Here is a 283,528-nt window from a genome sequence, read left to right on the forward strand (position 1 = left end):
GGTCTTCATAAAATGAACTGTGTACCTTTTCATCTTTAACAGCCTAGAAAATTGTAACACTGAAATTATCCAGTATTCAAATTTAGTGAAAGGAGTAATTATTAAAGATTTTGGAAGACAAACTTAAAGCTTGAGTACCTGTTAGTCAAAAATCCAGTGTCCAGATAAGATTTCTATAAGAAGTTTTATTTATGTTTTATTTAAACTTCTATAAGAAGTTTATATATGAGAAAATAGATACATAGCAAGTTATTCATGAGACATTGGTTAAAATAGTAAAAAAATCAGACCCTAAATATCCATGGCTAATAAAATTATAAAATGTTATGTCCATACTATGCAATAGTAAATGAATACCCTTTATATATTGACAAGGAACACCATCATGAATATATTCAGGTGGAAAAAGCAAGATGAATAAGGGAATATGAAGCCATTTGTGAAAAAACATGCAAAGCAATACAAATGTATAGGTTTTTAGTTAATCAGCTTCACATAAAGGCATATACACCATAGTATTCGCAAACTGCTGACAGTGGACATCTCTGGAGGACCCTGGTACTGGGAGGAAGGCAAATACACATTTCTTGGCTACTGTTTTTTTTTTTTTTCGCATGTACATTAAAAACTTATACATGGGCCGGCGCCGCGGCTCAATAGGCTAATCCTCCGCCTAGCGGAGCCAGCACACCGGGTTCTAGTCCCGGTCGGGGCGCCGGATTCTGTCCCGGTTGCCCCTCTTCCAGGCCAGCTCTCTGCTGTGGCCAGGGAGTGCAGTGGAGGATGGCCCAAGTGCTTGGGCCCTGCACCCCATGGGAGACCAGGAAAAGCACCTGGCTCCTGGCTCCTGCCATCGGATCAGCGCGGTGCACCGGCCACAGCGCGCCAGCCGCGGTGGCCATTGGAGGGTGAACCAACGGCAAAGGAAGACCTTTCTCTCTGTCTCTCTCTCTCACTATCCACTCTGCCTGTCAAAAAAAAAAAAAAAAAAACTTATACATGAATTTATACATCATGAAAGATCAAATGCTCCGGAAATGGAGAAAGGGAAAGAACAACATGAGTCTGTGTTCTTAAACACTCTTCTCTGAGAAAGAGAGATGAAGTGCATTTCCAGAGGAACAAGTTTTCTCTTTGTTTCCCTCTCTTGTAGTAAGGGGAAGAATTAGAGAGACCTGAGGTGTATGACAGGTGAATAGAGAGCAACCAGACAGAATAATTGGGTTTTTTAAAGCACTATATAGATTCCTAAAAGATACCTCAAGTTCACTGGAAAACAAGGTAGGAGTAAATAAGGAACTCACCTGATGCCTGGGCATGTTGTTCTGCTCCAGACAAGAGATGTGGATCTACTAAAGCAGAATTAGGAGGGTCGTGATCAGTAGGCACAGCCATGAGACTTCACAACCAGCCTAACAATGATTATCCCAGCACCCCGGGGAGAATGATCAGGAAACATGGCCTGGTAGTGCCAGCTTGCTGCCCTGGGGCTCCACTAAAATTATGTGGGTCACTGCTTCCACAATTCACAAATCATCCAGCAAAGGAAGTTCAGTTAAAAAACATGACATATACAAAAATGAGCATAGCGCACAGGTCTTCAAAATGCTGTGCAACTTTGCTTTCAGTACTTATTTACATACAATTTATTTGAGAGGGAGACAGAAAGAGACAGATGGGGACAGAGAGAGACAGAGAGAACTCCCATCTGCTAGTTCTCTCCCCAAAGGCTCCCAACAGCTGCAGCTTAGCCAAGCTGAGGACAGGAGCAGGGAATTCAATCGAGGTCTCCCATGTGAGTGGCAGGAACCCAAGCACTTGAGCCATCAGCACTCCCACACAGGTCTGGATGAGCAGGAACTTGGGGTTAGGAGCCAGAACTAGGATTTGAATACAAGTCCTCCTAGTATGATGAAGGCATACTAACTGGTAGCTTAAGTACTAGGTTAAATCCGCCTCCAGGTCTTAACATGCTGAAATGTAAGTTACAAAAAAAAAAAAAAAAAGCAAGTGAGTACAACCAAATTTATGTGGAGTACGACATACATATATGAAGTTTTCAAGAACATTTTCTAAAATGCTGACGGTAGTTACTTGGAGTGGAGATTTCAAATCCTTCTTTTGCTTACTTGTTGTTTCTAACAATGAACTTAAATTACTAGTGAAAAAGAACATTTGATGACTTCGATTTTCTTTTATTGGGTTGCATGTTCATCCTTTGACGTTTGAACCTCAGTACTAGTGAAAGAGAAGTTAGGAACTATGGAAACCACCTACTGTCACAGTGAGCCAAGAGCTGGAGAGATCCTCAGCAAGGTGGACGAGGAGGATCTCCTGATGCGTGGTTTGGAGGGGGGACACGAACCAGGGCTGAGCTCTCCTGCTTAGGGGAACTGACGCAGGATTTCACCGGTAAAGCCGGAGCCATTCCAGACCCAAGGCCATCCCTGCAGGCTGAAGATGGAAGAGCCTCCATCACAGGCCCTGACCCACAGCTATTTGCCTGCAGCACAGAACATTCACACAGAAGGAGGGAAGGGCAGGCAGTGGCAGGGGTGGAGCCGCCCGGTGCTGTGAGCTCTACATGGAGCTGACCACCACTGTGCACGCCCCCTGAGCCATAAACTCATCGCTGGCCATTGCCAACCTGTTCCCGCCCCTTCACTCCCTCCTGTCCCAGGCTTTGCAGTCTGAGTGCCAGGCAAGCGGCTTCTGTGCAGCGTGGCTCTGGTGCACTGCAGCCGTCCCAGAGCAGCTCTGGGACAACGGGGTTCAGCCCCCTGCGGCCTGAGAGTCGCGTCCTCAGGCCCTGTGCCAGTAAGCACCAAAGTGAGGCCCCAGAACTGCATGGCGCTGCGCCTGGATGCTACTCCGATGGTCCAGGAACAAAACCCAGAAACTACACTTTCTGCACTCGGGTCAGGAAGGAAGGAGACCCATCGTTTGCCCCAGCATCAGGTGGGATGCTGACGCTATGGGACCGAGTCGCAGTGGCCGGAGAAGGGAGCACCGTGCTGCACATCAGCTGTGGTAGCAGAGGAGTCCCCGTGGCTGGCCGTGATGCTGCCCAGCTTCAGCTTGCCCTTGCAGGCACCACGGCGGGACACCTGCCCCGTGCACCCGGGACTCTCATCTCCTACCCCAACAGGCTACTGTCACATGGTGCTTGATGGCACCTGGACGTTGGGCCAGCGCTGCTGCGCTCAGATGAACGGGCCAGAGGGCCCTGCAGGTGCAGCTCCTCCAGGACCTGCTGTCTTGTGAGCCTCCTCCCTCTGCCCTGAGGAGCTGAGTGTGGGCTCTGGGCCCAGGCTTCTCCTCCAACTTGCTGCACAGGCCACGGCTCGTCCCCAGGAGGCAGGACAGAGGCCTTGGAGACAAAGGCACAACTGGGACCTGGATAGCTACCCCAGGGTCCTCCCCTCCTAGGCTTGACCCTCCCAGTCTAAGTGAGGAAGCTCAGGTGCAGGTGGGCGGCGGTGTGACATTGGTGAGCAGTGGTCTCGGTGATGTACACCGGCCCCGCCAACACCGTGATACAGAAGGTTCAGTAGCACCCCCTGCACCCCTGCACCAAATACTCGACAGGAGGGGGCACGGCGCCTCGCCCAGTGTGAGGAGCCATGGTTCATTGGGAGCTGAACTATGGACACGGAGCTAAGCCCCGCTCGGCTGGGTCGGGGCTCCGGAACCAACTGACTGCTTGCTGTGCCACGTCCACGCAGAGTGCCTGCTGTGCGCCTGGCGTGCATGCTGCAGCTGCACCAGCGAGCTAGAACTCCGGGCTCCCCGCTCCTGGGAGCTCACAGTCTAGCAGGGGAGACCGACAGGAACCACCACACGTGATGCACTTGCTGAGGACAGGTGGACAAGCCCCTCCCCCCGTGCCCCCTGCCCTCTCAGCGAAGGGAACTGCACAGCCCGGGCCGGCCTGCTGTGAAGGTGAACGGTGGACACTGGCGGCGGTGCCCGCCTTTTCCTAGGCTCTCGGCACAGGGCCGCAGAACGCCTCTAGGCGCCCATCCATCCATTGCTGGCCGGCCCCGATCCTCACCAACGCCCACCTGGCCCGCGACTCCCAGAACCCCTGCAGGGGCGCTACCTGACGACCCCAGGGCCCCGCCGACCCGCTCCCCATCAAACCCTCCCCCCACGCGCCCTTGCTTCCCCGCCACAGCCCGAGCCCTCAGGGCCGTCCCTCCAGCCGGTGGGACCTCGCGCCCCCTCCAGGGTTCGCAGAACACTTCCGCTTCTCGTCACCCCCGGGAAACGTGCTGTGTGTGTGTGTGTGGGTCGCCGCGCGGCGCATGCGCAGTAGCACCGGGTGGCTGGGGGCAATGCTGCCGGAGCGCCACAGGGCGCCTCTCGCGGTCCGCGGTTGCACAGCGGGCGCTCAGGAAGATGGTAGGGAGAGGCACCACGACTGGCCTGGGCAAGTGGCCCTGGACCGCGCGAGGTGAGCGGGCGCCCCGCGGACCTTGCAGCCGCCGCACCGAGGCCGGAGCCCGGTCTCCCAGCCCCACTCCGCTCTCCGCTCGCGGCTCTGCCCTCTGAGCATTCCAGCCGGTGACAACATGGCCTACAAAAGTCTGGGGAGCCTTGAGCAGAGTTTCGTTTCCCTCAGTGTCTGTGGGAAAGGGGCCACATGTGTGCTGTGTTCTTGCTGTACCCACCAGGTTCCAAGTACCAGGTACCAAGCACGCCTCCTTGGGCAGGGTGTTCTGGGGTCTGTGGCCAGGTCACCGCGACCCCCTCTTGTGCTGGAACTACCTAGTGCCAGACACTATTCATAGATGTAGGTGTCAGAGAGAATCGTGAGACCCACCAGAGAATTTCCATTCGAATCTGTACCTTCTGCCTCTTTCTATTTCACTTCCACACGTTCACTCATATCTCCCATGTAGTTTGGATGGGTAGCAGTGGAAGTCTGCAAACAGAAGAGACATCTCCTGGGAAGTCCCAGGAGAACAGCCAGTTTCTCCATGGGCATGTGTCTCGTGTGCATGTGTACATGATGGCCAGGTTTGGAAATACCAACCTACTTACTTCTTTAGAGAGAATCCATAGGAGTTGATCCACCCCTTGGTCCTCTGTCCCCTCTTTTCTATCATTGGTAATGACCACATCTGCCTTAGATGGCTGCTGTGAATATTCTGGGGAACATTTATAGAGCAGAAAGCCCAGGATTTGGCCTATGGCAGTCACCTGATAAATGGTGGCAGTTTCAGTTGTCCTCTCCCACACAGTACACTTAGTGGTGCCATTTGTGTATCTTCGCATACCACGGACTCCCCTTTCGCCATCTTTTGGCACTATTGTGCCAATGCCTGGTCTTAACCTTTCCTCATGTCACTAACTCACATCCAACTGGGCACATTTTTTATAACAAATCTTCTAATTTTTTTTTTTTTGACAGACAGAGTGGATAGTGAGAGAGAGAGACAGAGAGAAAGGTCTTCCTTTTGCCATTGGTTCACCCTCCAATGGCCACCGTGGCCGGCGCACCGCGCTGATCCGATGGCAGGAGCCAGGTGCTTCTCCTGGTCTCCCATGGGGTGCAGGGCCCAAGCACTTGGGCCATCCTCCACTGCACTCCCTGGCCACAGCAGAGAGCTGGCCTGGAAGAGAGGCAACCGGGAAAGAATCCAGCGCCCTGACCGGGACTAGAACCCAGTGTGCTGGCGCCGCTAGGTGGAGGATTAGCCTATTGAGCCGAGGCGCCGGCCATCAGACTTCTAATTTAATTGACATTTACTATATAGGGATAATTCTGCACGCTCAATTGCACAAGCCCTGTACATTCCATAGAAAATCTGCCTTCAGGAGAACTGGTCTTGACAAGTTCCTGGGAGATCGACTCATACATTCTTGGAATATCTTGCCTAATAAGTGTTTTTGTAACCTAAGTGTCCATCAAGAGATGAATGATTAAAGAAAATGTGGTAGAAGTTCTTCAAAATTTCATGGAAAATGTGTACCAGGAAAAAACTAAGCATAAATTTCAAAATTTTTGAACCAAAAGAAACTTATGTCTTAATCTCACTTTCCTAGAACTTTTTGAAAAATTAAAATATTGAGTTTATTTTGGTGTACAAAATGAAATATGCCTAAAGTTTTCATAATATGCAGTTTCCATGAACTTTGTGAAGACTCCCCTTTATAAAAGAAAACACCTGATACAATGTAGCAGCTATGCAATATGAACGAATCTATAAAGATCTAATATACAACAGGGGAGTATAGTTAATAAAATTGTATTAGGAGTTTTTGTTAAATAAGTAGATTTTAGCTGCCCTTGTTTTTTAAAAATTATCTATGTGAGATGATAGATATGTTAATTTGTTTCACTGTAGTCACCATGTATCCTATAACACCATGCTGAGAAAAAGAATTGAAAAAGGGAATGAAAAATTGCCAACATGGAACAACCTTTTTCAAAGATTTATTTATTTATTTTAAAGGCAAAATGACAGAGAGTAGACATGCAATATTTATTGATTGCTCTCTAGTAAAAAAAATAGTGAAAGTCAAACCACATCATTATTTGTGCCCCCTGGACTATATCTAATTTTTTATTTTTATTTATTTGAGTGGAATAAAGAGAAAGCAAGACAGAGGGACAGAGAGAGAGAGAGAAAGAGAGAGAGAGAGAGAGAGAGAATCTCCCATCTGCTGGTTCACCTCCCAAATACCTGCAACAGCCATGGTTGAGCCAAGCTGAAGCCAGGGGCCCAGAAGTCAATTTGGATCTCCCATGTAGGTGGCAGGGACCCAAGTATGTGAGCCATCACTTGCTGCCTTCCAGATGTTCTTTAGTAGGAAGCAGAAACGGGACTCACTCTGATATGGGATGCAGGTGTCCCAAGCCATGTTGTTGTTGTTGTTGTTGTTGTTGTTTGTTTTTTTAGATTTATTTATCTATTTAAAAGGTGGTTACAGAGAAAGAGAGGGAGACACACACACACACACACATAGAGAGAGAGAGATCTTCCTTCGGCTGATTCACTCCCCAAATGGTCTCAATGGCCATGGCTGAGCAAGCCCAAAGCCAGGAACCAGGAACTTTTTTCGGGCCTCCCATGTGGGTGGCAGGAGCCCAAGGACTTGGGCCATCCTCCGCTGCTTTCCCAGGCACACCAGCAGGGCGCTGGAATGTTAATGGAGCAGCCAGGTCTTGAACTAGTGTCCATATGGGATTCTGGCAGCACAGGTGGTGGCTTTACCCACTGTGTCACAACACCAGACCCTCACTTTCTTAACAGTATCTTTTGAATTGCAAAAATTTTAACTTTTGGTATAGTCCAACTTATTTTTTTTCTTTGATAAATTTCTTTTTTTAAAATTATTATTTGAATTGTGCATATTTCTAGGAGGATAAGTCAGCACATGTATTCAAAGTGTGAAGATCATAACAAACTAGTTTGGAGTGGATATTTAGCCTGCAGTTAAGATGCCTGCATCCCATATCAAAGCATCTGGTTCAATGCCCAGCTACAGCTCCTGACTCCAGCTTCCTGCTAATGTGTACCCTGAGAGGTAGCAAGGATGGCTCAAATAATTGGATTCTTGCCACCCAGGTGAGAGATCTGAATTGTGTCTCCAGCTCTTGGCTTTGGTTCCATCCCAGCCAGCCCTGGCCACTGGGGACATTTGGGGGAGTGAAATAGTGGATGAGTCTCTCTCTCTCTCTCTCTCTCTCTCTCTCTCTCTGTGTGTGTGTGTGTGTGTGCTGAATAGGCAACAGAAGCAAAACTAGACAAATGGGATTACAGCAAGCTACAAAGCTTTTTTACAGCAAAGGGAGCAATCAACAGAATGAAGAATGAAAGCTTTGCAGGATATAATATTCTGGTGTGACAGTTTTTTTCTCTTAAGACTTGGACTTTATCTCACCATTCTCTCCTGGCCAGTAGGGTTTCTGATGAGAAGTCCACTATGAGCCTAATTGGAGATCCTCTGAAAGTAATATGGCATTTTTCCTGTGCACATTTTAGGATCTTCTCTTTATGTTTTACTGTGGTGAATTTTATTACAATGTGTTGTAGTGAGTATCTTTTCCAGTCATGTCTGTTAGGAGTTCTTTGTACTTTCTGTACTTGGATGCCCTTTCTTTCTCCAAATTAGGGAAGTTTTCTGTTATTATTTCACTAAAAATGTCTTCTAATCCTTTCTCTCTTTCCACACCTTCAGGAACTCCTAGAACCCATATGCTGGGTCATTTTATGGTATCCTATAGATTCCTAACAGTGTTTTTTAGTTTTCTAATTTCCTCTTCTTGTCTTTGGTTTGACTGTATAATTTCCTGTGCTTTGTATTCTAAGTCCAATATTCTTTCTTCTGCTTCACCGATTCTGTTGTTAAGGCTCTCCGATGCATTTTTTTATTTGTTCTATTGAATTCTTCATTTCATTTTGATTTCCGTTTAAGATCTCAATTTCTTGGGAGAAATTTTCTTTCATGTCCTGTACGGATTTCAGTAGTTCGTGCATTTGCTTCTGATTACTTCTATGTAACGTTATGATGAATTATTTGAATTCCATTTTTTGCATTTCTCCCATCTCACCATCTTCACAATCTAATATTGAAGTGTTGTGTTCTTTTGAGGGCATCATGTTGTATCCCTTATTCTTATTTCTTGCATTGGTGCATTTATTGTTCAGTTTTTGTGAATATACTTGTTTGTTTCTTCTTTTTTTGCTGCGGTGGCTTTTATCTTTGTAATATGACTCTGTAGATATGTGGAGTATCTACTTTCAGTGAATATCTAGAGGTTTGTGGTGGGTGTGGCCAGGGAGCTCTATTCAGTTCTCCAAGGTTAACGGCATGCCTAAGGTGACACACTTAGGTCTGGTGCAGTAAATCTTCTCTTTTTTTCTTGATCAGAAGGGAAATTTATTCTGCTCAGCTGAGCTCTTCTCCTCAAAGGAGACCAGTGCCTGAGCACTAGCCCCAGTGGATATAGTATTCGTCTGCTCTGTCCCAAGGACCACACAAAGGATCTGTTCAGTCCTCAGTGTAAGTTTAGATTCCCCAGCAATATCTCTCACCAGGTAACCAGGAAGCCCTGAGCATGCAGAGTCTCGCACTGTGACTGCCCAAAGTCCTAGCCATACCATGAGTCCTCCCACACAGCCTCAGTTTTTTTTCAGTCCCAGTACAGAAGCCTCACACAGTCATAAGATCCTAGTCCCCTGTTAGTTCTCCCTACCAGAGTAAGGAATGGACATGAGCTGTCAACCCAGAATATTATACCCTACACAACTCTCATTTATGAACAAAGGTGAAATAAAGACCTTCCATGACAGAAACTGAAAGAATATGTCATCACTCATCCAGCCCTGCAGAAGATGCTTAAGGATGTGCTACACACAGAAACACAGAAACAGGGTCATCACTATGGAAGAAAGTAAAGACAGCAAATCTCCCAGTAAAAGTACAAAGGAAATCCAAAGTAAAAAAATAGGAATATTTATGGGAAAATGGCAGGGCAAACTCATTACTTATCAACAGTCACCTTGAATGTAAATGGCCTTAACTCTCCAGTTAAAAGACACAGATTGGCTGAATGGATTAAAAAACAAAACCCATATATTTGCTGCCTACAAGAAACACATCTCACTAACAAAGATGCATGCAGACTGAAAGTGAAAGGATAGAAAAATATATTTCATACTAGTAGAAACCAAAAAAGAGCTGGTGTAGCCATCCTAATATCAGACAAGATAGACTTTAACACAAAAACTGTTAAAAGAGACAAAGAAGGGCATTATGTAATGATGAAGGGATTAATTCAACAAGAAAATGTAACTATTATAAACATATATGCACCTAATTACAGGGTACCTGGCTATTTAAAAAAATGTTAAAGAATCCAAAGGGGAATATAGATTCAAATAAAATAGTAATGGGGGATTTCAATACTGCACTTTCAGCAATGGACAGATCAACCAGACAGAAAATCAACATGGAAACAGCAGAGTTGATCAACACTATAGACCAAATGGACCTAACAGATATCTATAGAACTTTTCACTCTACAGTTGCAGAATAAACATTGTTCTCACCAGTGCATGGAACCTTCTCTAGAATTGACCACATGCTAGGCCATGAAGCAAGTCTCAGAAAATTTAAAAAAATCAAAATCATACCATGCATTTTCTCAGACAACAGTGGAGTGAAGCTGGAAATCAGCAACTCAGGAATCTCTAGAACACATGCAAAAACTTGGAGACTGAACATCATGCTCTTAAATCAACAGTGGGAAAGAGGAAGTCAAACTATCCCTCTTTGCAAATGGCATGATTCTATATATATAGGGCATCCAAAAGACTCCACCAAGTGACTATTGGAACTCATAGAAGAGTTTGGTAAAGTAGCAGGATATAAAATCAACACACAAAAATCAACAGCCTTTTTATACACAGCCAACGCCATAGCTGAGAAAGAACTTCTAAGATCAATCTCATTCACAGTAGATACAAAAACAATCAAATACCTTGGAATAAATTTAACCAAGGATGTCAAAGATTTCTACGATGAGAATTACAAAGCACTAAAGAAAGAAATAGAACAAGATCCAGAAAAATGGAAAAATCTTCCATGTTCATGGATCAGAAGAATCAACATTATGGGGCTGGTGCTGTGGCACAGGGGGTTAAAGCCCTGGCCTGAAGCATCAGCATCCCATATGGGCGCTGGTTCAAGTCTCTGCTGCTCCTCTTCTGATCCAGCTCTCTGCTGTGGACTGGGAGAGCAGTGGAAGATGGCCCAAGTCCTTGGGCCCTGCACCCATGTAGGAGACCCAGAAGAAGCTCCTGGCTCCTGACTTCAGATCGCCACAGCTCCAGACGTTGCGGCCATCTGGGGAGTGAATCAACAGATGGAAGACCTCTCTCTCTGTCTCTACCTCTATCTGTAACTGTCTTTCAAATAAATTTTAAAAATGTTAAAAAAGAATCAATATCATTAAAATGTCTATTCTTCCAAAGGCAATTTATAGATTCAATGTGATACCAACCAAAATACCAAAGACATTCTTCTCAGATCTGGAAAAAATGATGCTGAAATTCATATGGAAACACAGGAGACCTTGAATAACTAAAGCAATCACAACAAAAACAAAGCTAGGGGCAGCAAAATACCAGATTTCTTTTTTTAAAACTTTTATTTAATAAATATAAATTTCCAAAGTACAGCTTATGGATTACAATGGCTTCCCCCCCATAACTTCCCTCCCACCCACAACCCTCCACTTTCCCGCTCTCTCTCCCATTCCATTCACATCAAGATTCATTTTCAATTCTCTTTATATACAGAAGATCAATTTAGCATATATTAAGTAAAGATTTCAACAGTATGCACCCACATAGAAACACAAAGTGAAAAATACTGGTTGAGTACTCGTTATAGCATTAATTCACAATGTACAACACATTAAGGACAGAGATCCTACATGGGGAGTAATTGCACAGTGACTCCCGTTGTTGACTTAACAATTTGACACTCTTGTTTACGGCGTCAGAAATCACCCTAGGCTCTTGTCATGAGTTGCCAAGGCTATGGAAGCCTTTTGAGTTCACCAACTCCGATCTTCTTTAGACAAGGTCATAGTCAAAGTGGAAGTTCTCTCCTCCCTTCAGAGAAAGGTACCTCCTTCTTTGATGACCTGTTCTTTTCACTGGGATCTCACTCGCAGAGATCTTTCATTTAGGTCATTTTTTTTCCCCAGAGTGTCTTGGCTTTCCATGCCTGAAATACTCTCATGGGCTTTTCAGCTGGATCCAAATGCCTTTAGGGCTGATTCTGAGGCCAGAGTGCTGTTTAGGACATCTGCCATTCTGTTAGTCTGGTGTGTATCCCGCTTCTCATGTTGGATCGTTCTCTCCCTTTTTAATTCTATCAGTTAGTATTAGCAGACACTAGTCTTGTTTATGTGATCCCTTTGACAAGCAGAGTGGACAGTGAGAGAGAGACAGAGAGAAAGGTCTTCCTTTGCCATTGGCTCACTCTCCAATGGCCGCCGCGGCCGGCGCACTGCGGCCTGTGCACCACACTGATCCGAAGGCAGGAGCCAGGTGCTTCTCCTGGTCTCCTATGGGGGGCAGGGCCCAAGGACTTGGGCCATCCTCCACTGCACTCCTGGGCCACAGTAGAGAGCTGGCCTGGAAGAGGGGCAACCGGGACAGAATCCGGCGCCCCGACCGGGACTAGAACCCGGTGTGCCGGCACCGCAAGTGGAGGATTAGCCTATTGAGCTGTGGCACCGGCCCCCTTTGACTCTTAATCCTATCATTATGATCAATTATGAACTGAAACTGATCACTTGGACTAGAGAGTTAGCATTGGTACATGTCACCTTGATGGAGTTGAATTGGAATCCCTAATTCCACCATTAGGGGCAAGTCCGACTGAGCATGTCCCAAATTGTACATCTCCTCCCTCTCTTATTCCCACTTTTATATTTAACAGAGATCACTTTTCAGTTAAATTTAAACACCTAAGAATAATTGTGTGTTAATTACAGACTTCAACCAATAGTATTAAGTAGAACAGAAAAATACTAAAAGGGATAAAGTATTAAGTTGTAAGGACAAGGGCTGATCAAGTCACTGTTTCTCATAGTGTCCATTTCATTTCAACATGTTTCCTTTTCGGTGCTTGGTTAGTTGTCACTGATCAGGGAGAACATAGGATTTTGTCCCTTTGGGACTGGCTTATTTCACTCAGCAGAATGTTTTCCAGATTCCTCTATTCTGTTGCAAATGACCGGGTTTCATTGTTTTCTACTGCTGTATAGTATTCTATAGAGTACATGTCCCATAATTTCTTTATCCAGTCTACTGTTGATGGGCATTTGGGTTGATTCCAGGTCTTAGCTATTGTGAATTGAGCTGCAATAAACATTAATGTGCAGACAGCTTTTTTGCTTGCCAATTTAATTTCCTTTGGGTAAATTCCAAGGAGTGGGATGGCTGGGTTGTATGGTAGGGTTATCTTCAGGTTTCTGAGGAATCTCCAGACTGACTTCCATAGTGGCTTAACCAGTTTGCATTCCCACCAATAGTGGGTTAGTGTCCCTTTTCCCCCACATCCTCGCCAGCATCTGTTGTTGGTAGATTTCTGTATGTGAGCCATTCTAACCGGGTGAGGTGAAAGCTCATTGTGGTTTTGATTTGCATTTCCCTGATTGCTAGTGATCTTGAACATTTTTTCATGTGCCTGTCGGCCTTTGGATTTCCTCTTTTGAAAAATGTCTATTGAGGTCCTTGGCCCATCTCTTAAGTGGGTTGTTTGTTTGTTGTTGTGGAGTTTCTTGATCTCTTTGTAGATTCTGGTTATTAATCCTTTATCTGTTGCATAGTTTGCAAATATTTTTTCCCATTCTTTCGGTTGCCTCTTCGCTTTCCTGACTGTATCTTTTGAAGTACAGAAGCTTCTCAATTTGATGCAATCCCAATAGTTGATTTTGGCTTTCACTTCCTCTGCCTTCAGGGTCTTTTCCAAGAAGTCTTTGCTGGTGCCAATATCTTGCAGGGTTTCTCCAATGTTCTCTAATAATTTGATGGTGTCAGGTCATAGATTTAGATCTTTAATCCATGTTGAGTGGATTTTTGTGTAAGGTGTAAGGTAGGGGTCTTGCTTCATGCTTCTGCATGTGGAAATCCATTTTTCACAGCACCATTTATTGAATAGACTGTCCTTACTCCAGGAATTGGTTTTAGATCCTTGATCAAATATATGTTGGCTGTAGATATTTGGATTGATTTCTGTTGTTTCTATTCTGTTCCATTGGTCTATCCATCTGTTTCTGTACCAGTACCATGCTGTTTTGATTAAAACTGCCCTGCAGCATGTCCTGAAATCTGGTATTGTGATGCCTCCGGCTTTGTTTTTGTTGTACAAGATTGCTTTAGCTGTTCGAGGTCTCCTGTGTCTCCATATTAATTTCAGCATCATTTTTTCTAGATCTGAGAAGAATGTCTTTGGTAATTTGACTGGTTTCACATTGAATCTATAAATTGCTTTTGGGAGAATGGACATTTTGATAATATTCATTCTTCCAATCCATGAGCATGGAAGATTTTTCCATTTTTTGTATCCTCTTCTATTTCTTTCTTTAAGATTTTGTAATTCTCATCGTAGAGATCTTTAACGTCCTTGGTTAAGTTTATTCCAAGGTATTTGACAACCAGATTTCAAGACATACTACAAGGCAGTTATAATCAAAACAGCCTGGTACTGGTACAAAGACAGATGGATAGACCAATGAAACAGATTAGAAACACCAGAAATCAATCTAAGCATGTACAACCAACATATATTTGACCAAGGAGCTAAAAGCAATCCCTGGAGCAAGGACAGACTCTTCAACAAATGGTGTGGAGAAAACTGGATTTCCACATGCAGAAATATGAAGCAGGACCCCTACCTTACACCTTACACAAAAATCCATTCAAACTGGGTTAAAGACCTAAATCTACAACCTGATGCCATCAAATTATTGGAGAACATTGGGGAAACTCTGTAAAGCATGGGCACAAGCAAAGAATTCTTTGAAAAGACCCCAGAGGCACAGGCAGTCAAAGCCAAAATTAACAAATAGGATAACACCAAATTGAGAAGCTTCTGTACTGCAAAAGAAACAGGAAAGTGAAGAGGCAACTGATAGAACAGGAGAAATTATTTTCAAACAATGCAACTGATAAAGAATTAATAACCAGAATATATAAAGAAATCAAGAAACTCCACAGCAACAAAACAAACAACCCAGTTAAGAGATGGACCAAGGACTTAAACAGATATTTTTCCAAAGAGGAAATCCAAATGGCCAACAGACACATGAAAAAATGCTCAGGATTACTAGCGGTCAGGGAAATACAAATCAAAACCTCAATGAGGTGTTACTTCACCCCAGTTAGAATGGCTCACATTCAGAAATCAACTAACAACTAATGCTGGTGAAGATGTGGGGGAAAGGGTACCCTAATCCACTGTTGGTGGGAATGCAAATGGGTAAAACCACTATGGAAGACAGTTTGGAGATACCTCAGAAATCTGAGTATAGACCTACCATATGACCCAGCCTTCCCACTCCTGGGAATTTACCCAACAGAAATGAAATCAGCAAATAAAAGAGTTATCTGCACACCTGTGTTTATTGAAGCTCAATTCACAATAGCTAAGACATGGAATCAACCTAAATGCTCATCAACTGAAGACTGGATAAAGAAATAATGGGATATGTACTCTATGGAATACTACACAGTGGTAAAAAAAAAATGAGACCCAGTCATTTGCAATAAAATGGATGAATCTGGAAAACATCATACTTAGTGAAATAAGCCAATCCCAAAAGGATAGCTACCGTATGTTCTCCCTGATCTGTGAGAACTAATAGGGCACCTAAAAGGAAATCTGTAGAAGTGAAATTGACACTTTGAGAAATAACGACTTAACAGCCCCTGTCTTGACTGTTAAGGAACAGTTTTTTTTTTCTTAATGGAGAATGGGACTGGGAATGAGGAGAGAGCAGAGAAGGTGGGGTGGGAGTAGAGATGAGAGGGTGAGTATGGTGGGAAGAATCACTATATTCCTAAAGTTGTACTTATGAAATTTGTACTCATTAAATAAAAGGTTTCTTTAGGAAAATAAATGATAGTAGCTTTAAATTGATGCTAAATATAGGAAAGAAACAAATAAAAAGGAAGAAAAAATACTAATAAAGAACTCTACATGTGCACGCCTGTCCTCCCCACATTTTAAATTTTTGATATCGCATTGTACCTCTTTTTATATGGCCTGGCTCTTAACATATTAATATAGTTATCATTATTTTAGTTATTTTGTTTTTTAGTCTTCAGACTAAGCACATGAATGGTTAATTGACCACATTCACAATATTAAAGCATTCTAAATTTGTCAGTATAGTTACTCTTACCAGTCAATTTTGTACCTTCTGATATTCTTTTTACTCATTAACATTTATCTTTCAGATTGAAGAACTTCCTTTAGCATTACTTGTGAGACAAATCTGATGGTTATCAATTTTCTCAGCTTCTATTTGTCTTGAAATGTTTTCATCTCTCCTTCATATTTAAAGAATGGTTTTTCTGGGTATAGTGCTCTGGGTGGCAAGGTTTTTGGCCCTCAGTGCTGTAAAAGCCTCATTCTACTCCCTGCTGGCCAGTAAGATTTCTGCTGAGAAGTCTGCAGTCAGGGGAATTGGGACCTCCTTATGTTTTGTTTCTTTTCTCTTGCAGCTTTCAGAATCCTCTCTACGTCTTCAGTAATGAAAAGTTTGATTATAATGTGTCATGGGGAAGATTGATTGGGTTGAATCTGACTGGTGACCTCTGACCTTCCAGTGCCTGGATAGTTGTATCTTTCTCTAGGTTTGGGAATTTTTCTGTTATTATCATTTTGAATATGCTTTTTACCCCTTTGGCATTGCCAATTACTTTTTAAATCCCAATTACTTAGGCCGGCGCCGCGGCTCACTAGGCTAATCCTCCGCCTAGCGGCGCCGGCACACCGGGTTCTAGTCCCGGTCGGGGCGCCGGATTCTGTCCCGGTTGCCCCTCTTCCAGGCCAGCCCTCTGCTGTGGCTAGGGAGTGCAGTGGAGGATGGCCCAGGTGCTTGGGCCCTGCACCCCATGGGAGACCAGGAAAAGCACCTGGCTCCTGGCTCCTGCCATCGGATCAGCGCGGTGCGCCGGCCGCAGCGCGCCGGCCGCGGCGGCCATTGGAGGGTGAACCAACGGCAAAAGGAAGACCTTTCTCTCTGTCCCTCTCTCTCACTGTCCACTCTGCCTGTCAAAAAAAAAAATAATAATAAAAAAAAATAAAAAATAAAAAATAAAAAAAAAATAAATCCCAATTACTTGGATATTTGCTCTTTTCATGTTATTTCAAAAGTTTCCATTAACTTTCTTTGTTCCTCTTGATTTCTTCTTACTTTTATTCCACTGTGTATTTTCACACAACCCGTCTTCAAGTGCACTGATTCTTTCTTCTGTTTGATCTACTCTGCTATTGATGCTTTCTATCATGTTTTGAATTTTGTTTAGTGTACATTTCAGTTGAAAAATTTCCATATGACTTTTTTTAAAGATTTATTTATTTATTTGAAAGACAGAGTTACACAGAGGGAGGATAGGCAGAGAGAGGGAGAGGTCTTCCATCTGATGGTTCACTCCCCAGATGGCCGCAACAGCCAGAGCTGTGCTGATCAGAAGCCGGGAGCCAGGAGCCTCTTCTGAGTCTCCCACGTGGGCCCAGGCCATAGCAGAGAGCTGGATAAGAAGTGGAGCAGCCGGGACTAGAACCGGCGCCCATATGGGATGCCCGTGCCTCAGGCCAGGGTGTTAACCCACTAACTAAGACACAGCGCCGGCCACTCCATATGACTTTTAAAATTACTTCCATCCCTCTATCAAGGCCCTCGTTAAAAATGTGAAATTATTGGGGCCGGTGTTGTGGCGTAACAGGTTAAGCCACCACCTGCGACATTGACATCCCACATTGGTGGTGGTTTGGGTTCCAGCTCCTCTACTTCCATTTCAGGTCCCTGCTAATGCACCTGGGAAAACAGTGGAAGATGACCCAAGTCCTTGGGCCCCTGCACCCACATGGGAGACCCAGATGAAGCTCCTGGCTCTTGGCTTCAGCCTGGCCCAGCCTTGGCCACTGCAGCCATTTGAGGAGTGAACCCACAAATGGAAGATATCTCTATCACTGCCTCTCTCTTTCTGTAACTCTGCCTTTTGGTAAATTAATCTCTTTAGAACAGGAATATTAAATTATTTGTGTTTTCTTGAAGTTTGTTGAGTTTCCTTGAAACAGATATTTTGTTTGTTTTTGTTTTTGTTTTTTGTTTTGACAGGCAGAGTGGACATTGAGAGAGAGACAGAGAGAAAGGTCTTCCTTTTCCGTTGGTTCACCCCCCAGTGGCTGCTGCGGGCCGGTGCTCTGCGGCTGGCGCACCGCGCTGATCCGATGACAGGAGCCAGGTGCTTCTCCTGGTCTCCCATGGGGTGCAGGGCCCAAGGACTTGGGCCATCCTCCACTGCACTCCCGGGCCACAGCAGAGAGCTGGCCTGGAAGAGGGGCAACTGGGACAGAATCCGGCGCCCCGACCGGGACTAGAACCCAGTGTGCTGGTGCCGCAGGCGAAGGATTAGCCTAGTGAGCCGCGGCGCCGGCCTAAACAGATATTTTGAATTCTTCATCCAAGCACTTGAAAATTTCAGCACATATGTGGTTGATTTCTGGTGCTTTATTTGTTTTTTGCTAACTTTTTACTTATTTATTTTTGTTTTTTGAAAAATAGAGAGACAAAGAGATTATCCATCTGCTGGTTGACTCTTCAAAAGCCTGCAACAGCTAGAGCTGGGCCAGGCCAAAGCCAGGAGCCTGTAACTCAATCTAAGTCTCCATGTAGGTGGCAGGCGTCCCAGTACTTGATCCATCACCTTTTGCCTCCCAGGGTGTGCATTAGCAGGAAGTTGGAATCCAAAGCAGAGTTGGGACTCAAACCCAAACACTCTGATAAAGGAGGATGGCACCACAAGCAGTATCTTGACTGCTGTACCAAATGTCTACCTCTTATTTTGCTCTTCAGGTGAAATCATGAATCCCCGAAAATTCTTGATGTTTGTTGACATAAAGTATAGTCTTCGCATTAAAGGATTAGTTATAGTAATCTGGTTCCTTTTATATGATGCGTTATCTTTATACCTGATGGGTCATTTTCCCATTTGATTTTCTATGATTTGAATATGGTATGTTTAGATATAGATCTCTGCATTTATCCTCTATGGAATTCATTAAAATTACTGTGTGTGTAGATTAATTTGAGATGTTTTTAGCCACCATGAGCATACTTCAAAAATTCTGTGGAAAAATGAAATTAAAAGGTAAGTTTATTTAGGTGAAAAATATTTGAAATGCATGCATTGTTTTTTCATGATTACATTTTTATGAAATTTTTGAAGACCTTGTATGCATAGATTTCAATTTTTGCAAAATAAACTTATCTTTTAGTTCCATTTTCTACAAGCTGTTTGAAGTACCCTAATACTTCTGAAGTTTTTCTGTCTTTTTCAAAATCTCTTTCGTCTCCTGGTCAAAAAAAGGTTTTTTTCCTTTTTTTTTCTTTCAGTCTTGTTAGCTTTGTCATTGCTTTTTGAGAAAAGGATTTGTTGAGCTTCTCACTAAACCACTTTAGAAGTCCCACCTCTGCATTAACTGGTTTTAATACTTAATACTTCCATATCATGTACTAATTGCAAAGAATGAAAAACAGAATGGGTAGCCATGAGAAATAGCTACTTATTAAAAAACTTTTTAAAGGATACTGGATTGGTTTGTCCATTGAAGAAAGTATTCTCAAAGCAGAGTGGGAAAGTAATATTTGCATATGTGATCTGGTAGTTTTTCACCACCTGAGATAAGGAAATCATCGAGCTAAAAAAAAATCTGTATTTCCATATAATCACATCAACTTGAGCTAGCACTTCACAAAGTTAAATTGTACATCTTTTCTTTCTCCAGCAGATGGTGACATTTCATAAAATATAGATAAATTGTCCAAATGGACCAGTGAGCTAAGAAACTAAAAAAGAATTGTCTCTATTTCCTTTCACCTTTTTCTACATCTAGAATTCATTTACAGAGAGCCATTCGTCAAGAAACAACATTTATAATAGCAGACTAAGAATAATTTTAAAATCATAATTAATATAAAGAGTAGACTTTTCTACTTCTTCAATATCTACTTTGTACTGAATTCTCACCAGATATTTTCTTTTCAACATCAGGTCACATTAGCCTATCTATTTACAGAAACAGAACAGCAGGGACAGACTGATGAAGTGGGAAAATTTGTCTTTAAAAAATACCCACTTCTGATTTGTCTTTACTCCTTTCTTCCATGAAGACTCCCTCCTTCCTTTGTTTCTCAACCAGTTCTTTAGAATTACTTCTCCTTTCATTAAAGCTCAACACATTGTTTTCTTACCTAGTTTCTAAGTTAGAATACAGCATATAATTAAAATTCACTTGGAGTACATGGAATTAATCTCGGCTTAATGTATCAATTATACAAAGGGTATTATAGTCACTAGTATTTTCATTAGTATATTTGAACCTCAATTGAATATCTATTATATTTCAGGTTTTCTTGCAGAATTGACAGTCCAGCCAGTAAGGAAAACAAACTCATAACAGTAGGTAACAGGCATTTTAATGCACAAAGTTCCCAAGCGACCCCAGAAGACAAATCATTAATTCTCTGAAAGAATTTTGTATGTGAGCTTGATGTCTGAGTGGGATATCACAGACTGAGATGTGCACAAAAGGCACTTCAGGCAGAGGGAACAACTTGCGCTCACATCTCAAAGCGTTGATTATTCCTCATCTTTTGTGGAAGCCAGAACACTCTGGCCAGAACACACAGTGTTAATAACATAATGCGTGCCTACAGAACTGGAACAGAAGATGGGGGAGGAAGAGGAAGGAAGTGGTAGGAAGTGAGACTGTAGGGGTAGATTAGGGCCAGACTGTGAAAACACTTAGAAAGCATGCCAAGGAGTAAGGACAGCACTGGGAAAATTCCAATGAGATGGCTACAAGAGTTTGAATTTGATCCTACTGGCTTCAGAGTGCCATGTTATTCAGATGTGGAAGCAGTAGAAGATGGAAACAGAGGCCAGTTAAGAGATGATGGCTCACGAAAATGTAGAGAGGAAAAGCATACTGCAGATCAACGAATGGTGACATCGTGGCTGGGAGAGAATCAATGACAGAAACATATTTACAAGACATTCAGATGGTAGACTTTATGGGCTAGGGTGGCTGGATGTGGTGCATGAGAAAGGAGGAGGCATGTACAAAGATGTCTATGAGGTTTCTTATCATAGCATCTTGGCATGTAATGACAATATTATTCAAAGCAGAAAATCCATAAGAAATAACAGATCTGTAGAAAATTATAGAAGGTTTCGGTTTGGGACAAAGAGGAATTTGAGGTGCCTTGGAGGGCATCCAGGAAGAAGTGCTGAGACAGAACTAGAAACTTTTGAGGAACTAGAGCTCAGGAGAGAAATCTGAAGATGATATTTCAGAGTGAACAATGTAAACGCGTTGAGAGAAGCCATGGCAATTGGAAAATGTCAGTAGTTGAGTACAACGGAAAGAGGCATCCAAGCATAGAGCCTTGATATTCCCAATATTTGAGGTTAGGTGGAGACTATTAAGGACATTAAAATGGAGCCACTTGAGTAGGAAGGGAACCATGGGAATGGAGTTACATTTAAGGAGAAAAGATGGTAACCCCTCCTCTCACAGTTCAACCTTCATATTTGGGGTATATAGTAATACCCTAACAATATTTCTAGAATAATCCTTACCCCACTTTGACCAGAGCTTGGAAGCCCATCCAGTCCTCACCATGAGAAAAAGTAAACATCTTAAGAATGTGAAGATGGGGCCAGCATTGTGGCAAAACCTGTCAAGTCGCTGCCTGAAATACCAGCATCCCATATGGGCGCCAGTTGGAGCTCCAGCTGCTCCACTTCTGATCCAGATCCCTGCTAATGCCTGGGAAAGCAGCAGAAGATAGGCCAAGTCCTTGGATCCCTGCACCCACTTGGGAGACCTGGAAGAAGTTCCTGGCTCATGGCTTCAGCCAGGCCCAACCCCAACCATTGTGGCCATCTGGGGAATGAACCAGCGGTTAGAAGATCTCTCTCTCTCTCTCTCTCTCTCTCTCTCTGTGTCTCCCTCCCTTCTTCCCTTCCCCCCCACTCTGCCTTTCAAAAAATAAAGAATGTGAAGAGTGAGAGTATTATAAAAGCTGCCCTGACATACATCATAGAATTATTTGTTCCTTACTGTAAAGAAAAAGGCTGAAATTGATAAAATGAACAAAATAAATTGCATTACAATTTATGTTTCCCTTTCCACAAGATAAATTATGCATGTTACAACAAGGAAAAAATGTGTAAAATTGTAAGCTTTTCCCAGAAAATATTTTTTGTTAATTTGTGTGTCAGAAAATTCAAAGAGAACTGATGAGCAAAGTTTTGTTATTGGATTTCAACAGGATATCATTCCTTCTCTTAGAGAGGTAGTAAAAACAAAGGTTAGAATATCTCCTGTGAAGAGATCAGGAATGTGATGAGTGCTGTCCAGATTTTTCTTTAGGAATAAAGAAAACATTCCTCAGGTGCCTGTAGAGATCCCTTGGGAGTCAACAACTTCAGGGATTGATTGGTGTAACAGAGCTACCCTCTCCAAAGTTTCATCCTTCTGGGGGTGAACCTGCATCTAATAGCTGAATGATATGGGGCCCAGGCCTCTCCCTTCAACTTGAGACAACTTTGAATAGCTATCTCATCTTCCACGATCGCTATGTGGTAGGCCAAGACAGATGCTGGCCTTGTATCACAGTCTAACTTCTCCCTCTGTCTGATTCTGCATCTTTCCCTTCCCTTGAACAGGGAGTGACCCCAGTGCTCTCACCACTAAATATCCGGCCTTCTCACCTCCATCTCAGAGTCTGCTTCTCAGACTGAAACAGGGGTGAACTCACTGATCTTGGACATGGGTTGTGGGCAAACCCTATTTCCACCTTTTCATCCATTTGTGCTCAGAAGGTCAAGACAGTTTGGCCATCGCAAAAAAAGTACAGCCAGAGATATCTGGGGGTTTCAACATTTAATTTTTAATTTATCTTCAATAACATTCACTCTTTTTAGTGGACAATTCTGAGTTTTGAGAAAAGCATCAAGTCATATAACTGCTACATATAACTACAGTCAACATAGAGAAGAATTCTAGTAACTTCTCCCTAAGAAAATTCTCTCCATGCTCTTCCTTTACAACCAACTCCTCTACTCTGTCTTTATTCCCTGGTGATCACTAATCTGTTGTCTGTCAATATGCTCATATGGAATCATACCAAATGTACACTTTTGATGGTGGCTTCCTTCACACAGAGTAATGCATTTGAGATTCATCCATGCTTTTGTGTGTATCAGTATTGTGTTCATTTTTATTATTGAGCAGTATTCCATTGTATGGATCACCAGTTTGCTTTTCACTCATTAGTTGAATGACATTAAGATTGCTTCCATTTTTTGCAATTTTGACTAAAGGTATTATTAACATCTGTAAATAGAATTTTGTGTGAACTTAAGGTTTTTTTTTTTTGAAGGAATAAGTAGCCATGGAATTGATGAATCATATGGCAAGTGTATTTTTAACTTTATAAGAGATTACCCTGGCTCAAGCATTATGGCGTAGCAGGTAAAGTTGCCTGCTATCACAACTTCATCCCACATGGGCGCCGGTTTGAGTACTGGTTGCTCCATTTCTGATCCAGCTCCCTGGATCAGAATGCTTCTGGGAAAGCAGCAGAGGATGGCCCAAGTCCTTGGGCCCCTAAGCCCATATGGGAGACTCAGAAGAAGCTCCTGGCTTCTGGCTTCAATCTGGGCCAGCCCTGGCTGCTGCAACCATTTGGGGGATGAACCAGCAGATGTAAGATTTCTTTTTCTGTGTCTTTCCCTCTCACTCTGTAACTCTGCTTTTCAAATAAGTAAATCTAAAAAAAAAAAAAAAAAACTAGAGGTGCAAACTATCTTGCCTTAAAAAAATTAGTGTACCCAGCTGATGGCTCAAGTACTAGGGTCCCTGCCACACTTGTGGTGTATCTAGCTGGAGTTCTGGACTCCTGGTTTCAGCATGGTTCAGCTCTGACTAATGTGGGCTTTTGGGGAGTATACCAGAGGATGGAAGATCTCTCTCCATCCATCTGTCTGTCTCTGTCTCTATTTCTCTCTTGCTTTCTGTCTTTCAAATGAAAATAATTCAACTGAAAGAATTTTTTAAATTGTAATTTATTTGAGAGACATAGAAAGATAGATAGATACCTCCCACCCATTGGTTCACTCCAGAGATGCCTGCAACAGCTGGGGATGGGCCGAACAGAAATAAGGAGTCAGGAACTCAATCCAGGTTTCGCACATGGATGACAGGAACCTAATTACTTGAGCCATCATTGTTCCTCCCAAGATGCACATTAGCAGGAACCTGGAATCAGTAGCTGGAGACAAGTATCAAACCTAGGTCTTCTGATGGGGGGGGGGGTCCTAACTGACATCATAACTGCCAGGGTTAATCTCCCACCTACCACAGTGGCATCCCATATGGGCTCTGTTTAAAGTCCCAGCTGCTCCACTTTCAATCCAGCTGCCTGTTAGTGTGCCTGGGAAGAGCAGTAGATGGTTCAAGTGCTTGGACCCCTGCCATCCATGAAGCAGACCCAGATAGAGTTCCATGCTCCTGATTTTGACCTGGTCCAGTCCTAGCCATTGTAGCCATCTGGGGGGTGAACCAGTGGATGGAAGATATCCCCCCCACTCTGCCTTTCAAATACATAAATAAATCTTTTTTTAAAAAAACTGCTAGGCCAAATGCCTACCCTTTCTCAGTTTTTTTAAGCCATTGTAAGAGGTGTATCAGTGGTATTTTATTATGGCTTTACAATTCATTTTAAAGCATCTTGTTCGTGTTATTATAGGCATCTCTGTAATTTTGGTGCAATGTATATTCCGGCATCCTATATGGGTGCCAGTTCAAGTCTCAGCTGCTCCACTCCAATCCAGCTCTTTGCTATGGCCTGGGAAAGCAGTAGAAGATGGCCCAAGTCCTTGGGCCCCTGCACCCACATGAGAGACCCGGAAGAAGCTCCTGGCTCCTGGTTTCGGACCTGCTCAGCTCTGACAGTTGTGGCCAATTGGGGAGTGAACCAGTGGATGGAAGACCCCCCCCCTCTCTCTCTGCCTCTCCTTCTCTCTGTGTAACTCTGACTTTCAGATAAATGAATAAATCTTTAAAAAATTGTTTTGAATGTTAAAATTCTTTTGCCTAAGTAAAGTTTAGAATCATCTTTCTAATATCTACAAAGAATCCTGCTGGGGTTTGAGTTAGTGTTGAATTTATAGATAAACTGTGTTGAATCTATAGATAAATTTGCAGAGTATCGACATCTTAACAATATTGAGTCTTCCAATCTAGAACATAGTATATCTCTCAATTCATCTAGCTCTCTATGATTTTTTAATTTTTTGTACTTTTCAGAGCATAGATCCAAGACACATTTGTTAAATTTACATCTAAGTAGCTCGTTTTTTATATTATTGGAAATAGTACTTTTTTTAAAAAGATTTATTTTATTTATTTGAAAGACAGAGTTACAGAGAGAGGTAGAGACAGAGAGAGAGGTCTTCCATCTGCTGGTTCACTCCCTAGATGGCCGCAATGGCCAGAGCTGCGCCGATCCGAAGCCAGGAGCCAGGAGCTTCTTCTGGGTCTCCCACATGGGTGCAGGGGCCCAAGGACTTGGGCCATCTTCTACTGCTTTCCCAGGCCATAGCAGAGAGCTAGATCAGAAGAGGAGCATCCGGAACTAGAACCGGCGCCCATATGGGATTCTGGCGCTTCAGGCCAGGGCTTTAACCCGCTGTGCCACAGCACCATTCCCTGGAAATAATACTTGTGATAGGCAGAGAAATAATCCCTAAGGATATGCATGTCTGAGTCTCTGGAACCTGTCACACACACACACACACACACACACACAGAGGCAATATGAATATAGAACACATAAAGGTGCAGCCACAATCACAGAATGCCAGCAACCACTCAAAGCTGGAAGAAGCAAAGAACAACTTCCCTATAGATCCTCCAGAAGGAGAGTGATTCTGCCAGCATCTTGACTTTAGACTTCAGAACCCCAGTGACAAAATGAATATCTATTGTTTTAAGCTATCCAGTTTTGGGGCAATTTGCTACAGTAGCTCCAGGAAATTCATACACATAGCAAAAGAGATTTTACAAATGTCATTAAGGATGTGAGCCTTGAGATGAGGAAATTTCTTGGGTTACACAATATAATCACAGGAGTCCTTCAAAGAGAATCATTCCTGGCTGTGGTCAAAGACACACTTGATGATGGAATAAAAGCTCAGAAAGAGGGGCTTTGAAGATAGAGGAAGCAGGCCACCAGATAACAAACACAGGCAACTACCAGAAGCTGGAAATGTTAAGAAAACAGATGGCCTTCAGGAAGAATCTAGTTCTTTCTAGAGCCCCCAGGAAGGGACATAGCCCTTCTGACGTGATGTTTTTAACTTGGTAAGACCCGTATCAGATTTCTGAATTCCAGAACTATAAGATAATGAATTCATCAGTTTTAAAGTCATCTTTTTAAAAAAGATTTATTTATTTAAAAGGCAGAGCTACTGAGAGAGAGGGAGGGGGAGAGAGAGAGAGAGAGAGAGAGAGAGGTATCTTCCATCCATTGATTCACTCCCCAAATGACCATAGCAGCCATGACTGGGGCAGGTGGAAGCCAGGATCCAGGAACTTCATCCAAGTCTCCCACGTGGGTGCAGAGGCCCAAGCTCTTGAGCCATCTTCCACTGCCTTCCCAGGCCATTAGCAGAGAGCTGGACTGGAAGCAGAACAGCAGGGACTCAAATTAGTGTTCGTATAGGGTGCCGGAGTTGCAGGAAGCAGCTTAACCCACTGCACGACAACACTGGCCCCTGAATTTATCAGTTAAGCCATAATGTGTGTGGTAATTTGTTATGGTAGCAAGAGAAAATTAATATAGTATTTATTTTCAGATTTATTTATTTGGAGGCCAGTACTGTGGTATAATAGGTTAAGCCTCTGCCCGTGGCACCAGTATCCCATATGGCTGAAGGTTGGATTCTCTGCTGCTCTGCTTCTGATCCAGCTTCCTGCTAATGGCCTGGGAAAGCAGTGGAGGATGATCCAAGTGCTTGGACCCAGACCTGGCTATCGCAGCCATTTAGGGAGTGAACCAGTGGATGAAAGCACTCCCTCTCTCTGTCTCTCCTGCTGTGTTGCCATGCCTTTCAAATAAATAAATGAATCTTTTTCTTTTTTAAGTAGCTGGTCTCCGGCTGTTGTGGACATCTGGGGAGTGAACCAGCTGATGGAAGACCTCTCTCTCTCTCTCTCTCTCTCTCTCTGCCTCTCTGTAACTCTGCCTTTCAAATAAATAAACAAATCTTTAAAATAAAATGAAATAAAAAGTAGCTGGTCTAGATGGTTTCTCAGAGGAATTTTGACAAATATTCCCTGACAAGACTGTCCAAATGCTATATAAATTATTCCATAGCATGGAAAATGAAGTAAAACCTTCATTCTGTTTTTAATTGAGCAAATTTTATTTGATACCTCTAAAAAGAGCACAAAAAAAGAAAATTACAATCCAGAATAACATAAATATTGGTGCAAAAACACTGCTATGCCTTGAACATGATTTGGCTCCTGAACTCACACAGAAATTTAAATCCCAAAATCATAACTTAATGGTATTTACAGGGTGAAAACCTCATTGAATTATGATGTTTACATTTGGGGCCTTCAGGAATTGATTAGACTGGATTAGGTTGTTAGGAGGGAGCCCATGGTTGAATCCTGATGCCTTTATAAAGGGAGACATGGGCAGACACATATGCTCCCTCTTGCTATGTGGTGCTCTGCCCTACTTTGAGACTTGGTCAGCAAGAACATCATTATCTGAGGTTGAATCAGTGAGGCCTCTCTGATATTGGACTGTGAACCTCCAAAACCATGAGCTGAACTAAACCTCTTCTGTCTTCATAAATAGTTTGTCTCGGGTATTTCATTGTAGTGATCAAAAGCTGACTAATACAAACACTAAATAAAAAATGGATAAACAGAATCCAACGTGACATTAAGTAAATAATACTCCCTGTGTAATCAGGATTTACTCCTGAAATTAAAGATTGGGTCAATATTATAAAAATCATTAATATAGCATATTAACACATCTGAGAAAAAAATCATGATTATTTCCATAAATGCAAAGAAGGTCTTTGACAAAAGTTTTAACACTTTCCTAATGTTAAACACTTTCCAGAAAATAGAAATTGATGGATACCTCCTTTACATGATAATGCATGTGTGTGTGTGTGTGTGTGTACTTGGGTGTGTGTATACACCTGAATCCTAAACTCAACATCTTAGTTAATGGCAAACAACAGAGGAATTTCTGCTAAGATCAGGAACAAGGTAAGGATACCCATGGTCTCCATGACTACAAAACATTAAACTGAAGATAGTAGACGAGAGAAATTAATTAGAGGCTTAAGAATTTGAAAAACAAGCAAACAATTTCTGTTTGCAGATTATTTGCCAGTAAACCTGGAGGCCCCTACAAAGTCGATAATAAAAACTAACCCAAACAATAAAATAATTCAGTGAGCTAACAGGATATAAAATTAACATATAGGAATCAACTGTTTCATGTACCCAACAACCAGTAACATATGTAATCTTAGAGAAAATCCCATTTATAATAGCAAAAAAGAAGATAAATATTTCAGAATAATTTTGACAAGAAGCAAATTTATACAATAAAATTTTTAAATATTCATGAAAGACACAAAAGTGGTCTTGAACAAATGAGAAGAAGTTTATTGTCTTGGATAAGACAAGGAAACATCATAAAGATGTTAGTTCTCCTCCCTAAGTAATTTTATTAAAAGATTATCATACAACAAAAATACCCATAAGCTTTGATTCTAGACCCAAACAAGTTGATACTCAGGTTAATACAGAAAAAAATAAATAGTTACATACATGGTCTCTCTGTTTCTAGAACTGGCCAGGTTCCCTCCTGCCACCTCATTCACAGCTCAGTTAATCAGCTCCCTCTCCATTTTTTTTTTTATTTTTGATAGGCAGAGTGGACAGTGAGAGAGAGAGAGACAGAGAGAAAGGTCTTCCTTTTGCTGTTGGTTCACCCTCCAATGGCCGCTGCGGCCGGCGCGCTGCGGCCGGCGCATTGCACTGATCCGAAGCCAGGAGCCAGGTGCTTCTCCTGGTCTCCCATGGGGTGCAGGGCCCAAGGACTTGGGCCATCCTCCACTGCACTCCCGGGCCATAGCAGAGAGCTGGACTGGAAGGGGGCAACCGGGACAGAATCCGGCGCCCCGACCAGGACTAGAACCCGGGGTGCCGGCGCCGCAAGGCGGAGGATTAGCCTAGTGAGCCGCAGCGCCGGCCCCTCTCCATCTTTAGATCTCAGCTTGAGCCTCCCTTCTGTAAAGCCTTTGCTACACACACGCGCACACACACACCCCTAGTCTAAGGCAGTCCCTTCTGTGACAATCTCACAGAACGGTGTTCTCTTTTACAACATCACAGCTCTTGGATATCATTCACCTGCTGGGATATTTATTGAGTTAAAGCAGGTCTCTTCTGTACTCTGTTATCCTTAACAGAGACAGAGACTGTTTTACTCATTATGTACCTCTGCCCAGTGCAACCTCAGGCACACGATTTGCACTTAATAAATATATTTGAATCAATAAATATCAACATATGAGAATACAAAAGAATGATTCAGCCATGGTTGAGGAAGTTTGGATCTCCAGCTCTAGGGCTTAGAAAGTAGTAAAGACATGATTTTAGCACTCCCATTTGTAATGTTGGACCCCTTATGAAAAAGAGACTAGGTAACAGAATAAATGAATGACAAGAATTTTTTTTCTATTTCCCAGTCTAAAATCTTGGTCTCATTTTTTTCTCAGCCAAGCCTGCAGATTCTTCCTTATCAATCTCTATATGCCTCTCCCTTCTAAGACTCCTTCAAATTCTCCACTGATTCTGCCACAAAAGGTCTTCGAGTCCTCAAGTACAATCCATTGTACCCCCCACAAAGATTGCTTTTGGAAAGTTGTCTTTGCTAATATTATTCCTGTGAAAGTCATCAGCAGTTTGCTTTCAAAGTGCTTTTTCCCAGCAGTCATTCAGACAATAAATGTTTATTGAGCACCTACTAGGTGCTTAACACCATGATAAGCTCTGGCATTCAAGACCACTCACAACATAATCCCTGCCGATGATCTAATCACCTCTTAAGGGCCCCCAACCCTCTCAGCACTGCTACATTGCAATCAAATTTCAACTTGAGAGACAAAACTTATCCAAACTATAGCATTCACCTCCAGTGTCAGTGTGGGAAGGCATTGACAAAGGGTATGGAGAGAGGAGGGGAGTATTTTGTGTTTATTTATAAAACTGACCACATTGTCCAGTATTTGAGTTGAGGTGGGTTTTTTTGTTTTTGTTTTTTGTTTTTGTTTTTACTGTGAAAGGCAGAGAGACAGAGTGAGGGAGTAAACGAGAGACAAAGAGAGAGAGCTCCCTTCACTGGTTCACTTCCTAAATGTTCCCAGTGGCCCCCAACTGGATGCCAGGAACTCAATCCAGGTCTCCTATGTGGGTGGCAGGAATCTAATCAGTTGGGCTATTACTGTTGCTTCTCAGAGTCTGCATTAGCAAGAAGGTGGAGTCAGGAGCTAGAGCCAGGTATCAAAGCATGAGATGTGAGTATCTTAAGTGCTAGGCCAAACATGCACCCCAGTAGTTGAGGCTTTTGGAAACAAACATCAGCAGCCCTTTGCATTCTGTCCAGCCACATTCCTCATCTCAGCTGAGCACAGAGCCACCTACTTGCTTAAAAGAAGAGAGGAAGAAAAAGCAAAACAGGGACAGAGAAAGGCACAGATGAACGTTTGAAAAGAATATCCTTGTTACACAGGAGACGATGAGTAGAGAGGTGAGTGAACCTATGCATCCTGCTAGTAGAAAAGTAACTGATGGTTAACACGGTTTCCTTTCTCTATGAAGTACGAGACAAGGTCATCTGGTAAGAAGCGATGGATAGAGGGATATCAGAAACCTGATGTGGGGTGGGCATTTGGCCTAGCAGTTACGCTGTCCGCATCTCCATATCATATTGTTCCGGTTTGGCCGACGCCGCGGCTCACTAGGCTAATCCTCCGCCTAGCGGCGCCAGCACACCGGCTTCTAGTCCTGGTTGGGGCGCCGGATTCTGTCCCGGTTGCCCCTCTTCCAGGCCAGCCCTCTGCTGTGGCCAGGGAGTGCAGTGGAGGATGGCCCAAGTCCTTGGGCCCTGCACCCCATGGGAGACCAGGAAAAGCACCTGGCTCCTGGCTCCTGCCATCGGATCAGCGCGGTGCGCCGGCCGCAGCGCGCTGGCCGCGGCGGCCATTGGAGGGTGAACCAACGGCAAAGGAAGACCTTTCTCTCTGTCTCTCTCTCTCTCACTGTCCACTCTGCCTGTCAAAAATAAATAAATAAATAAATAAAAATTGTTTCGGTTTGAGTCCCAGCTCCACTTTCAATTCCAGATTCCTGCTAACGTGAAGCTTGAAAGGTAGCAGGTGATGGCTCCAGTGTTTGGGTCTCTGCCAACCATATCCCAGGAGATCCAGACTGAGTTGCTGGCTGCTGACTTTAGCCCAGCCCAATTCCATCTTTTGTAGGTATTTGAGGAGTGGGCTGTCAGATGGAAGTGCACACGCTCTCTCTCTCAAATAAACATTTTTTAAAAAGAAATCTGAGGAGAGTAGAGAGTTTGAAGTAGTTATAATGGAATTGGAGATGGAGAATTGACTAGTAATCAAAGGATACAGGACTTCAGGGGCCATTTGAGGTTAATGATTATGGATTTGCCTTGATGCCAATCTGTCCCCTAGGGAAACTTTTTGCAATGGTGTCTGCAGGCCCAAATGTAGGGTTTGGAGGATTTTGCTACACGAATGATGAAAAGACAGAGAGGAAGGCGGTTTATTTTATTGGTTGGAGTGTTATTAAAATAATGGTCTGGTGATTCTTAGCTGAATAGGAAAAAATGAGAAGCAAGTGGGAGGGGTGGGCAATAAGGTTGGTGAATAGGGGAGATTGGGACAAGCAGCTGGAAGGTATGGGAATTGTGGACGGAAAATAAAATGCTGGAGCCAGCGGTCTTAGAGGTGGAGGAGCTTACGTGGTGACAAAGATGGAGGAAATCTTCGGAGATGTTCTCACGTTGCCAATATGAACCCCTTCCGCTGGTAGAGATGAACAGATATGCTTTCCTTCTTTCTTCACCTTTCAACACTCTGATTCTCTACATGTCTTTTGCTCACATGCGTCAGAATGGGCTGGGTGGTCACAAATGACCCCCAATATCTCATAACCTCAAGAGGTACCTGGGCATAAAAATTATTCATATTTTATGAATGAGTAAATTGAGCCTCGGAGTGAATGTAAAATGTGCAGGGCTCTCCATTGGCAAAACCCTAAGGATGCAATACTTAAAATTTCTCCACATGCGCTGAGTACTTTCAGTGGTAGCTGCAAATCCCCCTGGATCACCACGTAGTGTGCAATCGTGTGTCTTTATCTTAGTTGAGACTTCTCCATCCAGAATTCGGTAACACCACTCCCGTGCTGACGGGGGCGCTGGACAGAGATGGCCAGGGAGGAGAATTAGACGAGGCGGTAGAGTTCTCTGGGTAGGGCTTACAGCCTGTCATTGGGTGCGTCCTGTTCCCACGAGCCCCTCCCTTGCCTGAAGTCAATTCATGAAGATCTGACTTCATTGTGCAGGGTTTGCGGAAAGGTGGGATCTGGCTCAGGGTGTCCCCGGCTGGAGTCCCCACCCCGCGGCAGCCTCGCCCAGATCTGGCAGAGCCAGGGGCGCACCCGGGAGTGTAGAAAGGCGGGGAGAAGCTGCGAGGTTGAAGGCGGGGCGGACGGCTGCCAAACTGGCCAATAGGCGGCTCCCCAGCTGCAGAGCAGAGAGGGCAAGGGCGCTGCCGCCGGCACCACTGCCTCCCAAGTTTCCCCTGGTGTGTGCACCTTCCTGGCCGCTCTGCTCCTCCCGGCGCATAGGGTCCGGAGAGGCAGGAGCAGAGGACTCGGGACGGGGTTTCTGAGGAAGGGGAGTGGACGGGCACCCGATCCGCTCTGGAGGGTCGGTGAAAGATGAAGGGCCGGCGGCGGCGGCGCCGAGAGTACTGCAAGTTCGCTCTGCTGTTGGTGCTGTACACGCTGGTACTGCTGCTCGTCCCCTCCGTGTTGGACGGTGGCCGCGACGGGGACAAGGGCGCCGGGCACTGCCCGGGCCTGCAGCGCAGCCTGGGAGTGTGGAGCTTGGAGGCGGCGGCCGCCGGTGAACGCGAACAGGGCGCAGAGTCACGCCCGGCTGCCGAAGGGGGCGCGGGCCAGTCCCCCCAGGTTCCCGGCAATCTCAGCGGCGCCGTCGGGGAGGCGGTGTCCCGGGAGAAGCAGCACATCTACGTGCATGCCACCTGGCGTACCGGCTCGTCCTTCCTGGGCGAGCTCTTCAACCAGCACCCGGACGTTTTCTACTTGTACGAGCCCATGTGGCATCTATGGCAGGCGCTCTATCCGGGCGACGCCGAGAGCCTGCAGGGCGCGCTCCGAGACATGCTGCGTTCGCTCTTCCGCTGCGACTTCTCGGTGCTGCAACTGTACGCGCCGCCGGGGGACCCCGCCGCGCGCGCCCCGGACTCGGCCAACCTCACCACGGCCGCACTCTTCCGCTGGCGGACCAACAAAGTCATCTGCTCACCGCCGCTGTGCCCCGGCGCACCTCGGGCCCGCGCCGACGTGGGTCTTGTTGAGGACACAGCCTGCGAGCGCAGCTGCCCACCCGTGGCTCTACGCGCCCTGGAGGCCGAGTGCCGCAAGTACCCGGTGGTGGTCATCAAGGACGTGCGCCTGCTGGACTTGGGGGTCCTGGTGCCCCTGCTGCGTGACCCGGGCCTCAACCTGAAGGTGGTGCAGCTTTTCCGCGACCCCCGGGCCGTGCACAACTCGCGCCTCAAGTCTAAGCAGGGATTGCTGCGCGAGAGTATCCAGGTGCTGCGCACCCGCCAAAGGGGAGACCGCTTCCACCGTGTGCTGCTGGCGCACGGCGTGGGCGCTCGCCCCGGAGGCCAATCCCGCGCGCTGCCCGCCGCGCCGCGTGCCGATTTCTTCTTGACCGGCGCGCTCGAGGTGATCTGCGAGGCGTGGCTGCGCGACCTGCTGTTCGCGCGCGGCGCGCCCGCCTGGCTGCGGCGCCGCTACTTGAGGCTGCGCTACGAGGACTTGGTGCGGCAACCGCGCGCCCAGCTGCGCCGCCTGCTGCACTTCGCCGGGCTGCGCGCGCTGGCCGCGCTCGACACCTTCGCGCTCAACATGACGCGCGGCGCGGCCTACGGCGCGGACCGGCCGTTCCACCTGTCGGCGCGCGACGCCCGAGAGGCCGTGCATGCCTGGCGCGAGCGCCTGAGCCGGGAGCAGGTGCGCCAGGTGGAGGCGGCTTGCGCTCCAGCCATGCGTCTGCTGGCCTACCCTCGCAGTGGAGAGGAAGGCGACGCGGAGCCTCCCAGGGATGGCGAAGTGCCGCTGGACACCGAGGCCGACGGTGCCACGTAGCCTCCCACTTCCGCCCCGGGTCGAATCCGGGTAAGGTGGCCCTGGGCACGCGGGAGAGGGTCTTGGGGGAGACTGGAACAGACTGTGGAGGAAGGAAGAGAAGGGAGGCTGCCATTCTGGATTCCATATGGTCAGATAGGGTCCCAGCAGGTGGGAAAGTCTTGATCTTGAATTTTGGAGAGTTATCGGGATCCCTGGCTTAGCCACCTGCCTTCTCAAGGAGGGCCCTGAGATGAGAGAGAATATTGAAGTATGGCAGAGATGGAACCCATGCCCCTTGATCCTCAAGGGGAGGTATCGGAGGTCTGAGGACAGCAGAGAAGCCTTGAAATAGTCATGATGGAACTCAGAACTGGGAGTTGACACGAAGAGTACAGATTTTGGGAAGCATTTGAGGTTGATGATTACCACGTTCTCTTGATGCCAATTTGCCCTGTAGGAAAACTTCTTTCAGTGGTGTTTGCTGGCACAGAGAGCCAAAAGCAAGATTTGGTGGCAATATATGAACTCTAACCCAACCTCCCTCTGATCTTTCAGTTTTGTATTTCTTCTCTGTCTCCTTTATGTGCAGGCTCCAGGGCTTTCTCTCCTAAGTTACCAAGCATGCTAGGCACAGTTAGAAGGCTCTTGCAACCATTTTTGTACATTTGTGTGTCTCAGGCCCTGGTGTAGTGGAGTAAAATAGACTTTGCTTTTCTCAGCTCATGTGCCTCTCTCCACCTCCTTCTCTCCGCCTCCTCTCCCTCCCCCACTTCCCCCTCTTCCCTCCCCCCCTTCCCGCGGCTGGCTTTTTGCAGGATATTTGACCATATCCCATTCACACCAGGTCACAAAAGCTGCCTGGTCAGCTTCCTCTACTGCAACAAAACTTCAGGGCCCCATGCCATTGAGAGAGGGGACCTTAGATTGGCGTTAGCAGTTTCCCTGCTAACAAGGAGCTATGTGAAAAGGCACCCTCCCCCCCATTTTGGTTCTTTCTCTATAGACTGTTTATCTGAGGATGCTAAAGCGGGGCTTAAATGACCTCAAAAAGTGTTCAGCGTCAGGGTCAGTGCATTGCCTGTAACATTGGGCTGAGGAAGGAGTTGCTTTGGCACCATGCTGGCCATCGCCTCTACCTAGTGGCATGGAAGTGCATTTCCCCAAACTCACTGTGAGTTGGAAGGGTGCCACCTTCGGCACTGTGCAGTCCAGAGGAGGAGGAAAAGCAGTACGGGGCGGGCGGAAGTGACTTAAGTTTCCATTCATTATTTTATGGTGTAATTCAGCATTCCCTTGGGATGAAGCTCAGGAGGACAAAGGTTGAAGATGTTAAGGGAGATGGATTGTGTTGCTGATTGAGCCGGGTTTCAGAGTGATTTCGGAAGCTGGCTAAGTGATTTTTCTCCCTGCAATCCAATCAACTGGTTGTCCTAGTCAGTTTCTGTAATTGCTAGGAAGTCTGTGTTCTTTCCTGATTTCCAGGGTAAAGGAAGGTAAGGCCCAGAGTGACTTGTCACATCTTAACAAAAACATCCTTTCATCTGCTAAGTCTGTATTTATAGATGTAACAGAGTGGTCCCTAACCCTCCTGGACAGACCTCTGGAAGCTTCCTCTCCTGGGCAAATGCTGTCCCGTTTTATGGTTTTACGACAGGGCAATCTCCCAGAAACGTTTGTTTTTATCCCCATTCTTACTAACATTTACTGAGTGCTGACTGGCATGTGCGAAAGGGCATGGGTAGGAGGGTACCAGGCATCAGCTTTGTCCTGGAGGAAGTTAAGAGTGTGCTGTGGCAAAACACGGTAGAGCTGCTTTAGGCTCTTTCAGACTTGGGTGACGGAGCACTTCTCACATTGGGCACTCACTGCCAATCAGTGGATTTACTAAAATGCTCCTGTTCCTGGTTCCAAGGAAGGTACCATTGCTAACTGCTGATGGGTGACCCCGAAGTTAGTTACACTCTATGCAAGGGAAAGGAAGCACAGAGAGTGGATCCTTATTAAAGGACTTTGTGCCATGCATGGAGTTAGGCGTTGCACATCTGTGGTTATTTAAACCCATTTTACAGATGAGAAATCTGAGGCTCGGAGGAGTAAGTTGCCCAGAGTCACACCTGGGCTAGTGAGGGTGGAATAACATTTGGCTTTGGCGTTAGACTCCAGAGATAATAATCTCCCCATGTCAACACACTTTACCTAGCTCCCCTTAGATTCTCTTGGCAGCACCCCAGGCACCCCGGCCAGCCTTAGAGACTAGTCTGGGATAGAAAACACACTTGGCTTTGTGACTAATAAAACCCAAACACTGAACAAATAAAAGGTCTCCAAACTGCTAGCAGCACCTGATCAGGTGTTGATGAGCAGTCAACTGTCCACCGCAGTGATTTCTGTGAAAAAGCTGGGAGCTGTGAAGTGGCAGCAGACGTAGGATGCTGTTGCGGAAAGGGGAAGATGCTGACATTATACATGGGTAGCTCTATCACCCTCTCACATACTTTCAAGTGCCTCGTGGTTGAGAGCTTCTTGGCTAAGAATGCATGATTGTATGAGAGGGCTTCAGAAAGTTCATGGAAAATGCATATTATGGAAAGTACTATGTGTGCATATCAACATCTTTGCACCGGAAGTAACTTTTCTTTGAATCCCAGTTTTCTTCAACTTTTTTGAGTACCCTTGTACATTATCCACCACTGTCCTAAGCAGACTGATGCATTGTCCTATCCTTTATAGCATGTCTCCCTTTGACCTCTGCCTTTGATAGGACCAGAGAGTTCATTTTCCCCTTTTGTTCTTAAAAGGGAGAGAGAGAGAGAGAGAGAGAGAGAGAGAGGTCTCCTATCTGCTGGTTCACTCCCCAAATGCCCACAACAGCCAGGGCTGGGCCTGACCAAATCCAGGGACCAAGAGCTTAATCAGGGTCTCGCATGAGGGTGTCAGGGACCCACCCAACTGTAGAGCCATCAGCTGCTGTGCACCAGGGTACGCATTAGCAGGAAGCAGGCATTGGGAGCACAGCCGGGTCTGGAAATCAGGCAGCCAAGCAGTCCAAATAGGATATAGGCATCCTAAGCGGCATCTTCACTGCTTTGCCAAATGCCTGCTCCCAGAATTTCTTTTCTGTACGCACTTAAGACACCTTGATGTTTTTCCCTGACAAAGTATATGCACCCTTTGAAAGAAATGAGGCTTACCCTTGTAAGCCCTAACAATCAGGAGGCTTTCTTTTTTGTTTTGTTTTGGTTTTCAACTCTCCCTTGATTTTATTTATTTATTTATTTATTTATTTATTTTAAATCATGTTGAAAACGGTTTACTTTTTTTTTTTTTTTTTTTGACAGGCAGAGTGGACAGTGAGAGAGAGAGACAGAGAGAAAGGTCTTCCTTTTGCCATTGGTTCACCCTCCAATGGCCGCCGCGGCCGGTGCGCTGCGGCCGGCGCACCATGCTGATCGGATGGCAGGAGCCAAGTGCTTCTCCTGGTCTCCCATGGGGTGCAGGGCCCAAGCACTTGGGCCATCCTCCACTGCACTCCCGGGCCACAGCAGAGAGCTGTCCTGGAAGAGGGGCAACCGGGACAGAATCTGGCGCCCCGACCGGGACTAGAATCCTGTGTGCCGGTGCCTCAAGGCGGAGGATTAGCCTAGTAAGCCGTGGCACCGGCCCTCTTTTTTAGTTTTTGAGATAATATATTTTAAAGTTACATTACCGTAAAAAGACTTAGTGCATCACCAAATAAGTGTAACACGTAAAAAGAAAAAAGACCCTAGTTTAGTCGGAATACAGATCACAGCTATAAATAATAATTGAATGGAAAAATGACCATTTCACCCACATACAGTAAATTTTAAAGTAATCACAGATCATTAAAACTGTAGAGTATAACATTCCTAACCATTGGTTTGACAAAGGTAGAAAACAAAGTTTTACCAAGCTATATTTGCAGCAATACTGATGCACACAGACATTTCTTTTTTTGTTTTTGTTTTCTTATTTTTTTTCTTTTCTTTTTTTAGTTCTACCTCCCACATATAAGGGAGAACATGTGGTATCTTTCTGTGTCTGGTTTATTTCACTCAACATGATGTCCTCCAGTTGTGTCCATTTTTTTTGCAAATGGTAGAATTTCATTCTTTTCTTACAGCTGAATAATAAATATTGCATTGTGTATATCTACCGCATTTACTGTATCCATTCATCTGATAGTAACACCTTGGTTGATTCCAAATTTTGGCCACCTCCAAATCCCTAACCAACAATTTTGAATGTCATTCCATTTTAATCAAGAGATGGAACCCTGAATGTTTTATATAGGCTTATGTACGACTACCCTTGGACTACCCTTGACTTAAATACACACGGCTAAAGAACAGGTATTTTAAAAACACTGCTCCTTTGTAGAACTTCTCATTCAAAAAAATGTATGCAGACTCCCAGTAGCAAATCGATCTGAGCGCCATCTTCCAACCAGAGGGCTGGAAGTTAGGCCAGGGTGTGTGTGTGTATGTGTGTGTGTGTGTGTGTGTACATATAGGTGTGTATGAGTAGCAGAACTGCAGTAAAGTGTGAACAGTTTTTAAAGACACATCATGGCTGGCGCCGCGGCTCAGTGAAGCTAATCCTCTGCCTACGGCACCGGCACCCCGAGGTTCTAGTCCCGGTTGGGGCGCCGGATTCTGTCCCGGTTGCCCCCCTTCCAGTCCGGCTCTCTGCTGTGGCCCGGGAGTGCAGTGGAGGATGGCCCAAGTGCTTAGGCCCTGCACCCACATGGGAGACCAGGAGAAGCACCTGGCTCCTGGCTTCGCGGATCGGCGCAGCGCACCAGCCACAACACGCCAGCCATAGCAGCCACTTGGGGGGTGAACCAATGGAAGGAAGACCTTTCTCTCTCTCTCTCTCTCTCTCACTGCCTAACTCTGCCTGTCAAAAAAAAAAAAGACACATCATGTGCAAATCGTTAGTGCCTCTTGCGCAGTTTGTACTACCTTTGATGCAGACATTCTCCAAGCCCCCTGTGGGCCTGTCTTCTCTTGGCAGGACTCCTCGGTTAAGGGCGGATTTGGTGTTTTTGAAGAGTCAGGGCTCATCAAGTCTGGGGGAGGAAGCTGGCCCTGAAAAGTGAGGTGTGGGCATAAAGTAGTAACAGATGTTCCTTGGCTCATATGAAATAAGTCTTTTAAAAAATGATTTATCTATTTTTATTTAAACAAGAGAGAGATCTATTGGTTCACTCCCCAGATGCCTGCAATAGCCCGGGCTGGGCCATACCAAAGCCAGGAGCCAAGAACTCCACCTGGGTCTCCCACAAGGGTGGCAGGGATCCAAGTGCCTGATTCCTCTGCTTCCCAGGTAAACTGGCAGGGAGTGGATCAAGCAGAGCAGCCAGGACTCAAACCAGCTGGGATGACTCAGACTATGGAATGCTGGGGTCACAAGCAGCAGCTTGACTTGCTGTGCCCCAACACCCACCCCCAAAGGCTTCGGGACCCACCTCTTCTTGTTAATACTTGAGGAGACTTTGGCAAGACTCTACACTTTTTGGCTTGATTGCTCTTATCAGTAAGAAGAGGAGAGGCAGGAGTCTGGCACAGCAGTTAGGACCCTGCTTGGGATACTCACATCCCATATCCGAGTGCCTGGATTTCAATTCTGGCTCTGCTTCTGATTCTAACTTCCTACTATGCGCACCTTTGGAGGCAGCAGGAGATGGCCCAAGTTCTTGGGTCTCTGCCACCCACATTGGAAAATCAAATTGGGTCCCAGGCTCCTGGCTTTGGCCTGGCCCAGCCCTGGCTTATGGTGGGCATTTGGGGAATAAACCAGCATGGGAGTTCTCTGCTGTCTGTATGTCTCTCTCTGCCCTTCAAATAAATTAATAACTTTTTAGCTAAAAAGAGGAGGCTGAATTAAGGAGATTTTTAAGTTTTCTTGGTGCTAAAGGTAGGTGACGTTTATTGAGTGCCCGTTTTGTGTGCACCATGTTCCTCGCTAAATGCAGTTAGCACTCAGCATTGAGGTAGGCAGTAATCCTATTTTATGGATGGTGAAACAAGTCCAGGGAGGTTAGGTAATTGTTAAGGATAACACAGCCAAAAGATTAAAATCAAATGCTCTGTTTTTAAATGAGTGCTTTTAAATTTTGTCAAGAAAACACAAGAGAGTTCAACAATATGGAAAGATTTAATGTTCCTGCCATCCTTACTTCCTAGAAGCAGCCACTACGTAGATTTCATATGGCGTATTTCTAAAAATGCTTTATACACATTCAAACAAATGTATAGTTTGTTAAAGCACAAATGGGATTGAACTGTTATTTACCATTTTGCACTTGATCTCCCCCCAAAAAAAATTTTCTTTCTTTTTTTGTTAATTTTTTTCTTTTTTTGAAAATCTTTTCATGTCATCTTTTGAATGGCTATATTGTATTTCATTGTTGGAACATGAGAGGGCAATTCAAAATATCCAAGGGAAAATGAAGTTAAAAGATTATTTTGGTGCAAAAAAAATTGAAGTTCATGCATGGCTTTTTATGATACACATTTTCTGTGAAATTTCTGAAGGTCTTTTGTGTGCATGGATTCCAAAACATTTTGTACCAAAATGAAGTTTACTTTTAATTCCATTTTCCATGAAGTTTTTGAAGTTCCAAGTTCCATACTGTAGCACGTTTAATTTATTGGTTTTTTTTTTTTTGCTATATTTCATTACAATTTTATTTTTATTTTTTTGACAGGCAGAGTGGACAGTGAGAGAGAGAGACAGAGAGAAAGGTCCTCCTTTGCCGTTGGTTCACCCTCCAATGGCCGCCGCGGCTGGCACGCTTTGGCCGGCGCATGGCGCTGATCCGATGGCAGGAGCCAGGTACTTCTCCTGGTCTCCCATGGGGTGCAGGGCCCAAGCACTTGGGCCATCCTCCACTGCACTCCCTGGCCACAGCAGAGAGCTGGCCTGGAAGAGGGGCAACCGGGACAGAATCCGGGGCCCCGACCGGGACTAGAACCCAGTGTGCCGGCGCCGCAAGGCGGAGGAGATTAGCCTAGTGAGCTGCGGCGCCGGCCTCATTACAATTTTAGTAGCATCCTTATACTTTCTTTGCATCCACACGATCATATCTGTTGGAAAAATCCCTGTATTAGAGTGACCTCATTATCAAAAGGCTTTTTGATATGCTTTTTACATGTTGAAACATAAAGGTCTTCAAATTCACACCAGCTTTTCTCCCACCAGCGGTTTCTGAGAGCATCTGTTTCCCAGACTTTCAACAACATGGATTTCATTGAATTTCTTCATCTTGGCTAGTCTGATGGTTGGAAAATCCCAGCACCTTGGCTCTATCTGTCCCTATAGTCAGTTCACATGAGACGATGAGTGATTGCTTTATACCTCGGGTTATATTAACAAGAATGCCAAAATGATGAAATCAACTTCTTACCTCCGCACGGATGGTACAGTTTGACGGAAAAAACAATTATTCCCTTATAAAAGCACACTAGCATATCAGGTTGTTGCCCAGATGACCGTCATTTTGTTCTGTTGCAATGGATTGTACTTGTGAACTTGAACATCAGTGATTTTTTTAAAAAAAAGAGATTTATTTATTTATTTGAAAATCAGAGTTGCACAGAGAAAGAGAGAAAGAAGGAGAGGCAGAGAGAGAAAGGTCTTCCATTCACTGGTTTACTCCCCAATTGGCTGCAATGGCCAGAGCTGCGCCGATCCGAAGCCAGGAGCCAGGAGCTTCTTCCGGGTCTCCCATGCAGGTGCAGGGACCCAAGGACTTGGGTCCTCTTCTGCTGCTTTCCCAGGCCACAGCAAAGAGCTGGATTGGAAGTGGGGCGGCCGGGACTTGAATCGCTGCCCATATGGGATGCCGGCACTGCAGGCTGCGGCTTTACCTGCTATGCCACAGCCCCGGCCCCATCAGTGATTTTTAAATGAGGTTTAATCCTTCATACATTTGCTCTGTGCTCCTGAGAACGCTCTTTGTGTTCTTAAGGGGGATGGGCACGAGTGCCCATCTGCAGTTTTTGAGGCAGGATTCAGCAGGGTTTCTTCTAAGGGTTTTCTTTGTGTGTGTGGTGTGTTTCTGTTTTTACCTTGGCAGAGATTTCCTTCCCATGAATACAAGTGTCACATACATAGTTAGGAGTGATGCTTTTAAAAACATTTACAAAGTGCTGATTGGAAATTCTTTAGTACGCTTTCACCGTGAGCAGCCCAGGAAAGAATGAAACTACAAAAGCCAAACTGGCCTTGGTTTTTTGCGTATGACACGTTGGACAAGGTGACTCCTAAATGAACCTCTCTCTTTGTGAGATTGCCTGGCTCTGCGTCCTCTTGCTTCACAGTGGCACTGAAGGAACTTGCTCTCCTGAAAGAACCATTGCTGCTCAAGTGCGGTAGGGACTAAGAAACCTCGCTGGCCCAAGTTCAAGAACACAGGGAAGTAGAGAAGTGTTTGGGAGCTGAATAGGAAGCAGTGTCAATTGCAGAAGCGTTGTAGAGCTCAGTGATGTGTTCAGGAGAACCAGACTCCTTCAGCTTTGCTCCCCACTCCCTTAGCCCCCAGGCCCTGAAGCAGTGGCTATGCTGACATCTACAGCTGGCCTTGTTCATACCGAAGTCTGTCCTACCGGATGCTGAGAATAAACCAGAGCGTTCAGCTGCTGGTGAATCTTTTTGCCTTCCCTGATGACCGTGTTCTGAGCCAGCAAGTCCCCTCCTCCTGAAATGGACTTGGCCATGGAGTTGCATTCTGCCATTAACCTCTGACATAGATGTGTTACTGCTTATAGAATTGAAGGCCTGAAGCCAGAGCTGTGGCATAGCAGGTAGAGCTACTGCCTGCAGTGCTGGCATCCCATATGGGCGCTGGTTCGAGACCCGGCTGCTCCACTTCCAATCCAGCTCTCTACTATGGCCTGGGAAAGCAGTAGAAGGTGGCCAAGTCCTTGGGCCCCTGCACCCACATGGGAGAACGGAAGAATCCCCTGACTCCTGGCTTTGGATCAGTGTAGCTCCAGTCATTGTGGCCATCTGGGGAGTGAACCAGTAGATGCAAGACCTTTCTCTCTCTGTCTCTGCCTCTCTGTAACTCTGCCTTTCAAATAAATAAATAAATAAATCTTTAAAAAATGAATTGAAGCCCTTTCCATGAAGGCTTACCTTAAGACTAGAGTGATAAAAGGTACCCTGGAAGACATGGGGTATTCTGGCCTGGAAATCCCAACGCCCAGAAAAAGTGCTTCAAGAGCAGACTACCGTGTAATTATTAGTATCATTGAGTCACAGTGTCCTCTGGCAGGATGCAAAGGAAACAGCCTAACTGCAGGCCTCAAAGCATATCATTCTGCCCAGAAATAGAACGTCACAGAAACATCCAAAGACGCTGAAGTGAGGCGAGATAGGAGCCGCCCTAAGAGGGAACGGAGAGGCTAACTGAAGAAGTCACTGCATACGGACAGGTAAGGTGAAAACTAGGGAAAGAAATGTCCCAAGGCTTTGAGATCACTTTTCCCAAGACTGAGATCAACTTTACCCAAAAAAAAAGGACTTTTCACTCTCTTACATTTGAGGGACCGTAAGCCAAAAATACTAAAATCAACATTTTTAAAAATAGGACTTCTGTGCGACCAGCCAAGAGCTGGCCTATGTGAAGTATACAGATTTTAGAAGCAATAAAATGGATGCTGTCTCTTCCAGCAATGAAGGATATCACCAACACAGACACAATGAGCAAACAATGTTTTTCAGGTTCTGTAAACAACAAAGATGTTACACTTTTCTTGTCTTGCTTCTCCTATCCTCCGCCAGCTGCTAGGAATTTCAAAGTGGACAGGAGATGGGTTCGTTTGCAGGTGGGAGGATGGTTATGGGGGGGAAAAACCACTATAATACAAAAGTTGTACTTTTGAAATTTATATTTGGTAAATAAAAGTTTTCTTAAAAAAAGGACCATTTTATAAAACAGACATGATTGGCTGCGAACACACACACACACACCCTTGTAAAGAATAACCACAATCCCTAGCTTTATCAAATGCTGTTTAAATTTATTTTATTTTTATTTCTCCACAGTCAAAGGGGAAAGGCATAGTTTTGAGCTCGTGAGAAAAAAAAAAAAAACAACAACCATGTCCAGATCCTAGGTGGGCAATCTGCAGCAATCCTGCAGACTGGGTGGGGCTGGGGAGGGGAGGCTGACTTTGGCCATCCAGTGTCTTGTGTCAACACAAACCTGCTCTGGGCAGCGGGCCATTTTACTATCCCCATCCTGAACTGTGCACCGGAAAAGCTAGGAAAGGGTGGAACAAACAGGAAAGGGTGGAACAGACCTACTGTCTCACTGTGCAGCGAGGGAGAGATGGAGGGGCAGACTGGCCTTGGGCTGATCCACACACTCTGCACTGACTAGCCATCCTAACCTGGAAACCCTAATGCTGATTGAAGCTGTTGTAGGCAACCCCAGTGTCCCCCTCCCCCTACCTCCAGCCACTCATTTGAACAATAGCCCCTATGGGGACCAAATGACTACGTGAATTGCAGGACTAAGCTCCCTCATAGCCCAGCTCAGTGCATCTCCAACATCTGCAGGTGACCCATCCAAAACATATCATAAAATACTGACTTGGATCCTTGGCTGGAGTTGCAAGCCAGTTTACGCATAAAACCAATTGCATCTGTCAACTGACATTTTTATCTCAGAGCAGCTCAATGAAAGAAAAAAAAACAAGTAGGCAAGCTCCCAGTTTTCTTAATACTGCATTGGTGCATGTTCATTTGTTCTCAAACGAGCGCAAAAATTGGAGAAAAATTATAGCTGGGGTGGGTATTATGAAATTGGAGACATGTAATTATTTTATTCTATTCTATTGGGGGAAATATTAGTGGTTTCATTTTTGCACTGGCTGACTCTGGTGCTTGAATGACTCAGGGACTGAGGGGGTTCTCTGCATTCCTCCCACGGTGGGCGGGGACAGCGGGAACCTAGGTCAGCCTAGCTCTTCACTGGGGCTGCCCAGTCCAGGCCAGGGGCTTCTCCCCTCCTTTCTCCCTACACTCCCCAGGCAAGAGTGGTGTGTGTGTGTGTGTGTGTGTGTGTGTGTGTGTGTGTGTGTTTCTGGTTTTGTTTTGTTTTATTGTATTGTGACTCAACCCATTTTTGCCTTGAGCAAGACTTGTTTCAGGGTCAGTACCATTGAGACTGTTATGGACTAGTACAAGTGTAACTGGCAACCTCTGCCACTGTCACTCTTTCACACTAAAAGTCTAGAAATCATAACATTTCTGCTGTTTAAAGTACATTTCCAGGCTACTTAGGGGACGCAGCTGTATTAGCAAACTCTGTTACATTTTATGTCGGAGTCACAGTGAGTGAATGCTCACACTTCTACATTTTTGGTATTTCAAATATTATTTTGCCATTACTCCTGAGTGGCTCCCTTTAAAAGAAAAAAACACTTAATGGCTCTATAGTCATAAACATTGTCAGTCATTTCCGTTTTCCTTGGTACTGTATTTCACTGATTTGAAGTGAAAACAGGAAGGTTAAGAAAGCTTAACCTGGGTTAACAGATAAGCTTAGATGTTAACTTCATCCACAGTGGTGGGGATAGGGGTAGGGCTCCATTTTAGGATGCTGGGAGAAGACCTCACGTGCCAAAGCCATTTGTTGTGACATTTTCCAGAAGGAAGGCTAGTACAATAGGCTGGAAAGTAATCCAGCCGATGATAAGGGGACCTGCTAAATACCCGGAAGTCGCAGCCCCCTGGGCCCCAAGTGCTAAGTGCCAGCCTCAACTTTGAGCATCTGTGGAGTGGCTTTTGGTGGTCACCTCGGGGCTCTTCACCTGGTGCAAGTGTGTGGGCACGGACAGGATACGATGCACTGGAGTCCCAGGCATGTACCTTCCGGAGGCAAGACCGCGAAAAGCTCCGGGGAAGAAAGGCAAATGCAATGCAAGGAGTGGAAGTGAGGTGCCTGTGCAGCTTCCCAGATCCCCACGGCAGGCCCGGGCGCCTTAGCAGACTTGCAACGGGGGTCCCAGGAAGGCCACTGAGAGGCTTCATTTGCTTAAATCTTCTGTTCTGGAACTTGAAAGCCAGCAGGAAGCGGCTTCTTACCCCTCCCCCGCGCCCACTTCAAAGGTTGAAAAAGTGTGATTAAAATGCTACGAGTGTGTCTTCCTGAGTTATTCCGCAGTCACCAGGGGGAGAACCTCAGCCCAGCCAACTGCATGCAGCCCTGGCTCCGGAGACCCGCAATGAAGCTTCCCCTTGATGGCAGCGAGGCTATTAGTACGTCAGCTAGTTGCATTTAGGGCCCGGCTGGTAATTTAAACACACAGAGGGAATGTAGCAAAGGAGATAAAATACACCCAGCTCACTGGAGTAAGACTTTGAATCCTTATAAATGAACAATTCATTTTTTAAGTGAAAGCCGATTTGTGAATTATTTGCCACCTATTCTAAAAAAAAACAAAAACAACAAAAAAAAAACCTTTTATCCATGGTTCTCAAAACAATGAGATACAGAAGCCTCTGTGATTCTTGCAATTAATTGTACAAAAACAATTTCTTATTTATTTTCTATTATCGTACAGAGTGGGCTTTGAATAGTTCTGATGTGGACATAAACGAAAAGGTGTACCTTGTCTCAAGTAGTGCAGGAGATGGCAAATGTTTTCATTCTCCCTGGAAGTTTAGCAGTTTTGAGATGTAAGTCCTCACTTCCAAACACCGAGCAGCTGGGGAAAAGGACAAAGCCACAGACCTGGTCACTGTAGCTAGCTGAGAAACTGAATGTTTGGGTCTTAAATATGGGGGCCACCGCTGTGGCATAGTGGGTAAAACCCACTACATGTAATTATTTTATTCTATTCTATTGGGGGAAATAATAGCAGCCTGCAGTGCCAGCATCCCATATGGGCACCAGTTCGAGTCCCGGCTGCTCCACTTCTGATCCAGCTCTTTGCTATGGCCTGGGAAAGCAGCAGAAGATGGCCCAAGTGCTTGGGCCCCTGCACCCACGAGGAAGACCTGGAACAAGCTTCTGGTTCCTGGCTTCAGACTGGTGCAGCTCTGGCCTTTGTGGCTATTTGGGAAATGAGCCAGCAGATGTAATACCTCTGTCTCTCTCTCTCCCTCTTTCCATCCGTAACTCTTTCAAATAAATAAATATTAAAAAATTACAAATATGAGGGTACTTCAAAAGGCTCATGGAAAGTGGAGTTAGATGTTAAGTTTATTTTGGTACAAAAGACTCTGAAATCCATGCATAGTTTTTTTTAAAAAAAATAGTTTTTAAAAGAAATGTATTTATTGGAAAGTCCGAGTGACAGAACACACACACACAGAGAGAGAGAGAGAGAGAGAGAGAGAGATCCTCCATCTGTTGGCCAAATGGCCACAATGGCCAGGGCTGGGCTAGGCCAAAGCCAGAAGGCTGAATTCCCATCCAGGTCTCCCACTTGGGTGCAGGGGCCCAAGCACTTGGGCTGTCTTCTGCTGCTTTCCCAGGTGCATAAGCAGGGAGCTGGATGGGAAGTGGAGCAGCCGACACTGGGATGCCAATATTACAAGCTTCAGCTTTTTTTTTTTTTATCTTTTATTTAATGAATATAAATTTCCAAAGTACGACTCATGGGTTACAATGGCTTCCCCCCCCATACCGTCCCTCCCACCAACAACCCTCCCCTTTCCCACTCCCTCTCCCCTTCCATTCACATCAAGATTCATTTTCGATTATCTTAATATACAGAAGATCACAAGCTTCAGCTTAACCTTCTATGGTACAACACCAGCCCCTCACCCATGCATACTTTTTTCATAATATGCATTTTCCATAAACATCTTGAAGACCCCCTCAGATACGCATCCCTGACCTGGTTTAGAGACATTCAGAACTAGAGGCCGACATGAAAGGACGGGAACCCACCTAGTTGGAGAGTGAAAGGGCCTGGAGAGGTTGCCGTCTGGTGCCCTGTAGGCTGCCCAGCTGGGATTAGGAAAATTTCAGTTAAGTTCTTCAAATACTCCAGAGCAGTAATAGTTCTCTCAGAAGTCTATTTTCTCCTCTCCCCACCCCTTGTACTGCCATTAATTTGGTTAAAAACTTGAATTTGATTGAAAGTCCGCTTTTCAGGTAGATTAAAAAAAGACATTTTTTTTTAAAAAGATTTATTTGAAAGGCAGAGTTGGGGGTGGGGAAAGAGAGAGAGCAAGCTTCCATCTGCTGGTTCACTCCCGCAAATGGCCATAATAGCCAGAGCTGGGCCAAACCGAAGCCAGAAGCCAAGAGCTTCTTCTGGGTTTCCCACATGTGTGACGGGGTACTTCCTCCACTGCTTTCCCAGGTGCATTAGCAGAGAGCTGGGTCAGAAGTGAAGCAGCCAGGACTCAAACTGGTACTCATATGGGATCCATGGATCACAGGGGGTGGCTTTACCCAATACACCACAGCACCAGCCCTGTAAGACAACTTTTAACAAAAGGATGCAAAGAGGGTTTATGGGTACAGAGGTTGGTCTGGTAGTACATTCCATAAATGTTAGTCGGGCAGTGGCATCCCACCTGGCAACATTTAGCATTTAGTCATTGACAAAACCACCTGGAGTTACTGCCAAGCTTTCTGGGTTTTTAAAACAATCCAAAGGAAGACTTGAATACATGGGCCAAAGAAATAGTGACAGAGGAAGTTATTTTTTTAACTGTTTAATTTTGAAATAATTATAAACATCACAGGATGTTGCAGAGACAGTACAGAAAGGTCCAATATCCCCTTTATCTAGTTTCCCCTAGATGAATATCTTACATACACATTAATCTCAACATCAGGACATTGACATTGGTACAATCTGATGATTTCCATTTTCAACAGGTTTTAGTTACACTCAATTTGTGTGTGTACATATGTGTATAGATTTGTGCAATTTTTTTCATAGATTTGTGTAAATATCACTACAGTCAAGACACAGAACTATTCCATCAGCACAAGGAAACTCCTGTGCTACCCCATTATAGTCACACATACCCCTCCTCAACTCACCTCTTCCACTGGCAAACACTAATCTGTTTTCTGTCTCCATAATAATCATGTTATTTCAGGAATATTATTTAAGTGAACTCATACAATATGTAACCCTTTGAGATCGGATACTTCAACTCAGTGTAATTCTCTGCAGATTCATCCAGGTTGTCTTGTGTAACAACAGTTCATTTTCATTAATGAGTAGTAGTCCATGGTGTGAATTTAACCATTTACCTTTAAAGGACAATCGGATTGTTTTCAGTCTTGGATTATTACAAATAAAGCCGCTATGAATACTCATGTACAGGTTTTTATATGGGCACATTTTTTTGTTTGCTGGATCATGTGGTGTATCTGAAACTGATTTTTTAAATCAATTTTATAAGAAACTACCAAACTGTCTTCCAGAGTAGCTACAGCTTTGTACATTCCCACCGGCAACGTGTGAGAGATCAAATTCTGTCCATCCTCACCAGCATTTAGTATTGGCATTTAGCATTGTCACTTGCATTTAGTACTGTATTTTATATGTTCCAATAGGTATGCAGTGATATCTCACCGGGGTTTTAATGTGATAGATAGTGATACTAAACACCTTTTCATGTGCTTATTTGCCATACATACATACATACATATATACATACATATATATATGTATGTATATATCCTCTTTGGTGAAATGTTGGTTCAAATGTTTTGCATATTTTCTAATTGAGTTGTTTTTTACATTTGAACTTTGAGAGTTTTATATTCTAGACACAAATCAGTTTCTCCCAGTCTTTATCATCTTACCAAGGTGTTTTGAAAAGCTAAAGTTTTAATGTTGATGGAATCCAATTGACCAGTTTTTCCTTTTGTGAATTGTACAATTTTTGATGTTACATCTAAGAACTCTTTGTCTAAACCCTAGGATATTATAGATTTTCTCCTATATTTTCTTGTAAAAGTTTTGTAATTTTTGTTTTGTCTTGCCTTATAAATTTTAGGATAAGAATATCTGTACCCGCATTTGATTCTAGGATGAATTTTGAGTTAATTTTTGTATAAAGTGTGAGGTTTATGGGGCCGGCGCTGTGGTGTAGCACTGCCGCCTCCAGTGCCAGTATCCAATATTGGCACGGGTTTGAGTCCCGGCTGCTCCACTTCTGATCCAGATCTCTGCTATGGCCTGGGAAAGCAGTAGAAGATGGCCCAGGTCCTTGGGCCCCTGCACCCGCATGGGAGACCTGGAGGAAGCTCCTGGCTCCTGGCTTCGGATGAGCGCAGCTTTAACTGTTGCGGCCACCTGGGGAGTGAACCAGTGGGTGGAAGACCTCTCTCTCTCTCTCTCTCTCTCTCTCCCTGCCTCCCCTTCTCTCTCTGTGGATCTCTTTCAAGTAAATAAATAAATCTTTAAAAAATATAAAAAAATAAAGTGTGAGGTTTAGATCAAGTTATTTTTTGCCTAATGATATCTAACTGTTCTAGTACCACTGATTGACACAGACTATCCTTCCTCCAGTGAACTGTTTTTGCACCTTTGTAAAAAAACAGCCAGACATATATATATATATATATATATATATATATATATATATATAGATCTGTTGCTGAATTCTCTTTATGCTCCACTGTTGGAGGAGTCTGTCCCTCCACCAATACCACACTGTTCTGATTTATGTAGTTATATAGTTATACGGTATCTTAACATTGAGTAGAGTGATTCCTCCTACTTTATTCTTTTCCAAAAAAGGTTTTAGCCACTCTGGTTCTTTGCTTTTCCATATAAATTTTAGAGTAAGTTTGTCTATCTACAAAAATCATTGATATAATTTGATAGGAATTTTTTAAACCTATAGATTAGGGGAAACTGACATCTTTGTTATTTTGAATCTTCCAGTCCATGAACACACTATGTCTCTACTGATTTAGATTTGATTTTCAAAAACATTTTTAGATTTATTTTATTGGTGTCAACATTTACTACTGATAGTGTGAAGTGTAATATCCATTAAGCTTCTTTTACCTGGCCCCTCTCTAATTCTCCTAAATATTTTCTCCTCTTATTTTGAGAACTACATCATACAATGTTATGATTTTTGCTTTGCCATCAAACAATTTTATAAACTAAAGACAATAGTCTTAAATTTATTTATACTTGTATCCTTTCTATTGTTCTTTCTTCATTTATGATATTTCAAGTCTCCTTTTATAATTTATCTTCTGTTGGAAGAACTCTCATTAGTTCTTTGTTTTTTTTTTTTTAAGATTTATTCATTTATTTGAAAGGCAGAATTGCAGAGAGGCAGAGGCTGAGAGAGAGAGACAGAGCTCTTCCATCAGCTAGTTCACTCCCCAGATGGCCACAATGGCTGGAGCTGTGCCGATCCGAAGCCAGGAGCCAAGAACTTCTTCCGAGTCTCCCACGTGGGTGCAGGGAACCAAGAACTTGGGCCTTCCTCTGCTGCTTTCCCAGGCCACAGCAGAGAGCTGGATAGGAAGTGGAGCAGCCGGTATTCAAACCAGCACCCATATGGGATGCCGGCACTGCAGGTGGTGATTTTACCCATTACTCCACAGCGCCAGTCCACTTCCCCCTCATTAGTTATTTTAAGCAGTTCTACTGGCAACAAATTTTGTTAATTTTCCTTGGTCTGAGAATATCTTCACTTCACCTTCATTCCTCAAGGATATTACTGTGGGATGTAGAAGGCTGGGTTGGGGGCCTGTGTTGTAGCATAACAGGTTAATCTGCCACCTGCAAGGCAAGCATCCTATATAGGCGCTGGTCCGAGACCCGGCTGCTTCACTTCTTTTTTTTTTAATTAATTAATTAATTTATTTATTTGAGAGCTAGAGTTACAGACAGTGAGAGGGAGAGCGAGAGAGAGAGAGAGAGAGGCCTTTTTTCCGTTGGTTCACTCCCCAGATGGCCGCAACGCCTGGAGCTGTGCCTATCCGAAGCCAGGACTGAGAAGCCAAGTGCTTCTTCCTGGTCTCCGTCATGGGTGCAGGGGCCCAAGGACTTGGGCCATCTTCTACTGTTTTCCCAGAGCATAGCAGAGAGCTGGATTGGAAGTGGAACAGCCGGGACTAGAACCGGCGGCCATATGGGATGCTAGCACTGCAGGCAGAGGATTAACCTACTGCCGGCCCCTGGCTGCTTCACTTCGATAGAGCTGCCCGCGAATGTACCTGGGAAAGCAGCAGTAGATGGCCTAAGTGCTTGGGACCCTGTACCTATGTGGGAGACCCAAAAGAGGCTCCTGGCTTCTGCCCGGCCCAGCACTGGCCATTATAGACATTTGGAGAATGAACCAGTGGATGGAAAATCTCTCTCGCTCTCACTTTGCCTTTCAAATAAAAAAAACTTAAAAAGAAAAGCAACTGTGTGTTTAAAAGATCAGGTTGACAGTTATTTTCACTCTTGAAAAATGTTTTCCCACATCCTTCTGACCTCAATGCTTTCAGATAGGAAATCTATATTACATAATTGTTCCCATAGATAATGTGTCATCTTTGTAGTTGCTTTTGTGAATTTTTCTTTGACTTTACTTTTCTTAAATTTGATTATGCTTAGTATATATTTCTTTCGGTTTTTCTTGCTTTGGATTCTTATAGTTTCTTGAATCTGTACATGTATGTCTTTTGCCAAATTAGGGAAATTTTCAGCCTATTTCTTCACATACTTTTCCAGCCCCATTTACTTTCTGGAACTCTGATAGTGTGAATGGATGAAGCTCGGTTCATCTTTTTCTATTCTACTTTCTGTTGTTTGCATTGGTTAATTTCTATCGTTCCAGTTTCAGATTCTCTAATTCTTTACTCTGGCCACTGTTGAGCCTATCCTGTATTTTTCTTACTGATTATACAGTTGTAAAGTTTCCATTTGATTCTTTCTAAAATATATCCTTGCTGAGAATTCTTATTTGTTTCATTTGTTTCAAGTGTGCTCATCCTTGCTAATTAAAGCATGTTTTGGTTAATTTCAATTCAATATCTGTGTAATTTTAGTGTTACTGTCTGCCAATTGTCTTTTCTCATTCATGTTGAAAATTTCCCTGCTTCTTCCTTTGCTTTTTTTCATTGGTGCTTTTTTCATTGGATCCTGGACATTTGAAGTATCATGTTATGAATCTCTGAATCTTATTTAAATCTTCTATTTTAGCAGCCCACCACTGGAACCACACTGATGATGGAAGAAGTGGTGTTGAACTTGGTTACTGCTGGGTCAGGGTGGCAGTTCAGAAATTCTGGCTGCTGACAGGAGAGGGTATTATTTTCTGTGATGCCTGCTTTCTCTCTTTCTAGGCTGACCCTTTCTCTGTCCTTTGGCTAGAGATAACAGGCTTTTCTTGGGTCATTTTGTTTCCATCTGTGGCCATTTGTGTCCATTTGTGTTTTTTTTTTTTTTTTTTAACCTGCTGGTTTCTTCATCATCCATCCCAGGATATAGAGGAGCCAGAAAGAAAACCCAGGGAACTCACAGTCAGGTTGATCCTCAGTTCTCAAGGTTCCTAACCAGACTGTCTGCTCTCCACACTCTAGACTCTTCTTTGTCTTACATATCTTGTTTGGGGCGGCAGGGTGTTGGTAAACAAACTTTGTGGAAACAGTATGAAATACATCTAGTCTATCTTGTGTGGAACCAGAAATCAGTCCATCTGCAAACTGGTTTTTATTAAACTAAATTACAGGGGGCCAGCGCTGTGGCGAGTTAAAGCCCTGGCCTGAAGCGCTGGCATCCCATATGGGCGCCAGTTCTAGTACCGGCTGCTCCACTTCTGATCCAGCTCTCTGCTATGGCCTGGGAAAGCAGTAGAAGAAGGCCCAAGTCCTTGGGCCCCTGCACCCACGTGGGAGACCCGGAAGAAGCTCCTGGCTCCTGGCTTCAGATTGGCGCATCTGGGGAATGAACCAGCAGATGGAAGACCTCTCTCTCTGTCTCTGCCTCTCTCTGTAGCTCTGTCTTTCAAATAAATAAAATAAATCTTTTTAAAAAATATATAAACTAAATTATACTGAAACTTGACGTGGTGGATCTAAGCCATATTCGCAGAATATTAGAGATTCAAAGAATAGCTTTTAAGGCAGTTGTGAAATCAGCTTATTGCTTATTGTGAATTCTCATGGCACATTTTTTTCTAATTATTTTATTTGAAAGAGTTCCACAGGGGCCGGCACCGTGGCACAGTAGGTCAATTCTCCACCTGTGGCCACAGCATCCCATATGGGCACTGGTTCTAGTCCAGGCTGCTCCTCTTCCAATCCAGCTCTCTGCTGTGGCCTGGGAAAGCAGAAGATGGCCCAAGTCCTTGGGCCCCTGCATCCGCATGGGAGACCAGGAAGAAGCACCTGGCTCCTGGCTTCGGATTGGCATAGCTCCAGCTGTTGCGGCCATCTGGGGAGTGAACCAACGGACGGAAGACCCTTCTCTCTGTCTCTCCCTTTCACTGTAACTCTACCTCTCAAATAAATAAAATATTAAAAAAAGAGTTACACAGAGAGAGAAGAAGAAGCAGAGAGAGAGAGAGAGTCTTCCATCCACTGGTTCACTCGCCAATTGGCCGCAACGGCCGGAGCTGAGCTGAGCCGAAGCCAGGAGCCAGGAGCCTCCTCTGGGTCTCCTACACGGGTGCAGAGACCCAAGGACTTAGGCCATCCTCTACTGCTTTCCCAGGCCACAGCAGAGAGCTGGATCGGAAGTAGAGCAGCCGGGACTGGAACCAGCATCCGTATGGGATGCCGGCACTGCAGGTGGCAGTTTCACCCGCCATGCCACAGTGCCAGCCCCCATAGCACATTTTTAATAATCTTGAGAATGCCTCTTTCCCAAACTCTACATCAGTTCTGTTAAGATAACAGACAGCTTCGCTACACTGGAACATGTCAAATTTGGTGACAGACAGGATCAATGGAAGGATCACAAGAAAGCCAGAAACTGATGACAGAACTAGCACAAACATGTCACAATCAGATCACATACTCCTATAGTGACATAAGCAGTATGCTTGAATGAGAGAAGGAAAAAAGTTCACGTGCCACAGAGGTGGAAAACTGGGCTCATTGCCTATGCAGGCTGTTTCACAGAAAACCGGGTGTTGGTGGCATGATTCCACAGGATGAACAAACACAAGAATGGATGGTTACCTGGTTGTTGCCTAAAGGTACAGCTTCAATTCGAGCTCCTCTCCTCACTACCCAGCAGTTTCCAGAAAACTGCTTTCAACAGGCAGCCCGCAAGGGCAGCAGCATACTGACAGAGCCATCCTGATGGAGGTGCCCCTTTCAGGAAAATTTTCCTGTCTTTGTCTTCACCAAATACCTCTCAGGTCACAATTTCTCTTGGGCGGTTTTCACAAACCAGACATGTCACATGATTCAGTGAGAATGTCCAGCACTGAATACTATAGCTTGGATAAGGAAGATTATCATATTTAAGAAGCCTTACATTGCCAGGGTTCAAGAGACTGTGGATTTCTGTGTCCCAGTGTTCAAACATCCTTTGTTCGTTCCCTTCCAGGTCAGTCACCATGAACCAGGGCACTCAGCATGCTGCCCCAGCACTGGAGAAGCAAACGCCGTGGAGGCAATCTATCACACTGTCAGAGCCTGCGACTTGACTTGGTACCAACTGCTGTGCAATTCTGCTGAGCAGGAATATCACGAGCTGTTAAATAATGACGGACACATTGGTCCAGGCAAAGTTTCCCGTGAGGAAGTGACAGTGCAATGTGGATATTTATGGCCATAAAATAGGAGGAACTTGAGTTCCCAGGCTGAACCTGCGTCTGCTGGAGCCATTTCAACAAGGCATCTTAGCAACAAAGAAGAGATGTGATTTGGTTCCATTTCACATCAGCAGGTGTCTGTACAAAAACATCAATGCGAATAAAGGGCCAAGTGCAGTCCTATCTATCTGGATTAAATTTATTAATATTAAATAACAGTATGGGTGGTATTGTTTTAAACCTGACACAACCAAGTCTCCTTCAAATAGCTTCCCTCACCTATCCAGAGCCAAGGTTTTTTTTAACAGTAATTTTTCTTCCTGGGATGGGAGAACCCTAATGAACTGAATCAATGTTTGTTTTTCAATTGTTCTATCTGGTATTTTGTAATTATACTAGAAATGACAGGATCTGTTTTTGTCTGGAAGCAGATGTTATGATGTAATTCCATTGCATGGTTCAGGTTAAAAGCTAGTCTGCATACAAAAAGAATATGACAGCTGTGAAGGAAACTATTTTGGGTGCAAGAATTTTAGCAGTTATCCAGGAAGAATCTAGGAATGAAGCTGCAATGTCAAATCCACTCACCTCAAAACCTTAACAATCTGAAGATGCCAACGTGCAGTCCCTTTTTCAGGGTTTTACACTCAAAGCTGCAGCAGTCACCAGCAGAGGCCATGATTTAAGTATTTTTTTAACTTTAAAGGTGTATTAAAAAAAATCTCAAAAATCTTTTGCCATGAGTTTTGAAGACTATTTTAAAACTGAATTTCTTTAAGCATTTAAATCAGGAGTCAGCAAAAACTTTCCCCTGAAATAGACCAGAAAGTAAACAGGTTAGGCTTTATGGGCCCTGTGATCTCTGTGGTAGCTCCTCAGCCCCTTGGTGTAGCATGATAGCCACCACAGACGATATGCAAATGAATGAGCCTAGTGTATGTCAGTAAGATGTTAATTTACAAAAAATAGGCAGTGGGCTGGATTTGGTGCAGGGGCCGGCTGCAGTTTGCCAACCCCTGGTCTAAAGGACGCTGAAGAGGAACAGCTTCTGTACAGAAAAGCGCCTCTCACTGGGGGGAAAAAAAACAGACTAGGAATAGGATCAGAAAGTACGAAACAAAATGAGCTCAGCGTTAATCTTTTTATTTTGAGTTTTATAAAAAAACAAAACAAAACAAAAACAAGGCTTCAAGAAAACATGTTAAATATCAGTAAAGGGCTGGGAAACATGTGGCTAGCTGTACAATAGCAATCTAAACATAGACACGAGGCAAACATTAAGTAAAATGCTAGGGGAAAGATAGCACTTTGGGGGCCTACTGCAGTTTTCCTTATTGCACATAAAAGTTGCAGATGATTCCAAGTCTTCAATTTTTCACAGTTACAACATACTTAACGTCGTTTTATATAACATGTTTATTTATATAACATGCTATAATGTTAATTGTATAAAAACCACCAGTTTGCTACTGCTGAGTGGAAATAAAAGAAAAAATCCCTCCCCCCCAAATTACCGTATGTATGCTCTCTATAAAAAGTTCCCCAGAAGGTCACATCATTCCATGTTAAATTTACCCTATTCTATTTTTAAAAATTGCATTTCAGCTAGTAAATGAATCTTGGTGACCTTCCCATTGAATCATTTTAATGGGCATAGTAAATCTTCCCAAGTAAGAAGTACCAGACATATTTATTTATGTAAAAATGAAAAAAAGACAGGAGGAGCTGACCCTACTCACACTGTGAATGAGTGATTTCAGTGGTACATCCCAAACCCATAGACTTAACACCCACATAAGCGAAAAGCATTCCTCTGCTTCTCCAAAGCCCACAGCTGGAACAATCACAATGACAGTCAGCCCCCAAATGTCCAGTCGGTCACCCAATAGCACCTGCATCCTGACTATTTAAAAAGTGCTTTGAGATATCAGATGTGGATTTCTGCAGACTGTCTACAAGTCCTTTTTTATCTGAGTTTCTCTGACACATACAGGCTCAGACAATTTTTCCACGGGCCAAGAGTTGAACATGACATTGGCCATTCTGTTAAAGTCTTTCTCAAGGTGGCCATGGGAATGAGAGGGTGACCTCTGCTGTGTGCTCTCATGTCTGCCTCAGGCCTTTTTAAATGGAGGTGGTGCAGCAGGCAGACTTTCCTTCTCATCTTCTCCAAGGCTTGAGTGGCAGAAAACTCACTGCCTGTGGTTCCATATGGGCCATGGTCATAGTACAAATATACCCTGCTTATGAAAAGGAAACTAACATTGAAACTTTGGTTTTGTTCTTTACAATTTTTGCTAGCACTGGGTGACAAGGCATTTTTATTAATTTTAAAATGTTCTAGAAATCAAGATTGGGGGGAAAGGGTCTATTTCTAGATCTTGTTTTGAAAGGACTGTCAAAGAGTCTACTTGCTTTTCCTGGTTAGACACTAGTATTGATTTCGACAGTATTTTCTCTATATGTTGCTCTCATTAGTCTTTAAATACAGATAAAGTCCTTTCAGGTATCAAAGTGATAAAAGCAGCATTCAGATGGGTTGTTTCTAACCATAACTCTTGGCCACTAGATTCCTTCAACTGCATCAGAATGCAACAACTGACACTGGCAAGGCAGATTCTCCCTTAAAGAGACCATAACTCAATGATCCCAGTCTAACCTATTGGCCAAACTTGTTCCTATACTAACTAATCTATAGAACCAACATCAAAAGGCGGGCGTGAAACTTGTCAAGCTCCCCACTTCCGAAGTGGAATAAGAAGTCAGATACTCATTGGGTCAGCAAGCTTACTTGCCAGGAGCCCTCATTCCAGCTTATATTTATAGCAGAGGTTGGAATCAGCCCCCTGATACACCTTTTAGAACTCTCAGTGGGTACACAATACGATTGCAAGTGGATGATTTTCACCTCTGATGAGTCACTCAACTACCCTAAGGCTCATCTTCCCTAAGTGCATCAGTGGGTGGTGGTTCTACATTTGGAAATCACAGGTTCACATTAAAAATCTGACATGATTACATTAACTTCCACTGAAGACAGAAACAGAGAGAGATGGTGAGGGGGTGACATGGAAATAGACCTCTATTTTGGAAGAAAGTTAGTTCATTGCCCAGGACTGAGATGTCCATGAATAGCTAAGGTCTTGCATGTTTTCTAAAGGGATGTCATTGGCCAACCAAATCACAGAGGACATTTTTGGGGCTAGAGAACACAGCCTAAATTTAGAGCTCCTTGTTGTCTGCTCGATGAGACGTTTGATATCACAGTGTGATTTTTGGCTTCAAGGCATCAATGCTTATCTATATGGTCACCCCAGTGAGTACTCTAGATTATTAGAGTCTGTATGCCTTTCCTGGGCTTGTTTCCTCGGAAGAAATGCAGCCTCATTTAAACCTCAAAGTTCCTTCTCTAGGAAAATTGAGGCTTCCTGAAAGTTACCAAAAAGTGTATGAAAAAGCAATGGCAGGAGGCTTCACCCTAAAGTTTGCATCTTCTTAATTATCTGCTAGTGCTACCATATGACAGCAAAATGCGCACAGTCTTCCACTCTGCTCTAGCAGTACATGCGCCCACCCTTATTCTGATGAATCCAATGCAGATTCAGGCATGGGGACAAGTCAACGAAAGTTTAAATGCATAGGGGACTATTAATTTCATCCCAGATTAAATTTCAAAGACAATTTCCCAGAGTACTTTTGGTATATAATTAGCAGCTCAGTTAAGATAAAAATCCCCCTTTCTTTCCCATAAATGGGAATGAAGATTTCAGGTTTTAAATCCTACCTCTACATAAGTCACCTTGTCTGTCTTGAGGCTCTAAGGTTTACAAAAGTGACCTTTTTAGTAGCACTGTATGGAATACATTCTTGGGTTCTGCAAAGGCTAGCATGAAGTGCTCACAGCAGCGTAGACGGTCTTATGAATCCATACTCAGTTTTTTCTACAGGGCTAGAAATCTAAGAGAAACCTTACCTGGCTAGACCACTCTTAAATAAGGTTCTCATTAGCTCTAGGCTAATGGCTTTCTACTCCTGATGTTCCAGCATAAAGTATAGATGTCAGGTCCCACCACAAAAGTTACTGAATCCAAATCTCTGAGGATATGGCCCTTACTCTTGGGGGCGGGGCGTGGGGGAGGACTAGCCAAGTGACCCGACTATACAACCAATTGGATGTTCTCTGCTCCAGCACATCTGACTGCTGAACTGTTGCCTCCCTCAACTTGGATGAACAAGTATGTATATAAGATGATTTGAGTTTACTCAATCATCACCCAGCAGTTTCAATTTGGTCTTTTGTCAAACTGACAGCACATGGCCCTGAACTGGATGGTTTCTGGGCTTTGTGATCCCCTACTTGTCTCCATGCAGCCTAGGCATAATGCTTCTAGAAAATGGAACCATTTTCATGAAGGAATTCACCTTCCTAGGACCCCTGGTAAGGTCAAAGTCATTCTCCACATCTTGCAAACAAAAATTAGGACAAGAGTTCGAAGTGACTTACTTTGACCCACGGAATAAATGACCCAATAATTAATTACAGCCATAGTTTTGGCCTTGACCAGTCTCTATTTGCTTATATTTAAATTAATCAGAATAAAATGTTTGCAGTGAAGACCACAAGACCCTTTGGGGGAAAACACAATAATCTATGGATTGACCTAAGACGAGAATGGGACACTGTCATTATTTTTCTTCCCCAAGAAGGTGATTTTTTATAATCTGCTGAAAGCTTCCTATAAAACCAAAATGACACCAAGGCTTTGAGATGAATGAAGATGGTAACCCTACCAGGATGGCTCTTTGCAAGAACCATCTCCAGGGCTTTCCTGCTAGCTTTGCCCTCCAAAACTAATAACGTAAGAGATATGCAAGGTTATAATTTATAGAGAGCCAAATAGCTTATCCCTCCAGCTCTGCACGCAAGCAAGCCTCACCTTTTAAGTGGATGGCATGACTGGTTATTTCAGAGATAATTCAAGGAAAACTCTTGTGCTGGCTCTGGCCTGGGCACTCACACACATTTGTAGCCTCCTGCCAAGCCTGGTAGCTACTGTCTACAGTCTGTTCCTAAGAAACAAGAGCTTCCCTTCCTGGTGCTAAGAAAAGTTCTTTCTCTGGCTTTGGGCCTTAGATCTTCTTAAATCCCTCACTAACCCTATAACCATGATGCAACATGGCTTAGGTATGTTGTTTAGCTATTTTCAAATTTACAAAGCCCACACATATGGCCATAAACTCAAAATGAACTTAACATAGAAAGAGTGAATAAAATCTATCCAGTTGTGTTATACTGAACCATAGGAAATTGCCATTCCTGACTTCCAAAAATAGGTTGACTATCAGTAATTTCATATGGCTCAACCTAATTAAATATATCTTTCCTGATCTGCACAAATGATCAGTTCAAACACAAAATTGTAAAGCAATGTCTTATTTAAAAAGGAACCATTACAAATGTGAGTTAAGAAGGTTAAAGGACGGGTTTCATCACAGGCATACTGGACTGAGAAAACTATTTTATCTGGTGTAAGGAGAAAAACGCCCACATGTTATGAAAGCATGTTGTAGAAATTGTGTTGCCAAAAATGCTAGCATTTAAGCACAGAGACATGGAGGAAAACCTCAGAATTTTCCCAAGAATTCTTTCAGTATTTCACCTGCTACAGGTGTGGGCAGGTGGAATAGTTCACCCAGAAAGACCCAAAGTAAAAATCTAAGTTTCAAACCATTGCCACACATTAAGCTGATGAAACCGCTTCCTCAGATGCCAAGAAAATGATCTTTCTCTTTTTGGCAACTCAGCGTCGTAAAGATACCCGGATCCTTAATCTTCTAGATGATAGAATCTTCCACTGGGTTGAATAATGCTTAAAGTTCCATTGACTTGTGTCTGGTTCCTCAGGTGGCCGTGAATGTCAGCTCAAAGTTTGGGATCTGACTCAGTCTTTGGACTACTCTCTTGTATTTTCTTATTTTCTTTTTGTTTTTTTCTTTTTCTTTTTCTTTTTTTTTTTTTTTTTTTTTTTTTTGCACTGAGATTACTTTACCTCTGAATACTAGTTGATTGCCTTTTAGGTTTTTTGTTGACTTCTCCTTTCCAGATAAAAGCATCCTACACATTTTGGCGTTATTTTGAAATCCCAGTAGACACTTCAGTCCTAGTAATCATTTCCCAGGCAGTAGCTGTCAAAAGTTGAGTGAGTTTTGTAATGACATCATCATCAGTTTTTAAATACCTCCTTGTCCTCAGATTAATTAAAACAAAAACAGTGTGATGCTATTTGCCTTTGGTTTTAAACATTTCAATAACTTTTTCTTTATGGAAATTTCTAGATAAAGAATTATAATTCTTTCCCTCATGTTGGATGTTCATGGATATATATTCTCTTCAGTCTAGAAGAAACACAAGTAACAGAAAAAGTCAAGAATCTTGATATGAATGAGGATGTAGTCATGTGGCCTTCGTCGCTGGCATCTCCACTCAAATTGCTTTTCCATGTTTTCTGTCCCATGTAACACCAGATTTCCATCGTCCTACAGGGTCCAATTTTATATGCCTTCCTTTGCAATCTTTCTTCTAGCCTGTTCTCCCCTAACTTGCTATTCTTAGTGCCAGCTAGCCTAGCACTGCTGTGTCTGGAGATGACGTCTCTGAGGGAGGAGTCCCCAACGCCTGCCCCACCTTCTTCAGATGCTGCAGGCGAATGAACTGAGAGACCATTAAAGCATGCTATGTTTGTGTTTAACTCTGAAACAGCGCACTACTAGGTAAAAAAGTAGGAATAGGGCTGTGTTTGTCTTAATTTAGAGACACTTTAGCTTCACCATCTGTGTCTTGGGATGAATTTGAAGTAAGATAGTTTCAGACCCCAGTAAAAACAGAAGCGTTATTTCTATCCAGTCAATGCCTCAACCTCAAACACCACAGGAGCTTGTGGCCATCCTCACCCCACTAGGGGCTTACCCCATTGCTTCCAGGTTTGGGGGAATGTCACGCATTATCCCCCATTGGAAACACCAGGCGGGTGCCCCGGCTCGAAACCTTCTGGTCACCCATTCCCAGGTCTCGCTCCAGCACTTCCTCAGAGCTGCTCTTTGTTCTCCGGCCCTCCAGACTTGTAGAGGCTGTGTGGGAGCCTGAGGAGCCGTTCGCAGTCACTGTGCTGTCCCCGTAGGTCAAGGTGAGGTCACCCTCGGTCAGGATGAAATCCGAGTCCTCCTCTCTCAGCGGCTCTTGGTTCTGAAAAGTACAACCAACAACAAAAATGGGAGACTGATATCTTCCAGTGTCGGCGCCAACCCCTCATCTGGAAACTGGGGCTGGTGAAATCTGTCTGTCTTGAGCCACTAGCATGGTATCTAGATGATACCATGATGAACTGTAGAGTTCGGGGCAAGGCACCCTTGCCAGGACATAAAATATAAGCAAGAGTTCTGCTAATGTGCCCGGGAAAGCAACAGAAAATGGCCCATGTATTTGGGCCCCTGACACCCAAAGAGACCCAGATGAAGTTCCATGCTCCTGGCTTAGCCCTGGCTCATCCCTGGCAGTTGCAGCCATTTGGAGAGTGAACCAGCAGATGGAAGCTCTCTCGCTTGCGCTCTCTCTCTCTCTCTCTCTCACTGCCTTTCAAGTAAAATAAATAAATCTTTAAAAAATGATTTAAAATATCTGACTGCTCCTTGTTAGTGACAAAGGAAGAAGCAAGACCAGTCTGGAGTTCCAGCTTCCTGTCCCGCAAAGCAAGGAAGGCATCAGGTCACTGGGCAAATGCTGCCAGTTGGCTTTAGGGACTGTCTTTCCTGAGTGAATCTCCTGGGCCAGCCCAGTACCTACACACACCATCCTGAACGGCATTTACATGTCAATTGAAGGAGGAAGGCAAGCCATAATTAGGACTTCCTCTGTTTCCCTCTGCTGTCCCCCAAACCCTGACAGGAAGCCTTCTCCATGTGGATGAAACAAGTGAGAGGGCAAGTACCTTTTAATTGAGCACCTATTATATGCCTGCCAGGATTTCAGAGTTCTCGCTTGATCCGCAGCCCTCCCCCATGAAGGGTGTGAACACACATCTGGAGGACTTGAAACCTGAACTAAGAGAATGTGTGGGATGTGATTGAAATCCCCCAGTGGCTGAGAGGCAGAGTTAGAACGCGTGCTGCCTCTGGGCTGGTTTTCCCCACAGAAGGGCTACGCACAATCACTGGGTCAGGACAAGGACTGGAATGGTGTTCTCACACTAGGCAGTGGTTACGGTAAACAGACGAGGCATCAGCAATGTGAAAGCCACTTGAAACTACGACACGGTGGGCAGAGTGTTAGGAAGCAGCGGGAGGCCAGACAGAACCTTCCGCCCTCCAGTGAGTTTAGCCAGCGAACCAAGGGAGGGCTGCCACCTCACGCCCCTGCTGCACTGACTTGTGCCACCCACTGTGAACCTCTTTTCTCCAAAGGCAAACACATAGTGTCAAAACACTATAGTGTCTCCTGTCAACTCCGCAAAGCTCATCAGAAGTCCTGTACCTCTACACACAGAGGCCTCAGGGCCTCTGCTTAGCCCATGGCCTGCTGCCACAATTTCCCACAATCCGTGCCTTGGCTCCCCAGCAAGATGACAAACCACCACAGGGCAGTGGCTCTCTCCTCTCCCAGGCGTCCTCGTAGTAAATGCACATGGGGAGGGAGGATTCCTGAGCTGGGTTTCCCTGATTTTTCCTCTCGTGGCCCATCTCTGTGCTCTTCCCGTGACAAGCACATGCTTGTTTTCTGCATTGTTTCTCAGTGATGTCGACTGCTCCACAAGCAATCCACAGTGTGACTCTGCTTAACCAGTGCTCCAGCATTCTTAGCAGACAACACACACAAGCCCTCTCCCTGTATACCTCACATCTCCCCGCTGGAACGCGGCCAAGGGGCAGGTGCACAGCGAAATAAAGGCCCTGTACTCACACAGGTAGAGCACAATTTTACAACTCACCCCTCACTCCCAAACTGCCTTCTCTTCGTGAGTGTTTCGAGAGGCCTCAAACGCCATGTGCACCGTGACAGTTTCCTTAACAACAGATGACATGATGTGCCCCATCCCATCTGAGTTTCCAACTCCCGCACGTGCTCCTTCCCTGTCCTAGCACGCCCCAGTTCCCCTGTTCAGACATGTGCTAAGTTATCTTTTCGTTCATCTCGGTCAAGATATCGCTTGCAGCGCTCTTAGCTCCTCATTTTCAGGGAGACAGTCCTGGCACGTAAAATACTGCTTCAAGGTTTGGAGCCATTGAGGGACAGATGAACACCTGCACGTGAGGGTCATTCTGTCAATGGAAGGAAGCCCACCACCGCACCCTGGGCATGCCCTCCAGCATGGCCTGCTCTGATTCCTCATAGAGAGCAGCGTGAAATCAATTCACGCCCTTAGATTCTAGATGTGAGGATCACTGGGTCAACACAGGCCGGGTAAGCAGCAGGTCTTCATAATTATATAAGGGTACGTCCAAAGGTTCTTGGAAAATGGAATTACAAGATGTGGTTTCTGATGCAAAAATGTTGAAATCCATGCACAGGTTTTTTTTGCAAAAACAAATTTCCACAAACTTTTTGAATACCCTGCATATGCATCATGGATTTTAAAATGTTTCTGTACCAAAATAAACTTATCTTTACAAAATTCTTAAAATGTATTTGAGAGGGGCGGAAGGGAGGGGTTGACCTTCCCATCCGCTAGTTCACTCCCCAAATGCCCCTAATGGCCCAGGTTATCTGAAGTCCTATACCCTCTAGAGACAGAACCTTCTCCATCTAGGACCCCCTCGTGGGCTGGAACTGAAGCTAGGAGCTGGGAGTGCTATCTGGGCCTCCCACAGGGCGGAAGGAACATGATCACTTAAGCCATCACCACTGCTTCCCAGGGTCTGCATTAGCAGGAGGCTGGAGTTAGGGGCTGGAGCTGAGTACCAAATCCTGGCACTCTGATGTGCGATGTAGCCATCTTAACTGGCATCTCCACTAGGCTAAGTGCCAGTCCTAAGCGTATCTTGTAATTCCATTTTCCATGAATGTTTTAAAGTACCCTTGTGTAACTAGCTTGTGTACAATGCAATGCAATGACCCTGAAAAGCCCCACAGACAATAGTGTGTGGGAATGAGTATATTTTAAATAACCAGAGGTCATTCTAATAAGTGGAAGAACATTACTTTCTAGGTGGCTACTAAACCTAAGTGGCTTAGAGTTGGTAGAAATAATGAATGATGAACATTTCAGCTATCTCCAAATAAACCTGGCAATGTACAAGATGCCCCACAGGTGATGGGTATGAACCACACAAGTGACAGCCAGCCATGGGCACTGCCCAATCTGAGACTCCTGCCCAGCATTCAACTCTGCAGTTGAACCCTTCTACCTCTCTCACATCTGGGTTCTTCCCTCAATCATTTAGAAAAGACCCTTTGCTCCCACATCTCAGCAGCAGGTCTGGAGCCGGTTGAGACCCTGAGTAGGGTTCTAGCTTCCAACAGCAGCAGCAACATCAACGGCAGCATTGAGGGTGGTTCTCAGTTAGCTGTTGGCAGTCCATAGCCCAAACATGATCCCAGAAGCAAACCTTGAGTAGTCTCTTGAACTGGTGAGGGAAGCACTTTAAATCCAAGTGACTATCGGTTTTCTGAGTTTATGTAGAGGTCAGACATATCCAGATATCCCTGATTCTAGGAGCAAGGGACTTGTTAGTAAGCTTCAGATTAGATAAGGTCTTACTAGAGTCTTATAGTGGGTTAGTTGCTTTACAATTACACAGGCATGGAAAGAGACTTTCATTCAGATCCAAGATAGAAAGTTTTACAAATTGTTCAAAAGAGATGAGAGCTAGAAGGCAAAGAATCATGCCAACTTAAGACACAAAAGTGTAATCACTTGGCACTTCATTGGTGGTAGGAGCGGCAGTGTCTCTGATGATGACACATATCCAACTGGCCCATACTGCCATTGGAAACGAAGTCCCAACGGAACAAATCATTCAGCATGTGGGTCAAGACAGCTTCTCTCAAGTAAGCTTAAAGTAGCAGGAGGAGAAATTATAAAGCTAACTTTGCATGCGCTGCTTTATATCTGACAGAAAAGGGAACGATCATCAAGACTTCATGAGCTCTAGAGCCGTATGCAGACTTGGGGCCGGCGCCGTGGCTCACTTGGTTAATTGTCCTCCTGCGGCGCCGGCATCCCATATGGGCGCTGGGTTCTAGTCCCGGTTGCTCCTCTTTCAGTTCAGCTCTCTGCTGTGGCCCGGAAGGGCAGTGGAGGATGGCTCAAGTGCTTGAGCCCCTGTACCCACGTAGGAGACCAGGAGGAAGCACCTGGCTCCTGGCTTCGGATCGGCACAGCGCTACCCGTAGCGGCCATTTGGGGAGTGAACCAGCAGATGGAAAACAGATCTCTCTCTCTCTGTCTATAACTCTACCTGTCAAATAAAAAAAAAAAAGACTTCGTGAGCTCTAGAGCCATATGCAGACTTAACAAGTCCTTTTCTCCAGGATCTAATGGTTGTGTTCATGACAAGATGATCAGGACGGGTAGGAAAATCGGGGAGAAAGGAAGGCCTCCAACCTGTGCTCCTCCTTCCCTATGGGCAGCTGCTGGTTTTCCCCACCTCGCTGTCCTGTAACCACACCAGCAGCTCAACAGTCAGCCCTAAGTCTAAGATGCCCATCAGCATGGGTATTGTTTTAACACCGTGCTGAGTCTATTTCTAGAATTTGAAAATGCATAGAAAGCACCTGACTACAGTAACGTAAACAAACGGTTTACTAAAGGAATCTTTACCTTTGCAAGATGCTTGACAGTTCACAATACATCTTAATGTACCTTACCATCTGAAGTTCACAGCCAGCCTATCCTATCAAGCCCATTTTACAGATTAGAAACCCAAGGCACAGAGCACTTCAATAGTCCATCAGGGCTTACATTCCAGTCTAGTTTCTGATTCCAACTCCAGGATTCTTTCTACTAGACTACAGCTGCCAATGGGGAGCCAGCAACCCAGGGAATAGGTTTCTGCATCACCATGCAATATATAAGCATAGGCAGGCTGGCTATCTCTAATCATCGTATTGCAGAAGCCAAATGTGTGGATTTGGAGGCTTGAGTGCTATGAGGGTTCTTCTTCCATGGTAAGACCCTCCCTGGCCTGGTGAGCAGGCCACTTGACACGCTATACTTACGTCGTACACCTGGGGACTGGTCAGACAGCGAGCTAGCAAGCCACACCAGGCAGGCAGAGTGGTGGTCAGAGGGGGGCCGCTGTGAGTGAGGATGGGCTTCAAGTAACTTTAAGAAACGGGTTAAGGAAAAATGTCTCCAAAGAAATCACACATCTGACAAACCGTGTTTAAAAATACCAAAGAGTAAACCATCCAACACTGTACCCACAAAAAGTATCTTTTCTCCACTTTATAGTACAGTACAGGAAACCCGTGTAATGCACACCAGTCTGAGTCAAAGGTTAAACTCTCCTTTATCAGCCTTAAGTGCTAGCTGTTAACTCCCAGGTGAGTTTTGTCCCAATTTGTAGTGGAAAAGAATTCAAGGGGACTTAAGGAAATTCATGGAAAAATGGAATCAAAGGATAAGTTTATTTTGGTGCAAAAAATGTTTTGAAATCCTCATATAGCTTTTTTTTCATGGTACATGTTTTCCACGAACTTTGTGAAGACCGTTCTGGAGCCATTACTGCGGTGTAGCAGGTAAAGGCCCTGCCTGTGACTCTGGAATCCCATATGAACACCGGTTCAAGTCCCAGTTGCCCCATTTCTGATCCAGCTCCTTGCCGATGCACCTGGGAATGCAGTGGAAGATGGCCCAAGGATTTGGGAGACCAGGAAGAAGCTCCTGGCTCTTGGCTTTAGGGCTGGCCCAACCCCGGCTGTTGTTGCCATTTAGAGAGTGAACCAATGGATAGAAGATCTCTCTCTCTCTGCCTCTAACTCTGCCTTTCAAATGGATGAATAAATCTTTTAAAAAATAAAGAAAGAAAAGAATAGCTTTCAGAGTTGGTGGTTTGGGTTTCAATCAGTATCTCAGCTTTGATACACAACCTGTCCCTGCTTTGCAAACAGGAGAGAGGGGGCCTGTGGCCCTGGGTCCCCTGTGCCCTGCTCTCCGTAAGTATACTTGCTAAAGCCCTCCACAGGGCACACCGTGGAGACGTCCGAGTCAGACAGCACCTCTGAAGTAACCTGGGACTCCTACAAGGGAGGAAATGGAGTCGAGTCTTGGCCCAGTTATTCAGACCTCACTTCCCATACAGGGAGTTCGCTTCCTCACTGCCTGCTACTTCTCTCCCAGACTCTAAGAGATGGTTGTTCAGCCTTCCTGCTGTTGACATTTGGGGCCAGATCAGCCTTTGTTGCAAGGGGCTGTTCTGTGCACAGCAGATGTTGAGCAGCATCCCTGGCTTCTGTCCCCTAGATGCCAGTGGCACCTGTATGCCCCTTCTCAAGTTGTGATGATCACAAATGTCTCCCCACCTCCACCAAAAAAAAGCCGGTCAAATTTCCAACCCCCAGCCCCAAAGCAACTTTGCCCTCATTTGAGACTGCTGCTCTAATATGAAGCTCTCCTGATAGGCAGAGAACACCTGTGTGGGAAGCACCCCTACACTATGATAGAGCTGGGACCAGCTCTGAGACCTTATGCTCTCAGATGGTCACCTCGATACAGAGATGCCAAGAAACTTTCAAAGGAAGGCGAGGGGCCGGCACTGTGGTATAGCGGGTAAAGTTGCTGCCTGCAGTGCTGGTATCCCATATGGGCGCTGGTTCAAGACCTGGCTGCTCCACTTCTGATCCAGCTCTCTGCTATGGCCTGGAAAAGAAGTAAAAGATGGCCCAAGTCCTTGGGCCTCTGCACCTGCATGAGAGACCCAGAAAAAGCTCCTGGCTCCTGGCTCTGGATCAGCCCTGCTTTGGCCATTGTGGCCAATTGGGGAGTGAACTATCGGATGGAAGACCTCTCTCTCTCTCTCTCTGCCTCTCCTTCCCATGTAATTCTATCAAATAAATAAATAAATCTTTAAAAAAATAGTTTATCAAGAGAATTATTGAGTATCTTACTATATAAAGGATCTTTTTTTAATTTCCTTTTTACTATATTCACCAACCTTGGGTTGCAACAATCACAATTTTTCTCCAACATTGATTCCTTAAGTTCTCTTCTAGTGTTGGCATGGTGCTAAACTTTCTGGTATTTAACTGACAAGCAAAAGTTGTATATATTTATCATATTCAAAATGACGTTTTGAGATATGTATACATTATTAATTTTTTTATTTAATTTTTTTGACAGGCAGAGTGGACAGTGAGAGAGAGAGACAGAGAGAAAGGTCCTCCTTTGCCGTTGGTTCACCCTCCAATGGCCGCCGTGGCCGGCGCGCTGCGGCCAGCGCACCGCGCTGATCCGATGGCAGGAGCCAGGTACTTATCCTGGTCTCCCATGGGGTGCAGGGCCCAAGCACTTGGGCCATCCTCCACTGTACTCCTGGGCCACAGCAGAGAGCTGGCCTGGAAGAAGGGCAACCGGGACAGAATCTGGCGCCCCGACCGGGACTAGAACCCGGTGTGCCGGCGCCGCAAGGCGGAGGATTAGCCTAGTGAGCCGCGGCGCCGGCCGAGATACGTATACATTATTAAATGACTTAATAAAGCTACTTAACTTGCATTACTTCACATGGCTGGCATTTTGTGGTGAAAACACTTAAACTCCTCCAGCAATTTTTAAGTATACAATCATTTACATTTACATTTTCTGTATTCTTGCTCATCTGAAAGCCTCCCTCCTTAGTCTCTCATTTTTGATTTACAGTTTAGGTGTAGAATTCTAGGTTCACTTTTTTTTTAATCCTAGAACTTTGTAGACACTGTCCTATTGTATTATAATATCCAATTTTGTCAATGAGAAGTCTGAATCTTGTCCTTTGGAGTTTTCCTTTTTCCCTTTAGAAGTTTTTTTTTTTATTTTAAAGAAAAATTAGAATGTCTTCTTTTTTAAAAAATATATTTATTTATTTGACAGGCTGAGTTACAGAGAAATAGAGGGAGCAATGGAGAGAGAGAGAGAGATCTTCCATCTGCTGGTTCACTCCCCAAATGGCCACAATGGCCAGGTTTGGGCCAGCCAAAGCCAGGAGCCAGGAGCTTCATCCAGGACTCCCACATGGGTACAGGGGCCCAAGTACTTGGGTCATCTTCTACTGCTTTGCCAGGCATATTGGCAGGGAGCTAGATCATAAGTAGAGCATCCAGGATTCAAATTGGTGCCCATATGGGATGCTGGCATCACAGGTGGCAGCTTAACCTGTTACACCACAACGCCAGCTCCCTGCAAGTCTTAAAGTTTCTCAGAAAGTATCCATTCATCTTACACATACTTTCTAGGATCTTGCATTCTGAAAGCAAATGTCTTTCTTAGCTAAGAGAATTTTTCTTCCATTATTTCTTTATTACTTCTTTTCCCCCACAGTCAACATACTTTCAGATCCTGTTAAATGATTTGCACTATGTGGATCTCACTGCTACATCTTGAAACTCTTCTCTTATATATCTCTGACTTTTTGCTCTAATTCTTGGAATTTTTGTTCTCAACTTTATTTTCTAGACCAACAATTGGATTTTCCCCAACGTCCAGTTGTTAAACTATCCATTAAATTTTGAAGTGTTGATTTCAGAAACTTTATTTTTCATTCCCAAGAACTCCCTCTTGTTTGGGTTACTCTTTTTTTCTAATAATCTGCTCTTATGTCATGACTAGAAAAGCTACATACTTAAGTTTCCCAAAGGAGTTTATTACAAAAATTAAAAAGTAAATATTCAAAATTATTTAACTACTTCTACACTCCCCACCATCATGTATTTAATTTGTCAGATCGTCAGGCAGATTGGGGACTCCTCCCTTGGCCAAAGTAGCAGGAATTACCCTGGGGAAAAATATCTTTGGTATTCTCAAGATTCGTTTCTCTACCAAGCTAGCTCCAGGTTCTGTTTCTATTTTCTTTAAAGTTCCAGGGCCTGGAGAGGAAATGAACAGCTACCAGTTGCCCTGCTGCCACAGGAAGTACCTCTTCAGTTGTTCCGGACAACATTCTTGAATAAATCACCTAGACTAGCTGGTCCAAATGGACAAGTTGCCAAAACACATATACTGTATAATTCATTTGGAAAACAGGTAAAACTACTTAAGTATTGTTAGAAATGAAGAGAGTGGTTACATTTGGGAAAAACGAAGAGGAGTAACAGTTACATCCTGCATTTCTTCATTTCTTGGCCAGTCTGATGTTAAAAGACTGTGTTTATTTTTTTTTTTATTTTTTTTTTTGACAGGCAGAGTTAGACAGTGAGAGAGAGAGACAGAGAGAAAGGTCTTCCTTCTCTTGGTTCACCCCCAAATGGCTGCTATAGCCGGCGCCGCGCTGATCCGAAGCCAGGAGCCAGGTGCTTCCTCCTGGTCTCCCATGCGGGTGCAGGCGCCCAACCACTTGGGCCACCCTCCACTGCCTTCCTGGGCCACAGCAGAGAGCTGGACTGGAAGAGGGGCGACCAGGACAGAATTCAGTGCCCCAACTGGGACTAGAACCCGGGGTGCCAGCGCCACAGGCGGAGGATTAGCCTAGTGAGCCGTGGCGCCGGCCAAGACTGTGTTTATTTGTGATAATTCACTGAGCACTTATGATTTGTGTACTTTAATATAAATTTTTAAACATTTTTGAAGACATCAATATCATATATAATAGGCTACCAGCCCATTTTATCGTTATGTCAATTTAAGAAACAACGAGGGTTTAATTTTTTGATTTTTTATTTTCACCTGAGACTAGGCGAATCTACTAGAATAGGTTCTATCCTGCATGCAGCCCAGTTATGTCCGTATCAGATCATGCAAGAGCAGACTTGGCCAAGTTCAAACAGGAATTATCCTCCCCACATGGATTAACTGTCGAAGATCTACTTCCCTTCTTGACTACAGCATGGTTCATTAGGTAATCCTAACTAATTCACCTAGGAAGACACAGGCCCCGTGATCACAAAGCCACAAAGCTCTCAAGAGCCACAGGAGTCTACCAGACTGTGGGTTGGCTACTCCTATGATATGTAAACATTCCTCCTGGCCAGAGAGAGGCTCACCAGCACCATCTGTGCTTGAATGATCAGTGCACATGTCCCAAGAGGGGACTGTCTCCACCTGGCCCAAGCACACTCATCAGAAGTCATTCCTCAACAGCTCAACGAGAGGATTTTATCACCAACATTTCACAAACATGGGGAATGCTGTTGAAAAGGATACTTGTGGTCAAAACTGTACCATAGCCTGAATATCCACGCACTCTCCTGTTTTGTCCGGTTCCCTCCAGCAGAATCTGGACCGTCCTAGGAACAAAGAAGAAGATAATATGATTAGGTGTCGAAAACGAATCTGGAAGAAGGGGAACAAAACTTCTTTTCTAAGCTGTAACTTTTATAGATCTAGAGCTCTAAGTCAAACATGCTGTATCACCAAGATTGCAAAGAATTATTAGAAGGTAATATTTTAGCAGAAATTAAGTAAACCCCAAATGCAGAAAAACCATCCCCAAAGAAAAAAAGATTTGATTGATGCAACCTAGTACAAAATTTCTTCTAGAATTTTTACTGTAATTTTCCACAAAGTGCCTTTTGGAAGGTTAATTACCCTAAGACAGTATAGCTCCTAACAGGTGAGAATTGACTTATAGAGGAAATTAGAGAAAGTTTCCATAAAATCAACTTTCCAGGAGCATGTTTGACCTAGCAGTTGAGACCCCACTTGGACACCTGCATCAAAGTGCTTGGGTTCAAGTTCAATCTCCACTCCAGATTCCAGCTTCCAGCTAATGCAGACACTGGGAGAGAGCAGATGATGGCTCAAGTACTTGGATCCCTACTACCTGCCTGGGAGATCTAGATCGAGTTTTGGGCCCTTGGCTTTAGCTTGGCCTGGGTCTAGCTGTTGTGGACATTTAAGGAGTGAAGCAGCAGAGTGGAGCACACTCTTTCAAACAAATAAAATATATACATAAAATTTTTAAAACCAAATTCCAGTATCCCTACCCCCAATCCTCTAAACTGGCCTAGGGGAACCATACTTTGTTGAGTCTCCTGACCAGTTAGTCAAGGGGTCTCTGTGGTCCTCACCCAGGTACCTACACCGTTCTCCAAGAGGTCTGTAACTTGTTTCCCTACCAGCTTTGGAAAGATGGCACCAATAGGCAGGAGAAACAGAGCCAAAATTAGCAATCCTGTTACTTTATCAACCTTCAGGTAGTAAACTCCTTGTCTCTGTCTTGCGCCTTTCTGACTCAAACATCCCCATCATTTAATTTTCAAAATAACCTGCAAAATGAAACATTCATCTGAATATGTTCTGTGCTTGGAAATATGTTCTGTGCTTAGAAATATGTTCTGTGCTTGGTTTAAGAAATCAGCACAATGAATATAAAAACTTGGACTGACTGCAACAATTTGAGGGCAGGCCTGGGGCTCTATGTCACTGGGTAACAGGTTCTGAAAGTACAGACTGCTTGGGAAGTAATTTTAAAACAACATTCTCTTTAAATCCATAGGAGGGAGGCACCTCTGCAAGTGAGGGACAACTGATGATAATCAAATAAAACTAGGACCAAAATGACAAGTAGTTCTCAATCAGCGAATGTAAATTCTACCTGTAACAGCCACCTCAAGGCTTAATCAGAGATCTTTGAGAAGATGAGCATATAGACACTTTGAAAGAGGGCAGTTCGAGCAAGCACTATCAAAGTTCCTGCAGTTCCCAACAGCAAAGATTATTTTTAAAAACTGAGTCCCCAGGGAATATGAAGAATGTTTAGGACATTCTTATATGGAAATGGCTTAGTGAAATAGGCCTTTCTGTGGCTGAGGAAATATAAACAAGGAGAGACCCCAGAGATCAATTTTATTTTACATTTTTATAGATCGCATGGAAGAAAGAGGGCACAGAAATGTTTCCATTTGCTAATCCAATGAGAACTCCAGAAAGATTTCAAAATGCCACTTGACTGAGCAGAAAAGTAATAAATGACCTGACAAATAGCATTATGGGAAAATTAAATGGTTCTTTCAGAGTGATAGGCTCTAAGCTCTCAGTCTGAAGTGCCTGTAGAAATTTACGAAAGAAAAAAATGAGCAAAATGATAAAATATCCTCAGAAGGGATACTATAAACTATTAGAAACAATGCAAGTCCCCTAAAGTCAGATTATTCTACTCCTTCTGAGACAGGGGAGAGAGCAAGAAGATTAGGCAGGAATAGGTGAGCTGGAAGATTTTTTCTCACAATTTCTGCCTGATAACTCTACTTTCTTACCTATCAATCCAGTACGCCCACTTTTGCATGATGCACCTGTGTCTCAGATATCTGACACCAGAAAGGAGAGGGAGCCATGATGGCCAAGCTTGGAAGTCAAGCTCCAAATGGAGATACCATGAAATCTGCAGAAAGCCTCACACACACTAACCCCTACCCAAACTGCATCCCATCTGTATATTCAATTATGCACTGTCCCCTACACCATAAACGGAACTGTTACGTGTGGGAACGCCCCCCCTCCCCCCCCGCCGCCACCTCTCTTTTGTATTTTTGGCTCTGACTCTTGCTTTTGGGTCCTTCTCTGGCCTCCTCCCACACTCTCATAGGCAACTCTCCAGCCCACTCGTGGCTGGTCTATCTCCGTGGGGGAGGGTGGCCCGTGCTCAGGCGTGAATGTGTGCTCACTCTCTCACTTTAAATCAATCCTGCTCTCACTTGTGCACCTTGCTTCTGTTTCTGCTTTGAATTCTTATCTCTGCAGAGGCAAGATCACAGGAGAAAAGTTTAGACACTTATTCCATAAGATTCCTTTTTAAAAATCAACAACAAATACAACCCCTACTCTGTCATCTTCTGCGAAGCCACAATGCACTTCCCATGCCCTGACATTGTTAAGTTCTTTCCATCGTACCCCAAGGAAGCTGCAAGAGAAGTTCAGGTTCCCCCAGCGGGACGATTACAATGAATAAAGCAAAGGAAGGGCTTCTGTTGGATGACAAACTACAAAAGGTCTTCTCAGGCTACAAAGAGATACGCCTGCAACCCACAAACAAGATAAAGTGACCTCCAATTCCACAGCAAATCCCAAAATGTAATCTAACAGGCAGCGCTTCAAGGCTGCAGGGGGTAAATCAGGACACATCAAACCTGTGGCTTTGTTAAAAGGCTGTTAAACAACTTCTTACCCCAAGAGATAGTGCCTGAAGCACAATCCCCGTACAGGAAGAACTTAGATAAATCCCTATGTAGTGGCTTTGGGGAGATCTGGGCAGCTCAGTGGAACAGAACTCATTTTTTTAAACTGACCCGGAAGATGACCAACAAGTGCTTAACCATAAGATTTGGGTTGCTATCACATCGCAAGGGCCCTTCCTATGGACTCCAAATGGCCCAGGGTCGGGCAGGGGTCACTGTAAGGGCCATCTGGGGCCTCCTTCCTGGCTGTACTCAGGGTATCTTAGATTTCTATTTCCATGCTTTCCATGGGAAAAGCAGGGACTTGCTCTCTCGTCACAGCCCTGCGCCAAACCTGCGTTCCCACCAGAAGAGTTTGCACACCATGTCTTTAGCTCAGGCTAATTTCTAGAGCCTAGAACATCCTTTCTTCCTCTCACTTTCTTCTATCCACAACACCTACCTGGTCAGCTCCCATTCATCTATCAAGGCTGGGCACAAGCTTGGCTTCCCTTAAAAATATTTCAAAAAGCAACAGAGCACTCCAAGAGATGTAGGTATGAATACCATAGGCACTCTTGATAGAATACCCAGATCCTGACTGTGCCATTGCCTTTCTGCGTGACTTTGGGCAAGTTAACTAACCTTTCTGTTTCCATGTCTTCATCTGTAAAATGGAGATATTAATATGTAGCCACCTTAAAGGGGCATTGTGGGGCTGTGCTATTCTGAAGTACTTATTTGGTCTTTCTTCTGGTTCCTGGCACAAAATTCCTAAAACCCTTGGAATTTCTCAAGTGATAGGGTGAAAGGAACATCTTTTGTTATCCATAATAAGCCTCTTTCAACCATTCTCTAGTTTTGAGTTTATGTTAATGAGGTGACTCAATGAGGAAGGGGCTGGTTGCCAGGGAAACCAATCATGTGCTTAGAGAGTTGCAACTTTCAGCCCCTTCCCTCAATTTCTGGGGAGGAAAGGGCTAGATGTTGAACTGATCACCAGTGTTCAATGACTCAACCATGCCTACGTAACAGAGTCTCCATAAAAACCCTCAACCACAGCGTTGGGAAAGCTTCCAAGCTGGCAAATAAATGGAGGCATTGGGAGGGTAGCAAGCCCGGAAAAGGGCCTGGCAGCTCCAAACACACCCCCCCAATCCGCATCCTTTGCTTCCATTTCACTCTGAGTCGCATTCTTTATAATAAACTGGTAACAGTAAGCAAAGCACTTTCTTAACTTCTGCAAACCATTCTAGCCAATTATGGTACCTGAGGAGGGAGTCATGGGAACCCCAACTCATAGTCAGAAATACAGATCACAAACCAGGACCTGCAACTGGCATGTGAAGCAGATGCAGTCTTGTGGGACTCAGTCCTTAGCTACTGGAATTTGAAGCTAACCCTGTGCAGGTAGTGTCAGAATTGAATTAAACTGTAGGTCACCCATTGGTGACCTGAAAAATCCCCCATACAAGGGTTCTTCAAAAAGTTCATGGAAAAACAGAATGTAAAAATGTTTATTGTGGTGCAAAAATTGTTGAAATCCATGCATACAAGAAGCCTGCAAAAAGTTCATGAAAAATGCACATTGTGAAAAAACTATGCACAGATTTAAAGCATTTTCTGCATCCAAATAAACAACTTTTAAGTCCATTTTCACAAACTTTTTGAGTACTCCTGTGTTTGGTGTTAGAAGTGTTGTGAAAGTTATAGAGAAAAAGAGAGGTTTTGCTTTTTTAGAGCATAAATGATTTGTAGATTTAAAGAACTTGCCACATTGTCTGACATGTGGTAAACACTCAACAAATACTGACTCATATTTCTTACTAGCTATGTGACCAATTTCATGCTGCTTAAATATTTGTGAAATATTTAGCACAATATCTGTCACACAGTTCAAGCTCATATTATTAATTCAGTTCATTTCCAAGGACTGGATATGTAATTTCCAGCACATATTTTCTGGGGGAAGAAACACAATATTAACATCATTTAACTATCTTGTGTGGCTTTTTACATGAGGAATTTCTAATCTTTTACTGATATTATTAATTGAGAGACACCTTCAAGAAAATAAATGCCATCAACCCTGCTTATTAGCATTTTTGGCATATGATAATGAGGGTCTATTTATTCTGCAATCATTGAGTACTTACTGTGTGCCAGGCACCATAATGGGTACTGAGAACACAAAGACAAGTGAGACTTAGCACCTGTCCCTTAAGGAGCACCCTGTCCACATGAGGAGGTAGACAGACAAATACACAGTCACAAAAGTAATGAAACAAAGCAAGTCAGAAAACTGAGGAGTGGTACATAGCTCTAATTTTGAAATAATTTTTCTAGAACTAATGAATAATCATGTCTACATAGAGTTGTATTTCATTCCCATTGTTACATAATGTTTAAAGTTTTTTTTTTTAAAGCCACGGTCACTACAGGGGTAGGCATTTGGCCTAGTGGTTAAGACACCACTTGGGATATCCACATTCCGTATCAGAGCACCTGGGTTCAAGTCCTGGCCCTGCCCTGGGTTCCAGCTTTCAGCTGATGTGTACCCTGGGAGGCAGAGGTGATGGCTCAAGTAGTTGGGTCCTTGCCAATCAAGTGAGAGACCTGGATGGGGTTCCTGGCTTCAGCATGACTCAGGCCCAGCTGTTGCCAGGCATTTGGGGAATGAGCCAGTGGATAGATAGAAGATTTCTCTGTGTGTCTATCCCTCTGCCTTTCAACTTAGAAAAAATAAATAAATAAAAATGTTCTAATCCTTCAAAAAGGAGGGGAAAAGATCATTACAATAAGACTAGTTTACTTTTTTCAGGGATGGGGTACATTACATTACATGGCAAAAGGGGCTTTGTGAGTGGGCTTAAGGTTATCCAAGTAGACCCAATACAATCACATGGGCCCTTAGAAGTGGACAAGGGGGGCAAAAGTCTCTGAGAGCTGCAGTGGAGGAGGGGCAGGAGAGATTCAGAGTGTGACAAGGACCTGCTGCACTACTGTTGACTTTGAAGATGGAGGTGGCTAGGTCAAGTGCCTACCCCTGTAATGATCTTGACTTAAAAAAAAAACTTCAAACATTATGTAAGAATGGATTGAAATATGACTCCATGTTGAGAACAACTCCTGGCCAACAGCTGTCAAGGACATGGGACTCAGTCTGACAAGCACAGCAAAGTGAATCCCACCAACAACCTGGACGAGCCTGCAAGTGACTGCTCCTCCACTGCCCAACCCTGGCCACACCTTGACTTTGGCCTTGAGAGACGTGAAGCAGAGAAACCAGCTGGGTTCATCGGATTTCTGAACTTCGGAACTGTCAGACAATAAAACTGCAGTGTTTTTAAGCCACTGTGTTTCCAGTTTGTGGCAAACTGTTACAAAAGCCCCAGAAAACTAATACAGAGCAGAAGAGTAAAGCACATGATGTCCCTTTGGTTGGATCATTTCCGTATCATTGGGATGATGGGCCTAAGATATCTTAGCAGGGAGTAATGACAGGGTTTAAAAATAGGGTAGCAAGTCTCTGGCGGTGACACACTGAGTTTCCTTCCCTGTTTATAATGCCCTCTCCAGAGCTCCACACTGCCTAGCTCAGGACTTCTCATACTCTCAAATGCACACAGATCCCCCAGGGAGACTAGGAATCGGGCAGCTCCTGCTTCATTGGTGCTGGGTAGACCTGAGAGTGTGCATTTCTAACAAGCTCCTGGCGATGCTGGGGCTGCTGAGCCACCAGGACACTCGGAGCAGCCTGGAGAGGCTATGCTTCCTGGGGAAAGAGCAGACCAGGCCCTCCACCATCTCCTTCTGCCACTCTCTCCACCCTCATCCTTTGTGCCGCTGTCACTATAGGCCCTTCAGGATGGAGATTCATGCATCTCATTGTGGATGGATTTGCAGAGCATGAGAGACAGTCTGAAATATAACAAGTGCTCAATAAAGATTTGTCACATGAACAAATGAATGGCGATTGACTCTGAGCATCTAGAAAACAGAAAACAGCAGAAAGGGGAATCACGGGGCCGAGGGATGCAATGGGTGGGAGGCGGGGAGTAAACGGCAAAGGGGGAGGGCGGTCCCAAGAGTGGTCATTTGAGAGTCCCCTGAGCAACTCTTAGAAGTTAGAGGTTGGGGCTGGTGCTGTGGCAGAGTAGGTTAAACCTCTGCCTGTGGCACGGGCTTCCCATGTGGGTGCCAGTACGTGTCCCAGCTGCTCCTCTTCTGACCCAGCTCTCTGCTGTGGCCTGGGAAAGCAGTGGAAGATGGTCCAGGTGGTTGGGCCCCTGCACCTGTGTGGGAGACTTGGAAGAAGCTCCTAGCTTCTGGCTTCGGATCGGCCCAGCTCTGGCCATTACAGCCATTTTGGGAGAGAACCAGCAGATGAAAGACCTTTATCTCTGTCTCTCCTTCTCTCTGTAATTCTGTCTCTCAAATAAATAAATCTTTTTTAAAAAATTTTATAAAGAAGTTAAGGGTTTAGGTGACCAGGTGACAGCTTCCAGCCCAGAGGCAGACACACGCAATGCAGGCACAGTGGTTTCCTTTCCTCCACGTTCCATCCAGATCCGGCTGGCGACCTTGTCCTGCTGTTAGCATAAAGCCAGCAGAAGTTCAGATTCACACTCCTAGCTGCTGCACGGCAGCCTCATCAATGAGTGTTGTTCTGTGAACTTGGGGAAGGAAGTGAATGATGTATCTGCATGGCCGGCCAACAGAAATCTCAGCTGTGTCTGGTCTGGCATGAAAAGCCCTCCCTTTAATGGGGTGGGAGGTCAGCCCTGGACCGGGCAGCTTGTTTCCAGCTGGGCTTTGTTTTTGTTTTGGTTGCAAAGTCACCAAGACCTCCAGGGACACAAAGCAACTGTGGTTTTTTTTTTTTTTCTCTCTTTTTCTTGTTTTGTTCTAAATGAGTCAAACTTGCCAGGGACACAAAACTAAAGCCTGCCCACGATATTCTTACGCTTTCCTCACATCAAGCCAGGAGTGCTGCCAACAGTTCCTTTCCTTCTCCCACATGACCTCACATTCTGTAGCCCCGTAGCCATGACACTGTTTATAACCATAGGCTTCCAGAGCCAGTGAGGACAACCGTGCTGCTTATAAGAAAGGCTCTCCTGCCAAATCCTCCTTTTCGGTTGTCGCCGCTGTTTTTGGGCAGATCATTCAGAGAATGAGGTAAAGAGAACTGCCTCTTCTTACTTTTTTTTTTTCGTAGAGAACAAACATCTGGACTTTCCCCACCACTGACTTCAGCTTCATGACAACACTGAACATGTGACCTGGATCTATTTCAGGGAAAACTGCAAGAACCCAGGTTTTCACCCAAAAACAAGAAGTCCACTTATTTCTGTGTTTTTCTGCTTCTCGTGACCATGCAGCGCTCCCAGCTCTTCTGTTCATGGCTTGCTAGAGTAAGAAGGTCAGGCCAGGAGGTTTTGGAGAATTGAGGCCCTTTCTGCACCAGGGCATGAGTCATTTCTAAGAGGGTGTCCTGGGGAACCAAGCTCTTGAAGTTCGCCCGTTTTTTCCCAGTCTGACAGCAATCTTGAAAGGCTTTCAAAAGGTCAGTGGAACTCAATTTGAGGGTCCCTGGGCATGAGTTTGTGTGTGAGGCTTGGAAGGAAGGAGTTCATGGGAAAGCTATGAGACAGCTTCTGACTGACAAACTGGGGTGCGACCACCACAAGTGCGGCCAGTCTGATCGCAACGCCTCGTGTGCAGTGCTCTGCAAGCGACAGGAACACTGAGTTTCCATACCCGGGCCCATCCAGGGCGGTTCCTGAGGCTCAGCACATAGCTAAAAGCCCAGCACCCTCAGCGCTTAGGACCTGCTGCTTTCTTAGACATTCCCAGGGAAAAGCAACAACAAGTGTGTTAGCCTAATTCCAAATCCAGTGTTTCCAGTGTGTGGGTCTTACGATGTGTACAAGAAGTTCTGCTACGTGAAACCAACCAAACCATTTCACTGAGTTCCTTTCACAGGTGCTGGAGCACAGAGATGGGAGCGAGGGGAAACAGCAACAGGCCTGGGGATGTTTGGATGAAATCTGTCCAAATCCTGGCTATCCAGCTGCTGTGAGCCTGTTTTTCTGTTGAAACCAATATCAACTGGCCACGGTTCTGTGGAGGATGCTTTGGAACTGGGTGCGGATGTCCTGCCAGCGCCACTATTTTCCCTTTAGTGACATAAAGCTGTCCATCCATCATATTTCCCTGCTCCCAGAGGCTCTTAGGGAGAGTTTTAAGATCTCCTACCCCGTTACACTCTAAATTAGTTACCACGGGCAGTTTCCAAACCATTTTCTGAAGTTCTTAAAGTTAGAGTCAAATAGCCAATGTTCAAGACAAACCCCTCATTTGAAACCACGTGTGCTCAGCTGGCACAATGGCCAATTCCAACATAATCTCCAAGGTTTTCTTTAGCTCTATTTAAGTGGACACCAAAACCCCAATGGAGATCACCAAAAACTCCTCCCCAAATGTCAAGAATTTGGAGGGGGGTCATGGCTTTGTCTGCTTTAACCTGAGACCTACAATGGGTATCTGTGCCACAAATGCCCCATCTGCCTGTGACCACCCTCAAAGAGAAAGAAAGTACAAAAATCTACAGTGGCATCCCTGGAGCCCACACAGCACCACATTTTTTTGAGATTTGTTAAATCTGATTAGTTGGTAGAATCATTTAGAAGATCCTATGGAATATGAAGTCTGTAGACTGGATTCAGGAGTAAATCCCATGATGAGCATCGCACATAGTTGAGTGGAAGATAAAGAAACGCTCTACCCAGTCTCACAGACAATGCCAGCATAAGGCCAATGAAGTTACCTGCTCCACAATGCCTCCCTCACTCCTCCATCTGCCCATCAAATGCTTATCAAGCTCCCAACAGGCCATACACCCTGCTCAGCACTGGCTATCTGATGCCAGACAAGAATGTTCTTGACTCCCAAGGCCAAATAAATAATATTTTGGAAACACATTTCTGCCTAGGACACGTCAACCTGGGGTAGGAGAAAAACCTGGAGATAAAATCATCCTGGCAGGCACACAGAATCACATGGTAGCTATAAAACATGCCTGCAAATTCATGGACACTTTTCCCACCCAGAAGGCATGGTCTCTATTCCCTGCCACGGGATCTGGGCTGGCCCCAGGAATGCATTCCTAACCCACGGAAAGCCAGAGAAGCAATACTGTGAAATTCTCACAGTTGAGCCAGAAAAGGCAATGTGGCTTCCACCTCAATTGCTGGGACACTTAAGAAGGCTGACTACTCTGAGGCCATGTGGAGAAGCCACCTGTGGACATCCCAGTCCATGGTCTTTGTCTTCATGTCCTCCAAGTCCAGGTGCCAGACAGATGAGAAAATGAGCCTTTGGATGATTCCAGCCCCCCAGCCATTGGACTTCATGGAATGAAGGCAGCAAGCTGTCCCTGAAATGCCCCTTCCAAACTCCTGACCCAGAGGATCCCAGGAATAGAGGAATAAGAGTGCCTGCATTCAGCCAGCGTCTTTCCTCTCTTCCTCAGATTATTTGAGCAGGGGAGTCAAATCATATCCCTGCCTTTCCCCTCCCAGGCACTACTGATAGACTCAGAACTAGTTACAGAATCAGTATACCCATTCTTGGAAATTAGGGAGTTAAGGACTTGGCCTAAAAACTCTTTCCAGGCAGCCCATCCCCTAAATATGTTGTTTAAGAATGAAGATTAATTCTCTGCTCTTAGATGACTCACTTAAGCTCTCAAAATTCAGCTTCTAGGAGTGGATATTTGGACTAGCAGTTAAGACATTGATTTGGATGCCCATGTCCCATACTGGAGTGCCTGGGTTCAATTCTGAGCTCCAGCTCCTAACTCCAGCTTCCTGCTAATGCAGACCCTGCGAGAAAGCGGTGATGCCTCAAGCAATTGGGTCTCTGCCACCCACACGGGAGACCTTGATGGAGTTCCCAGCTCCCAGACTCGGTCCAGCCCAGTCCTGGCTGTTGCAGGCAATGGGGCAGTCAATCAAAGGATAGGTTAGAGCTCAGTCCCCCTTCTTCCCCTGTCCCTCTCATTTTTTCTTTCTCCTTTCAAATTAAAAAATTCAGTTCCTATTATAGATAATGAGGATAACAGTACCCATCCATAAGGCTGTTGTCGAGATCACAGTGAGAGAATCCAGGTGAAGTATCTAGTGTGTTACAAATGCTCAGTGAATTTTAACTATTTTAAATTATGGTTTCCACAGAAAGAAGCACCTCTTGTGACTTACCCCTTGTAAGACTTGAAAGCTGTCATTGTTGGGTGGTGGGTCTTGGTCTGGATCAACACCAACTCTAAAGGTCACCAGGGAAGAAGACAAGGAGAAAAACAGAAAGGATTAGCTTGACTCGTGACAGCCATGCTGGCTGCAAGTAGCCAGGAGGCTGAGCATCTTCCCGAAGTAGAAGCAGTGGTTAGCTAAAAGGAGAGGAAGGCTGTCATGCAAAAGTCATGAGAGAAGTCACATAGCACATCAGATCCCAGAGGGTCGGACGGTTGCTAAGTCCTGTGTGCGTATGCCCAAGCCAGGCTTCTGGAAAACTGGCATGTGCTGGCAAACTGTCCATCTAGCTGTCTGCACCACGAGGTTCCAATGATTGAAATGTGGGCCCCTCTGCATGGTGCCCTTCCTCTTTGCTGTTTCCTCACCTCCACCCTGACCTGTTTTTCTGTCTCTAACACTATATTATAACATTCTTCTTGTATTTAAGTGTTACAGTTTGGGTGTGCTTTTTGTGTGGGGCTATTAAGAGGTGGTTAGGCCTTTAAGAGGTGGGGCCTAGTGAGAGGTTGCTACCGCCTCCTCCTCTTGCTCTGGTTTCCTGTCTTAACAGCAGGATCTCTCCCTCTCCCATACGCTCTCACCATGATGCCATCCACCAGGAGGCGCTATAGTTGGGCGCCCTGGCCAGAATCTATGCCATGCTGTTTGGACTTCCAGTCTCTAAAACTATGAACTAAGTCAATTTCCTATCCCCCCCCCCCAAATTACCCAGCATCAGGTATTTCAGCATGATAATGGAAAACTAACATAACAGAGAAGTTGAATTTATAGTGAACACCTATATACCCAGCAGCACTAGTCAGCACTAGACTCTACCATTATTATATTTTCTTTATTACATATCTATGCATTTTTCTTATTTTTTGCGTGCACTCAAATAAAGTTTCAGGCATCAGTACTCTTCCCCTAAATGTTTCAGCATGCATATTGGCAGAGTTTCCCCTTGACCAAACCTTAGTCAAGTGCCTTTGGATCCTCTTCCCAGCTGGGCCCTGACTTTGGAGCTTCCATGTCCATCTTTGTATCACTCAGATTTAACAAGAGGACAGAATTTCTCACCCTTAATATCTGATGGGTTTCCTCATCCTCTACCATTCCCTAGGTGATGTCACATCAGCCTGGTCTGCCTTCAGCAAGCATCCAGTTAGGTCAGTTTAGTAAGAACCCCTAGCCTCTTCTCCCAATGTTTCTCCTTATTAATTTTCTACCTATCAATCAATCTCTCTCTCTCTCTCTCTCTCTCCAAAATCCCCATCCCAGTAATGCCAATACCAATCACAGTAGTCCTAAATAGTCTGCCTTCCTGGTTAAACACGTGCCACAATGTTTTCTTGAACAGTATTGTTGGAGTCTTGACCTGCTTTTAACTCTAGTGCCCTTACACCCTCTTGCATCAAAGATGACCCAAGAATGTACACATTTGAGAATAACAACTGAAGACAGAAAGAAAAAAATAAAAAGATCCACTTCTAACAAATTCCATAAAAGCTCTATGCATCTGATACTTTTCTATCCCAGCACTTTCTACATCCTGAGGTAGAGAACTGTGACACAGATGACGTGGAAGACACAGGGCAGTGGCAGAGAAAGCAAAGATGGCAGGAAAACCCTGTATCTCCTCTCACTGCCTCCGGTGGTGCAAAGAAGGGACAGTGTCAGACAAGGTAAACCAAGAATAGCGCTATCAGCAGCTTAGGTGAGATCTAATCTTTCAGAGAGGCACTGGCTGGACACTGCCAGGCGTGTTCCGTGCAGTCTGGCACACTGCTGACTCCAGTGTGTGGATGATGGATGCACAAAGCCCCACGTGCATGTACGAACTTTGCCTCCTCTCCTTCCCTCTCCCTGTTCTGCGACAGCCAGGATCTTGATGTGCTCACCTTCACAAAGCCAACGTCTACTCTAATTCCAGGCTTGTTTAACTCCTACGAAGTGGGGGATGGGGATTGGTGCTGTGGTGAAGCAGGTAAAGCTACCGTCTGTGATGTGGCATCCTATATGGATGTTGGTTTGTGTCCCAGCTGCTCCACTTCCAATCCAGCTCCCTGCTAATAGCCTGGGAAAGCAGCAGCAGATGGCCCAAGTGCTTGGGCCTCTGTACCCACATGGGAGACCTGGATGAAGCTCCTGGCTCCTGGCTTTGGCCTGGCCCAGCCCCAGGCACTGCGGCCATTTGGGGAGGGAACCAGCAGATGGAGAATCTCTCTTTCTCTCTGTCTTCCTTTCTCTGTGTAACTCTGACTTTCAAATAAACAAATAAACCTTTAAAAAAAATATCTACCAAGGCACATGTGCCTGGAAAGGGAGGATCAAGAAGGTAAGGGGGAAATAGTTAACCCAGACTGTGCTGAAGCGAAAGTTTAAAACTGCAAGATGAATGCATGTGTCCAGCAAATATTTACTGAGTGCCTACTATGCCTGGCAATGTTCTTAGCATTATTTTAGTTAAAGCTTCCAGTGTTCCTGATATCAGATTTCTTCCCCATGGGTCTAGGGGTTGATGGGATCCTTGTCTTAAATTAGATGAGCTTTGCTGCATATCCAGAGGCTCATTCCAAGCCAGCATTTCTGAGGGCTAGAGGCTTGTCCTGGCAACCAGAAGTTATCTAGGGATGCCTGAGAAACACATCTCACTGAGATCTTTTAGGCATGAAAACCTGCTGGGAGACCAGGATAAGCACCTGGCTCCTGCCATCGGATCAGCGCGGTGCGCCAGCCGCAGTGCGCCAGCCGCGGTGGCCATTGGAGGGTGAACCAACGGCAAAGGAAGACCTCTTTGTCTCTTTCTCTCACTGTCCACTCTGCCTGTCAAAAAAAAAAAAAAACCTGCTAACTCAGGAGTCTAAGGGGCTGCTCCCCAAAAGTCATGCTGGAGCCCCATGCATGGAAACTGGCTAACATACCAACGTGGCAGAGGAGAGATCATATATTGAATTTCTAGCTGCTGCTCAACCTCACCTGTTTTTAAAAGTCTCTTAATGTACATTGATTGCATAGACAAAAATCCTCTGTGGTGGTTTTGTAAGATCAACAGGCACGAGTCCAACATCAGGCTTTGTTGTGTGGATGCTATAGCAGCACAATGTCACTTCATGCCAGATTAATTTAGTTAAGATGAGCTTGGGGTTGCACACTCCAATCTGTTACTGCTCATCTCTCTGCACTAGGAATCCAAAAGAAGTGCATTAGCTTTACTAAGTGGCTTCTATGTCGGTGAAGAAGAAACTAAATGCCTTTATCAGCTTAGATGAAATGGAAGCCTATGGATGGGGGAAAGGCTTGAAATGTGCCTTACACTAATACAAAGAAAATAAAGACAAATACAGTAAAAGCTGCCAAATGAAATTTAGCTCCTCCTATTCGTTTAACTACTCTATAGTAGGAGGAAAAATACGTTTAGCGGGAATTAAAATAAATTCTGTTTAAAAAGATCTGCTTATAAAGACTGGATTTGGACTATTTTCATTCAAGTTCTAGAAACGTCAGTGGAAAACAATCTATTCATCCTGGGCCCCAGCGGCCAGGTCAGAATTTGAAAGCCCAAATCTTTGGAACAACACATCAAAATCGTAAAATTGGGATCACTCTAATCTCATCCCAAACCTGTGAGGTTCACCGTTCTGTTCTGGGGGAACTCAAGAGTGATTCCAGATCTGTGCTGTGCAATGGAACTTTCTGCCCTGCTGACAACATTCTGTACCTACACTAGTGTGGTAACTATTACCACATGTGGCCACTGAGTACTTGAAATGTGGTTAGTTCAACTGTGGAACTCTATTTCACATTTTAGCTGTAATTAAGACTGAAACGGAAATAGCCACATGTGGCTAGTAGCTATTAAACTGGACAGTAGAGATTCTAGAATGTACTAGCTCTAGTCATGTCTCTCTGGCATCATTTTTTCTCTACTAAAAACAAATGACAACTGTTTGTTAACTTTTTGCTTTCTCAATGGTAACACCCAAGATTCTTGCTGGGATCCTGCGGAAACACAACTCCAAGTCCCATAAATATTAAATAAAACTTTGCTTTAACTGATTAGTCAGACAATGGAAAAATTCCTTACTTTATCAGTATAGAAAATACATTTTAAGACCTGCTTGAGCTCTTTTCAGATGAACATTGTCTTATAAAAGTCAAGGAAGGACAGAATTAGAAAATCACCATTTTCCACTGCCAGTGTAGCAACTGGTTTAAGCAAGGGTCATTAGTGAGTGATTTCACCACTGAGGTAAAAGGTTGTTGGGAATCCAGCCACTCGCATGATGCCAAAGGATCACTGTACAGATTATGTTTTAATTACCAAGAGAGAGGCCTGGGGTCACAACCTCAACCAAGTGATCAAATGTAATGTCATGAAAAAAGGGGTGGCCTCACAATACGAACCACTTGATGGGGTGCAGCAAGAAATGTATAATGTCACTTTTACACTATTTTTGGCAACAATGATTATGTCTAGTCATGAGAAAATAAATCAGAAAAATCCAGATTGTGGGAGTTTCTGTGAGATAACTACCCTGAATACTTTTAACAAACAATAAACAAACCGGGACCTGTTTGGTGGTGCAGTGGGTTAAGACACAGCTTGCCGTGCCAGCATCAGATACGGGAGCCAGTTCAAGCCCCAACTGCTCCAGTTCTGATCCAGCTCCCTGCTAATGCATCCTAGGAGGCAATGGATGATGGCTCAAGTGCTTGGGCCCCTGCCACCCATGTGGGAGACCAGGCTGGGGTTCATGGCTCCTGGCTTTAGCCTGGCACGGCCCTGGATATTATGGCCATTTGGGAAGTCAATGAGCAAATGTAAGCTATCTGTTTCTCTCCCTCCCCCACTCTTTCCCTCAGATGTTTTGCCTTTTAAATAAATAAATAAATCGTTAAAAAAAACTTCAATGTCATGAGACCAAAAAAGAGGGGGAGGTGAATTATTCTAGACTAAAAGTGACTAAAGAGACATGACAACCACACTAAATTGTAATTGGATTTTGGAGTTGTGTGTGTGTACATGTGTGCAATAGTCATGTTACTTTCCTCAGGTATGATAAAGGTATTGTGATCATGTAAGAAACTGGGTTCCTACAAGATACGGAATGAAGTATTTAGCAATGGAAAGTCACTGTGTCTATAATGTAGTCTGAAGTATTTTGAAAGAGTTGAGAGAGAGAAAGCAAAAAGACAGAAATGACCCCCAAATGCAACAGAGTGTTGCCAATTGGTGAACCCAGGCTTATACTTGGATAGTCATTATTCTAGTTTTCCAACTTTTTTGTAGATTTAGAAATTTTCATAATTAAAAATTAATAATACTTCATTATATCCTTGGCAGAAAAAGGTTTCAAAAACACAGCAGTCTATTTTCCTGTCTCTCTAATTTAGCTTAATGTTAGCTATTAATACTGATGATTCATGAGCTCCTATTATTTCAGGGTCTGAAACCACAAATGGTAAAGATCCATAGACCTACAGTGCTATAATAGGTCAATACAAGTGACAGCTAAATAAATAAATTCTACAATGTTCTGTTGATATTTCTCCTCTAAAAGCAAAGGATGAGGAGGAAAGCACTAAAAGACGGAAACGTATGGTTCATCAAATTCCAACCGATGCAGCCATCTTCAGAAGCGGCTGCACCTGTCCCCTGGAAGTCTGCAGTTGGGAAGTCAGTCCCATGCAGGGCCTCCTTCCCTTGCTTTTACCATCCTTTTGCCATGAAAAGTCAGTCTGCACTGCAACCACTTGCTATCACCCACCTGTCTGACATGAAGCCCAAACTCTCAACAGTGCACAGCCTAGGGCTATGTGACAACCATGTGAGAAGGCTCCTTGGGGTCTCTTGGAGGTCCCTACTACTGGCCTAAATGCTCTCTGAGAGGTTTCTAAGAAAGGAAACAAACCCCAGCTTTCCAGCTTGCTACTGCCTTTTAAGTGCCCAAAGAAAACAGACCATAGCCCTTGAAATACCAGTGATGCTCTTCTGCAATTTTTTCCCTACTCAAGGCTATTTACTAAATTTAGGGAGATTTAGTCATTACTTTACTGGCAGGGTTGAGGGCCCCTTGGACCAATCCCCAAGATTGACACTGGACCCTGTGGCTTCCTACATAGGTCTCCACCCTTGGGACAGAGCCCAGAACCAAAGCGGTCTCTAGGAACAGGAGTTAAAGTAGTGGGCCAGGAAGTGTAGTTTGGTGCTAGGCAGCAAGAAAGAAAAGGTACAGTACTCCAACTGCACATTTAGATCCTCAGAACACTTGAATTAGTCCCTTGGCTTCCTAAAACTTTTAGTTTTCAGATACAATACACATTTATCTCCTAACTTGCTATAATGCTTTAAATATAGGGTACTATATAAATCTGGCACTTTTGTGCTGTTTTATCATATCAAGCTTTAGCATTCCCCTGATACATTGGAGCTGAGCTCATCAAAACATACACAACGCAGTCTTTTCTTCTGGAATTAACTGGAATACTCTTATTTTCTTTAAGAACAAGACAAATACAGGGGGCCAGCACTGTGGTAGGCTAAGCATCCACCTGTGGTGCTGGCATCCCATGTGGGCACCGGTTGGAACACCTGCTGCTCCACTTCTGATTCAGCTCCCTGCTTATGGTCCGAGAAATCAGTGGAAGATGGCCCAAGTGCTTGGGCCCCTGCACTCATGCAACAGACCCAGAAAAAACTCCTGGCTCTGGACTGGTCCAGCTCCAGCCATAGAGGCCATTTGCAGAGTGAACCAACAGATATAAGACTTTTGTCTCTGTGTCTCCTTGTCTATCTGTAACTCTGCCTCTCAAATAAATAAATAAAATATTTAAAGAGAGAAGAATGAGACAAATGCAGACATCCCACACTAAATGAGAAACTAAAGTGATCAAACTGATAAGTTCTTTCTGGGATGAATAAATATTGAATAATAATTCTCTTTCTAGTAGAATAATGTATCCATTATGATTAACAGATTAAATGCCATGAAATCTCAGAAAGTTTAGAAGTACTCTACTTTAATCAACATATATTCTTAAAAATCTGAACAATCAGGGCCGGCACTGTGGCATAGTGGGCTAAGCCTCTGCCTGTGGCATCTCATATGGACACTGGTTTGTATCCTGGCTGTTCCTCTTCTGATCCAGCTCTCTGCTATGGCCTGGGAAAGCAGTGGAGGATGGCTCAAGTCCTTGGGCCCCTGCACCCATGTGGGAGACCTGGAAGAAGCTCCTGGCTCCTGGCTTTGGATCAGCCCAGCTCTGGCCATTGTAGCCAGTTGGGGAGTGAACCAGTGGATAGAAGACCTCTCTCTCTGTCTCTCCCTCTCTCTCTGCCTGTGGCTCTGCATCTCAAGTAAATAAATTTTAAAAAACTCTGAATGATCAAGGTTCTGAATGCTTTGAAGATTCTCAATGTGAGATACACACCTTCATACAACTCCCTGAACACCAGCCCCTAATCTGAATTCTCTCATGTCCCAAGTATAACAACTTGTATGTGCCAGAATGATCTTCCTTCTTGAAGGTCAGGTGCTTCAAAGAAAAAAGCTTCCTCTGTAAGTTTGCTAGTAGCTAAATGGAATGTTTTTAAAAATAAACTTTCCAGTGTAAGCACATGTGCTTTAAACAACAAAAAGTGTGTGAACCCAGTGAGCTTAAATACTGCCATTTCATTCCATGCATGTCATCACAGTGCACATTTGGGGCCTGGTGATCACAAGACTCTGTTCCATAACTGGCATTGCTGCTTTCTCCACTGTTTTTTGGGAGTGAAATATTTTCACAAGGCCAAGAGCAGAGTTCAAGCCTATTTTGCATTTGATTTATCCACTAGCACTGAGAAATCAGATCAGGAAGATAGCATGCCAATTAGAGAAACAGAAAGGAAAGAAAAAACATCAAAGTTTTTACTGTTTGCCCCTATATCACCCTCCTTACATATACTTGCATCATAAGCTTGAAGGGACACTGAGAAACAAACTGCATTAAAGGAATCTTTATCCTATTGGTTGAGAAAAAATGTTCTTCCTGTATTCTGATTCACCACTAGAATGTACAAGTACACAAAGACATACTTTAAAAAAAAAAAAAAGCACACAGCACTGGTATTTAATTAAGATGGCTCAACTATGAAATTCTAGTCCCCATACTTACTATATCACAAGCAGGATTCAGAAATGAGCAGCTATTAACACTAAGCTAAGCTGTACAATAAAGAGACACTTGTCAACCTGGGCTTTGGTGTTAATGACACATGGTCCAACAAGGGGAGAGAGGGGGACAGAATCCCAGAAACTTTGACACATCAGTTCACACACAGAGAGGGTAGGGTGGAAAGAATTATTAGAATTGACTTCATCTCTTGCCCCTCTGCTAAAAGGGACAGAGGCTGGCACACACAGGAAGGAAGGAAGGGACAAGCAGCATAAAGAGAAAACTCTCGGGTTAGAAGGAGGAGAAAAGCCAGGCCCAGTTCATTGTTTTCTGAGGATGCCCTTGTGTCACCTGAAGTACTGCCAGCGGCGATCATTCTGGTCCTCTTCGGAGGGCTCCTCGACGCCAACTCTGGGCAGCAGAAGAAGGGAACGTGAGCGTGACGGGGACAACAGAGGAGACAGGAGCTCTGGACATATGATCCGCACCACGGCCATGAAAGAAAAGGCTGACTTGCTTTTCATAGAAAGCCACGCCCTCTCTTCACCTGGTCCCACTCTCCAAAACCCAGAGAGCCATGGAGGAGGCTACTACGTTTCAATGTCAAGAAAGGCAGTAATGTGCCAGGTCAAATGAGGGTCAATTAGGAATGAAGCTAAGTCTCTCAAAATACAATGTAATGAAATCAGAGAAATAAAATGCACCAAAGCACCTGAATTCACCCAATTTTTCAGGAACCCATCTGTTCCATAAAGCAAGGCACAAAGAAGCAGGAATCGGAAAGCTACTTGTTACTAAGTACATATCTGAAGAGCTCCCACATATTTTCATACATATTTGATGGAAGGAACAAAAGCACTATAGTATTGAAAAAGTTAATAATACTTTAAAAGGCAAAGATGGCCTTTTTTTTTTCCTAGACAAGCAAACTACATTGCCCACAGCTTCAAGAAACTAACTTCTGCTATTTTCTATACCTTGTGGCTTTTGAGTTGCTATGGTCAACTTTCACCTTCCTTACTGACTTCTGGATTATTCGTGCAATACAACCTGACCGTCATGTAAGATGGGTTTCACCAGCTCGGCACTCCAGACGTTTGGGATCAGATAATAATTCTCTGTTGAAGGGGCTGTCCCACACCCTGCAGGATATTTAGTAGCATCCCTGGCTTCTACCCACAAGATAGCAGTAGTAATCCATCCTGTACATTGTGGTAACCAAAACCATCTCCACATATTCCCCAATGTCCCCCAGGAGGAAAACTGTCCTTGGCTGGGAACTACTGCACTAAATCATGCCTTCTCAATGGAGCATGATTTAGCTCCCATGGGTATGAAAATCGGTTCTTTCAGGACCAAAAATACGTCAGATATTACAATGGTTTGTGGTGCTCCAAAGCGCCACAGTGTGTAAACAGATACATAGCAGATGTACAGTGTTAAAAGCCCACATAATTGTCACAGTAGTAGTAGTAATGCTATGATTGGTAATGATAATACAACAACAAATATATACTAAGTTCTTAAGGACTAGATGGTACATTTAATAGAAAAAAATTTCATCATATTTATTTATTATCGCCCCCAATTAATCCATGAGGAAACTGAGATACCGAGGTAAAATAAGTTGCCCAAGGTCACAAAGGTGGAAATATTAGAGCCGAGACTCAGATCCCCAGCTCTTTAGAGGACATCGCTTTTAGGTGCAAGGTGGCATCTTTAAACTCTTTAAAAATATCCAGTTTCAAATGCTATTACATAAAGAGCTTAATGGCGTCTCTGCCTTTATTTCTTACCTTATCTTGCAAAAAAGCTGCATTGAAATTCTCACACTAACAGGATTAGACCAAGCAGAGAAGAACACTTGTCCTTGAATGATTATGTCACTGCACACTCTCGGGTGTGAAGGTCACTCATTCATTTGGCTGCCTAGGTGTATGCCATTCCATCACCCCCCATCACCACTTTATTGTACTACTTGAATCTGCTGGCTCCAAGAAGACAGCCATCATGCTGTCACCATGTGTTCAGGACATGTACATGGTTCATCTGTTGAAATGACCCTATGACCATTGTTTTTTAAGTTGCCAAAATTATGTCCTTTGTGAATAACAATACTCAATCAAGAAACTAAATATTAGTAGTCTGTACATTAACATAAAACACTTTGAGCATTTTTCTATTATCTTTTAAAATATCAATCCCAAAATACCAATTTAAACAGATAACTTGGATTTATGGTAAGTGACCTGGCTTTGCATATGTAGTTTACCCATTTTAGACACAGACTTGAAATTCGCTATGGTAAGGAATCACAGTTAAATCCAAGACCCACCCTGGGCTTCTGATCTCTGAACAGCTACTTCATACCTCATCAGGGCCTCTATTGGTAGCCCTGAGAAGTAAGGAACAAGTAGGTAATGATCCTACTGGGGTCATAGGGGTCACAGCAACACACTGAGCTTTAGGGAGTTTCTGAATCGATTATATTAAGAATCTGGTTACAGAAATGATCCATGGTCACTAAATAACACAATAAGCCACAAGCCAGAAAAAAAAATTAGTTTCATTACCTTATTTCAGAGGGAATTTCCTTTGAGGTAATCTCTATAAATGTCAGCTTCTACATTTAAATCATCATCATATATACATACATATATATATCAGGAAAAATGCAATGAACTAACACCATATGCATTTTTCAACAATGGCATCCTTTGTTCTTTATCTTGTCTGGGTCAACAGAACAAGAAAATACTAAAGACAGGAACAATCAGTTAAATTGAAATTCAAAAAACAGTTCAGAAGTAGGTTTTTTGAAAAGATAATAAAATTGACAAACTTTCAGAAAGACAGACAAAAAGTGAGAAAATCTACCATATTAGGAATGAAGTATCAAAAAAAATCAAGAAGAAGCAGTATCACTAAAGACCCTGCAGACATCAAGAGTATATTAAGGAAATGCTACATGCAACATAAACTTGACAACTTAGGTGAAATTGACCAACTTCACAATTTACCCAATATGAAACAGATAATCTGAATAACCCTATAACCTTTTTAAAAGATTTATTTATTTATTTGAAAGGCAGAGTTGAGAGCCAGAGAATCTTCTATCCACTGGTTCATTCCCCAAATGGCCACAATGGTCAGAGCTGGACTGATCCAAAGCCAGGACCAGCTTTTTCTTAGTCTCCCATGTGCAGGGCCCCAAGCACTTGGGCCATCTTCTGCTGCTTTCCTGAGCATATTAGCAGGGAGCTGAATCAGAAGCGGAGCAGCCAGGACTCCAATTGGATCCTATAAGGGATGCTGGGGTTGCAGGCAGCAGCTTTACCAGCTACGCCATGATGCTGGCCTGCAGCCCTGTAACTTAAAGAAATTGGCTACAAGGGTCAGCATCATGGTGTAGCAAGTTAAACCACTGCTTGTGACACAGGCATTCCATATCAGAGTGTCAGTTCAAGTCCCAGTTGCTCTGCTTCCAATTCAACTCCCTGCTAATGAGCCTGGAAAAGCAGCAAACAATGGTCTAAGTATTTGTGGCCCTGCCACCCATGTGTGAGACCCTTATGGTGTTCCAGGCTCCTGGCTTCAGCTTGGCCCAGCCCTGGCTATTGTGGCCTTTGGGGCAGTGAACCAGCAGATTGGAAACCTACCCCCCCATCTCTTTCTGTGTCACTCTGCCATGCAAATACATACATATTTTAATAAAAAAGAAATTGGCTCCATAATTTAAAAAATTTTTGAAAAGGAAGTCTCCAAGCCCAGAGGGTTTCCCTGTAGAATCCTACCAAAGGGTTAAAGAAAAGAATTAACATCAATTCTACAAAATATCTTCCAGAAAACAGAAGAGCAAGGAATATGTTCCCAACTCACTTTGTGAGGCTACATTATGTTGATACCCAAAACAAAGAAAGACAATACAAAAAGATAGAACTACAAACCAATATCCTTCATGAACACAGACCAAAAATATCCTTACAATGCACTTGCTCATAGAACTCAGCAATATGTCAATGTAGGGTTTATTTCAGAGAAACAAGGAAAGTTTGATATTCAAAAATTAATCAATGTGACATACCATATTAATAGACTAAACAAAAACAGTCACATGATATTCACAGATGTAGAAAACTATTTGACAAAATTCAACACCTGTTCAAGACAAAAATTCTCAAAAATCTAGCAATCGACAGGTACTTCCTCAGGTTGACAATGAACATCTATAAAAACCCATACCTAATTCTGCACTTAATAGTGAAACACTGAATGTTTTCCTCTTAAGATCAGATACAAGGCAAAGATTCCACTCATACCACCCTGATTCAACATAGTACTGAAAGGCCTAGCCAAAGTAATAAGGCAAGAAAAGGGAACAAAAGACTGCTTGGAAAGGAAGAAATACAATGATCTGTATTTGCAAATAACATGAAGGTCTATGCAGAAAATTGCAAAATATAAAAAAGGAGAAAGAACCACTAAAAGCCCTCCTAGAGTTAATAAGTGATTTCAGCAAGGTGATACAATACAAGCTCTGACAAAACATGGGTAGATTTCCTATATTGAAAACTATAAAAATTTTTTTTTATCTTTTATTTAATGAATATAAATTTCCAAAGTACGACTCATGGGTTACAATGGCTTCCCCCCCCATACCGTCCCTCCCACCCACAACCCTCCCCTTTCCCACTCCCTCTCCCCTTCCATTCACATCAAGATTCATTTTCGATTATCTTAATATACAGAAGATCAGCTTAGTATACCTTAAGTAAGGATTTCAACAGTTTGCTCCCACACAGAAACATAAAGTGAAAAATAATAGATGATTTTTTTTAAATGATGATGAAATCAGATCAGACCTATTGTCATGTTTAATCCCAGTGAGAGTCAAGTTGGGAATTGATAATTTCTTTTTTTTTTTTTTTACAGAAGATCAGTTTAGTGTACATTAAGTAAAGATTTCAATCGTTTGCACCCCCATAGAAACACAAAGTGAAATATACTGTTTGAGTACTCGTTATAGCATTAAGCCTCAGTGTACAGCACATTAAGGACAGAGATCCTACATGAGGAGTAAGTGCACAGTGACTCCTGTTGTTGACTTTACAAATTGACACTCCTGGAAAACTATAAAAATATTAATGTAAGAAATCAAAGAACATCTAAATAAATGGAGAAATATACCATGTTCATGAATTGCAAGACTCAGCAAGATTTTTTTTAGATATAAACAACCTTATTCTAAAATGTGTATGGAAAGTAGTTGGAATAGTACAACAAGTTTGAAAAATAAGAACAAAATGTGAGGAATCACTCTACTTAAGGCTAAGGGTTGCTGTGTAACGATGGCTATTAAGACAGTATGGGATTATTGGAAAACAGGCACATAAATCTATGGATCACAACATAAACAGATTCCTGTATGTAGCAACAGCTGATTTTTGACAAAGGAACAAAAATAATTAAATGGAGTGAGGATACTCTTTTAACAAATTGTGCCAGAACACCTGGATAGCCATAGGCAAATAAAATAAAATCTCCATCTAACTCTCACATTTTACATAAAAACTAACTCAAAATGGATCTCACACTTAAATATAAAGCATAAAACTACAAAACAAAAACCTTTTAGGATATAACACAGAAAGAAATCTTCAGGAACAAGGCTTGCTGAAGAGTTCTCAGAATGATATCAAATGCATGATCCATAAAAATGAATATGTTGTACTTAATCAACATTTTAAACTCTGTTCTGTGAAAGACTATTAAAAGGATTATAAGACAAGCTACAAACTGGGAGAAAATGTTTTCAACATATTTGACAGAAGACTAGTATCTAGAATAAAGAACTCTCAAAACTCAATAAACAAAATCCAATTAGAAACAGACGAAAGATTTGAAAAGTAACTTGCCAAGGAAGATATATGAATGGCAAAAAGCACATGAGGAAATGTTCGACATTATTAGCCATGAGAGAAATGCAAATCAAGGCTGCAATGAGCTATCCCTAGCACCTACTAGAAAAGCAGAAATGAAGACCAGTGACAATACCAAATGTTGGCAAGGGTGCCGAGAAGGTGGATCTCTCGTACACCACTAGGAGGAATGGCAAATGGTACAGGCAGCCTGGCACACTGTTTGCCAGTTTCTTATAAAACTAAGCACACACTTACCAACTGACCCAGCAGTCCCACTCCTGGGGATTTATCTTGGAGATGTGAAAACTTGAGCTTATGCAAAAACCTATAAACTAATAGTCACAGCAACTTTATTTATAATAACCCTGAACTGGAAGCATCCTTTAAGGGGTTAAAAACAAACTGTGATACAGCCATACCTTGAGATATTATTTGGCAATAAAAAAGAGGGAAAAAGATATATTCAACACCTCCATGGGTTTCCTGGGCATTATTCTTCTAAGGGCTGGGGAAAAAAGGACAATCTCAAAAGATCATATACTGTATGATTCCATTTATGTAACAGTCTTGAAAGAAATGAAAGGTTGCCAGGGGTTAGGGATGGTGGGTGGTAAGAAGGTGCGTATGGCACAAAGGGTAGCACTAGGGCCATCTTTGCATTGATAGAGCAATTCTATGTCTTGATGGCAGAGCTGGTTATACAAGCCTACACATGATAAAATGGCATAGAACTATGCACACGCATTGTACCCATGTCAGATCCTACTTATGATGTTGTAATACAACTATGTAAGATGTAACCATGAGGAAAACTGGACAAAATGTAAGAGGACCTCTCTGTACTGTTTTGCCAATTTACTGTGAATCTGTATTTCAAAATAAAAAAAGGTTAATGAATTATGCTATACAAGAAACGTGCTATGCCATGCATCTTACGGCTCATATATGAAAGAAACTTAATACAAGGTTTGCCAAAATTTGATAATTAATTTCAAAAATTTACAGGGCAGTAGTGAAATGGAAAAGAATCTTTTTAAAAATACAAATACTAGCCAATTTTTACCACCTATGCATCAGAAAGACTGATATTTCTATTCTCTCTACAGATATTACAAAATTATTATATGAAGAAGAGATCAGAGACTGGGCAGATATTTTTAGAGTAGGAGGAAAGTATTACAGAGAATTGTCAGGTAGCTAATTAAAAAGATTTTATATGATATTACTGGATTTGGGATTTCTGTATTTATTATTGCATTTTGAAAACTGAAATATACTCAAACTTAGCTTTCATTCTATTCGGAAAAATCACACACATAAATGTATATATATACATACATACATGTGATTTTTCCAAATAGAATGAATATATATATATATATTCATATATATGCCTATTCATGCATTGACCTACAGCTTGTGTGCCTCAGGAAAAGCTGCCTGCCCTCTCGGCGCTGGGTAGGACTGTTTCAATGGGCTACTTTGTGAAAAGGTCACTGGAAGTACAAAATGTCACATGTCAACTCTACTCAGTGGAAAGTAATTTGGTCCTGTATCCATTGGGGAAGTGGGGGGGGGGGGGAGGCAGGGACAAAAAAGAACATTAAAAAAATTGCATGAAAAACAGACATGATTCAATCAGGTGCTCAGTACCCAGTGTGCCTAGTGGGTGACCAGACAGACAGGAGCAGGAAGCAGCCTCAGAGCTCACTGAATGTAAAGATTCTCAACTGTGCATAGGCTAAACTTCCCTTCCTGCCCCCATTCTGCTATTAGGAACAAAGATAGTACCATCTTAGGTCTCAAGTTTAAAGCCCAGGAACCATGAATTTCCTTTTCCAGGTTTCTATGCCCAAGGATGGATTATCTTCCTTAATCTAATCCTTGAGAGTCAGGCCAAGAAGTGGAAATTCTAACCATCCTCAATTTTATGACATAAAAATTGTCCTTAACACCATATATCAAACCGGCACCATGGCTCACTAGGCTAATCCTCCGCCTTGCGGCGCCGGCACACCGGGTTCTAGTCCCAGTCGGGGCGCCGGATTCAGTCCTGGTTGCCCCTCTTCCAGGCCAGCTCTCTGCTGTGGCCCGGGAGTGCAGTGGAGGATGGCCCAAGTGCTTGGGCCCTGCCCCCCATGGGAGACCAGGAGAAGCACCTGGCTCCCGCCATTGGATCAGCGTGGTGCGCCGGCTGCAGCGGCCATTGGAGGGTGAACCAACGGCAAAGGAAGACCTTTCTCTCTGTCTCTCTCTCTCACTGTCCACTCTGCCTGTCAAAAAAAAAAAAAAAAACATATATCTTATTGTAGGTAAGACAGCACAGTGGTTAAGAGTATGGACTCTGGCACAATACCACCTGAGTTCAAATCTTATCTTGTCCAGCTAAAGCTCTGTGACCTTGGGCAAGTTACTGCTCTGTACCTCAATTCTTCCAACTACAAAATGAGATAGCAAAACCTCCCTTACAGTAATATTATAAGAATTATGTTCATCTATGCATGGCACCTTGAACACCACCTGCAACATGAGAGTCCATTATTATGATGATTGTCACCAGTAAGCCCCATGCCTACCATCAGTAAAATAGGCCCAGATGGAGGAAATCATTCTCGCAAACTCTAGTGTTCTCTCCGACTCTAAGCACAACTGAGAGATCTTTGTTTGCTCTCTGCCAATGCAGCTGTCTCATGAATTCTACATTCCATAGAAGGGAATGCAAACTAAAAGCCGGCAGAGAAAGAAAAAAACATTGCCACCTTGTGGTTTTTTCAGAGAACTGTTCTTCATAGCTCTGTACTACCCAAGCATCTCCTTGTTTCGGTCACGGTCCCCCACGCAGAGTGCAAATCTTGGAGCTGAAGGGCTTGTGATAACCTAGCAGGGCGGCCCCACTTTAACACTGAGGAACACTGAGGCCACACAGCATCAGGGGCTTTCACTTTAACCAGAGCCAGAGTTGAGCTGTGGATCTCTGGAACCCTTCTTCTAAAGTTCTCTTGACCATAGGGAGTGGGACTCACAAATGCGGCTTGGAATTCAAATGCTCTTTACAAACAAAATCAACTCAGGCCTGCATCCCTCTTCCCTGACATAGCCGCAAAACCACAGGCAGGGGACCTCGAGGAGGCTGCAAGAGATGAGGGTTACACAGGAAATGTCACCTCTTCTGTACCCTCAAGCAAGAAGAGACACAGCACACAGTTGCATGACAGAGTCAAACTCTACTTGCCTCTTTCTGTTTCTCGCTGATGAGTTTACTCTTCAGGCCCTGCACTTCATTTCACAGGAAGGTGAAATATGGAACATTTTCAGGGGCTACAGATCTATTCTCTCTCCTGCAGCTTAGACTTTTTGAATTTTTGCCCTAATGTCACTGTGCTAGCAAGATCTGGGTGTTTCTAATTCCTTGTGTGTGTGTGTGGTGTGTGTGTGTGTGTGTGTGTGTGTGTTTGCTAAAAATTTTGATGATAACCTTTTCCTCTCCTGGAAAATTCAAGGCTCCTAACTTCTGTTTGTTACTTAAATTTTAATTCCTCTTCCAAGACAAAACAATGCAAATGACTGTAAATATGTTCCATGGACTTAGCCACACAGGCATACTGAACATCTCAAGAACAGTGACAAGTGACCTAATGAGACACAAAACCGGTCCTGGCTCCAAACTGACCTGATGTTAAGCCATGACAACATGGGTGTCGTGCCTCCACCAATGATCCACACAGTGAAGAAGACGATGAGGAGAGTGGTGGTGAACATCATCTGGCGAGCATAGGATGCTGTGTCGCGGATAGCCAATGCAAATGCCATCGCTCCCCTGAGGCCTGCAGGACCAAAGAGAGAGAGAGAGAGATGTGGCTATAAGGACAAATGACAATGTCTCTTCCAAATCCACTGCTGCTCCTTAGGGCTAACAAACTCTTATCCGTTCATGCTTCAGAGACCAAGTCATTTAGTCAGAAAGGAGAACCTTAATGGTGCAGGATTTTCTCCTATTTGAAACTACCTTTTGCAAAAGGCTTAAATACAATGAGCAAGGCATTGCACTGTTTTTTCCAGCACACTTCAGAATAATAGCACTTCATTACTTAAATGATTATCCTGCTAGTAATATGAAAAAAATATAGCTAAGTAATAAAATATTAGTTCTCCAACTATGTGATCCAAACACTACCCAAGCTCTAGACAGCCAACGTAAACTTACCAAACAGGCTTGGGGATGGGCAGTTAACCTAGTAGCTAAGATGCCTGTGTCCCATATCAGAGTGCTTCAGTTTGATACTCAGCTCTGGCCCCTGATTCCACCTCCCTGCTAATGCAGAACCTAGAGGGCAGCAGTGATGGCTCAAAAGTAATTAGGTTCTTGGCTCCTGTCTTTGGCCCCAACCCACTAAGGAATTTGGGGACTGAACCAGCAGATAGGAAATGCCTGCCTATAGCTCAAATAACTTTTTTTTTCTTTTCTTTTCTTTATTTCTTTTTTTTGACAGGCAGAGTGGACAGTGAGAGAGAGAGACAGAGAGAAAGGTCTTCCTTTGCCGTTGGTTCACCCTCCAATGGGCGCCGCGGCCGGCATGCTGCAGCTGGCGCACTGCGCTGATCCGATGGCAGGAGCCAGGTGCTTCTCCTGGTCTCCCATGGGGTGCAGGGCCCAAGCACTTGGGCCATCCTCCACTGCACTCCCTGGTCACAGCAGAGAGCTGGCCTGGAAGAGGGCAACCGGGACAGAATCCGGCGCCCCGACCGGGACTAGAACCCGGTGTGCCGGTGCTGCAAGGCGGAGGATTAGCCTAGTGAGCCGTGGCGCCAGCCTCAAATAACTTTTTTAAGAAAGCAGGTTAGCGGGGGGAAAGGGGGAGGGCAGTTGTTGTGGTGTAGTGGGTAAAGCTGCTGCCAGCAGATGCAGCACTGGCATCCCATATGGGTACCAGTTCAAGTTCCAGCTGCTCCATTTCCAATACAGCTCCCTGCTAATGTACCTGGGAAAGCAGCAGAGGATGACCCAAGTCCTTGAATCCCTGCACCCACCTGGGAGACCCAGAAGATGCTCCTGGCTCCTGCTTCAGGCTGGCCCAGCTCCAGCTGTTGCAGCCATTTGGGGAGTGAACCAGTGGATAGAAGACTCTCTCTCTCTCTCTCTCAACACTGCCTTTCAAATCAGTAAATAGATATTTTTTTAAAAAGCAGGTTAGGTATGAATATGTCAAATACATAATTTGGGGGCTGGCGCTGTGGCGCAGTGGGTTAAAGCCCCAGCCTGCAGTGCCGGCATCCCACATGGGCATCAGTTTGAGTCCCAGCTGCTCCTCTTCCAATCCAGCTCTCTGCTATGTCCTGGAAAAGCACTAAAAGATGGCGCAAGTTCTTGGGTCCCTGCACCTGCGTGGGAGAAGCTGGAAGAAGCTCCTGGCTCCTGGCTTCGGATCAGCTCAGCTCTGGCCATTGCAGTCATTTGGGGAGTGAACCAACGGAATGGAAAACCTCTCTCTCTCTCTGACTCTACCTCTCTCTTTGTAACTCTTTCAAATAAATAAAATAAATTGAAAAGTGCATAATTTGTGGAAAACAGCTCAGCATTCCCTTGACACAGAAAAACCATGCAAAACATTACCCGATCTTTACATCAGGGATTGGCAACTCGATTCTGTAAAGGGCCATATATTGGATATTTTAGGTTTTGTGGGTCAAGAGGCAAAATCAAGGATATTATGTAGGCACTTATATAAAAGAGAGAAAAAACCTATTTTTATTTTGAAAATTCAAGAATAATATAATTGAGTATATGTTGTTGTAATACAGATCTATTAATGAAAAGAATGGAATTCTTTTTAGGAGTTGCTTAGTTGGGTTTCAAAGTTAGGGTTCCCTATTATTAAACAAAGTTCGCAAATATTCACATGGAAAAGACATTCACTGCTCAGAGGGTCTGGTAAGAGCAGACAGTAGACAGATTTGGCCAAAGGGCTGTAGCCTGCTGATGGTTGACCTACATTAACTGCATTTCAATTTTAATACCAACATTTTGATGTTTTAGAGTTTATGGTTCTAAGTTCTTTTGTTCCTTCTCCATACCATGCTCAAATTCTTCCATAGTAAAGACTGAATTTATAGTCTTCAGTACACATCTGGAATAAATTCTTATTCACCATAGGTAAGAGTATGTACATACCAGATGAGAAAATAAAAAGTTAGACTCCCTGTATTTGCTTGTGTGCATTGTCCCACATTGCCCAAGAATTTCATAATTATTAATATAATCTGAGTACATCATTACAATCACTAGAGAAAAGTGACTTAAGACTTACATTAAAGGGGGTGGGCATTGTTAACTCACCACTTGGTAGAGCCACATCCCATATCTCGTGCAAGTCCTGGTTATTCCACTTCTGATCCAAGTTCCTGCTAATGTGCCTGGGAAGGCAGTGGATAGTGACCCAAGTGCTTGGGCCCCTGCACCCACGTGGGAGACTCAGATGGTGTTCTGAGCTCCTGGCTTTAGCCTGGCCCGGCCATGGCTGTTAGAGGCATTTCAGGAGTGAACCAGCAAATAGAAGATATCTGTGTGTGTGTATGTGTGTGTGTGTGCCTCTGTGTCATTCTGCCTTTCAAACAAATAATCTTTAAAAATATTTTCATTAAAAAAGAGCAAAGAGAAAGCTTTCTATTCATCTGTGTGTACTATTTATACACATCTGTATCATCCAATAGCCAGCCATGTCACCAGCCAATAGTTAAGCCTCCTCAACTCAAAGAAGAAATACATGATACTTTTTAAGGTTATTAGGTAAATGCTGTAAGCAATATGAACATGAAAGCTCACATATTTCATAGCCTTGAAAAATGAGTTCCTTTCAATAGCTAGATTTCTTCGAGCATGAAATAATTTCTTTGGTGATATCTTTAAACAGCACTGTACTCGTAGCTTTTCAGCATAGAAGATAATGAACGGCTCTGAAGCTGGCCTTCAAGACAGTTACTTCCAATTCACCTCTCCCTGGTGCACTGGCATTTTCCTAACATGGAAGTAGGAGCCAGCCATGGCGCTCCTCAGCAAACTGGAAATGTTTCCGCACTGCTCCTGAGCTTCTCCGTGGCCTCCACTCCACAGCAGTGATTTGCAGAGCGCAGTCTCTACGCGAGCAGCAATAGCTGAGAAATGCACATTCTCGAGGCTGGTGCTGTGGAGTAGCAGCTTGCCTGGGACATCGGCATCCCACATGGGCACCAGTTCGAGTCCCGGCTGCTCCACTTCCGATCCAGCTCTCTGCTATGGCCTGGGAAAGCAGTGGAGGATGGCCCGAGTGCTTGGGCCCCTGCACCCACATGGGAGACTTGGAAGAAGCTCCTGGCTCCTGGCTTCAGATCTGCTCAGCCATCTGGGGAGTGAACCAACGGATTGAAGACCTTTCTCTCTCTCTCTCTCTCTCTCTCTCTCTCTCTCTGCCTCTCCTCTCTCTGTAACTCTGCCTTTCAAATAAAATAATCTTTTTAAAAAATAAAATATATACACTTTCTCGGGGCTCACTCTATTCCCCCAGAATCAGACACTCTGGCAGCGGGGCCCAGAAGTCTGTGCTTTAACAAGAACAAGAGGTGATTCTGATGCAACCAAAAGGTTGAAAATCACTAGAGCAGATGCAGTTTTCCTTTGCAACCTTCCTCTCTGTCTGCATTACTCCCTATGTCTGACAGCTACCCTTTTCTAATAGAGCCACGCAGGGCAACGCTTGTCTGCCTTTGCAGCCTGCTGCTTCCTGGAATGCTGTTTCTTTTAAGCCAAGAACCAGAGGCCACCCACCTTGTGAGAGCGGCCCTGAGCTCTTCTCTTCTCATCCACATTTCTTTCATACCTTTTGTGTCATTCACCATCCTCATTTCTCTTGGGAGAAAATGAGTTCTTGGTGTACCTGCCTCCCCCCAGTGGACTGGGAGATCCTTGAAGGCAGCTGGGCTTCACATCATCTACAACCAGGAACTGTGGCTTAGAGACAAGGACGCCGGATAAAGGTCAGAGTGGAAGAACGTCATGGCAGGCTGCCAATTGAGCCTCAGCTGCGAGCTAGTGTGAGACAAAGTGACTGCTTCACTGAGCAGCCCCTGGAGGTGTGATCTCACTATGACTCTGTAAGGCCTCCAAGAACTACTATGCAGCAGCAAAGGGGGCTGCTACTCGCTCTTATTCCTTTTTTCTTAAAATATTTATCTGTTTATTTGAAAGGCAAAGTTACAGAGAAGGAGAGTGAGCAAGAGAGGTCTCCCATCTGCTGGTTCACTTCCTAAATGGCCGCAACAGTCAGGACTGGGCCCAGCCAAAGTTAGGAGTCTCGAACCCCATTAAGGTCTCCCACATGGTTGGCAGGGGCCCAAGCACAGGCCATCTTCCTCTGTCTTCCCAGGTGCATTAGCAGGCAGCTGGATGGGAAGTGGGGCAGCAGGGACTGGAACTCGAGCACATATAGGATGCAGAGATGTTCTAACTGAGGTCTCATTTATATAAAGGCTGAGGCTTGCCCCCCTCACTCATCAACTCTTCATGCCAGTTACTCTGTCCTGTCTTTACATTTGCATACTTTATTGGCCTTTGTACCTTCAGTGGCCTCTCTGGATATTCAGCTTTACAGTGGAAAGGGGGACATGTGGGAGACAATGTGAATCAGTTTACGATGGGTTTAATTAGGATGTAACCCCCTCATTAAGTGAAGGGGCATCTGTATGTTCATCTTATTTTAATTATACTATCATTGCCTACTGAATAAAATCCAATTCCTTTACATTCAGAGTTTTTTTTTGTTTTTTTTTTTTGTTTTTTTTTACCTGAAAACATCATCATGTGTTGGAAATTCCAGCCAATCTTATGCCTTCTGCCCAAGTTGAGGAAGAAAGAGAGTGGATAGATATGTGCAGCTCTGCCCAGGAAGATGGCAACCTGAGGACCAGGTGGAGGTTAAGGGCACAACAGATTTCCAGAATGCCACTTGCATGCAACCTCTGGTTGAGCAGGGAATTTGAGGAATCCTATGATCCAGAGAGCTGCCCAAAGAAGTCAGGCTGTCTAGTTTCCTTCTAGGCACTTCTTTCAGCAACCAAGTGGAAGGCATCTGACCAACACTCCCTACCTCTTGGTTTGGGAGAGAGTTTCTAGCCAATAGGCCAGAACACAACTGTTGAAACTTCTTGATTCAACTGCTATTGACCAATTCCCCAGTCTCTAAAGATGACTCCAGAAAGAAGCTCAAGTACCATGGCAGGAGTGAGAAGTTGAAAGAAGCAAATAGAGTGTTGGGCTCTACTGTATGAAAACAAATAAACACAAGAAAAAAAAAAAGTTCTAATCCTGCAGTCAAATTCTAAAGACCAAACTTCATTTGTAAGTAAAGTAAGCGTCAGGGACTCTGAGGAGCGGAAAGAACTTACAAAGAAGAGGCTGGGGAACCAAAAGGTAGTCACAAGACTCAGAGCCACTCAGATCACTCCCGAGACCTGACACGGGGAGATTCCCTACCTACAGGGTGAAAATGTGTTTTCGAGCTGAAAGAGATGGAGAAGGAACTCTGCTGTAGAAACCCAAGAATTCAGGGAAACTGGTCATCTATCACTTGCCAGAGATAGAACAGCACCCTACAGAGAGAAGCACACTGCCCTGGTCAGAGCAGGAAACCCCCCTGCCCCGGGGAGCCAGAGGAACAGGGAACTTCCGTTTCAGCAAAGCACCAGCTGCCGGGAGCTGCAGCTGTTGCAGACGGTAGCCTGGGCCGGAACTGTCCTCCTCTGGGGCCAAGCCTTGGCTGGTTGTTTTGTTTTTTTTTTCACCTTTTTCTTTTTGTTTGGCTTGCTTTTATCAGAAGGAAGCAGGTGGTACTTACAGAGTCTGTTCTAGCCCAGAAGCAAGGGAGAAGGGCTGAAGTGGGAGGCAGCTTTTCTGCTTCCCAGAGAGCCCAGCTCAGCCTGTGGCAGGCTCTCATGTGTAAACACAGGCGGAGCTCTGTCTCGCACAGGATGCCCTGCTAGGAATACAAATCCAAACAACGCGCCAGATCGGTCTTAACGGGAAAACAAACAAAAAAAAAAAAAGAACACTGATCCTGCAGATTCAGACACGGGTCTGGTGAGAGGGAAATCCAAGTTCCTGGCTGAAGCACACAGCACGCTCTCAAGAAGGTTTCAGGCAGTGGGTGAGGCCACTGTCGTTTACTGAGCAACTTGGGGAGTGTCAGTTATTCCTACACAAGTGATGAAAAGCCTAGAAGAGAAAAACCCTCCCCTACCCCCATTTTTTTGGCCAGCATTCCAAGATCTAAGGATTCCCAGGAGACCTCAGAAAAGGCCAAAGTGAATATCCAGCAATAGAGGACTTGAAATTAAGACCCAGAATAGTTCACTTGAATGAAAATAATGGTATCTGAGGCCAAGTTCACAAGACCCTCAGTTGTTGATCCACTGTCAGGCACCCACATCCCTCCCTTGTTTGAGAGAAGCAACTCCCAAAATTATGACTCTCTTCCAAAAACTGCATTCACAATGGGACAAAAATCAAGGAACCAAGTATTTTTCCATTTATCTTTTCTTACTCCCCTCCCCTGCCACCCCCTGCTCTCCTCTCCTCTCCCCTCCCCCCCCACCCCTCCCCTCCTCTCCTTTCCTTTCCTTAAGGGTCCTTTCCACTGGGATCTGTAGCAGTAGGGCAGCTGGGGTGAAGGTGTGATTACTGCCAGCAGGTGTCCCTGTGGGGTATGAGGAAGGGCTGCTCATACTGGATGTACAGTTGGGAGCAAAATGGAAGCTTCAGGTCACCCAAATCAAGAAGCCTCCTGCACTGGAATTTATATGGCAATGGAACGTCAAGAGCAATTCCAGGGACTGACATGGTTGTTGACCTTTAAATTTACCCAGACTGGCACTTCGCAAAACAAACTATCACCTGCCAAACATGAGCTTAACAGAAAGGTCATCTTATACAGAAAAGTGCAGAAAGGATGATCTTCAAATAAATGCCAGGTCCTTAAATCAAAAACATTTAGCTTTCGGGAACACCACTGGTGTCTTCTTTATCTTTTTATGAAAACATCATGAACCAGCACTGGTCAAGACACCCACCCAAAACAGAAAGCACCACCATCACCATCACCATCACCATCACCACCACCACCACCACCATCATCGTTGTTGCCGTTGATGCATCCCCAGCAAGGGTCACCTCTCCACGTAGAAAATGGTGGAATGTGAAAAGGATACAAAAGCGCCAATGATGAAAATGGGGCTGAAAACGTGCTTCTGAAAGGTAAACAGCGCCAGGCCCATGTAGGAGAAGATGAAGTTCTCTGCCAGGAAGTGTAACACCTCAAAGAGCTGCACAGAGAAAGGAAAAGGAAGCCATAAACCTCTTCCTTGTATTAGTAGGCAACTCCTGAGTACCAATGGCGCATTCTCACCTGCTTCGTTCGACTTCTCGACTCCACTGACAGATTGTTGTAGGTGTAGTGGGCTTGAGTGATCCCACAGAAAAGGACGGCTACAACACCTGTTGAGAGATTTTATTATTTTTTAAATCAATGGAGGGGAAAAGAGGGCAGGGGGAAAAAACTACTGAAGCAAAAAGTTTAGGTATGCAAGCTCAGATATCTAACTTCCTGAATATTTTTTAATGTTTCCTGTTACTGAAAGCACCCTTGTCCTTCACCATTCATGGCAACCTTTGTGTCTCCCAACCCTGCCTTCCTTCACAGCCAAGTCCCCCACCTTCCTCCCTTGCTCCAGTGTCAAGGGCACTCTCTCCACTCCTCTACACTCCTACTGATTGGTCATCAGTAGTTCGCATATAGTACTCACTCCCTCAAAACAACTCCCTCAGGTGTGAGGGTCTACCATTTTCTCATATTCTTCTCTGCCTTTAGAATGTATGGATTTAATTTTAAATCAATGCTTTATAGGTTGGCATAGTCTGGAGATTCAGACAAAATAGGCTGGGGATACTATTCTATTTATCCCTGCCCTAATGATTAGATATCTGTTGTGACAATCATTATACCTGGAATTATATACACGTATAGATAATTGTCGAGTTTTAATGGAGTAGGGTACTTCATGATACTGTATATATGTTGTCGTTTTTTGGGAAAAAAATGATAAAAGTACTTTCCTAACTACATGGATTACATAAGTAATTGTACTTGAGCTGTAATGTAAAAATTCAGTGATTTTTTAATAAGAGAATATAAGGAACTAAAACCACATAATGAACCACAGTAATATTACAGGCTGAGCATCTCATTCCAAAAATCCAACATGCAAAATGCTTCAAAACTTGTTGAACATTGACATGATCCCACAAGTGGAAAATTCCACACTGGACCTCATGTGAAAAGTCACAGTCAAAATGCAGATGTGCAGCACAGTTTATTTATCATCCCCAAGGGAAAAAAGAGTCTCCCAACCACTTACCCACTTGAATTGTGATACACAAATTGTTTCATGCACAAAATTATGAAAAAATACTATATAAGATTATCTTCAGGCTATGTGCACACAATGCATTATGAAACAAAAATCAATTTTGTATTTTGATGTGAGTTCCATAGTCAAGATAGCTAATTTTATATATGCAAATATTCCAAAATAAAAAAACTGAAATCCAAAACACTTCTGTTCCCAATCATTTCAGATAAGAAATGCTCAACCTGTATATGAATCTGGTGCAATTAAAACATGGTATTGAGAAACAATAATTCAATGGCCCAGAGACAAAACTATGAAAAATCGTGTTCATACTCAGAATCTGAGTACATGGAAAGCACCTTTGAAAGGGCATGTATTTGCTATTTATTGCTACTGTTTGTAAAACAACATAGCAATCTAGGGGAGGATATAAATAAAAATTTAATATATGAGAAGACTTCAAAAAGTGCATGGAAATGGAATTTTAAAGATAAGTTTATTTTGGTACAAAAAATTTTGAAATCCACATGTAATTTACTCATAATATGCATTTCTGTGAGCTTTTGGAAGACCTCTTTCATATGTATAGATTCCAAAATTATTTACATCAAAATAAACTTACCATTTAGTTCTATTTTCCATGCACTTTTTGAAGTACTTTCTGGATCAGTAACCTCTGAAGCTACACATGCATTTATTGGTAGAATGAGTACTCAAAAACAGAACTGAGTTTGCAATACTAAACTTTCTCCTTAAAAAATTCATCGAGTTTGGAACCCAGATGGTTCATTAGGACTAGCTCAGCAATCTTCCTCTAGACACTCTTAAGAATTCTTCCCTCCTCTCAAGCTCCCACAGCCCGCGCTACAGTGGGCAAGGGGAGGGGCCCAAGAGCAGAGAACCCACCTGTAAATCCGCAGGCTTCGGCCAGAAGAAACGTACTCCAAGACATGAGGAAGAAGAGAGCCGTCTCCAGCAAGGGGAAGCAGTGCAGCTTGGTAAACTTGGTCACGTCCACATCCTGTCAAGGACCACAGCTCTGGGCAGGTGTATCAGGAGCGCTGAGAACCGCATTCTGTTAGACCAAGACCCAGCCCTCAAGGCTAACCTTTCTTTTCACCTTGTCTCTGGGGGGCCTAAAGCTGCTGCTTATTTTTTAAGTAACAAACATTTAAATTTCCAGTAGAATACAGATTACCAGGGGTTGCAAGTGGAGGGAAGGGAGAAATGAGAAGACACTGTGTAATGACTTCAGACCTTCTGACTGGGATGAGAAGAAAGTTCTAGAACTAAACTGATCTTCTGTAAAAAAAAAAAAAAGAAGAAATTATCAATTCCCAACTTGACTCTCACTGGGATTAAACATGACAATAGGTCTGATCTGATTTCATCATCATTTAAAAAATCATCTATTATTTTTCACTTTATGTTTCTGTGTGGGAGCAAACTGTTGAAATCTTTACTTAATGTATGCTAAACTGATCTTCTGTATATAAAGATAATCGAAAATGAATCTTGATGTGAATGGAAGGAGAGAGGGAGTGGGAGAGGGGAGGGTTGCAGGTGGGAGGGACGTTATGGGGGGGAAGCCATTGTAATCCATAAGCTGTACTTTGGAAATTTATATTCATTAAATAAAAGTTAAAAATAAATAAATAAATAAATATTCAACTTTCTGAAGAAACTGGCAAGCTGGTTTTCTGTGCACCTTGAAATGTCCTTGGGTCTGAGGGGTGCCACCACAGCCTCAGGCTGGACTGAAGAGTTAGGTCTAGCACAGTTGGGGTGGCCTTAGGCAGGCCTGGGAAGCCAAGGCCCTGAGCCTCTGACTTCTGTGGGCCGCTAAGGCCTGAGTCTAATGGAGGCCCAGGAAAGAAATGCACAACACCTAGGGCAGCTACCAGGTGCTGGTGTCACCTTTTGGGACTGGAGCTCCCTCGCCTAATACTACCCTTAGACACAAGGCCAGCAGGGAACCATCTCATGAGGGGTTTCACTGAGCAACTTCAGTCCTCAGGGCACCAGAAACCCTCTGTGAAAAAAAGGCATCCAAGTCCCCATTGTCCAATATGGTACCCACTGGCCACACATGGCTAGTAAGTATTTCAAATGCTGCTAGTTAGAACTGAGAGGCGCTGTCAGAGTGAGATACACGCCGTATTTCAAAGACAACGGCACAAAAATTGAGCATACAAAATCTGATTAACCATTTGTGTCAGTTTTTTTTTTAATATGGATTTCATGCTGCAGTGAGGTGGCCCATGTTGCAATGGTAATGTCCGTGTCCAACAGAGAGGATGTGATGAAGGATTAAGTATATCTGAGGAGGGGTTGCCTGATGGCTCCACAGGGTGCTTCTTCGTTTGCTTGCAGAAACTAAACATGCCATCCTTTGTTTACAGAAGGCCACCTTGCAGTAATTCCCACGGATGGCCCCCAGCTAGTTCTGGCCACAGTTAATAGTACATGGCCCCAAACAGCCAACAACAGCAGCAATCGGGGGCTAAAGTGCTTCCCAGCCAGTGGTCCCTGACTCCCAGTCTCCTCCTGGCTCCTCAGCTCCTTCCACGCCCCTAAAACTCCTCCTCCAATGGTTTATATGAAAAGGGAGAGAGGCCGGCGCTGCGGCTCACTAGGCTAATCCCCCACCTTGCGGCGCCGGCACACCGGGTTCTAATCCCGGTTTGGGCGCCGGATTCTGTCCCAGTTGCCCCTCTTCCAGGCCAGCTCTCTGCTGTGGCCAGGGAGTGCAGTGGAGGATGGCCCAGGTGCTTGGGCCCTGCCGCCCATGGGAGACCAGGAGAAGCACCTGGCTCCTGCCTTCGGATCAGCGTGGTGCGCTGGCCGCAGCGCGCTGGCAGTGGCGGCCATTGGAGGGTGAACCAACGGCAAAGGAAGACCTTTCTTTCTTTCTCTCTCTCTCACTATCCACTCTGCCTGTCAAAAAAAAAAAAAAAGGGAGAGAAAAGGCAAAGGTGAGGACAGAGGGAAGTCTGGAAGTTGTACTTCCCAAGATTTTCTCAGACTTAGCTACAGAGTCAACTTTTCAAGGGTCCACCACAACCCCATGAACAATCAATTTAAGATTCTGATGTGAAAGGAAGCACTGAGAACTTTTCCTTTTGAAAGTGGAATGCTACATATACATGGCCAGGCAGGGGCAGAAACTACAAAAAGGATATAAGAGCGGTCACAACACCAGTCACAGCTCCCATAGTAAAAGAGCCACTGAATATACCCAGAAAAATGCCAACTGACTTAAAGAAGGCAGCAGCATCAAAGGCGTGAGTGTTCAGCCCCGCTGGCTGGTAGGCAACAATAGACCTGGAGTTTAAAAAGAAGTGAGAGTTAGGAAAAAAAAAAAAACATTGTTTTCAACACCATAGTATACTAGTTTTCCCCACCCCCACTTCTTCACAGTTTCACTATCTGCAGCTTCACTTACCCACAGACAGCCATGGTCTGAAAATAGTACATGGAAAATTCCAGAAATGCATAATTCATAAGTTTGAAGTTGTGTGCCAACTCTGAGTAGTATTCTAAAATCTTAGGCCACCCCTCTCCAACCCACCTGGGACATAAACCATCCATTTGTCCAGTGTATCCATGCTGTATATGCCACCCACTCAGTACGCTAGTCACTCAGTAGCTGCCTCAGCTATCAGATCAGCTGTCACAGTATTGCAGTGTTTGTGTTCAAGTAAACCTTAGTTTACTTAATAATGGCCCCAAAATGCAAGAGTAGTGATGCTGGCAACTCAAACACGCCAAAGAAAAGCTACAGTGTTCCCTGGGTGAAAATGTGAAAGTTCTCAACTTAAGCAAAGAAAAAAAAAGTCATGTGCTGATGTTGCAAAGATCTACATTAAGTCACTGATAATATCTTATTGTGCTTAATTTATAAATTAAACTGTATCATAGGCATGTACATACAAGAGTACATTAAAAACCTCATGGAAAATTGAATTAAAAGATAAGTTTATTTTGATACAAAACTTTTAAAATCCATGATTAGTTTTCTCATAATATGCATTTTCCATGAACTTTAAGGACCCCCCTCATATGCATGGATTGTGAAGTTTTTTTTTTTTTGCACCAAAATAAACATATTTTAATTCCATTTTCCATGACATTTTTGAAGTCTCCTTGTATAGGGTTCAGTACAATCTACAGTGTTAGGCAGCCATTGTAACATATCCCTTACAGATAAGGCAGAACTACTGTAACTGAAAATACCACCACACACAGGAGTCTACACTCTACCATGTATATTCACTGAATGTACTCTGCAGCCACCATGCTATGTTGGCCTGAGCATTCTGATCACTGCCAAGTAGACAAAGCAACATAGCTTAATCAAGAAAGCTGCTACATCTCATTTAGAAAACCACCCAATTCAATATGGACCACTGGACTTAGTCCAAACCAGAGTCTGTCTGATCCAGCAGAAACACTGCTACTTACGAGGACAGCACAATGGCCACAGCATCATTCAGGACACTTTCTCCAAACAGAAGTGCATAGAGATCCACGTCGGCGTGCAGCTCATTAAATATCGCCAGCACAGTCACTGAAAGATGGACCCAAAGCACAGTGATTAGCTTTGGTTTGGGGCTCCAAACTACTCATTACGGGTTTACAGAGGCAATTGGAGAAGCAGGCGGTTTGAGATACAGTGAGGGAGTAAGAGATAGACTGTCCAGGGCAGAAATGAAAAGGCCATGGACGTGCTGTTTGAGTCTAATGATACGGCCCCCAACCATCACGTTTCCATGGTAATCCCTTCATGCCTTGAGAAGCCATGCCACAGGACTTGAACACACAATCACAATCCACGTGGCTTGGCTCCATCAGTGGGTTGGAACCTCTTTGAAAGCAGAAATCCCACCACCGGGGCAGGGCCCAGAGATGACTCTAATAAAGCTCTGTGAAACGATCAAAGTCTTCATTTATGACTGACTCTACGTAATTCCACTCCGTGGAGTTTTCACATTTCTTAGGCATTTACAAATCAGTTATTCTCCACATCAGCTGTTCTCAGATTTGAGCCTCATGACTCCTTCACATTGTTAAAAATTGAGGCTTTAAGACCGTTAGTTTTGTGGGTAACAGCTATCAATATTCACTGCATCGCAAGAAACAGGAAAAATATTCATCCATTTACAATTAACATAAAGAGTCTTCAAAACATTTAAGGAAAATATATACTGTGAAAAAATTATGTATGGGTTTGCTTCGGCAGCACATATTCTAAAATTGGAACGATGCAGAAAAGGTTAGCATGGTCCCATGTGCAAGAATGACACACAAATTCATGAAGTGTTCCATATTTTTATGCAGAGAAAGCATTTGATAAGATTCAACACACTGGCCGGCGCCGCGGCTCACTAGGCTAATCCTCCACCTTGCGGCACTGGCACACCGGGTTCTAGTCCCGGTCAGGGCGCCGGATTCTGTCCCGGTTGCCCCTCTTCCAGGCCAGCTCTCTGCTGTGGCCAGGGAGTGCAGTGGAGGATGGCCCAAGTGCTTGGGCCCTGCACCCCATGGGAGACCAGGGTAAGTACCTGGCTCCTGCCATCGGATCAGCGCGGTGCGCCGGCCGCGGCGGCCATTGGAGGGTGAACCAACGGCAAAGGAAGACCTTTCTCTCTGTCCCTCTCTCTCACTGTCCACTCTGCCTGTCAAAGAAAAAAAAAAGATTCAACACACTGTCATGATATAAACTTTTCACAAATTAGGTATAGAAGGAACATTCCTCAAAATCACAAACCAACAACCAATATCATACTGAATGGGGGAAAGCTGAAAGCATTTCCCCTCAGATCTGGAATAAGACAAGGATGTCCACTTTCACCACTCTTATTCAATATAATACTGGAAGTTTTAGCTAGAGCAAATAAGGCAGAGAAAGAACTAAAGGCCATCAAAATTGGAAAGAGGAAGTCAAATTATCCATGTCTACAGATGACATGATGTTGTACATGGAAACACCTAAACACTCCACCAGAAAGCTGTTAGAATTGATGAAGCAAATTTGCAGATTACAAAATAAACATACAAAAAACAGTAGCTTTTTTGTATGCTAATGATGAACTCACTGAAAGAGAAATCAAGGAAGAAATCCCATTCATAATAGCCGCAAAAATATCAAATATGTAGGAATAAATTCAACCAAAGAAGTGAAAGCTCTACAATGAAAACTATCAAACATCGATGAATCAAATAATCAAGGACATAAAAAAATGGAAAGATATTCCTTGCTCATGGATTGGAAGAATTAGTATCATTAAAATGTCTATACCACCTAAAGCAATCTACAGATTCAATACAATCCTTATCAAAATATCAATGGCATTATTTACAAAGTTAGAAAAAGCAATCCTACAATTCATATGGAATCATAAAAGATCTCAAATAGTCAAAGCGATCATGAGCAAGAAAAACCAAGCTGGAGGCATCACAATACCTGATTTCAAGCACACTGCAAATCTATAGTAATCAAAACAGCATAAAAACCAATACATAGATGAATGGAGCAGAACAGCAAGCCCAGGAATTAATCCACATATATACAGTCAACTGATGTTTGACAGAAGTACTCAGACCACACAGTGGAGTAAGGATAATGTCTTCAACAAATGGTGCTGGCAAAACTGGATTTATATATGTAGAAGAATGAAATTAGATTCACACCTCTCATCATATATAAAAAATCAACTCAAGATGGATCAAAGACCTAAATTTAAGTCCTGAGACTATGAAGTTGCTGGAAGAAATCATAGGGGACCACTACTTGGACAAGACCCCCAAAGCATAGGCAACAAAAGCAAAACTAAAGTGAATATATCAAAGTCAGAAACTTTTGCATATCAAAGAAAATGATCAATAGAGTGAAGAAACATCTAACATATGGGAAAATATTTGCAAACCACTTATCTGACAAAGGATTAATATCCTGAATATATCAACAACTTCAAAAATGCAACAACGAAAAAACAACCAATCCAGTTGAGAAATGGGCAAAGGACTTTAACAATTCTCAAAAGAAGAAATACACATGGCTGACAAATATGAAAAAAATGCTCAACATCACTAGCCATTAGGGAAAATTCAAATCAAAACCACAATGAGGTATCACCTTACCCCTGTCAGAATGGCTAAAATCCAAAACATAGAGACCAACAAATACTGACAAAGATGTGGACAAAGGGGAGCACGTATATACTGTTGGCAGGAATGTAAATTGGTGTAGCCACTGTGGAAAACAGTGTGGAGATTTCTTTAAAAACTAGAAATAGAGTTGCCATATGATCCAGCAATCCCACTACTGGGCATACACCCAAAAGAGATGAACACAATATATCAAAGAGATACCTGCACCACCATGTTCATAGCAGCACTGTTCACAACAGCCAGAATTTGGAATTTACCAAGGTATCCATCATCAGATGAATGGATAAAGAAAATGTGGTATATATACACAATGGAATATTATTCAGCTATAAAAAAGAGTGAAATTCTACCACTGGCAGCAAAATGGACACAACTGGAGGACATCATGCTGAGTGAAATAAACTGAACATATAAAGACAAATACATCATGTTCTCCCTTACATGTGGGAGCTAAAACTTAAAAAACAAACAGAAAGAAAGAAAGAAATGCCTGTGTGTATCAATACTGCTGCAAATACAGTTTTGTAAAATTTTGTTTTAGAGGTCGACACTGTGGCACAGCGGGTTAATGCTCTGGCCTGAAGTGCCGGCATCCCATATGGGCACCAGTTTGCGACCCGGCTGCTCCACTTCTGATCCAGCTCTCTGCTGTGGCCTGGGAAAGCAGTAGAAGATGGCCCAAGTCCTTGGGCCCCTGCACCCACATGGGAGACCCGGAGGAAGCTTCTGGCTTCGGATCAGCACAGCTCTGGCCATTATGGTTAATTGAAGAGTGAACCAGCAGATGGAAGACCTCTCTCTCTGCCTCTCCTCTCTCTGTGTAACTCTGACTTTCAAATAAATAAATAAATCTTTTGAAAAAATTTGCTTTAGACCTTTGTGAAACCAATGGTTAAAAATGTTATACTATTATAGTTCTAATGATCTGTGATTGAAGTTTACTGTATATGGGTGAAATGGTCATTTTTCCATTCAATTACTGTTTATAGCTGTGGTCTATATTCCCGCAAAACTAGGGTCTTCTTGCTTTTTACTTGTCAAACTTCTTATCTTATGAAGTATTAAGCCTTTTCATTGTAATGTAAATTTAAAATGTTACCTCAAAAACTAAAAGAAAGGGAGAGGAAAGGAGGGTGGGAAGGAGAAAGGGAGAGGGAGGAAAAAAGGGAATGTCATTCTATTCCTAGAATTATATCTATAAATCTCATTCAATCTGTTAAAAACTAGTTAAAAATTAAAATAGAAAAAGAAATGTACAATTTAAAACTGAGTCCCAATAAAGCTTTATCTGGAAAAGAAAAAAAAAAGGAAAATTATGCACGTAATTTTTTAAAATAATTTTTTAAAATAAGCTTATCTTTCAATTCAATTGTCCATGAACTTTTTGAAGTTCTTTGTGATAACCCATTATATGTTAACATAACATTTTTTTAAAGATTTTATTTATTTATTTGACAGGTAGAGTTACAGACAGTGAGAGAGAGAGAAACAGAGAGAAAGGTCTTCCTTCTGTTGGTTCACTTTCCAAATGGCCGCAACAGCCAGAGATGCACTGATCCGAAGCCAGGAGCCAGGCGCCTCCTCCTGGTCTCCCATGCAGGTGCAGGGGCCCAAGGACTTGGGCCATCCTCCACTGCTTTCCCAGGTCATAGCAGAGAGTTGGATCAGAAGAGGAGCAGCCGGGACTCAAACCAGCGCCTATATGGGATGCTGGAGTCGCAGGTGGAGGATTAACCTAGTGGCACCACAGCGCCGGTCCCAACACAACATATTTTTAAGAAAAATTTTTGTTTTCCAAAAAGAAAAAAAAGTGAGTGAAGACAGCCATTGTTTTACATTTTTGCAAATTTCTTTAAACATCTGATTACTGAAAAACAGAGGGTTCACTTATCTGTCAAGTAACAGAGTCAACATTACATGTTATGTAGCCTCTGAAAAATTTCACTGTATGCTTGTGAGAGAAGAAGCATAAAAAAATGGGTGCTGATGGACCCCCTGAAAGGGTCTGCAGGACCCACAAGGGTCCCCAGGCCACATCTGGAGAACCACTGCTTCAGTGCAGGGTTTCCCCACCTCTGTCGCATTGCCATTTCAGGCCGGATAATGTCTGTTGTAGAGGGCTTGTCTGTGCATCATAGGACAGTTAGCAGCAGCCCCGGCCTCTACCCACTAGATGTCAGTAGCGCTGCACCCTTCAACTGTAATGAATAAGACTGTCTCTAAACCTCCTTACCATAAACATTTATGTGTTTAAGCTGATATATCAGAGGCAGGTTTTTCTGTTATTTGCAGCCAAAGGCATGAGTAACCAATATAAGCAGAAAACCAAGCAAGATGGATGTGTAAGTTTCATGAGTTGTTACGAACCAACAGTCTTGTAAGCACCAGAAATGGAACTCTGCTGGTTCCCCTGGAAACCCTGCCTCCAGATGTCCCACCCTAACATCAAACCCCTCCTTTCAGTCAAAAAGAACCATTAACCAGAATTTTATAGTAAGCACTTCCTTGACATGCCTTGTAGTTTGATCACCCAAATGCATATCCTGTGATACTATCATGTTTTTAAAGTTCATTTATTTACTTGAGAGAGGGAGAGATGGAATATCTTACATGCACTGGTTCACTCCCCAAATGCCTACAACTGCTGGGGTTGTGCCAGACTGACGCCAGGAGCCAAGAACTCCACCTGGGTCTTCCACAATGGGTACCAGAGACTCAAATACTTGAGCCAACATTTGCACATTAGCAGGAAGCTGGAACGGAAGTGGAGGTGGGACTTATCCCAGACATTCCCTATGGGATGTGGATGTCCTAAGCAATGGTTTAACCTGCTGCACTACAACAACACCCATCCATGTCCATTTTTTAAATTTCAATTGACACATAATTATATACATTGATGAGGTAGAATGTGATGTTTCAATCCAAGTACACATTGTGATGTGATCAAATCATGGCAGTTAGCATAGCCATCACTACAAATGTAGTGCAAACATTCTGAATCCTCTCTACTAGCTATTTTGAAATATACATTAGAATACTGTTAACCTTAATTACTCTTCTGCACACTAGAACATCAGAACTTCTCTCTCCTGTATAACTGGAACTTGGTACCCAATGACCAACCTTTTCTGAGTTTCCCTCCCCTCCCCCTTTCACCATGTTAGCATTATTCTACACTCTACTTTGAGATCAACTCTTTTAGCTTCCATGTATGAATGAGACCATGTGGTATTTATTTTTCTGCGTCTGGCTTCTTTCTTTTTTTTTATTTGACAGGCAGAGTTAGACAGTGAGAGAGAGAGAGAGACAGAGAGAAAGGTCTTCCTTCCGTTGGTTCACCCCCCAAAATGGCCACTACGGCCAGTGCGCTGCACTGATCCGAAGCCAGGATCCAGGTGCTTCCTCCTGGTCTCCCATGCGGGTGCAGGGCCCAAGCACTTGGGCCATCCTCCACTGCCTTCTTGGGCCACAGCAAAAAGCTGGACTGGAAGAGGAGCAACCAGCACCCATATGGGATGCCAGCGCTGCAGGCGGAGGATTAACCAAGGTAGCCACAGCGCCGGCATGGCTTATTACACTTAATACAACATCTTTCAGGTTCTTCCATGTTGCTGCAAATGACAGGATTTCATTCTTTTTTTGTGGCTAAGTAGTATTTCATTGTATATATATATGCTTGTTTGCATCTCTTTCACTATATAGGATTTCTCTCCATTCCTTTTTCTTGGCTCTCTTTTCATAATGCCTTATTGTCTAGTTCTCTCATTTCTGAATTGTCCAATCCTAATGCAAGCAGTTCTTTCCTAACTTCTATCATTTTCTTAATTTCCTTTACTTTCTTCTGGAATATTGTTAAAGTTTCACCTGTTAAGGACAATAGCTTTCTAGTATGACTGTCGCCTTATTATTCAGAAGTATTCTCCTTGATTTTTGTTACAATAAGTTTGCACAAAATTCAACCTCAATCCATCTCTGTTGCTCATATTTAAATGAGGTAGGGAAAGGACAGAAGTAGGCCTGGTAGGAAGAGCTTTCCTAGCTTCATGGTTCTAGAGCTCCCTCTTTTGGTTTTACGTGGAACTTTAAAAAAGATAACCTCTGTATAGCCACCTCCCTACTACTTTTCTGAAACCCAGCGCCACCCCATCTTTCATTGGCATCTGAGCTTTCTTCTTCCTCCAATGCCTGTTCACCAGGGCCTGTGGTCCTAGCATATCATCTTTAGAGAGTGACTGTGTCCTTCCAGGGAGATCTTTATTGGCTATTTCTATATCGGGTATTTATTTATTTATTTCCTGAAAACCCACTCATTTCTTTTTCTGCTGCCTCTAATGTCCTCCATTCAGTCTCCCTGCACTCACCATCAACTTGTTCTCCTCCAAGTTTTACCTATTATCAGGAAAATCCAGAAAGTTCTTTAACCCCAGGAAGGACCGCTCATTTTTTTGTAGAACTATTTCTGGAAATTCCTGGCTTCTCTTTCACTCAGGGTCAGCAGCAGCCCCCCTTTGCCCCTGCACAGCTGCTGTTCCCATAGCTAAGTTCCACTGCTGCTGTTGGGATAGTCATTTGGTCAGTTACCTTTATCTCTGGTGTGTTATTTTTTTTTTTCGGTTGTCTTGCTTTCTCTATTTTTGTTAGGAGTTGAGGGATGTTTCAAAGTGAAACTGCCCCCCTTTTTAAAAAGTTTAATTCATTTATTGTAAGGGAGCAAAAGATAATTTGGTTTTGAAAAATGTCTACTATATCATGAGGTTTCTCCAAGCTTATTGTAAATCAAGGGGCTGAAATCAGTGCTTTATGCACTGAGACATGAACCAGACACCAGCAGGGGCATGCTCACCAGCTACAGCACTTACAGGCCGTAGCATCTTTACAATACATGAGGGTGCTTCCCACAGTTCATGGCAGGTGCACATTTGGTAAAGTGGCTAAAATAGCACTTGGGATGCCTGCATCCATGTAGGAGCACCTGGGTTCAAGTCTTGGCTCCACTCTCAATTCATGCTTTCTGCTAATGAGCATCCTGAAAGGCAGCTGGTGATGGCTCAAGTACTTGGGTCTCTGACACATGGGAGACCTGGTTTGAGTTCCATTTTCCTGACTTTGAGGACATTTGGAGAGTGAACCAACAGATAGAAAAGTGCTCTCTGTCTCTATACAAAAGGAGATAATTAGGGGTTAGACTTTAAAAAGTTATTTTCTGAATTCTTTATTACACGAACAATATTTACTTATCACCTTTACTGGTTTGTCATTATTTGATGTAAGAATTGTCTTGCTTTAGGGCAGCTGTTGTGATGTAGCAGGTTAAGCTGCTGCTTAGGACATGCACATCCCATATCTGAGTGCCTCATTTGAGTCCCAGTTCTGTACTTAGGATCCAGCTTCCTGCTAATGCACCTAGGAAGGCAACCAATGATGGCCCAAGTACTTGGGTCCCTGACATCCATGGGAGATATCAGGATGGAGCTCCTGGCTCCTGGCTTCACCCTAGCTAAGACCTGGCTGTTCTGGCCATTTGGAAGCAAACCAGCAGATGGAAGCTATCTCTTTCTGTTACTCTGCCTTGCAAATAAATAAATATTTTTAGAAAGTGTTGTTTTTAATCTAATGTATAAGAAAAATTAACAGTGATAAAACAATTACTGAGGCCTTACCATGAAGCAGGTATTATGCAAAGAATTTTACACTTTAGAAAACCTATAAGGTGGGCAGTACTATCATGCCTTCCATTTAGACCTGGTCAATCAGGTACTGTATGATGAGCTGCTTTATACTACCATGTTGAAATTGCCCAAATGTCAATGGTTGGCCAGAGAGAAATGTTATCCCTCACTCACACAGCATATCCACGGCGTTAGCACAGGAGGCCTTTGCCCATGTCAGTCACTCAGCGACATGGGCACGTCAGCCTGATGGAGGCTAATCTCAACAATCAGAGCCCAGGAGACCCAGGTCAGAGCACTATCAGGCTCCTAGCAGGAAACAGAGGGGGCCCTCAAATACAGTGATTTGAGTTTAATAAAGGGGTCCTTTCTACAACTGTGCGCAGAGCACAGGGAAATAATAAGGGAGAATGCAGTAGCTGGAGGCTGGAAAAAGGAAGTTTTTTTTGTTTTTTTGTTTTGTTTTGTTTTTGTTTTTTGTTTGTTTGTTTTTTATCATCCCCAGGCCTGAAAGTTCCAGGGGAAGGAGTGTAATTACCAGAACCTGAGAGGCATTGTGACCCCTAAACAAGGGGGCACAGCAGGCCTGTAGGAACTCTGCAGCTCTGTCCTCCTCCCTACGTCCCACTGGCACTCCCCTGTGGACAACTCCCAACAGAGACCCAGAAGGCAAATTCTGTACAAGCCAGCCTCCTGGGATGAGAGGAGGGTGGGGAAGGGTGGCTGGTAGATCTAGAGGGACAAACAGAAGACACAGCCACCAACTGGCTGGGAGAACTCAGCACACAGCAAAGCCCAAAGACAGCGAAGTGAGGGATTGGGCTACATGACTTCCAAAAGCCCTGCTAACTTTGAAACATGGTTTTCCTAAAACTCCACAGTTACCAAGAATAAAAAATAATTGATCATAATGAAAGGACTAAGAGTCAAAGGGAGCACATAAACAAGTCTAGTGCCTGCTAACACTAACCAATAGAATAAATAAAGGGGAGAGTGATCCAACATGGGAAGTGAGATACTCAGCAGACTCATAGAATGGCAGATGTCATTCGGATCTGGCTGAAAAGCCCATGAGAGTATTTCAGGCATGGAAAGCCAAGACACTCTGGCAAAAGATCTCTGTGAGTGAGATCCCAGTGGAAAGAACAGGTCTTCAAAGAAGGAGGTACCTTTCTCTGAAGGGAGGAGAGAACCTCCACTTTGACTATGACCTTGTCTAAACAAGATAAGAATCGGAGAACTCAGAGGGCTTCCATAGCCTTGGAAACTCATGACTGGAGCATAGGGAGATTACTGATGCCATAGACAGGAGTGTCAATTGGTAAAGTCAACAACAGGAGTCACTGTGCACTTACTCCTCATGTAGGATCTCTGTCCTTAATGTGCTGTACATTGAGATTTAATGCTATAACGAGTACTCAAACAATATATTTCACTTTGTGTTTCTATGGGGGTGCAAACTGTTGAAATCTTTACTTAATGCATACTAAACTGATCCTCTGTAAAAAAAAAAAAAAAGAAATTATCAACTCCCAACTTGACTCTCACTGGGATTAAACATGACAATAGGTCTGATCTGATTTCATCATCATTTAAAAAAAATCATCTATTATTTTTCACTTTATGTTTCTGTGTGGGAGCAAACTGTTGAAATCCTTACTTAATGTATACTAAGCTGATCTTCTGTATATTAAGATAATTGAAAATGAATCTTGATGTGAATGGAAGGGGAGAGGGAGTGGGAAAGGGGAGGGTTGTGGGTGGGAGGGATGGTATTGGGGGGAAGCCATTGTAATCCATAAATCGTACTTTGGAAATTTATATTCATTAAATAAAAGTTAAAAAAAAATAACCCATAGGTAACTTACTTACCCATATTAATAAAGGATATCAGGGAGGGCACTGTAGTTCAGTGGGTTAAGTCGGCTTGGGATGCCTGCATCCCATACTGGAGAGCCTGGTTCAAGTCCTGGCTTTCCATCCAGCTTCCTGACAATGTGCCTGGGAGGCAGCAGGTAATGGCTTAAGTATCTGAGTTTCTGCCACCCATGTGGTGGACCTAGATAAAGTTCTGGGCTCCTGGCTTTGGCCTGGCCCAGCTCTAGCTGTTGGTACCATTTAGGGAGTGAACCAGCAGATGGAAGATCTCTCTCTTTTTCTCTGTCACTCTGCCTTTCAAATAAACCAATCTTTAAAAAACTAAGACAGCATGCATAATTCATAAGAGTAACAATGAACACAGAACTGGTCTGAATTTTTTATTCGTTTTATTCTGCTTGCCCTTCACCTTAAAATGAGGTCAGAAACTCTGCTTTGTCCCTCCTAACCAAGCCTGTGTGTGGCCACAATGAGGAAAGTGGGTGCTGATAACCCCAAGAGGATGGAGTGGCAATGAAAGACTGGGTAAAGTGACTTCTCAGGGAAGGGATTCAACAGATTGTCCCCCTCCCGAGCTATAGCAAGACGGCTGAAATCAGACAGACAGCAGAGTCACAATAGCTGTGTCCTGCTGGACATGAACTAAGAAATTGCAATGAAGTGCCTGAAGACCACAGATGGAGATACAGGTTGAGATCCCTGATTTAAAAAGGTAAAATACTTGGGGCTGGCGCTGTGGCACAGAGGGTTAATGCCCTGGCCTGAAGCACTGGCATCCCTTATGGGCGCCAGTTCGAGGCCCAGCTGTTCCACTTCCGATACAGCTCTCTGCTATGGCCTGAGAAAGCAGTAGAAGATGGCCCAAGTGCTTGGGTCCCTGCACCCACGTGGGAGACCTGGAAGAAGCTCCTGGATCCTGGCTTCGGATTGGTGCAGCGCCAGCTGTAGCAGCCATTTGGGGAGTGAACCAACGGAAGGAAGACCTTTTTCTCTGTCTCTCTCTCTCTCTCACTGTCTAACTCTATCTGTCAAATAAATTTTTAAAAATGATAAAGAAAAAAAGGAAAAGGTAAAATACTCTGAAATCGGAAACGTTCTGGGCACCAATGGGACATCCAAAAAGATTCAGATTTGGGGACATTTCAGATTTGGACTTTCAGATTAGGGATGCCCAATTGGTAACATCTTTGCAATTGTTCCAAATTAAAAAAAAAAAAACCTCCAAAATCGGAAACACTTCTGGTATCAAGCATTTCAGATAAGAGACACGCTACCTATATTTAAAACTCAGTGGGAAAAGTCAGCAAACAGCAGATATAGGAAGAAGATGAAATTAAGCACCTGAAATTTGCTCACTCAACTAATTGTTCTTAAATACTGCATCTGTTTACCAAAGAGCACTTAGCACTTGCAAACATGCAGGACAAAGTAAAAGTACCATCATGTAGCAAACAGACTTAAAGAATGGTGGGAACAGGTAACTGAAGGAGTCTGGGACAAAAGACTAGGCAGGTGGCAGATTGGCATTGAGTCTCAAAGGATGAGCAAAAGATCAACGAACCTAAGTGATGTAACTACAGAATTAGTCTTGAACAACAGAGATGCTAGATTTTGACACCTTTGAGTAAGGCTGATTAACTCAATGGGTGTAAAAGTGTTAGGATTAAAATTAGGGGAAGCCCCATAATGGTTTGCAGAAAGAAACAGCACCTGTTTTCTCTGATAGCTGCCCAGCAACTCACTATGTGGTAGAAATAGAAACTTACATTTTCTTTCTTTCATTGTGGATCCATTCAAAGCTACAGTCCACAAAGGTGGCACATGGCACCCATGACATAACCACAGAACAGGGAGGGCTCCCAGCCACAGAACAGCCTACACCAACCCACACATATGGTGTCACCTTCAACAGGAAGACCCAAGACTAGTATCTCAAGCCAAGTACAGTATATCAGGGACGAGGCCCTCTTATTCTTTCACTTCAGGCAATACCTCTCCATATCCCAACACTACACTTTTCTGATCTGTGGCCCTCCTCTAACTCTGCACTGAATTTTCTTTTTTATCTCTTTTATGACTCAAGTTTTCAAACAATGGATTTTTAGGAAGCTAGTAAACCACTTTTAATTTCCAAAAACATTCGACATCTTAGAAAGATTTCCATTTAAAAAGCAGTTAAACTTAATGTCCTGATGTTTAATAAGTTTAAACTTTCAATTTTCTAAAACTTTCATTTATCTATAACCCTTACTGTGCCCATCTTCACAGGCTAAATAAAAGTGGTGAGACATGGTAATGCCTTCTGTTATTTTCTAACCATAGCATTGACACATTAAAGGCAAGTAAACAATTATAAAGATAATCTGGAAAAGTAAGCCTTTCTATCTAATTAAGTGAAGCAACACTAATAGCTCAGAAGACAATCACAACAATCTTTATGTTACACTAACCTCCCTTTGCTTGAAGTCCTAGCAAGAAGTTATACACGGACATCACTAGCAATGTATTTTCAGACGAAATACCTTTCTTAGACTTGTGAAGAATTTATTTCCCAATAGACACACTTCTGGAGGTAGTCACAGATGGTGCAATATTAAAATAATAAAGCTACCCTTCACAGTGCCCTTTGGAAGCATGCTTGGGTTAAGTGATGACCTGTTATTGCATTCTTAAAAATCAGGAGAACAGCAGAGAAATCTCTGCCTGAGTCACAGGTGGATAGAGAGCAACACAGCAGATGCTAGACTCAGTGCTGCCCATGTGTGATTTCATTTAATCATCCCAGGCAGGAGCCCTGGAAACAGGAAGCATTATTTCTGCTTTTATGACTGAGGAACCGAATGGGAGAGGACAAAGTGGGTCCTGAGCAGCAACTGGCAGGGCCACTCACCCCGAGGCCTGTGTTTTCACATCCTACCTTCTTTTCACAAACCAGGGTGCCTCAATCAGCCACATTTTCAATATTAATTCACTTAGGGTGTTTGTAAGAAAATGCAGGGTGTAAGAGAGGTCAGTGTGCTTTGGAATACTGGGATTCTTCAGAACCACGACAACTGTTTAGAGCTATGCTGTCCAGTGTGGTAGCCACTAGTCACACGTGGTTATTTAAATTGCAATATGGAGCTGGCATTTAGCCCTCGTGGTCAAACTTCCTTATCCCATATCAGAGTACCTGGGTTTGACTTCTGGCTCCAGCTCTTAATCCCAGCTCCCCACCAATGAAGACCCTGGGAGGCAGTGGTGATGGCTCAAGCAACTGGGGTCCTGCTGTCCAAGTGGGAGACCTGGATCGAATTCCTGAGCTCCTGACTTCAGCCATGCCCAGTCTCAGCTGTTGCAGGCATTTGGATAGGGAACCAGTGGATAGGGGAGTGCTCAATGCTCTCACTTCTGTATACACTCTTTCTCTCCCTCTTTACCAATCCCCTCAAATAAAAACAATTTTAAATTTAAATTTAACATAAAGTAAAATTTAAAATTCAGTTCTTCAATTGTACTACCTGACTTTTCAAATGCTCAATAATGACATGTGGCTACTGGTTATGATAATGGACTGTGTAGATTACAGAACATACCTGCCTTCACAGAAATATCTCTGGGGTAACATTGATCTAGAGGGCCCCCAGAAGACATGGTCAAGGAAGAATTTTAGTATCTATAAAGTTATTACTGTCCAGAATGTTAATGGGCATTGTCTGCATTAAGATTTTTCTATACCCACTTTTAGGACAGGGCCAGCATTTCTCCATATTCTTTCCTTAAGATATATGATGAACATTAATGGTCTGAATTCTTCAGTTAAAAGACACCGTTTAGCTGACTGGCTCACAGAACACAACCCAACTATTTGTTGCCTACAAGAAACACATCTCTCTAACAAAGAGGCATGCAGACTGAAAGTGAAAGGTTGGAAAAAGATATTCCATGCCAACAGAAACCAAAAAAAAGCAGGTGTAGCCATATTAATATCAGACAAAATAAACTTTAATACAAAAACTGTTAAGAGAGACAAAGAGGGACACTATATAATGATTAAGGGTTCAATTCAACAGGAAGATGTAACTATTATAAATGTATATGCACCTAATTACAGGGCACCGGTCTATTTAAAAGATATGTTAAGGGACTTAAAGGGAGATTTAGATTCCAATACAATAGTACTGGGGGACTTCAATACTCCACTCTCAGAAATAGACAGATCATCCGGACAGAAGATCAACAAGGAAACAGCAGATTTAATTGACACTATTGCCCAAATGGATCTAACAGATATCTACAGAACTTTCAACCCTACATCTACAGACTTCACATTCTTCTCAGCAGCGCATGGAACCTTCTCTAGGATTGATCACATACTAGGACATAAAGCAAATCTCAGCAAATTTAAAAGAATTAGAATCATACCATGCAGCTTCTCAGACCACAGCGGGATGAAGCTGGAAATTAGCAACTCAGGAAACCCCAGAAAGTATGCAAACACATGGAGACTGAACAACATGCTCCTGAATGAACACTGGGTCATTCAAGAAATCAAAAGAGAAATCAAAAACTTTCTGGAAGTAAATGAAGACAACAACACAACATATCAAAACTTATGGGATACAGCAAAAGCAGTATTGAGAGGCAAATTTATAGCAATAGGTGCCTATATCAAGAAATTGGAAAGGTACCAAATAAATGAGCTTTCAGCGCACCTCAAGGACCTAGAAAAACTGCAGCAAACCAAACCCAAATCTAGTAGGAGAAGAGAAATAATTAAAACCAGAGAAGAAATTAACAGGATTGAATCCAAAAAAACATTACAAAAAATCAGCCAAGCGAGAAGCTGGTTTTTTGAAAAAATAAACAAAATTGACACCCCATTGGCCCAACTAACTAAAAAAAGAAGAGAAAAGACCCAAATCAATAAAATCAGAGATGAAAAAGGAAACGTAACAACAGACACCACAGAAATAAAAAGAATCATCAGAAATTACTACAAGGACCTGTATGCCAGCAAACAGGAAAACCTATCAGAAATGGATAGATTCCTGGACACATGCAATCTACCAAAATTGAACCATGAAGACATCGAAAACCTAAATAGACCCATAACTGAAACAGAAATTGAAACAGTAATAAAGGCCCTCCCAACAAAGAAAAGCCCAGGACCAGATGGATTCACTGCTGAATTCTACCAGACATTTAAAGAAGAACTAATCCCATTTCTTCTCAAACTATTCAGAACAATCGAAGAAGAGGGAATCCTCCCAAATTCTTTCTATGAAGCCAGCATCACCTTAATCCCTAAGCCAGAGAAAGATGCAGCACTGAAAGAAAATTACAGACCAATATCCCTGATGAACATAGATGCAAAAATCCTCAATAAAATTCTGGCCAACAGAATACAACAACACATCAGGAAAATCATCCACCCAGACCAAGTGGGATTCATCCCTGGTATGCAGGGATGGTTCAACATTCGCAAATCAATCAATGTGATTCACCACATTAACAGACTGCAGAAGAAAAACCATATGATTATCTCAATTGATGCAGAGAAAGCATTTGATAAAATTCAACACCCTTTCATGATGAAAACTCTAAGCAAATTGGGTATAGAAGGAACATTCCTCAATATAATCAAAGCAATTTATAAAAAACCCACAGCCAGCATCCTATTGAATGGGGAAAAGTTGGAAGCATTTCCACTGAAATCTGGCACCAGGCAGGGATGCCCACTCTCACCACTGCTATTTAACATAGTTCTGGAAGTTTTAGCCAGAGCCATCAGACAAGAAAAAGAAATCAAAGGAATACAAATTGAGAAGGAAGAAGTCAAACTATCCCTCTTTGCAGACGATATGATTCTGTACTTAGAGGATCCAAAGAACTCTACTAAGAGACTATTGGAACTCATAGAGGAGTTTGGCAAAGTGGCAGGATATAAAATCAATGCACAAAAATCAACAGCCTTGTATACACAAGTAATGCCATGACTGAGAAAGAACTGCTAAGATCAATCCCATTCACAATAGCTACAAAAACAATCAAATACCTTGGAATAAACTTAACCAAGGACGTTAAAGATCTCTACGATGAAAATTACAAAACCTTAAAGAAAGAAATAGAAGAGGATACCAAAAAATGGAAAAATCTTCCATGCTCATGGATTGGAAGAATCAACATCATCAAAATGTCCATTCTCCCAAAAGCAATTTATAGATTCAATGCAATCCCAATCAAGATACCAAAGACATTCTTCGCAGATCTAGAAAAAATGATGCTGAAATTCATATGGAGGCACAAGAGACCTCGAATAGCTAAAGCAATCTTGTACAACAAAAACAAAGCCGGAGGCATCACAATACCAGACTTCAGGACATACTACAGGGCAGTTGTAATCAAAACAGCATGGTACTGGTACAGAAACAGATGGATAGACCAATGGAACAGAATTGAAACACCAGAAATCAACCCAAACATCTACAGCCAACTTATATTTGATCAAGGATCTAAAACTAATTCCTGGAGCAAGGACAGTCTATTCAATAAATGGTGCTGGGAAAACTGGATTTCCACGTGCAGAAGCATGAAGCAAGACCCCTACCTTACACCTTACACAAAAATCCACTCAACGTGGATTAAAGACCTAAATCTACGTCCTGACACCATTAAGTTATTAGAGAACATTGGAGAAACCCTTCAAGATATTGGCACAGGCAAAGAATTTCTGGAAAAGACCCGGGAGGCACAGACAGTCAAAGCCAAAATCAACTATTGGGATTGCATCAAATTGAGAAGTTTCTTTACTGCAAAAGAAACAGTCAGGAGAGTGAAGAGACAACCGACAGAATGGGAAAAAATATTTGCAAACTATGCAACAGATAAAGGGTTAATAACCAGAATCTACAAAGAGATCAAGAAACTCCACAAAAACAAAACCAACAACCCACTTAAGAGATGGGCCAAGGACTTCAATAGACATTTTTCAAAAGAGGAAATCCAAATGGCCAACAGGCACATGAAAAAATGTTCAAGGTCACTAGCAATCAGGGAAATGCAAATCAAAAGCACAATGAGGTTTCACCTCACCCCGGTTAGAATGGCTCACATACAGAAATCTACCAACAACAGATGCTGGCGAGGATGTGGGGAAAAAGGGACACTAACCCACTGTTGGTGGGAATGCAAACTGGTTAAGCCACTATGGAAATCAGTCTGGAGATTCCTCAGAAACCTGAATATAACCCTACCGTTCGACCCAGCCATCCCACTCCTTGGAATTTACCCAAAGGAGTTTAAATTGATAAAGAAAAAAGAGGTCTGCACCCTAATGTTTACTGCAGCACAATTCACAATAGCCAAGACCTGGAACCAACCTAAATGCCCATCAATGGTAGACTGGATAAAGAAATTATGGGATATGTATTCTTTAGAATACTATACCGCAGTAAGAAACAACGAAATCCAGTCATTTGCAACAAAATGGAGGAATCTGGAACACATCATGCTGAGTGAAGTAAGCCAGTCCCAAAGGGACAAATACCATATGTTCTCCCTGATCGGTGACAACTGACTGAACACCAAAAAGGAAACCTCCTGAAGTGAAATGGACACTATGAGAAATGGTGACTTGATCAGCATAGCCCTGACTGCTAATGGACAACTTAATACATTATCCCTCATAGTATTTTTTTTTTTGTCTGTTCTACTTAATATGACTGGTTTAATTCTGTAATTATCACACAGTTATTCTTAAGTGTTGAAAATTAACTGAAATGTGATCCCTGTTAAACATAAAAGTGGGAATAAGAGAGGGAAGAGATGTATAATTTGGGGCATGCTCGGGCTGACTTGCCCCAATTGGTAGAGTTGGAAACATACCAGGGGATTCCAATTCAATCCCATCAAGGTGGCATGTGCCAATGCCATCTCACTATTCCAAGTGATCAATTTCAGTTCACAATTGATCATAATGAAAGGACTAAGAGTCAAAGGGAGCACATAAACAAGTCTAGTATCTGCTAACACTAACCGATAGAATAAATAAAGGGGAGAGTGATCCAACATGGGAAGTGAGATACTCAGCAGACTCATAGAATGGCAGATGTCCTAAATAGCACTCTGGCCTCAGAATCAGCCCTAAAGGCACTCGGATCTGGCTGAAAAGCCCATGAGAGTATTTCAGGCATGGAAAGCCAAGACACTCTGGCAAAAAGATCTCTGTGAGTGAGATCCCAGTGGAAAGAACAGGTCTTCAAAGAGGGAGGTGCCTTTCTCTGAAGGGAGGAGAGAACCTCCACTTTGACTATGACCTTGTCTAAACAAGATAAGAATCGGAGAACTCAGAGGGCTTCCATAGCCTTGGAAACTCATGACTGGTGCATAGGGAGATTACTGATGCCATAAACAGGAGTGTCAATTTGTAAAGTCAACAACAGGAGTCACTGTGCACTTACTCCTCATGTAGGATCTCTGTCCTTAATGTGCTGTACACTGAGGCTTAATGCTATAACGAGTACTCAAACAGTATATTTCACTTTGTGTTTCTATGGGGGTGCAAACTGTTGAAATCTTTACTTAATGTACACTAAACTGATCTTCTGTTAAAAAAAAAAAAAAGAAAAGAAACTATCAATTCCCAACTTGACTCTCACTGGGATTAAACATGACAATAGGTCTGATCTGATTTCATCATCATTTAAAAAAAATCATCTATTATTTTTCACTTTATGTTTCTGTGTGGGAACAAACTGTTGAAATCCTTACTTAAGGTATACTAAGCTGATCTTCTGTATACTAAGATAATCGAAAATGAATCTTGATGTGAATGGAAGGGGAGAGGGAGTGGGAAAGGGGAGGGTGGTGGGTGGGAGGGACGGTATGGGGGGGAAAGCCATTGTAACCCATGAGACATACTTTGGAAATTTATATTCATTAAATAAAAGATAAAAAAAAAAAGATATATGATGATCTTGTCCTGGCATCCATGGGGCATTGGTTCCAGGATCCCCCCAAGGATATTAAAATCTGCAGATGCTCAAGTCGCTTATATGAGATAGCATAGCATTCACACAGAAGCTACACACATCTTCCCCTATACTTTATATCATGTCTAGATTACTTATAATACCTAATACAATGTAAATGCTATATATACAGTAATTATTTTTCAAAGATTTTATTTGAAAGGCAGAGAAAGTGAGTGTGTATGTGTGTATGTGAGAGAGAGAGGGAGAGAGGAAGAGAGGGAGAGAATATTCCATCTACTGGTTCACTCCCCAAATGGTTACAACAGCCAGAGCTGGGCCAGGATGAAGCCAGGAGCCTGGAGCTCCATCCAGATCTCCCATGTGACTGGCAGGGACCCGAGCACTTGGGTCACCTTCTACTGCCTGCCCAGGCACATTTGCAGGGAGCTGGATCCGAAGCAAAGCATCCGGGACCAAATATTCTGATATGGGATGTTGGCATCACAAGAAGCAGCCTAACCCACTGTACCACAACGCTGGCCCTGTACACAGTTAATATACTGTGTTGTTTAGGGAATAATATCAAGGGGAGAAATAGTCTGTACATGCTCAGTACAAATACGAATGTTTTTCCCAATATTTCCAATCTGCAGTTGGTTGAACCCAAGGAAGCAAAAGCTGCAGACATGAAGGGCTGGCCATACCCTCAATTGTTGGCACTGGAGAAAAGAATAGCTGTATCTGCTTTATGCAAACAGATTTCATTGTAAGTTCCAACACAGAGGAGAGCTTTTTGTTTTTGAGCTGTGAGGAAGGTGTGGCACGTAATAATTCCACTTTTAAGAACTGGTTCAACTAACACTTGAAAAAACAAGGTAAGAGATTTATGACTAAGAAACCACATCACAGTGTGCAATCATGCAAGAACGCAGCACAAAAGGTGATTACAAATTAAATTACACTCACTATAGGTACCCATGTGTTTCCACTAAGAAAAGGTATTATTTAAACTAAATTATATGTTTCCTAAAAGAGGGCAAAAGCACAACACTGAAAAAGAAAACAGTCTAATTGTAAAAATTATGACCGAATTAGTCATTTAAAATAAAAGGCAAAAGGAAATACCAGTGTAAACAACCCAAGGGCCTAGTGACAGATGAATGAATAAACAAAATGTAGTATAGACATACAATGGATTATTCTTCAGCCTGAAAAAGAAAGAAATTATGACATATGCTATAACACAAATGAAGTTTGAGAATGTCAAGCTAAATATGAAATAAGCCAGATACCCAAGGACAAATACCATGATTCTGCTTATTCAAGTGATCTTAGAGTAAGCAAGTTCATAGAAACAGAAAGTACAACGGTGGTTTCCAGGGGCTGAGAATAGGAAGGGGTTGTGTTCAATGAGTAGAGTTTCAATTTTGAAGATGAAAAACATTTGGAGCTTGGTTGCACAGCACTGTGAACAGACTTAACACTAATGAGTTATACATGCAGAAATGGCAAATTTTATGTTGTGCATTCTACCACCACCACCACCACAACAACAATAAAAGGGAAATGTATACCATTCTCAGAATGGCTGTCTACATTTATTCAACTCTCCTACCAGTCACTTCCTCTACCATTCCATGTTAATACTACAGTCTCCCTATTGCAACCAAAGTTAATGATTGCCCCAAATTCTCCAAGATCTCAGTAACAGAAAATCATAATGATTAAACCAAATATGGACATACCCGGGTCAGTAGCAGAGATAATTGCTCCAAAAAAGAGACAATCCGTGTAGTAAAATTTGTCTGAGAGCTGTCCCACAATCTTCATGAGCTTCACCACACCATACATGAGATTTCTATAAGAAGGCAAGGTAAACCTGTCAGGTGAAGATAACTCAAGCAGCCTAGCACACTGTACTTGGAAGGGAGATCTATGAAACCACCAGGCAGCTGCTATGGATGCACACTTCCCAGGAACACAGGCAAACAGGACCTCAGTACCAAGTAATGGTCTGTGGTTAAGGTCATCTTGTTGAAGCCCCTGAACTTTTTATTTTTAAAAGGCATGTTCACTAACAACGACAGCAGCAATGAAGTAAGGTGTTTAATTAGCAACAAGAAAAGGCATCTTAAGCAAGTGGGTCAGGGAGAAATCCATACAATGTGTAATCAATTGCTGCAAAACTCCAAGGTTCTAAAACAGTATATTTAAAGTCATGGAAATGACTGGACTGGAAGCTGCAGAGGAAAAAAAAATGGGCTTATCACACAGATCCCAGTGATTGACCTATTACTGCCTCCTCTGTCAAAGATTATCTCAAAGAGGAAAGAGGCCAATCTCTCTAAACACAGGCATCTGGCCTCTCACTCTTCGCACGAGCCAGGTAGGCCCGCAGCACCCCTTCTTATGCTGTGCAGGATATGACGTGATCTAAGAAGGATCGAAGTTACATCGAAGTTACATCTTCAGCTTGGCTGGAGCACATTTCCTACAGCTTACACAGTGGGAGGAGTGGGGAGTATTAAAAGGCCTGGTGCACATATTACAAAAGTGTGGGGGCTGGCACTGCGGCATAGCAGGTAAAGCTGATGCCCACAGAGCCAACATCCCATATGGGCACCAGTTTGAGTTCTGGCTACTACACTTGCAATCCAGCTCCCTGCTAATGTGCCTGGGAGAGCAGCAGAGGACAGCCCAAGTGCTTGAGTCCCTGTACCCACATGGGAGACCCAGAAAAAGCTCCTGGCTCCAGGCTCCTGGCTTAGGCCTGGCCCAGCCCTGGCCATTGCAGCCATTTGGGGAGTGAACCAGTGAGTGGAAGATCCTCTCTCTCTCTCTCTGCTTCTGCCTCTTTATAACTCTGCCTTTCAAATAAATAAATCTTTTTTTTTTAAAAAAGTGTGGTACATATGTGCATGTATGCCTGTGGTAGCAGCAGCTGTAGGGGTTAGGGGAGTGAAAACAGTCAGGGAACTGACTCATTGTAGCCTACAGCCAACCCTCTTAATAATGAGACTCTCTGTGGTGAGGACTGTGTCACTGCCTACCAATTTTTGAGGAGTACCAGTCAGATATTTTGTATAATGCCCTACAGTTCAGCTTTGCCTAATTTTTATCTCATGGGTCCATTGAGGTAATATGTTTTTGGGTGGAAGACAAGAGCAGTCAAGTATCCTTATCATACATCAAGGGTACACACTGTCATCACGGCTTATCACTGCTAATGTTAACCTTGATGTAGCTTAGCCCTTCCCACCCTGCTTTGCATATGGGCTGCACACAGTGACTTCTGAAGAGTAAAGTATGGAAAGGAAGAAAACAGTGGCTTTACACGTTTTTTTCTTGTGTCCCTCTGACATGACCCACATCCTTCTGTTTGTCTTCTGTGTACTTCCTTACTTTCGGGCACTAAGAGATGAGGGAGAGGGACAGGGACAGGGGCGGGGATAGGGAGAGATATTGAGATCTTCCATCTGTCAGTTCACTCCCCAATGTCCACAATGTTTGGCCTGGGCTGGACCTGGCCAAAGCCAGGAGCCAAGAGCTCAATCCAGGTCTCCCAGTTGGGTGGCAGATATCTAACTGCTTGAGCCAACACCTGCTGCCTCCAACAATGCACATTAGCAAGAAGCTGGAACTAGAAGCAGAACCCAGACTCCAACCCAGGCACCCTGACATGGAATGCAGGCATCCCAAGTAGTGTCTTAGTTAGCTACTACACCAAATGCCTGTTCCTAATGAACCTAAATTTTAATTTAACTATGCACATGCAACTAATAGCTATCATACTGGACAGTGTAACTGTCCATTCTAACTACCATCATGAAAAACATCAAAAATACTGACTCTGTGCATCCATGTGGATCTCATCCCTTTGGAAAGGATGCTGATTTGCTCATGTGACAAAGGTTCACTCACCCAATAATGAAGCAGGAAACAGCAGTCCCCAAGAAGGCATAGGCCAGAATAGACCCAAGATTTCTGAAAAAGTGCCTCTGAATAAAACAAAAGAACAGGAATTACATTGTGATTGTCTGACAGTGAATGCGAGAAACATATTAACATTCTCTGAAAAGTGAAACTACTTACTTCCTCCATTACATCAAGAGAGAACTGAAATCACTCCTGAATAAGGCCACTTAGCCTAAAACGTCATGGTTTTAAAATATCCTCTGCACTTCCAATCACTGAGAAAATAAGCAAGGTATGACTAAGTTTTCAATAAAAACTACTCAGGCTGATTATATAAAATTACAGCAAGTGCGTGCGTGCGCATGTGTGTGTGTGTGTGTGTACACACGCATGCATGCACACAATGTGTACTAGGAGATGTAAATAGGCCAATCATTTTCTTTTTGATGCAAGGAAACAGGTTTATTCAAGTGGCCACCCAGGGGAAGGCAGTCACTTTAGTCCCAAATATGCTGTTCCCAATTTACAAAGTAGTAAGAGAATTTTTAAAGGAAAAGGGGGAGTTTGTCAAGCAGGTTTCCAGCATCAGTGCTCACTTCACTTAAAGCTGAGGTTTAGACCAATCATTTTTTAAAGGATCTGGTTTTTATTTATTTGAAAGGCGCAGCTACAGAGAGGAGAGAAGGAGGATGGAGGGGGGAGAGGGAGAGAAGGAAAGAGGGAAAGAGGGAGAGAGGGAGAGAGGGAGGGAGAGAGAGGGAGACAGGGAGACAGGGAGAGAATGAAAAATTCTTCCATCCACTGGCTTGCTCCCCAAATGGCCACAATGTCCAGGGCTGGGCCAGGCTGAAGCCAGGAGCCAGGAGCTTCATCTGGGTCTCCCACGTGGGTGCAGGGGCCCAAGCACTTGGGCCATATTCTGCTGCTTTCCCAGGTGCATTAGCAGGTAGCTGGATCGGAAGTCTAGAACAGGTGCTCATATGGGATGCAGGCATCACAGACAGAGTAGCTGTACCTGCTACACCATAACGCTGGCCTCAACCAATCATTTTAATTTATTTAATCCAAGTATGCTACTTCATGATTCAGCTAGTCACTTCCAGTTCTTTTTTTTTTCTTTTTTCTTTTTTTTTTTTTTTTTGACAGGCAGAGTGGACAGTGAGAGAGAGAGAGAGAGAGAGAAAGGTCTTCCTTTTCCGTTGTTGGTTCACCCTCCAATGGCCACTGTGGCCAGCGCACTATGGCTGGCGCACTGCGCTGATCCGATGGCAGGAACCAGGTGCTTCTCCTGGTCTCCCATGCAAGTGCAGGGCCCAAGGATTTGGGCCATCCTCCACTGCACTCCCTGGCCACAGGCAGAGAGCTGGCCTGGAAGAGGAGCAACCGGGACAGAATCCGGCGCCCCAACCGGGACTAGAACCCAGGGTGCTGGTGCCGCAGGCAGAGGATTAGCCTATTGAGCCACAGCGCCAGCCCACTTCCAGTTCTGATGGTACCTTAGAAGATCATTTTAGATTTACAATGGAAACAAATCAAGTATGAAAATTGCTATCTAAGATGCTTTCTGCTTAATTCGGCTTCAGAAAACACAGTCCTAAATACCTGTTCTCAGGCCCTGAAGCATCTCCTTATATTCATCTGGATTCATCCTTGGAGCCTGGGCAAGAGGGACCATAGAGCTGGATGTGGAGAAATGAGTAGCAGGTAGTTCCTTCCATTCAAGGTAGACAAGTTTATATAGGACAAAACTCACACCAATATAAGATCTAGCAATAGCTCAGAAAGAGGCAAAAAAAAAAAAAAATCCTGCAATCCTCTTACTGCTTCTGCACACTCATTGGTTACCTTAAAATACACACACTGGCCAGCGCCGCAGCTCACTAGGCTAATCCTCCGCCTTGCAGCGCCGGCACACCGGGTTCTAGTCCTGGTCAGGGCGCCGGATTCTGTCCCGGTTGCCCCTCTTCCAGGCCAGCTCTCTGCTGTGGCCCGGGAGTGCAGTGGAGGATGGCCCAAGTGCTTGGGCCCTGCACCCCATGGGAGACCAGGAGAAGCACCTGGCTCCTGCCATCGGATCAGCACGGTGCGCCGGCCACAGCGCGCCGGCCGCGCCGGCCATTGGAGGGTGAACCAACGGCAAAGGAAGACTTTTCTCTCTGTCTCTCTCTCTCTCACTGTCCACTCTGCCTGTCAAAATAAATAAATAAATAAAATAAAATAAAATACACACACACTTACATCTTACAAGTTATTAGGCCTGTGGTATATTCTGAGGGGAAAACAGACAAAAATCCTTCAAACACCGTCGTCAAACATGGGTAAGGAATACTGTAGCTAAAAATTAAAAAAAAAGGTGGCAGAGCTCCAGCATGCCAACTGCCAACCAGGAAAGACAGGAAGCACCCAGCCTGCACCAGGCAATCACCAGAAGAATGACCAAAAAATGGCTGCAGGTGTCCTCTGGCCTGCATGGAAGACACTGGGTCTGAGGCCTGGGCCTCAGCCTTCCCCAGTGCTTGCCCCGAGTGAGGCCCTGAGGTGTCAAGGGATGCCTACTGCCCCTAAGCCAGCTGTGCAGAAGAGATTCCTTCAAGGGATTGCCATGCTGGCAGTCACCAAATGAGGGCGCTGTCTGTATGTATCATGGACACATTATGTTTGCCTCCTGAATCACTGTCCGTCTCTTTTTAATCTAATACATTTTTTTTTTTTTGGACAGGCAGAGTGGACAGTGAGAGAGAGAGACAGAAAGGTCTTCCTTTTGCCGTTGGTTCACCCTCAAATGGCCGCTGCGGCCGGCACACTGCAGCCAGCTCACCGCGCCAATCTGAAGGCAGGAGCCAGGTGGTGCTCCTGGTCTCCCATGGGGGGCAGGACCCAAGCACTTGGGCCATCCTCCACTGCACTCCTGGGCCACAGCAGAGAGCTGGCCTGGAAGAGGGGCAACCGGGACAGAATCCGGCGCCCCGGCCGGGACTAGAACCCGGTGTGCCGGCGCCGCAAGGCGGAGGATTAGCCTATTGAGCCACGGCGCCGGCCTTAATCTAATACATTTATACACCAATTCTTTTTCAAAAATCAGACTTGAAAAAAGCCAACAATTGTGAACCCACCGAAAGCTCCACCACAAACTGAGGTCAGGGAGTGCTAGTTCACGGCATGAGACCAATGACAAGCATGTGAAATATCCAGAAATAAATTTCCCTCCCAGATGTGCCCTGCTGCTCAGCTCTCTTTGGGAGTGATAATCCCCTGGTGAGTTTGAATATGCATCAGATAGATTCATGTTCATGGCATTAGCCGAAGTAAAAAATCAGGAATATAATCTGCCACCAAAATCACATTCATAATATATTCTAAAATCACACACACAGACACACACACAATTACTCATCCTGAATTCACATCTGCTGATGTGAACTGAAATGTTCTTGAACCTTGAAGAGATCTATTCCTTATTTGTGTATCACACCTTGTACTTAAATGTATACTTACTTCATAGTTCACAAAGTACTCTCCCACATGTTAGCCCACCCAATTCTCACAACCACCCCATCAGGAAAGTGTTATCTGGACCATCTTGTATAAGAGAAACCGAAGGCTCAGAGAGACAACATGAGCTGCCTAAAGTCAGTCACATGTCCACTAAACCGCAGCCCCAGAACTAACTGCACAGCCAGTTTCCTTACCCCAGCGCACTGCACTCTCACTACATAAGCTACCCTGCTACGGAACTCCTCCATTCCCACCACTTCCCTCTGGGGAATGAAGGGCAGGAGGTACTGAGTGAAATCCTAGATCTTTAGTCCCATATGCTTAGCTGGCTACAATATAGCCACAACTGACTCAGTCCTCTCTACTTTTCTCCCTCAGAGAACAGTAAGAAGAGACAAAAGGAGATGATGCCAGGCTGTGGAAAGCCCTTCAGGGATCTACGCCTGGAGGAGTTAAGACACCTGTGTCCTACATCAGAGGGCTCAGGTTTGAGTTCCACCCCTGACTCCTGACCCCAGCTTCCTGCCAATGTAGACCCGCTGAGGAGTGCTGATGGCACAATTGGGTTCCCACCACCTACATGGGAGACTTGGATTGAGTTTCTGGTTCTGGGCTTTGGTCCCAGCCAGCCCTGGCCATTAGAGATATCCAGGGAGTAAACCAGTAGATAAGAATACTCTCTTCCCCTCTCTCTTCCTTTCTCCTCTCTCTCTCTCTCTCTCCCTCTCCCTCTCTCCATCCAAAATCTTAATTCCTAGCTATACCATTCTAAGTCTTACATTCTTACTTCTTGGTTTTGAAAATCCTATATTCTCCCCTTTACCAACAAGTTTTTTTTTTTTTTTTAACAGGCAGAGTTAGACAGTGAGAGAGAGAGACAGAGAGAAAGGTCTTCCTTCCATTGGTTCACTCCCCTAACAGCCACTATGACCGGCGCTGCGCCGATCCGAAGCCAGGAGCCAGGTGCCTGTTCCTGGTCTCCCATGCAGGTGCAAGGGCCCAAGCACTTGGGCCATCCTCCACTGCCCTCCTGGGCCACAGCAGAGAGCTAGACTGAAAGAGGAGCAACCAGGACAGAACCTGGAACCCCAACCAGGACTAGAACCCGGGGTACCGGCGCTGCAGGTGGAGGATTAGCCAAGTAAGCCATGGCGCTGGCCCCAACAAGTTTTAACATGTTGAGTGAGGGACTGAGTGAGCGAGCCCAAAATGAAGGGTTCAGGAGGTGAGTTCTTTCCTTTTCAGAGTCCTATTAGCAAGCCACGAGCATGAGTAATCGCACAAAAATCCAAGTTATAAAAAAGGCCCAAGCTGGCGCCCCGGCTCAATAGGCTAACCCTCTGCCTTGCGGCGCCGGCACACCGGGTTCTAGTCCCGGTCGGGGCGCCGGATTCTTTCCCGGTTGCCCCTCTTCCAGGCCAGCTCTCTGCTGTGGCCAGGGAGTGCAGTGGAGGATGGCCCAAGTGCTTGGGCCCTGCACCCCATGGGAGACCAGGAGAAGCACCTGGCTCCTGCCTTCCGATCAGCGCGGTGCACCAGCCACAGCGCGCAGGCTGCGGCGGCCATTTGAGGGTGAACCAACGGCAAAAGGAAGACCTTTCTCTCTGTCTCTCTCTCTGTCCACTCTGCCTGTCAAAAAAAAAAAAAAAAAAAAAAAAAAAAGGCCCAGCCATCAAAGAAGGATGTGCTTTTCTCTGAAGGGAGGAGAGAACTTCCACTTTGATTATGGCCCTGTCTAATTACTGATGGAGTTTGTGGATTCAAAAGGCTTCCATAGCCTAGGCAGCTCATGACAAGAGCCTCGGGGGATCACTGACGTCATACATAAGAGTGTCAATTGTTAAATCAACAACAGGAGTCACCGTGTACTTGCTCCCCACGTTGGACCTCTGTCCTTAATGAGCTGTACTATGAGAATTAACTAATCTTCAAACAGTACTTTATATTTTGTGTGTCTGTGTGGGTACAAACTGTTGAAATCTTTGCTTAGTATAGAGTTGATCTTCTGCATATAAAGATAAAATGATTCTTGATGAAGAATGGGATGGGAGAGAGAGTAGGAGGTGGGATGGTTTAGGAGTGGGAGGGAGGGTATGGGAGGAAGAACTGCTATATTCCAAAAGCTCTACCTATGAAATCTATGTTTATTAAACAAAAGCTTTCAAAAAAAAAAAAACCAGGTCTGCATACAGGTATTTGTGTATTAGTCAGAGTGTCTGAATATAGCTATCTACAGACCATCATTTAAGTGGAGGAAATGTTTATTAAACATTTAATTGACAACAGGCTTAATCAGAGATAGCAATCATCAGAATCAACTATTTAAGTGCCTCTGTGAATAATATTTTAAAAGGAAATAGTCTAAACTAATAGATGATAACCTGAAAGGTTAGCATTTCCAAAATCACTTAAATTGGGAACCGGCAGAGCTTGTTATTTGCTTTTCTTTGGAGAAAATAAGGCTGACAAAGGGGAGGTTATTAAAAAAAACTAAGTTGTTCATCAACCATTAGAGTGGCTTTCACAACCCACGATTTGGTTTCATTTTAAAACAGCTATGATTATACATTAAGAATAGCTATTTAAAATACTGAATTCTTCATCATCCATGGGCCCTGAAGATCCCAAGTTCTCCCTTTAAGTGAAGACTAGCATTATTTACACCCATAATAACCATCTATGTATCACATGTCAATAAATGACACACAGATTCAGATGAATTTGGCAACCTCCCAACTAAGTTAGGAAAACGAGTTTTTCTTCTTTTGTATAGAAAACTTGCTCCTAGAAGCAACAGAGTACAAAGGAACACCACTTGGCCCTGAAGTCAGAGAGGGCATACCCTTGATTCAGTAGCATACCACTGTATAACCTCACACGCACCATGAATCATTCTGAGGTTAGTTTCCTCATCAGTAAAATGCAGGACACTCCACATGTGAGTGCACAGATGTGGCAGGCTGATGTGCAGAAACACACAGCCTTCTGCTTTTCAAGCACCCATGGTGGAGAGGGGATTTATGTCCAATTCCTCTCCCCCATTCCCTGCACCCTGAAGGTGGTACAGTAAGACATCAAGGGGTCACTTGATCTCTGGAAGGGAAAACAGACTTGACCCTTACTTGTAGTCTTGACGCCCTTGGGTAAGATGGGGGATCTGTTCTGGCTCCTCTAGCCTCTACTCTGAGCAGAAGAGGTAACCTTGGCAGGTCCAGATTCCTAGGCTCTCCCCATTTCAGCCTCCTTCACTGTGACCATGACTGAGTGACAAGGGGACTCAGGGGCATCTGTCTTCAATCTATGAGGTCAGGCTGTAAGCAGCACCATTATTAAGGTTTTCGTGTGAACGGAATTTTTCATTTCTCTGAGATCAATCTTTAGGCAGGACGTTTCTAGGTCTTGCAGCAATTTCAACTTGTTTTCCAGAGTCTCTGTACCATTTAATGTTCCCACTGGTAATGTATGAGAGCCTCAGATTTTACAACAGAAATGAGTCACTGGTAATGAGTCAACTGAAGTCTCTGAGTGGGTGCAGAACATGGTAATAAGCAATCTGGGAGAAGAGAAAAACTAAATTATGCAGGTAAATTAGCACAGAGAGTCACACGCTTTAAGAAATTGGTGGTAAAAACGTCTTACCTTCTTGAGACTGTACCCAGCATGGAAAATAATTGGAGGCAGCAAAATGTTGAAGAATACCTCTGGATCAAATGTCACCTAAAATTTTAAAAAGAAAAAAAAATCCAGTTTTAATATCAACTGGTGTTACAGTATTTGTTTACCATTTGAAGTCACTGACTAAAGTTTGAATATTTAGAGTAAATAACATAAATGTGAAAAATCATGAACTCATTCCAGAAGAGCAGCCACAACTCTCCTGTGGACTGGAATGTTCTCCTCACAGCACTTCTGGCTCATAACAAAACTATCTTGGTGTGCCGTTTCAATACATATTAAGAAATAGCCATTCAGTGCAATTTTTCAGAACTCACAGGAAGCTTCTGGCCAATGTTTTTCAACAAGAAATAAAAACATCTTGATTTTTATCACATCGTTATAAGTGTTCAACTGCAGTAATAGATGCTCTCCTGGTTCTTTATTAACGTTCTGGATCCTCTCACAGAATCCTTTATAGACATAATTCTATTAAATTTAAGTCTCTTTTCAGGGACTAGTCTTCTGTATTACGTGAGTGGCCTAGATCAAAGTCACAAACTCAGTGACTCTGAAGAGACTGAAATTACCTGTAGGTTTGATACATGAAAAGCAGTCTGAAGCTTTTCTTAAGATTTATTTATTTATTTGAAAGGCAGAGTGACAGATAGAGGGAGATGGGGGAAGGGGAGCTTTCATCTACTGGTTCATTCCCCAAACGGGGACAACCAAAGCCAGGAGCCTGGAACTCCATATGGGTCTCCCACAGGGGTGGCACAGACCCAAGTACTTGGGCCATCATCTGTTGCCTTCCCAGGCACCTTATCAGGTAGCTGGATTGGAAGAGAAACAGTCAGGGGCCGGCGCCGCGGCTCACTAGGCTAATCCTCCGCCTAGCGGCGCCGGCACACCGGGTTCTAGTCCCGGTCGGGGCGCTGGATTCTGTCCCGGTTGCCCCTCTTCCAGGCCAGCCCTCTGCTGTGGCCAGGGAGTGCAGTGGAGGATGGCCCAGGTGCTTGGGCCCTGCACCCCATGGGAGACCAGGAAAAGCACCTGGCTCCTGGCTCCTGCCATCGGATCAGCGCGGTGCGCCGGCCGCAGCGCGCCAGCCGCGGCGGCCATTGGAGGGTGAACCAACGGCAAAGGAAGACCTTTCTCTCTGTCTCTCTCTCTCACTGTCCACTCTGCCTGTCAAAAAAAAAAAAAAAAAAAAAAGGAAGAGAAACAGTCAGAATTCCAACCAGCACTCTGATATGGGATGCCAACATTGCAAGCGGTGACTTAACCTGCTGTGCCATAACACCAGCCCCAGTCTCAAACTTTTAAACAGAAAAGTCTTATAATACCCAGAAAAGAATGAAGCATTCTACAAACACGTTAACCTTTTTGAAGAATTGTGTCATGTCAGTAGATTCATTGGTCTTTATTTCAATTGTTTTAAATCTTTGTTCTAATGATTAATTTTTTTTTTTTTTTTTTTGACAGGCAGAGTGGACAGTGAGAGAGAGAGACAGAGAGAGAAAGGTCTTCCTTTGCCGTTGGTTCACCCTCCAATGGCCGCCGCTGCAGCCGGCGCACCGCGCTGATCCTGGCAGGAGCCAGGAGCCAGGTGCTTTTCCTGGTCTCCCATGGGGTGCAGGGCCCAAGCACCTGGGCCATCCTCCACTGCACTCCCTGGCCATAGCAGAGAGCTGGCCTGGAAGAGGGGCAACCGGGACAGAATCCGGCGCCCCAACCGGGACTAGAACCCGGTGTGCCGGCGCCGCAAGGTGGAGGATTAACCTATTGAGCCACGGCGCCGGCTTTGTTCTAATGATTAAAAACTTAGCCTTTTCTTTAGAAATTGGGGATTGTTAATCAGCCTAATGAAAAGCAGATTTGTTCCATAAGGCTGTGCTTTATTCTATGTCTTTGCTAAGATGAGACTGATGTGCAAAGCAGGGAAGGTCAAAGTGAGAAGGAGCCTTGGACAATGCCTACCCAACATGAGGAAACAGGCCAAAGATGGTAGGACTTGCGGCAACTCACCAAGCCCAGTAATGTATAAAGCAGCAGAAGGGTTTTCTCACATCCAGTCCCATGTTCCTCCTGTCAACCAAGGCCTTCTTCCCTCCTCAAGAAGCAGCAGCAATTCGGGACATGCTCAAGCTGACTTACCTCAAACAGTAGAGTTAGAAACATACCAGGGGATTCGAATTCAATCCCATCGAGGTGGCATGTACCAATGCCATCTCACTAGTCCCAGTGATCAATTTCTGTTCACAATTGACCGTAATGATAGGACTAAGAACCAAAGGGATCACATAAACAAGAATAGTGTCTGCAAATACTATCTGATAGAATCAAAAAGGGAGAGAATGATCCAACATGGGAAGTGAGATACATAGCAGACCCATAAAATGGCAAATGTCCTAACAGCACTCTGGCCTCAGAATCAGCCCTTAAGGCATGCAGATCCGGCTGAAATGCCCATGAGAGTATTTCAGGCATGGAAAGCCAAGACACTCTGGGGGAAAAAAAAAACCTAAATGAAAGATCTCCACGAGTGAGATCCCAGTGGAAAGAATGGGTCATCAAAGAAGGAGGTACCTTTCTCTGAAGGGAGGAGAGAACTTCCACTTTGACCATGGCCTTGTCTAAAAGTTATCAGAGTCAGTGAACTCAGGGGGCTTCCATAGCCTTGGCAGCTCATGACAAGAGCCTAGGGTGATTACTGAGGCCATAAACAAGAGTGTCAATTTGTTAAGTCAACAACAGGAGTCACTGTGCACTTACTCCTCATGTAGGATCTTTGTCCTTAGTGTGCTGTACATTGAGATTTAATGCTATAACTAGTACTCAAACAGTATTTTTCACTTTATGTTTCTGTGTGGGAGCAAACTGTTGAAATCTTTACTTAATATATGCTAAACTGATCTTCTGTATATAAAGAGAATTGAAAATGAATCTTGATGTGAATGGAAGGGGAGAGGGAGTGGGAAAGGGGAGGGTTGTGGATGGGAGGGACGTTATGGGGGAAGCCATTGTAATCCATAAGCTGTACTTTGGAAATTTATATTCATTAAATAAAAGTTACTAATTTGGGACATGCTCAAGCTGACTTGCCCCAAATGGTAGAGTTAGAAACATACCAGGGGATTCCAATTCAATCCCATCAAGGTGGCATGTACCAATGCCATCTCACTATTCCAAGTGATCAATTTCAGTTCACAATTGCTCATAATGAAAGGACTAAGAGTCAAAGGGAGCACATAAACAAGTCTAGTACCTGCTAACACTAACCGATAGAATAAATAAAGGGGAGAGTGATCCAACATGGGAAGTGAGATACTCAGCAGACTCATAGAATGGCAGATGTCCTAAATAGCACTCTGGCCTCAGAATCAGCCCTAAAGGCATTCGGATCTGGCTGAAAAGCCCATGAGAGTATTTCAGGCATGGAAAGCCAAGACACTCTGGCAAAAAGATCTCTGTGAGTGAGATCCCAGTGGAAAGAACAGGTCTTCAAAGAAGGAGGTACCTTTCTCTGAAGGGAGGAGAGAACCTCCACTTTGACTATGACCTTGTCTAAACAAGATAAGAGTCGGAGAACTCAGAGGGCTTCCATAGCCTTGGAAACTCATGACTGGAGCATAGGGAGATTACTGATGCCATAGACAGGAGTGTCAATTGGTAAAGTCAACAACAGGAGTCACTGTGCACTTACTCCTCATGTAGGATCTCTGTCCTTAATGTGCTGTACATTGAGATTTAATGCTATAACGAGTACTCAAACAATATATTTCACTTTGTGTTTCTATGGGGGTGCAAACTGTTGAAATCTTTACTTAATGCATACTAAACTGATCTTCTGTAAAAAAAAAAAAGAAGAAATTATCAATTCCCAACTTGACTCTCACTGGGATTAAACATGACAATAGGTCTGATCTGATTTCATCATCATTTAAAAAAATCATCTATTATTTTTCACTTTATGTTTCTGTGTGGGAGCAAACTGTTGAAATCCTTACTTAATGTATACTAAGCTGATCTTCTGTATATTAAGATAATTGAAAATGAATCTTGATGTGAATGGAAGGGGAGAGGGAGTGGGAAAGGGGAGGGTTGTGGGTGGGAGGGACGGTATTGGGGGGAAGCCATTGTAATCCATAAGTCGTACTTTGGAAATTTATATTCATTAAATAAAAGTTAAAAAAAATGAAAAAAAAAGCAGCAGCAGCAATCTCAGCCTGGTTTATTCGCTCATCTTTCTTTGCCTTGTGTGGCAACGTTTTAAGCAGTAGGGTTTTGAATAGTTTTTGTAAGGATAAAGAGAGCAATAGCCAGCCTCACCTTCTATTACAATCTAAAAGATGGCAATCGGTTGGTATGGTCTCCCACGTGTCCCCTTTCCTATGCAGCAAGAAGAAAACAAGCTGCCATTTCAAGAGCTATTAGCATGGTTTTCCACTGGGTAGCTCTCCTCAGTTGCATGTAATTTCACAATGCTTATGGAAATGCCACGTGAGAGCAAACGGCACACTAGTACTACCATTAGGGAAACAGAGATTGGTCATGTTTAATGCTCTAGGTTGAGAACAATTTTTTTTTAAAGATTAGGGGAGGATCTGAAAACAGTATTTTTTTTTTTTTGGAGTATACTCTGTAACCTGCCTTCATACACATTAGCCTTGTTCTTTATTAAAAGGAGTTCCCCACAAGCTGGATCTCCTAGACCACTACACAAAAGACTTCCTGCTGAGAAGCCCTGGGCCTACAAGGTAATAGAATGCATGTTAGTTACTACAGACCTCTTGCTTATCCTGGAAATCACCTGCATGACGACATACATAACCCTTCTTTCCATGGGGTAGTTTTGATATCAAAACAATATCAAGTGAGAAAACAATGCTCAGACTCAAATTTCTTTTCTATACATTTGTTGTTTACTTATTTTTATTTTAAGAGTTGGGGTGGGGGGAGAAAGTAAGCACTTCCATCTGCTGGTTTACTCCCCAAATGTCTGCAACAGCCAGAGCCGGGCCAGGCTGCAGCCTGAAGCCAGGCACTCCATCCAGGTCTCCCATGTGGATGGCAGGAACCCAAGTACTTGAGCCATCGTCACCTGCTGCCTCCCAAGGTGCACATTAGCAGGGAGATGGAATCAGAAGCAGAGCTGGGACTTAAACCCAGGCACTCTGATATGCATGTAGGCATTCCAAACATCATCTTAACTAACCACTGTACCAAATATCTACCCCAGACTCAAAATTCCAACAAGACATTCTTCTTCCCCTGAATGTTCATTTAGCCATTAGCATAAATTATCAATGAGAGTAAGTTCTCAAATATTTATAGAACATGGAGAACAAAGAATTACATTCTTTGTATTGAATAAATAGGCTAACGGTAAAATCAATCTTACGTTAAGAAAGAAACAATCTCATCCTTAAACCATAGTGAGGGCCAGGGACATGGTAATAGGGAAATGATAGTTGAAGAAACAAGCTGAGCAGTGATTACAAACCCATTGTACAGGCAGGGTCCTCCCTCAGCTACAGATCCTAACAAGCCCACGAAGGTCACAAAGCTGAAGGCTCAAGTTAAGGGCTGGCTCCCTCTCACCATCATGGCCCCAAAGCTTCCAAACAAAATGGCGAGCCAGGAATGTCACTGCTACTCCAGGCGTTTGGAAAGGTTTATCTGCACAACGTCAAGGCAAAGTCAGGGAATCACCAACCATGGCATGGACAGTCGCGTCCCCAGCTCACCTTCCGCAGCATGTCATTCTGCTCCACACTGTTGATCTTGCCAGGGCTGATTTCTCCTTTCAGGGTGTATTCAAAGAACTTCCCGCTGACGTTCACTAACAAGGTGCTGAAGGCCCTGTCTTCCTGAGTGCAGCTCAGGGACTTGTCACGGCCACTGGTGGCAGGGGTGCCGTATCTCAGGATCACCCCAACAATGAGGCCTGAAACAAAGTGAAGGGGGAAAAATGATCAGAAGTGAGGAAGGATACAGAAAATGTGGGAATAATGGCACAGTTGATTTTGAGCAACTAGGAAATGCGGATGAAACCTTCACAACTGGGTTTTAGGGTGTGTATTTCGGGAATGACTGCATTGTCCTTCAGAAAGCGTTTTGCTCCAACTATTCTGGCCTGATTTAAGTGCCTTAGCCAGCAAGAGGACAGGGTGGGGCAGTACCTCTGATAACCATTATGGCACACTGAGAACTTTAAAAACCTGTGTCCCATTTCTCAGACTTTTGGTGCAGGAAGATGGGACGAGAAGCAGTGACTTTTTTTTTCTGCCCAGCACAGCACAGGGCAGAACTGCTGAGCTCTGATTCCCCTCCAGCAGCATCCCTCTGCCAGTCCCACTGCCATCTGCCAGCTGCCAGCAAGGACCAGGCTGCTGGAATTTCTAGTTGCTATAAATGAAATTTGCTTTGCCACACATCAGAGGAAGGGATGGGAGGAGAATGCTTTGCTTAGGTCATTTCAACCTCTGAGTATCATGGAGAAAGTAATTACACCCTTTGGGAAGCTAAACACTGCAATGTAAATTTCAGCAGTCATGATTCAGGGCACGGAGAGCTGGTTTCTTGGGGGCTGTGACTATGCTCCGGCGAGGATAATCAGCTGGAAGTCTCTGAGTCTCATTCCCTTCTTAGTAGAGCTTGCCCATTAGGGAAAAAGAAAAAAACAGTGAAATCGTGTATAAGCATTCAATTCCGTGAATGAGGAAGGAGTGTTGTTCCCCAGGTGCAGGACATGAGTCAAATGTACCCAAGTAAAAGTGACTGAAACGTGGAAAAAACCCACACATGACCTACCCGCCACTTTTTACAATTCTCTTAGGAGGAAAATGCCAGACTTCTCTCTAAACTCAGTTCTTTGGTGGCAATATTTAAAAATGCAGAATGGCAGCATGCACGCCCATCTCATTTGCCATTAATGGAGAAAGTTATATGAGAAAAAGAACGTTGACTATATTCTATAAAAGTACTTTGAAACATTCATGAAAAGCAGAACACAGAAATGTATATGAGTGAAGTTGACATCTTGAGATTTGATTCCTGTTTATAGCCCTGGACTATACTCCTGAGGAACAGTGCTCTTTCTACTTGCTGAATTCCTTATTTAGTGGAGGATTAAGCCTGTGATTATAAAGTAAATTGAAAAGTATGTTACTGAAAAAATCATAAGAAAAAAAAAGGGGGGACGGTGGGAAGTATCACTATGCTTAAAATTGTATATATGAGGAGCTGGCGCTGTAGCACAGCGGGTAACACCCTGACCTGAAGCGCAGCATCTCATATGGGCGCCGGTTCTAGTCTTGGCTGCTCCTCTTCCAATCCAGCTCTCTGCTATGGCATTGGATAGCAGTGGAAGATGGCCCAAGTCCTTGGGCCCCTGCACCTGCGTGGGAGACCCAGAAGAAGCTCCTGGCTCCTGGCTTTGGACTGGCACAGCTTCAGCCATTGCAGCCAATTAGGGAGTGAACCAGTGGTTGGAAGACCTCTCTCTCTCTGCCTCTGCTTCTCCTCTCTCTGTGTAGCTCTTTCAAATAAATAAATAAATCTAAAAAAACTGTATATATGAAATGCATGAAATCTGTTCTGTTTACATACATCTTTTAAAAAATAAAATAAAATAATAAAAGTAGGATTAAAAGATAACTTCATTGGGTACAAAATTTAGTTGAATTCTATGCATAGTACTTTTTTTTCTTTTTTGACAGGCAGAGTTAGACAGTGAGAGAGAGAGACAGAGAGAAAGGTCTTCCTTCCGTTGGTTCACCCCCCAAAATGGCCACTACGGCCAGTGTGCTGTGCCAATCCGAAGCAAGGAGCCAGGTGCTTCCTCCCGGTCTCCCATGCAGGTGCAGGGCCCAAGGACCTGGGCCATCTTCCACTGCCCTCCCAGGCCACAGCAGAGAGCTGGACTGGAAGAGGAGCAACCGGGACAGAATCCGGCGCCCCAACCGGGACTAGAACCCAGGGTGCCGGCACAGCGGGCAGAGGATTAGCCAAGTGAGCTGCGGCACCAGCCCTATACATAGTATTTTTTAAGGATTTATGTATTTATCTGAGAGGTAGAGTTACAAGAGGGGGACCAAGAGGGGGAGAGGGAGAGAGGGAGAAGGAGGGAAGGAGGGAGGGAGAGACAGAGACAGAGAGAGGTATTCCATCAACTACTTCACTCCCCAAATGGCTGCAATGGCTGGAGTTGGGCTGATCCAAAGCCAGGAACCAGGAGCTTCTTCTGGGTCTCCCACGTGGGTGAAGGGGCCCAGGGACTTGGACCATCCTCTGCTGCTTTCCCAGACCATAGCAGAGATCTGGATCAGATATATGTATAATGTATTTATAATGTATAAAATCTAGAAAAATGAAGTTCTTTAAGCTAAAGTGCATGTCTGTATTACATTATTACTATTGTTATTGTTACAAGTATTAACAAGTACTTGTAGTTTACTGACTTCTGTGAAAAATCTAGTTGTAAGGTTTTCTTATAAATTAAAAATGAGGTTCTTAATAAGTTCAGCCTGACCAGATATGAAACAATTTTAAAATTGTATATAAAAAAGCTTTTTATATTTTATTTCAATTTTGGATGAACATGAAACACCTGAACTTTTTTTAAAAAAAGATGTATTTATTTATCTGAAAGGGAGAGCTACAGAGTGAAAGAGGGTGAAACAGAGAGAGAGTCTTCCATCCTCTGGCTCACTCCCCAAATGGCCACAATGGCCGGAGATGGACTTGTCCGAAGCCAGGAGCCAGAAACTTCTTCCAGGTCTCCCATGTGGGTGGTCAGGTGGCAAAGGCCAAGGATTTGAGCCATCTTCCACTGCTTTCCCAGGCACACTAGCAGGGAGCCAGATCTGAAGTGGAGCAGCCGAGACTCAAACCGATGCCCATATAGGATGTCAGCATCACAGGCAGCAGCTTTACCTGTTACCCCATGGTGCTGGCCCCATAACTACATTTTATGGGGTACAGTGCAATTCTTTTTTAAAAGTTTTTTTTATTTATTTGAAAGAGTTACACAAAGAGAGAAGGAAAGGCAGAGGCAGAGGCAGAGAGAGAGAGAGAGAGAAAGGACTTCCATCTGCTGGTTCACTCCCCGGTCATCTGCAAGAGTTGGGGCTGCACTGATCTGAAGCCAGGAGCCAGGAGCTTCTTCTGGGTCTCCCACATGGGTGCAGGGGCCCAAGGACTTGGGCCATCTTCTACTGCTTCCCCAGGTCATAGCAGAGAGCTGGATTGGAAGTGGTGCAACTGGGACTTGAACCGGTGCCCATATGGGATGCTGGCACTGCAGGCAGCAGCCTTACCTGCTATGCCACAGCGCCAGCCCCTACAGTGCAATTTTATAACAGATGTACACATAAAGTAATCATAGCAGGCTATTAGCCCTTCTATTTCCTTTATCACAGATGGTACCAAGATGCAATCAAATGAACATAATGTCCTGATGTTCCACAGGACAGTAGGGTGCCTATAGTCTGTGATAAAAATCAGACATTTTGGAAGCTAGCATTGTGGTGCAGCAGGTTAAAGCCCTGGTCTGTAGCACCAGCACCCCATAAGGCCTTTGGTTTGAGTCCAGACTGCTCTACTTCCAATCCAGCTCTCTGTTATGGCCTGGAAAAGCAGCAGAGGATGGCCCAAGTGCTTGGGTCCCTGCACCCATGTGGGAGACCTGGAAGAAGTTCCCAGATCCTGGGTTTGGATTGGCCCAGCTCCAGATGTTGTGGCCATTTGGGGAGTGAACCAATGGATGGAAGACCTGTGTGTGTATGTGTGTGTGTGTCTCGTGAACCAGTGGATGGAAGACCTCTGTGTGTGTGTGTCCACCTCTGTTACTCTTTCAAATACATGAAATAAATCTTTAAAAAAAAAAAAAAACAGACTCGGCCAGTGCCGCGTCTCAATAGTCTAATCCTCTACCTGGAGTGCCAGCACCCCAGGTTCTAGTCCCGGTCTGGGCGCCGGATTCTGTCCCGGTTGCCCCTCTTCCAGGCCAGCTCTCTGCTGTGGCCAGGGAGTGCAGTGGAGGATGGCCCAAGTGCTTGGGCCCTGCACCCCATGGGAGACCAGGAGAAGCACCTGGCTCCTGCCTTCGGATCAGCGAGGTATGCCGGCCACAGCAGCCACTGGAGGGTGAACCAACAGAAAAGGAAGACCTTTCTCTCTGTCTCTCTCACTGTCCATTCTGTCAAAAAAAAAATCTTCAAAAAAATGCGTGTCATTACCCAAAAAAAATTATTTAGGGGAAAAAAAGCAGAACTTCCACAATGAAGATGGCTCTTATTGTCTGGTGAAAGGACAAAACAAGAATTTAAGGTCCACATTGCCAATCTTTAGGTTGGATCTTCTTGCTGGCATTTGTATTCATTTCTTGCCATCAGATGGGCCACCAGGTGACAATCGAGCTGGTTAGCCAGCACTTACTCAGCCCTGTGCTGCTCAGCCTTGGAGTGGACTTCGCAGGGGGCAGTCTCTTGGCCATCTTCTGGTTGAGGGGTTTCTGAGTGTGTGCACAGAGAAACTGAAGTTGTGGGGTCCCTCCACTGAGGTGGCTGCTGGCCTTGGGTCTCTTCTCCCTGGCGTTCCTCCTCCTCTTCACTGCTGTCGTAGGCGAGGAGGGTCCCTGGAGACTCATGGGTTATAACTGTGATCTGTAATCCATCTCACTGGTCTATGTATTCTCCTTCCGCCTGGTCATCAGTGCCCTCCATTACTTCTCCCTGCACTGAAGGCTGGAACCACTGTGGTCTCTGCACAGAGCAAGACAGGCAGCACCGCATGTGTGCCTGGAGGCGTGACACTGAGGGGCACTCTTCTTCCCATTCTCTTGCTTCTCGTAATTGTGCTGGTGAGCATGCAGAAGGCCCCCATGGTGCAGATAACATCTACTACAGTCAGGGCCTGCTGCCTATTTACTGCCTGGCACTGAACAGGGCCTGCAACCTTTGCTGCCTTTTCTCCTTCAACATCTCCTATACTGCAAGGGTGCTTCCTGGGGAGTATTCTTCTTAGTGACAATCTGGTGTATAAATACATCTTTTTTTTAAAGATTTATTTATTTATTTGAAAGTCAGAGTTACAGAGAGGCAGAGGCAGAGGCAGAGGCAGAGGCAGAGGCAGATGCAGAGAGAGAGAGAGAGAGAGAGAGAGGTCTTCCATCCACTGGTTCATTCCTCAATTGGCTGCAATGGCCGGAGCTGCGCCGATCCAAAACTAGATGCCAGGAGCTTCTTCCAGGTGTCCCACGTGGGTGCAGGGGCCCAAGGACTTGGGCCATCTTCTACTGCTTTCCCAGGCCATAGCAGAGAGCTGGATCGGAAGTGGAGCAGCAGGATCTTGAACCGGCACACATATGTGATGTCGGCACTGCAGGCAGCAGCTTTACTCACTATGCCACAACACCGGCCCCAACAAATACATCTTGCTTGGTGTCATTCCTATGGAATCTGCAACTGTCCCTGGTGGCAGTGGGACAGCTCAGGGCTCCCTGGGCTTCACTCTCCTCTCCAGATGGAACTCTACAGTGGTTTTTCTTAATTCTCATTTCACTTTCTCATTTAGGCAGTTATTTTCTGATGAAGTTTTACATGACAAAGCTGATTCCAAGGCCCTTCAACATTCATCATAATACAGGATGGTCTTTAGAGTCTAAACAAGGGTACCTGCTACACAGTTTAACTTAAATGTCTTCATCAGAGGGTAGGCATTTTTTGGCTAGTGGTTAAGATGCTGAGTGCTTGGATTTGATCCATAGCCCCACTCCTGATTCCAGCTTGCTGCTGCTAATGCAGACCTTGGGAGGCAGCAGTGAGGGCCCAAGTGACTGGGTTCCTGCCACCCATGTAGCAGACGCAGACTGAGCAACAGGCTCCTGGCTCCAAGCCTCGGCCCAGACACAGCTGTTGCCTGTTGCAGTGAACTAGTGGATGTAATATATTCATATTCTCTCTCACTCTCGCGCGCGCTCTCGCTCTCTCGCTCTCTCTCTGAAAAATTAATGGAAGATTTTTAATGTTTTCATCAAGAGAAAAAAATAAGACACTTGAGAAAGACTACTCTTATCTTTCTCCCAAATCAAAACCTGTTTTATGTAACTCACTATTTCTTGACTTTACCAACCTCATTAGCAGAGATACCAGGAAGACTAAGCCACACTAGCACTGGGTTCTCACAATAAATGCTATTCTAATGAAAGAGCAGCTTTCTATTTGTAGTCAGATTCTTCAATTACAAGAAATGCCCTCAAACTCTCTCCCAGTAACCACTGCCATCACATATAAAACTGTTATAGGAGGATGAATACTCTGTTCTTTAAAAGTTAGAAATCTTTTCCCTCTCTGCCCTAGGCCCCATGTGCCTATATAAAAGATTAAAGAGAGGCAATGAAGGTGATAACTCCCTAGTGGTTAAAGCATGTCAACAGGGGCTATGGCGTAGCAGGTAAAGACACTGCCTGCAGTGCCAGCATCCCATATTGGAGCCGGTTCAAGTCCTGGCTGCTCCACTTCCAATCCAGCTCTCTGGAAGAGATGGAAGTAGAAGATGGCCCAAGTCCTAGGGCCCCTAGGTGCACCCATGTGGGACACCAGGAAGAAACTCCTGGCTCCTGGCTTGGAATCAGCCCAGTTGCGGCCATATGGGGAGTGAACCAGCAGATGGAAGACCCCTCTCTCTCCCTCCCTCTGCCTCTCTGTAACTCTGACTTTCAAATAAATGAATAAATCTTTAACAAAAAAAGCATGGCAACATAAACTACCATGGCAAAGATACAAAGTTAACCCTGTCCTGACAGTTTTGACCGCAAATATATCAAGCCTCAGAGTGCACCACTAACCTAAGGTAGAGTCTGAAAACTGTGCAAACATGTTAGAGTCATGTGCATAACCACTGCATTCCAGGGCATGATATCAGGTTCACATTTATCATGTTCCACTTGAAGAAAAAAATAGGATATTGGGACTGCAGAGGGGTATCTTGGAGGGAAATGACTTGGAAAAAGCATGAACAGCATAATTCTGTAAACAAGTTGTAACTATAAAGAATTAAAGCAAACAGAATTTAAAAAAAAATCTCAGAAAGTTCAGTACTCAGAAAAAGCAATGGAGAGCAACAGAGGCACTGATTATTTGATTGGGTCAACAGTAATATGGTCTACATTCAAAGAGAAAATAATCTACGCACGTGGGCCAGAAAAAAAAAAAACAGCATCTTGGGGCCGGTACTGTGGCACAGTAGGTTAATCCTCCGCCTGCAGCACCGGCATCCCATATGGGTACCAGTTCGAGTCCCAGCTGCTCCTCTTCTGATCCAGCTCTCTGCTATGGCCTGGGAAAGCAATGGAGGATGGCCCAAGTGTTTGGGCCCTGCACCTGCATGGGAGACCAGGAGGAAGCACCTGGCTCCTGACTTCAGATCAGCGCAGCTCCAGCAGTTGCGGCCATTTGGGGAATGAACCAACAGAAGGAACACCTTTCTCTGTGTCTCTCCCTCTCACTGTCTGTAACTCTATCTCTCAAATAAATAAATAAAATCTTTAAAAAAATAGCAGCTAATATGGCACCTGATTAAGAATCAGTAATTTCATAGATACAACTCATGTCAGGAAAGAATTTAGTTTTGAGCTTTCATAGAGGCAAATATGGATGAAACTTCTTTGACATTTGATATGGCTTAAAATAATAATTCCAAAGGTACAAAAATCCCAGACTATTTCAACTTGTGGGTACAAAAAAAAATCACTTCAAAATTATATTACTAAAGTATGCTGATGATTTACACTTGCCAAGTTTTCTGATTTTAAGAGACATAACCAGAAAGAAACAAAATTCTGTATATACAGTTTATGTAAGTGCCCATCCAAAATTTGGTAGCAATACAACGACAAATGAAACGTGGTATAAAATCCCATGAGGTCATTAAAGAAAGCAGCCCCCCTTAGGGTGGTGTCAGTTTCCCTTCTGTGACTGCGGCTGGCTGGGAAAACAGTTGACCAAGTGGACACTCAGTCAGGTGTAATTTGAGACTGCCACCCACCAGCTGCAATATTTACATGTCTATATTAGTCAGTCTTTGTTAAGGAGGAAGGAAACAGGTGCATGGATGTACCATTCTCCTGTAGTGAGGCCTTGCCGCTTCTTATGTGAGCTACTGAGGGGAGATGATCACCAGATCAGTGTGGTCATCATTATACAGTTGTCCAGATCGCAGTAGAGCTGTTCTGAGTTCTCAATTTTCATCTGAAATTCTGAGAACAAAAAGCTTCTTGTTTCACAGTGTTGATGATGGTGAAAGCTATAGGCTGGGTATCCATTATCCAAAATGCTTACAAGCATACTTGTTTCAAATTTCAGAGCTTTCAGATTTTGCAGTATTTGTATACTTTACCAGATAAGCATCCTGAATCCAGAAATCCAAAGTGCTCCTATATCTGAAAATTTTTTTATAATTTTATTTACTTGAGAGACAAAAAGACAAACAGGGAGACAGAGACAGAGAGTTCACATCTGCTGGTTCATTTCCCAAATGCCTGCAATAGCCTGGACTAGGCCAAGGCCCAGGTTGCCCAACAGAGAATTCAATCCAGGTCTCCTAATTACTTGAACTATCACCACTGCCTCCTAGGGTCTGCATTCGCAAGAAGCTGGAGTCAGGAGCCAGAAACACAAATTAAACCCAGGTACACTGATATGGGATACAGGTATCTCAACTGCTAGACTAAACACTTGTTCCCTAAAATGGAAATTTTTTTGAGCACCATGTCAGCACTCAAAAAGTTTTAGATTTCAGATTTCATATTTTTGGATTTGGAATTCTCAATTTGTACATGAGGTATTCAAAAAGTTCATGGAACATGTATGCTATGAAAAACTATGGATGTAAAAATATTTGCACTAAAATAATTTGTGTTTGTTCTGATATTTTTTCATCTTAATGTAATATATACAAAGAACTACATAGGTAGTTCATAGATACAATTCTAAGAATATAAAGATATTCCCTTTCTCCTTGTTATCCCTCCCTCCTTTCCTTCCTTTATTTCCATTTGATTGTTGTGTATAGCCTTGTCTATATTTCTGCTGAACTAGGGTCTTTTTTACTTTTTACTTGTTGATCTCTTTGTTTAGTGAAGCATTAAGCCCTTGATCCTAATACAAATTAAAATGTTATCTCAAAAACTAAAATTAAGAAAGATGGAAAGAACAACAGAATAAATATATCTTTCAATTCAATTTTCCCACAAACTTTTTGAACTACCATTGTATTTCTAAATCAGTGAATAAAGAGAATCCAATGGATTTCAGCAGTGACAATGACTTTTTGGGTTGGGGGTTATATATGTAACTTTGGTTTGCAGAATGAATGTTACTGTCTTTTCAACCTTTTTTCTATTTGCTAGCTACTTATTATGCAGTTATGTTGTTCACTGATAGATTAGTTTTAAGGAGAATCCATTCAAAATATTTTTGTTGTTGGGGCCAGCACTGTGGTGCAGTGGGTTAAAGCTCCATCCTGCAATGCCAGTTTCCCATATGGGCGCTGGTTCGAATCCCGGCTACTCCACTTCTGAACCAGCTCTCTGCTATGGCCTGGGAAAGCAGTAGAAGATGGCCCAACTCCTTGGGCCCCTGCACCCATGTGGGAGACCTGGAAGAAGCTCCTGACTCCTGGCTTTGGATCAGCTCGGTTCTGGCCACTGTGGTCATTTGGGGAATGAACTGGCGGATGGAAGACCTTTCTCTCTCTGCCTCTCCTTCTCTCTCTGTGTAACTCTTTCAAATAAATACTAATTCTTTAAAAAAATATTTCTGTTGCCTGTTTTGAATATAGAGTGAAACATTTTTGAATGAATTTTTTTGAGTTACAATTTACATACCATAAAACTCACTTGTTTTAAGTGCACAATTCAATGATGTTTAGTATATTCAGAGTTGTATAACCATCACCACAACCTGATTTTTTGGAACATTTCCATTTTCAGACACTTGCTATTTCCTGCTGCTATCCCCATGCAACTACTGATCTACTTCCTGTCCCTACAGATTCACATTGTCTAGACATTTCCTATACACGTGGTCTTTGATGTCTGGCTTCTTTTATTAAGCATGTTCTTAAGGCTCACCCGTGTTGAGGGCATGTATTAGTACTTCATTCCTTTTTATCACCAAATAGTATTCTACTGTATGGATAGACCCTATTTTGTTCCTCCATTCACCAGCTGAAGGACCTTTGCCTTGTTTCTTCTTTTTGCCACTGTGAATAATGCTGCTATGAACATTTGCATACAAGTCTGTGTGGACATATGTTTCATTTCTCTAAGAAGGAGGACAACTTCTGCGTCATATGGTAAATCTCTGTTTAATATTTTAAGAAATTGCCACATTGTTTCCCATTTGGAAAACTGTGTACCATTTTACATTCCCACTAGCAACATATGAGAGTCGTAGTTTGTTTACATGCTCAGCAACACTCGTTATTGTCTTATGATTATGCCTATTTAGAAAATGTCAGTGGTATCTCATTACAGTTTTAATCTGCACTTCTCTAATGCCTCGAGTTGCTGAGTTCTCTGTTCATGTGCCTATGGGCCAACGCATATCTTCTTTTGCACACGGTCTGTCTATTCATTCAAATCTTTTCCCATGTTTTAAATTGGGTTAGCTTATTGAACTGGAAGAGATCTCTGTATGTTCTGACTACAAGTGCCTTATGGAAAATATGACTTGAAAATATTTTTCCCAGGTCTGTGGCCTATTTTATTTTATTTTTAAATTTTTAACTTTTTTAAAAAAGATTCATTTATTTACTTATTTGAAAGTCAGAGTTACACAGGGAGAGGAGGAGGAGGGGGAGAGGGAGGGGGAGGAGGAGGAGAGGGAGAAAGTTCTTCCATCAGAGGGTTCACTCCCCAATTGGCCGCAACTGCCAGAGCTGCGCTGATCTGAAGCCAGGAGCTTCTTCCGGGTCTCCCATGCAGGTGCAGGGGCCCAAGGACTTGGGCCATCTCCTACTGCTTTCCCAGGCCACAGCAGAGAGCTGGATCAGAAGAGGAGCAGCTGAGTCTCGAACTGGCGCCCATATGGGATGCCGGCGCTTCAGGGCAGGGAGTTAAGCCACTGCGCTACAGTGCTGGCCCCTAAACTTTTAACTTTTAAAAAAGGATTTATTTTTATTTATTTGAAAGGCACAGTAACAGAGAGAGGGAGAGACAGAGACAGAGACAGAGATCTTCCATCTGCTGGTTCACTCCCCAAACAGCTGCAACAGTCAGAGCTGGGCGGATCTGAAGCCAGGACCCAGGAGCTTCTTCCAGGTCTCCCACATGGGTACAGGGGCCCAAGCACTTGGGCCATCTTCTATTGCTTTCCCAGGCCATCAGTAGGGAGCTGGATTGGAAGTGTGGCTGCTGGGACATGAACCAGCACCCATATAGGATGCCAGGGTCAGAGGTGGAAACTTTACCTGCTACGCCACAGTGCTGGTCCCATTTTTTTTACTTTTTAAATTGTTATATAATTTATTTTTTTCCTTGGGTATATAGCTTTATGAATGTTAACACATATATAGATTCTTGGTAACACCACTACAAAAAGGATCCTGAATAGTTCTTTCAATCCCCCAAAACTCCATTGTACTATCTCTTTATACTTCCACATTCACCCAACCTATAACCCCAGTAACCACTGACCTGTTTTCCATTACTGGAGTTTTTTCCAGAAGGCTAAATAAATAAAACCCTAGAGTATATAACCTTTTGAAACTGGCTTCTCCGCATAATGACTCTGAGATTCATCCGAGTGCGAAGTAGTGCGTCATTCCTTTTAGCACTTAGGAGTTCTCCATTGTATGGAGGTACCAGACTTGAGCTATTCTCTTACCCACTGAGGGACAACTGAATTGTCTCCAGCGTTTGGATATCTGAGTTGCCATGAACACCCATGAACAGGTCATTATGTAAAAGTGTTTCATTCCTCCAGGGTAAATACCCAGAGTGGGACTGCTCAGTCACAGGCAAGTGTATGTTTAACTTTATAAGAAACTGCCAAAGCATTCTCCAGAGTAACTACATCACTGCAATACCCAACCCCATAGCAATGTACAAGAGTTCTAATTGCTCCACATCCTCATCAACATTTGGTATTACCAGCCTCATTTTGGCCACTTTAACAGGTATGTAGTGATGTTTTGACATACTTTCCATTTGCATTTCCCTAGTTGCAAATGATTCTGAATATCTTTTCATGTGATTATTGGCCATCCTAACATATTCTTTGAAGAAGTGTTTCTTCATGTCCTTTGCCTGTTTTTTAGAATTGGGTTGTTTGTTTTCTTACAATTATGTTTTGAGAGTTCCTGAAATATTCTAGATACAAGTCCTTTGTCAGATACGTGATTTGAAAACATTTCCTCCTAGTTTGTGGCTTGTTCTTTTTTTTTAATTCATTTACTTGAAATATTTATTTACTTGAAAGTCAGAGTTACACAGAGAGAGAAGGAGAGGCAGAGAGAGAGAGGTCTTTCATCCGCTGGTTCACTCCCCAGATGGCTGCAACAGCTGGAGCTGAGCTGATCCGAAGCCAGGAGCCAGGAGCTTCTTCCAGGTCTCCCACGTGGGTGCAGGGGTCGATGGACTTGGGCCATCCTCCATTGCTTTCCCAGGCCACAGCAGAGAGCTGGATCAGAAGTGGAGCAGATGGAACTCGAACCGGCGCCCATATGGGATGCCTGAACTGCAGGCGGCGGCTTCACCCGCTGCACCACAGCGCCAGCCCCATGCTTGTCCTTTTAGTGTCTTGACAGTACCATTGGCAGAACAAATTTTTTTTTTAATTCTGATGAGGTCTAATTTATCAATTTCCTTTTGTTGCTTAAAGCTGCTGTCTGTGGCATCCCATATGGGCACCAGTTTGTGTCCCAGCTGCTCCTGGGACTTCTGATCTAATTCCCTGGTAGTGCACCAGGGAAAACAGCAGAAGACAGCCCAAGTCCTTGGGCCCCTGCACCCACGTGGGAGACCCAGATGAAGCTCCTGACTCCTGGCTTCAGCCTGGCCCAGCGCTGACCAAGGCAGCCACTTGGGAAGTTAACTAGTGAATGGAGATCTCCCTGCCTCTGTCTCTCCCTCTCTCTACAACTCTTTCAAATAAATAAATAAATCTTTTTTAAAAAAGGAAACACTTGCCTAAATCAAGGTGATGAATATTTCTTTTTATGTTTCCTAAATTTAGGCTTATAGTCTTGGATCTTACATTTTGATCTCCGATACAATTTCAGTTCATTTTTTGTGTATGTTCTCAGGTTAAGGCCCAAATTCATCCTTCTGCAGCTGATACCCAATTGTCCCAGCACTATTTGTTGAAAAACCTATCCCTCTCCAGTGAATTCACTCGTTGAAAACAAACTGAGCATAAAAAAAGTTGTCGAGTTTTGGTGCTGGTGGAAGAAATGGGAGCTGGTGGTCATCATGGCCTACTCTACTTGCTTGGACGAAGTCTTCTCCTATATGGAACTGATGCAGATGGGAGCAGCCCCTAGCCTAGATGCCATACACACCCACTGTGCTTACCAACATTCAGTAGACATTCTTAAAATTTGTCATTTGACCTCTGGCCAGTATACATAGACCTTAAATCATTATTTTTGACAATTTTATCCAGTTATATTGCTGTGTGATGGAGAGAGGATGTGTTGAGCTCTCACTTGAGCATTCCAGAAGTGCTGCCATGAAGTATCCCTCCCTTATTACATGCACAAGATTGAAGAACAGAATTCCTCCAGGCTTATTTTGCTGTTTTATACCAGTTTTTTTTTTTTAATTGAAACTGCTCTTGGTCTTTGTTTATTGTAGCAAATTAATTCTAATACAATTTTTGTTGTGGTTATACCAATTTTTGCTGACATACCGGTTTTGTCTGGTGGTAAGTAGGTAGCTCAATGGTGAAGAATTTGATGGATTCAGGGACAGAAGACCTGGGTTTGTAATGCAACTTTCTACTCAGCTGTAATCCAGAGGAAGGTATTCCTCTACTACTCACTTAAAAAATTGGGCTGTTGTAAGAATACAATGAGAACATACTCCATCAAAACCCTTTACAACTTGTCAAATGTCACACAAGTACAGCTTTTTTAAGAGACCTGTAGAAGCAGTTATTTTCCTTTGCATTATCTCTATCATTGTAAAAATAGCACATATAGAGGGACCAGGGACTACAAAGACCAGTGACATGCAGGAAGGAGCAAAACAGGAAAAATACCTCTAGAGAGGTAGCTATAGAACTCCTATTATTTGCATTGCCTGTCTACTGGAGGAAAAGGATATCATATCTTTCCTATTGGCTCCATCCAGCAGCTTCCTGTATGCCGGTAAAATGAGCACTGTGCAATAATGTACAGTTGGATTTTGACCAGAGGAACATTTTGAAGATAGACATAACTATCTATAAATGCTGATGGAATTTTAGAACATTCTCCCAGGGATTTGCCAAAACACCTAACAGTCAGTAATAAAATAATGCAGCCTTATAATGTATTATCATGTGGTGCTGTTGACTTACATATAGACCTAAAAGTAAGTAACCTTACTGGATCAATTTTACCAGAACAAGTGAAAGAGTTATCTTTATCTAAAAATTAAAATATTGGGGCCAGCACAGTGGATTAAGTCTCTGCCTGTGATGCCAGCTTCCCATATGGGCACCGGTTTGAGTCCTGGCTGTGCCACTTCCAAACTAGTTCCCTGCTAATGCACCTAGGAAAGCAGCAGCAGATGTCCCAGGTGTTTGTGCCCCTGTACGCATGTGGGAAACCCAGATGAAGCTCCTAGCTCCTGGCTTTGGTCTGCCCCAGCCCTGGTTGTTGCAGTCATCTGGGGAGTGAACCAGCAGATGGAAGACCTTTCTCTCTCTCTCTCTCTCTCTCTCTCTCTCTCTCTCTCTCTTTCTCTTTGTAAATCTGCCTTTCAGATAAATAAATAACTGTTTTACTATTTTTTAAAAGAACTAGAATACTGTAAGGAAGACAGATTTCATAAATTCCTGTCTGCCATATAATGAACTTAACCTGAGGCATGCAATACAAGCCACCAATTGTATTGTTCAATTTCTTTAATGTATTTGGATCACTTAAATTCTTCTAACTCGCACTGTATCACTGAGAACAAAATCTCAGAGTTGTCTGAAATTGAACACTGGCGCTGAGCCATCTGAGAGTGAGATTTCTGAAGCCCACCAGAAACAGAGTCAAAAGTAGGTAAAACCACCTGCTTGTCCAAGTAGAAGTCCTCCCCTTGTGTTTCCTACATACTTAAGATATGTCTGTAAAAGCCATACACCCATTTTATCCAGATCTCATGCCAGTATAAAATGCCACAGTTGGAAGGGACAATACAAGTCCAATTAACTACCACATTTATAAAACAGTCTATTCAATAGCAGATCTTCCCCTGTGGTATTCAGTCATGTAGGAAACCAGGTAAGATACAGGAGCCTAGGGTCACCCCTGTACCTTTGTCTGGGTTATGGATAAGACATCTGTATTTGAAGAATTTCCACATCTGATTCCAATGTACACTCAGAAATGAAAACTACTGGTCTCCAAGGATCTCACCATTAGACTGCAGTTATCTCTCAGTATCTGTAACAGAATGGTTCCAAACCCCCACACATACACACGAAACTGCACATGCTCAGGTCCCTTCTATAAAATGGCATAGTATTTGCATAGAACCTGTGCACACCCTCCTATATACTTTAAATAATCTCTAGATTACTTATGATATCAAATACAATGTAACTGCTATGTAAATAGATGTAATATTATATTTCTTGCAAAATGATAACAAGAAAAAGTCTGTTGGCTGGCGCCGCGGCTCAATAGGCTAATCCTCTGCCTGCGGTGCCGGCACACCGGGTTCTAGTCCCAGTCAGGGTGCCGGATTCTGTTCTGGTTGCCCCTCTTCCAGGCCAGCCCTCTGCTGTGGCCCAGGAGTGCAGTGGAGGATGGCCCAAGTGCTTGGGCCCTGCACCCGCATGGGAGACCAGGAGAAGCACCTGGCTCCTGGCTTTGGATCAGCATGGTGTGCCGGCCGCAGCACGCTGGCCGCGGCGGCCATTGGAGGGTGAACCAATGGCAAGGGAGGACCTTTCTCTCTGTCTCTCTCACTGTCCACTCTGCCTGTCAAAAAAAAAAAATGTCTGTACAGTTTCAGTACAGATGTAATTTTTTTTTTCTAATATTTTCAAGCTGCAGTTGGTTGAATCTGTAGATACAGAACCTGTGGATATGGCTGATTATCTACAGCTCTTGCTTTTTTAAAAAGATGTATTCATTTATTTGAAAGGTAGAGTTAGAGAGAGGCAGAGGCAAAAGAAAAGAGAGAGGTCTTCCATCTGCTAGTTCACTCCCCAACTGGCTGCAACAGCCAGAGCTGGGCTAATCCAAAGCCAGGAGTCAGGAGCTTCTTCTGTGCCTCTAATGCTACGGGTATAAGGGCCCAAGGACTTGGGCCATCTTCCACTGCTTTCCCAGGCCATAGCAGAGAGCTGGATCAGAAGTGGAGCAGTCGGGACTTAAACCGGCACCCAGATGGGATGCCAGCAGTGCAGGCAGCGGCTTTAACCACTATGCCACAGTGTCGGTCTCAGGTCTTGTTTAAACACAGCCAGTGAGGGAGACTGGTGCAGGTCCACCCATTTTGTAGCAGGACAATCCTAGCTCTTTAAACAGAATCAAACTTTGTCTTCTTGTAGCATCTGCCTGCTTGCCTTAGGACCATTTCATATGAGCACTGAGAAGACAGACTTATCCAGGTTCTGCATTTCCATCTCACAAGAAGTTGATTTTTAAAATGCATTTTTAAAAGTTTATTCAGAATGACGGGGGGGCAGTGAGGAGGACCTTCTATTTCCTGGTTTGCTCCCCAAATGCCTGCAAACAGCCAGGGTTGGGCCCGGCTGAAGCCAGGAGCCAGGAACTCCATTTGGGTTTCCCACAAGAGTGGCAAAGACTCAAGTGCTTGAGCCATCATTTGCTGCCTCCCAGGGTGTGCATTAGCAGGAAGCTGGATGGGAAGTGGAAGCAGGCCCGAATTCCAGACACTCCAAGACGGGGTGCAGGCATCCAAAGCAGCAGCTTAGCTCACTGTGCCACAGTGCCCACCCCTTAAAGTTCACTGGGTATATTTGAGGTTTACAGCATGTTATGGGATACACTAAGGTAGAAACATGGTTACTATAGCAAAGCTAATCAAAGTATCTATCACCTCACAGTGACAGTTTTTGTGACAAAACAGCTAAAATTGCTTATTTTACAAAAATCACTAATATAATTTTATAAACTATAGTCCTCATTGTTAGTTATATGAAGAAATTCCAGTAGTGCAAATACTAGTTCTGTGAAAAAACAATCAAAATGTAAAATTTATACAATGAAAATTATAAAACATTGCTGAGGAAAATAAAACAAGATCTAAAAAATGGAGAAATATTCATAATTTGTAAATTGGAATACTCAATAGTTAACATGGAAATTCTCCCCAAATTGATCTACAGAATCAGTATGATTCTTATCAAACCCCCAGAAAAATTTTGTAGAAATTGACAAGGTGAACCTATACCACATATAGAAATGGAAATGTAACAGAAGATTCAAAATTATCTTGAAAGAGTAACAAAGCTGGATGAATTCCACTTCCCAAATTCAAAATCCCCTGCAAAGACAGTAAAGTGATGGTGTAAGGAGACACACCGACCTTTGGAACAGAATTGAGTCCTAAAATAAAACAGGATATCTATAGTTAACCATTTTTTAATAAAGATGACAATGTAATTCAATTCAGGAAAGGGTAATATTTTCAACAAATGATGCTTGGACCACTAGGTATCCACATGTATAAAGATGAACTTACCCCCCTGCATCAGACTATACACAAAATGGATCAGAGACCTACATGTAAAAAAATGAAAACCATAAAACTTTTAGAAAAAAATCTAGGGGGAATATCTTTGTATCTAGGACAGGCATACCTACAGAGATGGAATACAGATTAGTGTTGGATAGGGTCTAAGGTAAAATAGATCCAACTGGGATGATAAAAATGCTCTAAAACTAGAGTATGGTCATGGCTGCACAACTTTGTGATTTTACTAAAACTCATTAAATTATATACATAAAGTGAGTGCATCTATGATACGTAAATTATATATCAACCAAGTTGGTTTTTTTTATTATTTTTATTTATTTATTTTTTTTTATTTTTGACAGGCAGAGTGGACAGTGAGAGAGAGAGACAGAGAGAAAGGTCTTCCTTTGCCGTTGGTTCACCCTCCAATGGCCGCCGCGGCTGGCGCGCTGCGGCCGGCACACCGCGCTGATCCGATGGCAGGAGCCAGGAGCCAGGTGCTTTTCCTGGTCTCCCATGGGGTGCAGGGCCCAAGCACCTGGGCCATCCTCCACTGCACTTCCTGGCCACAGCAGAGAGCTGGCCTGGAAGAGGGGCAACCGGGACAGAATCCGGCGCCCCGACCGGGACTAGAACCCGGTGTGCCGGCGCCGCAAGGCGGAGGATTAGCCTAGTGAGCCGCGGCGCCGGCCCCAAGTTGTTTTTTTAAGAAGAATAAATCAAAGAATGAATCCAAAGAACATATTCCCTTCCAGTGCTAGCATTCTACATTTTTCCATTTGTTCATTTTCTTCTCTCAAAGGCAAACTGAACTAAGACAAGACCAGCAGGGCATATGTTTCGTACTGCCAGGGTTATTAAGCATGAATATCTGTGAACTGATCAAATATCTTATACCAAACCTAAATCCTTCAGGACCCTACAAGAAGTGCAATGGGACATACACGTGACTCTCAGAAGTAACTGCAGGTTAACTATATAGGTGGTCCATTCAAATGTAACTGTACTATTTTTTTCCAATGTGACACTTCCTCCAAGAGGCCCTCCCTGACTCCCAAGGGTAAGCTAGATCACAAAGCTTTGTATTCTTCATTGCTTTGTGCATCTTTACAAACACATCACACTTTGTTATAAGCATTTGCACATTTTGTCTGTCTGTTGGATCCAACTGTCAGCTTTATGGGTTACAGAGGCAAGAAGGGGATCTACTAAATTTCCCTCCTGTAGCCTTACCACACAGAAGTATCTGGAACACTAGGTGCCTAAAAACTATTTGCTGAATGGCAGTCAGATAGAGGCTGAATTACACTCAAATGGACTATATAACAAGAGTGGGTAGTACAAGTTGGACACCAGGAAACATTTCTGAATTTAGGAAAGCTTCTTTGGATCTCATTTCTCCAACTTTAAAATAAAGAACATGTCACCTGGACAATACACTTAAAATATTCTTAAAGCACAGATGTCTTTACATGAAAATCCTACCACACCCCTGCACTCCCATGCCCCAGAAAAGCACACTTGAACATCACAGGATAGGAAAGCTTCTACCAACCAAGTGCTCAGGAGCAACCAGAAAAGAAACCTATAATTCTACCCTCTGAAAATGATCAAATACCATAGCCCAAGTTCTGCCTGCTAAACATAGCTCATAATCCCTCCTGTTCCCCTTTCGTTATTTATATGTCCCAATTATTTCTTTATTCCTTCATTCACTCATTCAAGAAATATTTGAGGGGCCAGCACTGTGGTGCAGGGGGTAAAGCTGCCGCCTTGCAGTGCCGACATCCCATATGGGCGCCGGCTCAAGTCCCGGCTGCTCCACTTCTGATCCAGCTCTCTGCTATGGCCTGGGAAAGCAGTAGATGGTCCAAGTCCTTGGGCTCCTGCACCCGTGTGGGAGACCCGGAAGAAGCTCCTGGCTCCTGGCTTCCGATTGGCTCAGCCCCGGCTATCGCAGCCATTTGGGGAGTGAACCAGTGGACAGAAGACCTTTCTCTCTGCCTCTCCTTCTCTCTCTGTGTAACTCTGACTTCCAAATAAATAAATAAATAAATCTTAAAAAAAATAAAATAAAGAAGTAACCTGAGTCCATAGTTCTTCAAGACAAAAGGTCTATCTTACCCCTATTAGCATAAGATGATAAAATAGTAGAGAAACTCAAGCCCAAACCAATTGTATGACCTCCAACCCAATTCCCTCTCCTTTAAAGGCTGGAATTCCAAAGATTTGGCAAAAATCAAGACAGAAAACATTCATGTGATTTTTTTCTTAAATCACTATCAATTTTAAGTAGTTTCCACAAATATGGAATATTAAAGTTAAGAATGAGGGAAAAAGCTTTTAGGGCTTAGATACTGTTTTAGTGTTACTTTAAAATACTTTAGAAGAGCTACTTATGAAGGAAAACATTTTATTTTGACTCACAGTTTTAGAGGGTCACAGTTCAAGATCAGTCAGTCCCACTCATTTAGGTATGCATGAAGCCCGGAAGACAGTGGAAGGAGAATCACGTGGGAGACAGGAAGCAGAGACAAGGAACATGCTCTTCCTTCACACTCCAGTGTCTTTATAGAGTTACAATGACTACAATGACCATAGGGGCTCCAGCCTAAAATCCTAATCTGCTCTAATCCCTTTCCAAGACCCCCCCACACACCTTCAGAAACCATAATTCCATTATATTCCACCCTTAATCTATTAACATGAGACTCTAGAGATCAAAATTTTAACATTTAGGGGACACTCAAATTATTTTCCAAACCATAATAGACCCCTCCTGAGAAAAGCAGACTTGGAAAAATGCAGCTATATCATCCCATGAAACTCTTAGATGAGACACCAGGAAGAACTTTCTATCACCGTTATGCAGCACAGAATTTCTATGAAAGACCACCTATCTTCTTTTAACAGGCTACAAAACAGAGATGCCCATTCTAACATAGAATGGAAGAGACTCTCATTGAAAACTAGGATGAAGGGGGCAGACTTAGGTCTGATGACTGAACTTTTACCTAGAGAAGTCCAATATGGTATCCAAGTATAGACAGATTATATTTGCCTCATTCTAAGTGGGACCTATGCTGGCTCAACATCTCCAGGGCCTGGAGGGATTATTTCCACCTAATCCAGGGCTATAGTGACAATATGCCCATTACTGTCCCACACTTAAAGCCTACAAGTAAGCTGTCACTAACAAATGAGACATTTTGATTTCTATCTACCTGGCTCCTCTATTTGGTAGAACATAAAGTATCACTAATTGGAGCCCTCAAGTCCCAATAATATGGATGGCTGTTCATATTCTTAAACACACTTTCTTTAAGATATTTTTCAAATAAAATTCACAGGTATGTTTGAGCAGAAGATAATGAGTGTCCAACAGATTGTCAATTAGGTCTAAGGAGCTTTCAAATTATAGCATCATTTTCTGTCTTAGATCAGATGTATGAATATTTGCCTCTTCCTTGTACTGCAGTATTTCCCAAAATCAAGGAGATCACTTGTAGCTAAGCCATCACTCAACAAGTTTGTACTGCTATTTTGTGCATTCCCTTTGTAATTAAACACATTAATCAAATTCAAGTCAATTGCCTATAGACTAGACTACAAAGGTTATTACAGCAAATTATTGCACATTTTCCTGATCTGTTTATTACTCGTTAGAGACCTAGGCCAGTATTTTCACCTAAACACCAGCAATGCTTTGAAATTAATTAATCAGTCTTTCCTCTGAGCCTCCGCCTGGAACTCTCTTCCTACCCCTTTGCCCTACGTATCTTCACGGGGTTATCTCTCTTTTTTTTTTTTTAATACATTTTCTTTTTTTTTTAACTTTTATTTAATGAATATAAATTTCCAAAGTACAGAATATGGATTACAATGGCTTAACGTCCCTCCAACCCGCAACCCTCCCCTTTCCCACTCCCTCTCCCCTTCCATTCACATCAAGATTCATTTTCAATTCTCTTTATATACAGAAGATCAGTTTAGCATATATTAAGTAAAGATTTCAACAGTTTGCTCCCACACAGAAACATAAAGTGAAAAATACTGTTTGAGTACTAGTTATAGCATTAAATCTCAATGTACAGCACACTAAGGACAAAGATCCTACATGAGGAGTAAGTGCACAGTGACTCCTGTTGTTGACTTAACAAATTGACACTCTCGTTTATGGCATCAGTAATCACCCTAGGCTCTTGTCATGAGCTGCCAAGGCTATGGAAGCCCCCTGAGTTCACTGACTCTGATCATATTTAGACAAGGCCATGGTCAAAGTGGAAGTTCTCTCCTCCCTTCAGAGAAAGGTACCTCCTTCTTTGATGACCCATTCTTTCCACTGGGATCTCACTCGTGGAGATCTTTCATTTAGGTTTTTTTTTCCACGGGGTTATCTCTTAACCATCCTTCAACTCACAGAGGAAGGCTCTCACCAGAACTGGACCATATTGGCTCACTAATCTGGGAATTCCAGCTTCCAGAGCTGTGAGAATATCAATTCCTCTCTAAGCTGACTAGTATGCCTTAAGGTGAATATCAGGTGGTTTCTCCACCACCAACAATATCCCTAAACCTAACTCAGATCTCACCTCCCAGCTAGGTGATGCTTACTTTACAGATGAGAAGTCAAGGCCTCTCTGCTCTAACACAAGGTTCCTAGCCCCTACTCCAAAGATGTTTTTATTTGCTTTTCCTTTTGCCATACCACCATCACAATGAGTTTTCTTGGTCTTCCAAAGGAGATCTCCACCATATGACCTGCTCACCTGAACCCGACTTTTATAAAAAGTATCATCCTAAAGGAATAACCAGGAAGCCACCATACTGTCATTCTCCCTGATCAAAATTAATGGGGCCATAAAAAAAGCTTAATTTTTATTACTGCTTTTAAACATCACCCACTTTGGGAGCTATTGAAGATGTGTCCACTCACATGAAAGCATCCACAGTCATGATATTAAAGAGAATGCAGCAACTCTCCATTCTATGCCTTAAGTGGAAAAAAGCAAGATGCGAAACAAGATATGCAGCATGCTACCTTTTCCCTGGGAGATAAAAAAGAAAAACAATCTCAGATCGGCAAATGCATCAAAACTCTCTGGGAGGGTTTTCATAAGAAAGTATAGCAGTGGTTATCTCTAGGGAGAGGACGCATGTGGCTAGAGGTCAGAGGAAAGATGGAACTTAACTTTCCCTGGAGAGCATTTTAGAGCATGGGCAGTATATATTTCCCATTAAGAATTGGAATGAGAAGTCTGAAGTAGGCCATGCCCTGTCTTACGTCTCTGCTTTTAGCACATGCTGTCCCCTCTGCCAGGCAGATTTCCTAGTCCCTGATCAGCTCCTATTCATCCTGCAGGGCTTGGCAAAAATAGTACTGCCTTTCCCTTGCCCACCCAACTAGTCTGCCTCAGGAGACCAAGAGCACCACCGAACCCAGAACCATGTCTGGAACACGGTCATCACTCAGTGTAAGTGTTTGCTGAAAGAATGAAATAATGAAAATCAAAAACAACTGTGATTTGGCCACAAATCATATTAAGAAATTATACCCATATGAATATGCCAGATCCTTAAATTATGAACATAATGCATTTTCCCCCTGTAATTTATGTCTGGGTTTTGGCAGGCAACAAAACGGTATCTGGAAAGGTTGGGATTTTGTGTTTTTGTTGCAATTTCCTGAGTCATGAAATTGGTCTCTGGGAAGTAGCCAAAGTCAACAACCAGAGTCATCATTAACGACACAACAAGAAATGCTTCACATCATATACCAAGCAAAATCCTTTATGCGTTTCCAAGGGCAGGATAAAAGATAATTACACACTGGGGTCTTGATTCAGCCCAGCTCAAAACTATGTCACATTGATAAAATAGTTTTATATGAAAACACAGAGCACAGTAGCTATAAAAGAAAATCTGTTGTTCATCCTTCTCAGATTTGGACCCAACAGGTAGACCCTGGCACTCCAGGAGGGCAGGGCTCTGGGCTGGGTGTCCTCCTGAGATCCTCCCCCATACATACAGCTGTCCCACCTGTGAATGCAAAACTTATAAAGCCAGTCAAGCTGTGCCACGAATCACAAAGCACAGGCAAAACGAGGTGACATGGTAGGCAACAAAATGAATAATTCTTTCAGGTGAAAAAGTAGTTGAAGAAAGATTCACAGGGGCCAGCGCTGTGGCGCAGCAGGTTAATGCCCTGGCCTGACATGCTGGCATCCCATATGGGTGCTGGTTCGAGACCCGGCTGCTCCACTTCCCATCCAGCTCTCTGCTATGGCCTGGGAAAGTAGTAGAAGATGGCCCAAGTTCTTAGGCCCCTGCACCCACGTGGGAGACCTGGAAGAAGCTCCTGGCTCCTGGCTTCGGTTCAGCACAGCTCCAGCCATTGCGGCCACTGGGGAGTGAACCATTGGATGGAAGACCTCTCTCTCTCTCTCTCTCTGCCTCTCCTCTCTGTGTAACTCTGACTTTCAAATAAATAAATAAATCTTTAAAAAAAGAAAGAAAACTTCACAGAACAGGTGACTTTTCAATTAAACCTTCCAAGATGAGTCAGACTTAAATGGAACAAGAAGCAGAAGGATAAACTATATTTCAGAGAAAGCCCCAGGCATGAGATGGGAAAGTGAACATTAGACACAGCAACAGGGCTAGGAGCTAGCCCATGCTGGAGAGAAAGTAGGAGGGTGGAGATCAAGTGTCAAGAAATGGAGCTGGCACTGGGAAGGTGGCCAGCCAGCCCTTTAAGGCCAACTTTAAGGATCAGATTTTATTCCACTGGCAACAGGGGCCCCAAAGACTTGTGAGCTAACAAGCGCACAATCAGGCCAGGGATTTGTAGCTGTTACTGACTTATTCCGATCTGCTTCCTGGGAGAGGTAACAACACATTAGAATCATTGCTCAGTATCTACAGGAATACTTTCCTAAAAGCATCAAGCCTCCCAGGGGGGAAAATCAAATCTTTCCTCCAATTAAGATGCTCCATTATTCCATATTCCTCCACCTCTTTCTTTTGATCAAGTGCTGGGTATCATTCAGCTTTACACAAACAGATCTCAGACTATGCTGGAAACTTACCCACCCAAACCTATTGATAGACAGAACCAAATGCTGCTGGAAGGACTTTATTTGGATCTTAAACTCAAAAATAAAACAAAATAGTCAACTGGGGAAATGTGAACTCACTGGATAGTGGTTTTATATATATATATATATATATATATATATATATATATTAAAGTTTTTTTGAAAGAGTTACAGAGAAAGAAACTGAGACAGAGAGAGGTGGGGAGAGCTTCCATCTGCTGGTTCACTCTCCAGATAGCCGCAACAGCTGGGGCTGGGCCAGGCTGAAGACAGGAGCCAATAACTTCATCAGGTTTCCTATGTGGATGGCATGGACTCAAGCACTTGGGTCACCTTCTGCTGCTTTCCCAGGCCATTAGCAGGGAGATGCACTGGAAGTGGAGCAGCCAGGAACTCAACCAGCACCCATATGGAATGACAGTATCACAGGCAGTGGTTTTGCCCACTACGCCACAATGCAGTCCCCAGTTGTATATTTTAAAATATTTTAAAATATTTATTATCTTTTGGAGAGAAATATAGAAATATGTACAAATAAAATGACTGGATATCAGGGATTTGTGTCAAAATCATCTTGATGTGAGGGGATGCAGCTGGAGGGTATAGATGAAACAGGAATGACTGAGCTGGCCAAGTACTGAAGCAAGGTAATGAGCACATGGGGTTTGGTTTATTATACTATTTTGTCTATTTTTATGTGTATGGAACAGAAAATGAACTTTAAAATGGCACCCATCAAACCTGAAGCCTTGGAGGAGTAGTTCTAGCAACGGTAGTATTCCCAATGTTCCAGAACCTAAGTACAAATATCTGCTTACCATCTCCCTAACACTTTGAACTCAACAGGTGCCAAGAGGCACCTTTCACTCTTCATCAGTGTTGTTTCTCTTCCCCATGCCCCATGCCTGCGCCAGCCAGCTACCTGTGACTCATCCTTCTTCTCTTACACCCACAGGAGTCACCTAGGTTCTGCACAGTGGCAGCCACTCTTCTCACATGAACTTCCTTTTCACAGTCTCTTTGTCTCCCTGCATCCATGCCCCATTCCTCAGCAGTCTATCCCAAACCCCTGCAAGGATCGCCAAGCTAACAAAACACATCTCTGCCTAGCGACAGGCTTCCAATGGCTCCTTGCCAGCTCAGGGACAAAGGCTCATCTCCTTGCAAAGCTACATCTATCGATCTCTTTGTGTTTATAAGCTACTGAGATTGTCCTGATACCATCTTAGCTCAGCTCTCACAAAGGACATGAAAGCCATTTTTTGCGCTAATGAGGTTCAGACTAGTGAGCGGCACAGCCAGCAGGCATATGACATCCACAGTCAGAATCACCAGCCAGCAGCCCTGCAGTGCTGGATCCATGCCAGAGCCTACCTCGCTGGCCCCTCAGAAGATGGTGCCCAAGGCCAGATATTCACAGCAGCTGTCTGGCTAGCCAGCTGGCTGGGTAATAATGTGGCCACAAAACAGTTTCTATGAGACTAAATGATCAAGTTAAGGTTCAAACTCAAACCCATCCACTGGCCTATTCCTTAATGTCAGAATGACAGACAAACAATTGATACAGAGATTAACCAAAAGCTAGAGAAATTAAGGCAAGGACAAAGGATATAGTCTGTAGTTAAAAAAAAAAAAAAGAACAGGGACATGAATCACCTTTATTAAAGATACTCAAGTAGACATGGAGGTCAAATATCAGGTCCCCAAATACAGTTCAACAGGAGGAATAAATTCTAGTGCCCTTACAGCACAGCTGAGTGATCACAGTTCACAATAATTTATTATGTATTCTATGAAGAACTAGAAGAGAATAGTTCAAATGTTCCCAACACAAAGAAATGGCAAACACTTAAGGATAGGGAAATGCTGGTTTGATCATTACACATGGTATGTATGTATCAAATTTTTATACTGTACCCTATAAAGATGTCCAATTTTCTATAAAAGTACTCAAAAGAGGTTAGCAAAAACTAAGCAAGGAATGTCTAGAGAATATGATTCTCACTGAGAGCAAAGCCCAGGATGATTTTTGCCAGGACCATCAACTGTACTGTTTCTTTCTTCCTTCCATGTGCCTCTCAGTCTTTCGGCCCTGAACTATAGCTGTCACTGGCAGATAAATGAAAAATGTCTTCCTGGTCCAAAAGAACCGATTTCACATAATACTGAACACAACAATGATATCTAGGATTGGTGAAAGGAACCAATGTAATGAGAACTCAAACAATTGGATACCTCACCAAGTGATACATCTGAAAAATAGGTTATCAAGCAGCTTATCACACCAGCCAGACTCTGAAAATACAGCAGTCAATAAGAAGGGCAAAAATCCGGCCTTCCTTTGGTAGGCGTTACATTCTAGTAGGGGAAATGTTTAGAAATACAAAGGGAGGTGGGCATTTGGCAGAGCAGTTAAGATACTGCTTGGGATGCCCACATTACATATTGCAGTGCCTGGTTTGAGTGCAAGCTCCTCCACTTCTAATGCAGCTTCCTGCTAATATGTACCCTAGTTGGTAGCAGCCCTCAAATACTTGGGTTCCTGCCACCCAACTAGGAGACATAGATTGAGTTCTGGGTTCCTGGCTTTGGCCTGGTCCAGCCCTGGCTGTTGTGGCCATCTGGGGAGTAAACCAGTGGATAGAAGTGTGTTCGTCAGGCACACTTGAAACACAGTGCAGCCAACACAAATCAGCTTGACCAATCCTAGCCCCTGAAGAAATATTTTTAAAAACCAGACTCATTTTGTTATACCATTCAAAATATGGTGTTGTAGCTCTGCTAAAATCCTTGAGTGGCAGTCCCTGTGCTTCTGTCAACTTGGGATTTCCTTTCTGATTTTCATTTGGTCTGAAAATGGAACATTTAGCTTGTATTTCAAAGCCTCAAATTTCTCAGAGCAGTTAAAGTACCATCCTTTATCCACCTTCACATATCCTTTGGTAGTTTTTAATTCCTCTTTCTCTTATTGCTTTTTTTTTTAACTTTTATTTAATGAATATAAATTTCCAAAGTACAGAATATGGATTACAATGGCTTCCCCCCCATAACGTCCCCCCCCACCCGCAACCCTCCCCTTTCCCACTCCCTCTCCCCTTCAATTCACATGAGGATTCATTTTCGATTCTCTTTATATACAGAAGATCAGTTTAGCATACATTAAGTAAAGATTTCAACAGTTTGCTCCCACACAAACATAAAGTGAAAAATAATAGATGATTTTTTAAATGATGATGAAATCAGATCAGACCTACTGTCCTGTTTAATCCCAGTGAGAGTCAAGTTGGGAATTGATAATTTCTTCTTTTTTTTTTTTATAGAAGATCAGTTTAGTATACATTAAGTAAAGATTTCAACAGTTTGCACCCCCATAGAAACACAAAGCGAAATATACTGTTTGAGTACTCATTATAGCATTATATCTCTTATTGCTTTTTAAACTAACTTATTGGTACTCTTTAAAGATCTACCAAATTTTATTATGTTCACATACATATTTTGAGTACCTGTTATCTTTGAGATATTGACATTCACCTATTCACTTAAAAATCCTCCAATTGATAACCAAGTTAATTTTCCTAATGACTTTTTCAGGTTTCTTCAGCGATTAACTGAGTTTAGGTTAAACCAATCAATTGTGGAGTGCGGGATGGAGGGGGTGAGGGGTGAGAAAAAATAAAACAGCCTTGCTTATTGTATTTTTCAAAGGACTGAGTGTTTATCTGTCATCCAAGAAAATATCATATGAGGATGCTAATGATCTTTAACTGAGATTTTTTAGAGATGGAATTTATAAAGGGGCTAGTACTAAACCGGCATCATAATTGAAGCTAGAGGATATAAACATAGAAAGTTCTAAGAATATTCTGACAAATTATTTTTAACTGACAATAAAAGCCTCTGAATGTATCAGACACCACAGAACTGCTGTAGTTGAGTTAGGATCAAAGATATTTGCACTTGTGTTGGGTCTGCTGTATTACAGTAGTTCTGGTTGTCGTTGGTTAAGTGGGAAAAGAAAATAAATGTTATCTGGGCAGAAATGTTAATCTGGTGATTTTGTGAACTATAAAATGTTCACTTTTTTAAAGAGATAAACAAATGACTAATATATAGGTTGATATTACAATAGTAAAAACAACCATGTGACCCATCCTGTATTTGATTTTTGCTTTAATAAAGGGTTTGCACAGGTCAAAAAAAAAGTGTTTGTTCTCTCTCTCTCTCTCTCTCTTTCCTCTTCCACCCTTTCTCCCTTCCTCCCTTCCTTCCCCTTCTCAATGAATAAAAAAGTAATACAAATTAAAATAAGTAAGTTACATGGTACATTATAAGTAGCAAAGAGGAAAATAAAGCAAGGAGGGGGCACAGGTAGTGTCATGGGCAGTACTGGGGTAAAACAGCAAAACAGTGGTACAATATCAGAGACCAAAGGAAAAAAGGTTTCACTGGAAAGAAACGGTGATAGCCCATCATAATACCACAGCTTAGCTGCTCTTCCTCCTTGCCGGTGTATTCTATGCCAGTGATTACTTCTTCCATGTTTTTAAAAACAAAATGTCCATATCCATTACTTAAACAAAAAGTATCTCGTCATTTGAAAAATAACAAGGGTCTTCAAAAAGTTCATGGAAATGCTTATTTAAAAAAGTATGCACAGATTTCAAAATGTTTATGCATCAAAACAAACTTATTTTTTAGTTCATTTTCTATGATCTTTTTTTTTTTTGAAGACTACACACACACACTGAGAACCTACTCCAGGTACAAGTCTGTGCAAAGCACTAAAGGGTGTAGGCCACAAATAGTACACAATGTTCCCTGTCCTCCGAGAGTCCACAGCTAATTGAAGGCCAATTGTACAAAAGAAAAAAAATCTCTTGGCAGCAGATTCCACTGAGCATCCTTCCAGTCTCTATCGCAGCAATGGGACACTCAGGTATCTATCAGGCAGTGAAACACTGTGTGGGAAGGGAGGGTGGCTCACCATCTAGTGGGTCTCATGCAACAGACAGGACAGGTCTGCTGCAAATATACAGCCAAGAGTAAAGCTCTTGGAATATATGAATGAAGCAAAGAGACGAAGAGAAGTCATAGGGAAAAAAAGGAAAAGCTCTAGGCTTAGAGCTGCAATGACTGGTAATCTGTGCTTAGCAGTTTCAGAAGAAAGTCCAGTGGGACAGCTGGTTTTAAAAACAGAAGGTGCTGGGACCAGTGCTGTGGCACAGCAGGTAAAGCCACCACCTGCAGTGCCGGCATCCCATATGGGTGCCAGTTCAAGTCCCAGCTGCTCCACTTCTGATCCAGCTCTCTGCTGTGGCCTGGGAAAGCAGTAGAAGATGGCCCAAGTGCTTGGGGCCCTGCACCCACTTGGGAGACCCACAAGAAGCTCCTGACTTTGGGCTGGTCTGCCCTGGCCATTGTGGCTACTAAAGTAGCAGATAGAAAATCAATCTCAATCTCTGTCTCTCTGCCTCTGCCTCTCTGTAATTCTGCCTTTCAAATAATAAATAAATAAATAAATAAATAAATAAATCTTTATTTTAAAAAAAGAAAGAAGGCCAGCACCACAGCTCACTTGGCTAATCCTCCACCTGCGGTGCCGGCATCCCGGGTTCTAGTCCCGGTCAGGAAGAACCTCATTCAGAAATAGGACAATTATAAAGGCAAGAGAATTAACGATGTTCTTCAGCACCAGCCAGCAAGATTGTCACATGTTGGAGGTAACCAGCAAATTGTGGGAATAAACCCAGATCAGCTGTTCGTGTGCCCTTAGGAGCCTGGGAATTCCCCAAACCAAAAGGTGACTCACCTGGAATGCACCTATGCAGGGAAAACCCAGTCTGGTGTATGGCTTTCCAGTTTGGAAAAATACGCGAGAAAAAAAAAATAGGAAGGAATGCAAAACCCCAAAAGTCAGATGGTGAGACCATCCGTATAACCGCTGATAACAAAAAGACCCAGACACCTGGCCTGGGCCGTCAGTGGGGAGAAGAGGCGACACGGCCATCTCAGCAAGGATGCAGGCCCATCAGTCTTTTCCAGTCCATACACGAGCCCACCTGAATCAACTGCCTTTGTGCTCACTCTGTCCTCTCTAAGCAACCGCTGGTTGACAACCTGCGAGCCCCAGCTGCTTACTGACACAGAGAAAACGCTATGCTCAGCCTAAAGCTACATTCTGCTCCGCTTAACAGTCAAATCTCTTTATCAGAAATGAATCACTTGCTGCTCTCATTTAGGTGCGGACTCTCTGAACTTGGCTGATGAGAGCCTGCCTCTGAGAGACCGAGTCAGGCCACTAAGAATCTCAGTTTTAAAGCTGGCAAGGACCCTGTCTAGAGTCTGAGCCAAGGAGCATGCTACCTATGTCGCCTCTCAAAACTGGCCAGCAACACCTGTGCCACAGACCACACCATGAAACCGCGACAGCATCTATTTTCCAAGTTCTAGGAGGGGACTTCAAACAAGTGCGTGAAAAATGTAATTAAAAGACAAGTTTACTTTGGCACAAATTTTTTTTTGACATCCATGTATATGAAGAGTCTAAAAAGTTCATGAAAAATGTGTATTATGAAAAAACTGCATGGATTTCAAAGTCCTTTTTGCTCCAAAAGAAAAATAAACTCTTCTTTTTAAATTGATTAATTGTATGTATTTCCGGGATGGGGGAGAGTATCTGTTAATTTCATTTGCGCACACACATTGGGAAGTACCCCCCAGATTTCACAGCTCCTTCCTGTAATGACAACTATGGCTTTGTCCTCCGTGTTTGTTTTAAAGGTGAACCTGCAATCTCACCATTTTCTCTTAATCTAATCCCACCAGCTAGGGTAAAGGTCACTGTTCAAAGCCCCTGGCAAATGGCTTGGCATAAAGCAATCACAGAAATGTCAGATGCACAGACTCTTCATCACTCATCACCGAATTAGCTGTCCTACTCTGGCCTGGCTGCGTGAGTACTGCACCCGGCAAAGAGGGCACCTGTTCCAGCTTAATGTAAAGAGAGAAAGCAGGCCGTGTTCTCCCCTTCCCTGCCTTCTGCCTCCGAGGCAACCGTCATTCACTGTAGTCTGTATCCAGGCCCCTGTTCACTAAACACACATATCCACAAATGCACACTGTTCTTTTGGCTTGGAACTTACATAAGGAGCATCCCATAGAATGCAAGTTTGGCTGCTGGGACAAAGACCACAATAACGGTGGCTTACATAGCCAGAGGTTTGTTTTTCCCTCACGTAAGAGTCAGGGTATATGTATTCTTTTTTTTAAAGATTTTATTTATTTATCTGAAAGGCAGAGTTACAGACAGACAGACAGGCAGAGAGAGAGAGAGAGTCTTCCATCCAAGGGTTCACTCCCCAAATGGCCAGGCCAAAGCCAGGAACCAGAAGCCTCTGGTCTCCCACATGGGTGCAGGGGCCCAAGGACTTGGACCATCTTTCACTGCTTTCCCAGCCATAGCACAGACCTGGATTGGAAGTGGAGCAGCTGGGACTCAAACTGGCACCCATTTGGGATGCCAGCACTGCAGGTGGCGGCTTTACCCATTAGGCCACAGTGCCGGCCTCAGGGGAGTTGTCTTTCTGGAAGACCACTGAACCTTCTAAAATTCTGTTACTATGAAAAAAAATGTAAAGCAGATACTGCAGAACGAGCAGCATTTTCTGCCATATTCACTGCACGGATTGTGCTGTATCTCCATTTGTTTTCTACTCAATATTATATTTTTTAAAGATTTTTTATTTATTTATTTGAGAGGTAAAGTTACAGACAGTGAGAGGGAGAGACAGAGATAAAGGTCTTCCGTCCGTTGGTTCACTCCCCAAATGGCCACACCAGCTGGAGCTGCGCTGATCCAAATCCAGGAGCCAGGAGCTTCCTCCTGGTCTCCCACATGGGTGCAGGGACCCAAGCACTTGGGCTATCCTCCACTGCTTTCCCGGGCCACAGCAGAGAGCTGGACAGGAAGAGAAGCAGCCGGGACTAGAACTGGTGCCCATATGGGATGCCAGCGCCACAAGCGGAGGATTAACCTACTGCGCCACGGCGCCAGCCCCTCAACATTACATTTTTGAGAGTTACCCATGTTGAAACATAAATTCATGTATGTTCATTGCTATTCAGTTGTATGCTGTGTGCTGAGCCTTATATAAGGGCTCAGGTGGCAGATGTGCTTTAGAATCTAGGACTTAAATTCTAACTGTGGTACATGATACACTATAATTTATTAAACCATATAAACACACCACAATTTATTAAACCATTCCCCTTCTGTTAGCCACCTGGGTCTTTTAAACACACCCTATTAACAAAATGTTTGAATCACATTGGGGGAAATGCTAAATTCAGTTAAAAGCTAAATTATGTGGATCAGTTTCAGGTGCATACGGGTTGTTTTGTAAAGCCTTTCAAGTACCCCTACTGCAAGCCAATTAAAACAGAACCTGGCCGCTCCGCACCATTGGAGGAGGAGGGAGTAACTTTCATGGGCCTCCTAGACTTTCTGTGATTATAATTGCATATTACACGGCCTTCTGAGTTTCTTGACAACTGAAACAAAAAGGGAACCTTGTGTTCTGTTTAACTCTCATCCTCTGGTAAAAGGAAATAACGCAGTTGAGAGAAAGCCTAACACAAGACTGTCACCTGAGTCCTTATGCAAGGCTCAGTTAAGAAGAAAAGATGATGTTTTATCAGCTGTGTAGAAAATGCACACGGCTTCTCCGGGAGAGTAAGTCTTCGTTGACTGTTAACAAGCCAAAGGTTTAACATTAAAAATCTCTTCCTACCCCCCCACCTCCTGCCATGGGGGGTTAGCACCCCAGGTTTATGTCATCGTGGCAGTCCATGAGGACCCCCCCCACACACACACACACTCCTGAAAGGCTGACTGTACCCCACAGTCTATTCCTTACTCTGATATCATCAGGGGATTTTCCTCTCTCCGGTAATCAACTCAAGGCTTTAAACCTTGGAGAAGTGAAACAATACTGGTTATTTCTGTGGGTCTGTTTTCATGACTGTAAAATATCCAAATATAGTATTCTTTTCACTGTTACTCACATTTAACAGTTATTTTTTTCTAAACCACAATTACACTCCTCTACCCCCAATATGCTTACCCTCAGTTTTGTTTTTCGCTTCTTCCTATTACTCTAAGTAATCCGTCCCAAACAGAAAAAGTTCATTTTAGTATGGTAAGACACAACGGTTTCAAATCAATCACTGCAGTCTAAGAAATACTAACCATCCACTTTGTACTAAGAGTTCCACATACAACATTACTATCCATTTTCACAACTCTGTGAGCCGAGGATTATTAACACCACTTTATAGTTAAGAAAACCGGATCTTCAAGAGTAAATAACTGGCATAAGATCACACAGCTGGTAGGCTGTAGAACTAGGGCTCAAACCTGCAAACTTCTACTGTCCGATGTCTCCCAGATAACAAGCAAATCATTGGGAAAGTTTGGCTCAGCTTTGTAATACATGTGCCTACTCTGTGAAATCTCCCCTCAACACAGCCTGCTCAGTATAAACTGGCTTTAATAAAGAGCCCCCACCCAATTTATTTCTTCTCAGAGTTTACAAGGACCCCACCCCCAGGCACTCTGTGGAGAGACAGATTTGTTGAAAGAGAAATTCACCCAGCAAACTAACACGTATTGAGTACCTAGCATATACATGTTTATTTATTTATATATACAATCAGGCATTGTGTTAGATGTAATTGCTCCACCCTTTCATCTTCACAAAATCCCTTTTCATTTGGATTATATTCCTATGTTTAACATCAACCATCTAAGGCCTACCCAAGATCCTTATTCACATTGATATCTCCTTTCTCTTAACAAGTACTCCTACAAATAATTTCAAAATATGTATCACAGATTAATCCACTTTTTAAATTATTCTACCTCCACAACTAGACTGTTCACTCTTTGAGGATCAGACCTATAAACAAAATGTCTATTATATCTCCCATACTGTAGAGCATAATAACATGCACATAGTAGACATTCAATAAACACTTTACTGATGTGGTATACTTATAGGCCATCATAATTAAATAGTCTTTTCTATAAAATGGCTCAAGTACAATTAGCTCCCGGAAATGGTCACAATATTGCTTAAACTATATTATAATTCATTGATGTAAAAATTAAAGTGAACCCAGTGATATAAGGTTAAGTGCTAGATCTAATCAAATTTTGTGACTGTGTCCTTATTCTCAGTTAAAAGTAACAAATGTCACAGTGTATGTTTAGGTCTTGTGAGGTCTCTCTCTCTCTATATATATATATAACTTTATATATATATAACAATTTTATTCCTGCCTGCCAAAAGCCTTCCAAGGTAGGCAGTGCACATGCTAATCTTATTTTATAAATCAAGATGCTAAAATTTAAGATATTAAGTGGTCTACTCAAGCATAGGTAAGCACTAAAGAGTGAAAGAGTGACTCTAGTATGAGACTTCTGGCCCTCACACCAGCGCTCAGATGCAAAGTCCTAGATGTCCCAGGGGATAATCAGTACAGCGACTATCTACAAGACCTTCGAGGGCTCTGACTTCCCACAACATCTGATAGAGATGTGCCTATTTCGAGCAAACAGAAATCAGCCATTTTTACTAAAAAAAAAAAAAAAAAAAAAAGAAAATTGGTAACAAGGGGATTCCTGTTGCCTGCATTAATTCAATGCACATTAACCAAATGTTTCTCAGCCTCTGGATGCTTCAAGCCCTGAGATGATTCCAGCAATATCCTCCTCAGTAAGACCAGAAGCTCTAGCACAGAGCACAGCAATGTGACCCAAGCAGGTACTATGGAAACACAGAGGGCAAAAGGCAGTTTCTTGCCAAGATCTGCTCTTCAACCACCTACTGAACAACCCCATCCCACCCCCAAGCACTTTACAGAACTCCACAAACTTGATGTCTATCAAGAAGGCACTGAGTCTTCTGGTTCAAAATACCCATTGTAACCATAAGCAAATTGGAGATCCAAGTGATTTATACCCAAGTAAAAAAGAATGACTCAGCTGTAAACATAATACCACCAATACTATCCCAGTGTCTTTACAACCTTATTTGAGGGGTGGACATTTGACCTAGTGATTAAGACACCAGTCAGGATGCCCATATCCCACACTGGACTATCTGGGTTCAATTCCTTGCTCTGGCTCCTGACTCCAGTTTCCTGCTAAAGTGGACCCTGGGAGGTAGAGGTTATGGCTCAAGTACTCAGGTCCCTATACCTATGTGGGAGTCCTGGATCACATTCCCAGCTCCCACCTTTGGCTTGGCCCAACCCAATCCCAGCTGTTTGCGGGTATTTGGAGGGTGAATAAGCAGATGGTGTGTGTGTGTGTGTGTGTGTGTGTGCCTCTCAAATAATAATTAAAAAATAGCCAAGCGCGTGGCCTTACAAGACCCTATTTGAAGCTATTTTAATTGCAATTTGATTTTTAAAACTTTTTGTTTGTTCCTGATTTCAATTTCTTGCTGTTTGGGGAAAGGAGAAACCACCTTGTCCTGAAGTCAGTTGACTTCCAGAAAGCACCAGAACTGTGACCAAAAAGATAAGGGCTGCCCAGGGCAAAAATAAAACAAAAAAACCCTGGGACTCCTTCTCTATCCCAGACATCTGGCCACATTAGTTTTCTCAAAATGCATCCACCAGAATAATCTAATTGCATTTTTCCAAAGAAATAATGAAATAATTGGGAAGGGTATATCCCATTCTTGAGCAAGTAATCAGCACTGCAGATAGGAATTGGGTCATAAAAAGTAAAGTTGCAGTTGTATTATATATTCCTGGAAAATACTCATATTATAAAGGTTAATTACACAAAAGATCAGGTGGCCAGAAACCCTATATCATACTACAAAAATTGCCCTAAACTTTGTGTTAATTTCTCTTATGCTTACTTTTGAGCTAGAGAGATAGAAGAGACCTATATACAGAGAAAAAACTCCCATCTGCTGCTTCACTCGCCAAACGCCCACAAGAGTCAAGGCTGGAACTCAATCCAGGTCTCTCCCATATGGGTAGCAGGAACTCAGTCACTTGAACCATCACCACTGCCTTCCAGGGTCTGCACTGGCAGGAAGCAGGAGTCAGGAGCCAGAGCTGGGAATCAAACTCTGATGTGGGATGTGAGTGTCTTAATCCCTAGGCTACTCATTCACTTCCAATAAAGTGTTTTGTTAGAAAAAGGGGGTGGGAAGTAAGTCAAGATGCCATATCAGAATACTTAGGTTCGATTCCCAGCTTTGGCTCCTGATTCCCACTTCTTGCCAATGCAGAAACTGGAAGGCAACAGGGGATGGTCAAATAGTTGGGTTGGAACCACCCACCTGGGAGACCTAGAATGAGTTCCTAGCCTCTGGCTTCAATTAGGCACATTCTTGGTTGTTGTGGGCATTTGTGAAAGAAAGTCTGATCAGTCTTCTTCTTAAATATTCCAATAAGTACTGATGTATGGTGATCCAAAATCATCATTCACCTTAGAAACCACATTTTAAGTACAAATCTAGCATTTGAAAATGATTAACTAAAAACACAAATTCAGTTAACACACCAATAAGCACATCAAATAAAAGGACAGACGAGAAGTCACATAATACAACGTTATGATTCTTGCCAACCACAACAAAATGCTGAATGCTACAACAAACATGGGTTTCCTATTCTAGCCTAAGGTTTAATAAATCAAGAAATTGTTGTTGGTCCTATGGTCTAATAAGCTATCTCAGTGCTTTTGTCTAATTTGGAGGAAGGAAGGCCACCAAGGTCAACAGCACCCTTAATAGCATTTTTCTCCCAAGTGTAGAGGTAGTCCACATGTACATATTCTGAATAGAAAACTAAAGACATACTGTTTGGTTCTATAATGATAATTCCAGGGTAGAAGATTAGAGGGCAAAACATCATGGTCTAATCTGTCATCTTCTGATGTTTTTAGGTTAGGTTATTTTTGAAGAACTAACAAGTAACATATTCCTTGAGAACATTCCTCTCTCAAAGACTACAATTTTCAGCCAGGCAACTGACAAGAGCGGGATGAATGACAAACATGACAAAGGCCATTATTGAGGATCTCAATAGTTGGTAATTTAAAAGATCTGTAAGTTACAGCTTCCAGGTGCTTCAGCTATAAAGATAACTTGCTATACAAAAACAAAAAAGATATTCATTTGTATATTCTTGCCTCCTGGAGAGAGATTCTCAAATCACAAGATTTTCCTTGGAAATCAATTCTGGTTCAAGGACATGTGCAATTATTTGATTCAAGCACAAAAACATGGTACCACTGAGCATCACCTCATCACCCCCACATCCTGTCCTTTTCCAATCCTGCCAACTCTACACAGTAATTTTTCCTGGTCATGCTCTCATCTCTTTACTATCATCATCATCTGCTTCAAGTTTCCTGCCTGGACTTTGTGCAATAATTTCTTACCTATCCTCTCTGCTTTTCACCTGGGTCCCCGATCATCCACTCTCCAACAGCCACCAGACTAATTTCTCTGAATCACAAATGCGGTTGGTCATGCCATGGCCCTGCTTAAAATTCTTGAGCAACTTCATTGCCCATGGAAAAAGAAATCCAAGCTCCCTAACATGACATTCAGGCCTACAATGACCTGGCATTTGCGACCTCTCCAATTTCACTTCCTACTACCATCTGTGCCCTGCACCATAAACACTCATCATATTCAACTCCTCAGCATTCCCTGCATATTGGGTCTGCCATTGTGTTGTAGCTGGTAAAGCTACTACCTGTGACCCCAGCATCCCATATGGGCACCGGTTTGAGTCCTAATTGCTCCACTTCCAATCCATCTCCTCTGCTAATGTACCTGGAAAAAGCAGCAGGAAGATGGTCCAAGTCCTTGGGCCCCTGCACCCATGTGGGGGACCCGGATGCAGCTCCTGGATCCTGGCTTCACCCTGGCCCAGCCCTGGCCATTGCAGCCATCTAGGGAAGTGAACCAGCAGATAGAAGATTTCTCTCCCTCTCTCTAACTCTGCCTTTCAAATAAATAAAATAAATCTTTTTTCAAAAAAAAAAATTCCCTGAGTACACCTTGCAATCCTCCTATACCTGACAACATCATCCTTGAAGACTTTCCTCATAGCATTGGCAATGAAGAAAAAAAGAAGGGGACCCCAGTTGAGAGAGCCTAGCATCTAAATAAACCCTGAGGATCTCAAAGACATCAAAGAAAAACCACTTACATATTATAGATTGCCTCCATCCTGAGGCCCTAAGCAAGCTATCCCCCTGCAGAAAAACTGATCACATGAGTACATGTTAAGGGTGGGGTCTCCAAAACTAGAAAACCTAAACTCAAGAACAAACTGACTGAATTAAGGACTTCAAATCAGCATCCCACCAAATGATTACCTCTAGTCCAGACACATACAGTGGTATTAAATTAAAATGTGCTCCTGGATATGCTGGTTATCTTTGTGGACCTATTTAAAGTTATAATTTGATTTATCATTGAGTTGATCTCAAAAAATTCCAGGAAATAATGCTTATTCTTAATAGACTTGCACATCATAGTCTATTTAGAGTCAAGTGCTCTAATAAATAAGGTTCTTTCCACTTCTAAAATTAAATCACTTAATGAGAATTGCCAGAAAGAGACTTTATAAATAATTCTCCAGAATGTTAGAGAACAAACAAGATGTGTTTCCACTGTTCTACTCTAATCAGCCAGCAGAACAGTGGAATTTTCAAAGATGCAAATAGTTCCCCTTGGTCATATTACCCTGGATAGAAATTAGAGCTGCAAAGAGAACAGGAGACCAAGGGAAAAGGGCACAGTCCTCAGCCTCTGGTTTCTCTGACTTCCAAAGCTAGAAGCAAATTATTCTTTTTTAAAAAATCCATCCATTAAGCTTCCAAGAAATAAATAAGCTTGCTTCAAAATTCCACTCCCTGTGGAGTCACCTTCAGAGATTTCAGTTATGATAATGATTACAACACAGCGCAGCTTCCAAAGTGAAGGCCCAGGGTTGAGAAAAACCACCCCCCTCCATGCACCACCACCAACCCACCAAAGGCTATGGAGCCTCACATCAGCACCATTTGAGCAATTGTGAACAAGGCAATCAAGGGCCTTGCCTCTAGCAACCTCGTGGTCTGGTGCAAGTAGAAGTAGCTAATAAATAAGTAAACAAAGAGAAAAGATGATGATGTTGTATCATGATAAGTGCAGTCAGTGAAGGCAGCGGATGACATTCAGTACCAAGATGCATTTTTTCCAGTTTGCTTCTTACATCTTTAATCAACATAAATAGCTTTATTTTGCATGTGCTTCATAAATACAACTTTAGGAATACAATTCTTCCCAACATACCCGCCCTTCCACCCACACCCCCACCACTCTTCCTCCTCCCATCTCCTATTTCCAGTCTTATTTTTTACTAAGATCTATTTTCTTTTTTAAAGATTTATTTATTTATTTATTTGAAAGTCAGAGTTACACAGAGAGAGAGGAGAGGTGGGGAGAGAGAGAGAGAGAGAGAGAGGTCTTCAATCTGATAGTTCACTCCCCAATTGGCTGCAACAGCTGGAGCTGTGCCAATCTGAAGCCAGGAGCCAGGAGCCTCCTCTTGTTCTCCCACATGAGTGCAGGGGCTCAAGGACTTGGGCCATCTTCTTCCCAGGCCATAGCAGAGAGCTGGATCAGAAGAGGAGCAGCCGGGTCGAACCGGCACCCATATGGGATGCTAGTGCTTCAGGCCAGGGTGTTAACCTGCTGTGCCACAGTTCCAGCCCCACTAAGATCTATTTTCAATTAACTGTATACAGAGAAGATTAACTCTGTTCTAGGTTAAGAGTTCAACATTTTGTAAGAGTAAAAGAAACAAAAACAAAAACAAAAACCGTTCCTGAACAGTCCAGACAAGGGCTGTTTAAAGTCAATGAAACTGAAAGTTAATTTTGCTTTTTAACATTCTTTTTTTTAGAAATTGAATTATCTTTAAAGAAGGACCCATTTTGTGAGCACTTAGACATAACTTATGAGACATAAGAATATCCTCCACTTAATACAGTAAAACAAAGTAATTCTTTGATAACAAGTTTCACTATTAACTCTCAAAATCCAACTCTTTGAGGACAGAGATCCAATATGGGAAGTTAGTGCATAGTGAATCCTGTTGTTAATTTAACAGTTAACACTCATATGTATGATGTCAGTGATCCCCGAGGCTCTTGACATGAGCTGCCTAGGCTATGGAAGCTTTTTGAATCCACAAACTCCTTCAGTACTTAGAAAAGACCATAAGCAAAGTAGAAGTTCTCTCCTCCCTTCAGAGAAAAGTACCTCTTTCTTTGATGACCACTTCTTTCCATTGGGGTATCACCCACAGAGATCCTTCACGTAGGACACTTTCTGCCACAGTGTCTTGGCTTTCCATGCCTGAAATGCTCTCATGGACTTTTCAGCCAGACCAGAATGCCTTAAGTGCTGATTCTGAGGTCAGAGTGCTACTTAAAGCAACTGTTATTCTATGAGTCTGCTGTATGGACTGCTTCCCATGTTGGAGCATTCACTCATTTTTTTTTTTTGACAGGCAGAGTCAGACAGTGAGAGAGAGACAGAGAGAAAGAAAGGTCTTCCTTTTTCCATTGGTTCATCCCCCCAAGTGGCCGCTACAGCCGGCACATTGTGGCTGGCATGCTGTGCTGGTCCCAAGCCAGGAGCCAGGCACCTCCTCCCGGTCTTCCATGCGGGTGGCAGGGCCCAAGGACCTGGTACATCCTCCACTGCACTCCCAGGCCACAGCAGAGAGCTGGACTGGAAGAGGAGCAACCAGCACAGAATCTGGTGCCCCAACTGGACTAGAACCCGGGGTGCTGGCGCCGCAGGCGGAGGACCAGCCCAGTGAGCCGTGGCACTGGCCAATATTCACTGATTTTTAATTCTATTAACAAACAGTCCTATTACATAAATAGCTTTAAATACTAGAACAAATATAAGATTCTCATTCTACTTCAAGTGTTGATAAATAAAAAAAAAAGTATTTTGATGATCCTGGGCTCTAAGAAAAATCTGCCTCTGGTTTCTGGTGGAAGTGGGCCTACTAGGTACTAGGGTCAATAATAGCACTGTGCCCCCAAATGCAAATGTGTTCCACATATAAATAGCCTATAAGTATGGCTGTCAAAACAAACACAGAGGCTTAACATTGAGCTTTATTGGGTCAGTGCTGTGGCATTGTGAGTTAAGCATCTGCCTGTGGCACCAGCATCCCAAGTGGGCACCAGTTCGAGTGCCAGCTGCTCCACTTCTGATTCAGCTCTCTGCTATGACCTGGGAAAGCACTGGGAGATGGCCCAAGTGCTTGAGATATTGTACCCACATGGAGACCCAGAAGAAGCTCCTGGCTCCCGATTGGCGCAGCTCTGGCCATTACAATCATTTGGGGGTGAACCAGCAGATGCAAGACCTTTCTGTCTCTCCCTCTGTCACTCCACTTCTCAAATAAATAAATAAAATCTTAAAAAAACCATAAAGCTTTATTATATTTTAGAATCACTACCTTAATGCTTTTTGAACATCTGTTTCTGTCCTCCTGAGAAGGGAGAAATGCCTCTTTGTTTATTGTTTGTTAAACCAGCAACAACAGTCACTGTGCACTTATTCCCCATGTAGGACCTCTGTCCTTAATGAGCTGTACTATGAGAATTAACTGTAAATCTTGTTTTCAAACAGTACTTTATACTTTATGTGTCTGTATGGGTGCAAAGCATGGAACTCTTTACTTAGTATAGAGTCGGTCTTCAGTAAATAAAGTTAATTAAAAATGAATCTTAATGAAGAATGGGATGGAGAGGGAGTAGGAAGTGGGACGGCAGTGGGGGTGGGAGGGTGAGTATGGGGGGAAGAACCGCTATATTTCTAAAGCTGTACCTATGAAATTTGTGTTCATTAAATAAAAATTTTATTTAAAAAGAAATATAAATGCAGTGATCTATAGCTTTAAAAATCACTTTGTCACAATTTTTGTTAATCTAGCTAATAGTTACTTGCAGAAAATGGAGACTAGAGAGTAACTGAAAGTTCCTGGTGTATGACTAAGCACTGCTTCCCCCTAAAACCTTTGCTGTCTGCATTATTCCAAGTAGAATAGAAACTAAAATTCCATGAGGTCAGAAGTTTTACCGAGCCTATTTATGACATTTAATTTCAGAATTACGCATCAAGAATTGATGCATTAAGGAAAGAAACCAAATGAGACATGGACACATACAGGTGAGCAGAGAACGCTAAAGCATTCTATGATAAAGTTGTTCTTTATGGCCGTAAGAGATGGAAACAAACGATTACACGCCTGACACAAGCTCTATTGTGAGCTCAAAGCAGAGGTTCAGAAAAAACTTCTGGAAGATTCTTCCTAGTAAGCAGGTAATATTTTGCAATTTTAGGCCACTGCATGGAACCAACTATCACTCACAGCTTTTGTCACAGACTGGATTTGTCATGCTTCATTCAGTGCAAAATATGACAATGAACAACAACAACAAAAAGCCCTTGATCAACCTATTTCTGCAGCCTCTGCTCAGCCAGCAGGGTAAGGAGCTAGAGTGCTGTGATAAAACATTCAGCTGCTCACAATGCCAACCTAGAAACCAAAATCCCCACTTTGTGGCAAGGGATGAAAATCATGATGAAAAAAAGCTACAGTTGGTTTTTCCCACCTGGCAAAGGCAAGATGGATGAAATACAATCGTCACCATATATAAGTGATGGACTTGACGTAAGGGATAATAAATCATGCATTACAGGGCTCATCTTGGAAAAGGAACAATTTTCTTCCTTTGCTATGACTAACGTGCCTGGGTAGAGCAGCCCACATAATGACAATGACATTTCTTTCCCCAAAAGGAGGAACACTACCACAAAGCAATGCCTGAACCCCTGAGCAAGCCCCAAGTGCAAAGCTACAGTTCAGATCCTCCCAAATCTCACTCCCCTAGGAAGGAGCAAAGTAGGACACTGCAGGAGCCCTGTGAAGGATGCCAAAGGGAGGAGAAAACACAGCTGCTAACCACAAGAATTTGGGATGGAGGCTGTCTCGGATGGGACAGGAGGTCCTAAAACCACAGCACAGGCCCTCTCTGGGAGTAGGACAGGGGTACAAGCTGGAGGAAAAGTGCCATCCTTCCTTCTGCACAGTGTAAGGAACCTGTGCTCCCTGGAAGCTACTCAGTGATGCAACTGTGCAGCTGAACCTGCACGAATGTTCTGACTCACTCATCAACAGGGACATTTTTGTTTAAATTCCACTCCTTTCCTGTGAGGAAGAGAAGCTACAGGAATCAGAAGGGTTCAGACCAGGGAGTCTGAGGCCAGACTGCCTGGGGTTCAAAGCTCAGTTCTACCATTTACTAAGCTACAAGTCCTGGGAGAGTCCATTGAGTTCTCTGTGCCTCAATTTTCTCATCAGTAAACTGTAACTGGTGTTGAGTCATTTGTTAAGAGGAATATAAGGAGTTCATATTCATAAGATGCCTGGAAAAATGCTTGGCACATACAGATGGTCCCTGATTTATGATGGTCTGACTTATGATTGTTCATCTCCACCATGGTACAAAAGCAGTGCACATTCAGTAGAAACTGTACTTTGAATGTTGAATTTGGATCTTCTGTGAGATAGTGCTATACAGTTCCATTGTATCTGGAGATGCTGGGCAGTGGCAGAGAGTGTAGCTCCCAGGCAGCCCCATGGTCACAAGAGGAACCCAGCATCACTCTACACTGCACTGTGCTGCTGAGCTGGGATGCACCCTGGGATGGGGGATCCCATGCATTCTTTATTTAACAATAGTCTCAATTTACAATGGGCCTAACAGGGCATAACCCCATTGTAAGTCAATGTATTAAACAGTTTGCTAGATTTTTTTTTAAGATTATTTACTTGAAACTCAGAGTTACAGAAAGAGGGAAGGATATGGGGAGGGAGGGAGAGAGAAAGGAAGGGGGAAGAAGACAGAGGGAGAGAGGAAGAGAGAGAAGAAGAGAGACAGAGATCTTCCATAAGCAGATTAACTTTCCAGATGGTCTCAATGGCTGGGGCTGGGCCAATCTGAAGCCAGGAGCCAGAAGCTTCCCACATGGGTGCAGGGGCACAAGCACTTGGGCCATATTCCACTGCTTTCTCAGGCGCATTAGCAGGGAGCTGGATCAGAAGTGGAGCATCCAGGACTAGAACTGGTAGCCACACCCACCATGCCATAACACTTTTAAAAATGTAAATAAAAATGTTTACACAACTAAGAAGAGACCTAGCTCCATTAAACCGTCTCACAAGAGGTATAGCTAGAGTTCTGGTCCTTCTACCCCAGACCATCTGTCAGAACTGCTGACAAGAATCTGGGCAGCTTCTATGGAGGCAGGAGCTTCTCACTATTCTCACCTTGTTGCCTGAACCCCAATTAGATGCCCTTCATTCCCTACACAATCCAAATCTGCAATGCTAATCTTTCATTTCAAGGTGTCACAGCAGCACGGCTGTGATGATGGCAGCAAGCTGACGTCCAGAACCTCAAAACACAAACAGGAGTCCATTTTTTCATTTTTTTATTTATTTGAAAGGCAAAGAAAGAGACAGAGAGAGATACCAAGACAGACCTTCTATTCACAGGTTCATTCCCCCAGATACCCAGAACAGCCAGGGCTGGGCCAGGCCAAATCCAGGAGCCAGCAGTTCCATCTGGGTCTCCCTTATGGGTATCAAGGACTCCCCCCACCAAGTACTTGAGCCATCACCTGCTGCCTCCTAGGGTAATGATTAGCAGGAAGCTGGATGGGAAGTAGAGGTGGGACTTGATCCCACACACTCGAATACGGGATGCGGGTATCCCAAGCAGTGGCTTAATCCACTGTGTCACAATGTCCACCCCAGGTTTCCATTTAATACAATATTTACCTTGCTTTCTAGAAGGCTACAAGACAGGAAATACATCAGGGACAGCAGCTGCATCCCAATGGGAGGTGCAGCAGCTACCCAAGCACAGATTCTGCCCCCTTACCCACACAGGTCATGTATGACTGCTACAGACAACAGGCAAGGGTCTTAGTGATAAAAGGAAACTACAGCTTATTTTCTGCCAATATTTTATAGCACCTTCAGGCATGCCAACTGACAGCTCTGCAACCCAGGGACCGCTCTATACAACAACCAACGCGAAATAACATCCCCCAATCATCTTTAGTGCTTTCAGAGACACAGAGTTTGGGAGACCAAGGGTACTCCCAGGCAAATCTACTGAGGCCTCCCCTCAACAACCTGCTCCCTGAATATGTTCCCTGTCTCTTCTAGAACACAGGCCTAACCTCAGTCTCACAGCCTGCCCTGCCTCCCATTTACCCTCCACAGTTGTGCTACATGCACAGTAGCAACTAATGCAACTCATGCAACTCATTGGGGACAGAAATCTTATTTGCGCTTCCTATCACCTGGCACCCTAACATCATCAAATTTTTTCTTTACATATTTATTGATTTATTTGAAAGTCAGAGTTACAAAGGGGGGGAAGACAGACAGACAGACACACACACACACACACACACACACAGAGAGAGAGAGAGAGAGAGAGAGAGAGAGAGAGAGAGAAATGTGAATCTTCCATCCATTGATTCATTCCCTAGATGGCCACAACAGTGGAGCTGGGCCAGGCGAAGCCAGGAGTTCCTTCTGGGGGCCCAAGCACTTTGGCCATCCTCTGCTGCTTTCCCAAGTACATAAACAGGGTGCTGGATCATAAGTGGAGCAGATGGAACTAAACCTGGTGCCCATATGGGATGCCAGAATTGCAGGAGGTGGCTCAACCCACTACACCATGATGCCAGCCCGAGTCTTTTTAAAGATTTATTTATTCATATGAAAGGCAAAGTTAGAGAGAGACACACACACACACACACACACACACACGAGAGAGAGAGATTTTCCATCTGCTCGTTCAGTAGCCACAATGGCCAAGGGCAGGGCAGGCCAAAGTCAGCAGCCAGGAGCTTCTTCTGGGTCTCCCACGTGGGTGCAGGGGCCCAAGGACTTGGGCCATCTTCCACAGCTTTCCCAGGTACATTAGCAGGGAGCTGGATCAGAAGTAGAGCAGCTGGGACTTGAAATGGTGCTCATATAGGATGCCAGCATTGTGGGTGGTGGTTTCATCCGCTATGCCACAAAACTAGCCCCAAAACTGGAAATCCTACACACCGCTCCTAGGAATGCAAAATGTTCAGACTCTCTGAAAATAGTTGCCAGGTTTTTTTTTTGTAAAGTTAAACATATACTTACCATGCAACCCAGAAATCTCACTTTGGGTATTTATCCAACAGAAACTAAAACACATGCCCACACAAAGACATGTAGAAAAATGTTCCTAGCAGCTTTATTTAGAAAATCCCAAAACTGAAAACAACCAAAATGTTCAAAGAATGGTGAGTGTGTAAGTAAACTGTGATACAGCCATGCAACGGAATAGTACTCAGTAATAAAAAAGGAACAGAATATTGATACATACAACAACATGGAGGAGTCTCAAAAGCATTATGCCAAGTGAAAGAAGCCATACACAGAAAGCTGCCTGATACATTATTTCATTTTTTAAAAAGTTCACTAAAGGCAAAAGTACAGTGACAGAGAGCAGACCAGCAGCTGCCATGAGCTGGGGGTTGAGGAGTGCACATTCTGCAAAAGTGCACGAGGACCTCTTGGAGGGATAGGAATGTTCTCTGTCTTTATTTTGCTGGTGGTTACACAAGAGTACACAGTGTCAAAACTCATTCATCTGTACATTTTAAAACAGTGAGTTTTATTGTATGTAAATTATACCTCAATAAATATGGTTCTTAAAAAGAAATATATTTTCAAAATAAGTAGGTAAGCAGTGACTATTTGTTGAATGAACTCATGAATTAAGAGTGTAATGGTTAAAGAACTTGTAGAGGGGCTGGCGCCATGGTGTAGTAGGTTAATACGCCATCTGCGGTGCCGGCATCCCATATGGGCACTGGTTCTAGTCCTGGTTGTTCCTCTTCCAATCCAGCTCTCTGCTATGGCCTGGGAAAGCAGTAGAAGGTGGCCCAAGTGCTTGGGCCCCTGCACCCGCATGGGAGACCTGGAACAATCACCTGGCTCCTGGCTTCAGATTGGCGCAGTTCCAGCTGTTGTGGCCATTTGGGGAGTGAACCAATGGAAGGAAGAGCTTTCTCTCTGTCTCTCCCTCTCACTGTCTGTAACTCTATCTGTCAAATAAATAAAATCTTTAAAAAAAATAACGTACAGACTTAATATGACTGGTTTAATTCTGCAATTAATACACAGTTATTCTTAAGTGTTGAAATTTAACTGAAATGTGATCCCTGTTAAACATAAGAGTGGGAATAAGAGAGGGAAGAGATGTACAATTTGGGACATGCTCAAGCTGACTTGCCCCAAATGGTAGAGTTAGAAACATACCAGGGGACTCCAATTCAATCCCATCAAGGTGGCATGTACCAATGCCATCTCACTATTCCAAGTGATCAATTTCAGTTCACAATTGATCATAATGAAAGGATTAAGAGTCAAAGGGAGCACATAAACAAGTCTAGTACCTGCTAATACTAACCGATAGAATAAATAAAGGGGAGAGTGATCCAACATGGGAAGCGAGATACTCAGCAGACTCATAGAATGGCGGATGTCCTAAACAGCACTCTGGCCTCAGAATCAGCCCTAAAGGCATTCCAATCTGGCTGAAAAGCCCATGCGAGTATTTCAAGCATGGAAAGCCAAGACACTCTGGCAAAAAAAAAAAAAAAAAAAAAAAAAAAAAAACAAACAAACAACTAAATGAAAGATCTCTGTGAGTGAGATCCCAGTGGAAAGAACAGGTCTTCAAAGAAGGAGGTACCTTTCTCTGAAGGGAGGAGAGAACCTCCACTTTGACTATGACCTTGTCTAAACAAGATAAGAGTCGGTGAACTCAAAAGGCTTCCATAGCCTTGGAAACTCATGACTGGTGCATAGGGAGATTACTGATGCCATAAACAGGAGTGTCAATTTGTAAAGTCAACAACAGGAGTCACTGTGCACTTACTCCTCATGTAGGATCTCTGTCCTTAATGTGCTGTACATTGAGACTTAATGCTATAACGAGTACTCAAACAGTATATTTCACTTTGTGTTTCTATGGGGGTGCAAACTGTTGAAATCTTTACTTAATGTATACTAAACTGATCTTCTGTAAAAAAAAAAAAAAAAAAAGAAGAAATTATCAATTCCCAACTTGACTCTCACTGGGATTAAACATGACAATAGGTCTGATCTGATTTCATCATCATTTAAAAAATCATCTATTATTTTTCACTTTATGTTTCTGTGTGGGAGCAAATTGTTGAAATGTTTACTTAATGTATGCTAAACTGATCTTCTGTATATAAAGAGAATCGAAAATGAATCTTGATGTGAATGGAAGGGGAGAGGGAGTGGGAAAGGGGAGGGTTGCGGGTGGGGGGGGGACGTTATGGGGGGGAAGCCATTGTAATCCATATTCTGTGCTTTGGAAATTTATATTCATTAAATAAAAGTTAAAAAAAATAATAACGTACAGGAAAAGAATATACAGCTGGCCCTCATATCCATGGGGTTGTGCATCCATGTAGTCAGCCAATCACTCTTCAAAGATATCTGGGGCAAGAACTCCATCTGTACAAAACACGTACAGATTTTTTTTCCTGTCCATATTCCCTAAACAATACAGAGCACCACTATTTACACAGAACTAACATTGTACTTGTGGGGAGCAACTCGGACTAGACTAAGTTACTGGAATTAAGACTTATTCTATGCATCTGCTCTCCCACAATATGGCGCTGAGAAGGGAGTAACAGCTTCTACACAGCTGCCTCCAGTTCAACCAATAAACTGTAGGACCTGCTCCTGATTGGAGGAGAGCAGCGTACTCGGCATGTGGGTAGCAGAGTTGGGATTGGTGGAAGAGGACTATAAAGGAGGAGAGAGACAACATGCACCAGGAACATCTAAGGGGAACATCTAAGGGGAACACCTGTGCAGCCCCTGAGAGAGCCGGCCGGCGGTGTGCCGCTCCCCCGCGGAAGTGGGGAATGTGGCAGGGGGAACCACCCTTCCACGGAGGTGGAAGGGTCGGCAGCCAACCCGGAAAGAACCAGCAGCAAACCCGGGGAGGGCCGAGCAGACAAAAGAACAGCGCAGGGTCCTGTGTCGTTCCTCCACGAAGACGGGGAGCGACAGTACTTGTATTAGGTATTCTAAGTAGAGATGATTTAAAATATATGGAAGTATATACACAAGTTTTATACAGACATTCAGCCATTTTATATGATACTTGAGTGTGGAATTTGGTATCTGCAGGAGCTCCTAGAACCAATTCCTCATGGATATCTGGTTAGGCCAAATGATACCTAAAAATTTAAGTAACATTACAAGATACAACAAATAGATATTAGATCACAAAATAATTGTGATCTTGGAAGAATAATTTGGTACATTAGTATTTATAATATCACAAAACACAGTTAGAATTGCATTAATTTCCAGTTATCTCTTTAATAGATGTAAAATCTAATGAATTGGGGCCAGTGCTGTGGTATAGCAGGTTAAGCAGCCATCTGCAGTGGCATCCCATGTGGGTACCGGTTCCAGTCCCAGCTGCTCTACTTCCAATCCAGCTCCTGGCTAATGGCTTGGGATAGCAACATAAGAGGACCCAAGTGCTTAGGCCCCTGCACCCATGTGGGAGACCCAGAAGAAGCTCCTGGCTCCTGGCTTCAGCCTGGCCCAGTTCTGGCCATTGTGGCCATTTTGGGAGAGAGCCAGTGGATGGAAGATCTCTCTCTCTTTCTCTCGCTCGCTCGCTCTCTCTTTTTCTCTCTTCCCTCCCACCCTCCCTCTGTAAATCTGACTTTCAAATAAATAAATAAACTAAAATATACAGGAATTTATTCATACACACAGACACACAAAAGCTAATGAACTCACAGGAACTCTCTTGCTCTCTCTACCCTGCTCCCACTCCCGTTACTGCCTTTTGATTGTAGCATTTAGATCAGTCACATTTAATGTAATTATTCATATGGTTGCACTTGTGTCTACTATTGTGATATGTATTTTCTATATATTCCATGTAAATTTTGGCTCTTACTTTTTCATTGCCTCTGCATGTGAGATATATTTTTAGCACATGATTTTCATTCTCTTATTTTTCTCCACTATATTTTTTAATTATTTTCATAATGGATGCTTTAGGTACTACAATAGTTAACTTAACGTGATCATAATCTACTTCCATATGCTGCTAATTCCAGGAAAATATTAAAACATTAATTTATTCCAGCACCATTACCACATCCCTGTTCAAACTAGCATCATAAAATATATGTCCCCCATATATGCTAGAACTTCAACAATACAGCATTATAGTTATTGTTGAACTCAGTCTTGTCTTTTAGAAAGTTTAGATATGAGGAAAATACATAATTGATACCTTTTCATAGTTACTCATATATTTACATTTTGTAATGCTCTTTATTTCTTTGTGTGGATTTGAGTTGTTATCCATTGTCATTTCCTTTTATACAGAAAGACTGCCTTTGGTATTTCTTGTAAGGCAGATAAGCTAGTAGCAAATTCTTGCAGTCTTTGTTTATCTGGAAATATTATTATTATTTTACCCTTTTGAAAAACATGTGATTTACCAAGTTATAATTCATATCCCACAAAATTCACTAAATTCAAATGTATGATTTTTTTAGTAAATTAACCAAGGTAACACAACCATCACCACAATCACCCTAATAAAATCCCTAGAACCTGTTTATAGTTAATACCAGTTTCCTGGGGCCGGTGCTGTGGCATTGAGCTTTAAGCCACCACCACCTGCAGTGCCAGCATCCCATACTGGCACCAGTTTGAGGCCTAGCTGCTGCATTTCCAAGCCTGCTAATGCACCTGAGAAAGCAGCAGAGGATGGCCCAAGTGCTTGGGCCCCTGTACCCACATAGGAGACCTGAAAGAAGCTCCTGGCTCCTGGCTTCAGCCTGGCTCAGCCTTGGCCATTTCATTCAATTGGGAAATCAACCAGCAGATGGAAGCACGCATGTTCTCCCTCTGCCTTTCAAATAAATAATCTTTTTTTAAAAACAATACCTGTTTTCACCCCCAGACCCAGGCAATCACTAATCTAATTTCTGCCACTATATATATTTGCCTTTTCTAAAAACTTTACATAGGGGCTGGCGCTGTGGCACAGTGAGTTAAAGCCCCAGCCTGCAGTGCTGGCATCCCATATGGATACTGGTTCAAGTCCCTGCTGCTCTATTTCTGATCCAGTGCCCTGCTCTGGCCTGGGAAAGCTGTAGAAGATGGCCCAAGTCCTTGGGCCCTGCACCCGTGTGGAAGACCTGAAGAAGCTTCTGGCTCCTGGCTTCAGATCAGCTCAGCTCCTGCCTTTGTGGCCATTTGGAGAGTGAACCAGCGGATCAAAGACCTCTCTCTCTCTCTCTCCCTCTGGCCCTACCTCTCTATGTAACTCTGTCTTTCAAATAAAGAAAATAAATCTTAAAAAAACAACTTCAGATAAATAGAATCGAACAGTAGCTGGTCAGCTGTGCATGACTTCTTTCATTTACCATCACATTTTCAAGGTCCATCCAGGTCTTAGCATGTATCAGTTCTTCATTCTTTTTAACTGCTAAATAGTACCGACAGTTCCCACTTTGCATAGTAACACCGACCACAAAAACTACTGTGGAAGTTGAAAGCATATAAAGCAGTCTTATTAATAGAAAAAAATATAACTGCTTCACAATCTTCAAGAACTTTCCTCACAAACATTTAAGACTCTCTTATTCTTGGCTAGATGTATAAAGAGAAATGAAAAAAGACACACTGTACACTATAACTTAAAAATTAAAAATATGGAGAATTAAAGGTAAACAAACAAAAAGTTTATTGTGCCTAGTTTGAATCGTGCTTGCTCTTTTTCTCTTTAGCTCATCACATAACCGCCCATCTTTCCCATGCCTTGGAGAACTGCCATACTCCCTTCTAGTTTGGGATCAGCTTCCACATTACAGCCTTTGCACTTCCAATATCATGACAAACCTCCAAGAGTTCCTTGAATCTGAAGGGGATTTTTGCTGGCATCATCTCCTTTGAGGCATCTCATCCTTCAAGAAAAGTCATTCATTGGCCATTTGTCCAGCTTTTTTCTAGTTCTAAGGATGGATGGAAGCTCTACATGCCACATCTCTGAGCAGAAACCAGAAGACTGATCATTAGTGCTTCAAGCGTACAAACGCAGCCTTTCTCCCAGGACTGGGTCTGTGAAATGCTGAAACACTTTGTGAAACAAATCATAATATATTAAGTTACATTTTGTTTATCAGACATACAGAGAAAGTTTGGGAATCCCTATTGTATTTTTTTTTTGACAGGCAGAGTTAGACAGTGAGAGAGAGAGAGAGAGAGAGAGAGACTGAGAGAAAGAAAGGTCTTCCTTTTTCCGTTGGTTCACCCCCAAAGTGGCCACTACGGCAGGCGCGCTGCGCCGATCCAAAGCCAGGAGCCAGGTGCTTCCTCCTGGTCTCCTGTGCAAGGAATCCCTATTGTATATCCAATCAAGGAATCTGATCAGTTTGAAATAACTAATATTCTCACCTGAGTTGCTCTAATTCCAATTTAAGAACTTGTTTTCATTAACTTAGATGTCCTTGTAATACATAAATTATGGATGTTCATTTGCCCTTCAGAGGTAAGAAAACATCTCCCACCCCCATCATACATAACTTGACCTTGTGCCACTGGCCTAGCTAGGCCTTCCATACCAATGTAGGAGACTAAGAACACAGCAGGGGCTTAATTACCATACTCCCTGGAGGTGTCCTCTTTTAGGACGTCTAATCTAGTTAGGAATTTCTCAAGCACTGACTGAACTGAAATTGAAGAAACGTCATTATAAAACCAAGTAACACTGATTCAGAGAATAGTGCCCTCCCCGGGCTGTTTCCCTGGATGATCTCAACAAAAGGAGCCTGGAGAAGCCAGGGCATCCCTGTTAATATGGTCCTACGAAGAAAGACATTATTACAGAAATACATACCATTTGGCTTATAAAGATTAACACATATATTGAATGACAATGTTAGCTACACTATAAAAAAGGATCCTCCCTTCTGTCCTCATACCTACCAGTGCTTCTTCCCCCCAAAATAATATATAAGAATGCAATAAAAAAACATCAGTACATAAGCTTACAAAATAGCTGATAGGAGGATCTTTTAATGCATGCAAATGTGAGCAATGGTTTATCAGAATTTCTTCATGCCATGCTTTAAGCATATATTAGAGCAGCACGAGTTCATGCCTCAACATCTAACTTGCTGTCCCCCAAAGGTTGCTGGGAGGGGTATTGGTTCTTCTAGACCCTGATCATGTTTCTGTCCTCGCTAGGGACCATAACTAGGTTTGGGATATACTGCACACTAGAATAGGCATTCTATTTCAGGAAGGAACTTCATGCCAGTCCTGGGCCTTGCTCTGTTACATGTTGTGGGGGGCTTGAGAAAGGGAAGGGTGGCTTCTGTGAATGACATTTCCAGGCCCCTCTTCCAAGTAGTTTCCATTTAGATTCACCCAGTGAGAGGCACAGCAGAGGGAACAGAGGGTGGATGGAAGACAGAAGCCAAGAAAGGAATCTCCCTCTCTTTCTCAGGGCTGTCTCCCTCTCTCTCAGGTGGTGGCCACATGTGCTCCATGGCTGAAGTTCTCACCATCCAGCCCTGTTTCGGGTCCCATGTCTCACTGGGCAGCACCCACAGTGGCTCCAGGTCCTGCCAGGCAGCCTCATTCCCAGACACTGGTAATACTACCTTGCTCCTGTGTTAGCCCTAGGCATCACAGTGGCTTCTTGTTGTTGCTTGCCTCTGGCTTACACACCCTATTTGGCTGCTCAGCTCTTCCAATACCTGGCCTCCTACTCAACTACCTGCCTCTTTTTTCCCTGCTGGAGAGGACTTCATCTGCCACAGATGACCTCTTCCCTTTACCAGATTCCTCCACAATGGAGAAAAATCACTACAATATGACTATCTTGCCTGTGTCCCTCTTGAGTGCCATCATAAACATTCCACTCAGCACTGCCATTGAAAACAGACAATTCTCTTATTCATGGCACTGAAGAGAATCATTCTGGCCATTCATAGCCTACTCTATTAATGAATACAATCTTTTCTTTCCCCAGTTCTCTCAGCAGCAAGAATGTACAGCAGCCAACCGAGCCCTAGCCTGGAAAAAGATAGTCCATGGTAAGGCTTGTTTCAAGTGTGTGCCTGGGTATATATAAACATGCTTAACCACATAAACACACAAAGCCCACAGCTCACGAAAAAATAAATACCAGAGGACAGAGTGTTGTGTATGGGGGTTACAAAAATAAGAAAGATTAAAATTCTTTCATAGAATTAAGGCTTCCATTTCCAGACAAGACAGAAACAGGGAGTGGATTCATACTCATGCCTAAAACAGTAACAAAAATACATCAAATGATAGTTTTCAAGACTCTGAATGTTGCAGCAGGCATTTGATACAACAGTTAAGTCGTGGCTTGATACATCCGCATCCCATATTGGAGTGCCTGGTTTGAGTCCTGGATCAATTCTTGATTCCAGCTTCCTGCTAACACACACCCTGGGAGGCAGCAGATGATGGCTCAAGTACTTGAGTTCCTGCCACCCTCATGGGAGACCGGAATTGAGTTGCAGCCTCCTAGTTCTGGCCTGGCCCAGCTTTGGCTTTTGGGGACATTTGAGGGGTTGAACCAGCAGACAGAAGATTTCTCTGTGTCTCTCTTTGCCTGCCTTTCAACTAAAATGAAAATAAATTTTTAAAAGACACTGAACATCAGGTAATGAAGGACAGAGATTCCTAATGGATAGGAAAATATAAAGGGAGTTCTAGGACCACATGTATTATTGCCTGAAGAGAATTTCCAGGCAACAGAGCAGAGAGGAAACTGAAGCAAAGTCTCGCATACTTCTTGAATTGAGAAAACACACTACAAAAAATGTTAAAGCATACGCTCTTAGGAGAAGGAAAATGACACCAGACAGAAATAAGAAGCAACAAAACTGGTACCTATCTATATGATTTTTCTATTATTTTAATGTCTTTAAAATATAACTGTTTAAGCAAAAGTCATAACAATGGGTTATGAGGTTTATAACAGTACAAGTAAAATGTGTAAGAAAAGTAACACAAAAGACTTGCAGGGTGGGGGGACACTGTGGTGCAACAGGTTAAAAGTTCTGGCCTGCAGTGCTGGCATGCCATATGGGCGCCAGCTGCTCTACTTCCGATCCAGCTCTCTGCTGTGGCCTGGGAAAGCAGTAGAAGATGGCCCAAGTCCTTGGGCCCTTGCACCCGTATGGGAGACCCGGAGGAAGCTCCTGGCTCCTAGCTTCAGATAAGCTCAGCTTCAGCCATTACGGACATCTGGGGAGTGAACAGCAGATGGAAGACATTCATTGTCATATTCTCTCTCTCTCTCTCTCTCTCTCTCTCTCTCTCCATCTCTGCCTCTGCCTCTGCCTCTGCCTCTGCCTCTGCCTCTGCCTCTGTCTCTGTCTCTGCCTCCGCCTCTTTCAAATAAATAAAACAAAACATTTTAAAAAAGACTTGCAGGGAAGAAATACAAGTATGCTAATTGTAAAATCTTCTAAATAAATGTGAAGTGACATAACATCACTTTAAGGCAGACTGTGATAAGTTAAATATGTATACAAAAGTCCTTTGGCAACAAGTGAAATAACAAAACTGTATGTCTAATAGGTTATAAGGAAATAAAATGGATTAAAATATTCGCATAATCAAAAATAAGTCCAAAAAGTAGAAAAATAGAACAAAGAACAGGACAAACTGAAAACAAATAGCAAGATCATAGATTTAAGCCTTATACCAATAATCCCATAGAATATAAATGCCTCAATGAAAGGCAGAGATTGTCAGATTATGGTTTCCCAGTTCCCAGCTTTGGCTTGTCCCAGCCTCAGTATGTGGGGAGTCAACCAATGGAGAACAGTACCCTCCTTCCCTCCCTCTCTTTGTGTGTGGATGTGTGCATGCACACCTAATAAAGAATAAATAAAACTAAAAGAACAATAAAGAGAACAGACAATTCTACAGTTTTTGATAAGAGATTTAATATCTCTGAATACTAATAGACTACCCAAAAAACCATTAAGGATATAGATCTGAATAACAGCTCAATTTGAACTAACATTTATTTAACAGTCAAAACAAAAATGGAAGAATATATATTCTTTTTAAGTGCACAAAAAAGATTTTGCACAATAAACCATATTCTGAACCTTAAAACAAGTCTCAACAGATTTAAAAGTATTCAAGTCACACAAAGTATGTGCTTTGACCACAAGGAAATTAAATGAGAAACCAATAACAGAAAAATCCTTGAAAAATCTCTAAAAGTTTAGAAATTAAATAACAAACTTCTAAATGACCCATAGATCAAGGAAGGAAGGAAAAGAGAAATTAGAAGTATATTTTCAAGTTTATTAAAAATATATCTCAGGAAGTTTCTCAGGCATGGAAAGCCAAAACACTGTGGCAAAAAATGGCCTAAATGAAAGATCTCTGTGAGTGAGATCCCAACAGAAAGAACAGGTCATAAAGAAAGCAGTACCTTTCTCTGAAGGGAGGAGAGAACTTCCACTTTGATTATGGCCTTGACTAAATAAGATCGGAGTTTGTGAACTCAAGAGGCTTCCATAGCTTTGGCAGCTCATGGCAAGAGCCTTGGATGATTACTGACGTCATAAATAAGAGTGTCAACTGTTAAATCAACAATAGGAGTCACTGTGCACTTAACTCCCCATGTAGGATCTCCGTCCTTAATGTGTTGTACTATGAGAATTAATGGTAAAACTAGTACTCAAACAGTACTTTATACTTGGTGTGTCTGTGTGGGTACAATCTGTTGAAATCTTTACTTAGTATATACTAAGTTAATCTTCTGTATATAATGATAATTAAAAATGAATCTTAATGAAGAATGGGATGGGAGAGAGTGTAAGAGATGGGATGGTTTATGGGTGGGGGTTGGTTATGGGGGGAAAAACTGCTATAATACAAAAGTTTTACTTTCTCTCTTTTTTTTTTTTTGACAGGCAGAGTGGACAGTGAGAGAGAGAGACAGAGAGAAAGGTCTTCCTTTTGCCATTGGTTCACCCTCCAATGGCCGCCACGGCTGGCGCACTGCGGCCAGCGCACCACGCTGATCCAAAGCCAGGAGCCAGGTGCTTCTCCTGGTCTCCCATGGGGTGCAGGGCCCTAACACTTGGGCCATCCTCCACTGCCTTCCCGGGCCACAGCAGAGAGCTGGCCTGGAAGAGGAGCAACCGGGAAAGAATCCGGCGCCCCAACCGGGACTAAAACCCGGTGTGCCGGCGCCGCTAGGTGGAGGATTAGCCTATTGAGCCGCGGCACCAGCCACAAAAGTTTTACTTTCAAAATTTATATTTATTAAATAAGTTTTCTAAAAAAAATATATCTCAGGACTTATGGAATGCCACTAAAGCAGTTCTTGTACTTAGGGAAAATTTTGTAGCACTAAATATCTATATTCTTTCTACTTTAAGACTAGAAAGAGAAGAAAATAAACTCAAAATAAGAAGACAGAGAATAAGGAATTAGCACAATTTAAGCAGAAATCAATAAAATTAAAAACAGAAAACAATAATGAAAAATCAATGAAATCCAAATTTGGTTCATTAAAAAGATTTGAGCTAACGAGAAAAAAGACAAACTATAAATTACCAATATCAGAAATGGATAGTTTCAAATACATAGTCTACAGAGTAAAAAATAATAAATGAATATTATGAAAATTACACCAGCATATCTGACAATTTAAATGAAATGGACAAATCTTTGGAAGATATAAAATCTCAATGAAGAAAAAATAATCTAAATAACACTGCATCTGAAAATTCCATGCCCAGCAGGCTTCACTGCTGAGATCCACAAAACACTTAAGAAATAAAGCAATCAGGGGCTGGCATTGTAGCACAGCAGGTTAACACCCTGACCTGAAGCGCCAGCACCCCATGTGTGCTCCACTTCCGATCCAGCTCTCTGCTGTGGCCTGGGAAAGCAGTAGAAGATGGCCCAAGTCCTTGGGCCCCTGCACCCCTGTGGGAGACATGGAGGAAGCTCCTGGCTCCTGGCTTCAGATCGGCACATCTCCAGCCATTGCAGTCAACTAGGGAGTGAACCATCAGATGGAGGACCTCTCTCTCTCTCTTTCTCTGTGTGTGTGTGTGTGTGTGTGTCTGTGTGTGTGTGTGTGTGTGTGTGTAACTCTGACTTTCAAATACATAAATAAATCTTTAAAGAATAATTTAAAAAAGAAAAAAAGAAATCATAATGTTTCTACACCAACTCTTTCAAAACTGAAAAGAAAGGAATATTTATCTACTCATTCTATAAGGTTATTATTGCTCTGACACCAAATAAGACAAATACCTTGCAAGCAAACTGCAAACCATATCATTCATAATCATCAAAGCAAAAATTCTAAACAAAACTTTATATTATCATTCCAACAATATATTAAAAGAATAATATACCGGGCCGGCGCCGCGGCTCACTAGGCTAATCCTCCGCCTAGCGGCGCCAGCACACCAGGTTCTAGTCCCGGTCGGGGCGCCGGATTCTGTCCCGGTTGCTCCTCTTCCAGGCCAGCTCTCTGCTGTGGCCCGGGAAGGCAGTGGAGGATGGCCCAGGTGCTTGGGCCCTGCACCCCATGGGAGACCAGGAGAAGTACCTGGCTCCTGCCATCGGATCAGCGCGGTGCGCCGGCCGCAGTGCGCTGGCCGCAGCGGCCATTGGAGGGTGAACCAACGGCAAAGGAAGACCTTTCTCTCTGTCTCTCTCACTGTCCACTCTGTCAAAAAAATAAAAAAAATAAAAAAAGGAAGACCTTTCTCTCTGTCTCTCTCTCTCACTGTCCACTCTGACTGTCAAAAAAAAAAAAAAAAAAGAATAATATACCATGACTGAGTAGGATTTAACTCAGGAACCCAGGTTGGTTTATCATTCAAACCTCAATATAATACACTAAAAATATTAATAAACTAAAAAAGAAAAGCCACATGATGATCTCAACAGAAAAAGGAGAAGTACTTGACAGACTCTAGCACCCACTCCTGATAAATACTCTCAGTAGAGCAGCAACAATAAATAACATCCTCAACTTCATATATACAGGTATCTAGAGAAACCTACAGCTAACATTATTGGTGAGAAACTGAATGCTTTTCCACAAAAATCAGGACTAAGAAATGTATGAGGGGTTCTAGCCAGTGCAACTGACAAGAAAAAAGAATTAAAAGTCACACAGATTGGAAAGAAAAAAATAAAACTGTCTTTATTCACAGATGATATAATTGTCTATATATAAAATCTGATGTAATAAGTAAAAAAAGCTACTAAAGCTAACAAGTGAGTTTAGCAAAGTTATATGATGCAATGCAAGATCTATATACAAAAAATCAAACGGATTTCTACATATTAGTAAAGTGTAACTGGAAATTGAAATTATATACCAGTTGCAATTCCATCACAAATTTTAAAAAGTTAAGACTGAGGCCGGCGCCGCGGCTCACTAGGCTAATCCTCCGCCTAGCGGCGCCGGCACACCGGGTTCTAGTCCCGGTCGGGGCGCCGGATTCTGTCCCGGTTGCCCCTCTTCCAGGCCAGCCCTCTGCTGTGGCCAGGGAGTGCAGTGGAGGATGGCCCAGGTGCTTGGGCCCTGCACCCCATGGGAGACCAGGAAAAGCACCTGGCTCCTGGCTCCTGCCATCGGATCAGCGCGGTGCGCCGGCCGCAGCGCGCCGGCCGCGGCGGCCATTGGAGGGTGAACCAACGGCAAAGGAAGACCTTTCTCTCTGTCTCTCTCTCTCTCACTGTCCACTCTGCCTGTCAAAAAAAAAAAAAAAAGTTAAGACTGAGTCCATCAAATACATGTAAGACTTACACACTGAAAACTACAAAACATTGCTGGAATGAATTAAAGAAGTCCTAATGAATGGATAGGTATACCATGTTCATGGATCAGAAGATCTAATATAATAATGAGGTGCATTCTCCACAATATAAAATTGTAGTAAGAAAAATCAGTGTGGTAGTGGCAAAGAGTTGGATATATAGATTAGTGGAATAAAATGGAAAGTCTAAAAATAGATCCACACAAAAATGGGTAACTAATTTTTGACAATGTTGCAAAAGTATTTCAGTGAAGAAACAATTATATTTTCAACAAAAATAATGGACCAGTTGAACACATTAAAAAATAAATCTCCTCTTCCAGTCCAGCTCTCTGCTGTGGCCCGGGAGTGCAGTGGAGGATGGCCCAAGTGCTTGGGCCCTGCACCTGCATGGGAGACCAGGAGAAGCACCTGGATCCTGGCTTCGGATCAGCGCAGTGTGCCGGCTGCAGTGCGCCGGCCACAGCAGCCACTGGGGGATGAACCAATGGAAAAAAGGAAGACCTTTCTCTCTGTCTCTCTCACTGTCCACTCTGCCTGTCAAAAATTAAATAAATAAAAAATAAACCTCAAACTAAATGTCAAATTCTACAAAAAATTAACTCAAAATAAATAACAGATAAATATCAAATATAAAACCATAAATTGCTTAAAATAAAACATAGGATAAAATCTTTTCAACATGGGGTTATATAAAGAGGTTTTCGACATGCCATAAAAATTGTGATTGGCAAAAGAAAATGTTCATAAATTGGACTGCATCACAATTTAAAAGTTTTGCTCTACAAAAGTGTTAAGATGATGGGGAAGAAAAAAAAAGCTACAAACAAGGAGGGAGTACTTGCAAACTATACAGGTAGCAAGGTATTTTAATCCAGAGCATATAAAAATCCCATGTAACTCAAAGTAAGAAATCAACAATACAATACACTGGAAAATATACAAAAGACTTGAACAACCACTTCCCCAAAGAGGATATGTTCTAAGCATGTGAAAAAATGTGGTTAACATTAGGGAAATACAAATTAAAACCACAATGCAATACCAACTGCACATCTATTGGAATAGCTAAAATGAAAAATACTGACAATACTATGTACTGAAGAGAATGTGGAACAACTGAACCTCTTACACATTGCTAGACAGAATATGCAATTGTTCTATAAAATAGTTGGGCAGTTTCCTTATAGTTGAGCCACTGCTGACTCTGTGACCCACCAATCCTCTTCCTGGGTATGTATCAGAGAAAAATGAAAACTTATATTCATATAAAAACCTATACACGAATGTTTATAGCAGCTCCATTCCTAATCATAAAAAACCAAAAACAATCCTAATAACCTTCAATGGGCAAATGGATAAACAAACTGTGGTATATCCATAATATAGAATCCGACTCACCAATAAAGATGACCTAATTAGGTACATGCAAAAATAAGAGTGAATTTCAAAGGCATTATGCTGAGTAAAAAAGTTAATCCCAAAACATTGTAATGTGATTCTATCTAAATGACATTCAAAAAGATGAAGCTACAGTGATGGAGAATAGACCAGTGAGTGCCTAAGGCGGTGGTAGGTAGTAGGAGAGTTTGTTAGAGTGAGGGGGCTAGTCTTCATCTTGGTTGTGGTGGTGGTTTCACATATCTGTGCATAAGAGCAGGTTAAAATATTATAAAGCTTATGTGTATAAAAAGAGGAAAGTCAATTTTTACTTGTACTGTTTTAAAATAAAATTACTAAGTCTAAAAATAATGACAAAAATAAGAGTATGGATAAAGCTGAACACAAAAAGCTAACGGTCAGCTGACATCACATGACTGTGCAGGAAGCTAACATGACAGGCCTGATAGTGCTGTCTCGAGGAGGGCTTCACTGTATGACTGATTCTTGCAACTGCTCCCAGGAACAGGACCTGTGAGTATTCCCTATGCTACTAGCTGATCAGCTTGTTTTGAGTGCCTGAAACACTGAATTCTGTTGTACCAGTCTGGCTAGATTGGTTTTGCAAATGTGATTTATGGTGAACACCTGTTTTCCTTCTGAAAGTCAGAAATTTCAGTAAGAGTGCCTGCTTGGGCCCCAACAAAGTCTGAGCCTTAAGCAAGCTCCCTTAAGCAAAAACCCTGTGTGTGAACCGCTGCATTTAATTTCTGAAATAAACAGCTTGTTTTGTGCCATCTCAGTCCCAATCCCCTAACGGAAAAATTTGGAATCCCACATCTAGACTCTTCCAGACTCTATCAATTATTCTTTGCTCTCCTGCTGTGTCTCCTTTCACTGTATTAAGTCATGGCCATGAGTATAACTGTCTCTGAATCCCATGAGGCCTTCTATTAAGTTACTTAAGGTGTGGGTGCTTGTCAGATGCCCAAGACAGTTACCAAACATGACTAAAAAGTGGCACTTTAAATATGAATCCTTTCCTTGAAACCTTTCTCTGGACCTTTACTGTCTACTCTTCGGCCTCCCCAGGAATCCCAGGCACAGCCACATAGGTGTGAATATCTGTATCAGGTCCACAAAACAGCCCCATGTGTCACATTCAAGTCCAAGTGGAACTCAGGGCCTGGTGTAAAGGGTACAATTAGGTTCAGCAGCAAATAACAAAGACCCACGTGTGCAGTTCAAGCATGGCATAGCAGCTCTGTGTTATTAGTGACTTCCACTCCATCTATTTTATTACATTGACAAAAATGTTTTCCATTTTCAAGATTGTCTCTTATCCGATATGGATGTAGCACTAGCCATTACATCTACATGCCAGGAAGCAGACAGAAGGCATTGTAGAAGGCGTTCTCCTTTCCTTTAAGGATACTTTACAGAAATCCCATACAACATTTCTTCTGCCTCTGGCCAGAATTTGGTCACAAGCTATATCTAGCTGCAAGAAAGGCCTAGAAATGCGTTTTCATTGCACAACAAAGCACTGAGCTACAAATCACAGTTTTATTAGAACAATAAAAAAAAGAGAATGGACATTAGGAGGTAACAGGAATCTCTGCTATGCCTAGTAATTCTAGTCTTAACACAAAGTAATCTGAGAATCAATCATTTTAATAACCCAAGACAAGTTGAGGTAAATAAGTCTTTATCTGAATGTATTTTAGGGGTAGATAATGGAAGGGGTAAGAAGAGAAAATGTGTTGACTATAAACCTAAACTTCTACACTAATTATAAGAAGTTTCTCATTTTTCAGCTTCTCAGCAAGAGCATGTGATAGGAACCTACTGTAAATGGAAAAGCCTCTCCCCAGGACATTTGCTATACTGGTGACATGTTAAACAAGTTTAACAAAACCCAAAGCTTAACACTGCTCTTCCTCAGAGACTTTAGTGTATCAGAAAATATACATAATCGTGATTTTTTAAAAATACCATGTGGTAAAGAGCATTAGAAAAATGGCAGAGCAGGCAGCTCTTAACTCCCATCCCTCCACAGAATCATCAAAAGACAAATTTTCAGAACCAATTCCTACAGAACCCTAGAAAATACACAAAGGTGCAGGCATGGGGGACCTTTCTTCTGCCAAGGGTCATTTGAATATTGATATCATCACTCATGGGCCATATAAAATTGTCAACTTAAAGATTAGCCTGCTATATAGATTTAGTGAAGTTCTAGTCCCACCTGCTGTTGCCTTGGCAGGGCCAGACCAAATGATTTTGCAGGCCCTCAAGCCACACGTTCTCTACCTTGGTTTTACAGCAACCAGGTGAACACTGACTCCAGAACAAAACAACTTTAAGATTACAGAAAAGCCTGTGGCATTCCCACCCTCTCCCAGGCTCAACAACAGTCTGGAAGACAGCAGATTACATTCCAAGTGTGAGAGCCCTGTCCCTGGTTTCTGAGGGAACAAAACAGACATCATTTGCCCTTTTCTGTGTCTTTTTCTAAAAAAAAAAAGGATTTATTTATTATCTGAAAGGTACTTACAAAGAGAGATATCCTCCATCTGCTGGTTTGCTCCCCAAGTGGTTGCAACAGCCAAGGCTGAACTAGGCCAGGTCCATCCAGGTCTCCCATGTGGGTGCAGGGGTCCAAGCACCTAGGCAATCAATCCTCCATTGTTTTCCCAGATATCAGCAGAGAGCTGAATCAGAAGTGGAGCAGCTGGGACATAAACTGGCACCGATATGGAATGCCAGCATCATAGGTGGTACATTTACCCACTACATTACAATGCTGGCTCCAGTGTGTTTATATTTTCTAACTTGTCTGGAGACTACCTGAAGGAATGACTGAAAGTACTCATCTCCGTTTCACTCATAGAAGAGAAGTAGTAAGCATTGCTTGAAAACATTGTAAGGTGAACTAAAAAACCTGCAGTTACCTGGGATGGAAATTAGGATCAAAGAGAGAAAAAAATGACAGGAACCAGATCTGAGAATGCCAAGACAGTAGACATATTAGGGTACAAAAAACTTTAAATCAACTATGGTTAAATATGCTTACAGAACTAAGAGAAACCATAGATGAAGACATAAAGGAATCCAGGAAAACAATGATGAATAAAAAGGAAATACCGCCGGCGCCGCGGCTCACTAGGCTAATCCTCCGCCTACCGGCGCCGGCACACTGCGTTCTAGTCCCGGTCAGGGCGCCGGATTCTGTCCCGGTTGCCCCTCTTCCAGGCCAGCTCTCTGCTGTGGCCTGGGAGTGCAGTGGAGGATGGCCCAGGTGCTTGGGCCCTGCACCCCATGGGAGACCAGGAAAAGCACCTGGCTCCTGGCTCCTGCCATCGGATCAGCGCGGTGCGCCGGCCGCAGCGCGCCGGCCGCGGCGGCCATTGGAGAGTGAACCAACAGCAAAAGGAAGACCTTTCTCTCTGTCTCTCTCTCTCTCTCACTGTCCACTCTGCCTGTCAAAAAAAAAAAAAGGAAATACCAGTAGATAAATTATAAAAAGGAAGCATTAGAATTCTGGAGCTAAAAGCACAGAAACTGAAAGAAAAAACTGAACAGATGTGTTCAATAGCATATTAGAGCAGGCAGAAGAGAGAGCTAGCAAACCTGAAGATAGGACAATTGGAATTATCAAGTCTGAGGAATGGGAAGTAAAAGGATGATAAAAAAGTGAACAGTCTAAGGTACCTGTGGTTGAACATCAAGTAAACAAACATACACATCATGGAAGCTCTAGAAGAAGATACAAGGTTAGAATATTTGAAGAAATAATGACTGAAAATGTCCCAAATTTGATTAAATATATGAATCTACACATACAAGAAGCTCAAGAATCTTCCAGCAAGGTAAACTCCAAGAAATTCATACTGAAACACATTATAATCAAACTGGTGAAAGGCATAAAAGCAGTGAAGAGAAGGGACTTGTTGTACACAAGGCTCTTCATATTAAAAGTGATTCATCAGGCCAGTGTTGTGGTACAGCAGGTTAAGCTTCCACCTGTGATGCTGGCATCCAATATGAGCGCCAGTTCAACTCCCAGCTGCTCCACTTCCAATCCAGCTCCCTGCTAATGTGCCTGGGAAAGCAACGTGAGATGGCCCAAGTCCTTGGGCTCCTGCATTCACGTAGGAGACCCAGATGGAGTTCCAAGCTCCTGGCACTTGGTGGAGTGGATCAGAGGATGGAAGAAATCTCTCTCTCTCTATCTCTTGCTTCCCTCCCCCACTTCCCTCTTCCACCCTCCCTCTCTGTAACTGCCTTTTAAGTAAATAAATCAATCTTTAAAAGTAAATTGGATAAAATTAAAGGTGATTCATCAGCAGAAACCTTGGTGACCAGCAGCAAAATAGGATCACATATTTAATGTGCTTTAAAAAAAAGTCAGGCAATAATTCTATATGTTTCCAACTATCCATCAAAAATGAAGGAGCAGGGCCAGAGATGTGGTGTATTGAGTTAAGCTATCACTTGGGATGCCCACAGCCCATATTACAGTGCCTGGGACAGAATTTCACCTCCACTTCCAATCCAGCTTCCTGCTAGTACTCCTAGGAGACAGCAGATGATGACCCAAGTACTTGAGCCCCTGCCACTCACATGGGAGACCCAGTCGGAGTTCCTGGTTCCTGGCTTCAGTCTGTCCCAGCTCCAGCTATTGCAGACACTTGGAGAGTGAACCAGTGGATGAAAGATCTGTGTGTGTGTGTGTGTGTCATTCTGCCTTTCAAATAAGTAAATAAAAGAATGAAGGAGAAATTAAGAAATTCACAGATAAGCAAAAACTAAGGGAGTGTGTTACTAGTAGACCTAATCTACAAGAAATGATTAGGGATTTCTCAGGCTAAATTACCAGGACACTAGATAGTAACTCAAAACCATATGAAAACATAAAGGACATTATTTGTAAAATAAACAAAAAACAAAAGAATCTCACATATGTAAATGTAAAAATTTTTTGTTTCTAACTTCTCCTTTTCTTCTTATATGAGTAAAAAAGCAAATATAAAAACAATAAGTATAATTATACATTAATGGGCACAGAATCTATAAATATATAATCTTTGACAATAACTATATGCATGTAAAGGGACACAATCTGAAATGTATAACAGCAGAGTTTGTATACCATTGAAACTCAATTGAGATTTTTTTTTAAAGATTTATTTATTTACTTTGAAAGAGTTAGAGAAAGAGAGGGAGAGACAGAGAGAGAGAAATAACTTCCATCTGCTGGCTCACTCCCCAGATGGCTACAACAGCCAGGGCTGGGCCAGGACAAAGCCAGGAGCCAGGAGCCAAGAGCTTTATCCAGGTCTCCCACATGGGTAGCAGGAGTCCAATCACCAGGGTCATCTTCTGCTGCTTTTCCCAGGACATTAGCAGGGAGCTGGATCAGAAATGGAGCAGCCAGGACACAAGCCAGCACCCATATGGAATGCTAGCATTGTAGGCAATGGCTTTACACTCTACGCCACAATGCCAGCCTTTCAATTGAATTTTAGGATGTGTCTTTTTCTGAATACGGGATTGTGAATTAAAAGACACTATCAACAGTCATAAAGCAACCCAGAGAACAAGAGCAAATAACTGTCAATCCTCTATCTGATAAGGGATTAGTAGCTAAAGATTAGTATTAGTATCTAAAGAACTCCTACAGCTCGGGGCCAGCACTGTGGCATAGTGGGTAAGGCCGCCACCTGCAGTGCAGGCATCCCATATGGGCGCCGGTTCAAGTCCCAGCTGTTCCAGTTCTGATTCAGCTCTCTGCTATGGCCTGGGAAAGTAGTAGAAAATGGCCCAAGTCCTTGGGCACCCACCCCCATGTGGGAGACCTGGAAGAAGCTCCTGGCTCCTGGCTTTGGATCAGCACAGCTCCAGCCATTGCGGCCATCTGGGGAGTGAACCAGCGGATGGATGACACCTCTCTCTCTCTCTCTCTCTGCCTCTCCTTCTCTCTCTGTGTAACTCTGACTTTCAAGTAAATAAACAAAATCTTTTTAAAAAAATGATTTTTTAAAAAAAAGAACTACTACAACTCAACAACAAAAGCCAACCCAATTAAAAAACAGGCAAAGGAATTGAATAGATATTTCTCCAAATAAGAGTTTCAAATAGTGAATAAACACACAAAGGTTGTTCAACATTACTAGTCACTAGGGAAATGCAAATCAAAGCCATCACTTCATTTCTACCAGGGTGGCTATAATTTCTTATGAAATGGAAAATAACAAGGGTGGGAGACGATGTAGAGAAATTTGAACTTTTGTGAATTGTGGTGGGAACACAAATTGGTCTGGCTGCTGTGGAAAATAATTTGGGGGTTCCTCAAAAAGTCAAACACAGAATTCTCATACAATCCAGCAATTCTACTCCTAGGCACATACTCAAAAGTACTCAAAACTCAGAGCAGATACTTGTATGTGTATGTTCATAGCAGCACTATCCAAAATAGCCCAAGTGTCTATCAACTATGAATAAACAAAACATGGTGTATATATAAAAATAAAATACTATCCAGCCATAGAAAGAAATGAAATTCATATACATGTTATATAACATGGATGAACCCTGGAAACATCATGCTAAGTGAAATAAGCCAGATACAAAAGGACAAATATTACATGACTCCAATAATATGAAATACTTAGAATAGGCAAATTCATATAGACAGAAAGTAGATTGGAAGCTATCAGGGGTTGATTAATGGGTATGGAATTTCTGTTTGGAGTCATCAAAAAATTCTGGAGAAAGACAGTGGTATTGTTCATCCAGCTTTGTAAATATTATAATTGCTACTGAACTGTACAGTTAGAAATGGTTAAAATGGCAAATATGAGTTACATATATTTTACCAAAAGTAACACAAAACCACTATGTGACTTATCAGCCAAACACAGTTTTCTGCAAACGTACATATGAGGGTACTTCAAAAGTTGATGGGAAATGGAATGGAAAGACAAAGTTAACTCTGCTGTCAAAAGGGAAAAAAAATGAAATCCATGCATACAAGGTGGTCTTCCAAGAGCTCATGAAAGATTCATATTGTAAAAAAATTTGCATAGATTGGAAAAATTTTTATGCCAAAATAAACTTCTTTGATTCCATTTCCCCACAAACACTGTAAAGTACCATTACACACACACACACACACACACACACACAATTCCTTTTTTTTTTCTTTAAACAGTCTGCTGCGATTCAGGGAGATGTTTTTACACCAAAAGGTTTCCTTCTCAGAAACTGCAACGTCAGTGAGAATCTGAGATATAAGAACTTAACTTTTTTGACAAAATCCAATGCATTAAAAAACTATTTCTCACAGCACCTATGTAGCTCCTAGAACAGTGCCTGACACAAAGACAGCAGCAAACAAAGGAAAGACATTCCTGTCTGCCTGGGGCTTACCTTCCAATGTACTTTATTTATTTATTTATTTATTTATTTTTTTGACAGGCAGAGTGGACAGTGAGAGAGACAGACAGAGAGAAAGGTCTTCCTTTGCCATTGGTTCACCCTCCAATGGCCGCTGCGGCCGGCGCGCTGCGGCTGGCGCACCACGCTGATCCGATGGCAGGAGCCAGGTGCTTCTCCTGGTCTCCCATGGGGTGCAGGGCCCAAGCACTTGGGCCATCCTCCACTGCACTCCCTGGCCACAGCAGAGAGCTGCCTTGGAAGAGGGGCGACCAGGACAGAATCCGGCGCCCCGACCGGGACTAGAACCCAGTGTGCCGGCGCCGCAAGGTGGAGGATTAGCCTAGTGAGCTGCGGCACCAGCCGCAATGTACTTTAAGAAACTTTCCAGGTGATGCTGATATGCCCATAACAACTAGCTTGGTCTGAGCAGAGACACGAGCGCGCCCTACCTCTGTGATAGTGCAGAATAAAGACAAGACATCTTTTAAGCAACTCCTCTCACATGAGAAAGCCTGGTACAGTCATTCTGAACATCTCTTCATGTTTTCTTTTTATTCCCCCTAAAACACAGGCAGCCTTCTGTCTTCTCAATGGAGTAGCACCTAGAGTGCAAATCTGAGGTGAAAATGGGCAGGCATTTTGCTTCCACTCGGATTGAAGGCCTTCTAGGCTGACCCAGCACAGGAAAATCCAGTCTACTGTGTACGCCAGCCTCACTCTACGTTGGAGTTTGGGGCTTTGTTAGCTGGGGCTTTGGTTATACTCTGGCCATAGATTTCCCTGAGACCTCCTCCATGGTAACAGATGCTGTGGCAGGCTTCTGCTGTAACCCTAGTTATCTCATCCTACAGGGGTGGGAAACATCCAGCCCACGTGCAGTGTACGGCCTGCGAAATCATTTGGTCTGGGCCCTGCCAAGGTAATGGCAGGCAGGACTCGAGATTCAATCAACGCAGGCTAATCTTAAGTTGATAACTTTGTGTAGCCCATGAATGACGTTATCAATATCCAAATGGCTCTTGGCAGGAAAAAAGTGCGGATCATCACCTCCTGTGATCCACACTTCCCAATTTTAAATATGTGATACTGAACAAATGAAGTATTTGACCTAAGTTTCAATTTCTTCACTTGGCAAAATGGGACCAATACTATGGTCTCTATACATTTGAAGGGATGGTTAAGTGGCCTGAAGTATGCAAACTGCTTAACACAGTTATTGGCCATTCTAACAGGTACTCAATAAACAATTGCTATTTTTTTCAACTATTGTTTTACTACCAATGGCATAGTCAATATATTTTAAGGGTAAAGATTAAATATCGTTATTCATAATTGCCAAAACTTGGAAACAATGAAGATGCCCTTCAGCGGGTAAATGGATAAACTGTGGTTCCTCCAGACAATGCAACATTGTTCAGTGATAAAGAGAAATGAACCATGAAGTCACCAAAAGACATGGTGAACATTATGAAGTGAAAGGCACCAATCCGAAAAGGCTGCATACTACATGATTCCAACTATATGACATTCTGGAAATGGCAAAACTATGGAGACAGTCAAAAGAAGAGTGGTTGCCAGTGGGGAAGAGTAATGAATAGGCAAAGCACAGAGGCTTTTTATGGCAATGAAATTATTCTGTGTGGCTCGATATTGGTAGAAACTGGCCACTGCACATCTGTTCAACCCTACAGAATGTACAATATCAAGAGTGAAGTATAATATAAACTCTGGACTTGGAATGTAATGATGTATCAGTGTAGACTCATCAGTTGTAGCAAGTGCATCACTCTGGTGCAGGATGCTGATAGTGGAGGAGGCTGTGCAGGTTTGGGGACAGGGAATAGATGGGAAATTTTTGTACAGTCAACTCAATTCTGCTGTGCACCCAAAACTGCTCTTAAAAATACTTTTTACTTTAAATATTCTATAACAGTGAGACTTAAACTTCAGCATGCAAACAAAACCCTGATAATTGATTAAAACACAGATTTCTGGGCCCCTACCCCAATACATTCTGAGTGAGTCTGGGGCAAGACCTGGCATTTCCAACAAGCACCCAGCTGATACTGGTGTTGTTGGTCTTTGAGCAGCACTGGTACATAGGTCCATGGAGACCACCGCATAAACACAAAATGAATACTCTTTCAACTAGACCAGATTACTTAAAATACAGAATTTGGTTTATCAACAGGCACCACACACACACACACACACACACACACACACACGAACCGTATGCAAATGCTACTATGCACTTCTCTTTTCTGACTTGTGTATGACAAAGAATTCATCAAATACTGAAACAATGATTGGTTAGCTGCTTTCCAAACCTGTTTCTCTTCCTCCAGCTACACTGCATTTCCCTGGCTTGTTGCCAGTTAGATGTGGCCTCATGACCAAGTTCTGTCCCACAAAAGTAGGCAAAGTGAGGTGCAACATTTCCACACTTAGCACAAGTGTCTTCCCCATAAGACCCTCTTTTCCTTTCCTTATCAGCCTAAGGGAGAGGATTCCAAGGCCCTAAGGGATGCAGAAGCCACAAGATGAAAGGCACCCTGTCCCTGCATCACAATATGGAGAGCCACCTGCCAGTCCCCTGCACTGGCCCACTATACAAATGAAAAATGAACTTCTCTTAATGTTAAATCATTGAAATTTTAAGTTTGTTTATTTTAACATCTAGCACTACCCTCACTATAAATATCCATATTGATTAAAATCCAAGTAGTATGTTTTAATCTAAAAAAAAAAAACCTCTCCTAACATATATTCACTTGTAAGTGGAACGGAGGCAATTTTTTATAAGACATATGAACTTGAAAGTCAAAAAAAGGTTACTGATTTTTGGGTAGGGTAAGTTTAACATCATCTCATGTAAACTAAAGTCAGTGTTAATCGGTGCTAGAAAGAGTTGAATCAGAGTAACAGAGAGGATGTATACAGCCTCTCCTGTACAACTTTGCAGGCAAGGAGGTCAACAGATTAATGGGGCAGGGAGTCAATTTCTTTTCCAATCTTCCATCTTAGTGAAAATTTTAAAACACACAGAAAAGTTGAAAGCAAAGTACAAAGCATGCCCCCCACCTAGATTTAACAATAGTGAGCATGTTGCCATACTCATTTTCCCTACATAGGTGGGGTATTTTTTATTGAGCTTTTTGAAAAGTTCTATACATTAGGATTCAAACACTTCACCCCACAACTTCAGCCTGTATGTCCAAAGAATAAGTACATTCTTCTGCATAACCTCATTTCTCACACTTAAGAAAAATAACTTAAATTCCCTAATGTCTAATGCACAGTCTATATGCAAATAAATACTCCTAAATTTCCCCAAAATACCTTTTTTATAGTTCATTTTCATGAACCAGAAGCCAACTAAGTTGCCTCACTACACTAATTATGTTTCTTTTCATCTCCCTTAATCTGGAACACTCTACCTTCTTGACATTGGCTTGTTGAAGCAACTGGGACTTGTCTTGTAGATTTCCCCACATTCTGGATTAATCTGATTGTTTCTTCATACTGTTTTAGAATTCATTTCTCTACCCCCTGGATTTACTGTAAAATGGAAGATATGCCAAAATCCTTGAATAGATTCAGATTAAACATTGGGTGCAAGAATACTACACAGGTAAAGCTATAGGCTTTCTATTGCATTCCAACAGGGGGCACATAATACCTAGGCAGTCCCACAAGCAGCAGGATTAAATATGATGACTTGATTATAAAATGGTGATTGCCCAACCTTTTCAGGTACCTTGATTCCTTTGCAATACACAAGTAACATGTGCACTGGTACTCACCACCACTCAGGTAGCCTGTTCCCCAACAAACTCTCACCTATGATTCTGGAATTCATTGCAAATCTTTGTCTAAATCAATTATCATTGAGGGTTGCAAATGGGTGTTTTTCTAATTATATCATTCCAAAAAAAGGTTAATTTGTAAAGTTCTAATAAATGCTTTCAGGAAATGTCATTTTTCTATTGTTTAAGACACAAATATTTTACTTCCATTGATAACTTCAAATAATAAGCAAAAGTATCTTTTACACCCAGAGATTCTTCAAGAACACTTTACCTTCCAAGGAAAATGCTATCTGAGCACAGAATGACAAACCATTATCTAATTCATATTTTGCTACATAAATTATTTGCTTATTTTCAATTGCAAAAATATGTTTAGTGAAGAAAGTTCAGGACATTCAGAAGACTATAAAGGGAAAAGTACCATCTTTCCTCTCTCCCAACAGCTGGTTCCACTCGCAAAGGATAACCATTAAGTTTGTGTATCCTTCTAGAAAAGCACATCAGTCATGTATAAATGCATATGTCCATATCTCTGTGCTTATATGATATTCAAATAATAGGAAAATACCACACATTATGTTCTGCACTTGGTTTCCCCCAACAGCTGCCTTAAAAGCACATCTGAAAACATCCTTTGATCAGCTACATACTATTCCTTAAAGGGAATGTGCTGTAATTTAACTAGTCCTTTCCTGATGAGTATTGCAACTTTTATCAGCTGCAAATATATAAATACTTGCATTATATACAGTAACATACAAATGCAAGTACTTCGGAAGGATAATCCAATAATTCAAACTGCTGGATTAAAAGATAGGTAGGTGCATTGTAAGTTTTTTTCCAGTTATTAACAAATAGTCAACCAAAAAACAGACAATTCTCACTCCCCCTAACTGTGTCCTAATGCATTTTAAAATTACATAGGTCTTGGGGCCGGCGCTGTGGCGTAATGGGTTAACGCCCTGGCCTGAAGCGCCGGCATCCCATATGGGCACTGGTTCGAGACCAGGCTGTTCCACTTCCTGTCCAGCTCTCTGCTATGGCCTGGAAAAGCAGTAGAAGATGGCCCAAGCCCTTGGGCCCCTGCACCCACATGGGAGACTGGAAAGAAGCTCCTAGCTCCTGGCTTCAGATGGGCACAGCTCCGGCCATTGCGGCCGTCTGGGGAGTGAACCATCAAATGGAAGACCTCTTTCTCTCTGCCTCTCCTCTCTCTGACTTTCAAATAAATAAATCTTAAAAAAAATATAATAAATTGCTGTAGAACTAGTTATCTAAAAAAACTACATAGGTCTTGTATTGAACAAAACTAAAAGTGGCAAAGCTCAGCAAAGAATCACAATGTGTAAAGTGAGAATGGGAACTAATTAACCAAGCGCTTAAATGTCAGCCATGGCACTTGACCCTTGAATATCTCAGTAATACAACAATCCTATGAGCTAACACTCTCCATTCTCCAAAAGAGGAAACTGAGGCCTAGAGAGTAAACACCAACATTCGGACCCAGGGTACCATACTAGTAAACCAAAGTGAGACAACACAGGGCCACTCCGAAGCGAGGACAAACTGAGGAGCTGTTTTAAAAGGCGACCCTTAATTAACCAGGAAGAAGGCTGTCCCAAAATATTTGCTCATAGGCTCAACTGGGAATCCTATCTTCTCCTTTCGGACTTTGCCTAAGAGCCCACTCTCAGGCTGTGCTGATAAACCAGCTGACACAGCAACCAGGTCACCAAGAGCCCACGGTCCACAGCACTAACGGGGCGGATCAACACACCTTCGCCCAGCTGACAGGCGCGGAGCAGAAGGAAGTGAGATGCAGGTGATGGAGGACTAGCACAGCAGCATCTAGGCATTTTGGACCGTTGCACGGTGCAACAAAAACATTATGGGGGAAGCAGATCGACGGTACACCCAAGAGAGCCCCGCACTAACTGACACCGTCTGCTCATGCCAGCTTTCCCTGCTCAAACACTTGCTATTTCTGCTGCACAAACATACAGGGCTCTGTCACATTAGGACGGCACTTAATCACGCACACACAGAGCTAGCTGGGAGCTCTCTGGCCTGACAAAACAGGTTAGACTAGCACCAGGCAAGCCCATTGCCGCTTGCATGACAGGGGCTGGGGGCTGCTTTCACTGTCACAGGAAAATCGGGTCCGCAGCCACCTTGCTGTGTAGCTGGCCCAGCCTGCTGTTGGGGAGGAGTTGCTGTGACTGGCCCTTGGTGGGTGGGTGGGGCTCCTTTCCATGCAAACATTAAGAATGCGCAGTGTGTCTCTTATTGTCCTTAGGTCCTCTGCACTCAAGCAAGCATTTATTATGGGATCTATTTGGGTAAGCCACTGCTAATGTCACGCCGACTCTTCTCCGGGGATAACGGGATAAAAGGAAGAAGGGAGAGAGGAGTGGAAGGAAAACCTCTCTCTTGCCTCATTTTCTCTCTTCTGGCACAGGGCTCCAGAAGTTCCATGGGTACAGTCAACAATGAAAAGGTCACAGAAAACTGTCAGCAGACTGTGATTTCAATGGGGAGACATGGGCGTCAAATTGAGTGGTTTAAGGAACGCCTACGGACACACTAGTAGTTAATTTTACTTCCACACTTCAAAAATCAAGAAGCACAGAAGGGTATACAGTAACATCTCCCTCTCAGTCCTATCTCGCAGCCACCCAGTTCTTCTCCAAGGTTACCAATCGTACCAGGCTGTCGTGTGTCTGCCAGAGGTGGTTTATGACTTACACCAGCATCTATTCGTATATATAATTTGAAAGGTTACAGACCTTTTTCTCAGGTTAGTGCCACTTCAACAGCAAAAGGTAGCAGAAATGAGATTTATGAAACACTTCTTCAACACGACGAGTTTTGAACTTCACACTTGACCTCTTTCATGCAGAAAAATGTACCCACCTTTAAGACTGAAATTGTTTGCCTCCAGAAATCAAGTCGGGTACCCAGAACACAGCAGAAACATAATGTGTCCTCAAGTCTTTTTGTCCTTTATTACTCACACTCAAGAAGACAATTACTCACTTCCTCTATCAATATCAAGAAACTCTAATTTTTTTACTATAAAAAAGAGAAGTCCTGAAAAATCTGTATTGCATTCACTTAAGTATTCAAAGATTTGTTTGACTATGGCCATCATTTCGCAATGTACAAGTACACCTCAAAAACAGCCAATTTCTAAAGAGATTACCAGGCTAAGTTTTAAAAATTAGAATCCCCATCCGAATCATTTTCAGTGTATAATAATTGGTTAACCAAATCATATTAGAATTCAGATGGGGTAGGGGGTTTGAAACAGATCACATATCCCCGAGTAAAAGAGAGCAATGTCTCATGATTACATTCCACCCACATGAACATATTAACATTCGGCATAACCTAGGGTGTCACGTATTGAAAAAACTAATTCCTTTATACATTTCAAAGTCACACTAAAATGCAGAGAGAACAAAATTCAACAGAAATGCTGTGAGGGGCTATTGCCTTTTCAGAACAATCATCCATTAAACCAGGTTTGTAACACGGCTGTTTATAAAACAGAACCATACTCTATGGCGCAGCCCCCAATGACTGGAAGGGGGTGGCAACTTCCACTATTGTTTCTGAGCCTCAGATAAAGGTGACTGAACTCCTAACAACATGGAGTACCCTTCAGTAAACATTTTTAAATCCCCATTTCTTTTCCACACCTTTGGGCCTGTATTTATGAGCCTGGCAAACCTATCTCCTATTCCACATTGTCCTTTAAGGTCTAGGAACTATAAATTTTTTTTAAAAAAAATATTTTTGTAGCTATCTATCCATATGCATAGCTCAGCACCAATGGCATGAAGTGACAACGTGCTTCAATTCTCCCCTTGCCATCCATTCATGATACCTCCCTGCTTACCTGTGGCCCTGGCATCACTCATTGGTCACCAACTGACACAAACCACAGGGCTCCAGAGCAGCCAGGGGTAGAGGCCCAAGTCTGACTTGAACCCTCTAATTTGCAATAACCAAAGTCAGTTTTAGACCTGGTTCTGTCTCAATTCAAGATCTGTTCAGGCCAAACTAGAAGGCTCCTGACAGCAGTTGCCAGTTACACAGTTTGTCTGAAATGGCCCTGGGGCCGGCCGTGAGCCCCGGCTGCGAACACCGAAACACGAAGCTTGAGAATCAAGGCCCAGGACCCAGAGTAATTTTCACATTAAAGATTAAGGTGTCTGCTTTCCATGCTCCACAGGGACCTCTGGGTAGAGAGTAAGTGGAGAGAGCCCTCCGGTGTGAGTGACGGAGTAAAATGGTCCTGACTGGGAACAGTCACGAAGTGGGCTCATCTATTGCACATGTAGATGCCAGGAATTAAATTCAACTAATAGAGAATACTTGGCTTCCGTCTGGAGCCATGGGGGTGAGGAGGGGTTACAGGAGAAGAGGGATGACTCAGATCATAGCTTAGGGACATCCGCATAATAACAGGAGATTTGGGCTGCGCACTGTGCTTGTAACATATCATGGACCATTAAATCCCAAAAAGGACGGCAGCATCATTTCCACCCTTAACAGAAGAAGGCTCACTCCAGTACTTTTCCTCTTCAGACACTCAGAACTGCGTCTTCAAACTCACTCCATGTTACCATGTTAAGGATACAAACGCTCCTCTTCCTCCGAGAAAGCAAGTGACCTGGTACAACTTCCCACCAGAACATCCGAACACGAGGTGGTGGACTTGTCTAGGCCCCACACACGGTGGGGCCACCACTTTGGGTCCTCACCTATCTCTGCACTTTATGTTCGGACTTTATTAACAAGAGACCTGGGGACACAGACCTCAGACGCGGGAGCCCACTTGCGCTGACCCGTGACTGTGGCATCCAACAGGCCTCGCCAACCCAGCCATGCAGGTGGCGTCCAAGAGGCCCCACCAGCCCATACCCACGCCAAGAGACACTTTCAACCCTCGTCCTTACCGTGGCCTGTCCCCTGGGGAGTAACCCACCTCCAGCTCCCGCACATACACCCTGTGGAGCTGAACTGGGACGGGGTGCGGGAGGCGGGGGGGGGGGGTAATAAAGAGGAAGCGAGGGGGAGCAACAGAGATAGAACAGAGCAGAGCAGAGCAGATGGAACCGGCCCCCCTCTGTGCCTTTTATTTTCCTGGGTTTCCGGGGGGGAAGAAACGTGGAAATGGGGTAGAATTCTTTGTAACGGTAATAGAAAGCCAGAAAATGCAGACCGTTGACCTTGGGAGCCAACATCATTGCAGCGGGAAACGGAAAAGAAACGAAACACACTGGTAAGTGAAGGCGGAGCGCGGCGGCCGGGCCGCCGGAGGGGTGTACCGGGAGGCGGGTGCGGCAGGGGTGCTCACCGTAGATCATGGCCAGCCCGGTCTCGTGCAGGAAGCGCACCCGGCGGTGCTTAAAGAGCCAGATGGTGAGGATGGTGAGCGTGAGCAGCAGGATGAAGGTGAGCAGGCTCACGCTGTCTTGCCGGTGGCTCTCCTCCGCCTCCTTCTCCGTGGCGAGCTCCTCCATGGCGCTGCTGTCCTCGGCCGCCGCCCCAGAGGAGGAGGCCGCGGCCCCAGCACGCAGCCCCCGACCCAGCAGCAGTGGCAGTAGCGGCAGCAAGAGCAGCCGCGGCCGCAGCGCCCGAACTACCCGCCCCGGGCCAGGGCGCGCCGCGTCACCAGGCTCCATGGCCCCAGGGCCGCCCGCGCCTCCTCCGCGCAGGGACCAGCAGCCCGCGCCGTCGGCGGGTTCCGGCAGCGCCGCCGACCTGCCCGAGTGGCCACCGCCGCCGCAGCTCCTCCTCCTGCCAGCGCCGGGCCAGGGCTGCGCTGTGAGCCGCGCGCGGGGGAGGGGCGCGCGCAGTGCGCAGGATCCCCAAGCACCGCCCCCCGCCCGCGCACCTGTTCGTCCCCCCGCCGCGCTGCGCCTCGCGACGACTGGGCCACCAGGGCCCAGCCAGCTGTCACCCTCGGATCCGGGGGGGCCTGCAGCCGGCCCTTTGCTTCTCAGCGCTCCTCACCCAACCCTTGCGTACCTGGCCAGTCTGGGGTCGCGGAGCCAGTTTCTGGACAATCGCCGCCCTGCTTCCCAAACGGGACGCCAGAGGTCGCCCACTCCTGGCAGGAGCATCAGCTTGGATTCGCTCTTCGGGCGGGCTGGAGTTTTATCTTGGGCGCCGCGGCGAACTATTTGATCCCTGCCCGGTGTAGCCTCCCGGTGAAGTGGGAGTCACGAAGCCGCGTTATGCTCTTCACTTGTTTCCTCATGTGGAGTCCAACCCTCGAGACTCCCCAGAATCTGCTGGGCTTCATTCAAACCTCTGCTCTGACCTAACTCAATGAAAGATGGATGCGGGGTTGGAATCGGAGGAGGGGGTTGAAATACCTCCTCCATCACTTGAGGACTAGACTTAACTTGTTATTCTGGCCTGTGCAGCTAACCCCCTTGGGGAAGAGGGTTGAAATGGAAGGAGCTGACCACTTGCTATGGACAGGCAGCAGGTAGAAAAGCAGCAGGTGGTTCTGAGGCAGGCTTGTGATATTCCCGTCACACCTACCTTAGTCAGAGCAGGGAGCGATGAGAGCTCCATAGACCCAGTGAGAAGAGTGGAGTCTAAAGCTGAGGGTGCCGTTAAGCAAGCCCTCCCTCCTGCGAAGGGCTACTGCAAGCCATCCTGAACATCTCTTACTGGCTTTTCCCCTAAACTACTATAGCCTCTGTCCTATCAGAGGGGTAACAGCTGGAGTGGGACCTGGACTGTGCAAACGAGCGGGCCTTTTGCTTCTGCTTGGATTGAAGGCTCCTAGGTCGCTCTGACATAGGCAAATCCAGTCCAGGGCATAAGCCAGCCTCACTTATTGCAGTTCTACCCTGAAAACCTTTTAAGTGGACCTCCTGGTAGCTCAGCAGGGCACCTTTGGGTGATTGTTATGATCAAGGCCAGCTCAGAACAGCAGATTCGAGAGGATGAAGCCTCTTGGAACAAATCCTCAAGAACCTGAATTTTCAATCTACCTTGTTCCTCTAGTCAAGGAAGTCGACTTAATCACTGAGTTCCCAGTACTTCACACTCTGCTTGTGTGTGTGTGTGTGTGTGTGTGTGTGTGTATTTTAAGATTATTTAATTAACTGGCAGAGTTACAAAGAGAGGAGGAGAGAGAGAGGGGGAAAGAGAGGTCTTCTATCTGATTCACTCCCCAAATGGCTTCAACCGCCAGGGCTGTGCCTGGCCGAAGCCAGGAGTCAGAGCTTCATTCGGGTCTCCCATGTGGGTGAAGGGGCCCAAGCACTTGGGGCATCTTCCACTGCTTTTCCCAGAAAGCTGGATCTCAAGCGGAACAGCCGGGACTCAAACCAGTGCCCTTATGGGATGCCAGCATCACAGGCAGCGGCTTTACCTGCTATGCCACAACTCCACTCCCCTCTGCTTGTGTTTATTGAATCACTCTCAACTCTCCACCAACCGTTCCTATATTCTATCCTAGAGGGGTTTGCATTTGTGAAAGGATTTTTTGATGAAGAAAGTAATAAGATAACCAAAATGAATAAGAGGCGAGAGATGGCATCAAGTAGGAAAACCAGGCTGAGCACCGCAGCCTTCATGGTTCCCTTCCAGGTGAATTCCCCACCAAACCTGCTTAGCATGGAGGGTGTTTCATCTAATTTTCAGTTAGCATCTTTCCCAATGCTTCTAGGCTATCACTCAGCTCCTGCAAAAAAAAAGAAAATGTATATACATATATATGTATATATATATACACACACATATACCTTGAAGTTCTGTGAAGATAACAGTGAACTTGTAAATATTAAAAACCTGGTGACGGCCAGCGCCGCGGCTCACTAGGCTAATCCTCCACCTTGCGGCGCCAGCACACCGGGTTCTAGTCCCGGTCGGGGCGCCGGATTCTGTCCCGGTTGCCCCTCTTCCAGGCCAGTTCTCTTCTGTGGCCAGGGAGTGCAGTGGAGGATGGCCCAGGTGCTTGGGCCCTGCACCCCATGGGAGACCAGGAGAAGTACCTGGCTCCTGCCATCGGATCAGCGCGGTGCGCCGGCCGCAGCGCGCCGGCCACAGCGGCCATTGGAGGGTGAACCAACGGCAAAAGGAAGACCTTTCTCTGTCTCTCTCTCTCACTGTCCACTCTGTCTGTCAATAAATAAATAAATAAATAAATAAACCTGGTGACTAGTGCTGTGGCATAGTGGGTAAAACCACCGCCTGCATTGCCGGCATCCCATATACACACCGGTTCAAGCCCTGGCTGCTCCACTTCCAGTCCAGCTCTCTGTTATGGCCTGGGAAAGCAGTGGAAGATGGCCCAAGTCCTTGGGCCCCTGCACCCATGTGGGAGACCTGGAAGAAACTCCTGGCTTTGGATTGGTGCAGCTCTGGCTGTTGTGGCCATCTGGGGAGTGAACCAGTGGATGAAAGACCTCTCTCTCTCTCTCTTGTCTCTCTCTCTCTCTCTCTCTCTCTCTCTCTCTCTCTCTCCCTCTCTCTCTGCTTTTCCCTCTCTGTAACTCTGCCTTTCAAACAAATAAATATTTAAGGAAAACCTTGAGAGTTACAGAGAAGGATCTAAAACAATGAGAAAATTTTATCTAATTCCTGGAGACTCACAAAAATACATGTTTAGTCTAAACTGGCTGTATTGATTATAATATCACACCTTCTTGGGTTCCAAGAAGTCTTGGGCATAACTTCTCTGTATAGTTCACACTACAGCAGCAGCTACATTACAAGTACAGATTTTGGGGGTGGGCATTGTGGTTCAGCTGGTTAAGTCACTGCTTGTGATGCAGCATCTCATATCAGAGTGCTGGATTCCAGTCCTGGCTGCTCCACTTCTAATCCATCTCCCTGCTGATGTGCCTGGGAAAGCAGTGGAAGATGACTCAAGCATTTGGACCCCTGTCGCCCATGTAGGAGATCAGGATGGAGATCCAGGCTTCTGGCTTTGGTCTGGGCTAGGTCTATCCCCAGACCAGACCCAGCTTTTGCAGCCATTTGGGGAGTGAAGCAACTGATGGAAAATCAATCTCTCTCTCTCTCTCTCTCTCTCTCTCTCTCTCTCTCTCCCCCCCCTCTCTCTCTGCCAGTCAAATAAATAAATGACTTTGTTTTTTAAAAAGTATTTGTGTACTTTTTTAGTACTTGTGTCAGATTGTATTTCCCAAAAAAAGTGATCACACCATATTTCCCATCTCAGAATCTCCATCAAGAGGTGGCATCTGTGTTCTGTCCCTTTGAGCCTCTGTGGACTTTTCAATGGCCTCAAAGAACAGAATGTGGCAATGGAGACTGTGTGACTTGTGAGGCTAGGTCATCAAAAGCAGTCTAGCTTCTGCCTGGATTCCTCTCACTGTCTCGCGCTCCACTCACTTTGGAGTCCCGGGCTTCCATGTAAGAAAGCTAGCTGCCTTGAAGCTGCCATACTGGAGAAACCATGGAGAGGACCCACAGAGCAGTAAAGGGAGACGCCACAAGACACCTAACTTTTTCAGTCTCTGCAGCTCAAAAGACACCCACGCGAATGAGTGAGCCTTCGAATTGTTCCCCTTCCAATCTCCATCCAACTGTAAATAAACATGTGAGAAACCCCAAACAAAAACCACCTAGCTGAGTCGAAGTAACAGCTGACACTATGCGAAAACAAGGTGATTAAAGTTATCTGATGCTCCTAAGTTGGAAAGTAATCTGTTCCACAAAAATAACCACAATAGTCTTTATTGTATCAAGCAGTTGTCTCAGGTAGAGTATGAAAAGACTAGTCCCCAACTATGCACAAATACACACCAAAGAAAGCTTCCATTGTGTATACATGTTTATATATGAACACTAACCTATGCAATGCAGAGCTTCTGATTTCAGTTAACAGAGAATAATCACACTCAACCCATTCTCTCTGGCTGAATGTAGCTGTTAAACCTGAACAGAAGGCATGGGACAGCTATTTAATGGCTCTAAAAAGTAAATTGTACTGGTTATATTGAGTAAGAGCACCAGAATTGGAAGTAAAACTGAACTGCAGTAAGTTTACCATTTTTTGCCCTCCAGTCTCCAGTGAACTGAACTCAAGGCAGAGCCCAAAACCCAGAAGGGGGCATAGACATGGACAGAGAAAGTTCCAGGAAGAACAGGAATTAGGTCTCTGAATACTCTGAGAAGGTATGAAAAATACACTATTTTTCTTTTTCTTTTCTCCATTCTCACACACTTTAGCCAGTAAGCAGTCCCACGGTGGCAGCTGAGAGAGAGAGAGATGGAATTTGAAAGGGTATGAGGGAGGAACTCCTGTGTGCTGGTTCACTCCCCCAAATGCCTGCAACAGCCAAGGTCAAAACCAGGTACAAAGAATTAAATCCTAGGCTCACCCTCACCCACACATAGATCTGATCCTAAACAGTACATCACAGATTGTGAAAATTAAACTAAGAAACAAATCACCATTCAGGTTGTAGACTAGTCCCTGGATAAAACACATATGAGACAGATCAGAATGGCACTGCAAAAGTTATGAAAACTATCTGGGCTTTAGAGGCATGATCCACAAAAGGGAGATCAGAACGCATGCTCTAAACCTAATCATGTCGATTACAAGTAAGCAAAATTGTAAATATTCTCCCTAAAGGATTGAAACAAAGTCCCGTAACATAATATTCAAAATGTTCAAGTTACAACCCAAAGTTATTCAGCACTTAAATAACCATGAAAATCTTAACTCGAGTGGGAAAAAGCTGAGATGACACAGCTGTTTGAATTGTCTGAAAAAGACTTTAAAACAGCTATTATAAAATACTCCAACAAGACAAATAATCTTTTTTTTTTTTTTTTGACAGGCTGAGTGGACAGTGAGAGAGACAGAGAGAAAGGTCTTCCTTTGCCGTTGGTTCACCCTCCAATGGCCGCCACGGTTGGCACGCTGTGGCCGGTGCACCGCGCTGATCCGATGGCAGGAGCCAGGTGCTTCTCCTGGTCTCCCATGGGGTGCAGGGCCCAAGTACTTGGGCCATCCTCCACTGCACTCCCTGGCCACAGCAGAGAGCTGGCCTGGAAGAGGGGCAACCAGGACAGAATCTGGCGCCCCAACCGGGACTGGAACCCGGTGTGCCGGCATTGCAAGGTGGAGGATTAGCCTAGTGAGCCACGGCGCCGGCTCAGACAAATAATCTTTAAACAAATGCCAAACATCTAAGCAAAGAAGTAAGACATAAAAGATCAAACTTGAAATTTTAAAACTTAGAAATACAATAACCAAAAGTTTTAAAGTTACTAGATGGTTACAATAGCAGAATGGAGTCAGGAAATTTAAAGATATACCCATAGTGATTATCCAACTTGAGCAGAGAGGGAAAATTGAGAACTACACTAAGAGCCACAAGACCTGTAGGATAATAACAAAAGATCTTACCTTTGTGCCTTTGCAGTTTCAGATGGAGAGGCGAAAGATTCAAAAAAAGATTCAAAAAAAAAAAAGTAAAGGTTATAGTAATTGAAAACATTCTAAATTTAGCAAAAAAAAAAAAAATGAACCTGTAGATTAAAGAGCCTCACCAAACAGGATGACCCAAAAGAATCAATGTCCAGGCATACAAGTATTATATTCAAACTGCTGACAAGGAAATGTCTTTAAAGCAGAAAGGTAAAAATGACACACTATATTTGAGACAATTCAAATGATTATGAATCTCTCATCAGAAGCTAAGGAGGGAATAAAGAAGTACACCTCATTTTTAACATGTGAAAAGAACTCTCAACCCAAAGTAGCATAGTCAGCAAAGAGAACTTTCAAGGTGAAGAAAGAACATAGATACAGCACAGTATCTTCTAGAAAGTGTAAGAGAAGTAAACACTTCCCATCTTCTTTCATGAAGTCAACTTGAGCCTGATGAAAAACCAGACAGGTTAAGAAAAGAAAGCTACAGACCAATGTCTCTCCTGGACTTAGACATAAACATCCTCAATAAAATTGTATCTAAGAACGTTATAGAAAGAAGTATTCACCATGACCAAGTGGTGTTTATCCTGGGGTTGTAAGGCTGGTTCAACATAAGAAAACCCATCAATGATAATTCACCATATCAACTATCTTAAGAAAATTCACATGATCATATTTGTTGATGAAGAAACAGCATTAGACGAAATCCAACATTCTTGTGTGGTAACAGCTTTCAGCAAAACAGGAAAGGTAAAGATCATGTACCAGGGGCTGGCGCTGTTGTACAGCAGGTTAAAGCCCTGGCCTGAAGCGCCAGCACCCCATATAGGGGCCAGCTCTAGTCCCGACTGCTCCTCTTCCAATCCAGCTCTCTGCTATGGCCTGGGAAAGCAGTAGAAGATGGCCCAAGTCCTTAGGCCCCTGTACCCACGTGGGAGACCCGGAGCAAGCTCCTGGCTCTTGGCTTCAGATCAGCATAGTTCCGGCCATTGCAGCCATCTGGGGTCGGGGGGTGAACCAGCACATGGAAGACCTCCCTCTCTGTCTCTACCTCTCTCTGTAACTCTTTCAAATAAATTAAATCGTTTTTTAAAAAAGATCATGTACCAAACAAAACTACAGCCAGCATTAATCTTAGGGTAAAAGACTAAATTCTTTCCCCCTAAAATCAGGAAAAGCGCAAGAAGGTGCACTACTACCACTCATATTCAATATTCTGTTGAAACTCCTAGACAGGACAAGGCAGAAAAAAGAAACAAAAGGCATACAGATTTGGCACAAAATCACAATATGTAAATTTAAATGGAATATTGTTGGAAACAGGAACAAAAAGCAGAGCAAAAAGGAAAGGAAGGAAAATAGAGGAGATCTCAAAGGATATAATATTAGAAAATTTCTCCTATTCACAGACAACATGATTATCTATTGATATAGACTTATAGACTATGGTATCTATAAAATCCCAAAACCTAATAAGTGCTTTGAGCAGTCTCAGGATACAAAGGCAGCACACAAAACCATTTATATATTTCTAGACATAAATAATGTGCAATTGGAGATGAAAACTCCTAAAATATATAATTTTCTGTATCAGGAAAAAGAGGAAAGACTTAGATACAAATTTAACAAAACATGTTCAACAGAATATGTGTATGCACACACACACATATCCATACTTACAATTACATCAATGACAGAAACCAAAGAAGACCTAAATGAATGGAGAGACATGCCATGTTCATAGATTGAAAGATTAAACATAGAAAAGATGTCCATTCTCTCCAAATTGATGTACAGATTTAATGTAATTCCAATACAAATCCCTGGAGAATTTTTGGTAAATATAAACAAGGAAATCTAAAATTACTAGGAAAGCCAACGTAACTAATATAGCCAAAACAATTTTAAAAAAGAATAAAACATTGGCCGGCGCCGCAGCTCACTAGGCTAATCCTCCGCCTAGCGGCGCTGGCACACCAGGTTCTAGTCCCGGTTGGGGCGCCGGATTCTGTCCCGGTTGCCCCTCTTCCAGGCCAGCCCTCTGCTGTGGCCAGGGAGTGCAGTGGAGGATGGCCCGGGTGCTTGGGCCCTGCACCCCATGGGAGACCAGGAAAAGCACCTGGCTCCTGGCTCCTGCCATTGGATCAGCGCGGTGCGCCGGCCGCAGCGCGCTGGCTGCGGCGGCCATTGGAGGGTGAACCAACGGCAAAAGGAAGACCTTTCCCTCTGTCTCTCTCTCTCACTGTCCACTCTGCCTGTCAAAAAATAAAAAAAAAGAATAAAACATTACCTAATTTAAGACATTCTATAAAACCACTATATATGTAGTAATAAATAATAAACAATTCAAAGCAATATGGGATTGGTGACATAAGATATATAGATCAAAGTAACAGAATAGAGTCCAGAAATAGGTCTACACACATAACTGATTTTTAACAAAAGGGCAAAAGCAATTCAATGAAGAAAGTACATTCTTTTCAACAAAATGGTTTAGAATAATTGTACAACCATAAGCAAGAGTAATGAGCCTTGAACTAAACCTCATACCTCATACAAAAATTAATTTAAACAGATTATAGATCTAAATGTAACATGTAAAACTTCTAGAGGAAAACAGGAGAAATCCTTTCTGACCTGAGGCTAAGCAGAGGGCTCAGGCATGACACCAAAAGCATAATCCTATATGAAAAATTAGATAATTGGACTACATCAAATTTAAAAGATTTTGCTCTACAAAAGACACTTTTAAGAGAATGTAAAGAGAAGGCACAAATTTGGAGAAAATATTTGACAAACATATCCAGCAAAGGACTTGTACCCATAATATATATAAAATGTCTGGGGCAGGCATTGTTGGGAAGTGGGTTAAGCCACCACTTGGGATACCTGCATCCCATATCAGGATTCCGATCCAGTTTCCTACTAATGCATCCTGGGAGGCAGCAAATAATGGCTCAAGTGCTTGGGTCCCTGCCACCCACATGGGAGACCTGCCTGGAGTTTCTGGCTTCTGGCTTCAGCCTGACCCAGCCCTGGCTGTTGTAGACATTTGGGGAGTGAACCAGCAGATAAAAGTCTAAGTCTCTCTCTCTCTCTCTCTCTCTCTCTCTCTCTCTCTCTTTATGCCTTTCAAACAAATGAAAAATAAACAAACATTTTGAATAGTAAGCTTTAAAAAAAAATCTCCAAACTTAACAATAAAAAAAAAAGTTGAAAAATGTGCTGAAGGCCTGAACTGGCACTTTACAAAGTTACATGGATGACACATAATTACATAAAAGCATGTTAAACATCATTATCTATTAGGGAATAAGAATTAATGCCATGATCATCACTCATTAGATTGGCTTAGAAATACTAGAGTAACTAAATGAAAAGTACTGACCACACCAAGAGAAGGTGAGAATGAGGAGCACCTGGAACTCCCATACATGACCAAAGGAATAGCAACATGGTCAGCCACCCTGGAAAACAGCTTGGCAGCTTCTTAGGAAGCTACCTTGCATTTACTCATTAGAGCAAGCAATCCCACTCCTAGGTATGTATCCAAGAAAAGTGAAAACATATGCTCATACAAAAGCCCATACATGGATGTTAATAACAGCTTTATTGATAATACCCCCAAAACTAGAAACAACCCAATGTCTTTCAGTGGGTGATTGATAAACAAACTATGTATGGCCACACAATGGAAGGAACAACTGATATACCTAATAACCTGACTGAATCTCAAATGCATTATGCAGAGTGGAAATGAGTCTCAAATGTTGCAGGGCCAGGCATTTGGCCCAGCAGTTAAGCTGCTGGTTAGGACACCTGTTTCCCACATAGGCGTGCTTGGATTCCACACCCCCTTTGACTCTTAACTCCAGCTGCCTGTTAATGAAAACCCTGAGAAGCAATGGTGATTGCTTAAGTGGTTGAGTTCCTGCTACTGAGAGACCTGGATTCAGTTCCTGGCTCTGAGCTTCAGCACCTGCCCAGACCTACCCATTATGGGTATCTGGGGAATGAACCAGAGGATGGGAACTTTAAATGTTTATTTGTTTATTTTTATGTATTTGAAAGGCAGAGTAAGTGAAAGTAAGAGAAGAACAGAGAGATCTTCTGTCCACTGGTTCACTCCTCAAATGCCCACAACAGCCAGGGCTGAGACAGGAGCCTGGAACTCCATCTGGGTCTCTCAGTGGGTGGCAGGGACCCAAACACTTGAGCCATCATCTTCTGGCTCCCAGGATTCACATTAGTCGGAAGCTGGATTGGAAGCAGAGTAGCCAGGACTCAAACTAGGCACTCCAATGTGGGATGTGAGCATCACAGGTAGCAATTTAACCTGCTGCACTACAACACATGCCCTGCAAATGAATTATTTTTAAAAAAAAAACTAAGTCATGGATCATGTGATGTCATTTTTATGGTGTTGTTGAGAAGACAAGACTATAATTATTGAGAACATATCAGTACCTTCTCAGGGTTGGTGAGAAGAGGCGGGCCTAACAATAAAGGAGCAGCCAAGGGCAGTTTTGAGGTCTCCTGATGGTGCTGCTGGTTCCGCGAATCTGTACATGTGTTAAGTTCATAGAAGTATACGCTAAAAAAAAATGCTACTGCGTGCCAATTTAAATAAGTCCTCCCTATCATAAAACAAACACTTTGGTAACTTTTGGACATTCTCCAGTTTTATATTAGTTTAAGGAGGTGGTTAGGGCCTTAGGAAGTCCCTGAGAGCTATGTCCTGAGTTCAGTTACCCTGAAATGTGGCAGGATGTGACAAGTGAGGAGAAGCGAAACCTCAAGTGCAGGCACACCCACGCCATACTATGAAACATGTAGGCATCAACGGCAACATCAAGGTTAGGGGCCTGTCTTCCTAGAATTGAAAACCAGATGTCCTAAAAGAGCCCTGTGATGGGTTTCCACCAATAAGCTGGAGAGTTACTAATTTACTCAGGATTAACCAGAATACCAAAAAAACATGTACAAAAAGACTTCAAAAAGTTTGGGGGAAATGGAATTAAAAGATCATTTTTAAAAGATTTGTTTGCTTATTTATTTATTTATTTATTTATGTGAAAGGTAAATTTAGAGACACAGAGAGAGGGACAGAGAGATCTTCCATCTGTTTATTCACTTCCCAAATGGGAAGGCCAGGGACAGGCCAGGCCAAAGCCAGGAGCTTCATCTGGGTCTTAGGCATGGGTGTCTGGGACCCAAACACTTGCTTTCACAGATGTACTATCAGAGAACTGAATCGGAAGTGGAACAGCCGGGACTCGAACCAATGCCCATAGGGGATGCCGATGTTGCAGGTTGCAGCTTAAACGGCTATGCCACAATGCCAGCCTCTAAAAGATAAAATTTTTGATGCAAAACAAATGTGAAATCCTTGCATAGATGGAGTCTTCAAACAGTTCATGGAGGGGAAATGTTTAGCCTAATGATTAAGACACCAGTTAAGGTGCCCACATGCCACATTGCAGTACCTGGGTTCAACTTCCCACTCTGGTTTCTGTCTCCAGGTTCTTGCTAATGCAGATTCTAGGAGGAACGGTAATGGCTCAAATAATTTTGTTCCTGCTACACACATGAGAGACTGGATTTTGCTCCTGGCTCCTGGCTTCGACCCTGCCCCAGCCTTAGTCATTGATTGCAAGCTCTCTCTCTCTCTCTCTCTCTCTCTCTCTCTAATAAATTATTTTTTAAAGTTTATGTAAAATGTGTATTATGAAAAACACCTATGCATGGATTTTAAATTTTTCTGCACATTACAATTATCTTTTAAGTCTACTTTCCATGAACTTTAAGAAGTACTCTGATTGTTCAAATTCAGTGTGGCCCAAGAAAACTGAATGGATTTAAATATCTTATACACATTTAATGTGATAACTGTAACATGTTCTAAATTAAATAAAGCACACTTTTAAATGTAAAGGATTTGTTTTTGTCATCTACTTTATCATCCCCTAATTAGAGCTGTTTATTTTTTATTCTATTTCCAAAGACCAGAAACCCCTCCTGGCTCAACTGCAAAATATGGTCTTCATTCAGATTCTCTAGAACAGAAGCAAAGTCATTGCTAGGCACTTGTAGTTTTGTTTTATGTTTCTCATTATACACAATGAGATTCCACTAAATGTGAGTCATTTAAACAAAGCCTTGGGAAACCTCCAGATTCATTTTTAATTATCTTTAAGTCATTGGAAAATATTTAAGCAAATGCTAGCGAGGATGCCCTTTTATTAGCAAGATGTTTTAAAGAGGCTATTACCAGCTTCAAGATACTCCTTTAAGATTTTAGTAACAGTTCAGGTTTGTCCCTTCTGCTGCCTGCTCCTGTCTCACGACATTAAACAAAGTGTAGGTATTGCATTTTTTTAGCATCCTCCAGATTCGGGCTTCCATCCAGAGCTTCCACTGCACTGCACCAATCGGTGAGTTGATGACAGGCAAGGTCGAACAGCCCCTGGGGAGCCTTTGTGGATGTGTTGACTACCAGGGGTATAAATAGACATCTTTCTCTTAAAGCAAGAGGGGCAGAAAGCCATGAGAAAGACCCAGGCTCTGTTGCCCTTGTGTCTGTACAAACCCCCCTCTTTAGGGCTTACCTACAACAGATCTCAGGAGTCCCTGCTACAGACGTCACCCCTCTTCCCATGGAAGCTGTGAATGTTTGCCTCCAAAATACATGGGAACACTGATCACTTAACTGGAACTCAGCAGGATTACTAGAAATCCGTTTGCTGTAAGTAGCAGAAAATCTGCTCCCAATGACTGAAGCAAATAGTAGTTTATCTTGCTCATAGAACATGCACTCTCGGGGCTGATGTTGTGACACAGAGGGTTAAGCAGCCACCTGCAATGCCAGCACCCCATTTGAGTGCTGGTTTGAGTCCCAGATGTTCCACTTCTGATCCAGCTTCCTGCTCATGAATCTGGGAAAGCAGCAGAAGATGGCCCAAGTGCTGGGGCCCCCGCCAACCACATGGGAGACCTGAATGGAATTCCAGGCTCCTGGATTCAACCCAGCTGCTGCAGCCATTTGGGAAGTGAACACTGCAGACAGAGGATCTCTCTCTCTCTCTCTCTCTCTCTCTCTGTAACTCTGCCTTTCAAATAAATAAATCTTTTTTAATTTATTAGACAGGTAGAGTTACAGAGACAGTGTAAGAGAGACAGAGAGAAAGGTGTTCCTTCAGCTGGTTCCCCACCCCACAAATGGCTGCTACGGACGGTGCACCGTGCTGATCTGAAGCCAGGAGCCAGGTGCTTCCTCCTGGTCTCCCATGGGGTGCAGGGCCCAAGCACCTGGGCCATCCTCCACTGCACTCCCGGTCCACAGCAGAGCTGGACTGGAAGAGGAGCAACCGGGACTAGAATCTGGTGCCCATATGGGATGCCGGCGCCACGGGCGGAGGATTAGCCATGTGAGCCACAACAACAGCCTAAATAAATCTTTTATAAATAAAAAAAAAAACCAGAAACTGGTGTTCTCGCATTAGGAAAATTCTACTGCAGGCTCAGTGGCTCAGGTTGTAAGAACCCCCTCTCCACATAGTTGAGCTGTTATGATTGAGACAAACACTGCAGCTCCAACTGTCAGGTCTGGGTTTGAAGCAGGAAGAAGCAGGAAGGGCCCCTGAAACCCCTCCTTTTCCCAGCCCTATCTCCCTGGATCCCAGCTGACTTCTTGCTTGAGTCTCTTATTACCCAAAGGCTGATTAAGTGGCCACCTCTGGCCATAAGAGAGGTTGGGAAAACAAGGACCAGGTTTGCCACAACCTGTTTGTTTGACTTAGAGCAGTTGGGAGCCATTGCCTGGGCAAGACATACTGCTGCTTCAAAGAAAATCCAGGCTCCATTAGCTATGAAGTAGGGGGTGGATAGGCAAGTACCAAGTTCTGCCTCCACAAAACTATTCAAAAGCATTATACCCAATTATAAAGCAACTGCTTTTTTGCTAGGGCTTTTGTTTAGAATGTAGCATGGTGGAATGGTACTGCACCTGCTAAGAGGATTCTCCTCCTGTATTCAACTATAAAAGGAATGCTACAATGTTTGAACCCCCTCTAAGTTATGCTAAGTGAAAGAAACCAGACACAAAGGCCATATATTGTGTTATTCCGTTTATATAAACTATTCAGAATAGGTAAATGCATACAGACAGAGCACAGATTGGTGGTTACTGGGGGCAAGAGAAAGGGGCAATAGGGAGTAACTGCTTAGTTTGGGGTTTCTTTTTAGGGTAATAAAAATGTTTTGGATCTAGATAGAGGTTATTATTGCACAACATTGTAAATGTCCTAAATGCCACTTTATTGTACATTTTAAAATGTTTAATTTTATATTATATGAATGTCACCTCAATAAAAAAAAGTATTCTCAGGGCCAGCACTGTGGTGTAGTAGGCTAAGCCTAGATGGGCGCCAGTTCATGCCCCGGTAGTTCCTCTTCCCATCCAGCTCTCTGCTATGGCCTGAGAAAGCAGTGGAAGATGGCCCAAGTGCTTAGACCCCTGCATCCCGCATGGGAGGCCTGGAAGAAGCTCCTGACTCCTGGCTATGGATCAGCCCAGCTCTGGCCATTGTGGCCATTTGGGGAGTGAACCAGCAGATGGCAGACCTCTCTCTCCCTCTCTCTGTCTGCAACTCTGCCTCTCAAATAAATAAAATCTTTTTAAAAAATGTTTTCTTTCCTTTTGCTTAAATGAAAATGACCATATTTATGCAAATAATCTTGGCACAATATTAATACTTCAACTCCTATAAAATCATCTTGGCAGTAGTAATTTCATTGAGCCACCCACATATCAACATATGAGGCAGAGACAACTAGTCACCCTCCAGTACCTTCCTCTTCTATCCTTTTCTTCCTTAGTAACTAAAACTTATTTAATGTGCCCATTTAAAAAAAAAACTGTATTTCCAAGCCTCTTTTGCATCAAGGTGTGACCATGGAACAAAGTTTTATTCACTGAAATGTGAATGGAATCATTGGGTGGGTCTTGCAGGTAGAATTTTTTTAACTTTTTTTTCTTTTTGACAGGCAGAGTTAGACAGTGAGAGAGAGAGAGAAAGGTCTTCCTTTTTCCATTGGTTCACTCCCCAAAATGGCCACCATGGCCAGCATGCTGAGGCCGGCGCGCTGTGCGGATCTGAAGCCAGGAGCCAGGTGCTTATCCTGGTCTCCCATGGGGTGCAGGGCCCAAGCACCTGGGCCATCCTCCACTGCACTCCCTGGCCACAGCAGAGAGCTGGACTGGAAGAGGGGCAACCAGGACAGAATCTGGGGCCCTGACCGGGACTAGAACCCAGTGTGCCGGCACCACAAGGCAGAGGATTAGCCTAGTGAGCCATGGCGCCGGCCTTTTAACTTTTTTCGAAAGACAGATTAACACAAATATTTTCCATCTACTTGTTTACTCCTCAAATACCCACAGCAGCAAGGGCTGGGCCAGGCTGACACCAGGAGCGTGGAACTCAGGATTTGTAACAGTGCATGACCTTTTGTCCATCTCCTTTTCTTCTTTCTTCTATCCTGCAAAACATATTTGATGGCTGGAACACCACCAGCCAACTTGGACCATGAGGTCACCCTGAATATGGAAACCAGGCACTGGAATGGTAGGGCTAAAAAGGAGGAGACTGGGCCCCCCATGACAATTTGAAGATAGCATGGCATTACAGCTCACCTCCAGATTTCTTTTACTTGAGAGAAGTAGGAGAGAAAATTCCGTCTTGTTATTTGTTGGAGGACAGTGTTGTTATCTGAGCCAAACTGACTCATAGCTGATAACAGCAGCATAACCTCCTTAGACAATGTAAGATAGTGTAGTCCGGAGTATGAGTAATGTATTCCACTCCAAGGTAGGAATGAAACTACCTGATCCGTAACAGGTACTGCTGCCACTTATCTGATCTGTCTAATGGGTGCACAAAGTACAGATTTCTATCAATCTACCTCAGAAAATGCAGATTGGCCAAGCCTATCCCATAAGCATGTTTTGTTTAGCCAGCACACTTGTTTATTTTATTATTAATGCTGTTGTCAACATATTTTGCTATCAGCACCTTAATGTGGTTGGGGGAATGCATTGTCCAATTTCCCATGATTCCCCACCACCCGCTCTGTGGAATCTCACACTGAGTACATCACAGGAGTATAGAACCTACTGGGTCCCTAAAGGCATTCATGAGAACTACCCCTTGAAATGATACTTTCAACCTGGGATTTTATAAATAAAATGGAGAGAATTAGTCAAGAACGTCAGGTTTCACAACATGAAATGGCAGTGAACTGACAATGAATGTGTTAATAACAGATTATAAATAATATAGCCCATGGCTCAGATGCTTACTTCTAATTTCTCTATATTAAGATCTGGTTAGGGAAATGTTTCTGTCTTAGTTCTTTTTTAAAGACTTGTTTATTTATTTGAAAGTCAGAATTACAGGAAAGAGAGAGAGAGAGAGATCTTCCATCTACTGGTTCACTCCCAAGACGGCTGCAACTCCCCAAATCCCCAGAGCTGGACCGATCCAAAGCCAGGAGCCAGGAGCTTCATGCAGGTCACTCACACGCATGGTAAGGAACTTGGGCCAAACTCCGCAGGGAGCCGGATAGGAAGCTGAGCATCCGTGACTGCAGCCAGCACCCATATGGGATGCTGGCACTGCAGATGGTGGTCCAACCTGCTGCACCAGAGTGCCATCCCCTCTGTCTTAGTTCTGTTGAACTTCAGTGCCAACAGTGTCAGGGTCAGTGTTGCTTTGCCAGGAATTTTCAGTTGGTTGTCAACAGTTCACCTATTGGTTCTGTGTCCATATTACTTACTGCTATTTTCCAGTCAGTGCTGAATAGATCAGACATTCCTGGAATGTAAATCGGTCCCACTTTAGGGCCAGAAAGATGCCTGCTCTTCTCACTAGTCTCCCCAGCACCCACCACACAGGGCCTGGCACAGAGTTACCATGGGCTGCTATGTGTGGTCATGCGGGTTGTTTTCCCTAAGAGCCCAGCAAGGGAATAGCAGGTTCACCAGGACTACAATCCAGCCCTCCCTGCTCACCAAGCCTGCATCCTGGTGGTGGTTGCTTCCACATCGGGGAGACAGCAGCTGTTTAGGATTTGCACAAAGGTCTTCCTTCTGAGCCTCTCATACTGAATGAGAGAGCTGCACCCACCACGGGATGAGTGTTTTTGTAATTCACACAGGAGACCTTGTGGAGTGGCAGGAAAAATGATGGTGAAACAAATAAATATTCTCCTTCATGAGCACTCTGAAATTCTGGCCATAGCCCCAGGCTGTCCCCAGAAGAACAGCAGCTTGACCTCTATTTTTGCTTAGCAGTGGGACAATTTATAGACTACTGTTACAGTTTGTTTTATGTGTCAACAATTTCTTTTGCCTTAGTATAAAAAAAAGATACTTAGGAATTAATTTTACCAAGGAAGCTAAAGATTGTGTATAGAAAACTATAAAGCATTGACAAAAGAAATTGAAGAAGCCAAAAACAAATGGAAAAATATCCCATGTTTAGAGACTGCAAGAATGAATATTGTTAAAATGTCCATGCTACACAAAATGATCTACAGATTCAACATAACCTCTATCAAATCGCAGCATTATTTTGCACAAGAATAGAAAAAATAGAAAAAAAAATCCTAAACTCCGCATGGAACATGAAGGACCCTTAGTAACCAAAGGAAACTCAAACAGGAAAAACAGAACTTAGGGCATCACAATACCTGATTTCAAACTACATTACAAAGCTATAGTAATCAAAACAGTATGGTACTAGCACAAAAACAGATACATGGACCAAAAGAATATAAGAGAAAGCCCCCAAATAAACCCACTCATATATGGTTGACTAATTTTTGGTAAGATGTGGAAAGAATAGCCTCTTCAATAAACAGTGTTGGGAAAGCTGGATATTCACTTGCCAAAAAAACTAAACTGGACCCTCATATTATATCCTCAGGCCACACAAAAAATTAACTAGGAATAGACCAAACACTTACATGTAACACCTGAAACCATAAAATGCCTAGAACAAAACATGGAGAAAAAAACTCCTTGACATTGGTCTTCTCAATGATTTTTTTTTCATAAGACCTCAAAAACATGGGCTACAAAAGCAAAAAAAAAAAAATGGGACTACATCAATCAGAAAATCTTCTGGGCAGCAAAGGAAATCACCAACAAAATGAAAATTCAGCCCACAGAATGGGGAGAATATTTGCAAATCATATTATCTGATATAGGATTAATACCTCAAATATACAAAGAAGTTATACAATCCAATAGCAAAAGGGAAATGCAAATTTAAACCACAGTGAAATATCAATTCACATCTACTCACAATGAGATATCAATTCACAGCTACTGGGGTAGCTATTTTCTTTTTTTAATTAATTTATTTCTTTTTTAAAAAGATCTTTTATTTACTTGAAAGGCAGAGTTAGAAAGAGAGAGATAGGTAGAGAGAGAGAGAGAGAGAAAGAGAGAGGCAGAGAGAGAAGTTTTCTATCTGCTGATTCACTCCCCAAATGGCCGCCATGGCCAGGGCTGGGCCATGCCGAGGCCAGGAGCCAGGAACTTCATTCGGGTCTCCCACATGGGTGCAGGGGCTTAAGCACTTAGGCCATCCTCCACAGCCTTCCCAGGTCATAAGCAGAGAGCTGGATCAGAAGTGGAGCAGCCGGGACTTGAACCAGTGCCCATATGGATGCCGGCACTGCAAGTGGTGGCTTAACCCACTATGACACAGGACACAGCACCGGCCCCAGAATAGCTATTTTCTTTCTTTCTTTCTTTCTTTCTTTTTTTTTTTTTTTTTTTTGGACAGGCATAGTGGACAGTGAGAGAGAGAGAGAAAGGTCTTCCTTTGCCGTTGGTTCACCCTCCAATGGCCGCGGTGGCCGGCGCGCTGCAGCCGGCGCATTGCGCTGATCCAAAGCCAGGAGCCAGGTGCTTATCCTGGTCTCCCGTGGGGTGCAGGGCCCAAGCACCCGGGCCATCCTCCACTGCACTCCCTGGCCACAGAAGAGAACTGGCCTGGAAGAGGGGCAACCGGGACAGAATCCGGCGCCCCAACCGGGACTAGAACCCGGTGTGCTGGCGCCGCTAGGCGGAGGATTAGCCTAGTGAGCTGTAGCGCTGGCCCCAGAATAGCTATTTTCAAAAATACAAAAGGTGACAAGTTTTGATAAGGATGTGAAGAAAAGGGAATTCTTACATACTGTTGGTGGGAATGCAAGGTGGCACAGCTACTATGAAAAATAGTAGAGTTTCCTAAAAGAAAGAAAACAAAATAAAACTACCATATAATCCAGCAGTCCCACTTCTGGGTATTTATCCAAAAGGATTGAAATTAGGATCTCAAGGAGAGCTTGCACTCCCATGTTCATTGCAGCATTATTCACAATATGTAAACATCTTAAATGTCCATCAGTAGTTGAATGGATAAACAAAATGTGGTATATACATACAAAAGGATTTTTTTTTTTGACAGGCAGAGTGGACAGTGAGAGAGAGAGACAAAGAGAAAGGTATTCCTTTTTTCCGTTGGTTCATCCCCCAGTGGCCGCTGCGGCCAACGCGTTGCGGCCGGCATCCTGCGCCAATCTGAAGCCAGGATCCAGGTGCTTCCTCCTGGTCTCCCATGGGGTGCAGGGCCCAAGCACTTGGGTCATCCTCCACTGCCTTCCCGGGCCACAGCAGAGAGCTGGACTGGAAGAGGAGCAACTGGGACAGAATCCGGTGCCCTAACCGGGACTAGAACCCGGTGTGCCGGCGCCACAGGCGGAGGATTAGCTGTGGCACCAGCCAAAAGGATTTTTTAAAGATTTATTTATTTATTTGAAAGGCAAAGTTATGGGGATGGGGTGGGGAGACACAGAAACCAGAGATTTTCATCCTCTGGTTCACTCCAGAAATGGAGGCAATGACCAGGGCTGGGCCAGGCTGAAGCCGGAGCCTGGAACTCTATCCAGGTCTCCCATGTGAGTGGCAGGTACCCAAGCACTTGGGCCATCCTCCGCTGCTTTCCCAGGCACATTAGCAGGAGCTGGATCAGAAATGGAGCAGCCAGGACTTAAACAAGTGCTCCAATATGGGATGCGAGCACTGCTACACAGCAATATCAGCCCCCATACAAAAGAATATTATTCAGTCTTTAACAAAGAAGAAAAATGCGCTATACGTGACACATGAAACCCGAAGACGTTATACTAAATGAAACAAGCTAGTCATAAGTACTATATGACACCACTCATATAAAGTATATAAGATAGTCAAACACAAAGAAGCAGAAAGTGGAATTGGTTGCCAGGAGCTAGAGGGAGGGGATGGAGGAAGTTGCTTTTCAATGGCTAGAAGGTTCCAGTCATTTCCAGTTATGCAAGATAAATAAGTTCTAGAGATTTGTTGCACAACAAATCTGCCTGTAGTTAATAATAGTGTATTCTATACTTAACATTTTGTTAAGTCAATACATCGTATGTCAAGTGTTCTTACTACAATAGAAAAATTAATTCACTCGGAGAAGTGCTCTAACACAGGGAAGGAATCACAGCCTGTACTTAGGCAGGCTGAAGGGGAATTACAGACGATTTCCCCCAAGATGGTGGGTTCAGTGTGAAGCACAAGTCACAGTTAGCCAGGTGAGGAAGTAGCAGGTGTGGGCATACTGAGGTTTGGAGGAACTCACCAAGCTGGAGGATGCCTACGTGCTTCCGGGAGCTGGCACATCACACACCAAAGTCCATTTTTGCTATGTGGTATTCCATCCCTTCCTGGATGAGATTCTGATTGGGACGATCAAAGGCTGCAGCCCAGAGGGAGTGCAGGTCTCTCTTGACTTCTTCCATGACATTCTCACCCCCCTCCCCCCAGAATCACTGCAGCAGCCAGCCAAATTTGATGAAGCTGAGCAGGTGTGGTATGGGAGGAAGGAGCACACGACCTGTATGTGGACAGTGGAGAGGAGATCTGCTTCCGGGTGGTGGATGAGAGCCTTGTGGACACGTCCCCTAGGGGACCCAGCTCAGCCAAGGCCACCTCTTCCAGTGAGGAGCTGCCCAAGAAGGAGGCTCCGCACACACTGGTGGGGTCCATCAGGGAGCCAGGCCTGGGCTGCTGGACCAGCAATTAGCCTTGGGGCTCAACACTAGACCCAGCCTCTACTCAGATGATGGTAAACATTGGACTAGTCAGCTTGGGTTGCTGTAGCGAAATACCATAGACTAGGAAGCTTAAAGAATAAAAATGGACTGTCTCACAGTTCTTTAGGCTGAGGCGTCCAAAATCAAGTTGTTGGCAAGTTTGGTTTCTTTTGAGACCTCTCTCATTGGCTTGCATACAGTCACCTTCTCACAATGTCATCACCTGGCCTTCCTTCTATTTCCTAACTGCTTCTTCTTAGAAGGACTCCTGCCGTATTGGATTAGGGTGCAACCTAAGAGTTTCCTTTTCACCTAATCACCTTTTAAAGACCCAGTCTCCATACACATATGTCATACACTGGGGTTCTGGAGTTTAGGGCTCCAGTGTCTGAATTCTGGGGGAACACAGTTCAATGAATAACAAACATTTACAAAGGCTTGGAGGTGAGGGGATATACTGTTTGTCCTGGGAACTACAGGAAATTGGTCTGACCTCTAGCTGAGTGGTGAAAGAAGAGACACAATTGAAAAGTATGGATTTCACACAAAGGTGATGGGGAAATGTTGAGGAGTGTTGTGATTGTGTTATGTTTTAGAAAGACCACTGTAGTAGCAACAGAGGGGATGGATTGTGACAGGGACAAACCCAGAAGTCAGGAAACCAGTTTGGTCAGTTAGCTTTTGCTGTGGAACTAACTAACCCCAAAACATAGTGACACACACACACACACACACACACAAACACATACACACACGTGCACATTTATCTCAAAGTTCTATGGGTTGACAATTTGGGCTGGACTCAGCAGGACAATTGGACAATTCTGCTGATCTGGCCCAAGTTCAGCTGAACTTGGCTGGGCTCACTTGTGAATTTTCTCTCAGTGGCCAGGTTAGCTGGAGGCATGATGGTCTAGGAGGGCTCCACGGGGGTAATTAATCTCTGTTCCATGTGTCTCTTGGCACCTAGCAGTCTAGTCTGGATTTGCATGTGTGTCAGTGGTGGTAGGTATTCCCGGAACAAGATTGGAAGAACACAAGGCCTTTTGAATCCCACACTTGGAACTCAAACAATGTTGCTTCCACTGTAAAGCAAGCCTCAAGGTGAGCCTAGGTTCAAGGACTGGAGAAAGGGATTTAACCTCTTGCTGGAAGGAGCTACAAATATTTGTAGCCATCTCTGCAATTCACAGCACCAGCCAGGAGGTAATAACTTCGTAATTTAGTAAGAAATAACTCAGGGCCAGCAATGTGGTACAGCAGGTTAAGCTGCCACCTGTAACATCTCATCCAATATTGGACTGATGGTTTGAGTCCTGGCTGTTTCATTTCTGATACAGCTCCCTGTTAATGCACCTGGGAAAGCAGTGGATGATGGCCTAAGTACTTGAGCCGCTGTCACCAATATGAGAGACCCAGATGGAGTTCGAGGCTCCTGGTTGGTCTGACCCAACCTAGGCCATTGCAGACATTTGGGGAGCGAACCAGCTGATGGAAGATTTCTCTCTCTGTGTCTCTTTTTCCTCCCTCCCTTCCTTCTGTCAATCTGTCTTTCAAATATATAAAATATTTTATATAAAAATATATAAAAAATCTGTCTTTCAAATATATAAAATATATAAAAGTGATATGAACAGAACCTAATCGATGACAATGGAGACAAATGGAAGGCTGGCTTGAGAGAAGTCAGCAATCATTTGGGGATTGACTGGGTCCTCCACTTCTGACTTGAGCCATGAAGAGATTGGTGACATCGTTTGGATGATGACTGTGAGAAGCAGTACCGATGGTCACTCTGACCAGATCACATTATGAAGTGCGTTTTGATTAGCCTGTTAAAGTTCTAAGCTCTTGGGCTTGCATGCACAGCCTTCATAATTTGCTATAATTATGAGTCAATGCTATCCCTGTAATAGAAGTGGAAGAGATACCTCTGGGGAGTAGCTTTTGTGCTCTAGCCAGAGAAAATGTTTACTGTGTTTTTGCATAGCAGAGGACCCCCAAAACTTCTTGTAAAACTGGAATTAAAAGATAAATTTATTTTTGGTGCAAAAAAAAAAAAAACCCTTGGGAATCCATGCACATTTTTTCATAATATGTATTTCCATGACTTTTTAAAGACCCCTGTCTGTATGGATTCCAAAATTTGTTACACCAAAGTAAGCTTATCTTTATTTAAAAAAAAGACTTATTTATTTATTTGAAAGTCAGAGTTACACAGAGAAGGACATGCAGAGAGAGAGATAGGTCTTCCACCCGCTTATTCACTCCCCAATTGGCTGCAACGGCCGGATCTGTGGCGATCTGAAGCCAGGAACTTCTTCCAGGTCTCCCACATGGGTGCAGGGGCCCAAGGACTTGGGACATCTTCTACTGCTTTCCCAGGCCATAGGAGAGAGCTGGATCGGAAGTGGAGCAGCTGGGACTTGAATCAGCACCCATATGGGATGCCAGCAGTACAGGCAGCGGCTTTACCCGCTACACCACAGCGCCGGCCCCAAGCTTATCTTTTAATTCCACTTCCTATGAGCATTTTAATGTATCCTAGTGCATTAGAAGCAATATTTTTTCCATCTTGGAGCTTGTATCTGTGACTTCGCACATGCTATTCCCTAGGCATGAAATGCTTCCCCAGCACCCCCATCCTCCACTCTGCCTATCCCTTGTCTGGTTCCTTCTCATCTTCAAAGTTGCAATTCACATGTGATCCTCACAAAGACACCTGTCCTGATGACCCTACCTAAATTCACCTCTTTCCCTACCTGTTACCTCCTGTTACAAGGCTCTGTTGAATTTTTTCTCAGCAGTTTTCACCCACTGGTGTCACCTTGACAGGGTTATGTATGTGTTTGCGTCTCTCCAATTGAACTAAAATTAAGCTGTGAGATCAGAAGTACTGTCCAACTTGTCCATTCCGCACAAGGCCTGCTAGATTCTGGTTGCTCAAATATACATTTGTTGAATTAAAACAGATTGTTATCACCACGCCTGGAGATAAATTCAAATAATTTTCTTCCTTAAGCACTTGTCTAATCTGCTTTAGTACAAGTTTAGATAGAGAAATTGACAAATATGGGAGAGATTTTGACATTGAAGAAGTTATTAAATATCAAATATTTGAGAGGTAGAGTTACAGACAGTGAGAGAGAAAGACAGAAAGAAAGGTCTTCTGTCCATTGGTTCACTCCCCAATTGGCCGCAACGGCCAGAGCTGCACCGATCCGAAGCCAGGAGCCTGGTGTCTCCTCCCGGTCTCCCATGTGGATGCAGGGGCCCAAGGACTTGGGCCATCTTCTACTGCTTTCCCAGGCCACAGCAGAGAGGTGGATTGGAAGAGGAGCAGCCGGGACCAGAATCGGTGCCCATACGGGATGCCAGCGGCCCAGGCAGAGGATTAACCCACTGTGCCACAGTGACAGCCCCAAACAGTTTTTAATTTTTAACTGACAAAAATTAGAGAGGGGCCAGCATTTTGTCATGGTGGATAAAACTGCTGTCTGCAATGCCAGCATTCCATATGGACGCTAGTTTGAGTCCCAACTGCTCCACTTCTGATAAGCTCCCTGCTAATGCTCCTGAGAAGGCAGTGGAAGATGTCCCAAGTCCTTGGCCCCTGCACCCATGTGGAAGACCTGAATGGAGCTCCAGGCTCCTGGCTTTGGCCTGGCTCAGTCCCGGCTGTTGCAGCCATCTAGGGAGTGAGCCAGTGGATGGAAGATCTCTCTCTGTGTCTCTCCTTCTCTCTGTCCATAACTCTGCCTTTCAAATAAAATAAATCTTTAAATATGGACAGATTTATGGAGTATCATGTGATGTTTCTATATCTGTATACACTATATATGTCCAATCAGAGTAAACACCTAACTCCTCATTTAACATTTATTTATTTATTTGAAAGGGAGTGCAATGGAGAGGGAGGGAAGGGAGAGAGAGAGAGAAGGCCGGCGCCGTGGCTCACTAGGCTAATCCTCCGCCTTGCGGCGCCGGCACACCGGGTTCTAGTCCCGGTTGGGGCGCCGGATTCTGTCCCGGTTGCCCCTCTTCCAGGCCAGCTCTCTGCTGTTGCCAGGGAGTGCAGTGGAGGATGGCCCAGGTGCTTGGGCCCTGCACCCCATGGGAGACCAGGAGAAGTACCTGGCTCCTGCCATCGGATCAGCGCAGTGCGCCAACCGCAGCGCGCCGGCCGCGGTGGCCATTGGAGGGTGAACCAACAGCAAAAGGAAGACCTTTGTCTCTCTCTCTCTCACTGTCCACTCTGCCTGTCAAAAATAAATAAATAAATAAATAAATAAATCTTTAAAAAAAAAAAAGAGAGAGAGAGAGAGAGATTTCCATCTGAAACCAGGAGCCAGGAGCTTCATCCAGATCTCCCATGTGGGTGCAGGGGCCCATGCACATGGGCCATCCTCTGCTGCTTTCTCAGGTGCATTAGCAGGGAACTGGATCAGAAGTGGAGCAGCCAGGACTCAAACCAGCACCCATATGGGATGCTGCACCAAATGGCAGCTTTACCTATACACCACAGCGCCAGCCCCAAAATTTTTTAACTTTAAAACAAAAGTATTTGATACTAAAAGCAGTAAATTGAGTTCTATGTAAAATTCTCTTATGTAGAATGGCTCCTAACCACAGGAAGTTCATTTAGTTGGGTAAAATAAGACCCTACTGTAGCATATGGGTGGATTATTAGATGTCATTCATCTTTGGTCTTAAAAGTTGGCCTCATATGTTCTCCCTGATCTGTGGTAACCAACAGGGTACCTAAAAAGTAATCTATAGGAGTGAAATTGACACTTTGAGATGCAATGACTTTAAACAGCCCTTGTCTTGGCAGTTGAAGAACAGGGTTTTTTTTCTCCATATACTATTTGTTGAATTCTTTACTTAGTGTAGGGTTAATCTTATGTGTGTAAAGTTAATTGAAAATAGATCTTAGTGGGCCGGTGCCGTGGCTCTCTAGGCTAATCCTCCGCCTAGCGGCGCCGGCACACCGGGTTCTAGTCCCGGTCGGGGCACCGGATTCTGTCCCGGTTGCCCCTCTTCCAGGCCAGCTCTCTGCTGTGGCCAGGGAGTGCAGTGGAGGATGGCCCAGGTGCTTGGGCCCTGCACCCCATGGGAGACCAGGAGAAGCACCTGGCTCCTGGCTCCTGCCATCGGATCAGCACGGTGCGCCGGCCGCAGTGCGCCGGCCGCGGCGGCCATTGGAGGGTGAACCAACGGCAAAGGAAGACCTTTCTCTCTGTCTCTCTCCCTCTCTCTCACTGTCCACTCTGCCTGTCAAAAAAATTAAAAAAAAAAAAAAGAAAATAGATCTTAGTGAAACAAAAAAGAATGGGACTAGGAGAGGGAAGAGGAAGAAGGGTGGCAGTGAGGGTTGGGAGAGCTGGTGAAGTGGGAAGAATCACTATGCTTCTAAAGTTGTATACCTTAGGTAAAAGGTTTCTGGAAAAAAAGAGTCTGGCCTCAGCATGAGGGTGGAGCTGATGTGGACTGCAGTATACAAAGGACGCTAGAAAAAGCAAGGGCACCAAGGGAGTGGTGCGGGCAAGCCTGGAGATGTCTGCATGCAATAACTGCATGCAAACCCACATGCAATGGATTGAAGGTGGTTCACCTCCCAAGCGTTCATGTGTTGGAGGCTTGGTCCCCAGTATGGCAATTTAGGGAGGTGGTGGAACTTGTGAGAGGTGGAGCCAGCTGGGAGGTGATTGGGTCACTGGGGACACTGCCCACTGAAGGAATGCATGTAGTTCTCATGGGACCCTGGTTAGTTTTCTCAAGATGGTTGTCGTGGGAGATCAAGACCAACTCCCTCCACACTCTCTTGCTTCCTGTTGCATCACATGACCTCCCTCACTCATGCACTCCCACCGTGAGTCCAACTGCCATACGGTGACATAGCCGATGTGGCCCTCGCCTGAGATCAGGCCAATGGAACTACCTGATCGTGGACTTTCAGCTTTCAAATTAGTGAGCTACCTCCACTTCTTTTCAAGATATTCTGCCCAGCCTCAAGTATTCTGTTACAGCAATGAAAAACTGACCAATACACAAAAACCAGAAGATCTTTATTTTTGATATGTCTCCCCACACGCCCAACATATATACCCTCTCACATCCTCAAGCCCAGGAAGAGTACAGGTCTCAGGGAGAAAGGTGAGTCCAAGCCTCAGCCCTTAAGTGATGACTAAGTGTCTGAATCAATAGTTTTATCAGTCATGTAAAACTGGTGGTCGAGATAATGCTCAGAAAGCTCATTTATTGCATTGAAATGTTTGCACTGTTAACACACAAGAGGAGAGACTAGGAACACAAGCAAGTGAAAGTACATTTACAGAAACACCTGATGGAGCAGAAGGCCATTGTGCCATAATCTATCTCTATGAAAAGTAGAAATATATTAACAGAAATGTTGAGTAAAAAAAAAAAAAACAGAGCTTATATGGGCTGTATTTGACCTTGCTCAGGCCCCTTGAGTTAAGTGGTATCCAATTTCTTTTTCTGAGGGTAAGGAATGCAAATCATTTCATCATAACAGATAGCATTATTGAGCATTGATTTAGGTGCCGATTACTATGCTTTACATGCATTATCTCATTTAAAATGCTTCATTTCAGTCAGGGAGGAGGACTAGACTCAAGAGCTCTATTGTACAATGTGGTTAAATAGTTAATAATGGATTGCACTGTTGAAAATGTTCAGGGAGTGGGTACTAAGTGTTCTCACCACAACAGGTGATAACCATGTGAGGTAACACAGATGTTCATCAGCTAAATTTAGTAATTCCACCATGTATATATACTTCAAAGTGTGTTATGCTGATGAATATGTACAATTGTTATCTGCCCATTTAAAATAGAAAATACAGCAAAAATTAATTAAAAATTAAACATGGTATTTTTGAAAGTTTCATTGTGAACTGAACAAAAATATGAGTTATAGGGGCTGGTGTTGGGGTGTAGTGGGCTAAGCCTTTGCCTGTGGTGCCAGCATCCCATCTGGGTGCTGGTTCTAGTCCTGGCTGCTCCTCTTCCAATCCAGCTCTCTGCATATGGCCTGGGAAGGCAGTGGAAGATGGTCCAAGTGCTTGGGCCCCTGCACCCCTGTGGAAGACCTGGAAGAAGCTTCTGATTCCTGGCTTCAGATCGGCTCAGCTCCAGCCATTGAGGCCATTTGGGGAGTGAAGCAGCAGATGGAAGGCCTTTCTTTTTTTTTAAAGATTTATTTATTTATTTGAAAGTCAGAGTTACACAGAGAGAGAAGGAGAGGCAGAGAGAAAGAGAAAGAGAGAGGTCTTCCATCTGCTGGCTCACTCCCCAGATGACTGCAATAACCAGAGCTATGCCAATCCAAAGCCAGGAGCCAGGAGTTTCTTCTGGGTCTCCCATGTGGGTGCAGGGGCCCAAGAACATGGGCCATCCTCTACTGCTTTCCCAGGCCATAGCAGAGAGCTGGATCAGAACTGGAGTATCTAGGTCTTGAACTGGTGCCCATATGGGATGCTTACATGGCAGGCGGTGGCTTCACCAGCTATGCCACAGCGCTGGCCCCAAGACCTTTCTCTCCATCTCTCTCTCTCTCTCTCTCTCTCTCTCTCTCTCTCTCTTTCTCTTTAATTCTACCTATCAAATAAATAAGTAAATGTTAAAAAAAATAAATGAACTGTAAAAAGAAATATGAGTTATAGGCACAGTTCACCAAATGATTAAAAGTAAATATCTCTAAGAGTGGTCATTTAGCCTAGCAATTAAGTTATCTGTGTATCAAACCAAAGCACTTGTATTTGATTCTTGGCTCCAGCTCCTGACTCCAACTCCTTGCAAACGCACACCATAGGGGGCAGCCAGTGATGGCTCAGGTAATTGATCTCCTTCCACTCATACGGTAGACCTGGATTGTATATCTGATTCCCAGTTTTGGCCTTGGCCCAGCCCACCTGTTGGGGACATTTGGGGAGTAATCCAGCAAATGGGAGGCCCCCCTCAATGAATAAATATTTTCTTCTTAAAAGTAAAAATCAACGTAACATAAAAACCTGCACCTACATGTTTATAACATCTTTGTTCATCATTGGCAAAACTTCAAAGCAACCAAGATGTCTTTCAGTAGGTGAGTGGATAAATTGTGATATAGTCACACAATGGAATATTATTCAGTGATAAAAAGAAATGAACTACCAAACCTCCAAAAGATGTGGAGGAATCTTCAATGCACATTGCTAAGTGGAAAGGTCAATATGAAAAAAACTACCTACTATGTGATCCCAACTGTATGACATTCTGAAAATGGCAAAATAAAGGGACAGTGGCTGCATAAAGAGGAGGGAGGGGTGCACAGGCAGAGCACAGAGCAATTTTAGGGCAGTGAACCTACCCTGTATGATACTGGAATGGTATAATGGTAGCAAATGTGTCCATACCCACAGAAGTACAACTCCAAGAATGAATCCTAATGTAAACTATGGACTTTGAGTGATAATGCTGTGTCAACGTAGGTTCATCAATTAACAAATGTAACACTTTGGTGAGGGATGTTGACAGTGGGGACTATTTTTCCAGGATGTGGGGGAAGAGAAAGGAGCATACAAGAACTTCCTGTATTTCCATTCAATGTTGCTATAACTATACAATTGCTCTTAAAAATAAAGTCTATCAGGCCGGCGCCGCGGCTCAATAGGATAATCCTCCACCTAGCGGCGCCGGCACACCGGGTTCTAGTCCCGGTCGGGGCGCCAGATTCTGTCCCGGTTGCCCCTCTTCCAGGCCAGCTCTCTGCTGTGGCCAGGGAGTGCAGTGGAGAATGGCCCAAGTGCTTGGGCCCTGCACCCCATGGGAGACGAGGAGAAGCACCTGGCTCCTGCCTTCGGATCAGTATGGTGCGCTGGCAGCGGCAGCCATTGGAGGGTGAACCAATGGCAAAGGAAGACCTTTCTCTCTGTCTCTCTCTCTCACTGTCCACTCTGCCTGTAAAAAAAAAATAATAAAGTCTATCAAAAATTTTAAGTCAATGTCTGCATACCACTACACAGGTCAGGAAACAGGTTATTACAGTTACCATTCAGAAGCCACCACTGCCATGTATCCTTACTCTCTTCCTTCCCATCATCCTAAGAGGTAGGCACTGCCCTAATTCTTATGCTGATCATTTATTGATTTTCTTCATTATTTTACCACCTAAAAATACATCCCTTAAAAATATAGTGTGGTAGTAAGCTTAGGTCCTAAGACAGCCTGGCTTGCTAGAAGTTAGTGGACCAAAAGGCCCAACCACAAGCATCAGCTCTAGCCCCACCCTAACAGGATTCACTGCTCCCTCTTCCCTACCCCCTGCAAGACTATAACAGGACCTGCTTTCCCGCACATGTGCGCTCTCTCTCTCTCTCTCTCAACCCCTCTCCCTTTTCACCCTCTCTCTCCCTCTCCCTCCAGCCTGTCGAGTTTCCCCACACCTGACAATAAACCTTTCCTTCAAAAAAATATCGTGTGCTTTTTTATTTTGACTGTATACAGATGAAATCATATCATATGTATTTTTCTATGACCTGCTTTTTTAATGCTCAGTGATACAGAGATTCATTCATGGTATGTTTAGCAAGTTTGTTCATTTTATTGTTGTATAGTATCCCATTGTATGACTATAAATTTTCTTTTTTGCTTTTATGGCTATTTTTTGTCTTCTTTATATATAACAATTCTTATTCTTGTACATTTTAGAGTTGATGACATGAGTGTAGTTAGGAACATTTTGGTATATGTATTTATATAAACTTAAATGCTACAGAGGCCCGAATGTTTTCTATGCTGTAAAAGTGCCCTGCAATCAGTTCCCAGGTAACAGAATCTCCCAACAAACCTCAGCCATAACCAAGGAAACCTCAACCATGGGCAAGGAAACATCTACTGTACCTTGAGAAGGAGTGAGCTTTAGTCTTGGACCTGTTGTAGGGAGAGTGATTAACAACCCCATTGTTTGCCTCTCTGGGCATATAGATCATATCACTTGTGGAAATAAGTGTGGGATGTAATGTGCCTCTTCAAGCAATAATCAATCCTAGCGCTGTGTGATTCCTAAAGTGATCTAAAACACCACAGCTGTCTTCCTTCCATGCCAACTTAGCCAAAACTATTGACCTTATCTTCAGTAAGTATTTAACGTTGATGAGTTCTGTATTCCAAGTCATGTATCCAAAGTATATACTGAAGCCATGTTAGGGGTTCAACGGTATGATGGAACTTTAAGGTCAATCAATGAAATAAAAGCTGAGTAGAGATTAAAGTTGTGTCAACCATGACTAGGCAAGAAATGTATGAAAATCCAAGACTTTTGGATCCAGTCAAGAACAGAATTGATAGGTGACAACATACAGAAAAATCTCAGGAGTCCAGATAGTGTCATCCACTTGGTTCCTTAGGAAGCAGACTCTGAGGTGGAGTTTAGCAGGCAGGATATTTATTAAAGAATATCCTTGCAAACAACACTTGGAATAAAGGAAGGATGAACAGGGCAGAGAGGGAAGTTGCAAAATAAATGCAAAAGACTCAACTAACCCTGTTATGAATGATGGAGATAAAATAGCCACTAAGAGTTGTCTTAGGTTAGGTAAAAAAGGCCAGACCTTATATCCATCAGTGAGCCAGGAGTGTGACCTTAGGCAAGGCAGCTCTGCAAATGATGCAATCTCTGAAGAGGTTGAGAGCTCAAGGCTACCTACCATAGCTCCCCCTAGAAACTGGTACAACAAATTCCTCTATGGGAGATCTGTTAGTCATGTGACAGTATCCACCACAGAATTCAGAGATCCCACTTTCCTTTAAGATTCTTAAGTTCCTGTTCCCGGAGGTTTGCCCAAGTCAATCTTAAACACAGAGCCCCAAGCCCAGTCTCTGAAAGCAGCTCTACTGTGTTCCTTTTGTTCATCTCTGAAATTGGAGTTTTTTCATTATGTTTGCCCAGTCTGATGTATCATTTGAGAATCATGACAGAATTCTGCAGAGATCCATCTATACAGCTGAACACATTATGACAATTTTAATGTATGTCCAAAAAATCTTTGATTCTCCTTTCATCAAGAAGTATGAGAATGTGTCCTTTATTTTTACAATTTATTTTTTGTCTATTTATTTGAAAGGGAGGAGGGTAAGAGAGGTAGAAAAAGAAAAACAGCAAGCAGGCAAGAAGCAAATAATGAGCGAACAAGCTCCCATTCATTGATTCACTCCCTAAATGCCCAGCTGGGATGAGGCTGAAGCTGGGATCCAGGAACTCCATCCTGGTACCCCATGTGGGAAGCAGGAACTCAGTCACTTGAGCCATTACCACTGCCTGCCAAGATGTGTATTGGCAGAAAGCTGAAGTCAGGAGCCAGAGGTTGTGGGGAGCAGCCCGGACTGGACTGAGTTACTGGAATTAAGACTTATTCTATGCATCTGCTCTCCCACAATATGGCGCTGGGAGAGAAGTAAACAGCTTCCGCACAGCTGCCTCCAGTTCAACCAATAAACTGTAGGACTTGCTACTGATTGGAGGAGAGCAGCGTACTCGGCGTGTGGGCAGCCGAGTTGGGATTGGCGGAGGAGGACTATAAAGGAGGAGAGAGACGGCATGCACGGGGAACATCTAAGGGGAACATCTAGCTGAAGGAACACCTGTGCAGCCCCCGAGAAAGCCGGCCGGCGGTGTGCCGCTCCCCTGCGGAAGTGGGGAATGTGGCCAGGGGGAACTGCCCTTCCACGGAGGTGGAAGGGACAGTAGCCAACCCGGGAAGAACCAGCAGCAAACCCGGGGAGGGCCGAGCAGACGAAAGAACAGCGCAGGGTCCTGTGTCGTTCCTCCACGAAGACGGGGAGCGACATAATGGTGCCGTGACTCGGATATGAAGCCTAGGCAGGGCTTAGTGTCGTTCCTCCACGAAGAGGGGGAGCGACATAATGGTGCCGTGACTCGGATAGGAAACCTAGGACGGATAGGAAACTTAGGAGGGAAGAAACGGGAAGAAGCAGGAAAATACCGGAGAGAGAGACTAGCGAAGAGCCTAGGGGAAAGCCGGACGAGAAAGGTGCCGGAAGAAGCTATTGAAAGCCTAGGCATAGACTTGGATATGGACTGTGGGAAAGAAGTTAGGATTGAAAGCGAAAGTGAAAGCTTTCATAGACTCGGATGCGGACTATGGCGGGGAAGCTAGGAGACTGAAAGCGAAAGTGAAACCTGGAGGAGGCTTGGACTCGGATACGGACTGTGGGGAGAAGCCAGGAGAAATGAGAGGAATATTGTTGGAAGAAAACTTAGGGAAACATACCGGGTAGAGAAAAATGTTAGGGAGGATGAAGCCGCGAGTGCAGGCCGAGGCAGAGACATAAGCCACCTTGGAATTCTTCAAGTCACCCCGGGGAGCAAGAGGTGAAGATCTGGAACCAGAGGCAGAGACGTGGGCCGCCAGGATTCGCCAGGTTAGTCCGGGGAACTTGGACTGAATGCCGGTGGTGGCGGAAACATTCGCGGAAGCTGCCGCGTGCAGAGAGAGCATGGGGCGTGAATAGATAGGGAACGCGGGGCTGGCGCGAGGCCGTGGTGCGGGCGCGAAGTGCGTGGAGACCGCGGAGCGTGCGCGCAGAGCCGGGAACCCAACGGCGGGGCGAGGCGCCGGGAAGCCGCGCAGAGCCGTGAAGCTGCCGCGGGGCGAGGTGCCGAGAAGCAGCCTCGGGGCGAGCGCCGCCGGGAAGCCGCAGGGATAAGAGAAACAGAAGTTTAGAAGTAAAATGAGAGAAATAGGAATGCTGGAAGATAGAAGTAAAATGGGAGAAATAGGAATGCCCGGAGATAGAGAAATAGAGAAATAGAAAGGCCTCCCCTCAACATGGCAACGAGAAAGCTTGGATTCGGTCTGCCTGAGTAAGTGAGGCGATGAGCACCTGCGGCGGCTAGCAGCTTATGCGCCGCAGGTCACCGAAGACAGGCACGAATTAACATCAGTAAGGCCTCCCCACAATACAACAATTAGGAGGCTTGGATTCGGTCTGCCTGATTAAGGCGGTAAGCGCCAGCAGGCGGCTCGACCAGAGTATGAGCCGCAGGTCACCGAACACAGGCACTCATCAGCGCCTAAAAACCTCCTCACAACATGGCGAAGAGAGGACCCGGATTCGGTTTGCCTGATTGATAGGACTTGTAAGAACCTGTGGCAACTCTAGCAAGTAGAGCAGAGTGTGTGCCGCGGGACACCGAAGACAGGCGCGTATCAACGCCAAAAATAAAAAGAAAGGGGGATCTGTGGGGAGCAGCCCGGACTGGACTGAGTTACTGGAATTAAGACTTATTCTATGCATCTGCTCTCCCACAATATGGCGCTGGGAGAGAAGTAAACAGCTTCCGCACAGCTGCCTCCAGTTCAACCAATAAACTGTAGGACTTGCTACTGATTGGAGGAGAGCAGCGTACTCGGCGTGTGGGCAGCCGAGTTGGGATTGGCGGAGGAGGACTATAAAGGAGGAGAGAGACTGCATGCACCAGGAACATCTAAGGGGAACATCTAGCTGAAGGAACACCTGTGCAGCCCCCGAGAAAGCCGGCCGGCGGTGTGCCGCTCCCCTGCGGAAGTGGGGAATGTGGCCAGGGGGAACTGCCCTTCCACGGAGGTGGAAGGGACAGTAGTCAACCCGGGAAGAACCAGCAGCAAACCCGGGGAGGGCCGAGCAGACGAAAGAACAGCGCAGGGTCCTGTGTCGTTCCTCCACGAAGACGGGGAGCGACAGAGGTGATCATCAAGTCCTGACACTGTAATGCAAGCATCTTCACCAGTAGGCTAAACATCCATTTCTATGTGCCCTTTCTTTGAACCTGGATGGAATTATTATCTGCTTATAGCCAACAGAAGGCAGAGGTGATGCTGTGTGACTTACAAAGCTAGGTCAGAAAAGGCAATGCAGCTTCTGCCTCGTTCCCTGGAACACCAAATTTTGTTGCCCTGTCTTGCCATGCAAGAAGTCTTGAGTCCACCATGCTGTGAAGCAACCAGAGCTACATAGAAAAGCCATACATAGGAGGACTGGGCAACACCCCCATCTGGGGTCCCAGTTAACAGCCAGACATGTGAATGCAGATGCCTCCATGTGATTCCATCCCCCAATCTTTGAATCATCCCAGCTACCAAGTCTTCTCAGCTGAGGCTCCCAGTCTCAAATGTGTCTATGCACACTTGTAATGTAGACACAAATATAAGTCTTTTAAAAGGGGAGAATATCTGGATAAAAACTATTATTTTTAGGAGTCCACCATGTGCTTTGCTCCAGGAGGCAGGTGTGTTACTGTTATGGTTTGTGTGTGTTTCGATGCTTCAGGTACCTGGAAATGATGAAATGGAAGCGTCCCTTTTGGAGACTTTCTAGATTAAAAGGATAATTTCTGGGGTCGACGATGTAGTATAGAGGGTACAGCCACTGCCTGCAAGGCAGGCATCCCATATAGGCACTGGTTCATGTCCTGGCTGCTCCACTTCTCATCCAGCTCTCTGCTAATAGCCTGGAAAAAGCAGCAGCAGACTACTCAAGTGCTTGGGCCCCTGCCACCCATGTGGGAGACCTGGATGAAGTTCCTAGCTCCTGGCTTCAGCCTGGCCCCAGACCTGGCTATTGTGGCCATTTGCGGGAGTGCAACAGAGGATGGAAGACTTCTCTCTATATATCTCTTCCACAATCTGTGTACCTCTTTCTTTTTTAAAGATTTTTATTTATTTGACAGGTAGAATTACAGACAGTGAGAGAGAGAGAGACAGAGAGAAAGGTCTTCCTTCCATTGGTTCACAAATGGCTGCAATGGCCGGAGCTACGCGGATCCGAAGCCAGGAGCCAGGTGCTTCCTCCTGGTCTCCCATGCATGGTAGGGGCCCAAGCACTTGGTCCATCCTCCACTGCCCTCCCAGGCCACAGCAGGGAGCTGGACTGGAAGAGGAGTAACCGGGACTAGAACCCGGGGCCCATATGGGATGCTGGAGCTACAGGTGGAGGATTAACCTAGTGCGCCACGGCACCGGCCCCATAACTCTAACTTTCAAACTAACAAATAAGTCTTTTAAAAGGGGAGAATTTCTGGATAAAATCTATTATTTTTAGGAGTCCACCATGTGCTTTGCTCCAGGAAGCAGGTGTGTTACTGTTACATTTTAAATAGGATTTGGTTCCCCAACTCATGTAGATGTTTAAGTCCCAAAGACATAGAGAGTGGCAATGCTAACAGGATAGAGGTTTGGTCCAATTTTGGTGTCTGAAGATGAGGGTCCTTGGCAAGTGATTGGATTGGATTGGGTTGATGGAGAGGAGCCCCCGTGATGGAATCCTGGAGGCTTTATAAAGAAGAGCATGCTTCCTGGCTCACCATGTTATGGTTCCTCCACACACACTCTCTACCCATGCCAGCTTCTACCCTCATCATACCCCAGACTAATGGGCCACCTGGTCTTGGACTGCAAGCCTCCCATCCATGAGCTGAAATAAACCTTCCTTCAGAAATAGCTTCTCCAATATATTTTAGTTAAAGCAACAAAAAGTTGACTAATACAGTGACACAAATGAAGCCAGGTCATCCTAAAAAGTCAGAGTGAAGAGGCCACAGAGAAAGTGGGAAATCAGTCATGAACCACACAAATGTAGTTCCTGATCATAAATACTGTGTGAATGTTGCACAATTTAATCTGGGTGACACTAGATTTTTGCTTATCTTTGCATTGACCAAATATAAGATCCAAATTGGTCCAGTCATGTTAGTCATAAAATAGATCAAGTCATCTTAGTCACATAGTCTTTAAGAATTTTCTTTCTGCGTAAGACAATCTCTTGAGATAGTATTTCCAGATACTTTCAACTGAGTAGTGCACATTAGCATTTGAGAGACCCCAAAGAAGGAAGTTCTTTTATTTTCATAGCAGCTAAGATAATTTAAATTTTTAATAAGTGGAACAACTGAGGGATTCCACTTTAGATTTTAATTAGAATGTACAAACTCATCAAATGGATGGAACTGAAAACTACCATCTCCACAAGTCAGAATATACCCAACATAGCAATCAATACTTCTGAAAATTTCAGAGCCAGATTTTTCAGGTGTCCAATATGATTAAAATTGTGTGGTCAAGACTAGTGAAAATATTGACCCTATTAGTCATAATGTCACCCCAGCTATTTCAATCAGATACCATAGAGAAATTGTTGGAGATCACTTACCGATGTCATCTTTCAAGGTTTCCACCTAACCTCTGAAAAGCTCTGTGGAACAGCCAACTCTACACTCCAGTCAACTCTTCTCAGTTTTTGAAGTCACCTAAATTTTACTAAACATGAAACCTGTATGTTGCAAATAATTTTCTCCTCCTCTTTGATAACATTGGGGATCTTCTCAAGAACACCATGGCAAGACGAGTGCACACCATTTGCTTCTGAGGTCACAGGGCTGAGAAAATGAAAAAGAGAAAATATGTATTGAAGGCTTAGAGGTGTCAGGTACTAAATTAAAGAGAAATAAGTAACCTAAGATCACGTGGTCAGAAATGAGCATGGCCAAACTTTGAACACAGACACCTGTAATTATGAAGCAATACTGGTTCTCAGAATAGAGCTGGTTAACCTGTTCATTGCTCACTTTTCTACCTATTCTACATGTAGTCCATACACTTACTTGTTTTTACTTATTTGAGAGGCAGAGGCACAGAGATGGACAGAGAGCTTCCATTTGTTGGTTCACTCTCCAATGCCCACAATGGCCAGGGGTGGGCCAAGCCAAGGCCAGGAGCTGAGAACTCAATACGGTCTTCCACATGGCTAGCAGGAACCCAAGTACTGCAGTCACCACCTGCTGCTTCCCAGGGCGCACATTAGCAGGATGCTGGGATCAGAAGCCAGGGTCAGCACTTGAACCCAGGCATGCCAAGGTGGGGACATGGGAATCTTAACTGCTATTCTAAATGCCTGCTCCCTGTCTGCTTGCTTTTAACACAGACATCCATCCCACCACATACTAGTTGCTACAAAGATTTAACAAGACATGGTATTTTTGCAATAGAAATGTATACATTGCAAAGTGCCATTTAATTGTGAAGTATTAATACTTTTACATTAACTTGATATTATGTCCTGTTCCATCAGGCTGCCTACAATCCTTAAGGAACAGAAGAGATAAATCTTATTCTTAGAGCTTTGTACTGTGGTAAAATACATCTAACATAAAATATATCACTGCAATCATTTCTAAGTGTATACTTCAATAGTGTTAAGTATATTCACATTTTCATATAACAGCTCTCCAGAACTCCTTAAATCTTGCAAAATTGAAACTCTATATCCACTAAGCACTAATTCTCATTCCCTCTCCCCTCAGGTTCTGTCAACCATCTTCTGTCTTTATAAATTTGACTATTCTAAGTACCTCAGATTAGTGGGATCATATCTTTTCTGGGACTGGCTTATTTCACTTAGCATAATGCCCTCAAGATTTATCCATGTTATATAGCATGTGTCAGAATTTCCTTTCCTTTTAAAGATAATATTTCATTGTATGTACATTCTACATTTTTGAGAGGTAGAAAGTGATGAGAGGCAGACAGACAGACAGATAGTGCTCCCATTGGGTAGTTCACTCCTCTAATGCCCTTAATAGCCAGGGCTAAGCCAAGCCAAATCTGGGAGCTGGGAACTCAATTCAGGTCTCCCACGTAGGTGGCAATATTTGAGCCATCACCTGATGTTTCCCAGGGTGCACATTAGCAGAAAGCTGCAATTGGAAGTAGAGCCAGGACTCGAACTCAGGCACTCTGATAAAAGATAGGGACATCCCAAGTGGGATGTGTGCCCCGATCCAGCATTTTGCTTATCCACGTATCTGTTCATGGACACTTGCAAAGCTTCCACATACCCACATATCTTTCTTTTTCTTTTTGTAAATTTATTTGAAATGCACAATTACAGAAAGAGAGGGGAGAGACAGAGAGAGAGGTTTTCTATCCACTGGTTCACTCCCCCACAAGACCACCAATGGCTAGGGCTGGGCCAGACCAAAACCAGAAGTCAGGAGTTTCTTCCGGGTCTCCCATGTGGGTGCAGGAGCCCAAGCACTTGGGCCAACTTCTACTGCTTTCCCAGGCAATGAAGCAGGCAGGACGCTTTACTTACTATGCCACAACACTGGCCCCTTCATAGACCTCCTTTCTACTCTATTATCTGTGTGTCAAAGGCTGACCCTCCTCCTCTCTCTTTCTCCCATGTCCTCCTTGCCTCAAGGAAGATTTCACTCCTATGTCACCCTGCCCTACTTTGCAGGTGTCCCTACTCCTTATCAACAACACTGTACTCTGGGTCTTTCATTTCAGACACCAGATCCTAATCCTGAGCATCTGGAAGACTCTATCACCATCTCTTTTTCTGCTGGGGAACACACCATACTCTCTACCAACTCGAGACAGATGCTGGCTTCTGGGTCCAAAGGCCCAGGCTGCAGTCCGGCTAGAGCCCTCCCAAGTAAATGAATTTTCCTAACATGACCCCCTGCTGCCACCTGCTGGCTATAGCCATTAATGCTTCTATGGGCTCGTTTCCTAATCAAGGGACCTACACACAAGGAGCCCTTCCTATCTCATTATCTATCGCGTGATAAAACTTTCAAGTTTAATTTTTTTTCCACCCCATCCTCTTCTTCTTTTTTTAAAGAGATTTATTTATTTATTTGAAAGTCACAGAGAGAGGAGAGGCAGAGAGAGAGAGAGAGAGAGAGAGGTCTTCCATTCCATTGGTTCACTCCCCAAATGACCGCAACGGTCAGAGCTGTGCCAATCTGAAGCCAGGAGCCAGGAGCTTCTTCCGGATCTCCCACACGGGTGCAGGGGCCCAATTACTTGGGCCATCTTCTACTGCTTTCCCAGGCCACAGCAGAGCGCTAGATCGGAAGTGGAGCAGCCAGGATTCGAATCAGTGCCCATATGGGATACCGGCGCTTCAGGCCACAGCATTAACCACAGCGCCGGCCCCTCCCCCCTCCATCCTTTTTTTCAAAGAAAGATCCTTTACCAAATCGATGTGCAGGTTGCAGGTAGTCCCATATGCTTTGCCAAAATGTAGAGAAAAAAATCTCCCTTCTCTATTTGGGCACAGCAATTTGTAAAAGGGCAGAATTACACAATATACCAATTCTCATTTGTTCCTGGACAGCAGTTACATTCAAATAAGTTGAATTACAAATAATATATGTAAGATAAAATGCCAATTATTTGTAGAATGTTTATTTTAAAATGTTTAAAATAAACATTTAAAATAAAATAAATAAATGTTTAAAACAAAACAAGATTTTTGTAGTTGTTATTTTACCTCTAACAGACATAAAAGTAAAATAGGTACAAATATGAGGGTACTTTAGAAAGTTCATGGAAATGTGTATTATGAAAAAAAATCTACGCATGGATTTCCAAAAAATGTTTTGCACCAGAATAGCCTTATCTTTTAATTCCATTTTACCATGAATTTTTAAGTCCCTTTGTGTCGCTCCCCCATTTGCGGAGGAACGACACTAGACCCTGCGCTGTTCTTTTTGCCTGGCTCATCCCGGGTTAGCTGCCGGTCCCTCACTCGCGGAGGAACGACGCTGTCCCGGGTTAGCTGCTGGCCCCTCCACCTCCGTGGAGGGGCGGCACCCCCCACCGCTTTCCCCGCTTCCGCGGAGGAGCGGCACACTGCCGGCCGGCTCTCTCGGGGGGCTGCTCAGATATTCCTGGTGCATGTTGTCTCTCTCCTCCTTTATAGTCCTCTTCCACCAATCCCAACTCTGCTACCCACACGCCGAGTACGCTGCTCTCCTCCAATCAGGAGCAAGTCCTACAGTTTGTTGGTTGAACTGGAGGCAGCTGTGTAGAAGCTGTTTCCTCCTCTCCCAGCGCCATATTGTGGGAGAGCAGATGCATAGAATAAGTCTTAATTCCAGTAACAGTCTAGTCCGAGTTGCTCCCCACAGGAGAGCAGATGCAGAGAATAAGTCTTAGTTCCAGTAATTTAGTCTAGTCTCAGTTGCTCCCCACACCTTTGTATAACAAAAATTGCTTTGAGCGCTTTTGAAATAAGGAGAGTCAAGAATGGGAGGTAGATTTTGTGTTTATGGGTGAAATTAATGTGTGAATGGACAAAGTTGAAAACACATAAAGATCCAAGTCTGGGTATTAGAGGGTAAGGGATTGAAATTGAACGTTGGTGACCACATCTTTATACATTAGTATGTGTTTCTTTCACGATCCCCCGGTAGGTACCTTCCCACTTCACTTTCAATTTGTGGTCTCCAGCACAAGTACATGACAAAGCTTCCATCTCATTGTGACATGCTGTCATGACAGATGAGACCCATGGCATCAGAAATAATGCTTATCAGGGTGATGTAAGAGTCCAGAAGAAAGATGGGTGTCAAAGTTGATGGCAGAATCCAAGGAATGTTTTGGGAATTTAGCCTTGGGAAAGAAGAGTGGCTTTCTTGGGGTTTGAGAGAATGAATCCAAGAAATCTAGAAAGAGCCGAGGTATAGTCAGTGATGGCTTCAGAATATTTGTTAGGAAGGGTGGATCCACAGTGGCAATCTGTGGTAGAGGAAGGTCTTCAGGGATCTGTCTTAGAGCTGGGTGTGCCTAACAGTTTACCTAACACTGAGAAAATGTTGGTCACCATTCAAAAAATGAAAGGGGCGTATCCGACAAAGATTATGGAGAGGGAGACCTTCACTTCCTCCATTGATCCCTGCATTCTGATGAATTCTGCTCTGGTTGAGGATAAAGCTAAGAAACTAAATTCAGTTCCAAGGAAGGGATCAGTGAAATATCTCCAGTTGTGTGAAGAGCGCTCTCTCTCTCTCTCTCTCTCTCTCTCTCTCAACTAGGTTGAAGTAAAGAAATGAATGAAAATTACATAAGACTTCTATTGTCTACAGCCTTAGAGCTCTGCTGGGATTCTGGAGTTAAGACATCAAGATTGTGGGTGGAAGTCAGCCTACAGACATTGACCTGAAAGGTGAGAAAAAGAAGTGCTCCTCAGCAAATAGTGTCACAAAAACACCATCGTGCATTTGATACTTGCAGGTGGAGGGGCCAGACAGATCAGGGCACTCACTTTGGGGTGAACTTCTTTCTTTGTTTAAAGATTTATTTATTTATTTGCAAGGCAGAGTTACAGAGAGAGAGGGAGAGATGGAGAAATAGAGAGACAGACAGAGACGTCTTCCATCCACTGGTTCACTCCCTAGATGGCTGCAACTGCTGGGACTGGACCAGGCTGAAGCCAGGAAGCTGGGGCTTCATCAGAGTCTCCCATGAGGGTGCAGGGGCCCAAGCACTTGGGCCATCTGCTGCTTTCCCAGGTTCATTAGCAGGGAGCTGGATCAGAACTGGAACAGTGGGGACTCAACCCGGTGCCCATAAGGGTTGCCCTGTTGCAGGCTGAGGCTTCACCCGCTACACCACAGCGCCGGCCCTGTCAGGTGAACTTCTTGCCACATAGGAGTCTGATGATGAGAATGTTAAATTGTTTGCACTGACACATGCCATTGCTACTAGGGGAAAACAGATGCTGGTAGGCAGAACCCACGTAAAACATTCAAAACAATTCTGTCAAATCCTACCAAAATAAAAGACAGTAGAGTTGGGATCTCGGTTAATTCTTCCTCTGAAAGGGCCACATAAATTTCCCAATTATGTCTTTTGTAAAGGCTTTATCTTTAACTTATATCATTTATTTGTTTATAACAAGTTGTATTATTGTGATTCTAGGGAAAGCAAGTTAGTGAGCCATTTGGTTTATTTTTTGCAAAGGAAAAGAAATCTATTTATCATATCTGCTCTGAGCTTCTGCAAGACTGTTTTGTTTTCAGCGACAAGCTTGAACAACTGCTGGTAGTCAAGGAGATAGGATCATTACTGCAGTCTGAGTGCTGAAAACATCCAGATGTGTCATGTTATTAATTAATCTGATGCATTATTTTTCCATCTTATCTTCAAACACAGTCCCTTGCTACCTTAGTTATTAACAAGTAGTATAATTTATCCCTTAGAGGTCCTCCGAGTGACATAATTGTATTTAAAAGCAGCACTACAAAACAAGGTAGGGAAGCATCATATATTTTATAACAGCAAAGCCTACTTATAAAATTGAATAATCAAGTGTTTTATGATAATTTAATGATGGATTACAAATTAACATGCAATTTATGTAACAGTAAAAAAAACCCTATGAAATGGAAATTATCTAAATTTTCCCACAAAATGAACCTTAACTTTTCCACACTACATTTATTTTTCCACTCCCTTTCCTCCTAATCTCTCTCTCTCTCTTTCTCTCTCTCAAGATTGATTTATTTCTTGGAAAGGTAGAGTGATGAGAGACAGAGACAAAGAGAGAGACAGAGACAGAGAGATCATCCATCCAGTGGTTCACTCTTCAAATGCCTGTAACAGCCAGGCTTGGGCCAGGCTGAAGCCAAGAGCCTGAAACTCTATCCTGTCCTCCCATGTGGGTGGAAGAGGCCCAGACACTTGAGCTATCATCTACTGCCTCCCAGACGCATTAGCAAGGAACTGGATCAGTAGTGGAGCAGTCAACTCAAGCTGCTTGCAACAGTTGGCTGACCTGGCTGAACCATGACGTCATCCCCCAATATCCCTTGAATGCATTCCATAGGATACTTCTACTCCAGAACTACTCTTGTCTGAGTCTCTAACAACCTCCATGTAATCAAATCCTGTGATCATTTTAGTTTACACAAAAGCCTTCCTTTGCCCCTTGGACTCTTCTTTACCTCACTTTCTTAGATTAAAAAAATTTTTTTTCCTTTTGAAACAATGTAACTTAAAAAAACTTTTTTCTTTGGAAACAATTTAAGGCATATAGGAAGTAGCAAAAATACTGCAGAGTAGTAATGGAAGCCCATTATCAGGTTTTGTGTACCCTTCACCCAGTTTTCCCGTTAAGGTAACTTCTGACATAACCATAGTATAGAATCAAAACCGAGAAATTGTCATCAGTGCAATACTTTCGGTGAAGCTACAGACCTTATTTGGATTTCACCAGTTTTCACATGCACGCATTTATTTTGAAGGTAGACTCAACAAGGGGATCCCCACCACCTCTCAATAGCACCACGCTAAGGATCAAGCCTTGAACATATGGACCTCTGGGGTACATCCAAACTAATATCCAAACCATATCACTACTTTAAAAGTGTTACCAAAATTAACCACTCCCCCTGTGGAAGTGGATTATAGGCCTGGAACACGGTGGGACCAGCCCTTGTTCCTTCCCTTTTGCCCTGGACCCGCTTGCTGCCCTCGCACCTTAGGGGTGCGTGGCCTTTGGGCCACCCCCACCCCATGCTTTCTGGCTTGCATGCTCCTCCACATGGCTGGCTCCTGATGCTTGGTATGAATCCAGATTTCCCTTTCTTTCTAGGGCCCTCACTCTCCTATGCATTTCTTCTCACTGGATAAAAAACTTAAAACTTAAAAAAGAGTGTTACTGGCCGGCGCCACGGCTCACTAGGCTAATCCTCCGCCTTGCGGCGCTGGCACACCGGGTTCTAGTCCTGGTCGGGGCGCAGGATTCTGTCCCGGTTGCCCCTCTTCCAGGCCAGCTCTCTGCTGTGGCCAGGGAGTGCAGTGGAGGATGGCCCAAGTGCTTGGGCCCTGCACCCCACGGGAGACCAGGAGAAGCACCTGGCTCCTGGCTTTGGATCAGCGCAGTGCGCCAGCCGCGGCGGCCATTGGAGGGTGAACCAACGGCAAAGGAAGACCTTTCTCTCTCTCTCTCACTGTCCACTCTGCCTGTCAAAAAAAAAAAAAAAAAGTGTTACCAAGTAACTCCAACATCTGTATCGTCTTGCTGTTGGCAATTGCTGGTTTTCTTTTCTCAATCATTTTCAGAGTTCTTTGTATGATGAGTAATTTTTATTATATCCTGCACAATTTGAGTATTACAAGAGGACTTAAAAGTTTATAAAATGTGCAAATGAAAGATGTACCTTGGTGCAAAAACTTTTTTTTAAATCCATCAGTAGTTTTTTCATAATAAGCATTTTGATTAACTTTTTTAAGATTTATTTATTTATTTGAAAGGCAGAGTTACGGAGAGAAAGAGAGAGAGAGCTTCCATCTGATGGTTCACTCCCCAGATGGCCACAACAGCTAGAGCTGGGCCAATCTGAAGCTAGGAGCCCGGACTCGAGCTGGCACCCATATTGGATTCCGGCTGCTCCTCTTCTGATCCAACTGTCTGCTATGGCCTGGGAAAGCAGTGGAAGATGGCCCAAGTCCTTGGGCCCCTGCACCTGTGTGGGAGACCCAGAGGAAGCTCCTGGCTCCTGGCTTTGGATCGGTGCAGCTATGGCCATTGCGGCCAGAGTGAACCATCAGATGAAAGACCTCTCTCTCTCTCTCTCTCTCTCTCTCTCTCTCTCTCTCTGCTTCTGCCTCTCTGTAACTCTGCCTTTCGAATAAATAAATAAATCTTTTAAAAAATATATATATATGTGGGCCCATGGAGGTCTTGGAAGGTGTCAAGAAGATAGTGGCGATTTAGCTGGAGTTCCAGATGGGCAAGCAGAGAGATGGAACTTTGTTATTTAATCATGGCATGTAGTTTAGCGCTATTTGCAGACTGAACATTTTATATGGATTTAGATTGCCTTTTTGCACCACAGCTGAAAAATCTACGTCTTACTCCTTTCCCGCTCCTCCTTTTTCCAGGCTTCTTTCACCAAGGAGAATGACTGAGAAGTAGCTCAGCCCAGGCTGATGAACCCATCACTTCCATCAACTCTAGTTCTATGTCCACATCAAGCAAAATCCCTGAATAATTCATAAACGATAGCACCAGTGTACTGACAACTATTCAATGTCCTCCTAGTCTCCTTGAGGCTTCATTGGAGGAAGAGGTCCCTCTAATGCCAAGATAAAATCGCCTTTGTCTGAAACAGATATGGGGGTTGATATATTTTTATTATTATTTGATTGTGCATACTGATATGGTATAGTGTGATAATTCAACACATGTATTCAATGTGTGAAGATCAAATCAGGTTAGTTAGCATTTCTATCCCTTTAAACATTTAATAAATAATTTTATTGATAATAATTATACATACATTTAAAGGCTATGGTGTGACATTTCAATACATGTATACAATGTGTACTGATCACAACAGGGTAATCAATATTTCCTTCCCTATCACTACTTTATGATTGCCTTTATCAATTTTTTTTTCCTCATATTCCCCAAAGCTCCCTTTTCAGAGCTCTTTTCTTACATTCATTCATAGATGATCTCATGAAATACTGCGACATGAGTTACCAAATAATAGCTCTCAAATATCTTCAGCCACAACCACTCTGCTGACCCCTAGACTCATATACTCAATCACCTTAGCTGTCCAACAGGCACCTCAAATCAAACACTTGCAGAACCAAATTCAGTTTTTCCATCCAAAGTTGATCATCTTTGACTACTTCTTTTCTTCTACCCCACTAGAATCCATCAGTACATCTTGTTGGTTCTGCCTTCAAAATAAAACCAAAATCCAAGCACCTTCCTGGCCTAACCCAGTATCATTTCTCACCTGGATTATTAAGATAACCCACTAACTGGTTGCCCTGCTTGCATTCTTCTCTTCCCTACAGTCTGTTTTCTATGTCAAGGCAAACCTTTGTGTCCATAAATCAGATTGTGTCATATCTCTGCTCAAAAATTCCAGGGTCAAACTCAGGAGTTCTTACCATATGTGAGTCTGAGCTGGTGTCATCACATCTGTGCTTCAGTTTCCTGCCAGTCTCCTTCTGGCCCACTGGGCTATGCCCAGCCTTTGTGCTACTCTTTCTTAGAACGTGCCAAACAGTTCCTGCCTTCCAAGTGTATTTTCTGTTTCCTCTGCCTGCAATATACTTGTTCCAGAAAGTCAAATGATCTGGTTCCTCACTGCCCTCAGGTTTCAACTCAAATGACCCCTTGTCAGGAGACCCTCCCCAATCACCTTCTCTAATTGACTTATGGTACACTTGTCTTGTTCTGTCTCTTTACCCCAATTTTTTTTTTCTCTCAAGCATTTATCCCAGTTATCGATTGTTGCATTATTAATCTTCCCTGAACATAGTGACTTAAAACAAAAGCAGTTCGGGCATTCTCTAGCTTCAGGTGGAACAGAGTTAACGATTGGAAGCAAGCCTCACATGTGTAAGACCTCACTTCCTGCTGTTACCTGGGTTTCTCAGTTCTCCATGGGGCTAGTTTGAGACTCCTCACACCGTGGTGGTCGTACAGCAGTTGGATTTTATAGATTATGGCTGGCTTCTCCCTTAGAGAAAGTGGAAATTGCCGGGCAATTCTACCCATAACTTACATGACAGCACTTATGCAAGCTACTCTTGGTAGCGGTTGGTGCTAGAGTGATGTGACCTCTGATGATTGACATTGCATTGCCTACTTAGTAAAACAGGTGAAAGTTCAAGGCAATAATAGGCAATGATTATTACAATCTTTATTTCTTTATTTGAGAGGCTAAGAGAAACACAGAGAGCTCCCATCCCCTGGCCCATTCCCCAAATGCCTGTGATGGCTGGGGCTGGGCAGGATCCAGGAGCTTCTTCCAGGTCTCCCACATGGGTCCAGGGGCCCAGCCTCTTGGGCCATCTTGCACTGCTTTCCCGGGCCACAGCAGAGAGCTGGATCGGAAGAGAAGCAGCCAGGACTAGCACCGGCGCCCATATCGGATGCCGGCACCACAGGAGGATTAACTCACTGTGCCATGGTGCTGGCCATCTTGCCTGTCGTCTTGGCCAAGAGAAAAAAAAATTTCACTCACAAATACCTTTAATAGCAACATTTTGTATATCAAAGAAAAACAAAAATTTAAGTGTTCAATGATAATTATGTTTAACACTTGGTAAACGTTTGAATAAAGATAAAAGATTGCCATGTAAACACTAGATTTAAAGGTGTTCTACATATAATTAACTCTAATTCATATAAGAGAGAAGAGGCTTAAAAGGCCACCCTAGGAATGTTCTAAACTTTCTGTTCAGCTTTTGGCTGAGAGGTGAAAATATAGATAATAATCACCTTTCCCCCAGGTGAGAGGCAAAACCAGTAACTTCTGAACTAGGTGTACAGTGTTCAGAAAGATATGTTGCCTAAAGGGCCAGGCTAGTGACATAGTTCCAGTGACCTCTGCAACCACCGACGGACAGGCACATAGCGTCCAGCACCACTCCCTAGGTCCTCCCTCCTCCTGAGTTTAACAAGTGTGATCCACCTAAGGGAAGCAGCCCATGCTTTGGAGAATGGCTGTAGTACTTCCCAAGGTACAGCTGCAGGTATGATGACGAGCTGTCCAGGCATGGCTGAATCAACCACAGCTGAGCCGAAGTGACACTCAGGGCTCCGGCCCATAAGCCTGACTAAAGTGCACTTGATTGGCATAAATTTGCTATTGACTAGGACCCAGGTATTTTCTAAGTCTATAAAGCTAGAGATCAACTTACAGAAAACTGCCTACCTGTGATAATTGTCTTCTCTGATGATTCCCAAAGCTAATGGTTTTATTGCTATTTAGAATATCAACCAGTTTTCTAGCAGTGGTGGAAATCTTACTTTGCTATTCCTTTTCTTCACTGACTATATGAAGTCCCACTTCTCATGTCCTCATTGTCAACCTTTTGACTTCCTCATGAATAAATTAAATTTATATTTGACATTGGCACACTTTCAGTTTGGATGAGAATTACATTTTTAATATTTTGAAAATTTTGACCAAATTTGTGCTTTTGGTTTTCTAAAGGTCTAGTTGTGTAGTTGTCTCTTCCGATTGCTAACAGGTCAGTATGGTTTGCGTTATATTTTATTCTTTGCATATCTAACTCTAGTAGCTTTTCATTAATTGGCTTTTCATCTATTGTACCTATTGTTTTCTCTGTTCCCATTGAGGTTTTTCATAAGTTGCAAGACATCTGCAGTATTGCTGGGGAAATACACTCCTCATAGCCCTTTGTGTATGTTATGTGCTGTTGGGTAAACATTCTGAAGCCAGTCAGTACACGAAAAATATGTAGTGTGTGTGAATTTATATCACAACTCCTCAAAAAATAATATCCCTAATACCTGTGGACAGGCAGCTTTATAGTATAGCTAATGAAACAAACTTAAGGCCCTTCACTTGGATAAATCCTGAATACACCCAGGAGGACCCCTAGCAATTTTGTATTAAAAATTTATATTTTTTTTTCAAATGACCCAATCCCAATTACACAAGCTTCAGAGTCTGCAAGTACTGATTTCCTCTCTGGCTTAGAGTGAGTTCTTGTTTATTAGGTGCTGTTCTCTCTATTAGAATTGAGGAATGCATGAAAGAAGTGCTAATGAGATGTTTTCCTCCCCAACTCACTTTGTTGTCCTGGGCTAAGAATGCACTATGCAGCTGGCAGTTTGTGGTGGGGAGGTAAGGAAGTGGGACTTTTGCCAAATCTGGCAGAGGGGCTCTAAGGGAAGATTTTTTTTTCTAGGACCATCCCTGACTTTTGTTTATTTTACTAGAAACCAACAGGAGAAGGGAACAGGGGATAGGAAAGAGATCCTGCTCTTTTAAGTTTCAGGAACAACTGGGTCTGATTAGGTATTGGTCATCTCTATGATATTAACCATTTTCTTTTGTGAGGTGTATGAAGTGCTGTTATATATATATTCTTTTTTTAGAAAACTTTTATTTAATAAATATAAATTTTGAAAGTACAACTTTTGGATTATAGCAGTTTGTTCCCCCATAACCACCCTCCCACTGCAAACCATCCCATCTCCTACTCCCTCTCCCATCCTATTCTTCATTAAGATTCATTTTTAATTATCTTTATGTTATATATCCTTTATTCACCCTTTTGCCTCGTGGCATCAGTTTTTCAGTCTGAGGATTATTTTTAAACTCTAAAAACGGTGATGAATAGCAATTATGTGAGTTGAGATCATCTAGATATCAGATGAAAAGCTGATTTTGGGCATACATGGGAGGAGGCAATGAACTAAATCACTCATTTGGCTTGGGTGAAATGGGAAGTAACTCTTTTATTCATAAAATCCTAGGGATAAAAAACATTTTCTAACACTCTCTGGTTAGATCTTTAGTTTTAGTTTTATCAGAGTTTGTCCCTTTCCAGGAAAGTATTGAAATGAATGTTTGAAAATTGAAATTCCACTAGGAAAAAATATTTTTGAAAAATATTTGTTTATTTGAAAGGTAGAGTGAAAAAGGGAAAGACAGGAAGAGATTGTCCATCAGCTGGTTCATTCCCCAAATATATGCAACGGCCAGGGCTGGGCCAGGCCAAAGCCAGGAGCCCAGAACTATGTCTGGGTCTCCCACAGGGATGCAGGGTACCAACTATTTGGACCATCTTCCACTGCCTTCCCAGGCCATTAGCAGGGAGCCAAATTGGAAGTACAGCAGCGGGGACTTGAACCAGCGCTTCTGGTTCAAGTTGGCATTGCAAGCTGTGTCTTAATTCACTGAGCCACAACACTGGCCATAGAAAACAGATTTTAATCCAGAACTATCTTTTAAGAATAGTTTGTATTGGAACTGCTTTGATGTGAAAAATTACTAGAATTATTTTGATATTGTGCTGTGAACACCACTCACTTCTGAGAAGCCTTTCTTCACTCTTCTATCCTCCCACGTGGCTACAGGGTCCCAGGCACTTGGGCTATCTTCGTCTGACTTCCCAGATGCATTAGCGGGGAACTGGATGGGAAGTAGAGCAGCCAGGACTCAAACCGGCACCCATACTGGATGCCAGCTCTGAAAGCAGTGGCTTACTCCTCTACACCAACCCCTCAATTTTTTTTTTCATTTGACAGAGTTAGACAATGAGAGAGAGAGAGAGCAGAGAGAAAGGTCTTCCTTCCATTGGTTCACCCCCAAATGGCTGCTACGGCTGGAGCTACGCCGATCCGAAGCCAGGAGCCAGGTGCCTTTCCTGGTCTCCCACGTGGGTGCAGGCACCCTCCACTGCCTCCCCAGGCCATAGCAGAGAGCTGGACTGGAAGAGGAGCAACCGGGACTAGAACCCGGCGCCCATATGGGATGCTGGCGCTGCAGGCAGAGGATTAACCAAGTGAGCCTCGGCGCCAGCACCCCCTCAATGCTTTCAAAAAATAATTATATCTGCTCAATAAGATGACGAAAGAAATTGGTAAAAGTCTGTTTAAAAGTTAAAGTCTGAGAAAAGACGTTGGTTGAAAAACTTCTGAAAATGAAAAAGAAAACAGTTATCTGCTTATAAAACATTTTGAAACCTTTCAATCCTCTTCTTCGGTACATAGGCAATAATATTAAAAGAACTGACTCTCCTTAGGTAGCCAGCCTCAAGGATCTACTCATTCATTTCCCTTTTTTTAGCATCTTCTGTTAGTGAGTCCGAGTAGGCCCTGGGTGAGCAATGGAATCAGAAGTGCTGTTGAATGGGTTCTGAAGCTAGGCCATGAGACACCTTGCAGCTTCCGCCCTGAACACTCACTGTTGGAGCTCTGAGAATGATATATGGCATTCAATATCCTAAGGCTACTTTACTTACAGAGACCACAGGGAGAGGGCCTGTGATTTCACAAGGAAAGATCCCTGGCCAGCCCCCAGCCACTTGAATCACTTCCGCCTAGGCCAGAGGCGCAGGATGTACTGCAGAACAGAGCTGCGTTGTCCCCACCAAGCCCTGCCTATAAGGCAGGTTCATGAGTAAAATAGATTGTTGCTCTAAGCTGCTCCGTTTCAGATGGTGTGTTACACGGCAAGAGATAACTGAATCACTCCTCCCCTTCCTTCCTCCTTCACATGATGAGAAGAGTTTCCTTAGGTGAGTGCAGACTGAGCGAGGATGTGTCAACTCAACTCAAGCAGGGGGAATTTTCCAGCTCTTTGCTGGGGAAGCTGGTTTATTCACGCTGTGGAGATTCATCACTTCAGGACTGTCTTCTGAGAAATTAGTATATCACCTCCATGATCAAGACACCAAGGACCCAGAACCATCTCTGGAGCTTGTGGCTAGCTGTAAACCCACAACCTAGCATTTTCATATAGGCGAATATAGAAGCCATCAGAGTGTATGAAGCAAGGAGAGCTAGTACATGCAGAAGGAGCAATCAACCTCTGCCTGGACTGCAGAGTTACAGCTGTTAAACCTGTGCCTTTTTAGGACCTCCTCCTCACCCACGTTT

General features: G+C 43.6%; 2 protein-coding genes and 1 non-coding gene across 4 annotated transcripts; 2 read left to right on the forward strand and 1 right to left on the reverse strand.

Moving 5' to 3' along the window:
• Nucleotides 1-32,603: 32,603 nt before the first annotated feature.
• On the forward strand, nucleotides 32,604-56,298 carry CHST7 (carbohydrate sulfotransferase 7). Its single transcript, XM_002719879.6, has 2 exons — nucleotides 32,604-34,395; nucleotides 55,875-56,298. Exon 1 carries the CDS (start codon nucleotides 32,905-32,907, stop codon nucleotides 34,363-34,365), a length of 1,461 nt encoding a protein of 486 aa, XP_002719925.1. The 5' UTR covers nucleotides 32,604-32,904; the 3' UTR covers nucleotides 34,366-34,395; nucleotides 55,875-56,298.
• Nucleotides 56,299-57,209: 911 nt separating this feature from the next.
• Nucleotides 57,210-231,560, reverse strand: SLC9A7 (solute carrier family 9 member A7). 2 transcript variants are annotated; one of them, XM_008272522.5, is made up of 17 exons: nucleotides 231,042-231,560; nucleotides 151,659-151,858; nucleotides 145,894-145,971; nucleotides 138,766-138,842; nucleotides 136,590-136,702; nucleotides 115,632-115,737; nucleotides 114,350-114,491; nucleotides 112,074-112,179; nucleotides 110,165-110,253; nucleotides 109,968-110,081; nucleotides 107,550-107,661; nucleotides 102,406-102,559; nucleotides 93,166-93,225; nucleotides 84,622-84,685; nucleotides 73,407-73,489; nucleotides 68,294-68,399; nucleotides 57,210-63,325 (listed from the first exon to the last, which is right to left on the reverse strand). In XM_008272522.5, exons 1-17 carry the CDS (start codon nucleotides 231,367-231,369, stop codon nucleotides 63,077-63,079), a joined length of 2,181 nt encoding a protein of 726 aa, XP_008270744.2. In that variant the 5' UTR covers nucleotides 231,370-231,560; the 3' UTR covers nucleotides 57,210-63,076. The 2 variants fall into 2 exon arrangements, with proteins under 2 accessions (XP_008270744.2, XP_008270745.2); XM_008272523.5 differs by lacking the exon at nucleotides 93,166-93,225 and having other exon boundaries at nucleotides 62,372-63,325; nucleotides 231,042-231,503.
• LOC127485014 (U6 spliceosomal RNA) lies at nucleotides 116,394-116,501 on the forward strand. Its single transcript, XR_007912221.2, has one exon. It is a non-coding gene; the product is annotated as a U6 spliceosomal RNA (small nuclear RNA).
• Nucleotides 231,561-283,528: the final 51,968 nt, after the last annotated feature.

Source organism: Oryctolagus cuniculus, chromosome X, assembly GCF_051225735.1.
Source record: "Oryctolagus cuniculus isolate XC-2025 breed Fujian yellow rabbit chromosome X, ASM5122573v1, whole genome shotgun sequence".
In the NCBI taxonomy this organism is placed as follows: domain Eukaryota; kingdom Metazoa; phylum Chordata; class Mammalia; order Lagomorpha; family Leporidae; genus Oryctolagus; species Oryctolagus cuniculus.

Excerpts from the sequence above, each read along its gene's own strand:
- SLC9A7 (XM_008272522.5), bottom strand. The coding sequence starts at position 231,369 with ATGGAGCCTGGTGACGCGGCGCGCCCTGGCCCGGGGCGGGTAGTTCGG. Across the intron at positions 115,738-136,589 it reads TATCTCTGCTACTGACCCGG|TGACTGTGCTGGCGATATTT; the intron begins GTATGTCCATAT and ends TCCATCTTTCAG. Across the intron at positions 107,662-109,967 it reads TTTTCATCATTGGCGCTTTT|GTTGCCATCTTCCTGGGCAG; the intron begins GTATCCTTTTCA and ends CCTGGTCCTCAG.
- CHST7 (XM_002719879.6), top strand. The coding sequence starts at position 32,905 with ATGAAGGGCCGGCGGCGGCGGCGCCGAGAGTACTGCAAGTTCGCTCTG.